This window comes from Ursus arctos, unplaced genomic scaffold, assembly GCF_023065955.2.
Source record: "Ursus arctos isolate Adak ecotype North America unplaced genomic scaffold, UrsArc2.0 scaffold_3, whole genome shotgun sequence".
NCBI lineage: Eukaryota > Metazoa > Chordata > Mammalia > Carnivora > Ursidae > Ursus > Ursus arctos.
This window is the reverse complement of record NW_026622985.1, coordinates 96494784-96705028: the sequence shown is the minus strand read 5'-3', so window position 1 is coordinate 96705028 and position 210245 is coordinate 96494784. Positions and strand designations below refer to the sequence as shown.

Below are 210245 nucleotides of genomic sequence, written 5' to 3'. Positions count from 1 at the left end.
GTCTCTCTGGGGAAACAGGCGGGGTGATAATAAGCACACACAGGCATTGTCCAGCGTTGTATTTGTCCCAGATCTCCAGCAGAACACTGCATGGAGCTCTAAGGCACGGCCGGGGGTCACAGACCCAGGTTGATGCCTAGCTTTGCCCGACAAGCTGGCTGACCTTGAGCAGGCTACTTCACCTTTCCTGGGTGCAGGGCAGAGACCATGGCACCAAGAGTAGCTCTGCAGCTTCAAGGGACAATCCTAAATGCTGAACTCAATGCTTGGCCTCTCCCAGATCCCCTTCTCAGACCGGCCACTCACTCATCCCTCCGCACAAATGTGTGGTGACCACCTACTGTGTGTCAGGTGCTGGGGATGCTGCAGCGAGCAAAACTGAGCTGATGCCGGCGCTCGCCCAGCGGGGTTTGAGAACATGCGCTCCAGCAAGCGCTGTGTGAGTCATGAGCGGGCGGAGCGGGATGTTCGGGCCTTCAGGAGGAGCAGGGCTTTCCCAGGTGAGATGGGCTGGTGGGTGGCCCCGAGGTGGGCTCACCTGACCTGTTCAGGGCGGCCAGGGGAACCCGTGGGATCTCTCCTAAACCCCCAAGCCCCATCTCAGGGGAAAGGGTGTCCCTGCTTGTTCCCTGCCCCTCTGCTCCACTCTCCCCTTGGCCTCATGCTGCCCTCTTCCTCCAGCTCAGCTCTTTGCAACCCAGCCACCTGGGGAGACACAGAATCAATCAGAACTCCCACCCGCTGCCCCAGACCAGTCAGCTACGGCCAGTTAGGGTACATTATACTAGAGGCCACAGGGCCCAAGCGATAGCTGTAAGGAGGCAGGGAGAAGGTGGGTGAGTGCAGAGGGCCCGGCTCCCCTTAACGTGGCCTCCTAGCCCACCCACAGGACTTTCTTTTCCAAGCCTACCCAGAGGGGCCCACTAGAAAACGTAGATGAGGAAACCAAGGCATAGGGAGGTGGATTCATTTCCTGTGGCTGCTGTAACACGTCCCCACAAACTGAGTAGCTTAGAACAACAGAAATGTTTTCTCTCTGGAGTCTGACATCGAGGAGGCGGGGCCACACTCCCTGGGGAGCCTCTGTTGGAGAAGCTGTTCCGTGTGCCTCTCCCAGCCTCTGGTGGCTGCTGGCACTCCTTGGCTGGTGGCCACATCACTCCAATCTTTAAGGCTGCCATCTTCAAATCCCTCTGAGCTCTGCCTTCATGGTACCTTCCCCCCTGGATGTGCGTCAGGTCTCCCTCCGCCTCTCTCATAGAACGTTTATGCTTACGTTTAGGGCCACCCAGATAATCCAGGGTAGGCTCTCCATTGTCAAGATCCTGAATTAGTCACATCAGCAAAGACCCTTTTTCAAATAAGATAGCATTTACAGTTTACACTCATTAGGACCTGGTATCTTTGGGAGCCATTATCAGTCTATGGTGGGGAGATAAGTAACTTGCTCACTTGATTAGGTGGTAAAGTTGATATCTAAACCCTAGTCTGCCAGACTGAAAAACCCATGCTCTTAACACATTCTCATTCCCTTGTGCTCTGGAAGTTTCTATATAGGGACCACCATCGGAATGGCATGTTCCATCCTCAGCTCTGGTCAACAACCGGTCACATGAGTTGAGGGATGCTGAGAGAGTTTCACTGCCATAAGGCATTTCCTCTCCCAGCCCAGGTCAGTAATCCTGCTGAGAGCCCAGGGCACCTGGGGGACAGTCTGCAGAGGAATGGAGGCCATTATCTCATTCATTCACTTATTCCTTCACGACACAGGTGTGTATCGTTATGGATCAGGAGTGCCGGGGTCAGGAAACATCCTGACTGACCCATGGGTGCAGGTCTGGGGAAACCACAGTGGAGTTTTGGGAGAGAGGATCATGAGGACACTGAGGACCTTGTCGCAACCTTCTCTTTTATCTCCAAAACCAGAACCAGAAAGGGGGAGCAGTGTAGGATCAAGCACTGAATTTGTGAATCTATCGTTGATCATCAACTGCTGTTAGTATCAGCAAAAGAGATAACCAGACAGTGTGTGGCTCCTGATGGAAGAACACAGCACTGCCCCACCGTGGTGCGACCAGCAAGACCCAGGCAAATGCCTCCGTTCCCACACACACACACACACACACAGTCAAGAAACCTATGGGGTAGAAAAGACTTAACGGACATAGCAAGCAGTTTCAACACGTGAACTTTATTTGAATCCTGATTCAAACAAGCAAGGTATTTTTAAAAGACATTTGTAAGACAATTAGATATTTAAACACTGGGTATTTGATAAAATTAAGAAAGTATTGTTACTTTTTTAAAGAAGACTATTTATTTGACAGAGAGAGAGACAGCAAGAGAGGGAACACAAGCAGGGGGAATGTGAGAGGGAGAAGCAGGCTCCCTACTGAGCAGGGAGGCCAATGAGGGGCTCAATTCTAGGACCCTGGGATCATGACCTGAGCCGAAGGCAGATGCTTAACCCACTGAGCCACCCAGGCACTCTGACAGTACTGTTATTTTTTAGGTGTGATGATGGTATTAAGGTTTTATATTTTAAAAACTTATATTTTTATAATTATATGTTATTTATATTTAGATAAATATTTATATATTTTGTTAGGTACTTTTAAATATATTTATATATGTTAAAATTTTATTAAAATACACATGTCTATATTTTGTGTTTTGTATTTCTATATTATTTTAAAAGTTAAAAATATTTTGTATTTTTATAATTTTAATTTTTGAAACTTTTAATGTTATAAAATAGATATTTAATGTTTTTTATAAAAACTTCATATATTTAACTTTAAAATTTTTTATAAAAACCAACTTTTATCTTTTAGAGATACACACTGAAATATTTACAAATGAAATAATATGAAGTCAGGGATTTTCTTTAAGCGAATACAAGGAGGGGGCCCCTGAGTGGCTCAGTCGGTAGTGTGCAACTGTGGATCTTGGGTCATGAGTTCGAGCCCCGCATAGGGCATAGAGTTTACTTACAAGAAAATACAAGGAAGAGGGAGTGGGTAGGAGTTGTGAGTTGAAGCTGAGTGATGGCTGCACGGGGAAGCAGCAAGTCTACTTGCTTAATTTTTTTTTGATATGAAAAAAGTAAAGGTTTATGGGGCGCCTGGGTGGTGCAGTCATTAAGCGTCTGCCTTCGGCTCACGGCGTGATCCCAGGGTCCTGGGATCGAGCCCTGCATCGGGCTCCCTGCTCTGCTGGGAGCCTGCTTCTTCCTCTCCCACTCCCCCTGCTTGTGTTCCCTCTCTCACTGGCTGTGTCTCTCTCTGTCAAATAAATAAATAAAATCTTAAAAAAAAAAAAAAGAAAAGAAAAAGGTAAAGGTTTACAAAAAGACAAAAGCATAAGGGGTATTCGAGGGCTGTTTTTTTTTTTTTTTCAGAAAAATAGCATGATAATTTTATTAATTAACTTCCTGTCTTTTCTACTTTATCTATATTGCTATTTTTTTATGTTCAGTTAGCCACTGTATAGTACATCATTCGTTTTTGATGTGGTGTTCAGTGATTCATTAGTTGCATATAACACCCAGTACTTATCAAAAAGCATGCCCTCCTTAATACCCATAACCCTGTTACCCCCATCCCCCCACCTCCTTCCCCTCTGAAACCCTTAGTTTGTTTCCCAGGGTCCATAGTCTCTCATGGATCGTCTCCCTCTCTGATTTCTCCCCTTTCAGATTTCCCTCCCTTCCCCTATGGTCCTTTGTGCTATTCCTTATGTTCCACATATGAGTGAAACTATATGATAATTGTCTTTCTCTGCTTGACTTACTTCACTTAGCATAATCCCCTCCAGTTCCATCCATGTCGATGCAAATGGTGGGTATTCATCCTTTCTGATGGCTGAGTAATATTCCATTGTTGGGGTGCCTGGGTGGCTCAGTCGTTAAGCGTCTGCCTTCGGCTGAGGTCATGATCCCAGGATCCTGGGATCTAGTGCTGCATCGGGCTCCCTGCTCTGCTGGGAGCATGCTTCTTTCTTTCCCACTCCCCCTACTTGTGTTCCCTCTCTCGCTGGCTGTCTCTCTGTCAAATAAATAAATCAAATCTTAAAAAAGAAATTCCATTGTATATATGTACCACATCTTCTTTATCCATTCATCTTTTGAAGGGCATCTTGGCTCCTTCCACAGTTATGGCTATTGTGGACATTGCTGCTATGAACATTGGGGTGCATGTGCCCCTTCTTTTCATTACATCTGTGTCTTTGGGGTAAATACCTAGTAGTGCAATTGCTGGGTCGTAGGGTAGCTCTATTTTTAACATCTTAAGGAACCACCATACTGTTTTCCAGAGTGGCTATACCGAGCTTGCATTCCCACCAACAGTGTAAGAGGGTTCCCCTTTCTCCACATTCTCGCCAATATTTGTTGTTTCCTGTTAATTTTTACCAGTCTAACTGGTGTAAGGTGGTATCTCATTGTGGTTTTGATTTGTATTTCCCTGATAAGTTAGTGATGTTGAGCATTTATTCATGTGTCTGTTGGCCATTTGTATGTCTTCTTTGGAGAAGTGTCTGTTCATGCCTTCTACCCATTTTTTGACTGGGATATTTGTTTTTTGGGTGTTGAGTTTGACAAACAATCCTAAAATTTGTATGGAACTAGAAAAGACCCCAAGGGAATGTTGAAAAAGAAAAAACAAAGCTAGGGGCATCACGTTGCCTGACTTCAAGCTGTATTACAAAGCTGTGATCACCAAGACAGCATGGTTTTGGCACAAAAGCAGACACATAGACCAATGGAACAGAATAGAGACTCCAGAAATGGACCCTCAACTCTATGGTCAACTAATCTTTGACAAATCAGGAAAAAATATCCAATGGAAATAAGACAGTATTTTCAATAAGTGGTGCTGGGAAAATTGGACAGCTCTATATGGAAGAATAAAGCTTGACCACTCTCTCACACCATACACAAAGATATACTCCAAATGGATGAAAGACCTTGATGTGAGACAGGAGTCCATTAAAATCATAGAGGAGAACATAGGCTGTAACCTCTTCAGCATCGGCCACAGCAACTTCTTTCAAGACAAGTCTCCAAAGGCAAGGGAAACAAAAGCAAAAATGAACTTTTGGGACCAAATCAAGATAAAAAGCTTCTGCACAGCAAAGGAAACAGTCAACAAAACAGAGGCAACCCATGGAATGGGAGAAGATATTTGCAAATGACATTACAGATAAAGGGCTGATATCCAAGACCTATAAAGAACTTCTCAAACTGGAGAGCTGTTAAAAGATGTTTCTTGTTCAATTCTTTTCCTCAAACTTTCCTGCTCCTGCAGCTCTCCACAGCTGAGCACATGGTCCTGTTCCTGTGGGGGCCACTAGGGGGCTTGTGCCCCCACCCGGAGCAAGGCCTGCTGAGGCCCAGCCGCAGGTGGCACATGAATCCTGAGGCCCAGCCAGCTGGGTTCCACGTATGGAGAGGATTGTTCTAGACTGGAAGGACAGGGAGGGTGATAGAGTCCCTCATCATTATCTCCCCGCCAGCACACTCCACCCCATCCCTTCCCAGCTTCCCCTGACACCTTCCTGGTAGGATTCTTTCTGTTGGAAGAGCAAGGAACACCCCGATAGAAGCAGGACTTGCATTTTACACTCTCCCTGCCTGTGTGGGCCAGAGAGACTCCAGTGGGATCCAGTCCCCCTCCACAGATGCCTTTGAAGGTTAGAAGAGGGGGCTGCTTCCACGGATTCACCAGAAGTCTCCTAAAATTTTAGAGAGTCCAGGCTCAGGAGGAAAGGTTGTGATGCCCTTGGAGCTGAGAGGGGTCCCAGCATGTGGCCACACCCACAAGTCTTCTTGGGCTTCTGGAATAAGAGAGTGAGAAATTAGAAAGCATCCGTCTGGAGGCTTAAAAGCAGTCATTTCAGCAGTCAGTGGGTGTGGGAGACAGAGCAAGGCGTTCTGTGCCTGCCAGGCAGAGAGCATGGAGAACGCCCTAGGCTTGGGGTGGAGGATGTGGAAGGCCTGTGCTGGCCTCTGCTCCAGGAGTTGCAACACACCAGACACAGGCCAGCCTGCTTGAAGCCAGAAGCCCATCCTTAACTGGACCAGGGTGATTTGCCTATATTCTATCTGGCTGCTGGCAGAAAACTGAAACAAAATCCACAGCCTCTTTTGCAAATGCAATGTTCAGAATTCAATAAAAATTACCAGGCTCATGCTCAAAAAAAAAAAAAAAAAAAAAAAAAAAAAGCAAAAGATCTGAACAAACACCTGACCAAAGATGATCTACAGATAGCAATTAAGCACATGCAAAAGTGCTCACCATCGGTAGTCACTAAGAAAAATAAATGCCAATTAAAATGTGGTATCACTGCGCACCCACTGAAATGAGTACAACAGAAACACTGACAGTATCAAGTGTTGGTGAAGATGTGGAGCCACTGGAACTCACACACTCCTGGCAATATAACCACTTTGGAATACAACTTGGTAGTTTATTTAAGAGTGAAACGTGTGACCCAGCCATTCCTCATTTAGGTATTTACCCAAGAGAAATAAAAACATATGTCCGTAAAAAGACTTAGACAAGAATGTTCGTAGCAGTTTTAAAAAAAAAAATACCCTCAAAGTGGAAGCAACTCAGATGTCCATCTACAAGTGTATCTCCTGGAATACTACTCAGCAATAGAAAGGAACAAGTTATTGATACATACAACTGCACGGATGAAACTCAGAATAACTGAGTGAAAGAAGCCAGACCAAAAGAGAGTACATAGCATATGATTTGATTTATCTAAAATTCTAGAAAATGAAAACTGATCTAAGGTGATCTATAATGATAGTGGTTGCCTGGGGATGGGGGAAGGAATAGAGAGGGATGTATTACCAAGGGACACAAGGAAACTTTGGGGAGTGTATTAGAGTCCTCCTGAAAAACAGAACAAATAAATGTATAGAGATATGTATGTATATTCATCACATATGTATTCCTATGTGAACATATATTCATATTACATGTTTACTATAAGAGGTGCATAACCACTGCAGTAAGTCTGACTCAGGAATGGTCCTAAAAGACAGTGGTGAAGGGAAAGCCTCCCAGTAGATACGTTTCGGCCAACCTGGTTGTGTTCTTCAGAGGTCTACACTGACTAATGAGTTATGAGTAATAGAGTCACTGGCTGGTCAAGAAACCTGAATGGTTAAGACCAGAAGACTTGTGACCAGGAAGTCTGGGAAAGAGGTACATGGATGGAAGCCCCAGGATGAGCATGATGTGAAGATACCAAGGTATCGTGGACATTCCCATCTGGGGCACCCACTGCAGAGCCCCCAAGCAGAGGTGCTTGATAATCAAGCTGATAAAATGATCAATCTGTCCTGTAAATGTCAGTCAACCCATTTCATCTGTCACCCCAGTGCATCCTCAGTAAGTACCCTTCACTAGGGCTAAAAGAGATATCATCTCCATTAAGTTCCCAAACTGCTAACTTCTAGCAAAGACCATCACTGAATCCCTGATATTGCACCTTCCACTGGGGGGCCAGGCCGGTAGCTTGTATTGCTCCTTCATGGAGAGATCCAGCAGTCTGCTTTCTTAGGAATGGAATCCAGTTCCGGATACAGACTTGCTTTCTCTCCTTGCAATGCTTCTGCCAGCACCACCACTTGAAGGTTTTCAGAAAGCCCTATTCGTTGTCATGGTAACGCACACAACACCATCTCCAACCAAGGAGCTCATTATATAGCAGAAGGCATGAGGCACTGAGTTCATGCCCATGGAGTTCACTGGTCTGTGTGTGCTTACTGAGATACTCAGTGGCAGCTGTTTGAATGGACTGGGGAATGGCCTGCTGAGGGCTCAGTCGTGGCGCCAGCTGGAGACACCTCCTCCAAGAGATGCCACATCTACGTGGTGCTCTTTCCCTCACGGCCAGAATATGCAGATTCACTTCTTTGACAGCGTATCCCTAGAGACTCGAATTGTTCTGAAGTGTAGTCTGGGGAGGAAACGATCAAGATTTGAAGAGGAGAAGGTGTGACATGATCACTTAGGTTTGTGGACGTGTACAAGGACTAGGGTGGAAGTGGAAGTGATCTCTCACCATTTCACCAAACAATCCTCTTACAGAACATTTGCTTCCCCCATAATGTTGGCCTCTGTAGGTTTGGAGGTCCTAGTGCACACGAGGGAACATTCCCAGGAGAACACAATCTTGAACCCATTAAACTGGAAGCTCAGGTTTATGACTGGCCACTTTTGGGCTTCTTGTGCTGCTGACCCAGCAGACACTGAATGGGGTTCGCTGTACTGGTCGCGTAGAACAAAACAGGGGCAAGGAGGACCGCATCTGAGCCAGAGGCTTTGCAGCATAGTCTAACCTGTGATCAGTGCCTGATAGGACTTGGTCTTCTCTGGATGGGGGCCACAGGATTTATTCCTCTAAATAAGGACAAAAACTCTCTCTGATTCATTTTTCATCCCTCTCTTGCCTGCTTTGTGCCCAGGAGGCTAACCACTATAGACTGTATCATCCGGGCTCCCTCATCTTCTGGCTTCCAGTTGGATTTGACCAAACGAGGCACGAGCAGGAGATGGTGGGTTTGGAGGAAAGGTGGGCGAGGGGATTTATCACGATTCTGACTGGTTGCTTGCCCCTACTGCTCCTGCTGGGCTGACCCTCTTCCACATGGTTCTGATAACAGCATCCCTCTTTTTGTCTCCTTGGTTTCCCTTTGGTGCTAGTGTCTGGGAGTCTTATCGTTATTTTCCCTTAGCCCTGCCCATGTCTCATAAAGAGGCCCTTTATTAACTTTTTTCAATTAAACCTTCTTTCTGTGCTATATACTTCCTGCTGGTGGCCTCACTGATCCTGGGACCTTTAAGTAATTCACCTTCACTGAAGCATAAAGTTCATGGTGAGAGGAAATGCTAAGAAAGGTAGTTGTACGGGGAGGGTGATCGATTACGAGCAGCATTGTACACAGGGTAATGTCAGCTTCATGTGGCATTGAGGAAACTACCCTCTTGGTGCCTCTGTTTCATCACTATAGAATAAGGGTAATGACAGGACACATCTTTTGGATGACTGTGAAACATTTAAAACTGCACGGAAAGTGATCAACATAGTTAGGGATGGTGAATCACTGCAAGGTTTTAAGCAAGCAAGTGACCAGGTCAGATTTGGTGATTCAAAAAGCTATTCTGGAGGAAATGTGGAGAAGACACAGGGTTTGTCAGTGACCGAGTAGAGTGGAACAAGACTAGAGGCAGGAACTCCAGTAAGGAGATTACTGCAATAGTCTTAGGAAAATAAAGAAATACATATATACATGGGGCCACCTGGGTGGCTCAGTTGGTTGGGCATCCAACTCTAGGTTTTGGCTCAGGTCATGATCTCAGGGTCATGGGATTGGGCCCCATGTCAGGTTCCACGCTCAGTGGGGAGTCTGCTTGTCCTTCTCCCTCTGCCCCTCCCTCTCCTCTCAAATAAATAAATAAATAAATAAATAAATAAATAAATAATTTTATTTTAAGATGTTATTTATTTGACAGAGAGCGAGCGAGCACTAGCAGGGTGAGCAACAGAAGGAGAGGGAGAAGCAGGCTCCCCACCAAACAGGGAGCCCAACGAGGGGCTCGATCCCAGGACCTGGGATCATGTCCCAAGCTGAAGGCAGACACTTTAACTGACTGAGCCACCCAGGTGCCCCTAAATGAAATATTTTAATAAATAAATAAATAAATAAATAAAATAAAATTATGAGGGTGTACCATCCAGACAAAGAATTAAACTAAGAAAGGAAAAGACATAGGATACAAGAAACAGGACTTCCAGCACAACATCTGGGACCTTTAGGTAGTTCAGTTTTGCTGAAACACAACGTGCAAGGTGAGGGTCATGGTAGAGATGTTCCCACTTCAGCTCCACACCTGCATTGACTGAGGTCAGGAGAGAATCCTCCTAACTTGTCGTCACTCTCTCTACCACCACTCCAGTCTTAATTCCTGATGACTTGAATATCCACATACAGGCTACTTCCAGTACCCTGGCCTCCAGTACTGCCTCAGCTCCCCTCCTCCAATGACTCTGTCCTCCACCCCACCCCCCAGCTGCTCATTTTCACGGTCTTACCCTAGACCTTATTATCAATAACAGCAACATTACCATCCATATCTTCTCCTCCCTCATCCCCCCAAGATCTCCTCCCCCATCCTAAGATTAGTAGATGAACATGCCCTTCATTTCACTGAGCCAATAGCAGCAGTCAGTAGGGAGCTCCCATAAGCTCCCACAACTGCCTGTCCTGCCTGCCTGCCTCTGTGCCTGCATGCTGTTCCCTCCAGTTCTCTGCCAGCTCATCCCAGAGACCCCGACTTAATGTGCTGGGTGCAGCCTAGGGACGGGGGTCTTGAAATGCTTCCCAAATGATTTTAACATACATCCAACATTGAAAGCTGCTACTGCAGATGAGCAGCCCGTGCTCTCCCCCTTTACCTACTCCAGGAGACTGTTCCAGAAGTCATTCTTTCCCTCCCAGAATTGATTTTTCCCCTCTATTGGCTCTTTCCTACTAGCTACAAACCTGCTGTAAAGTTCCCCAATTTAAGGAAAACTTTTCAACCCCATTTCTTCCTCCCACTACTGCCCACTTTTCCACTCCCCTTCATAGCAAAAATTCTCTAAAGGGTTGTCTGTACTGGTGTCTGTAATTCCTTTTCTCCATTTGCTCTCCAGGCTTTGCCCTATGGACCCGCCAAAGCTGTTGTCATCAAGTTCACCAATGGCTTCTTCATTGCTCTTGTGGATGCCTATGACCAGTCTTCAACCTTAGTGGCCATCAACAGTATTTGACCCAGCTCGATCCTCTCTCCCCTAGAATGCTTTCTTGACTTGGCTTGCAGGATACCACATTCTTCCTGTCTTCCTCCTAATTCGAGATGGATACATCTCGGCATCCTTTCCTGGCTTCTCCTTATATCCGAGTTCCTGCTAAGTTCAGTGTTAACTGAAATGCCTCAAGGCTCAGGATTTGGACTTAGAGCACTCATCCAGTCTCACGGCATTAGTGCTATGTAAATGGCGATTCCTAAATGTATATTTCCAGCCTAAACTCCAGAATCCCACATCCAAATGTCACCTGGACATCTGTTCTTTTTTTTTTTTTTAAGGTTTTATTTATTTATTAGACAGCCAGCGAGAGAGGGAACACAAGCAGGAGGAGTGGGAGAGGAAGAAGCAGGCTCCCAGCAGAGCGGGGAGCCCGACACGGGGCTCAGTCCCAGGACCCTGGGATCACGCCCTGAGCTGAAGGCAGAGGCTTAATGACTGAGCCACCCAGGCGCCCCTGAACATCTGTCCTTGAACGTCTAACTTATCATATCCAAAATGGAGTTCCTGATCTTTCCCTCAAACACGCTCCTCCCAGCCTTTCCCATGTGAGTAAATGGCAGCTCCATCCTTCCAGCCAGGCTCAGGCCCAATCCTTGTACCCATTATGACTCCTATGTTTCTTTCCCACCCACGATCATTCTGAGAACAAATGCCCTTGGCTCTGCTTTCAAAATATACTCAGAACGCAACCACTCCCCACCATCCTGATTACTACTTTGTGTTTGAAGCTGCCATGGCCATCACCTGAATGACTGCAGTAGCCTTCTAGCTGCTCTGCCTGCTTTTGGCTCTCTCCACGGATGCTCGCTCAGCATGGCAGCCACATGGGTCCATCATGTCCGTCCTTGCTCAAATCCTCTAGTGGCTTCCCATCTCATTCAGAGTAAGACACAGCGTCCTCAAAATAGCCTACGAGGCCCGGCATGCCCCCCCTCCATACACATAGATGCCATTACCTCTGTGACCTCGGAGCCTCCAGCTCCTGCAGTTCCTCCAACACACCAGGCCCATAAATCCAGGGACTTTGCACTTGGTGTCCCCTCCTCCCCCGTGGCAAACTTCTCATCTCCCTCTCTGCTGTTTTTTTTTTTTTTTTAAGATTTTATTTATTTAATTGAGAGAAAGAGAAAGCATGAGAAGGGGAAGGGGCAGAGGGAGAAGCAGACTCCTACTGAGCAGGGAGCCCGATGCAGGGCTCCATCCAGGGACTCTGGGATCATGACCTGAACCGAAGGCAGACACTTAACTGACTGAGCCACCGAGGCACCCCAGGCTCTTGATTGTTTTTTAATTAAACTTTTTTTTCAAGTAAGGTCTGTGCCCAGTGTGGAACTCGAACCCACAACCCCAAGATTAAGAGTCTCATGCTCTTCCAACTAAGCCAGCCAGAAATCCCTAAACTTTTTATTTTGGGATAATTGTGTATTCACGTGAAGTTGTAAGCAGTTATACAGAGAGGCCCTGTGTATCCCTCATCCAGTTTTCCCCAGTGGTCACATCTTGCAAAACTATAGTATGATATCACAACTAGGATATCACTGTAGGGTTGTATTAGGTACCTGTGGCTACTGTAACAATTACCACCAACTGGGTGGCTTAAAACAATAGTAATTTGTTCTCCCATAGTTCTGGAGGCCAGAATTTCTAAATTGAGGCACAGGCAGAGCCATACTCCCTCCAAAGGCTCTAGGCGAGAAATTGTTCCTTGCTTTTTCCAGCTTCTGATGGCTGGTGGGGCCCCATCTTTCTCTGCTCGGGCTTCACATCACCTTTCCCTGTGTGTACGCATGTGATCTCCTGCCTCTCTCTTATAAGGCCACTTGTGATGGCATTTAGAGCCCACAGGGATAATCCCGGATAATCTCCTCATCTCAGGATCCTTAATCTAATTACCTCAGCAAAGACCTTTTTTCCAAACAAGGTAACACTCACACGTTCCAGGCATTCGGATGTGGGCCTACCTTCGGGAGCCAGCATCTGCCTAGCCTCACAGTGAAGGCTTCTTGGAACTCCTCAAATTGCCTCTTGGCTGTTGAATTTTCTCAGATGCTTTGCATCAATTGCTGTGATTATGTGATTCTTCTTCTTTAGTTTGTTATTATGGTAGATTATATTGATCCATCTCTGAATACCGAACCAGCCTCAGAAGCCTGGAATGAACATCCCACATATTTTTCTTACCTGTTGCCTGTCCTTCCCATTTGAAGGTTAAGTTACAAGTCAGGAGAAACCTTTCGGTTCATGATGTTCATTGCTGTACCCCAGTGCCTGAAACAATGTCAAGCAGGTAATGGCACGCAGTACCTATCTGATGAGGGGATTGAAGAGCAGTAGAGAGGGGAAGGAATTCCCAAGATTATACTGAAAGGAAATTCCAGGATAACAGCTCTGGGCAACCAGTCCAGACTGGAAGAGGTCGGAAGGCTCCAGGAGAGCCTATAGAATATGAATGCCCGAAGAGAGGAGAGTTAGATGTCAGCAGAGACTTGGGGTTGATTTTATAAGTATGTAAAAAACTAAGGAAAGGAACAAACAAGAATTTTTTTCAAAAAGATAATTATTACTGTGGTACATCCTTACAAGGCCATATTATTCTAAAAAGAAATGAGCTATCAAGCCACAAGAGGATATGAATGGAGGAAACTTAAATGTACATTACTCCACAAAAGAAGCTGGTCTGAAAAGGATACATACTGGATACTTCTGACTATATGGCATTCTGGCATACAAAAGTATGGAGATCAGGAGTTGTGGGGAGGGAGAGAGGAATAGACAGAGTACAGAGGATTCTTGGGGCAGTGAAATAATTCTTTATGATACCATGGTGATGGATACGTCATTATACGTTTGTCCAAATCCATAGAATGTAACAACAAGGAAAGTGAACCCCAATGTCGACTGTGGACTTTGGGTAATAACAATGTGTCAGTGTTTCCTGATCGTAACAAATGTCCCATTCTGGTAGTGTGCCATTCCTGTAGTGGGGGCGATTGGGGGAGGGGACAGCGGTATATGGGAATTCTCTGTACTTTCCACTCAGTTTTACTGTGAAACTAAAATTGTTCTAAAAAGTAGTTTATTTTTAAAAGGCTAATTATGAACTCTAGGGAAAACGAAAATTGTCCAAGAAAGGAAGAGTACTCACAGTTCAGTACATGGCTCAGCCAGGACCAGACCAAGATTTTGTGGGGCCTGAAGCTTGAATAGGGTATTTTGAGGTGGGCAGGGCAGGAGGACTCTTGAAGAGAAGGAAAACACCAAATCAGGAATAAATCTGACTAAATCTCAGAGCAGTTTCTGGAAGTTTTGCACCTTCCCTGTCCTGATGGGAGGGCATGGAGGACAATGCAGGGGGAAGGGGGGGGCGAGGAGTCCTGAAAACCCATGAAGATTCTGGGAGCTCCAGGACATACAGCAGTCCTTTGCCCACACCCGGCGGCCCCAGGACAAAGCCCAGACTCCTGAGCGAGCATGCCAGACCCCGTACCAGACATGCTCGTTTGCAGCCTTGTCTCTTAGCTCAGCAGGCTACCGGTCAGTCCACGGGTGTGCCATTCACAGTCACCCTGCCAGGCTGGTGTTCTGGCTGCTCCCTGCCTGGTGGGCCGTCTTCTCCCTTGCCGGTCACAGGTCACGACTGGATGGCCCATCCACGCTCAGCCGCCTGTTCCGTGAAATGTACACGCACCCTCCAGTTTCCGCCCTGCTTCCCCAGAGCTGCCTGCAGGGCAGGAAGAAGCCCAAAGGACAGAAATTTGAATCCCAGCTCAGACACATCTCTTGACCTCCCTAAGCTTCATGGTCTATCATATGTAAATGTGAATAATTATGTCTTTCTCGCAGGGCTGTTGGAAAACCAAACACCCTATATAGTACCTGACATGTAGTAAGGGGAGGAAACACCACTTCTTTCTGCTAGGATTCTTTTATTTGTTTTTTATTCTTATATTTAGTTAACGTATTTTCAATTGAGGTATAATTGACATATAACATGAGTTTCAGTTGTACCACAGAACAATTCGCTGTATTGCGTAAGTGATCACTGCAATGAGTCTGGTTGATCACCTCACATAGTTACAAAAAATTTATTTCTTGAAATGAGAACTTTTAAGATCGATTCTCTTAACTTTCAAATATGCAATACAGTATTATTAACTGTGGTCACCATGCTATATATATCCCCTATTTTTATTTGTTGTAATTGTAGTAAAAGACACATAACTTAAAATTTACCATCTTAGGCATGTGAAAGTGTGCAGTTCTCTGGTATTAAATACATTCACACTGTTGTGTAACCATCACCACCACCCATCTCCAGATCTCTTCTCATCTTGCAAAACAGAAACTCTGTCCCCATTAAATACTAACTTCCCCTCCCCCTGTCCACAGCCCTCCCAGCCCTGCCCCCGCAGCTCCATTCTACTTTCTGTCCCCTCCAGCATTGGGACTGGCCTCTGTGATTGCATTCCAGCCCTTCTACCTGGCATAGTGAGTTGTTTACATGTATTAATCCCTTATCCAGTCAAGAGGTGCCTCATTTATCCCTGCCCACAGAGCCTAGTCTGGTGCTGGGCACACCGTAAGACAAGCTTGAGGCAGAAATGCAAAACAAGTCAAAAAAACTAACTGAGGGGGGCGCCTGGATGGCTCAGGTGTTTAAGCGTCTGCCTTTGGCTCAGGTCATGATCTTGGGGTCCTGGGATTGAGCGCTGTGGGCTCCATGCTCAGCGGAGAATCTGCCTCTCCATCTCCCTGTGCCTCTCCCTCTGCTTGTGCTCTCTCTGTCTCTCTCTTCCTCTCAATGAATAAATAAAATCATAAAAAAAGAAAAAATTAACTGATGAAGAGTCCAATACAGGTTCATGATCAAAGGCACATAGATCTGTGGCCTGATTTTACATAGTGGGTGCTCAGCATAATTTAAAAGTGTAAATGATGATACGGGTGATTTTTGTAAACTTTTACTTCTAAATTAAAAAGCTAAAAAGGAACACACAGTGGAAAGCAAGTCTCCCTCTACCCATCCTGCCCTCGGGATCCTCACCAGAGGTCGGTTCCTTTTGTACCCTTCTAGAGGACTGTGTATATATGTGCGCGTGCGCACGCGCGCACACACACACACACACACACACACACACACATTATCATGCTTTACACACTGTTCTGCACATTTTGCTTTTTTCACTCACCTTATCTTTGAGATCCTGCTCTACCAGTATATAGAGTGTTTCCCCATTGTTTGATAGCATTTACTGAATGATGTATTTATCTTGTCACCTGTTTATCCTGTCTCTTATCACCTGTTTACACCTGTCACAGAATTTATTTAATCTGTCACCGATTGGAGAACATTTAGGTATTTCCAAGTTCTCGCTATAGGAGCAGTGCTGCAGGGAACATTGGGCCTCACAGATGACTGAATTTCACCTCTCACCCTCTAACCCTCCCTGTCCCACACCACCTCTGGCTCAGCCTCACCCCTGGCCTCCCAGGCCTCCCCTGCCGTTCCTCCTGTGGCCAGAGCCTGTCTGCTGGAAGCTTCCTCCAAACATTTACTGGTTCTTCCTCTGCACCGGGCTTGTGCTGGGCCAACAAACCCCAGTCCCACCCTCCTGGAGCTCACAGTCCAGAAGGGAAGATGGGTAAGGGATCAGTGACGTAAAAACAAGGTATCAATGCTGGGATAGAGATGTGCTGCCCCACCCACCTGGGAACAAGGTATCAATGCTGGGATAGAGATGTGCTGCCCCACCCACCTGGGAACAAGGTATCAATGCTGGGATAGAGATGTGCTGCCCCACCCACCTGGGAACAAGGTATCAATGCTGGGATAGAGATGTGCTGCCCCACCCACCTGGGAACAAGGTATCAATGCTGGGATAGAGATGTGCTGCCCCACCCACCTGGGAAGTCATAAAGAAGGACCAGGGGCTTAACCTTTGAAAACTTTATCCCTGATGGACAGACTGTGAGTGGGAGGAGGAAAAAGGGGGCCAAGGGCTGTGGGCACAGGGTCAGAAGAGGCGGGACTGCCCAACTGGCTCCTCTGCCTGTCTCCTCTGGCCAGGCCTAGGCCAGCACTCAGCCTGCCTGCTTGAGGCCGCCCCTCCTTGTGTCCTGGCTGCCTGCACTCCCTCTGGGGGCCTCCTCTGGTGACCACCCCCACCCAACACATACACCCTCATGTCAGGACCCAGTCACCTCGCCTCACTTACTTATTCTGCCAAGTTAATAACTGGTGGGGGGGGGGGCACAAGAGGGTACGTACCGCCTCTAGGTAGACTCCTCTCTGCCCAGAGGAGTGAAGCTCCAGCACTGACCTTGGCACCGGGGTCTGGGTCGTGGAAGGTCTTTCAAGCCCCCTCAGACCCCATTGTCCTGATGGCTTTCCGTGCCCCCCTCCCCCCAGGTCACTGAGCAAATCCTTCCCCACCTCAAAATATTCACTGTGCCTCTTCTTCCCCTGCATTTCCAAGAGTCCCTTGTTAAAGGATAAATGTTCCTAGGAAGGATAGCATCAAGCTGTTAGCAGGGACCCCGGGTTCCTTCACTAGAAGGGACACAGGAATACATTTGATAGAGCATTAAGTAAGCAAATTTGGGTAAAAAGGCCAGAGTGGGTCCTCTGAGTTGCCAAAGGCCTGAGGTCCTCCGAGGAAGGGTCCTGAAAATAGAATCAGAGGTGCTGAAAGGGGCTGGGGAGGATTGAGTATGTCTTCCCAGGGCTGAGCGGGAGTGTGCTTCTGTCCGGCTTAATGACATGTTTTAAAGGGGGTGTAAGCAACGTTATTCACAGTGGCCAGAAAGTGGAATCAACCCGATTGTCCACAGACAGATGAACAGATAAACGAAGCGTGGTTGATATCCATCCATACGTTGTATCCATCCATACAATGGAAGCTCATTCAGCCTGAAAAGGAAGGCAGCGCTGACACCTGCTACAGCATCGATGAACCTGGAGGAAGTTATGTGCGGTGAAACAAGCCAGTCACAAAAGGGCAAATACTGTATTAATGTATTTATATGAGGTACCTAGAGTAAGCAAATTCATAGAAACAAAGTGGAACAATGGTGCCCAAGGTCTGAGGGAGAGGAGAATTGTTTACTGGGTAGAGTTTCAGGTTGCCAAGGTGAAAGAGTTCTGGAGATGGTCTGCACAACAAGGTAAATATACTTGACGGCATTGAACCGCACACTGAAAAGCGGCTAAGACGGCACATTTTGTGTTCTGTGTAGTTTAACACAATTGGAAAAAAATTAAGTAAAGAAGTAAAACATAATGACCAAAACAAAAAAACAGTGGAGGTGGAAAAGCCTCCAAGTCAGCTCATGTCAGGGGCAGTGCAGGCCCAGGCAACGCTTGGAGCCCAGGACCCCCAGATGGGGGAGTGTGAGCAGAGTGGCCTGGATGGGGCTAGGCTAGGCATCTGGGGCAGAGGCGAGAATCTGAGGGGTCGGGATCCCACTGACCTGGGTCTCTGTCACAGCTAGCTCTTCCTCGGGGTCTGCCCGGACCCTGCCCCCAAAGTCCTCACCTGGCAGCTCCATGTGGAGGCTCCCACTTGCTCTGGACCTCGCCTAAGGCTCTCTGAGGCTCATCCCTTTTAGCAGGTAAGACTTGAGCCCCTACTGTATGCCAGGCACTGTGCCAGCAGCTACTGGTGCTTTGAGGGGTCTCCTGTGACTGGATGTCATGCATAAAGGTAGGAGGAGGTGCCATCAGTTAGTGCCTGGCTCTGAACCTGGAGTGGAACCGACACCCGCCCCCTGCCTGGGGTGTGTGTGTGTGTGTGTGTGTGTGTGTGTGTGTGTGGTCCGAGAGCAGGTAATGTCTGCGCTCACTTAGGATGCTCCGACAGCCTGTGTGAATCAGTGGGCACGTAGGTGCATGTACAGACCTGAGGCTCATCTGTGCACAGGCTGAGGATCACAATGGACTTGGCCAGGGCGGGCAGCGATGCTCCCAGCGCGGTGATCGCACATTCGGATGGATGGGGCGACGCTTCCTGCTCTGATCCCTAACTCATTATTAAGCTCCTCGCTCTTTTCAGACGCTCCCTGCGCCTCCCCCGCTCCGGGCTGCAGCGGCGCAGGCGCCGGGCCGAGCCGAGCGCCGAGCGGGGAGCGGGCGGCCGTGCTCCGGGCCGGGGTCCCGGGGGAGCAGGTGAGCGACCCGCGCTGCGCGGCCCCCAGGCCCTTGCGGAGACGCCGCCCGGCCGCGCTGCGCCGGCGCCCCCGCCTTCCCTGCCTGGCAGTACCCGTCCTGCCTCTGTTGGCATCATCCCTCCTTCCCCTGCCTGGCATCCCTCCTCCCCCCTGCCTGGTATCTCCTCTGCTCCCGCCTGCCTGGCATCCCTTCTCCTCCCTGCCTGGCATCCTCCTCCCCCCTGTCTGGCATCTCCCCCTGTCTGACATCCCCCTCCGCCCCCCTGGCCTCTCCCCGTTCTCCTCCCTGCCTGGCATCTCTCTGGTCTCCCCACTGCCTGACACCCCTCCTCCTCCCCTGCCTGGCATCTTCCTTCTCACCCCTTCCTGGCACCTTCCTCTTACCTGGCACTTCCCTTTACCTGGCACCCCCCTCCCTGCCTGGCATCTTCATCCCCTCCTCCTTTCCTGATCTCTCCCCCCACTCCTCACTCTCTTCCTCCCCCTGCCTGGCACCTCCCCCACCCTCAGCCTGGTATCTCCTCCTCCTACCCCCTTTCTTGCACCTCTTCCATGACTGGCAGACTCCCATCTTACCTCCTCTCTGATACTTCCCCCTTCTCATCTCTGCCTGGCATCTTTCCTTCCTTCCCCTACCTGGTACCTTCCCATCCTCCCTCCACCTGCATTTCCCCTCCTTCCCTTTGCCTGGCACTCTCCTGCCTGGTACCTTCCTCTCCTCCCTCATGTCTGGCACCTTCCCTCCTCCCTGATTGCCTTGCACCTACTTCTCCCCCTCGCCTGCCTCCTCCTCCCTGCCTAGCATGTTCCCATCCTGCTCCTGCCTGGCATCCTCTCCCTCCTACCCACTCCCCTGCCTGGCACCTCCCCTCCTTCCCTCCGCCTGGCACCTCCCCTCCTCTCCCCTGCCTGGCACCTCCCCTCCTTCCCTCTTCCTGGCACCTCCCCTCCTCCCATCCTGCCTGGCACCTCCCTCCTCCCCCCACCCCCCGCCTGGCACCTTCCCTGTCTCCACTTGACACCCTCCTGCCTGGATACTTCTCTCCCATTCAGGTTGTCCCCCTGTCTTTAGCCTTCCTGCAGGGCACCCCCCCCCAACCATCCCTGGGCAGGTAACCTCTCCCCCATTGGCATCTTCCTCCTCTCATTGTTCGCCCTGCCTCCTCACACTTCTTGGAGTTGCCTCCTGGCCAACACCACCTACGTGTGACCCTGACCCACTCTCAAGCCCCCCGCCCCATACCTATAACACTGCCTTTTACTTGTCCCCCACACTCCACCTGCTCAAGGACTTGAGTTCACAAGTTGAGTCCTGACCCCAGCCTGTGGCCTTGCTGCTCTTGCAGGAGGGGTGAAACCAGAGGAGAAACCAGGGGTGAAACAGGGAGGGGCCGGCATGAGCGCAATGGGCAGATTAAGAACAGGCCTACTCAACGTGCCTGCCACCCCTGGGATTCCCTCAGATGTCCCTTCTGGGCTCCAGAAGCCATCCAGGTCCCATCTGGGCCTGACAGTCATGCCCTGTACCTCCAATGCTCAGGTCCCTCTCCCCTGCCTATTGCCAAGTCCCCAGAACTTGCCTCCCCTGCTGGGCCTAGGTCTCACCTGGGTTCTCTGCTCTGTCCTCATAGCTCAGTCCTGCAAGACCTGGTCTCTGCCGACTGCTTCCTGCTCTCACACTGCTCCTGCCCTGTGATCCCCGTGCAGCCCTCTATCCTGGTCCCTTTCTGCACACCTCCTGTTTTCTTTCTCAGACCTCCTTGTCACAGAGTTTGGTCCACCCAGCTGACCCCCTCAGGCTTCCTCACCAGCCCTCGGAGGTCCATCTGGACTCTGCCTTTGGGGCTCAGGTTCTGGCCCACCCCTCCCACTGCCCTCTCCTTTCAGATTCTCCTCACAATGGCCCTTGGTGCTGCAGGTGCAGTGGGCTCCGGGCCCGGGCACCGAGGGGGCACTGGATGACTCCCCTGCTGCAGGACCCTTCCACCTATGACTCCAGGCCTTCAGCACCCACCCGCCGTGGTACAGGTAGGCGCTGCCCCCACGGCCCCAAACCCAGAAGCAGGAGCCCTGGGACCCCACTGAGAGGTGCTGGCTCTTGACCTCCAGTCATAACCCAAGGCCCCCTCTTGGCATTTCTGTCCCGCCCAAGCCGTACCTATGACATGCTTCTTCCCATCCCCTCCCACTGCTGGGCCATCCCCCAGATCCTGCTGACATCTCCTCCCACCCTTCCACTACCCCTTCTGAGTGCCTTCTCCTCCTGGCTCCCTGGGTTCTGCCTATCAAAGCCATTCGGAGCCAGGAAGCAGCGAGCCTGAAACCAGGTTTTGCCTCTGGTGAAAATGGTCTGGGGCTGTGGCTCATTCCATTTCCTCCACTCGTAGACACGCAGACACACACCTCCTCCATCCTCACCGGCGTGTGCGCACGCATGCTCTCTGCTAGCTGGGGGGGGCCTGCTGACACCCAGCACAACTTAGGCTCTAGAAACCTAACCCCAAACCTTCTTTGGCAAACCTCTAAAATCCTTCCAGAATCCAGGCAGGGGTTTGTTCTTGGTGGGAGGGGGAGGTGGTGGCAGCCTGTTGCGTGGCCTTGGGTGGGGCCAGCCCTGTGCTACCACCAGGCAGGCCTCAGACTCAGAGATGCTCCAGGCCCATCGCATGTGAGTTGGACTTCCTGGGCCTCCTCTTGGCAAAGTGTAAGGAGGTTGGCCGGGCTAGTACCGTATCGGTGCCCCTGGTCCAGAAGGAGGCACTGAGGCACTGGGTGGAAAGGCTGCCTGCCTGAGAGCCCTGTTCAGCTGTGGGAAGGGGCAGGATCTGGGTCTGAGGCCTGCCCAGCCCCACCTGTCACCCTGGCTGCCTCACCAGTGGGAGTCTCCTCTGACAGGCTGGGTGCTAGGGGACCCTAGAGGTGTGAAGGACTTTGTCCTTACCCTCAGGACCGGAAGTCCAGCAGGGGGACAGACTTGGGAAAGCCCACGAGAAGTGCTACAGCAGACAGTTCAGGCCCCAGGGCTCTGAGGAGCGGAAAGGCCCCAGAGGAGCAGTGTGAAGTGGGCTTTCAGAGGAAAAGGGGCTGGGTGAAATGAGGGTGGCTTTCCCAACTTCTTCCTCAGAAAGGGCCGAGGAACTCTCTCTATCCTGCCTAGGCTGTTCCCCTCCCTCCCACCCCTGTGGCTGGCTTGTGCCTCCAGGAAGATGGTGCTGTGGCTGGCTGCCAGGGGAGCCCAGTGCTGTCACCTGGTGCTGGCCACGGGGCAGACAAACGCTGGGCGGTGCAGGAAAGTCAGTGCCCCACACAAAGGTCCTGCCTTAGCTTAACTGCGGGCCTGTCTCCCAGCTTGCAGGGGTTGGTTTTTTAATGCAGAAGCCTAAAGAAAAGGCCTAAGCCGGTGTACTTGCTGGGCAACTCTAAAGTTCTTGGTGTCTGAGGGTGGAGGCTTGCCGAGCAGCTGGGGTCCCTGGGAGGTACCCTAGAGCCAGGGGCCCCCATGTGGTGAGTCCTTGTAAGTCGTGGCTGATTTGGGGTACACTGAGCTAAGCCCTAAGCTGGCTCCCCAGCAGCACTAGTTCGGTGCCCTGGGTTGATCCAGACCTTGCCTGAAGGAGGTGATCACCCTGAAGGATGGGCAGCAGGGGAGGGGAGGCATGGGAAGCCTGGGGGGTTGGAGGCTCTGAGAGCTGTGGGTACATCCTAGCGACACCTGGTCCCGGAGTGGCCTGGTCACAAGGTGAACGGAGGGTCCGTCCTGAAACTCCTGGGGGCCTCCCCATGTGATGAAGGAGGCAAGGGGTGAGGTGCTGGGGAAGTTTCTGGCGCGTTGTTTTAGAGCCGCATTAACATGAGATGGGGCTTCATTCAGCACGTGCAGTCCCAGGCATGGAGCCGGCTTTGACGCTTGGCGGCTCGGGCACGTGCTGTCATTTGGATGCTGACAGGCCCCGTGCTAGCGTCTAGACGGCGCGGTGGGCGCACTCCCAGGCGGGCAGCAGCTGGAGGCTGTCTTCGCCCCGAGTGCTGGCAGTGTGATTGCAAGTGAGAGCTCGTTATTAGTGAGCGTGAAGTGGTGGAGGTAATGAGCTGAAGGTGTCACCAGGAGGGGGTGTCATGGGAGGAGGTGTCAGGAGGTGTCACGAGAGAAGGTGGAGTCGCAGACACGTGGGCTGAGTGAACGGCCCTCAGGTTCCGCTGGATTCTGTGCCCTCTCGGATGACCGTGCCAGAGGCGTCGGCCCGCTTCTGGTGGGCACTCTGGCTGACGGACGCCTGGGGAGGCCAGGGCTGTGGCTGCCAGTATCCCCTGCTGGTGAGGGATGTGCAGACCCTTGGTCACTTGTGAGGACCCTGCAGGAGAGGAATTGCTCACTTCAGCCTGGCCCACCTCTTGATTTGCTTCCCAAGCTGTGAACCAATTTCTTTGTTACCTAAACTTAACTTCCAGGAAATTTGAGAATGTGTCTTATGAGCATGTGTCCCGCTCATGCCTTTCCTGGAATTTACAAACTTGGATCATCTCCCATGTCAACCTTCTTTCCAGACCGAAGAACATTCTGGGGCCTGGAGTGAGGAGCAGCGTGCTGTGGGGAGGGGAGAAAGGCAGAGACAAGAAGACACAGGAGGATGTGCTGTGCTCCACCTTACTCCAGAAGGGGTCGGGGGCACTTGGCAAAGACACGTGTAGTGAGCAAGTCAGGACATTGGAAATACAGGGAGGGAATATATGGGGCAGCCAAGGATGGCATTAGTGCACAAGGCACAAGCCGCAAGGCCCGGAGGCCCCATCCGCAGTGGGAGAACAGGGGCGCTCATGGCATTCGCACCGCCTAGAAGCCAGACCGTTTGCTCCAAGACGCTGTGATTTCGGGCCCTGTGACCCCGAGAAGTGTCTCCTATGTGATGACGTGAGGGGGACACTGGGTGACAGAGCTAAGCACAGGTTTCCTAGGCCAAGGCAAAGACCAACACAATAGTATGCAGCCAAATAAATATTGCTGATCATGGTCAATCCCAAGATAAAAGTTAGAAGGACTAGAGGAAGACATCGCCTGCCTTCAGGAAATGATCTACACTTTAATATTTCCAACAACAGTTTTGAGAACTGTCAGGCAGCAGGAAGGTTTATTTAAAATCGGGAATTAACTACAGAGTCCCACACATTCTTGGGGAAGGGTAATATCCTTGTAGGAACATAGAGACCTCAACCAGCACACATGCCCAGCAGGTGAGTTTGGGTATAGCGTGGGCCCAGTCACTCGCCTTCCACCGTAGATCGTGAGCCCACGTGTCAGGGACATATCAGCTTTATTGCAGGGCCAGCCGGACTAGAGAAAGAAGCTTGAACCTGTGTTTGCTTATCTGGGGCGTAGGAAAAGGTTAAGATGGGCTCCCTCCTGCCAGCAGACGCACCCCAAAGGGAAGGGCAGGCTGCACGGAACAGCCCTGATGTCACCACCCCTGACCCAGGAGAGGAACTTGTCCAGCAGACGTCAGACGCCCCCAGCTCCTCAGGCAGAGAGCCCCTCCCAAGGGGTGGGAGAGGTGGCAGGATTATTCCAGAGTCTTCTCTCCAGAGGAATAGAGTAGAGGTCTCCCCGTGAACCCATGATGACAAGAGCACAGGGTTCCCTCCATGGTTGGGTGTGGGGCTAGCCATCTTGCTGACAGCGACACCAAAGCTCAAGTCCTGACCTGGGAGTGACATTTGACCCTCCCCCTTCTCTCTCCATTGGGACAATCACCTCTTCCTTTGATTTGATTTCCTAGACATGTCTTAGTTCCATCCTCTTATGTCTCCGTAATGACGCTGTTGTCTCCTACCTGGACCACTGAGGTAGCCACCCAAGTCGTGGCCCACTCTCAGTCTGGACCCCTCCTCCCAACCCCAGCCCACTGGGGTAGCCAGGGTTCCTGCAACACAGACCTGATCTGTTCTCTCTTCCGTTTCCTCACCGGCTTCAAGGGCCTGCCCTCACTCAGGGCCTTCCCACATGCTGTTCCCTTGGCCTGCAACACACTTCCAGCTCCCTTCACCTCTCTAAATCTGCCCATCCTTCAAGTCTCTACTTAAACGCCACTTCTTCCAGGGACACTTTCTCCCACACTGATTAGGTATGACGTCCTAACTTCTTATGGCTTATAGCGTGTACCAAAGGTTTAAAGATTGCATCATACTGCTCCTTAAAGGCTCAGACTGCATCTGTGGTGTTCCGCACAGTACAGAAAAACATTTCGTGAATGAATGAGGCAGGGGGTGGGAGGAGGTGGCTCTGACAGTTGATCTTAAGAGGACCATGAGGGGCGGGGCGCCTGGGTGGCTCCATCGTAAAGCCTCTGCCTTCAGCTCAGGTCATGATCCCAGAGCCCCTCATCAGGCTCCCTGCTCAGTGGGAAGCCTGCTTCTCCCTCTTCCACTCCCCTTGCTGGTGTTCCCTCTCGCTGTGTCTCTCTCTGTCCAGTAAATAAATAAAAATCTTAAAAAAAAAAAAAAAAAAAAAAAAGAGGATCCTGAGGGGCACCTGGGCAGCTCAGTCAGTTAAATGTCTGACTCTTGATTTCGCTTCAGATCATGATCTCAGGGGTGTGGGCTCGAGCCCCACGTCAGGCTCTGTGCTGGGCGTGGAGCCTGCTTGGGATTCTCTCTCTCCCCTCTCCCTCTGCCCCTTCCCTGCTCTCTTGCTTACGCTCTCTCTGTAAAAAAAAAAAAAAAAAAAAAAAAAAAAAAGAGGACCCTGAGATCCCTTTGTATGGTTGGTCCTTGCCCTCTCTGTACCCGCACAACCCAAGGGTAGGCCTTTCTTAACTACCCACCTTGGCCTGCTGACACCTGAGCAGCCCTTGGCCCATGCCTGGGCAGCAGTCCCTTTCAAAAAGGACCTGTTCACCATGTTCACAGACGCTCCTTCCATATTTAGTTGTTTGGTTTTTTTAAAAAGATTTATTTATTTATTTTAGAGAGAGAGAAAGAGAGCAGGCCTGGGGGAGGGGAGGGTGGGGAGAGGGGGAGGGGCAGAGGGAGAGAGAGAATCTCAAGCAGACTCCCCACTGAGCACAGAGCCCAACATGGGGCTTGAGCCCCCCCAAACCCACCCCCCCACCCTGAAATCATGACCTGAGCCGAAATCAAGAATCAGATGCTTAACCGATTGAGGCACCCGGGCACCCCGTCTTTAGTTGTTCTTGTGATGAGGAGAATCTTCCTTCCGGGGACCCTGGTCTTGCCCTTTGGAGTTCTAGAGAATAAACGCTCTTCTGCTTCCATGACATCTGACTGCCTCCAGTCGTTTGCCTCCCCTCCCCGGGTCCGCTCTCAGGAACATTCAGGTCTGGCTTCCTCAAATGTTCCTCACCTGGGGGCCCGTGCAGGCTGCTCTCGCCCTTGGTGCCCACTGCGAGAGCCAGAGGGGGGTGCTGCCTGATGCCGGCAAACAGGCTTCGGGGCTCCCGGGGCTCCGTTGGAAGGTGGGCTCTGCCCCTCATCAGCTAGGCTGATGTGGGAAGACGCACTTAGTTCTCTGAGCCTCAGTGTCCCCGTCTGTAAGGTGGGACTTGATGCCCCTTCTATAAAGATTCAGAGGGCTGCTAAGTACCGAGCACTCAGCTCAACAGCCAGCACCTGGTACCCCTCATCAGCCCGCGGGCTAAAATGTGGTGCCCGGTGCCGCCCTGCGCACTACGGCATCCAGGCGTCATCCACAGACCCTGTGACCATGTCCCCCCAGGTTCCAGGCCCAGCTTCCATTCTCGCCACCCTTATAGTGTGGGCTCATAAAGGCCTGGAGTCAGTGAGCAACCCCTGGGCCTTTCCTCCCCTCAGCTGAGAACGCCATTCTCCCTGCTCCCACATCTTGAACTCAGATGCAGAGTTAGCTTTAGCCTGGCTTCCCAGTCTGACGCAGTCTGCATATTTAAGCCTTTAATAAAGTTTCAAGTTGGAAATAAAAAGCCAGCCAGCAGGGTGGAGGAGAGAGCTCCGTGGTGCTCTGGCTGTCCTGGGCTGTAAGCAGCTGAATCCACAGCAGGGGCCCGGTGGGTGGGCTTGGGGGAGGGGCCCCAGCCATCAAGGGCCCAGAGGAGGGGCAGAAGCTGAGCTCCAGCTCCCTCGGAGGACCCCACTTCATCCCACCCAGCAGGAAGCACTCTTGCTTTTGTGCCTCAGTTTCTCCTTTGACCACTTACTTTTACCACCCCACCACCATCTTACTCTGGCCTCTTCCTTCAGGAGAAAACTGTCTCAGACACCCTTTCAAAGAATGCCCAACGGGTGGACTAGGGCCCCACCTATCCAGACTCTCCCACCCCACCCCCAACAGTCCCACCCCTCACTTCAGCAGCCCCCGGGACTCCAGAGCAGCTCCCACAGGATGGAGAAGGGCCAAGCAGGCCCAGGGCAGAAGAGTGGCAACCACTGTTGACTGAGATCTTAGTGCAGGTTTTAGGAACTGTTTTAAGAATTTGTCATGGTTTAGCTGATTTATCCTCACCGCAAGACTAAAATGATAGTATTATCATCATCACTTTCGAGATGAGAAACTGAAACACAGAGAGGTTGAGTAAACTTCCCAATGGTTAGTGCAAGAGCCCCAGTTGGGGTCTGTCCACCACATCTAGCCCCCAGAGGGGTGCAGTGACCCAAACCAGACGGGCCCTCAAAGAGACAAAGCAGCCAGCCTTTTCTGTAGACCCAGGCCAGCCCCTTGTACCCCAGCACCTAGACCCAAGGTCAAAGGCTAGTTGTCCTGGTGCTCAAAGCTCACACAACTGATTTACATTCATTGCTGGGTGCCTAGGACTTTAGAGTTTGCAACCCCCAAAATGGTGTGTGTGTGTGTGTGTGTGTGTGTGTGTGTGTGTAGTAAATTGGAGAAGTCTTGCCACTTAGAAAAGGGATAGCCCCTCCCCAATTCCATCTGACTGTTTCCAAGTATATTGGTGGGCTTGTATTGCTAGATTTCCAGGTTTTTAAGAGATTCTGGAAATCTGGCTTTTTATGTGAAATCTCTCAATTTTTAAGATTTTAAAAAGTGTTCAAGAAAGACACTATGAGTTAAGCCAAACCTGTTTGCTTTGCACCTTCCTTCTTGGGCTCCCCTCATGCCATCACCCCCAACTGGTCACCTCTTCTAGCCTTCGGGCCCAGAGCCCTAAATCAGCATTGCTAGTCCAGAGAACTCGAGGGGCCCAGGCATCATTGGACCCCAGGCTGAGAAACACCACACTGAGTTGGGGTCACTTTAAGCAGTCTCTTGCCATCAACGATTTTTAAACAGAATGCAGAGAGTCTTGTCAAAAACTTGAGAATCCTGCCCTAGAAACAGGGATCCCAATGGGGGGTGCTAATGGAAAGGACTGGAGGTAGAATCCCCAGTTGCAGAATCCCCCTCAAAGTTTGAGTTTTAAACCCAGAACAGCGGCTGGTGAGGGAATTCAGGGCACCTCTGACAACCAACGGTAGGGGCGGGGGGGGGGGGGGGGCGGCGGGCAGTTCAATGACAAGCCTAAAAGAACAGTGACCTTGAGATCAGAACATGGCAGTCTGAGCCCCATCTTTGACACTAGTTCCCTGTCTGGCTCTGAGTCAATCATTAACCTTGTGTTCTCATCTTTAAAATGGGTATAGTAATATTCAGCCCTTTAACTTCCTGGGATGTTGAAAGAACCAAATTAAATAATGCATACTGCACTGTTTTGTAGGCTATGAAGCTCCGTAAAGATGTATGTGTGAATTTGGAGGTGTTTGACAAAGTCTCTCCCAATATCTTGAGTGTGACACATAAACGTGGGCTGGATGCAGTAGTGTGCGGGTAAATATTTAACAACTGGCTCTTGACAGGGTGGGAAGGGGGAGCTGAAATCTGATTTGTATTATTTGCCAATTTCCATGGTATAAATACTCCTACCACGGCTGATTTTAAACTACCAACATGACACTCCAGCACATCACTGCATGTTACTACGATTGAGTAAATTTGCTGCCAATTGAAGACTCAACCCAAAGGTTGTAGATTGTCTGTCTGGAACGAGGGCTTTGTCTTTCCTCTTCCAGTACAGTCAGCACGGACCTGGGTGAGGAGAGAAGGTCATGCTCATGGATCTGTGAATGACACATAGCTGGAAAGGATGGCAAATATATCGGATTACCGAATTGAGATTCAAGGGATCTCAAGCTGGAATAATGGGCTGATTCCTACAAGATGGATATCAACAGGAATAAATATAAGTTATCTGTTCTTGAATCCAAATAGGCAATGTTAGAAGTAGGGGATGGGAGACACGTTTTGGCACAATCAGAGTAGAAAGAGAATTGAGGTTTTAATTGACAGCAAGTTCAATGAAAGTCCAAAGTGGGATGGATGGTTACCAAGGAGTGATATGCTACTAACAGTGATGGCTTCGTTTGGACCTCCAGGACTTAAAGAAAATTCCCGCATGTGTCCCCTCAGTACTGTTTTGCTATTCGCAATAAGCTGGTGAGAGAGCTGAAGTGGCAGTGTACCCATTTTAAAGATAAACAGACTGAGGCTAAGAGAAATTGACACAATGTGGCCCTTTTGTGCTCCTGTCAATTGGTGGTGGCAGAAAGACTCAACCTCAGCTGTTCTGGCCCCAGGCTTGGCCCTGCGTTGTGCCCATAAGCACGTTGTTCTCAGTGCCGTGCTTTCGGGGTCGAGGGGAGAGGCGGGTGGCCCTTGGACAGGCAGGCCGGTCACAGTGGGTGGCTTTAAGGCTGGAAATGTATTTTCTGGAGGCAGGATGCCAGAGAACAAGGTGTCGACAGGGGGCTTGGGTCCTTCTGAGGCTGTGAGGGCAGATCTGCCCCGGACCTCGCTGCTTGACTTGCAGACAGCCGTCTTCCCCGAGTCACGCGTCTTCCCTCTGTGTGTACCTGACCCTGTGTCGTAAATTTCCCCTATTTTATGATCCCGGTCATATTGGATTAGGGTTACCCTATTGACCTCATTTTAACTGGATTACCTTTGTAAAGACCCTATCTCCAAGTAAGAACACATTCTGAGGGAGGAGGGTTAGGACTCCAGCAAACGAGTTTGGTGGGGGGAGACACACTTCAGCCTGTGCTGGGGGTACTATGACGTCTGCTTCGGAATTCGGAGCTGTGTCTTATGGAGGAGGGAGAAGATGAGTTCCAGGTAGCCAGAACGTCTGGGAGGTGACCCAGGCTCACACGCACCACAGGAAGGTCCGAGGTCCCCGCTGCCCCCTGCTGCGGGGACACCAGCTCCTCCCTGGGCTGGAGCTTTCCTCACTAGGGGCTGCGTGGAGCTGGAGGGAGGTCCCGAGCCCTCTGTTCCCACAGACACCCCCGGCATTCACCAGTGTGCACTGGTACAGCCCCATGGCGGGCTCCACCACTGCCCCCCACGGGCTGCCCCTGCAACCTCTGCTGGGGCTTGGGCACAGCGACTGGGGACACCCTCGGCCATGGCTGCAGCTAGCTGCTGACTTCTCCACCACTGCCACAAGGCTGGCCACCCTGCCAAGCCACAGCCCCACTGAAGACATAGCTGTTGGGGGCTGAATGCCTCTTTTTCCCCATAAGGAAGCCCAGAGCTCTGGAATGGGGTGCACGGTGCCTGCTCCCCCCAACCCCCTGCCAGAGCAGCAGCTGTCCTGGGGCAGGAGCTGACATGAGCTTCTCACGGCTTCGATGCCGTCAGCCCCACCCTACTCTATCCAGTCCTCCAACATTGTGTCCCAGGGGCTGAGGCTGTGTCTCATGGGTGCGTGGGCAGCACTTGGCACCAAGCGCTCACACAGGAGGTGCTCACTAAGTGCGCGGCAGGATGGCAGAGGAGGAGGGGGACAGGTGCAGGAGGAGGCCCTGCTTTTCCTCCGGATGCTTCCAGCAGCAGCTCCTGAACCTCTGCTTCTCTTGGCCCGACGGTCGCCCTTACAAACTCTTCGGTGAGAGTCCAGTGGCTTTGCCACTTCTGGTGGCCTCTGAATGTCTTCCTTCCCCCCTTTCCTGCAGTCTTTACCAAGTTTTTGCACTGCATGGATAAGCTTCCCATACAAGACCCACCCTGCCTACTAATGCGCTCAAGGAGGCTTCCAGCGGTTGGGCCAGAACCCAGACTCCGCTTGGGCTCCCAGAGCCACCAGAATTAGCCACTGTGAATAATTGCCCAGCTGAGCCCTCAGACGTCCCCTCCGTGGTATTTGTGATGGTTCCTCAGCAGAGGGGCTCTGAGGGCTCCCTGTTTTCACCAGTCTCCTAGCTGGGGGTCGTTGGACAACAGGACCGCCAGGACCCAGAGATAAGGCAGGGCAGTGCAGCCTCGCCCGCAGAGTCGGGCAGGCTCAGCATCAGGAAGCTCTAAGAGCAGCAACTGTTAAGTGTCTCCTCTGTGCTGGACCCTGTGCCCAATTCTGCACGTGCACGACTTTATTTCAAGCCTCACATCGACCTGTGAGTCAGGCGTAGGGCGCCCTGTCTTGAGGACAGGGAAGACGAGGCTCGGACAGGTGAAATAACTTGTGCAAGGTTCTGAGCTGAGTGTGAACCCGGGACCATCAAACTCTAGATCAGAGGTTCTTCACCCAGGGCAATTGTACCCTCCAGGGACAAAGGACAGTGTTGGGAGATATTTTTGTTTGTTGCACTGAGGGTGGGGGTGAGGGCGGGGGGCGTGCTGGTAGAATTTCCTGGATAGAGGCCAGGGATGTTACCAACATCATGAGGCAGCCCCCACAATAAAGACTTATCCAGCCCAAAATGTCAGTGGTGCTAAGGCTGAGAAGTCCTGTTCTGGAGTCTAAGCTCAGAGTCATCGCACTGTGGTGCCTGCAGAGACCCTACCCAGGGCAGTGTGTTCAGAGCCTGGGAGAGGACAGGACCCCGAAAGAACTGGAGTGACGTGCAGGGCATTAAGGCCTCATTGTCACAGCCCGGTCCCAAGACAGACTAGGTTGCAATGGCCAAAGCAAAAGCCCAGATCTGGGAGCAAGGGCAGGGGGGCAGGGTTGGCTGAGGGGCTACCTGGAGGGGATTCACTGGGTTGGGGGGGCACCAGCTGGCCTTAATTACAAAGGACTGTGAAGCTCGGGGCTGAGCACCATGCAGGTCCTGAGGCCATCCTCCTCCATTTCCCTACTGCCTGCTCCCTGGTGAGTCTTCACGAGGCCTCTTGGCCATCACCACAGCTCTTTGAGCCCAGGAGTAAAGACGGTATGCTGTGTGGGGACACGGGGGAGACTGAGCCCTGCTTTGACTGCGAGACCTTGATCATAGAGCAGCTTCAAAGACCATCTCCTCTTGATCCCATGCACTTTTGGCCCTGTTCCCCCAAGAAACCTGCAGTCCTTTGCACACGGGCGGAGCTTTTGCCTTTTGCTCAGCTCACTTCTACCCTCCTTAGGCCCAGTGAGAGTCTCCGAGTTCTCCAGACCTATGGCCACCAAGCGGCACGGGGAGAGCAGGACAAGGTTGCTCTGGGGCTGCGCCGGAGCACTGCCCGCTTCCGGCCTATGGCTAGGACCACGCGTTCCCAAAGCAGGCAAGCACTGAGGTGGCTAGGTGGAAGTTCTTTGGAAGCTTCTGTGTCTCAGTGCAGTGAGAAGCAAGGGCGTCAGCTCAGGAAGGGGAGCAGATGTGGAAACTCGCATAGAGAGCAGAGCGGGGAAGGGCGTGCGTGGAGGAGGGACAGCGGGACAGCTGCGCAGCATGAGGCCAGGTGAAGGGGGTGCTCCTGAACAGGGAGACCCCGTCAGGGTGCTTAGGTGTCTCTCTGGCCACATTCAGGTGCCAGGTGTGGGGCAAGAGTTGGTGAAGCTGGATTTAACTCTTAAGTAAGAGAGTCAGGAGTATATGCAAAGGAGGTGAAATGATGAATTTTATGTTACGTATGTTTTATCATAATTTTTAAAAAAGAATCCTATGTAACAGTGTAGTTGTGATGAGGGGTGTGGGTCAGAGAAATGGACCAGAGGTTCCAGTGGAGTCACAGGCTTCGGGAATCAGGGAAGTGGACAGAGTGAGCTGGAAGGACAGGAGATGGTGGTCGGAGTGAGGTGTTTAAGGCTGATTTTGGGGTGTGGGGCTGCAGCTGCTGGAATGATAAGACCCAATAGGTGACCTGGAGCAAATGGCTGAGGGAGGGTGGGGGACTTCTAGAGGAGAGGTGGCCGAGGGACGAGAGACCGAGGTATGGCAAGGACCACCCATGAAGATCCCAAAAAGCAGCAAGAAGAGGACAGGCGTCAATGAGTGTCCTCGAGTGGCAGGGAGGGTCCCTACCCCACTTTGAGTCCAGGGGTGGGGAGCTCTGGAGAAAATACTGACACCACCAGTGGCAGTTTCAAGGGCAGTGGTTTCTGGAGGGCTTCTCTTGCAAGAAGGCAAAAGGGCTGTTCACAGAAGTGGCCCAGCGTTTTGGAAATTTTACTTATGACAGACCGCACAGTAGAAGGGTTCAGGTTGGGAGATGGGCCTCTGAGGGGAGTCCGGGGCCTTCTGTGGGGCTGGACTCAAGGGAGGAAGTACATCGTGACAGGAAGGCAGGTGCACTCAAGGCTGACCATGGGGAGGGACAGAGTGTCGTGTTGGGGGGGGCACTCGCAGCCCCCACCCGTGCAGTGTAAAAGTGTCCTCAGACCCTGAGGGCAGGTCGGGGCCTGCCCTTGATCCCTCACAGAGCTGCAGGTATCTGGGAGACCAGGTTCAAGGGTTGCTTCCAGGCAGGTTTTATCTGTACATTCCACTGCCCCCCAACATTTGGTTTGGTTTCACTGAAACATTTGCCAAGGGAATGTACATGAATTTTTTTCTACTCAGTTTTCTTCACTCAGGTGACATCCCAGACCTCAGAATGTAGTGGTTGGCCGAAATCCCTCGGACCACCTGGTCAGAGCAGTAGCTGAGACCTCAGAAGCTTCCCCGGGGATGAGGGGCAGGACATTAAGCCACCAGGAGACTGTCCTGACACTGGTCATGAGGGAGCAGTGAGCTGTGGGGGAGAGAGGAGAGGAATCAGAGGTGCCGGGATGGGGCTCCTTTCTGCCAAGAGAAAGGAGGGCCGGGGCCTGGGAGCCATGGGGTGCAAGCAGGGCAGGAGTGATGGCTTCAGCCAGACAGAGGGCACTGTGGGATGGGTGGGCTTCCTGGGCTCTGGCTGGGGGGCAGCCAGGAGGCTGGTGGAGGGAGGTAGGTGGTGAGAAGGAGGGGCTTGCTGCTCCTTGGAGTCTTGATAGCCTGTGAGTCCTGAGAACATGGATCCCTTGTTTTTGCCCCTGCAGCTAGCTAGATAGGCCGGTGTTGGTCTAGAGGCAGATGGGTGGGGAGCAAGGATGGTTCTGTGGACACCTACCTGCCCCCCGCACCAAGGAGAGCCCTGCCCCATGTCCCACCCCCTAGGCTGCAGGATGGGAGCTGGGGCAGTTAGAGCACACCTCAGGGTCCCACATAAATACCTCCCCACAGACCAACCCCATCCTGGCCAAAATGGGGAGCAGACCAGTGTGGCTCGTTTTTGCTCAGCATTGTAAGCCGTAGGATGTTGCTACAAGGAACCATCTCATTTAACGGCCGTCATGAGGGGAGAGTGCAAAGCTGCTACAAATCCAAAATGTGCCCCCCTCTGGGCTGGTGGGAGCTCCGGCCCCCAGTGACCAGCAGTTTCAACATGCTGCCGTTTGCAGTTATCCTGTGTATGTGAGGTGTAGGTGCGGGGCAGGGAGGGGGCACAGAGCACCCCATTAGACTGAAGAGATCCACACAGAACAAGAGAGGAAGGATTAACTCATTCCACTAACCTTTATCATACACCTGCTAACTGAGCAGGACCCTGGAGATCCCAAGGCAAGGCTTGCCCTGCTCCCAGGAGGCTGACGGCACAGTGGTGAAGGCTCACTGGAAGTGAGTGACAGTGAGTGACAAGGACCAGGCTCCACCTCGGGTTAGCAGCAGCCCTTAAATGGTGTGGGCCTATCTCTGTATGTCTCTGTCTCCCTTTCCTTCCCACCTTGTCTGCCTTGGTTCCTGTCTCTGTCTTACGGAATCCTTGGATTTCAGGGCAGGAAGGCCCTAGGAATCATCTGGCCACCCCCCTCCTTTTACTCCTGAGAAAGCTGAGGGACAGAGAGATACAGCGACTTGCCCAAGGTCACACAATTATTTTGGTGTCCTAGTTTATCTTTGCGTTTTGCTTCTTTCTATCATATTTGTCTTTCTTGTGTGTGTTTGCAAAACTGACACAGAAGCCGAAGTCATACAAAGAGGCAGACAGCCCCCTGGCTAGTAGCAGAGGGTGTCCAGGCACAGAAACATTCTCGCACAGAGAGGGAGGTACCCAGTGCTGCTCTGGCCTGGGAAGAGTAGTGGGGGGAGCCAGGAGGAGGAGGAAGATTGTGCTATGATGTCCCAGGCCTGTTCTGCCAATGTCCTGTCTGCTGGCTGGAGGAAGCCCCTCACCAGAGGTGGGGAGGGGGGGCGGTGAAGGTGCAGATTCCCTTCCACCCATCTCTGGGGACTGGGCCTGGCCCCAAGGCCTAGCTGGAGTTCGGGGGGGGGGGGGCTGGGATTTAGGCCTGGTGGGTGGGCTGAGTCAGAGCTGCCTCTGGGACCCCTGGCATGCCCTGGGGTTTAATGACCAGAGGAGAAGTTGGGGGCTGAGTTTAGTGATGGGCCAGAACACGGACATCAGAGGTCCTCAGCCTGAGAGTTCCAGGTGATCTCACTGTCTCTCTGTGTCTCTGTGTCTGTCTGTCTGTCTGTCTCTCTCTCTCTCTCTCTCACACACACACACACACATACACACACGCTGCCGTCCCAATCAGTGAGGGTAATTTCATTTTGCTAAGGAAAGCTTTATTGCTGGGGGTATACGGAAAAGGGGGCAGCAGAAAGAGGTCTCTCCCTTCAGTCTGGTTTCCTTTGTTCCTCCCTCGCCTTCCTCCCTCTCCCCTTCCCAGCTTCCCTCCTCTCCTAGCCTCCTTCTTCCATTCTCCCTCCCGTGCCCCTCCTCCCCCCTCCCCCAGAGCTGGGTCCCCGTAACAGGACCTCCACTGAAGGCGGGGTGGGGGGGGGGGTGGGACAGCCGGCTCCGGCCTCAGCCTCGATGGCCATCTTCCCGCAGGGAAGGAGTTAAGTCTCTCCGCTGCATCCCTCCTCCCTCCTCCGCCTCCCCCGCCGCCACTGAGTCCTGCAGCTAGGCCCTGGGCTGACCTTCACCGGGAGGGAGGCCGCAGTGCGCATGCCCGGGCCGGCTCCCGTCCGGCTCCAGCCGCTGCCCGGGCCCCTGGCGGGCGAGGGCGAGGGAGGGAGGCAGCGGGCCGGGACGTGCCCCCCGCGCCCGGCCGCCCTCCGCTCCCGCGCGGTGGTGGTGATGGAGGGGGTGGGGGATGCCGAGGCCGTCCCGCCGGCCGCGGCGCATCTCTCCCTGAGCGGGGAGAGGCGCTTTGCCATTTGGTGCTGGTGGTGCTTCGGAGGGAAGGAGAGATGGGGGGACGGCAGGGGGGACTCCGGCTCCGAGCCGCAGGGCGGCCGCCCTCTGCCCGGACACGCGCACGGTCGTCCCGGAGCACGGCCTGGGCCGGTCGGGCCGGGGCTAAGGGCCCAGGAGGGCTGGGAGGAAGCCCCCGCCATCTGGAAGCGGGGCTTTCCCTGGGCCTCCACCGGACCGGGGCCGGAGCCTGTGGTGGTGGCACTGCTGAGCGCTCTTCTGGGGCTGAGCCGTTGGGGATCCTGGCCTTTGTGAGGTGGGAGTCTTGGCTCAGGGGGCCCACACCTGCGCCTCTGCTTTCTGGTCTTCAGGCTCCCCCGTGTCTGCACAGCTAGGGTTGCCCCCGTAAAAGCAGCATGCAAATGTACCTAGTGGCTGGTGCCTTGTCAATCGCACCTTGTGAGTGGGATGGGGAGATGGTGCAGACGTGCCTGTGTGTGCAAATCCACGTGGTTCCCTGTCCCTCTGGCATTCGCACTGGTGTGCGTGCCTGAGGGGCATGCATGCATTGTGTATCTGTTGTCTGTGCTGGAGAAGTATGTCTCCCAGAGAAATGGCTGGGATAGGTGGGGAGGAGGCCCAGAGGCTGGGGTGGCCCCGGGAGGGAGTTAGTTGTGTCTTGAGTGATACTCTCCAGCTCCTTGGGTAGCACCAGAGCCTTTGGTCTAACCACCTCCTGCAGTCTCCTCCCCACCAGGACCAGTCCCCTCACAGATGCAGGGTATTCCCACTCTCCTTCGTGTCCCTCCCTCAAACATAGCTGCCCAAGCTGGGGTGCCCATCCGCCTCTGCTGTCTTCTTTACCCAAAAGGCCTCTCCGGGAGTTGAGAACTCTGAGCTTTACACAAAGCCTAAAGCTTTACACAAAGACCTCTAAGGTCTGTGGTTCACGTGTCCATGCTAGAAGCCCCCACAGCGGGTGGGGGTGCCCATGGCGACTCACACCTTCAGGTAAGTGGCAGAGTACGAGCTCCATCCACTGGCCCACTGAGCTTTGGGTGGTTGCAAGTGTTAGCAGGCATTTGATGCTAAGTCCCCGTGTCTCAGCATGGGGTTGGGTGGGGAGGGTAGATAGGGACTTAAAGACCAGTTCCAGTTTGGAAAACCAAACCTGACCTCTCAGACACTGGTCAGGCAAGTGCCAATTCATGACATAGCATAAATGGCAATGGGTATTCAAAGAAAAGAAAGGTTGGTGCACAGGAGTGGGATCAGGGAAGGCTTCCTGAAGGAGGTGGGGCCCTCACTAGGCTTTAAAGGATGAATGTGATCTGGATAGGCAGATGAGCAGTAGGTAGAGGGATTCCAGGCAAAAGAATAGTGGGAGCAGAGGCTTAGACATGGGAGGGGTTTGGAGGTTAGCAGGCAAACCGGAGAGGTCACCTCCCCAGGTCACCAGTAGCCACTTTCATGGCCTGTGGCAGCCACCCACCTGTTCCCACCCTGCCAGGACCCAGTTTCTGCATGGGTGAGTCTAAGGGGAAGCTGGGTAGAGATTTGGTGGGAAGGGGACCTCTTGGTTCCTTGCTAAGCCAGCGGAAAAGGAGAGTTATCCTGGGCCACTCTGGCCTTTCAGAGGACTGACAGTGGACACCCAACTGAACGGTGGCTGCCAGGAGCACAACTAGGGCCCAGGGAAATCAGGCTGCAGGCAAGAGGACTCTCCACACAGAACACTCCCTTGGTTCTTTGTCTGACCTCTGAAGGCGTTCTGAAGGGGTTGAGGGTGAGGATCCCCAAGTGCAATTCTGGGTCTTGAAGGTGTACCTTCAAATAAATTTTCCAACAAATTCCCCCAGGCACTGCCCCACCCTCACCTGGGTTCTGACAGTGCAGCCCCAAGAGGCACGTAAACTGGACCCACTGTCACTGTCGTCCCAAAGCCCTTGGGCTCTTCCTCCAGAAGGAGGAGAGAGGGGTGTGGCCTTTGGGGGCCTGGGTGGTGCTACGGATCCCAGCCTGGAGATCTCAGGATTTGCCCCTCCTGTTTCCTGTCCCTCCTTCACCCCAGGGAATGCCAGCTCCCTCCACACTGCCTCTTCTGGGGCTCCCTCACAATCCCACACTTAGCCCCGCTTTCTTTGGGATCTTGAGGCTGGTCCTACCATACCCAGCAGCCCCAGCACCTCTGGGTCCCCTGCCCCCACCTCATGCCCGGTTCCAAAGCCGTGAGGCTCTGCTTGCCTCATTCCCTCTGCCCATCCACCCAAGCACCCACCCCAACCCCTCTCCTTCCCTCACATTTTCTCTTCCTGTTCTCAGGAGTCGGATCCACCCCTCTTTTCCGAAATACTTCCCCTCTTGCCCTCACTTTCTCACATAGAGACAAACAAAGACTCCCATACCCAGAAATAGACTCACACAGAGCTGGAAGACACAGGCCATGTCCTGCCACACACGCACCCGCAAGCGCGCACACGCACTGGCGGCTCTCGTGGAGGGAGGCACACAGAGAAGGCATTTGTCTGTGCACGCACATAAACATCCACACCCACAGCCACCGAGCCATGCCCACACAAGGGTGCAGACACACACGGCGGGCGAGACAAGGGCGCACACATCTGTGGACCGAGGGGACACCGCCTCCCTGGGCACACCCACCACTGACGGCCTGGTGCAGGAGGAAGGCCTCCTCCGGGCTCGGCTCCCCCCGGATTCCTTCCAGCGAATGTTTCCCTACTTGGCCTGCCAGGTCTCTGGGGAAAGGGCCTCAGAAATGCAGCAGGAGCCACTTGGGGGACAGTTGGAACTGACTGTTCCCTGCCTGGCCCTGCCGGCGAATTCCCTAACCGAGAAACTATTTGTGGCGAGAGCCCGGGTGGCCGGCGAGCCCCCCGCCACCTCCCCTCGCGTCCCCTCCCCGCGCCGCCTCCCCGCGGCCCTCGGGCGGCCTCGGGCTGCAGTGCCGCTGCCCAGCGCCCGGGAGCCGGGCTTGCCGGCGTGCCTCGCCGCTTATCTGCGCTGTTTGGACAGCGAGGGCTGGAAAGGCAGGCGTTTCTGTCCCCGCCGAGTCAACAGGCAGACCCCGGGCCGCCGGACTATTTCTGTCTTATCAGTGCAGGAATGCGGCAGCCGCGGCGGCGGCGGCGGCGGCGGCGGGCGGGCGGCGGCGGCGTGGGCCGTGGGCCGTCAGGGCAGCCCTGAAGGGGCCCCCTCCCCACTCCGCTCGAGTAGAAGTGTGAGAGAGCCCAGCAGGACTCAGAGGGGAGAGTTGGAGGAAAAAAAAAGGCAGAAAAGGGAAAGAAAGAGGAAGAGAGAGAGAGAGTGAGAAGAGCCGCTGAGCCCACCCCGATGGCCGCGGACGAAGTTGCCGGAGGGGCGCGCAAAGCCACGAAAAGCAAACTTTTTGAGTTTCTGGTCCATGGGGTGGTGAGTGGGGGAAAGTTAGCGGGGGAGGGTGAGCGAGCTGGCTCGGGCTGAATGGAGGGATGATCGGGAGGGGCCGGGAGGGGGCTCTCGCTCTCCCACCCCTCTGGCAGGGGCGCCACGGCCCGCGGCCCAGCCCCAGGACTGTGCCGGCGCCCTGGCACTCGAACACGTCGTCAGGCGGCGGGCCGGGGATGGGTGCCCGGGCGGGGACGGGAGGCGTTTGCATGGGTTCTTGTCAGGGGCTGGGGGTGGGACTTGGGGACTGTCCCCCCCAAGTGTGTGGGGGGTCCCCTCTGTACCAGATGTGTTGTCTTCTGTTTTTTTCCTCGTTGGCCCAGGTGTTCCCCTGCTCTGGGGGTGGGGGTGGGGGACAAGGCTTCTGGTGGGCTGGGTTGTCTGCTCATCCGTTGGGACAGTGTCTCTGATTGTGTCTCTGGGAGCAAGGAGCAGGTGACCCTGGAGGCACTGTGCGCGGGAAGCTCTCTGGCTGAACGACCTCTGCATCCTGGCAGGAGGGCTCTGGGGCTTTGCTGATGGCCTCTGCCATCAGGGTCAGAGAGAGACCCTCTCTAGGGACAGACCCCAAGTTAAGGTGTCTGAAGATTCCCTTGGCAGACTCAGCCACCAGAAGCTGATGTCCTTCAATCCTCAAAGGTGTGAAGGAAGGGCTGGAGTCAGGGACGTGAGGCCTAGAGGCCAAAGGGGCAGGGTGGCACCTTCCTGCCAGGAGCAGACCTGGAAGGCACACAGGGAGCCTAAGGGAGCCCAGGGGGACCTGAGGGGATGGGACCCCAGGCTGAGGCAGCAGGAGCCAGGCTGGGAGAGGTGTGGAGGGCAGCAGAATGGGAGAGGCAGGGGCCGTAGGACTTGGAATGGCTAGTGGGGTTGGAGCTGGGTGCAGAGGAGGCTGTCAAGTTGACTATGGCCAAATTTGGTTGTGACCCCAAAGAAGGCACATTCTTGGAGAGGGAGGCCAGAGTCCCTAGAATCTTGGCCCTTCGTTGGGGTGGTCCCAGCAGCTGGCACAGCCCTCTGGGGGCTCTGGAAGCTTCTCTCTCAGGGCCTCTTCAGCAGATCAGCAAGTATCACTGGCCTTGAAAAATAGGAGAGCAGCTGATTGGGTAAAGGGGCTTCCCTGGGGCAGCCTGTCCTCCAGTCCCAAAGATCTCTGAAGCAACTTCCCAGGGGTGCTCGTGTCAGTCAGCCAAGTTGCCAGTCCTAACCATGCTGCTTGGTGAGGTCCCTTTAAAAAGGCCCATCTAGGGAAGAGAGGGGGCTATATGTGTGGGGTTTTTGTTGTTGTTGTTGTTGTTTTTAATTTGGCCAACTTAGAGCTTCAGTTCTTGGGTGGCTGTGAGTCCCACCGCTTCACTCCCAGTACCCCATCTGCACTGGTGGGGCTGGGCCTAGGCTCCATTCTGGGCCACCACTCTAGAGATATGAGTGACAGGATCAGGTGGGGTGGGGGAAGCAGACACATGGACGGGCAGTTTTCACTGTGGGAGAGATGGGCAGAGACAGCTGGCTGGCTGGCAGTTAGGGTTAGACCTAGTGCAGGGCAAGGGACAGGAGGGAGAGTGGGCAGTTAGAAGGAATTCACCCAGCTGGGGTTCAGGGCTCCTCCTTGTGCCTGGGGGCATCTGCACTCTAGGGGGCAAAGTGGGTAAAAGGTAATGGGGATACAGGGGCTACATCCCTTGCTCCCTAATCTCCTTCGTGCTCTCTTTGTCCCCATCACACCCACCCTCCACTTTACAGCCCCTCTGGCCTTCCCCAATCCCTCTTCTGGAATCTGGACAAGTGGGGTTTTTAAAAGTCTGTGAAACACTTCACTCAATGAATTTGCATCTCATCTACATCCCATCTGAGGTGGCAAGGGAATACACCTGCCTCATCTTGCTCTCCATGGCCCCCTTTCAGCCCTGACTTCCTACCTCACTGGGGCGGGGTGGGAAGTGGAGGAGTTCTGGAGGATGGAACCATCTCTGGTAATGCAGGCGGACAGGAAGGGAGAGATGGATGGAAGAGGAAATGCCGCTGCTTTTGAGCTCTCCAAGCCCTCGGGGCAGCCCACCTCCAGCCCAGCTGCCTCCTGTCCTGTTAGGGAGTCCTGGTAGGGTGTGACCTCACCGGCTCCCATGGCCTCCAGCCTTCCCCTTAGGAGCAAATTAAGGGGGGGGGGGGGCTAAGTCGTCAAAGCCCCTGGGTGTGGAGGCCTGGACTCAGCCAAAGGGGGTGTGGGTTGGAGCTGAGGGGTCAAAAGCAGGGGCCCAGAGAGAAGGCTGGGTTAAGGTGGGGAGGGCAAGGGCCGGGCAGGACAACCCAGGAAGTGGACCCAGAAGCAAGGAGGGGAAAGAGGGGCAGAAGTCCTAGCAGGGAGCTGGGCCTCTAACCCGGATGAAGCTGCAGAGAGCAAACAGCCCCAGCCCCTCGGGAAACGGCCGTTCAGTGCTGCCGTTGCCAGAAGGAGCTGCGTGACCTTGGCCAGGTCGCTTTTCTCCTTGAGCCGCGGTTGCCTCATCTGTCCAGTGGGGTTGGAAGGACCCCTCAGTCTGTCTTGCGGAGGAACATGTGGATGTGAACATCCTTTGAAAAGGTTGAAAGGCGCCATTAATATTCATTTTCGCGGTACCTTCCGCAAATCCGAGGCTGGCGATGCCCAGTGCAGTTGCCTGGCTTCAGTTAGCTTCCTGCGGCGAGACGCAAAGCCCCCTCCGCCAAGTCGCGCGGTTGCGGCGCCCCTGCCCCTCCCACCCCTCGTTCGCGCTGGCGGCATCAGGGTCACCGGCCGGGGGGCTTGGGGTGAGAGAGACGCGGCTCACGGCGCCTGGAACCGGGGCCCTGGTCTGACGGGCGGGCGCCTGTTTCTGCTTCACCTCCGCCCCCGCCCCCCCCCACCAGCGCCCCGGGATGCCGTCTGGAGCCCGGATGCCCCACCAGGGGGCGCCCATGGGCCCCCCGGGCTCCCCGTACATGGGCAGCCCCGCCGTGCGACCCGGCCTGGCCCCCGCGGGCATGGAGCCCGCCCGCAAGCGAGCAGCGCCCCCGCCCGGCCAGAGCCAGGCCCAGAGCCAGGGCCAGCCGGTGCCCACCGCCCCCGCGCGGAGCCGCAGGTGAGTGGGGCCCAGCGCGGAGGGGGCGGGCCACGGGACCCCAGGGACGGGGTGGGTGAGGAGCGAGATTAGAAGGAGCGAGGAAGAAGGATCAGCCAGGAACGAGCCGTCCTGGGTGGGATGCCCTCTGGGGAGGTGGGCCGAGGGGGCACTGGTCTGGTTCCTTTGTGTGCCCACCGTAGAGACTGAAGCTGCGGCCGTCGCGCCCTTCTCCTTGTCACCTGCTCGGTCCTTCTCTCCACCCCTTGTCCCCAGGTTCTGGGAGATGCTTCAGTCTTTGGGGTGGGGGTGGGGCTGGCGGCAGGACTGAGGGCTGAGCTCTAGGGACTGTGTTTCTCCAAGTGTGGCTGTCCAGTGCACGGTGCTCAGTCCCCTGGCTTGACTGTTGAAAAGCCCCACTCCAGATATTCTCAGTCTGACTCTCTGGCCAGGGGGGTGGAGCCTGGGGATTTGCCCTGTGGGTGGGTGGTCTCCTGCACAGTCCTGCTCTGGGGTGATTCCTAGGCACTCAGAGGTTGAAGAGCTGCCATAGTCTGTTCTCGGGGACCAGGTCGGCCCCCCTAGCCACCAGGGGCCAGCCCATTTCCCTGTCTGAGCCAGCTGGTGGCACCCCAAAAGCCCCTGCTGGCGTCTGGCAAGAGAGATGCCCCTCTGGGTTTCACTATTCCACCAAACACACATGCTTCCCTTTGCACCCCAGATGGAGTCCTATAACAGGAGTAATATGGATTTTACCTCATTATTAAATATTTTTTACACATCAAGGAAAATTCACCATTTATAGGAATCCCATGATGAATTCTTTTGCAAAGTGAATCATCCTTTTATACAGTAAACAAGTTCCTGGTTTGTCTGGTATAAATGGAGAGTTTCACATAGATAATTTCTTCAAAACAAATCAGACCTTTAATGAAAGGTGCTTATCTGGCCTTTGAATAGGCTTTTGGACAGGAGGGGGCAGTGGTTATCACCACACAGGGACGGTACAGAGCCATCCTCCAGGCAGGGTTCTAATCTCAACTCGCCAAGGATCTTCTGGGGGTGCTTTTGGAAATCAGAAGCAGCTAGCAGGGTCAAGAAGAGTCCAAGTCCCAGCTGCCACCCCAAATCCAGCCTCACACCCCACAGGAGAACCCTCTCTGTGGATCCCTCTGGGTGTGTTTCCGGACCGTGTTGGCAGGTGATCTGAGGGCCTGTCAGCATCCCCCTCCAAGCCCAGGGTGCCAGGGGTGCAAGTGCGCACCAGCTTCACCCATCATCTCCTGCTCCAGGGAGGGAAGAGGGTGTTGGCTCCCCTCCCTCTGAGCTCAGGCCAGCTTGGACTGTGCACCCCTGCTTAACAGAAAGGGAAAGTCCTCAGAATCCCTCCTCCCTCTCCTCTGTCCTCCCCCTCCCTAGCTTTTCTCAAACAGTTTTGCAGCTCCCCCACCCCCCCAACCCCTCCTAAGTCTAAATTTCTCTGGCCTGAGGATGTGGTGGGGTAGAAAGGGGCTCCCGGGCTAGAGAAGGGATGGGGCCACGTCTGCTCCCCACAAGAGGACATAGTGCCATGCCACACACCACTGCCCGTAGCCCCTTGGGCAGGCAGACAAGCGGGCTGTGGGAACCCCAGCCAGGCGGGTGGAGATGTCGGGATAATTTAGCAGGTGGCCTCGTTACTCCCAGATCTGTCGCCATGGTAACCTGGTTTTTTCTTTAAAAAATGTACAGTGCCAAGAGGAGGAAGATGGCTGACAAAATCCTCCCTCAAAGGGTGAGTGCCTTTCACAGCAGCCCCCAGCTCACCCCCCATCCTTTGCTGCTCTGCCTCCTCTCCCCCCACCCCACCACCCTGGGCCGCTTCCCCTCCCCCCTGAGGAGCAGAGCTTCATCGTCACAGCCACTTTCACTTTTTGTTTAAAAAGCTAATTAAGAAGTGGGGCTCCCTGGCCAGAGGGAGGGGGTGGGGCAGAGGGAAGGAGCGGATCCGCAAGAGGTAGGGTACTGGGCCCCGGGGGTGCAGTGGACTGAGCTCCAGCTCCCCGCAGACATAAATAAAGGTGTGGGACAAAGAGGCACAAGAGCTAGGGGACCAAAGGCTGGCAGGGGGAGAGAAGGGAGCTGAGGCTGGCCAGAAGGCCTGGACGTCATAAGTGAACCCAGGCCGAGCTAGGCGTGGGGGTAGTACGGCTGAGATGTCAGGTGGAGCGACAAGGTGGGGTGTCAGGGTAGAGGCAAGCAGCAACATCTTCTGTCTCAGGCACCCCAGGGTCCTAGGCACTTTGCAGACACCCCAGGAAGGTCCAGAGGCCATGTGACAAGGGCAAGGACAAGATGAAGAGGTGAAGCCGTATGCTGGGCTCCGTGGCTGCTACGGCCTCTCCTAGTGATGAAGTGCTTCTCCCTCAAGGGAGAAGCAGCTTGTATCCCTGCATGTCGAGGTCCTTTCTGCTGGATATGCAGTTCTGGGGAGAAGTCCCCGTTTGCACTCTCAAAGTTGCGTGCCTGGAACCTGGCCAGCTCCCCTCTATGCTCTTTGTACCCTGGGACCGCATGACATGCACTTTCCACCTACAAGACTGGCTGAGCCCCTCGTTCCCGCCTTGCTCCTTCTCTTCCAGATCCGGGAGCTGGTCCCCGAGTCCCAGGCTTATATGGACCTCCTGGCATTTGAGAGGAAACTGGATCAAACCATCATGCGGAAGCGGGTGGACATCCAGGAGGCTCTGAAGAGGCCAATGAAGGTGTCTTGATTTGGGGGCAGTAAGAGGGCTCTAGGTCCTGTTCCAAGAATGGAGGAGTGGGATCGCCCCGGGAATGGGAGCACACAGTGTTTGCTCTGTACTACACTCTTTATTTCTACAGCAAAAGCGGAAGCTGCGTCTTTATATCTCCAATACTTTTAACCCTGCGAAGCCCGATGCTGAGGATTCTGATGGCAGCATTGCCTCCTGGGAGCTGCGGGTGGAGGGGAAGCTCCTGGATGACGTACGTCCTGGCCCAGGTCTCTCCAGGTGTCCTGGGGTGGGTATGGGGCTGAGCTGAGGACAGAGCGAGATGTTTGCACTACGGGTTAGGGAGTCAGCCCCGGCCAGGGGTGGGCGGCCTGAAGAGACAGCCCGGGTGCAGAGGCCTGCTTCTAACCATGCTGCCCTACCCGACCGGCCCCACCCACCCCCGACTCATCCTGCCCCCACGGTCCCTGTCCTGCCCCCACGGTCCCTGTCCCTCTCCCACAGCCCAGCAAGCAGAAGCGGAAGTTCTCTTCCTTCTTCAAGAGTTTGGTCATTGAGCTGGACAAAGACCTTTATGGGCCTGACAACCACCTAGTTGAGGTAAGACCCAGACCTCTTCTGCCCGGGAACTGCCACCCTTCCGCAGACCACCGTTCCCTCAGCTGCACGGACCCGGATCAGGGACCACCCGAGAGCCCCTGGCCCCAGCAGCCCAGATGGGCCTGTGAAGTGACCCAGCTCTCCTCCCCCGGGCAGTGGCACCGCACACCCACCACCCAGGAGACCGATGGGTTCCAGGTGAAGAGGCCGGGGGACCTGAGTGTACGCTGCACACTGCTCCTCATGCTGGACTACCAGGTCCGTGCCCCTCCCCCAGGCATCGCCCGAGGCCCCCCACCTTGGCTTCAGGGGAGCACACATCCCGAGAGACCCCATCTCCTCCCTACCTCACCTTCTCCAGAAGCATGTTTCCCAGGAGCCCAATCATCACGTCCCCCCAAGTCCCAAGCTGCCTGGCCCTGAGCGCTTCCCACTCCCCCTTTTTTATTTTCACGGCCTCTTTTCTCAGCCTCCCCAGTTCAAACTGGATCCCCGCCTGGCTCGGCTGCTGGGATTGCACACGCAGAGCCGCTCAGCCATCGTGCAGGCCCTGTGGCAGTACGTGAAGACCAACAGGCTGCAGGACTCGCATGACAAGGAATACATCAATGGGGACAAATACTTCCAGCAGGTACCCTCTCCCCTGATCTCAGGGATGTGGGGGACAGGCAGAGGTCCCAATAAGGCAACACCACCCCCCTCTTCTAGATTCCTGGGTATCACAAATGGTAATCAGGGTCCTAGTGCAGGCGCTACCCTACCATGGCGTAGCTTTGCACTGCAGCCCATCCCTTTTAGCCAAGCCAGTTTAGAAAGATCTAGAACCTTAAAAGGCCGACAGTTTGGGGACCACAATATTCTTGGCACCTGGGAGTTAGGATGCCTGGGTTCTAGTCCTGGATCCAGACTGTACCAAAGTAGAGATTATTATTCCTAAAGCTGTTTAAATAAATACGCCAGATAAGCCTGAGGAGTAAAATAACAGTCGATGTTTATTGAGCACTTGCCGTGTGCCAGGCACTGTTGCAGGCAGCGTGGGCTCATCCACTTAGTTTTCCCAACCGCCCTGGTAGTTGCCATCCCCACTCTGGACATGAAGAAACCGAGGCCCGAGAGCTTAGGGGACTGGCTCGAGGTTGCAGTGTTAACAGAAGAGGCAGGATTTACACCTTGGCGGCCACAGACCCAGGGCCAGTGCTTACAACCACTGCCCCGTGCCAACCCACGTCCTTGTCACACTCCACCGCCCACAGACACCCTGTCCCAACCCCAGCAGCGCTGAGGAGTTAGACTTGCTCTTGGCGTCTTGTGGCCGTCCCAGAATGGAAGGATCTAGGACTATAGTTACACCCTTTTCAAGCAGATGAGATTGGTCTCTTTCTCTCCTACTTCAGATTTTTGATTGCCCGCGGCTGAAGTTTTCTGAGATTCCCCAGCGCCTCACAGCTCTGCTATTGCCCCCTGACCCCATTGTCATCAACCACGTCATCAGGTGAGGCCCCAGCTTGATCCTCAGACCAGGGAATCACTGCAGTCCTGCCCTCCCTCTTCCTCCCACCCCCGTCCCACCCCGCCATCTGCCCCCGGGACCCTTTGGCCTCTGTGGGAGCAGCACGGATGCCAAGGGCCGGACTTCCCTGGCAGCGTGGACCCGTCGGACCAGAAGAAGACGGCATGCTATGACATTGACGTGGAGGTGGAGGAGCCGCTGAAGGGACAGATGAGCAGCTTCCTCCTGTCCACGGCCAACCAGCAGGAGATCAGCGCTCTGGACAGTAAGGTGGGGCCGGAGCCCACAGCCGGAGTGGGACATTAACCCAGAAATGACAAAATACAACAGACGAGAGGACGGGCCTGTGGAGAGATGAAGGGGGCAGGTGGCCCTTCCCTGGCTACTTGGAGCTCTGCCCATCCCCCCTCCCCGGGATGCAGAGGCAGCAGGGACCTGAGGGATTGCCCTTCAAAGGAACAGCAGCCAATCCCTCCCCCCACCGGCCCCCCTCCTCCTTCCCCTCCTCTCCCACATCACCATGGCCAGGTGAAAGCGCCTGACTTTCTACCTGTAGATCCATGAGACGATTGAGTCCATAAACCAGCTCAAGATCCAGAGGGACTTCATGCTAAGCTTCTCCAGAGACCCCAAAGGCTACATCCAAGACCTGCTCCGCTCCCAGAGCCGGGACCTCAAGGTGAAGGGGACTCAGGGAGCACTGGATGGAAGACAAGCATATTGGGAAGACAGTAAAGGTTGTTACACAAGGGCTGGCGGGGGTCCGGGCTCAGGGCTGACCCCACTGCTCCCTCCCAGGTGATGACAGATGTGGCAGGCAACCCTGAGGAGGAGCGCCGGGCTGAGTTTTACCACCAGCCCTGGTCCCAGGAAGCCGTCAGCCGCTATTTCTACTGCAAGGTGTGGAGGGGCCCGGGTACCTCGGGCCTCCCCCTCCCCTCGCTCCAAGAGAAGCCTCCCTTCCCAGCCCCGTCTGTGGCCCTTGCCCCTGCACCAGCCCCTTGGCACAGAGGAGCCCTCCCTGCCCCCAGATGCTCTTCCGGGGTGGCTGGGTGGTCGGGACTGCCCTGTCACTCACCAGCAACAGCGTCACCCTGCTACTGCTCTTATTTCCCTAAAGATCCAGCAGCGCAGGCAGGAGCTGGAGCAGTCGCTGGTTGTACGCAACACCTAGGAGCCCCCGTGAAGGAGCCACCGCGGGCCTCCGGGCCTGAGCCCTGTCCCCCGGGGCTCTGCCCTCACTTCTCTGACACCTTCCGGGTGAGGCAGGGGAATGATTAAAGGTCATGCATCTGAGAGCAGCCTTGTGTGTCATTGGCAACTGGGGAGGAAGGACAAGGGGAAGGCGGTGGGTCCCTCGGGGAAAATTCCCCACCCCCTCCCTCAGATTCTTCTCTTTACTCCATTTTCCCTAGACCTAAAAACAGTTTGGCAGAAGACACTTTTAATAACATTTTTCTTATTAAAAAAATACAGCAACAAGCTCTCCATCTGTCCGTCCGTCTTGCCTTGCCCTTCCCGGGGCTGAGGCAGAAAGGGGAACGCCACGGAGGGGCAGGGCGCCAGGCTGTGCTAGGTGCTGTTGGCCTGCTCCTGCTCGAACAGCGCCATGGCGAGCTGCGCCCGGCCCCCCAGCCCCTCCAGGTTGCTGAGGCGGCAGCGGTGGTAGAGCTCCTCGCTGAGCCGGGGGCTACAGTCCCGCACGGAGAACTTCTGCACCAGCCCTGGCTCCACGGCCCGGAAGAGGTGGAGCCCTGAGAACCGGAGGAACACATCCATCACCTCCAGCCCCTCCAGGGCTTCCTCCTCTTCCTGGCCTGCCAGCTCGCCAGCCAGCCGGGCTCGGGCCGCCAGGTAGTCGGCGTTGTAGAAGCAGCCCTCCGCGGAAGCCTGTCGGTCAAACCTGCCTCCTACAGGAGCCCCCCGGGCGGGGTCAGCACCAGGGGGGGACGGGGGGTCGGGGCCAGCTCCCGGGGGCCCCGGGGGAGATCTCTGTGGTGCCAGGGCAGGGTTGAACTCCTGGAAGTGCACCGGGAAGAAGGCCTGCCAGCCGGAGATGGCATTCATTCGGCAGCGGTTGAGGACTTCGGGCCCAGGCCTGGTCCACACGGTGGTGAGAAAGAAGAGCGTGTCCACGGGGTGCTTCTTAGAGACCACGTCCATGAGCCGCACCTGGGAAGGGGCCTCGGCGCGCACGGCGAGCCAGGCCAGCCTGGTCCCAGGGTACCGTCGCTCTAACTCAGCCGCTGCCGCCTTCACCCCAAGGAATGGGTCTGGGGCCCCTCGGCCACCTTCCCGAGGCCCGTAGACCAGTAAGAGCGTGAGCAGCGCGTGCTCGCGTGGCTCCAGGACACCGGCCGCGAAGGCCTCGAGGAAAGCCAGGGCTGCGGCGGCTTCGGCCACTAGGAGCGGCAGCACGAGCTGCACGCGGGTGGCCTCTGTGACGTAGGGCATGGGCAGGATCTCCACCCGGCTCAGCGGCCGCAGCAGGCTGACCCTGCGGGCCAAGGCCCGCCGGTGGCCGCGCTGCGTCACGGCTTCCAGCAGGAGGTCCAGGGTGTACTCCATGCCCCGCGCCGGGTCGAAGCGCCGGTAGCCGTTGAGCAGCCGCTGCTTCTGAAAGCGCAGGCGGGGCTGGTAGCGCCGATTGAGCTGCTCCAGAGCAGTCTCCACGGCGTCCCCCACATCGGCCCTGCTGGCCCCCTGCAGCGGGCACTTGGGGGACCCGTCTGCGCAGGAGAACGTATGCTGCTCTGTGAAGTAGTCCCAGCCCAGCACCTCAAATCGAGAGTGTGGTGTGAAAGGGGCCGGGAGCCCAATGGGCCAGCTCAGCCCTGCCTCGCCCTCGGGGGTCAGCATGGTCAGGTTCTGGATCTGAGCCTAGGGTGGGAGGGACGCACAGTTAGTGCCCTCTAGGGAGTCAGGGCCCGGCCCGGCTCGAGCGTCCCGGGTTCTGAGCTGTCCTGACTCCGCCAACACGGAGGGAAGTGCCCCTGGGCTAATCATTTAATTCCCTTTCCATTCTTGTCTGTAAAATGCAGAAAGCACACGAATCGTCCACACCGTACACAGCTGGCGCGAGAAGGAACAGGTGGTGCTTCTGCAGAGGTGAAAGCCCCGCAGCCCTTCTCTCCCATACCCCAAGTGCGCCTTCTTCATGCCGGAACCTTGGCTTTCACCCACACTCCACCCCTCCCAACCACGATCCACTGGATTGTTCTTCCACGTCTACCTGGGCTTTTTAAGGACAGTGCTACAAATTCAGGGCCTTCTAGGCTTCCGCTTCTCCAGTGGAGGGGCACTAAAACAATCGCGTCTAAGCGCTGTACTAAGCCCCAGTGCAAATCCTTTTAACTGCTTCCAAGTCGGGCCAGGAGCTTCTCTTATGATTGACCTGGGTCCCCATGGGCCCCTTCTCCTTGGAGATGTTTACACTTAGGTCCGGTCAGCCTCTTCCTACCTCGCCAGCCTCCCCGCGCACTCAGCTGCCCCCTCACTGGGAGCCTGGACAGCTGAAGCTCCCGCTGACCTCCAACCACGGACCCAGGCTCACCTGCAGTTGCTCTATCTCGCTGTATGCCCGCTCCAGCTCCAGAGCACTGAAGCGTTTATGGAGCCTGTACATGAGGGTTCCCTCGGAGACGGGGTGCACTGCGAAGGCACTCAGGAAAGCCGAGCTCCCCTCCTTCTCAGGGTCCCTATTTTTGGCCAGTTCAAATGAACGATACTGCTGCCCCTAAAGGGACCAATCAGATCAATCAAAACCACAAACGGAGGGCTGCCTGTCCCCACCACCCTTAACCGGACTCCACATTCACACCCGCTGCTGCCACAGAAGGGGAGAGAGCAGGAGCTCGCTCCAGGGTCGCCTTAAACTTGGCCTGACTCTCACCAGATATGGGAGAAAAGAATGTGAAGTAGGCAATTAAGGATGCCCACTTTGCCCAAAGAACCCCACCGTTTCAAGAGAATGAAAGCCACAAGCCAGAAAATGTTCCCACTACTCTGATTGACCTTACTTCTTCAGGACAGTGGCCACCTCTAGGACACTCCCAGATCATTTATGACTGTGCATGTGTCAGATGAGAGGGCAAAGGGCAGGGGGGCAGATGGGAGGAGCTGGTGAGTAGAGGCACCCTTCTATCTTGCCCAGAGGGTCCCTGACAAGATGCCACTTTTGAAAGCACTAAGGTTCTAAGCCAGGGTCAGTGGCTAGGAAGGACAAAACCCCAAGGTGCTGCTGGGAAGGAGCCAGCAGCACCAGCCCTGGAGACCAATCACTCAGTCACTACGAATTGTCGGGGACCGAGATTGACTTGAAAGGGCTGTCACCTGGTGCTGTGAGACACAGCCGATGCCCAGAGAGTCGATGAGGCAGCGGCCAAGCCACTCATCAGGACGGGCACTGAGAATGTCTCCTCGGCAGCCGTCCAGATGTGGCCGCAATCGAAGCAGGAGACTCCGTGACAACAGGTAGCCAAAGCCCCCATGGCAGTACCGGGCCTGCTCGCCTGCGCCAATAAACTCCTCGGCTCGGCCCAGGTACAGGTCTTGGTTGATGCTGAGGTGGCCAGCAAGGGCTGCCAGGCGGGGGGCCTGTACATACGTGTCATCCTGCATGATGAAGAACCAGTCGTAGTCGGCCCCAAAGTGTGTGTGGAGATGGCGCAGGGTCTCGGACATGAGCCAGGCTGGACGTTCGTCCCCGTGAGATACCACCTGCATCCCTGCAGGAGTCCGCGCCCCTCGCTGCCCCGTGAAGTACAGTAATCGAGGGAAGTGGTGGGCCACTGTGCGGTTGACAGCCACAGCCAGAGTGGACAGGGTAGCCCTGGAGGTCAGGACAGCCACCAGCAACCGCTCCCGAGAGCCCAGCTCTGTCTGGATGTACCGAGTCCTGCGGAGGGACCAACATGCCAAGGGTCAACTCCTTAACTTTTAGGAGCCCAGTCTGTCCAGCACATAGATCACTCTAGGAAGGGAGAGAGGAGAGACCTCCTCATCCATATCAATGAGCTAGTACAGTGAGCATCCACTGACAGTGGAATTCATTTGGGGAGGGGTCTACCAAGGACGGATTAGATGATTAGATGGTTAGATGTAATTCCTGCCCTGTTTAAGAACACCCAACACTAATTTTAACACCAATGGGCAAGACTTTCTCAACCTGAGAAGGGAAAAATAGGAACAAACCATGACGGGTAATTAGGCAAAGAATTGCTCTGGGAGCCTAACACTGATTACAGTGCAGGCAGAGGCAAAGCCTGAGAGCCACGCTGAAGTGGCGTCTGGGGACCGTGTACACACACAGCTCTCACCTGAGCACCTTCTTATAGGGCTTGTTGGGATCCCTGTAGTAAGGGACAATCCGGGGTTTGAAGTCTTCATCACTTTGGTCGAGTCCAGGTCTTGAGTCTGGATTATGTGGCACTCCCGGTTCCCCCACAGCTTCTACACAAGGATCTTCTCCCTCACCCTGGATCCAGGAGACCCGCAAGAGGCTCAGGCTGCATCCCAGAGACAGCCCTAGGATGAGGGGCAGTGCTGGTCGCAGCAGAGCCAACAGGGAGCTCAGTCGCATGGTGGTAGGCCCTGCCATGTGCATGCCCCAGAGGGCACAGCCTCAAGGATCAATCAATAGGTTGATGGGTGTCAGGCCAGCAGTAGGCCTACAGTTTTAACCAGGAAACCTGGGGTCGGTGAAGTCAACGACAGAGCAAGGTGTGTTTGCTTCCAGGTCCAGCATCCCCAGGAAGCATATGGCTGGGCTTCAGTCCTCAAGGTGCCAGACTTAGCCCTCAGTCTAAATGGCAATACATATTAGAGTCAATTTCACCCACTAATGGGATGATGGTCTGTCTTCCAGAAAGAGGAGGACAAAAACTTAATCCTGCCCAATCTAACCCAAAAAGAAGGACTACACACATCTGTAGACTGGATCTAAGTTGATACAGCAGCAGCTGATAAAGGGTTGGGGAAAAGCAAATGCTCCATCAAAATAACTGCCCCAAGGACAAGAGACTTGGTCAATAGGCCTTTTTCAAAGAGCACCTGGCTGGGGGCACATTTCTCACACAATTTACTGAAGGGGCTGCTGACCAGCTATTGAAGACCAGCACAGGGGAAGGGTTAAGGGCCTCTTTCTACTCTACTCCCGAGTGTTAAGGAAACACACAGCTACTAGAGTAACCCCTCCTCCCAGTCGAGAGTGGTCAGGAGCCGCTGGCATGGTGCACAGTTCTGCCCACCCGCATGAGGTGGACAGATAATGTGACTCAGCACTGAGAGCCTCTCAGAGGAGCACAATGGCTGATGGAACCATTTTGCAGGGCAATTCTTCTGTGAATCCCAGCTACGGAGAGGCTGGTGCGGTCCACCTTCTTCTAAGAGGAGACAGGAAGCAAATGACAGTAACTCTGGCTGTGTAACAGCAATTCGGTGTCTGGTTTTACCGGGGCCCCAGGCACCCAAGCCAAACCAAAGTGGGAGGACGAGAAGCAGCCAGAGACGACACCGGGATCCTGTGAAAGCAAACGGAGGCTCGGCTGGCTTTGGACGTCACCGCTGCCAGGACGAGCGCCCCTGCTCTACCTCTCAGCGATCAAAGCCCAATTCTAGTCCTAGAAGGAAGGCCCAAAGCGAGTTTTAGCTGTTAGTCTCAAAACAGAAATAAAACCGGCTGCGTCACGGAACTGTCGAGGAGGGGCTGGGGGACTCAGCTCGGTTTGTTCGGGCGGAGGGAATGGAGGTCGCGGCCGGGAGAGGAAGGCAAAGACCCCGTTATGAGGCCAGTCGGGGGGGCAAAGGCCCTGCCTGCGCCAGCAGGCGCGGGACAGCAGGCACACCCGAGTCCCACAGGGGGAGGCCCTGCAGCAGGGCCAGGGGAGGCGGCGGACCGGTAAAGGGCAGCCAGGTGTGGCCGATGCGGCCAGCGCCGTCCTGGGCAGCCGGGGCGAGGGCGTGGGGGTGGCACCTGCTCCTGCCGTGGGGAGCGACGCCCCTGTCGCTCCTGCAGGGGGAAGGGCGGGGAAGGGGGAACAGACCCCAGTGCCGGCCGAGGCGCCGGCTCCGCCGCTGCAGTCGCTGCCACCTCACAGCCCGGCCCGTGCCTTCCTCTTCCGCTAGCCGTCAGTCCCGGTCTCTATGGTGACAGCATCCGGTCGCTCGCCCCGCCTCCCCCCTCTAGGTGGTCTCCCCGCCCCCTTTCCCGCACCGCGCAGGCGCCGTGGGGATGACGTGGCGGCCGTGCCAGGCCCCCGCCCCCACGAGGAAGCGTGCGCCCCACGGACGCTAGTACCGGTGGACCTGAAGGCGCTCCGCATCTTCAACCTCAACTTTTGTCCGCCTTTGAAATAAAATGTCGTTCGCCTCAGTGGGCGCGCTTCTGCCTCCTCCACGACTCTCCCAATGGGCTTCGGAACCCTATCATCCACTGAGTTATTTCAGAATGTTGTTTGCCTCCTAAGTTGCAGGCCCGCGTTGAAAGTACTGAGTGAGAGACGCCTGGGGGGCTCGGTTATTTAAGCGTCTGCCTTCGGCTCAGGTCGTGATGCCGGATACTTGGATCGAGTCCTGCTGAGCAGGGAGCCTGCTTCTCCCTCTGCCTATCGCTCGCCCTGCTTGTGCGGGAGCTCTCTCTCTCAACACACACACACAAACAAATAAAATCTTTAAAAAATGGGAGAGAGAGGGAGGAAGGGAAAGGAAAGGAAAGAGGAAAAGGGGGGAAAGGAAAGGAATTGAGTGAACAAGTAGTAGGTGAGGTGGGCATGGTACCTGCCCTCGGGGAGCTGAGGGTTAAAGGAGACAGACATTAAAAACACAATGACATACCAAAAATATAAACAGGTAGAAATGAAATCACAACCTGTCGTTGCAGAAAGTAGAGCCCATCGGAAAAACATGACAGGAAGAATTAAATTAGATTGGGAATTTGGGAATGCTGAGATCCGAAGATTCAGTAAGTTACCTAGACAAAAAGCGGAGAGGAGTTTTCTGGGCACACAGCCGAGCACATAGGCCCTGAAAGAGGAAAGACACTGCCCTAGAGAAGAACTGGGAAGGCCAGGGCCAGCTAAAGCCTTGTGAGAGAAGAGAGAACAACCCAAAAGGAGGCTGGAAGGCTCCAAAGACCACAGCTGGTTTCCACCAGGAAGGAACATTCTAATAAGCAATTGGCAAGTGCATGGGGGCAATCTAGTCCTCTGGTTGAGGGGAGGAGCCAAAAATGCTACAAATCCTGCACTTTGCAAACAGTGTCATACACGAGGAATCACCCAGCCCTACACAGCTTTCAAAAGTTCTCCTAAATGTTCATGTAAGTGAAAAGAAAATGGTTATAATTAATCCTTGAGCCTGTGTTTTATTTTTTAAAATATTTTATTTATTTGGTGTAGAGAGAGAGAGAGAGAGCACACAAGCAGGGGGAGCAGCAGGTAGAGGGAAAGGGAGACGCAGACTCCCCACTGAGTGGAGAGCTTGACATGGAGCTCAATCCCAGGACCCGAGGATCGTGACCTGAGCGGAAGGCAGGCGCCACCCAGGCGCTCCAAGAGCCTGTGTTTCATATATAAAAACAAAGTAATTTTTCAGGGTTGTAACATGTGCTGAATTTTCAAGGAATGTAACTATCATGTAAATTGAAGGAAGATAGTACTTTGTTTCATTCAGGAATTTACTAAGAGTTACTGTTTTGGAGAACTGTATCACAGACAGCAGTGCACTCATGGTGTTCTGTCTGTATTTGTACTGTCACATTCAAGGTGATCCTATATACAGGTACAAACGTATGACTAATTTTGTTTTCGAGCATAGTAAAATAATGATTATTGGAAAGGCTCTCCTTTTCTTTCTTCTGTTATGGTTAAGACTATATATATATGTGTATATATATATATATATAGTAATTTATGTGTGTAGTTAGGTTATATCATCTATGAACTTTACTTCAAAATAGTAAAGGGGTGTTATTAAAAAAAAGTTTGCTATTAAAAAGAATCACTGGGGCTGGTAGAGTTAAGAACCACCATTCTAGGAAGTATATGAGATAGAAGTTACCAGCATTTGTTTTTCTTTACTGTGTTTTGGTCTTATCCTCAGTTAGACTGCAATTTGATCTCCCCTGAGCAACTGGCACATAGTAAGTGGTAAGTCAATGATTTGTTAGACTAGACTCTGGAAAACATAGTAGGGACGCTCACCTCCACACTAGGATACAGGTTCCAGACCAGAATTGTCCAACAGAAATATGTGAGCTGTATATGTAATTTTAAATTTTCTGGTAGTCACGTTTTTTTAAAAAGCAAAAAGAAACAGATGAAATTAATTTTAATCACATATTTATTATATTATTACACATATAAAAATATAATTTCAACATAAAATCAATATAAAAAATTGAGATATTTTACATTTTTTCCACATGCAATCATCTTCTTTTTGTTTTTTTGCTTTTTAAAAAAATTCCAGTATAACATATAGGGTTATATTAGTTTCAGGTAGACAATATAGTGATTCAACAATTATATACATTACTCAGTGCTCATTATAAGTGTGCTCTTTAAAACATATATATATTTATTTATTTGAGAGAGAGAGAAAGAGTGAGCCAGAGCATGAGTAGGGCGGAGGGGCACAGGGAGAGGAAGAAGCAGGCTCCCTGCTGTAAAATACCCATACCCAGTTCTGTTCCTGCAAAAGATCAAAACCCTAGGTGAGAATGGCAGAACTTCTACGAGGCCAACAGTTTTTCTAAGCCACTCTTGTTGTGCTGAGGGAGACTCTGCCCAGCAACTGTTGATCATGGGAAATCATGGATGTGATTGGTTGCTATGTGGGTGGCTTCAGAGAAGTAGCTGGTTAGTCTTTCTCTGGCCATCCCAAGCCATTTTACAAACCAGAAGATTCCAGCCTCAAATCTGGCACTGTCTCCTACCGGCAGTGTTGTTTTATTAACAGTTCTGTGCTTTTGTTTCTAATCTGCAAAATGGTAATAATACCCACCTCAGAGTTTGGGGGAGGGGATTAAATAGGATAGCATAAATGTAAGAACATAATAAATGTTAGTTCTCTGTAACCTGCCTGTAACCACACATTTTAATGAGGCTGGGCAGGTAGGCATATTGTCAACAGTGCTCCCAAGAGGTGCTTGAATGAGTGATTTTATGTGATCCACAACCATATATAACTTCTTTGCTTCACAAAGAAAGGCTTTGCAGGGGCGCCTCGGTGGCTCAGTGGATTAAGCGCCTGCCTTCAGCTCAGGTCATGATCTCAGGGTCCTGGGATTGAGCCCCAGGTGGGGCTCTCTACTCAGCGGGGTGTCTGCTTCTCCCTCTCCCTCTGTACACTCTCTCTCTCTGAAATAAATAAATCTTAAAAAAAAAAGGCTTTGCAGTCAATTAACTATTGTCTATATTATTCAGCTAAAACAATGCTTTTGCCCATAGTAGATGCTTAATATTTGTTAAATGTATTAAATTAAATAAATATCTAGTGCATACTTAGGTTAGGATTCTACTAGTAGCAGAGTTCAGCCTAGCAGAACTCCAGCTAAGTAATAATTAGCTTATTAAAAAGAAACTCTAACAACCATATGAGGTAAGTACTGTAATCATTCCCATTTTACAGAGGAGAGTTTGTATTTTGCCCAAGGTCACCCACTGTAAAGGCGGGGTTTGAATGAAGGCAGTCTGCCCCAGAACTCATGCTCTTAGTTATGCTATGTCAAGTGTGGTCCCCACCTAGGCACTCCAGCAGCATGCATAAGCCACTTGTTTTTTGGCACTTATCACCTAAATGTCTGTTTACTCTTTAAATGTTCCTCTTTGGGACGCCTGGGTAGCTCAGTCGGCTAAGCGTCTGCCTTCGGCTCAGGTCATAATCTCAGGATCCTGGGATAGAGTCTGGTGTCTGCTCCTTGCTCAGCAGGGAACCTGCTTCTCCCTCTGCCTGTCCCTTCCCCTCCTTGTGCATGCTTGCTCTCTCACTCTCTCTCTCTGACAAATAAATAAATAAAATCTTAAAAAGTTCTTTCTTAATAGTGAGCTCCCTGAGGTCAGGGAATAATTCATCTCCATTGCAACGCCAGCATCTAGCTCTGAGCCTGACGTCTAATGGGCACTTAATTGGTGGAGGGTATTCTAGAACAAGCTATACTCAAGGCATGAAGGCATGAAATAGCAACGCTTACTTGAAATACAAGTAGATTCTAGTGGAGCATCAAGTTTGAAGAGGAAAACTAGTTCCATGGGGAGAAGAGTGAGTTTTTTAGTTTTTGTTTTTTACTGATGTGGGGGCACTTTTGGAGAATGTGCTCAAAGGGATTAAAAGCTTCATTTGCCTCCCTCTAGCTGTGTCACTGACGGTGGGGCGCCGCTATCAGAAGCCTGAAGAAGTAATAGGGATCACAAAAGGTCTGCCTTGTATTTGAGGCTACAAATTTGGGATTTACAATGTAGGCGATAAGAAGTCCGTGAGGGATTTTAAACAGTAGACTCAAGAGAAAAATAAAGGGCAAGGTTACAAGTCTAACTGGCGATACAGCTAAACTCAGGAAAGGTTTTTTTTGTTGTTGTTTTGTTTTGTTTTGTTTTTAACTTCAGAGCTCTTACCACCAGACTTACATGGCTTTGGTGGGTATCTAACAATTCTGGAGTATGTAGGCTAATCGGCCAAGGTTCAGGAACAACGTTCGGCACCCACTAAAAGTTTGGTTAACACTGGACCAGCATCTAAAATCTCGGTACCCTAAAACGAGGACGCCTTTCTTTCAAAGAGGAATTCTGTTCTTCGCATCACCTTCGTCGTGAAGCGCCTCTTTCTCAGCCCTCTCTTTCCAGTTGCCTCACTCTTCCTCCTCCTTCTCCCTCTACCTCCCTCCTCTCCTCTTCCCATTGTTTCGACCCACTCCCTCCTGACGCATGCTGGGAAGTGTAGTCGCTCGCCCTGCTGTTTGAGACGGCTGGGCGGCCCTATAAACTCAGTATCTGCACATAACTCCACAAATTTTTTGAGAGGTGGGGTAAAGCCTGGAAGGCCCAGCCCCTTATCCGAGGAGCAGTCTGGGAGTTGCAGTTTCCAGGGCCCAAAACCGACAGGTTCTCGGCGGGCTCTTGGACTCTAATTCCCCCATCCTCGCTCATCCTGATGACGTCACGCGAGCCCTTGCGATAGGCGGTAGTTCTCGAGGAGGGGTCTCCGCCCTAGCCGCCGCGACTCGAGAACAACACTTCCCAGGAGTCTGCGCGGCGGTGCGCCGACAGCCGCGCGATGCCGTGATTGGCTAGTGAGCCGGCCGCACGCGGAGGAGCCCAAGGAGCAGCTCTGTTGCGACAGAGGCCGAGCGGCGAGGCCCAGTGAGTTGGGGGAAGGGGCGCCGGGGGGAGGGTGCTGGCCGGTGAGGGGGGAGGGAAGAAGAGAAGAGGGAGGAGGGACGGGGTCGGGATGGAGGAGGCTGCGGAGGAGAAGAAAGGGCCCAGGGAGAGACACTGACGGGCGGGGGCTGGGGAAAGTCCCGGGGGTGGCGAGCGAGGAGACCCCGAGGGGACTCACCGAGGGGAAGACGAGTGCGTCCCGGGAAGAAGCTGGGTCCGACGGTTCGGTGGTGTGGAGGGGGACGACGGAGAGGAGGACCGAGGCAGACGGGAGGAGGAAGCCCGGGAAAGTGAGGCGGCCGGCTGGAGCGCCGAGCGCCAAGTTGTGGGGAAACCGGAGACGGGGACCTCTGCCGAGGGGGCAGAACCTGGTCCCTAAGTGGAGGCCCTGAAAGGAGGAGCGTTTCCAGAGTGAGGCAGTCAGTGGGGATTGGTGGACAAAGCCTGAGGGAAGAGATGTTAAGATTAGAAGAGCGGCCGAGGACCAGAATTGGCTGGAGAGACCCTGACAAAATTTGGAGCGGCTAGGCATGGGCGGAGCAGGGTATCCAAAGCTTGATAGGAAAATTCCTGAGCGGGATGGAGCAGGGCCCAGGCATTCTACCACAAGTTCAGAATTTGGGGGTGTTTGCCTTCCTTCCTTCAGGCTCCCTGTAAGAACAGTTTCGTACCCCTGTGGTTCATCACCATGCCCTCTGACCTGGCCAAGAAGAAGGCAGCCAAGAAGAAGGAAGCTGCCAAAGCACGACAGCGGCCCAGAAAGGGACACGAAGAAAACGGAGATACTGTCACAGAACCACAGGTGGCAGAGGAGAAAAATGAGGCCAATGGCCGAGAGACCACAGGTGAATTGAGGGACACGTGGGTTCCTGGGATGGTTGCTACAACTTAGTGGATGCCCAAACCGGAGTCAGAATCCTGACGCGGGGGCACTGGAGAATATATCTGGTGCCACAAAACTTTTCATAATGAACCAAACTGATAGAGCTGGAGCATGTGAAGTCTTGTTATTGATCAGGGAAACTGAACACAAGGTTCTCACGTACCTAGGGGAAAACAAATGCACGGGTGTTGTGCTATCTTGCTGCTGTTCATGCTAGCCTGAGGAGGAGGTGAGTTCCTTGCCCTTTTCTCAGTTTCCGTTTCCACACATGGTGGTCAGTATGCCAGGTTCTTTGCCATATCATACCCCTGTCCTTCCAGGGGTAGTGACTCTACTGAGAGAGAAACTTATGAATTGCTTTTTGGGATTTTTCCTGGGAAAAGATGCTTTCCTGTTATTTATATTTTGGGAAATATTTATTGAGCACTTCTCAAGCGCTAGACACCATGCTACATACTGATGCACTTTGAACAGTTTGCTCTCTGATAACTTAGAGTCCAGCTAGGGAAACACGACAGTATGTGATACAGAATTTTTCAGGCTCTTGGAAGTCTCTTCCCAGCCTTCTTTCCTACCCCTCTGAAAATTCCCCAAACAGACCTGCTCCATCCCGACTATTACTGTCCCTTGACTAGTCATGACATTTTTGCCCTTATACACTAAGGTTCTAATACCACAATTTTTGTGCTATCTACATTTGACATTTCTCTTGGGGTGCAGCTTAGGATAGCAAAACTTTCCCCATCAAACCTGACCTTTAAAATAGTACCTTTCACTAAACCCCTGTGCTGTTGTATACTGTTACTTTTTATGTTGTGTCTTCTTCTTTTTTTTTTTTTTTAAGATTTTATTTATTTATTCGACTGAGATAGAGACAGCCAGCGAGAGAGGGAACACAAGCAGGGGGAGTGGGAGAGGAAGAAGCAGGCTCATAGCGGAGGAGCCTGATGTGGGGCTCGATCCCATAACACCGGGATCATGCCCTGAGCCGAAGGCAGTCACTTAACCACTGTGCCACCCAGGCGCCCCTATGTTGTATCTTCTGTTTCTTCATCTAAATCATTTGATCTTTGAGTGCAGGGACCATGTTTCTTGGGTAATACTTTTTTGTAGGACTAACCTTGCAGATGGAATGCTAAGTAAATGTTTGAAGAGAAGAGCAAAGTTACTGATACAAATAATAACAGATAAGAATTCAGAGAGGGGGAAGTTAAAAGTGATTGAGAGGAGAGAGTTGAGTGGTAGGAATTGTCTCCAAAATAAGAATTGTGGGAGAAAGCTAGTGCAGTAAGGTCAGGTCACAGGGAAGTTTTATTCCTGGCCCGAGTAGTGGAGGATGCCAAGTTTAAAATGATGGGAGCGAATGAGGAGGTGATCTCTAAAATAGAGAGGTGGGGTCCCCTCTAGGCCCTGGTGAAGCAGTATCTGTCATCAGCTCTCTGGCTGAATTGGAAAGGTAACAAAGTGAACCCTACTTGAGACTATTGTCCACTGTTTCCATTACAAGTTTCTTGTTCACTTTTGCCCCTGGGAAAATAGGATTTCCAGGGAACCCAGCTGTGGTATCCCCATCTCAGTAATAGGAGAGCTTTGGTTTTCACCTTGCTTCCTCAGGCAGCTGCTGTTCTGAAATGTGACATCTGTTTTCCTTCCAGCCCTCTTTAAACATTTCTTATTGTCAGGGACCCGTGTCATTTCTGCTCCCTCTTCCAAGACTGGGTCCTCTCTCCTCTCTGAATTTGAGATTACTTGATGCTACAGGCCACCATTCTCCAACCTTTACTGATTGCCATTGTCACACAATCTTCCTTAGGTAGTAAGGTATGGAAATATCAAAATAAATGTCAAAGAAAATGACCTCTGACAGCGTAACCTTCTTTAGAATGTGAGACTCTTCAGGACAGACACTGGAGTTCAGCTGGTCCTCTTGTTTGGGGAGTGAGTAGAAAGGGACTTCTTGTGAAGTCTACAGTATTCTCGCTGATGAAGTTTATTCCAGAATCCCTTTTGCATTTATTCAGCGCTGTCTTTAGTGACAGTGTTTCCTGGGATGCTGTAGGCGAGGAAAATGAAGTCTGTTACTTTATGAATGAAGTCTCTTACTTTAGAAGGTTGAGAGGTGACTTAGGTCCTAGATGCTGTAAACTAGAAGAGGTCAAGAGAAAAGAATATATAGCTTTCCCTTAATTTTGATCTTCCTCTTGCCTGAGCAGATGGAGGTCTAGACCAGGGATCAGCAAACTTTTTCTATAAAGATCCAGATAGTAAATATTTGTAGCTTTGTGAGCCATATGGTCTCTGTTGCAGCTGTTCAGCTCTGCCATTGTAGTGGAAAGCAGCCACAGACACTGCAAATGATGAGTGTGGCTGTGTTCCAGTAAAACTTTATAAAAACAGGCAGTTGGCCAAATCTGGCCAGTCTTTTTTTGAGCTACCCCCCCGCTCCTATGCTAAGAATGGTTTTCTACATTTTTTAAAGCGGTTACATTTCAAATGTCTTGATTTTGCCACTTGACCTGTAAACCCATAAACCCTGAAATATTTAGCATCTGGCCCTTTAAGGAAAAGTTTACCAACTCCTGATCTAGATCATAAACTTCTTACTCCCATCTTCTCAGCATCTAGAATAGGGATTGGCATGAAGCAGAGCTGTAGGAAGTCTGATAACTCAGCCACGTAGAAAAGAGACTGAAAGTTCCTTTATTCAGTGAAAACAAAAACTTTGATCTCCATTCAAAAAGTTTTCATCAAGCACTGATTTATGACACACGAGCTGAGATGGAGATGGAGCACCTGCCATCTGTCTAGAGAAGCAGTCCCTGCCCTTAGTGTTGACTCCTTAAGGTAGGGCAGTGTTAGCCCCAAGGTGGGTAATGGGACCAGCACTAGTAATTATCTGACAGGGTGGGGTATTCAGAGAGTGTGACCTGAGACTAACCGCCCCACATTCTCTCTCTTGGAGTTGGTGTCCCCAACGAGAGAGCTCTCTTCACCCCTCTACCCCATCTTTATTCCTCCTGAGGACAAGCACATAGTCTTTTCTCATTTCAGGGATTCTGTAAAATCACTAAGGGAACATAGGTAAGGGTAACAAAGTCTAAAAAAATCAGAAAATTCTCATCATAGTGGAACCTCATGTAATTCCTGATTCCTTCCCCAAAAGGTCAATAAATAGCCTTATTTTCTTTTGGAAGCAGCTTACCAGGACTCCATCTGCCCCCATTCAGTAATACTTTATGGGCACTCTCCTTTCTGGAAAGGTAGCATAGTGACATAGGTAAGATCACCTGGTTCAAATTCTGGCTCTGTCACTAACTAGCTTTTTTGACCTTGGCTGTGTTATTTACCTCTTCATTTATAAGTATATATCTTATAGGTGTTGTAAGGATTAAGTTAGATGGAGAGTGATGACGTCGCACAGTCTCAAGCACAGAGTAAACTCAGCATAGATTAGCCATTAATATTCATCATTCTTCCCACACTAAAGATGTACTCCTGCCTGAAAAACCACAAAGGCACCACAGCTATGGTCAGTTTGCATCTCTGACACCCTCCAGATTTGGGAACATCTGGTTTTCCCAGCCTTGGCTCTACTTGTGTCGAGCCCTTTATGCATTTTCTCACAGTGGTCCCTTCTGCGCTGCTTAGAAGCGTATCTGGAATATGGAATTCCACTAGGTCATGGAATGAGAGAATTGCACTTCCGTAGTATCTGCTTTCTTTTGGGTTTTGGGACTAATTCTTAAACACATACATAATGGAGGAAAATTGGGAGTTCTAGCCATTCCCCTCATGCATTTATGTCATTTAAAAACAGACGTTAGAATTAAAAGAACAAGTTGTGAATAAAAAGTAGCCCGCGAGAGGAGGGATTAGGACAGACCTATATACAATGTACACACTCTGTAAAGCTTGTGAAACATCTGTCAGCTCCACTCGATCTTGAAGCCAGCTCCTGCAGGGCATGCCTTTTTCAGCATTTGGGTCTTCGTAAGATAACATTTGGTCACTTAAGTAAGGGGCAGAACCCACCAATACCCAAACAGGGACACAAACCCTGGACCCTCAGTTTAAAAGTCTGATTCTCTACTGAGCTGTCTGAATGCTCTTTTAGTGCGAGGGCGGGGTCTGTCTTACCCTTTTCCTAAACTTCTTTTCTGTCTCCAGAAGTGGATTTGCTGACCAAGGAGCTAGAGGACTTTGAGATGAAGAAAGCTGCTGCTCGAGCTGTCACTGGTGTCCTCGCCTCTCACCCCAACAGTACTGACGCCCACATTATCAACCTCTCCCTCACCTTTCATGGTCAAGAGCTGCTCAGTGACACCAAACTGGAATTAAACTCAGGCCGTCGTTATGGCCTCATTGGCTTAAATGGAATTGGTGAGGCCCTTGGAAGGCGAGGTGGGAGGTATCTCTCCTTGGCTCGTCTGTCACTCAGCAAGTATTTACTTAGCACCAGCTATGTGCAAAGCAAGGAGTTTACAGTATGGGTGGGAGACCACATATGTCCAGGGAAAAGGAACTAGCAGTACAGAGCAGTATGTGGTAAGTACCACATGAGTAGTTACAGACAGTAGGTGCTGGAGAAGTGGGCGGGAGGGGCAGGAGTGGTGGTGTGTGAGGCCACTGTAGGTGAACTGACTTCACGGAGGAGGGGTGGGACAAGAATTGGAGGAAAGTTGGAAAGGTAGCCCCAGAAAGCAGGGAGGCGGGGGAATTAATAGTAGGATTTGAATAAATGAAGGAAGAAGGGTACTCAAAAAAATGGTGAGGTCATGGTTTGGCTGGAGTGGAGGAACTGAAGTAGGGGAATGACCGGCAGATCTGTGCTGAGTGTCCTCTTCCCATTCTTTGCCTGCTCTTCTCAGGAAAGTCCATGCTGCTCTCTGCTATTGGGAAACGGGAAGTGCCCATCCCTGAGCACATTGACATCTACCATCTGACTCGGGAGATGCCCCCTAGTGACAAGACACCTTTGCAGTGTGTGATGGAAGTCGACACAGAGCGGGCCATGCTGGAGAGGGAGGCTGAGCGGCTGGCTCACGAGGATGGTAGGGCTCCAGACCTACGGGTGGGGGTGGACCTCCTCCCGGGAAAGGCCCAGGGAGCCTCACGAGCCATTCACTGCCCACAGCGGAGTGTGAGAAGCTCATGGAGCTCTATGAGCGACTGGAAGAGCTGGATGCTGACAAGGCAGAGATGAGGGCCTCACGGATCCTGCATGGACTGGGTTTCACTCCTGCCATGCAACGCAAGAAGCTGAAAGACTTCAGTGGGGGCTGGAGAATGAGGGTTGCCCTTGCCAGGTGAGTTCCTTCCTCCTTCTCTACCCTCTGGAGCTCCCCATTTCCTTCAGGGTCGAATGCTTACTCCAGTGGAACTGTTTAGAATAGAGGTCAGTGGTCTGTAAGTGTGCCATACAAGACACGACATCCATGGTGTGGAGGGCGGTGGTATGCTTGGGCTCAGGAGTGAGCTTCCTGACCGAAGTGATCATTGTTGGATTTCTGGCACAGTGTTTGGGAATCCTAGGATCAGGCCTAAGTAAAATGGTAAAGTAGGTCCATTTCTTTCTTCCTGACTCCCATCCTGTCCTTTTTTGTGTTTCAGTCCTTCTAATTCTTGCTATATGAAGATAAAATATTAGGCAGTTATTAAGAAATCTGTCCTACCCTCTTGTGACCTGGACCCAAAGTGAGTTTGTAGAGCCCATCATTCCCTCAGCAGGCCCCGCAGGAAGTCCCCAGTTAAATAGGTGGCTCCGTCATCTCGCTGTTGTCTGCCAAGTGAATTGGTGAGGTTTGATACACTGCTTTAGCGAGGCTGTGTGTGTGCCTTAGGCCATGAGAGCAGTGGTTGCACGTGCTAGCAAGGATTAGCCACCTCTGGTTTCCCCTGGGAGCTTTTAGAAGTACAGATTGCCTAGCCTCCTCTTCACATCTGTGCAGTTGGAATCTTGGAATTTGGTGCCTGGAAATCTAATTTTAAAAAGCCCTGCAGTGTGGTGACTGTGGGTATAGGAACCGGTGCTATCTCCTTGCTTCTGCTGACTTGAGATTCTACCTAAGAAGAGAACATTTTTTGGCCTCCTTGCTAAAGTCTGGCAACCCCGTCAGATAGGTTTAACTTGAATACTTTTGCTTTAGCAATTTATTTCCTCTATCCTTTTGTCTTCCTGATGGTCACCAGTTTCAGCGTAAAAGATTTGCAGACTCGTAAGGACTTTTACAACCTTATCCTCAAACTGCACCATCCTTGTGCTTCTCACCCCGTTTTCTGCCCTTTCATCTCAGCTCTGGTTTCTCTCCTCATTCTCCCCTTTCCTCGCAGTTACAGAACCTAGAATTGATCTCAGGACTCAAGCCGTGTCTGACCAGGTTTGCAGGTAGCAGGCAAGGCAGTCCCCTTCTGTGTAGCCCCCAGCAGACTGAAGGGGCTCTGTCTCCTTTCCTCTCCTTCAGAGCCCTCTTCATTCGGCCCTTCATGCTGCTCCTGGACGAGCCCACCAACCACCTGGATCTCGATGCCTGTGTGTGGTTGGAAGAAGAATTAAAGACGTAAGGGGCTGGGGATAGGGGTTGGGAGTGGGCAGGTCCTGAAGGGGGGAGCTGAGCAGAGTCTAAAGGAAATGGATGCCCAGAAACTGCAGTGATAGGAGAGCAGTGAGAAAAAGAACCGATGCAAGGCGGGGGAAGGCCAGACTGAAAACGTGGTGAGCACCTTTAGCGCAGGCTGTTTCGTGTGATTGGTTATTTGCAGTCTGAAACGTGCAAGTTGTTTTTTAAGTTTTCTTGGTTCTTCCCATTTAAAATACGACACCTTCATACTTCATACATGTCTTTAGACTGTTTTTCTCTTAACCGTATTTCTATGCATCGTGTAAAGAGGGGCTCCCACTGAAGATCGTGATGCAGTGACATACAGCCAAAGAGCTCAATAACTGGAATATTGTACCAGCTCTGAGGGCAGGCTTTTAGTGGTCTCTGCAATGACTTGGTACCGTCTTTCAAAAAGCAGAGTATAGTGATTTTTATCACACCTGCTCGGTTCTTCCCACCCACCTATTAGAGACATTTATGGATATGTTTGTGTATATATGCTTATTTTTATCGTCACTGTTAAAGTACCATCTCCACTCCATTCTTCTGAAAATTAGAACAGAAGATTGAGGAAACTCAGACTGAAAGCCTTCAAAGTCTCATTACAGATGGAATGTGCACTGGTGGCCTGGGTGGTTGCTGGGAGCCAGGAATTGGCTGTTAAATCTAAAGGGTGCTCCGGTGTAAGGATGGGAAAAGATGAAGGTTTTCTGGACCTCTCAGCTCCCCTGTTGTGGACCGTCACAGTTTTGAGCACCTCCCTGACTGGTTCTCTGGCTTTACAGTTTTAAGCGCATCCTGGTCCTCGTCTCCCATTCCCAGGACTTTCTGAATGGTGTCTGTACCAACATCATTCATATGCACAACAAGAAACTGAAGTATTACACGGTGAGTAGGCCGCAGCTTCTCCACGGCAACCTCTGTGCTTACCAGCTCCTTGAAGCTCTCCTTTAAACAAAGCAAAACAAAACAGACTTAATAGCCCTTTTCTACCTATTGCTATAAAAAGATGTGGACAAGGAGTCCTGCAGCCTGTTCTATTTTAGTCTCAAAGTAGTTGCTCTCAGGTTGTAGGCCATCGATTGGCAGCCTGTGTACGTGGTGTGTTTGCCGTATGGTAAAGAGGTGGACTTTTCATGGTCCGCAGGCAGTTCCCGGTGCTCCCTGCCTCCTTGAATGACGACTTAACTCTGTTTCACAACAGTCACACAATTACCCTTCCTTCCGTGAAGAGTGGGAGTCAGGATCTCAACAGCCCACTTGTCTGCCTTTCCATTTTCTGTATTTCAAAAAAAGAAAATAGAAGTCCTTTTCATTCATACTTACACTCACTGTGGGAGTATTAATAATTTCTTATATAGTCTTCCAGAGACTTCATATATACTTGCAAGGATTTGTAGTAAATTTCATGTATACATATCAGAGCTGTAATGTTAATAATTGTTCTCTTCTCTAGGTTGCTTTTACATTTTAATATATTTTGTACTGCTTCCCATATGAATATGTATACAGCAACCTCATTCTTTTCAGTTAATTGCATAATATTTCATTGCATAGCTCTCTGGTAACTTACTTGTCAGGCCCTTTTTGATGACTATTTAGGTTGAGCCTGATTTTTTGCAGATAGAAACCATGGCAGTCCAATTGTGCAGGGTTTGCTAGGTCCTAAATCTGATTGGTCTACTGTCTTCCTTTCTGGGTGCAGTTTCTGTAGCCCACATGGGGCTTCAGCCGCTAAGTGGGGTAGGGAGGAGTAGGAGGTGCTCTTGGAAGGCTGTGAGCCTTGCGATGTCTGTATGACTGTTTTAGTCAGGACTGCTGCCAGTGCTGTGGGTGTCTTTATGGCTAACCCGAGGATTTGCTCTGGGGTCCAGCTCTGGCTAAGAGTGAGAGGCACACAATGTGAAAGACCTCAGATTCTAGGTTAGGGTCTGCTTCGTTAATGTACTTCCCCTTTCCCTGCTGCACAGTATTATAGCCAGGGCCAAGTCAGATGCCGTCCCGCATCCCCCTAAACCCTGAGAACCAGGCCGGAGGTTAAAGCTGCCTGCCTTGCCTGGCACATTTCTCTGCAGGGTAATTATGATCAGTATGTGAAGACACGGCTGGAGCTGGAGGAGAACCAGATGAAGAGGTTTCACTGGGAGCAGGATCAGATTGCACACATGAAGGTAGAGCCGAGCTCATGTTCTCCAGGAGAGTTGGATGAGGGGGTATTTGGGGAACTTAGGGTGGGGTTCTGGAAGTCAGGAAGAAGTTGTCATCAGTATTTACCCCACATTTAAAATGAGTTTTTTGGCACCCGCCCATACTCCAAGCCCTCTTTCTGGTCTCTTTCAGAACTACATTGCTAGGTTTGGTCATGGCAGTGCCAAGCTGGCTCGGCAGGCGCAGAGCAAGGAGAAAACACTACAGAAAATGATGGCATCGGGACTGACAGAGAGGGTCGTGAGCGACAAGGTGGGGCCCGCCTGGGTAAAGTTAGTGGCCTACGGTGAGGTGGGTAAGACACAACCTAACTTGATAAACTCTCCTCTTCCTAGACACTGTCATTTTATTTCCCACCGTGTGGCAAGATTCCTCCACCTGTCATTATGGTGCAAAATGTGAGCTTCAAGTATACAAAAGACGGGGTGAGTACTCCTGTGCGGTTGGGAGGCTGGGGTGCGTTTTACAAGATAAGCATCAGCTGGCTGGGAGAGTCTGCTGTTCTTTGCTGAACCCACCCGCTAACCCACATGGTGCGCAGGATATTTCAGGCATAGTAGCTTAGGTGCCTCGCCCAGGGTCTCACGGTGGCCCCTCTTCAAGTACTTGGGAGGAGAACTGCTCAGCTGAGGCAGTGGGTGCAGGCAGTAGGTTGGGGTCTGCTATGAGAGCGGCCTCCTCCTCACACTCCCAGCTCCTCGCGTGGCGACTGGGGATGTGGTGGGGTTGATCTGCCAGCCAACTCGACTGATGGGTAACCTAGCGTCGTGTTCATCTCTCTCTCACACCCACCTCAGCCTTGCATCTACAACAATCTAGAATTTGGTATCGATCTTGATACGCGAGTGGCTCTGGTGGGGCCCAATGGAGCGGGGAAGTCAACTCTTCTGAAGCTGCTAACTGGAGAGGTATGGGGCCAAGTTGGGGATTGGGATTTTTAAGAGTAGGTACTTACCGTGTCTGAGGAAGAGGGAAGGTGTGCAGGGGCCATGACGCTTGGAGGGGCTGAGCACACCGATGGTGCGTGAGCTGCTGGTGGTGAGTGAGCCAGTTCTGGGGTGGGGGATGTGGTCACTGGCAGTGCTGAAGCTTGGAGCTGTTTTCTCAGAGCGGGGGAGGGAAGGAGGATCTGTGTGTGTGTGAGTGTGAGTGTGAGAGAGAAAAAACATGCATGTGGCTCGATATTTTTCCTTGTTTTCAGTTAGAATGTTTAGAGGAACATCTGCATTTAGAGACATGTTTTTATTTGGGAAACCCTGTTGTAGGTATGTCCAAGTCCTTTGTTTTACAGGTGGCGCATTCTGTAGTAGACATTTAATTACTAAGTAGACTGTGTTGTATGTATCTTTGCTTCCCTTGAAAACATCTGTTTCAATGTAGCTTCCTCAATATTTTTAGAGTGGCCAGATGAGCAGTCTGCGAGGTGGTGATGTAGATTCTGTTTAGGAACTTAGCATCTTGTTCAGTGAACATATGTTTATTTTCCTACTCTGCCTTTGTCTGCTTCTGACCGAGTTTCCCTTTCTGTGTGCTTTTCTTTCCACCTAATACTCTTTTCTTTCTAGCTACTACCAACAGATGGGATGATCCGAAAACACTCTCATGTCAAGATAGGGCGTTACCATCAGGTAAAGAAAGGCCTTGGGGGACAGGATGGTGTCCAGGGTGTGGGAAGGGGACTGCATGTGGCCAAGTCAGCTTTTGCCTGCTTCTCCTGGAATCTTAAACAGGTGCCTGGGTAGAGGTAGAGTTACTCAGCAGTTAACCCAGCAGCACTCCTTTTGAAGTAGGACACCAGGCACATCTGAGTGGGTTCTTTTTTTCCTGTAGCATTTACAAGAGCAGCTGGACTTAGACCTCTCACCTTTAGAGTACATGATGAAGTGCTACCCAGAGATCAAGGAGAAGGAAGAAATGAGGAAGATCATTGGTCGATATGGTCTCACTGGGAAACAGCAGGTCAGCGGGGGGGCGGAGGGGTGGATGTGGGGAACAACCCCAGATAACTGGGAGATTGTGGCTGTGAGGTCAGGGAATGCTGTCCCTGGTGTCCCTGGGGGGTTGGGAGCTATCCCAAAGTCTCTTCTTTTTTTTTTTTTTAACCTTATAGTAGGCTCCACAACCAACGTGGGGCTTGAACTCACAACCCTGAGATCAAGAGTTGTGTGCTTTACTGAAAAGTGTCTTCCTTTGATTCTAGCATCCAAGAGAACCCAACAGCTTTCCTTTTCCCTAGGTTGTATGTACTGGAATATTCAGGTCTCCTTATGGGGAGGGGCAGGGATAGCACCCAGTCTCTGACACGCCCTGGCCTCACACTACAAGATAAACCACAGTGCTTGAGGGCGAGGGAAATTCAGCTCTGGATTGAGGATCCACCATATTGTTTCAATTAGTTAACGATTTAAGTGCAGAGAGAGAGCAAGAGGTATGGCCTTAGTGACGGCAGGTGCTTCAGGCCTCCACATTTGTCCCTACAGGCCTTGAGAGACTGGTAGCTGTGTCACTGTCTCACTCTGTGATCTTGGGTCTTCCTTTTTGTAGAATGGTGATCACATTAGTGGAGAAAGCGGTGGGGAGTGGTGAGCCACGCTGTGTGGTGGGAGTAACACCAAGTTCTGTAAATGTCACGGTTCCCCTCAGGTGAGCCCGATTCGGAACCTGTCTGATGGGCAGAAGTGCCGAGTGTGTCTGGCCTGGCTGGCCTGGCAGAACCCCCACATGCTCTTCCTAGATGAGCCCACTAATCACCTGGATATTGAGACCATCGACGCCCTGGCTGATGCCATCAATGAGTTTGAGGGTGGTATGATGCTGGTCAGCCATGATTTCAGACTCATTCAGCAGGTGAGGCCCCTGGCTGGAGTGGGAGTCAGTGCAGGGGCATCCAGGAGAAGGCTGGGTAGAACACAGTCATAGCATGTGGCAGGGGGCACTCAATACATGTTTATTGGATGTGGGAAAAGGTCCCAGGGTGTAAACAGGGCAGGATGAGGACCAGATTTTTTTTTAAGATTTTATTTATTTTTTTGACAGAGAGCCAGCAAGAGAGCGAACACAAGCGGGGGGAGTGGGAGAGGAAGAAGCAGGCTCCCAGTGGAGCAGGGAGCCCGATGCGGGCCTTGATCCCAGGACCCTGGTATCACGCCCCGAGCTGAAGGCAGACGCTTGATGACTGAGCCACCCAGGTGCCCCAATGAGGACCAGATTTTATGGCTCTCTGAGAAATTTAGAAATTCTTAATGGAGATACTTCATTTTGTTCAGTAGTTATTCGGGGATGGTAGCCTATTTGGCACATGGCATTGTTAGCCAAAATTGGTGAGGGAGTCGGGTAGAGAACAGGGTGCTTTTACTTTACCAAGATCCTTTTTTTTTTTTTTTTTTAAGATTTTATTTATTTATTTGACAGAGAGGCAGCGAGAGAGGGAACACAAGCAGGGGGGAGTGGGAGAGGAAGAAGCAGGCTTCCCGCTGAGCAGGGAGCCCAATGCGGGGCTTGATCCCAGAACACTGGGATCATGACCCGAGCCGAAGGCAGACGCTCAACAACTGAGCCACCCAGACACCCCTACTTTACCAAGTTCCTTTAGCATAGAAATAGTATACTAAGGAGGATTTGGATTAAACAAAGGTTTACCACCAGGCATTGCTGGAAAAGCTTCTGATCATTTTTCTGAAGCTTTGGGAAGGATGGGGTAGAGAAAAGGAAGCTGAGAGTGAAGTTTCTAAACATATCTAGGCCCTGTTGGGGCACTTGAGATGAGGGGACACAGCGGATATTGGCTTGGAAGGCTCCAAACATGCTGGTTACAGTACCCTTGGGTTAGGCATCCCAAAGAACCTAGAGATGGTGAAACTGTGAGCTGGATATGGAGTTGGGCGGTGGGGGTTTCTTCCTGGAGTCTCCTGGCCGTGGTCTTCTGAACAGGGACAGGGAGAGTGCTGGCCAGGATTATTAAGCCTAAGATTTGCTTTCTAGGTTGCACAGGAAATCTGGGTCTGTGAGAAGCAGACAATCACCAAGTGGCCTGGAGATATCCTGGCCTACAAGGAGCACCTCAAGTCTAAGCTGGTGGGTGAAGAGCCCCAGCTCACCAGGAGGACCCACAATGTGTGAGCCCCTGCCCAGGCTGGGCTGGGCCTCTGGGGCCATACTCCTGCATTGCTGCAATACCGCTCCCCAGCCCCTCCCCTGCCCCCACCTGCCTTAGCTGCACTCTGTGATCTTATCTACAGCTGGACAGTACCTGTCCGTTTCCTGTCCTTCCAGTTACTTTTGTCCATGTGTGGACTCGGCTGGCTGTTCTGCCAGCTCCTTGCTGGTTACTGACCTGATAGTGATGCAGCCAGAGGCACCTGAGGGTTAGCCCAAGGGCCCACATCCTGGGTTGGCCTGTGAAAGAGCTTAGGGTCCTCGTTTTCTGGGTTTTGGTGATGTTGGAGGAATACCCCCCAGCCCACCGCCCCCATTCCTTTCTGCTTCTGGTTTGGAGCTCTGGGCCAGGGCTTTAGTCCTGGTCGGTTTTTAAATAATTATTTAACAGTGTAACTTTTAGACCTGCGTGACATCTACAAAGTGTCCAATAAAGAAAAAAGAAGCCATGGTCCCTACCTTCCTTTTCTGGTCTCTGGGCCCTTCACTCCCCTCCTCCCTGCAGTGCCAATGCACTTTCCCTCAGCAGGAGCTTGGCTGGGAACTGGTGGGATGGATGCAGACTAAAGACTAGTCTTCAGGAGTTGGAATAACTCTCCTTCCCTTGATTTGAAGTTGTGCCTTGTCTTAGGCCATTGTCTCACGACACACGTCACAATCACCTGGAAGACTCATTACATCACCAGTCACTGGGTCTTGCCTCAGGGTTTGTGGTTCAGTAGGTCGGGGGTGAGACCAGGAATTAAAATATTGTAACGAGTTTCCAGGTACTGCTGATGCTGCTTGTCTGGGGGCCGAACTTTGAGAACCACTCTCCTGGGACATGTTTTGTAGAGTGGTCTGAGGCTCCTTTGCTGCGACCCGCACCTCAACACTTGGAGCCAGTGGTGCTTGTTAAAATGCAGATTACCAGGCCCCAACCTACTGATTTCATCTGGTGGGGTGGGAGAGATGCAGAAATGGTCAGGAGTCCGCATTTTCACACTGAGGTTTGTGAACCACAATTTCTGGGTGGGATACAGGAAGTTGTGTTATTTTATCTGTCCACGGCCTTAATTTTTGTTAGCATGATCTAATTTACTTCCCAGCCAGGGCTCTGCATGATCTATCCGAACTCAACTAGCACTCGCAGCCTTTGTCCACCAGGCACACCGGTGGCCAACTGCACTGGTTCGGATTCATTACACCACCTCAGCAGCCGTCCCTGTGGGGAGACCTACACAGCCATGATTTTTCAGTGCTGATTACAGTACAGCTAAGACTATGTAAAACAAAAAACAGTCCCAGATGGTGTCTAAACCCCCAAGGAGCTCACGATCTAATGGGGAAGCCGACAATGGCTAGAGAACACGACAGGGCATAAATCAGATGCTCAATTGTGACTTGTTAGGATACACAGAAGGATTCAGAAGGGGGGAAAGTTTCTTGTGAGTAGCTCTCCAGAAAGGCAGGATTGGTGCTCCAACTTGAAAGATGATTAGGACCTCAGATGACCCTGAAGTCCAAGAGCTGCCCCGGGCAGACGGAACGGTGGGAGTGAATGTGAGCTGAGAAGCTGCGGCCGAGCCCTTGGTGGCGAGGCTGGAGTCAGGCTCGGACTCCCACCCTGAGGGGCCTGGCTTTGTTGCTTTTTCTGCTCTGAGTATCCAGAGACGGGTAAGGGGGAGAATAGCCTCGAGAATGAGCTGCTGGGACGATGGGTACAGAGATGAACACTCCTGCTCCTTCAGCCAAGGGAGATCCTGGGTATGTTCCTCCCGATTCCCTTTCAAGTCCCCCAGGGTCTTACTTGAGGTGCGAAGTAAGGCTTCAGAACTGGGAGAATCAAAGGCTATTCAGCTTGCCTGTTCGCAACCCCCTCAAAAAGCCAATTTCAAAAACTTCAAGAATGCTTAAAAAGCTCACTATATATACATTTCTACAAAGGCCTAAAATTAGCAGCACTTTTCTTTTGGATTAAGAATTCCCTCCTGGTCCTCTTGAACCTTAGCGCGCAAGCTGTAGCCGGCTGTTGGGGAAGCGGATGAAGAGGTGAGATTAGTGAGGTGTTGGCTGCTCAGGCTTGCTTCCACCCACTGACAGATGATGCTGGTCTTCACGACGCTCCCCCACCTCTTCCTGACTGGGAAAACCCTCTCCTCCCCCCCCCCCCCCCGCCCATACTTCTCACGTTGCTCCAGGTTTCTTTAATCACACAGCACTTAAGAACCTGAAATATCATTCACACGTAGGTGCAAAGTGAGAACTATTCCATTGAACAGCTGCCTCTTCCCTTTGCAGCGAACTTGCACAGGGAACCCGCCTCACCTGCTTTCGTGGAAAGCATCCAGCGTCCCTCTGCTCTGGCTCCTCCAGTCTGCCCAAAACCTTCCCCGGGGGGCCCTTCCAGCCCGTGGTTTCCCGCTGCCTGCATCTGGTCTAGGCTCGGGTTCTGCTCCACTTCTGCCATCCGTCCCAGCCTCATGTACTCAGCACGCATTGATTCCACTCTGCTTTTCCCACGGATTGTCCTTCTGTCATTCTCCCCAGTTAAACTGTACCCCTCCTACAAGACCAGCGTCACATCCCCATTCCTTCCATGAAGCTATCTCTGGCTACCGTAGCCTTCACTGGTTTTTCTTTTTTAAGATTTTATTGTATTATTTGAGAGAGAGAGAGAGAGAATGAGCAGTGGGGAGGGGCAGAGGGAGAGAGAGAGAGAGAAGCAGACTCCCTGCTGAGCAGGGAACCCGAAGCAGGGCTGGATCCCAGGACCTGGAGATCATGACCACGGCTGAAGGCAGACACTTAACCGACAGAGCCACTCAGGCGCCCCAGCCCTCACTAGTTTTTCTTTTCTGAACTCTCTTCGCTATGCCCCCTCTTTAGTCCTTCTACTCTTGTCTTTTGTGTGGGCTGGTCTGGCCTCTTCAGCTGTATTGTAGGGCTCTGGGGGTGCGGGGTGGGGGGTGCCTTGTGTTCTTCCTGACACTCACCTGCATTTCAAGTCATGCTGAGCACAGTGGGTGCAGAGTGATCTCATGGCGTGGTCTGGTGCTGTGTGAACTCTCACAGGTGTGTAGTATTCTGGGAGATGATCGGTTGGCGGAGGGTACGGGGCGGGGGAGGGCTTCTCATTCAGAGACAGGAAATCACTTACGGGAGAGGTGGGAGCCATTAGTTTCTTTCAGGATTAACCCAGAGCGTGTTCTGGAGAGGGAGGGGCCACGCTCCGCCCCTCCCACCCCCTCCATCCCAGGTGCTGGCCCCCAGCCCCACCTGGTGGGCAGCTGACTCCATAAAAGCACCCCAAGGAGCAGGAGGCGGCTGCTGGAGGAGCGGGAGGATGAGCGCGGAGCATGGACGGCAGCAGCAGTCGGCGGGCCGAAGGGGCCGTAGTTCCGGCGATAAGAAGTCCAGAAAGCGCAGCCGGCGCAAGGAAACCTACTCAATGTACATCTACAAGGTGCTAAAGCAGGTGAGAGTGGGGAGCTGACGTGCGCGCGCGTGAGTGTGAGTGTGTGTGTGTGTGTGTGTGTGGAGTGTACTGGCGAAAGAGCCTTGAGAGAGCACTGGACAGAGAGTCCCCCTCTGTTTACTCCTGGCACTGCGGGGGTGGCCTCAGGCACGCCGCCGTGCGCCTCTTGCGGTGGCTCTGCTCGAGCTCAGAGGCCCCTACGACCTCTCGGTACCCGCCGTGCACCTGTGACGAGCTTTAAAGCTCACCACCACAGTCCCGAAGCTTACAGGGCTTTGGACAGACAAGATGCTTGTGTGGAACGTTAGCTGGGACGTAATCGAAAGACAGGGAAGACTGTAAGAAAGCGTGGCGCTGAAGCGTGGTCGAATGCCAACATTACGGTACCAACGAGAGGCCCTAGTTAGTGGTGGCTGGAGCCGGGAGCTGTGTGTGTGAGCTGAGGTCTCAGGGAAGGCCTTGCAGCCACACAGCCCTCGGTCACTCAGGGGCTCCGGGATCGGTCTGCTGTGCGGATGAGGACCCTAAGGTCCACGAGGGCTCCGTGCATTGACTGAGTCCTGTGACCTGGCAGCAGCGGGGGGCGGGCCCCTGGCTCCTGCTCGTCCCACCTCTTCACGCACGGGTGCTGTGGCTGCTCTCTGCTCGTGCAGCCTGCCAGGCACCTACGAGAAGCACCTACTCCTGGCACTTGCACACTGACAAATGTTTGGGGGCATCAGCGGGCACCCAACAACAGTGTGTCAAGGATACAAGGCAGCCTGGCCTCCAAGCCTCTGCCCCGCTCAGCAGAACCAGGGCCAGGGGCCGGCAGAACAGCTCCCTGGCCTGCCCTGAGTCTCTGCGACCCGAGTCTTGCCGCTTTGTTAGAGTAGATTCCAGACACGGAGCCTGGGAATGCTTTCGTGGGGTCAGGTCCAGGGTGGGACAGGGACATTGTAGAGGGCCGTAAGGGCGGCAGCAGAGGACAGACTCCAGTGACCTGAAGAACGTGGGGGTGGGAGGGAGCCCTGGTGAGCCCTGCAGCTCTGCCTAACCTTGGGGCTCAAGAACGGTGAGGCAAGGGTTGGCCCCGGGTTGCACTGGCGAAGGAGAGCTGCTAGGGAGTCACCCACGGACTGTGAAACTCACCGTGACACCCCTCCACCCCAAGGAGAAAACGATGTGATAACATGAGGGGTTTAGGCTCGGATCCCCTGCGCCGCTGACATCGAGAGGCTGTGGGGAGGGCCCGAGTTCCACTTCTGTCTCCACCACTGGCTTGATGTGTGTCATTGGCAGTGGCCCCTCCCACTTCACAGGGAAACACTTCATGTCTGCCCGCTCCCAGGTTCGGACTGTCACCAGGCCCCTATGGCTTGTGTTACTGGAAGTCAGCTAGTTCAAATCTTGTGTGACAGGGGAGGAAATTGAGGCCCAGAGGAAAGTGCCTCACTTGAGGTCATGCGGTGATTCACCGGACGGCCACGTTCCCAGGTGTTCTGACTCCTAGGCTGGTGCTGAGATCGTGTCACATGAGTGTGCCCTCCGGATAATAATCTGGTAATAATTTGCCAAGTTAAGTACGTAAACCCTTGGACCCAGTGGTCCTCCCGCCTCCGGGAACTTCACCACTAGGAGTCCCTTTCTAGCAGTAACGCGACGCAAATACACTAAACGAGGAAAGCAAAGTGCTGTGTAACTGATTGCGTTTGTCAAAGGTTGATGCTTACACGTGCTCACACAAGGCACTTGATAGCCTTACTTTCTACAGTTAGGAAAAACTTCTAGCTTGGATATAGTAGCAAACCCCTATTTCCATGTCTTGGCCTCTGGAGAGAGGCTGGTGAGGGAGTCTTGCGGTCCGGAACCTGGGGCTGGGCCGTCGGGCAGAGCCTCCTCTTAACGGAGTGGTCCCTGCTGCTTCTCCAGGTGCACCCAGACATCGGCATCTCTTCCAAGGCCATGAGCATCATGAACTCGTTTGTGAATGATGTGTTCGAACGGCTGGCTGGCGAGGCTGCCCGGCTGGCCCAGTACTCAGGCCGAACCACACTGACATCCCGGGAAGTCCAGACGGCGGTGCGTCTGCTGCTGCCCGGGGAGCTGGCCAAGCACGCCGTGTCCGAGGGCACCAAGGCCGTCACCAAGTACACCAGCTCCAAGTGACCCGGGGCCGAGCGTTAATAAAGAGTGAACTGCTCCCGCGCACTGTGGTGATTTGAGAAGGGGCGTGTGATGTGGGGCCAAGGGCGTGGTCCCTTTTTATGGCCACAGGGTGGAATGCTACTTACTCATACTTTTTGAATACTGCTTTCTGAGTGTGCCCCGTGAGCAGCGTGTGACAGTGCCTTGTACACACGCAAAGCTCTAACTCGAGCTTTAGTAAGACTTGGGATCTGGATTAGAATCCCCGATAGGCTGTGTGTTCACTCCCTTAGGCCATGGTTTCGTGATGCCTTTCCTGGCAAACTACCATCTTTGTCCTGTGCTGGGCACCGGGGCCACATAGATGTTTTTCTTCAAGATACGAAATGGAAGGCTTTTCAATAACCTGCTGGGATCTATAGGACTTGTTTGCTTTCCCCTATTGTTTTCTTCCCCCTAATTTCAGGACATTGGTAGGAATATTTGAGACCCCTCTCTTTTTCCCAAACTATGTTGAAAATCTCAAACCCACAGAACAATTGCAAGAAAGTACAATGACGACTTGTATATCCTTCCCCTAGTTTCACCACCTCACATTTGCTCACACTTGCTTTTTCTCTCTCACTCGGCCTCTGCTCTATCTTGTGGGCGTATGACCCACAAATTCCCTCCCAAGCTGTGAGGGGGTGGGGTGAAGGGGTTGCATTCAGTGAACAAGTGCAAAATCCTTTATCTTCCCTTTGCCACTGGACAGTCACAGCTTGTCCCCTTCATGTACGGAATAGGCTCACTGTAACGGGGGCTGACCTCTGGATGCCATCCTACATCCTTGACACATTTTCTTGGAGGCCAAGCCTAACCCACGTTTTAGTCCCACAGCTAGAAAGGGGGGGGCCCAGGAGATCTGGCCCCTGAGCCCCGGCTCTTCCCCACTGCCACTGCGTTTCATACCTTGCTACGGTGTGACTCAGAGACCCAAGTCAGATCAGTCAGATCGTGGAATTAGCATCTGCATTTTTGATGAGATCTCGGGTAATTTGCATGCACATGAAAGTCACGGAACTCCTCCTCTCTTGCTCCTCTTTGCTGCTCTTCCCTTTCTCTCCCTTTCCTTTGCTCTGTGCCTTATTTATTCATATGTCCCTACTTAACACCGAATCAAAAAGGTCACCCTCAGCTGACCAGAGTCAGGGTTCTGCCGCTATGTTTTGTATTTTCCAAAGAATGGTCTCCTGAGCCTGTAGCCCCGATGGGGTATCCCACAGACAGCTCAGAATGAGCCCCAAAGACCACTGGGTCCCATCTGCTACTCTTTCTAATGTCATTCTTTGCACAGGCACAGTTCACATGAACCATGTGAAGTGCGATCAGACCCCAGGGAAACAGGTGTGCTTGTGCTCATCTCAAGGGGTCGTGACCTCGAGGCCTGAACCCGGACCTTCTGACCGCAACTCCAGTGCCCCTTCCCCCTCACGTCACACCTGCCTCCAGGACAGTCATCAGTAAGAGCCAAGGAGGCTGGCTCTGAATGAAGGAGAACAGGGTTCCTCCAGCTGAGAAGTGTGGTTGGAAAAATGAATGCCTTTAGGGCTAACCTTCACCCACAGCCTCACAGCTCTCAGGGTGACTTCAAACAGCAACTCTTTTATTTGATCCTCCAAGAAAAGAAGCCACGGCTGACCCCACCCTCTGCCCTAGCCTTCCAAGGCTTGCTATGGGAACATCCTCTGAGATAAGGGTCCCCAGTCCTGTACCTGCTGCCCCCTCCCCTCACAGCCTTAGAACGTTGAGACAATGGGATGGAACTCTCCAAACTGGGCTGTTCTAGCTTTGGGGGGGGAGGGTGGAGTCAAGGTGGAGCCATAGTTTCTGTGGACTGCATGACCAGCTCAAAAAGGGAACTGTGAGAAGTGGGCCCCATGTCTGAGGGGTGAGTGAGGAGCACGAGTGGAGCCCCCAGGGCCGGGGCAGGTGGATGGGAGAAGGGATGATGGGGAGACGGGGTTTCTGGGCTGGGCCAGCCCTGGCTGGGCCCCGGACATTCACACAGCGGCCCCTGGCTGCTCCGGTCTGGGGTCAGCTTTCACTCCTCAGACTTTCCTTGAACTACTGATTCCAGAATCGGGGGAAGGGACCCTTCTCTACACTCCTCCACACCCCCCCTTCCCCCTCACCATTCTAGACCCCTGCAGCATTCCTGGGCTGCACGCTCTCCCGGGAGGGACGGACTGCAGACTCCAAGAGGCCTCTTCCTTCCAGGGAGCCCCTAAGGGCCATGCCTATCCTTCATCCTCCTTGCTAATCCATTGTGGCCTTCCTCCTCCCAGTGATCCCAATGTCCCGTGTGCTCCAGGCCACGACATGTGTTCTCTTCACTGCCACCTCACGCCCCCCCCCCCAGGACCCCTCCTCACCATGAGTAACCTTACTGCACACCTCTGGAACCCCGAGTTCACACTCCTCAAAAGCCTCGGCAGAGCCCATCTTCCCCACCCCCCTTCACTGCCCCACTCCTCCAAGGCCCAGATCACCCCAGGCCTGCTGTCCCATCTCCCCTCCCCTCCAGAGCTTACCAACGCCTCTGGGACTCCTCCCACGTGACCCTGCAAGAGCTGCTGGACCAGGAGCAGCCCCTGCTGGAACCCGTGTCCCCCAGGGAGCGGCAGTCCTTCCAGTACAGGCTCTCCTCGATCTACCTGTCCTACCTCGGGCTGATGCGCCGGTTCGACACCCTCTACGACCAGATGGTACAGCCGCAGAAGCGGCGGCTGCTGCGGCGGCTGCTGGACAGCGTGGCGGGCCGCGTGCTGGAGCTCAAGGACGACCTGGTGCGCGCCGACCTGAGCGAATACCACTGCCTGGACCGCGTGCTACAGGACCTCAAGCTCACCCCGGTGCGCGGGCCACGCAGCGGAGCCACGCCCACGGGGGAGGGGGGAGGGGTGGGGGGGCTAGCCCGTGGCCTTGACCTCCCGCGGACACGGAGCCATGCCTCCACCACCTGGGGCAGGAGGGCGGGCAGAGGCTGGAGCTGGTCCTGACCTCCCAAGGACAACCCTGGTGTTGGGACCTCTGCAAGGGAAGGAGGACGGGGCAGATCAGAGGATGGGGTTTGGTCGGGACAAGGGTTTCAGAAGAGGAGGTGCATGCAAGTCGTTGCGGGGATGGCTAGAGAGTCAGACTGGAGGCCCCCCAGGGCTGGGAATACCCACCAACTTCAGGCGTTTGGTGAAGACCATTCCCTAGAGGCTTGCTTCTCAACGTGTGGTTCTTGGATCATCAACACCGGTGTTGCTAGGACTTTGCTAGAAATGCAGAATCTCGGACCACAGCTCAAACCCAGTAATCCGCTCCTGCATTTTAACAAGCCCCGAAGGTGATGTGAATGCACCAGTCTCCAGTGGGCCCTAAGGTCACGGTTCACTGCTCCCCATCGGAGGAAATCTCAGAGTTTTCAGACCGGCTGCATCACACTCAGCTGTGGACTTGAAAAAACAAACTAACAAAAGCAGATTCTCCAACCGCTGCCATTCTGAGGTGGTAGTCTGGGGAGGGCCTAGGAGTCTGCATTGTAAGAGCTTCCCAGTTGATTCGGATGCACAGTCAGGATTGGAGCCACTGCCCATTACTATCATGATCCTCCAGAATTCAGCTCGGTTACATGGTGGGGCAGGGGGATGGAGGGATGAGCTCAGGGGCAGCTGTCCATAACCCATAAATCTCCCACCCCGGGGCTCTAAGATGAGGGAAACCATCACCAGTGTCTATATGAGCAGCTAAAATGGTAGGATCAGCCAGATGGCCCAGATTTTGAGTCCTGACCCTCCTTCCCCCATATTGTCCCAAAGGCAGACCTGGAGGTTCCAATCCCCAAATACTTTCTGCTGGAGCAGTCCACCATTCTGAAGGAGCGCGAGCTGATGCTGGCAGAGATCCTGTCCAGAATGGAGCCAGTGACCGCTAAGGGGGTAAGTCAGGGAGACACCCTCCCAGACTCCTCTCATATACCCCTCCCAGAACAGAGATGCCATCTTCCCGGACACAGAGGAGACTTGCCCTGCCCTTTACCCACCTCAGAGTGCTCTTTGGGTAATCTCTGGCCTGCTTCAAAGATGCTCTCGTGCTCCTTGAAACCTTCTGACACCAAGATAGGGGACAGGATTTGGGAACTGAGATGTTTTGGGAGGACCATGTCCCCAGCATGTCCTTTGGTGGATGGTGTCCCAGCTGCTAGCCTGGATACAAGCCCTCTCTCATCCTCTCCGGCTCATTTGCCCCTGCTGTGGCCAGGGTTTTCCAGAAATGCACCGGACCGAGGCCATAATCTTACTACAAAGGGCTGAGCGGGCCAGGCAAGGCCGGCTCCGAGCCACCTTCATGCGAGAGATTCGGAAAGAGGAGGAGCGGGATCGGAAGATTCGAGAGGACGGTTGGCACAAGTTCAATCAGAATGAAGCAGCTATCACCGTACAGAAGGTAACCCCCCAGCACCCAGGAGGAAAGTCAGAGCTGAGTCACCTCTTCCAGGAAGACTGCCTGGCTCAGCAACTGAGGACAGAGGTGCTGGTGCTTGGATTCTGTTACCCCCATAACCAGATCCTAAACTGGAGACGTAGTCAGTTAATAAGCTTGTATCTTGTGCTACATCTTATAAAAGCCCCAGAAAGAGAAGGATCATTAAAATTAGGGGAGAAAGATCCATAACAAGGTAGCAGAACAGAGTAGATGATCATTCCGGAAACTCGTAAGACTGTTAACGATGAGTCACTAAAATGGATCCTGAGACTCCTGGCAGCTGAGGTAAAAGGAATGGTGAAGAACAAAACAGAGTCTGAGAACTGATGTGACCCAGATGTCCTCAAAGGCTGTGCCATCTGGGTCACCCTTTACCATGGAAATAACATCATCACATCCCATCTGCCCCACTGCAGCAAACCCAGCCCCATCCCTAGGTGTCCCTGGGCCTTCTTACCGTCCCGGTGGTCACCCCTCTCTTCTATTCCGGGTGGCCATTCCGCAGCTCTCAGCTCTTGCTGTCCCTGTGTGTGTGTGGGGGGGGGCTCTCTCATCCCTGAGTCCTGCTGACACAGGCCTACTCCGTTTGGTAGCAGTTACCAGCTTGAGGAGGCTGGAGGGGCCCTAGGAAAATTCCAGTGCAGAAAGGGAACCCTTTGCTCCTGCAGCATCATAGGTCCTGAGATCGCTGCCCTGTCCTGTCACAGGACATCCCTTGCCACTTTTTCTTTCCAGAAGTAGGCCCAGAACTGCTGGCGTGGGGCTGGTCTTTCTGTCTCCAATGAACATCTTCTCGCAGCTTCTCTCTCAAGCCCCAATGCCTCAGGGACTGTCTGCTAGCCCGAGAGAGGAAACTTAGAACTCCTTTCCACCAAAGCCCAGAAGCAAACCAACCAACTAACAAATAATAACTCAAGAAGATATATACCCTCCAAATGGGATCGATTTTTAGATTTTTTAAAAAGATTTTATTTATTTGACGGAGAGAGAGAGCACAAGCAGGAGAGGGAGTGGGAGGTTCCCAGCTGAGCAGGGAGCCCAACATGTGGCTCGATCCCAGGACCCTGGGGTCATGATCTGAGCCGAAGGCAGACGCTTCACCAACTGAGCCACCCAGGTGTCCCTAGATTTTTAGATTTTTAATCAGTGCACGGAGCATGCCCATCTGAGTCCCCTGCACCTGGGTGACTGTACTAATGCCGGGCTGGCCCATGGATGAGGAGCAGCTCCTGCTCCCAGGGCCCGCTAAAGCAAACCCTTCAAGGAGGAAGGTTAGCCCCAAAGAGAGAGCCCCTCTTCTCCCGTAAAAGCCAAAGCAAGTCATTTTGTCCCTGTTGCTAAACATCGAGAATATAGAAATACTGTGGACACAGAGGCTGCTCTCTGAGGCTCTGTTATGGAACAGAACCCACCTGGCCAGTGCCCCCTGCCCAGTGCCCCGCCCCCACCCCACTGGTACTGGGCAGTCCTTGGAGCTGAGAGTGGCCGGAGGCGTGGGAGAAGAGCACTGGGCAAGGAGTCAGGAACCCTGGCCCTGTCTGAGCTCTGCCCAAATGGGCTCTTAGACCCGGGAGAGGCCATGTCCTGTCTCCAGCCTCAGTTTCCTTGGGTCAAAACTGTAGGAATTCATCAGGGGAGCTCCACAGCCCTTACAGGACCGATGTCTACATGCCCGGGGGAGGGGGGGGATCAAGTGTGTATTCCAGATGGTGTGGGAATTCTGAGAAGTGAGAGTGGGAGTGCTTCTGGGGGAAGGTGGTATTTGAACTTGACCTCAAAAAGACACAGCAGATTAGAGGGTGGGGATGAGAAGGAGGGTATTCCTAGGGACCCCTGAGGGAGCAAAGCCTTGGAGCTGGGCCGCGTGGGTGCCTACCGGCCCCGCCCTGTCCTGGGCTGCTCCTGCTCCGGGTGCCGCTTGCCCACAGGCTGCCCTGGGAGGTGTCCTCCCTGGCACTCCTCCCCCACCTCCCACCCCAGAGCTCCCCTAGCCAGACCTTTCCTTGCGAGTGGCTGCTGCTTCTCCCTGGGGCTGATCACACAAGCTGCATCCCTGCAGAAATGCAGTGGGGGGCGTGTCTCGGCCCATGTGTCCCCCCAGGTGTGGAAGGGTTACCTCCAGAGGAAGCGTACTCAGCAGGACCGGCGAACGGAGATGGAGTTCATTGGCATGGTAAGCCCCCGCCTCACCCCGGACAGGGGCTAGGGCCGGGCTAGTGCATGGGGTCCCTCCCCTCTTTTTTGTCCCTCTGTGCCCCCCATACAGCTCCTCACTGCCCACAACTCCCTCCGCTCGGGACTGTGCTTGGCATGAGTGGAGGGGTTCAGGCCTGGGGATCCTGGTTAAAGGATCCTTCAGGGTTTGAGAAAGAGCGGGAAGGACCAGAAAGCCACCACCAAGCCCCGTCCCTTTGTACCCCTCCCCCTCTAAAACCCTTGGGAGGATCTCACATGTGGGGTGGGACGAGGCATGGTAGCACAGAGCATTCTGGACCTCCTGTTCTTGCCCCTGGCCAGAAGGAGAAGCTGAGTGGGTGCACCCAGAGGAGGGAGGAGACACAAGGCTGGTGGGAGCCCCCCTCCAGGGCTCTTATAGCCTCTGGGAGAACCACAGGGGCCAGGGTGGGATGGGAGCATATCCCTCTCACAGCAGAGTGTTTCAGGCGACAGTCTCCCCACTTGCTCTGAGGGGCCCAGACTGGCTTCTCCTCTGCTATGCAGGGAGTCTAGCCGAGCGTTACCTGGTCTGTGAGCAGGAGTGTGCCCCTAGGGGAGCGGGGGTGGTAAGAGGGGCAGCCCCCAGCGCTTGTGCTGAACAGGCCCCACTCCCCGCACAACCTCTGTCCCCTTCTCTCTGCTGGATCTTACTTCTGGCTAGTCTCTGCTGACTTTGGAAAGAAAGCCGTGGTGGGGATGAGGGGTGTGATCCCTGAGAGGGAGCTTTGCAGCGGGCAGAACCTGTGAAGGCCTCCTGAGAAAGGGAGTTGGGGAGAGGCTGGGCTGGGGCACCGAAGGGGCCAGAGACAAGGGCCGGGGTGGCTATTGCTGGAGGCTTGGGGGCTTCAGAAGGAAGGAAGGATCGGGGGCACAACGTGGGAGTGGAGGTCAGACTTGGGGGTTCAGAGAGCTGGACCCCCAGGAGACAAGAGCAGGCAGAGGGAAGCCAGGGTCGGGCCTTGGAGGGAAGGGGGGGCATGGCATGGTGGTGGGTGAGGAATGAGCCTGGCCGCCCGGGCCCATCAGCAGTGTGAGCTCAGCGTTTTCAGTAATTGTCTCTGCGCAGAGTGATATTTAAAATACATTTGGGAGCCAATGAGGCGGGAAAGTGGCTGCGAGAGCGGCTGCCAACATGGGCCGCTGGGGCGGGGGTGTGGGTGGGGGCTGGGGCCGGAGGCCCACAGGGGAGGGTGTACTGGGGGGAACGGGCAGGGGGGCCAGCCCAGATGCATCTCGCAAACTCATTATCAGAGTAATTTACACAGGCGAGTTTTGGCTCCAAACACAATTTCTCCTGATGCAGGCATGGCCGTTGTTCCGTGTGGGCGTGTATGCGGGGCCTCACGTGTGCGGGGGTGCTGGGGGAGCAGGGGGGCAGGTGTGTGTCCCTGAGGCCAGGGCCTGGGCCCTCTGTACTCCCACTCCTGAGTCCCTGGGCCTCCTCTCCACTTCCCCAGCTCCCCTCGCCACCAAGCCAGGTGGAGAACGCGGGTGTCTCATATCAAGCCGGCCTTGGGGAAGATATCCGAAGGATCCACCAGATGGAGAAGGAGGAAGAGTTCCAGTTGGCGATGGTGAAGACCCATGATGCTCTCAAAGAGACAGAGGGGCCTGACATGAAGGAGAAATTGAAGGAGCAAATCCGACAGTGGTTTATTGAATGCCAGTCAGTGTCTCCAGCCTCAGCTGACCCAACCTTCAACCCCTCTTTCCGTCCTCCACACCATGTCCCCACACCTGTCTGTTCTCTAGTCCAGACTGGGCCCTTTTCTCCATCCACTCCCATCCCCCTTCCCTTGCTGCTCAAACCCCTGACTTAAACCTGGGGCCCCCAACCCACAGGACCATCGCTGCCCATGACTTCTCGTTTCCCTGGATGGACGAGAAAATGCCAAAACTAGATGGGAAAGCATCCATGGATGCCCCCTGAGGAGTCTCTCCTTTCTAATCTGTAACTCTCTGTTCCTTCCCTCTTGTCCTCTATCCCCCTGGTCCTTTTTCTTTCTTCTTCCTTCTCTCTATTTAACTGTCTATCCGTTTACCCATTCTTCTATCCATCCGTCTACCCATCTATCGTCCATCCATCTGTCCATCCACCCACCTGTTCATCTCTCTGACCATTTTATGTTTACTTAGTGCCCTTACTGGTCGGTTCCCTGATTATCCAGACGAGCCTAGAGGTGGATCCTACCTGATCTTTGCAGACAAGACTCCAGAACAGGTACCCTCTAGGTGGAGACAGGAGACTTTCTGTGGTAGGCGGGGTCTGAGGTTCCAGCCAGTACTGAGTGTAGACTGAGGGGGGCAGTAGGGTGGGGGGAAGGTCAGCCTCAGTGGAGGCCGATGTGGCTGGAGGACATACATGTAGCTAGCAAGACTGCGTGGCGGGGGAGGGGGTGCCTGTGTCTAGAGAAGACATCTTTGGCCAGGGAGAGAAAGCATGTCTGGTGAGACTCCTTGTGGCTCCAAATCCCCACGGGCCAAGAAAGAGTAGCAGCGCTGATCGAAACACCTCTTTCCTGCTGGACCCCAGGGACGTCTCTGGACTCTCGGCTATCTGGACCCCACAAGTGACCCCAGTCCACCCCTGTTTCGGGCCTGGGTTCTGGTCCTGTAGCATCCCGCTGGTCTTCCCTGAAATGCCTTCCATCACTGATCACAGGTAAAAATGGAACTGGAGGCACAGATCCAGGAGAGCAAAAAAAAGGACCAAGAGAAAAATAAGGAAAAAGAAAAGGAGAAAAAAGAGGGGAAGCAAAAGAAAGGGAAGAACGAGAAGACCAGGAAGGGGGTAAACACCTTGATGTGGACCAAGTGGGCGGGGGGCACAGAGTCTGAGGAGATTCCCGGTGGGGGGCTGGTCGGAGGAGAGTAAGGGTCAGAGACCATGAGGGGTCGAGATCAAAGGATGTTTCTATTCTAGGAAGCAGACACAATGCTGAAAGTGTGGCCATCCAGATTTATACCCGTGATCCATGCCGGACATGAGGAGTACATGAGTAAGGCGGGAGGGGGCTGGGGAAGAGTGTCCAGGCCTTGGGAGGGCTTGGGGTGACCTTGGGTCCTGGGGAAAGTGGGTCTACGTGCTCTGGGATCGTGCGGCGGCAGTGTGGGTGTGTGGGTGTGCAGGCCGAGGAGAGGATGCCAAAGGGGGACGGAAGCGTGGAGTGCGATTCCCTGGGTGAGGGAGTTGTGCCTTGGGGTCAGGCCTCGGTGGTCTGGGGAGAAGCAGTGCCAGACAGCCCTGTGAGGATGGAGGTCCCAGCCTGGGTCAGGTTCCTGGCCGGGTGTGTGGGTGCCCTGCGACTCTGACCGTCATGCCTCTGCCCGGCTCTCCACGGTTAGGTGTGTGGAAGAGCCAGTATGGGAGTATATACCCGAAACAGAGTTTTGACGCCGAGACGCTCCGGGTGGAGAAGAGGAAGGAAGTAGAGCATGAGATCCGGATACAGGTGAGCGAGCTGGCTCAGGGCCCTCCCCCTACCCCCAGGCCTCCACGGCTTCGGGCTCTTCCCCTCCAGCCCCTGGCCTGCCCCTCTTCTCTAGCAGCCTCTATGCGCTGTGTCATTTTAGCTCCAGCTCGGTCCATCTCGGGCTCCATCATCCTCCATCATCCTCTGCGTCTCCCTGGTCCTTCTCTCCCCGGGGTCAGAGCAGAGGGGCTCTGAGCCAGGGTCACACCCGCCATCCCGCCCAGCAACCCTTAAAGAGCTCCTGCTGTGCGGCCGCAGGGCCTACCTTGGGAGCATTAGATCATGTGGCCTTTCCAGCAGCCCTGACGGGGGCGCCATGATTTTCCTGAGGTCAGACCACGGGCTGACCTGTCTGCAACTGCTCACGTCACATAGACTTTGAAGGGTGGGTCTGGGGCTTGAACTGAAAGCCAACTGACCCCATCCTGGAGCTTCTCCCCAGGTCGATGCCAGGCAAGGGCACTGGGTGTGGACCGGTGCAGGGAGACAGGGGCAGGGGGAGAAGGGCAAAGCCTGCAGGTCCCAGAAGGGTGTGCCGGAAGGTTGTCGGTGGGCACCCCTGCTGCCTTCCCTGGGCTAGTCTCGCTCTTCTCTGAGGCTGCCCTCCTCCTGTCCACCCCGTCCCAGGCCTCACCCCTCCCACCTGTCCTCTCCAGCCCCTGGCTGCCCCACTGTGCTCCCGCTGTCCCCCCAGGTGGATGAGCTGATGCGTCAAGAGCTGAAGAGCCTGCGCCTGGCCGTGGACAGGGAGGAGGGGAGACCCTTGAAGCATCCGAAGGCAAGATGAGGGGCGACGGCTGGGACACGGACGCGCACACGGCAGGGGACGCAAGGACCAGAGGACGATTGCCCGTATGCTTGTTTCCAACCAGAAAAAGACTGGGAAGAAAGCTGGGAAGAAGAAGAAGGAAAAAGATCTGACCCCAAACAGGTAGCAGACCCTTTACGTTATCGTGGGTGGTGGAGCAAACCCTGGCCCAGGACTGATCAGACTTCCGGTCCTGGTTCTGTAGCTCTGTGCCCTGGAGAAAGTCACTTAACCTCTCTGACTCCCTGTCCTCGTTAACCAAGTGCCCACCCTGCCAAACCCACAGGGTAGCTGTGAGGGTCAAATAGAAGCATGAGAAAGTGTTTTGAAAATGGTGGTGCAGAGGAAGATGTGAGTGGGGGATTGTCCTCAGTGCTCCCTCCTTCCCGTCCCCCCTGCAGCCTTGTGCCTTAATCAGCTTTCCCCACCAAAGCCATCTCCCCCTGGAATCCACTCTGGGGCCTTGGGGAACTTGCCAGTGGTCGCTGTCTACTCACTTCTTTGATAAAGTGGGTCTCGAGCCCTGGATGTCGTTGCTTTAACGGCCACCCCTTCCGGGAGCGTATACATCCAATGTGATTTCTAGAAAGAGGGTGATATGTTGCCCAAATGACTGGGTTCTGATGGTGGAACTTTGGGCCATGAGTAGACTGAGGGGTCGCAGAGGGCACTGGTCCTTCTCACACCCCACTCAACCCACAGAGCACCCACTGTGGGCAGACGGCCTTCTGGGCTGGTGGGTAGGTGCTGTGCCTTCTGGTGCTGGCTGTCCAGTGGCACTATGGGTATTTTTGACCTCAAGCCTGTAGCACCATGCCACTCATCTCTGCCTCCATGTCCCTTCACCCTTGGGGGCCCTCCTCTGCAGGTCTGTGGACTCTCTGTTTGAAGAGCTCGTTGTCTTTGGCTTTCTAAGGAAGAGCGAGAGAGTGGCCTTGAAAGATTACATTGGTGAGACCCCTCCCCAGAGCCTGCTCCCAGGCTGAGGACCGGTGCCCGGCCACGGCCCTCCCCGTGGCTGGCTACCACCCCTGCAGTGAGCCTTTTCCTCACATGGCTCTCTCTTGGCCCTGCCCTGGTGGATGCCACTCACCTGTCCCCCCAGGTGACTACCTCTATCTTGGATCCGTTCTGAATCTGGCCAACAAGTTACCTATGCCTTCCCTGTTTGACATACGACAGAACGTGGCCTTGTATGGGATCCTTCGGCTTGGTGAGATGCCCTGGGGAGCAGGAAGAGCCAACGCTGGCAGGTGGCTCTTGGGGGAACTGGGGTGCGTGTCAGGGTGGCTGAGGTGGGCACGTCCCCTGTGCCATGGACGCATGCTGGACTCCTCCTGCCTTCCGCAGGCCCTGCTGGAGGTCACACCCAGACTGGGCCACCGCAGAAGTCATGTGGACCCTTGATCTACTGAGGAGTCCAATTTTCTGGCCCCTTACCCAACCCAAAGTGATATCCCATAGTCTGTCCCCTTCCCAGAAGACCAGGATTTTTCTGAAGCGGTTGGTCTTAGGCCCTTTAGTTCCATCCCCTTCATCATCCAGAAGTGGAAAGAGATGGTACAGAAAACAGAAGGGTACTGGAAGGGGATGGAAGGCTCCTCCTGACCCTGCATATAACTCTTCATAATCAGACCTGGGAAGCCCTTGGAAGTCCTCTGGGCTGCCTCTCTCAGCATGCCTGCCTAGGGGACAGCTCACACGCTGGGGGACGGCAGTGCAGCCAGGATCTGAACTTCTTCCCACCCAGGCCTGGGCCTTTGGCCTCACCTCACACAGTGGCTTCTAGGCCGGTCCTCTACCAGCCTACTGCCTGCCTCTGGCCCTTGTTTCCTCTCTCAGGCTCCCCAGATATACACTCCATGGCTCCCCTCATCCGCTCCATCCTCCTGGTGGGCCCCTCTGGCATGGGGAAGAAGATGCTGGTCAAGGCCGTGTGCACAGAAACTGGTGCCAACCTGTTTGACCTGTCACCTGGCAACCTGCAGGGCAAATATCCTGGCAAGATGGGGGTGCAGATGATAGTGCATATCGTCTTCAAGGTCTGGGTCCCCTGACTTTGGCACGTCTCATTCTCAGGCTGTGCGCACAGAGCAGGGTGGGCTTTATGCTTAGGTGGTCACCCATCTGCCTATTTGGTGTGATTTCAGGAGCTGGTGAGGTCTCCCTACCAGCCCCTGCTAGGAGCTTGTGGATTCCTGAAGCCCTGGGGATGGGGGACATGGGGGGAAGTGGGGAGCAGAGCAGTTTCTTTTATGGTAGAGATGAGGCTTAATATGCAGCCTCACCATGCAGGGAGGGTGGGGACTCTGTTCACACGGAGGTGTGGTGGAGGGCCGCAGGCCGAGAGGGGCGGCACGTGGGAAGTGGGGGCCGAAGCTCCAAGGCCAGACCTTGGACCAGGCGGGGAGGTGACCCTTGCCCAGGGACATCTGACATCAGGTTTTTATTCTCTGACCTGTCCAGGTGGCTCGACTCTTACAGCCATCTGTGATCTGGATTGGGAATGCTGAGAAGAATTTCTATAAGAGGGTCCCAAAAGAAGAGAAGGAGGTGCGGGGACTGGGCAGCAGTGGGAGCCATGGCAAGGCTGGCTTGGGCTTGTTCAAGTCAACTCCAAACCTCACCCGCCGTGGGGCCTTGGACAAGTTCCCTGTCCTCCTGCTGCCCTTTCCTTATCCTGGAAGCAGGATTGGCCTGCCCCTGGCCACCTCCCAGTGTCCATGCGAGGCTGAGAGTGGGCATGTGCTCCGAGAGAACTCAGAAGTCCATAGAAGCCACGTGTCTCTCCCCCCGCCCATCCCCAGAGCAGATGGATCCGAAGCGAATAAAGAAGGATCTCACCAAGGCCCTGCGACTGCTGAGCCCAGGAGACCGCGTGATGCTGATAGGGACAACTGACCAGCCGCAGCTGGCGGAGATGAGGGGGCTGTGCCGGACCTACGAACGGATCCTCTTCATGCCGCGGCCCGATTACGCCTCTCGCTACGGTGAGACCCTGTGACGTGGGGACGGCTGGACAAGGGATCCAGGGACCACGCCTGCCGGGGCCTGCTCGCCTTTCTTCCCCTGCCCACTGCTTCTCTGAGACGGTGCCTCCATGGCAGCGAAGGGCAGTTAGACCAACAGCCCAGGGGCCTGGGTCCTGGCCTGGCTCCGTGCACCACGCAGGCCACATAAGTCCCCGAGTCTCATTTCCTCGTGTGAAGTGGAGAGGATGATTCTCACCCTCCTGGGAGGAGAGGCACTGATGAACACCGAGCCGCTCTCCAGAAGCGCAGACCTCACTACCACCACTCCCCGCCCTGTGTCCTCCCCCGATGCCTGCAGTGCTCTGGAGGCAGATGATAGAGGCCCGGGGAATCCAGGTGACCCAGAACCTAGACATCAGCTACCACCACTCCCCGCCCTGTGTCCTCCCCCGATGCCTGCAGTGCTCTGGAGGCAGATGATAGAGGCCCGGGGAATCCAGGTGACCCAGAACCTAGACATCAGTGCCCTGGCCAAGGTGTCCGATGGCTACACACCCGGTCACATTCTCCAAGCCATCCACTCAGTGCTGACCGAGCGGCGGGTCCTGCAGCTGTCCAAGCGGCCCCTGGTGGCCTCAGAGTTCCTGGGGCACCTGGCAAAGCTGGGGCCGGTGTACAGGGAGGAGGAGGAGTCCCTGAAGGTGAGGCTTTGGGGGGTGGGGGTAGCGGGGAGGCCAGGAGAGAGGGTAACGGGCCAGCACTAACCAGGGAGTCAGGCCTCTGAAGCCCCTTGAGACCCCTCCCTCTGCTCCCCCATGGAGTTTAGCTGGGAAGGGGACAAGAAATCACAGGGAAGGGCATGTGGGCTCACCTGGTGCCCTCAAGGGCAGGAGTCTGAAAGTGCCACCTGGATATTAAGAGCCCGTGGTTGGTCCTGGTGCCCACTGACACCCACTTTCCCCACCTCACTCACTGCCCACCAGGGCCCCACGGGTGTCTGGATGGCCGCGGGAGCGCCAGAGAGAGGGCTCGCCCCTGACGTGGCGGACCCCGTGGTCTGGAGTATTGGGTGGGGAGCAAGGGAACCCAGGGCTCTAGCAGGACACCTGAGCCAGGGAAGAGAGGAGAACGGGCGGCTGGTGCTGCAGAGGGCACGGAGGGCATGTCTGTGGAAAGGGGAGGGCGAGGTCGGGGGGCAGAAGCCGGGGGTGGAGCTCATGCCCTCCCACCTCCCCCTCCTCCTCCCACCAGGACTGGTACTTCAAGACTCCACTGGGCAAGAGGAGGGTGAAACTCATCAAGGACCAGGACGCTGAGGAAGCCAAGCTGGCGAAGGAGAAGAAGAAAAGGAAGTGATGGTTGAGGCCAGGGTGCCCGAGCTTGGCAGGGGGACGGGGTGGCACCCGGCCGGTGGAGGGCCAGGGGCAGAGGCATAAACATCCACACAGCTCAGGGAGCAGCTCTCTCTGTCTGTCTCTGTGCTTCCCGCCCCTGCTCTGTGCCCCCTGCCTGTGCCCAGCCTCCCCCCCACCCGCCCCATCCCTGCTGGCCCTCCGTCCTCACCCACTCACAGCCTTCACCCTTGGGCCCCAGAGCCTTGTCCTCTGACCCCACCCATGTTTTCATCTCCTGTTGGTTCCTGTCCTGACTCCCCAGCTCTCTTCCTCTTGGGGTTTTTAAGAGAGAAAAATAGGAAAAGAAAGAAGGAAAACGAGAAGGGAAAAGGAAGGTCTACGGTAAGTCTGGAGAAAGGAAAGAGCAAGTTTGGAAGTCAGCAGCCCCTGGTGGAAGCCCCATCTCAGAAGTAACTCCCTGTATGGTCTTACACAGTCCCTTCCTGTCTCCGGGCCTCAGTTCCCTTACCTGTAAAGCGAGGAGAGGTTGGACAAGCCTCCAAGGTCCCTGGTACTCTAGGGTTTGATTATCCTTACAAAAGTGTGTCAGGGGGGTGAGGACTCTTAGGCTTCTAGGTTCTAGGGAGAAAGGGTGTAGTAGGTGATCAGATCAAGGGCCCTTGGTAGAGCCAGTGCCTCTGTGAGTGGTCTCCACATCTTTCTGAAACCTCCCCCCCCCAGCCCCCCCACCTACCTGCCCAGGCTCTGCTCTCCTTCCTCTGACCCAGAGTCTGTCCCTCAGAGAGTGGATGGGTCCCCTTTGCTGGGGAGGGAAGAGCTGGGGGCGCTGGAGGGAAGGGAAGCTCAGGGAGCGAGAGATAGTCGTGCCACGGAGGGCTGGGAGCCCCAGCGTTCTCTCAGAAGAAGCAGTGAAGAGTATGTGAACAAAAGTCAACGTGTGTTTGGCAGGTCATAGAGGCCAACGAGAGCCAGACGAGATGAGACCCCTGGGGCTGGGGCAGGCCCAGGGCCCGTGGTGGGCTGCCCAGGGGCCGGGTTTTAAGTGTTCTTTCTCCCTGTTTTCTTGTTTATCTCCCCAAATGAAAGTAGTCTCATTATCCTAACATACCCATACGAATGGGCAAAACCACTTTCTCCTTCTCACTCCCCAACTGAGACCCCTCTAACGTTGGCAGGTAGAGAGGGGAGATGGGGGGCAGCACCCAGGGTGGGTATTGGGAGTTTCCACTGCTGTCCATGGGCTGAGCCCTCTCCCCCAGGCAGAAGTCTGTCTTTCAGAGAACACTGGAAGGAAAGCCTCATGGAGTGGGGCCTTCTCTGCCATTTGTCACTACCGTGAGCCCTTTCCTTGAATTTGGGAGGGGGAAGGTGCAGGGCTAATCAGTGGCATTCGGGAGGGGAGGGAAAATCACCCAGCACCCACATGCCCTCCCTCTGGGATCGGAGCCCAGGCCATTGGAGGCTGGCTTGGTGAAGCACACGATAGACGACCAGAGTATGAAATGGCAGCTTGAGAGCCCCCACCCCACCCCACCCCCATTCTAGTCCCGGATCTGCCACAAGTTGTCAAACTTTGGGCGAATCACTTCCCACACCCAGGCTCCATTTTCCTTTACCTGTGAAATTGCAGGTTGGCCACCACGATCTGGGTGATCCCTTCAACCCGGAGGGCCGTCAACTCCAGGGTGAACTCGGGGTTGGAGGGCTCGATCCTCACTCTGTTCTCCAACTCCTCCCTAATGCCCACTCCAGCCTGAGGCTGCCTGCCCTGGGACTGACAGCTAGGACAGCCGGGCTATTTGCAGCATGACCTATGTGTGCTCCCCTGCCCCTCCCACACTCGGCCTCTGCCTGGCTCAGGCCCAGCACCTGCCCGACCAGTCGGCCAGTGGCATCGTCCCGAGTCCCGCTTCTTTGGCTCCCTCTCTCCCAGAGATTGGCTATGCCTGGGGGAAGGAGCTCCCCTCCCCACTGGGGACGCCGTCTGGGGTGCCTGACTTCGGCCCCGGCCTGCCGGGTCTGGGGGTCCCAGTCCCGCCCAGCCTGGGAGCCAACTCGGCGGTCGCCACTACTGTGCCGTGACATGGCCTTGCAGAATGCCCTGTACACCGGAGACCTGGCGAGATTACAGGAGCTATTTCCCCCACACAGCACAGCCGACCTGCTGCTGGAGTCCCGGGCTGCCGAGCCTCGCTGGAGCAGCCACCAGAGGGGTGAGGGACTGCGGGGGTGGAGGGAGGGCCAGGGGCCTGGGCTGACCCTCTCAGACACAGAGTTACCAAGCGCTTGAGGAAAACGAGAACCCCCTGGCTACTTCTCCCCACCCAGAGGCTTGCCTAAGCCTTGGCCCGGGAGTGAAGTCATGCGGAGCCCAGAATAGCTTCTGCTGAGCTGCGTGGCCGGGTCAGGCTCAGCTCGGGGACATAGAGACCCTCTCCCTCCACCTGTCCGTGTTTCCCTCCTCCTCTCCCTCTGTCTGCCTCTGACCCCTGCCCCTCCTTCCCCCACTCCTCTTCCCACGTGCTCGTACTCTGTCCTCATGAGCTGGTCCCCAGAAGAGTGCAGGGGGCAGGGAGAACCCCCCAGTGACAGACATGCCCTCTGTGCCAGGCTGGTGGAGAAGCCCGACAGAGGGTCTGCAGAACACCCGGAGTCTGGCCCGGGAGCCATCGTCACCCGGACGGCCTCCGGACCTGCCCTGGCCTACTGGCAGGCAGTGCTGGCTGGGGACGTGGGCTCGGTCTCCCGCATCCTCGCCGACTCCGGCACTGGCCTGGCTCCGGATTCCATCTTTGATACCAGCGACCCAGAGCGATGGAGGGATTTCCGCTTCAACATCCGCGCTCTGAGTACGGGCCAGGGGCACCCGGGGGGTCTGAGCGGGACAGGGGAGGCTGGGGACGGAGCTCTGGGCTCCCTTGCCCCAGCCTCTGCCCACTTCCTCTGTTGCCTGGCCGCTCTTCGCCTCCCTCCAGGGTCTGAGGCCCACGTCCCTTCTCTCCCTAGGACTCTGGTCTCTGACATACGAAGAGGAGCTGACCACGCCGCTGCACGTGGCCGCGAGCCGGGGCCACACAGAAGTTCTGCAGCTGCTGCTGAGGCGACGGGCAAGGCCTGACAGCGCCCCTGGGGGTCGCACCGCCCTGCACGAGGCCTGTGCTGCGGGCCACGCTGCCTGCGTCCACGTGCTGCTGGTGGCAGGAGCCGACCCCAACATCCCCGACCAGGATGGGAAACTCCCCTTGCACCTCTGCCAGGGGGCCGGCTCCCTTGAGTGAGTGACCCCTCAGCCCAGCCCCCTTCTACTCTAGGGGAGTCAGGGTGATGACCTCAGGGAGGGTGAGCGAGCGTGTGGGGGGCTGGCAGGCTTGCTGAGCTCGGCTCAGGTGGGGAGTCATCGACCATTGGTCCTGGAACTTTGGAATGGCCTGTTCTTGGGACAGTTTCTGCTTCCCCAGGGGTGTAAAAGGACTATGGCAGGGACCCAGAGGGATAGCCTGTGTTGGGAAGTTGTCTGGACCCATTATGGGGAGGTGGTATACTGTAAAGTGTTCATTTTTCTGAGCCTATCCTGTGTTCCAGGCCCTGTGCTAAGTACAACAGTAACTGCGGCATAACCTCGCCCTCAGGGAGCTGACAGTCCAGGAGTGATCCAGATAGTCTGGAAAGGAAAGCAGCCCCCAGTTAGGGCATGCATTGATCCCTGTGGGCAGGTCTGGCATTTCCCTATTGGCAGGTACTCCCAGATAAATGGGCCTAGGGATGGAGCTTAACTAACTAAACTCACAAGAAACTGATAGATATACCCATGTTTCAATGTATTATTTACTGTAGGGAAAATTCCTTTACTATGACCCAAATAATTATGCCCTATGTGTAGGGAGCCTTGGGGGATGATTCCTCACTTAAAAAATTATTTATTTGACAGAGAGAGAGAGAGCACAAGCAGGCAGAGTGGCAGGCAGAGGGAGAGGGCGAAGCGGACTCCCCGCTGAGCATGGAGACGCATGTGGGGCTCAATCCTAGGACCCTAGAATCATGACCTGAGCCGAAGGCAGACACGTTGCCACCCAGGGGCCCCCTCACTCAATTTTTTGGTGAGCGTGGAATCCTGGCAAAGGGAGCCTCAGCAAATCTATGCACACGCAATAGAGACCCTCTCTCTACTGACTACACACCTGACAAATTTCCCATTTTGCTCCTGAATGGTGCCAAATTTGTAACCCTTTCATCGTCAGCTGGTTAAGCTCCTGATAATCCTATCATCCTTCAGCAGACACCTTTGGTTTATTATGGTCGAAGACGTAATCTATACCAGTGTGTCCCAATGGAAATACAATGTTAGCCACGTACGTAATTTTAAATTTTCTAGTGGCCTTATTAAAAAAGTGAACAACAATGGGGCACGTGACTGGCTCAGTCAGTAGAGCGTGTGACTCTTGATCTTGGTGTCGTGAGTTCAAGCCCCACATTGGGTGTAGAGATTACTTAAATATAAAATCTTAAAAAAAAAAGAAAAAGATGAAACTAATTTTTAAAATTGTGGTAAAATACATATAACATAAAATTTATCATCTTGACCGTTTCTAAGCACGCAGTTCAATGGCACTAAGCAGGTTTATTTTACATTGTCAGGCAACCCCGTCACCACCATCCTTCTCATGAACGTTTTTAATCTTATAAAACTTAAATTCTAGGGCACCTGGGTGGCTCAGTTGTTTAAGCCTCTGCCTTCAGGTCATGATCGAGCCTCTCATTGGGCTCCCTGCTCAGTCTGCTTCTCCCTCTGCCCCTCCTCCTCTCTCCCTCTCCCCCTGCTCGTGCTCTCTCTCTCAAGTAAATAAATAAAATCTTAAACAAACAAACAAAAACAACCTGAAATTCTGTCCCCACTGAACAACAGCTTCTCCTTCCTCTCTCCCTCCAGCCTGTGACAGCCACCATTCTTCTGGTTTCTAGAATTTGACTATTCTTTTTTTTTTTTTTAAGATTATTTATTTATTTATTCGACAGAGAGAGAGAGACAGCCAGCGAGAGAGGGAACACAAGCAGGGGGAGTGGGAGAGGAAGAAGCAGGCTCATAGCGGAGGAGCCTGATGTGGGGCTCGATCCCAGAACGCCGGGATCACGCCCTGAGCCGAAGGCAGACGCTTAACGACTGAGCCACCCAGGCGCCCCATATGTGGGAATCACAGGGCATTTGTCCTTTTGTGATGGCTGCTTGCACTTAGCACCATGTCCTTGGGGTTTATCCATGTTGCCTCAGGTGTCAGGATGCCCTCCCTTTCCCAGTGTCTGTAGATGCTACATTTTATCCATTCACCTGTGGATGAACACTTAGACTGCTTTCACATTGCGGCTGTTGCCAATAGTGCTGCTGTGAACGTGGGTGTACAAATATCTGTGAAACAGGTGAAATTAACTTTAATAATATCTTTTATTTAACCCAGTATATCCAAGACGTTGCAACTTCAGCATGTAATCCATATAAAGAACTAATGAGATATTTTATGTCCTTTTTTGTACCAAGTCTTCGAAATTGGTGTGTATTTTACACTCACGGCATATCTCAATCAGGCGTGGTCATAATCCAAGTGTGCAACAGCCGTGTGTGGCTGGCGGCCAGTGTATTGGGCAGCATGGCTCTATACAGTCCCACACCGTTAGTTCTGGCATGTTCTACCCAGCCTCATGGAGACCACACCCGGTGAGAATCATCCTTTCCCTTCCCGAGTAAACAGAAGTATTTTAAAAATTCTTATGGATACTTTTAAACATATAGAAAGGTGGGCAGGATAATACAATGGGCTGCCATGTCCCATCACCACCCACTCTCCCCGCCAAGGGCTGCTGTCATGGCCTTTCCAGGCATCGGGCTGCGCACGACTTCATGAGGTCTAGGTATTAGCGATTATCCCCATTTTCCAGTGAGGAGACTGGTAGGAGTGGGGGGCCCTATTTTCCTCCCCACCACCGTCTTGCCCTTCCCAGGTGTGCAGAACTGCTCCTGAGGTTTGGGGCAAAAGTGGATGGTCGGTCTGAGGAGGAGGAGGAGACCCCCTTGCATGTGGCCGCCCGGCTGGGCCACGTGGAGCTGGCAGACCTGCTTCTGAGACGGGGGGCATGCCCTAATGCCCGTAATGCCGAAGGCTCGACCCCACTGCTGGCTGCCTGTGACGTCCGCTGCATGTCCCCCGCCGATGCCGAGGCCACCACCGCCCGTTGCCTCCAGCTCTGCCGTCTGCTGCTCTCGGCCGGAGCCGATGCCGATGCCGCTGACCAGGACAAGCGACGGCCCCTGCACCTGGCCTGTCGCCGCGGCCACGCGACCGTCGTGGAGCTGCTCCTATCCTGCGGCGTCAGCGCCAACACCATGGACTATGGGGGACACACGGCCCTGCACTGCGCTCTGCAGGGCCCAGCTGCGGCCCTGGCCCAGAGCCCAGAGCACACAGTGCGAGCTCTGCTCAACCATGGTGCTGTCCGTGTCTGGCCTGGGGCCCTCCCGAAGGTATGGGGCTGGGGCCGGAGGGAGGGCTGTGGGGGTGAAGGGTGGGGAGACAGACCTGTTCGCGCTCGCTCTGGATGCGGCCTCAGACACTCGAGCACATTAGTCAGTTCTTCACCTTTCATTCATCACGCAAGCAAAGCCCAATAGGGGGCAAAGGCAAGGACGAAGACCAGCAGGAGGGGTGTGTGTGTGTGTGTGTGTGTGTGTGCATACATGTGCCCACACGTGCATAGACAAGTGTGGGCACACACGCATATATACACACATGTGTGCGTGTGTGATAAAGGGGGACTGAGGGCAGGAGGTCAGATGATCGTGCATCTGAAAAGACAGGAGCCAGGACTGATGTGGGCCTCAGGGAGTTGTTTCTTCGTCCGGGGAGCGAGCTGATGAGAGAAGCATGCAGGAAGCTCAGCGTGGCAGTGGGATCCGTTCAGTGAAACACTCTGTGCACAGGAGAGGCTCCTCCAGGGCAGAGAGATGAGCCTGGGTCATGAGGGTCAAAGCCTCCTGACCTTTGGCAGACAGACACGGTCCTTGTTTCTGAGAGCTTAGCAGGACAGGCGTCACCCAGACCAGCAGCGCTATCCTGGCACCAGAGGAAAAAGCCTTCCACTGTCAATTTCCTGGCTGTATCTCATTTTATTAACATACAATATTCCCAAAGTGGGTTCAACTTGAAGACCTGTGTCCCTGAAGCCCTGGCAGGGGGCCCTGTCCCATACTGCGTCGTAGCTGGAGGGGGCCATGTAATGTCACAGAGCGTGCCGGGAGTGGGGCGGGGAGCCCTGTTCTCTGAGGAGCTGGGTCAGAACGGATACAGGGTAGCAGGCTGTGGGCAGATCCCTCTGCGCCAGCTCGGGGCCTGAACTGTCCGGCCCTGCCCGGTCCCGGGCACTCCTCTCCCGTTCCTGCCTTTCCCCTTCACTCACAAACCTAGACGCATCTGTCTAGATTCCTAAGCAAGACCAAATAATTAAACAGCCCGAGAGTTCGGCAGATTGGTCTCCCCTTTGGGAAAATACAAGAAAATCAACAATTAACACTAATTAATCTCCTATTAACACCAGATAATTAGGAGACGAGCAATTCCCTGTAATCTGACGGTGGCTCTGACAACTAATGATCTCCCCTTCGGGGAGGGGGTGGGAGGAGGAGGCAGAGCGGCAAAAAGATTTCCCGGGACCCCACTGGCCGCCCCCTGCCCCCAGCCCCGATCTGCCCTGCCTTAGGGATCAAGGGGGCCGGCACAGCCAAGTGGCCCGTTCCTCCCCTTCATTGGGGTGCCGTGTCCCAGGTGATCAAAAAGTTCAGGAAGGAGTCTGCCATCGTCTCCTACAATCTGCAGCTGCTCCACGCTTGGCTGAGGCGCCTGTCTCCCTGCAAGGAGTCATCTGCGATCACTGCCGGCCTCAGCCAGCTCTCCAGGAGCCACTGGGTGCCCAGGAAGCCTGGAGCCGGGGTCTGGTTTGATGCTTGTTCCTGTGACTATAGGCAAGTCACTGGAACGCTCTGAACGCATGTTCCTTGCATGTAATACAGTCTCTAGCGAACAGTGATAAGCTGTAGGAGCCCCATGGGTAACAGCAGGAGCGAGCACAGCCCTGACCACTACCAGACACCACTCTACGGCGTGGTACCTGCTGCACGGACGCTTTCAGTTCTCCCAACGAACGTGGAAGTAAGTGACGGCCAAGGGTGCAGGCTCTGGAGCCTGGCACGCTAGCCGCGTGACCCCTGGCAAGCGGCTTAATCTCTCTGGGCCTCAGTTTCCTCATGTGTAACACAGGGACATAGGAGTGTGCCTGCTTCATGGGGTTAGTATGAGACCCGAGCTCATACACATAGAGCCCTTTCAACAGGGCCTGACCTAGAGTTAGCGCTCAACACCTGTTAGCTCTTGTTCTAAGTTAATGTGTGGGAACGCTGCTGGGCATCATCCCGACGTAGGGAGAGAGAGATGCAGGTTGAACAGCCGCAGGAGGCTTCCCGGAGCGGAGGGGACTTGAGATGGGCAGGGCTCGGAGATGGAGGAGGAGGAAGACACAGGTATTCCAGGCAGAGGACAGAGGCAGGAATCAGCGTGGGCGGGAGGCACAGAGAGACCCCTCCCAAACAGCAGACAGTTGTGACCAGCCTGTTCTTTCCTAGATCTGAGGAGGAGTAAGTCAGAGACCCGTTCTGGGCAGACGGGACGGGGCAGCCCCAGTGAGCACTGCCCAGATGCAGGGCAAGACGCAGAGGGGGCTCCAGGTGTGTGGGATGCTTTGCCCAGGGGCCCCGCTCCCACGGCCCAGCAGCACCCAGCCCATGCAGCACTCCCAGCCTGCCAGGCAGGAGGGGCTCCTTGTATGCAGGGGTTTTAAAGCCCCTAATGCTGCATGCAAGTGTGTGTGGGGAGAGGAGGGGTGTCACGTGCAGGAACGCTGCCAGAGAGATGGTACCTAGCCGTCCTCGGATTTTATAAAGGGTTTGCGGCCACTGCCTATAGCTTGAGACGCAGCCAGAGATGGAGTGAATGAAGCACAAACCTGCTTCAAGCTCGTACTCGCGGGCTCGGGTGAGTATGATGGCATCTGCGTGTGTCCAGGCGGGTGCGGAGGTCTTTCCTTCCCCGTGGACAGTCTCTGGCACAGGCTGCTCTCCCAGCATGGCTCCCAGACGCCTGCAGCGGGTCACCTCCTCAGAGAGGCTTTTCTTGACCGCCCGTCTAGACAGCACCCTCCCAACACAGTCCCCAAGTCTACTTATTTTTCATTGTAACGGCTTATCTGTAAGTGGTTGTTTATGCGTTTATATTGTTTTCTGCCACTGAAATGGAAGCTCCCAGCTGACAAGCAACTGTCTGTCTGTCATCCTCATTGCAGGGTCCCCAGGGCTCAGCCCATGGTGGCCCTCAGTAAATATTTACTAAATGAAGACATGACAGAATGAATCTGGCTCCAACTCGATCCCACCAGGCCTCTGCTGGCCTCATCCCTTCTCTCTGAATCCTCTCCCTGATGACCTCATTTTAACTGGATCACAACTGCAAAGACCCTATTTCTAAAGAGGTCATATTTACATGTACTGGGGATTAGGACTTCAACATGTTTTGGGGGGGGACACAATCCAACCCCTAGCAGCTGCTCTATCGCTGTCTTGTCATCCTGTGCGGACTGGCTGGGGACCTGAGGTGTGCGGGAACCCCGGAATCATTGATGCTTCTCTGCTTCCTCCAGGTGCTGGAGCGCTGGTGCGGGTCTCCAAGGACCATCGAGGTCCTGATGAACACCTACAGTACCATGCAGCTTCCCGAGGAGGCCATGGCCCTGGTGCCTCTTGAAACACTGCAGGTCAGATTCCAGGACCCTGAACACACACTCACTGAGCCTGGCCCCAAGGGACTCCCACTGCCTGCAGGGAAGCTCTCTTGGTTCCCCCAGCCTGCCCCAGAGAAACGACCCAGAGACCCGCTCATGTCCCAGAAGAAGAAAACACACAGTGTGAACACCCAAAACACTACTTCCAGAGGCTCGTGTAGACACCTGCTGGCCACCAGCCTCCCCCCTGCTTTAGGAGGAAAGGGTGCCATTTGTCCAAGGCTGCCTCGCTGAGCCCCCCCATTCTGTCTCCAGAAGCACCACCGTTTCTATTCCTCCCTTTTCGCCTTGGTGAGACAGCCCAGATCGCTGCAGCATCTGAGCCGCTGTGCGCTCCGTGCTCACCTGGCAGCCTGCCTGCCGCACGCCCTGCCCCGCCTACCCCTGCCACCCCGCCTGCTCCGCTACCTGCAGCTGGATTTTGAGGACGTGCTCTACTAGGTGAGTCCCGGCTTCTGTGGGCAGCCGTAGCCATTTAGAGGGATGGGTGGGAGGCAAGGAAAGAGTTGGGGGCAGGGCCTTGGCCAGAACCAGCCAGCCTCCTGGACCGTGGGACCTCTCTGAATCCACACCTCTCTTTCCAGATGTCTGTCCACTGCCTTTTGAGAGACCTGAAAGCAGATGCCCCAGGGGGCTCCGGTCTGCTGCTCACAGCACGCTCAACCCAGGCCTGAGTTGAACTGATTCGGGCCGAGGTGTCTCTGTCAGCAAGAGGTCCGGCTCCTCAGGCAGATGTGGACGCTGCCATTCCCACCAGGGAGAGGGGCAGGCAGACCGTGCAGCCAGGTGATGTCTAATGGAGAGACAGCTGGGACTCGTGGCAAGTGATGCACTCCTTGGTGGTGGTCTAAGGCACCGCTCCACCCCATCCAAACCCTGTATGAGCATTAAAAATCTGCAGGCGTGTGTTGTTTGGTGTTGTCTCCAACAGGCCTTCCTCTGAGCTGGTCACTCAGGGGACTCAGGATGGGCGGACTTATGCCCTCCCCCCGGATCTGCCCCATGGCGCCAAAGATGTCATTGTCCCCCTTTGGCGGGTTGAGCCATCCCAGGCAGACTTGCCCCGCCAGCTCATGATGTGGCACAAGGGCCACCAGGTGAGACAGTGTCAGCACAGCCAGCCAGAGGTTGGGTGAGCAAACAGGCTTGCGTAGGGAAGAGCTGCTGCAGGAATGAGGCAGTGCGGACGGTGGGACAGGATGGGAAAGGCAGCCCTGGGGTAGAAAGTTGAGAAGAAGAGCAAGAAGGCCAATGAAAAGTGGGTGCAGGTGTCAGCCACCGAGGAGGGTAACCGTGGTTCAGGTGAGAGTGGAAGATTCAGGTTTGGAAAAAACAAACAACTCTAGCACTGCCCATCCTATAGCTCAGGGAGAACCAGACGCACACCCGGTCCCTGCGTCTCTTGGATTTGACTATGTGGCAGCAGGAGCTGAGCTGAGAGTTACGTGCCGGGGTCCGAGTCTCAGCTCTACCATTTGGTTGTGGAACTTTCTTCCCCTTTTTGGCTCAAGTTGCTCACATCTGTAAGAAAAGAAAGGAGAGAGTCCCTGAGGGTCTTTGCAGTGCCAGGATTTTAAGACCTTGCAGGTGGCCAGCACGCAGGAGTCGGTCTGCAACCACAGTAGGAAGATAGAGTTGACAGGTGGCGCGGGGCAGCCAATCAAGTGCACTGTGATCTGTGAACCAAGGGTCTCCAGACAGGTTTCCCAAGGCCCCAGAGTGCGCAGGCGCCGGTGTTCACAACTTTCCCACCAACTTCGGGAAGGAGGCTGCAGGGGCGGGGCCGGCAGGGCGCAAAGAGAGAGAGAAAAGCCTAGGAGAAGCGGGGCGGAGGTGAGTGGGCCCGGGGGTTCCCACCTGGCCTCGCGGGCCTTGGGCTGACCCGCCCTGTGGGGCACGGCAGGAGGACGGGACCACCAGGCGGAGGCCTGGCCCCTCAGCTGTGGCGACACCGGGCGGGTCCTGAGCGGGCAGGCCCTGGCTGGGGGGGGGGGGGGTCCGCACAGGGGATGAGAGACGGGTTGGGCAGTGATTTGCGGGGGGCTTGTGCATGTGCGAGTTCCCCTCGCAGTGTGGGGCCCCTCCCGGAGAGCCCGTCTTGTCCCGAGGTGGGGGCCTGGGAGAATGCCCTGTGCCCATGCATCTGTTGGGTAAGGGCTTACGTGCACCCGTGGTCCAGGTGCCACGCGCACACAGGTCTGGCTCTCTAGTCCCCACCGGAGCACCTTCTAGTGGGGAGGGAACCCTAAGGTGCCGCAGTGCTAAGCCCTCTGAGGAGCTCACACGGTGATTGCCAGCGTGCTTGGATATGTTGGAGACTGGGTGACAGGGAAGCTGCCTCTTGGAGGAGGTGACGTTTGACCTGAGGCCCAGCGGCGTGAGTGGAGTGGGGAGGAGCTGGGGAGTGCCATGAACTGATGTAGGTTTGAAAGCTCTCTGAATGGGGAGAGGGGAGAGGCCAGGGAGAATCTAAGACCATTAGGGGGATCCTGCTGAAGTCCAGAGTCCCCGGAGATGGGGAAGCAGTAGGTGAGACTTGGGACCCTCTTTGGAGACTGGAGGAGACATGCTGATGGACTGGATGTGGGGGCTGATGGAAAGCATAATCCAGGGTGACTCTGTGTTTCAGCTGAACACAGGGTGGCTGGTGGTGCTAATGACTAAGGTGGGGAAGATGAGCAAGGGTAGGCGGTGGAGGAAGGAGCCGGTCACTCCGGGAGATATGAAGTCGGAGCTGCCTGCTACACATCTCAAAGGGGCTGTGTTACAAGGCCATTTAGATCTAGGAATCTGGAATTCAGAGACAAGGTCAGGTCTGGGGGTATAAATGGGATCGTTGGCATGTGAAAGATGTTGAAAGCTCTGTTCTAAGAGCATCCTGACTCTCGAGGGGATGACTTCCCTGAGAGAGTTGTTTATGCACTTCGATGGAAATTTTGTTTAATCCCATCCACATGATTTGCGCCCCCTGAGTCCCAGGTTCTAGGCACTAGATCTACAGCTGTGAATGAGACCAGTTCCTGCCCTCAGTGAATTTCCCATCTAGTTTGAAAAACAAGTGTGTGAATCACTAGTTCAAATACACGGGGCAATGAAGTGAATGCAAAAGACATGGAGCAGGAGCTGAGGGCATGTGGGGGCAGGGACCTGGGAGGACTTCAGAGGGGGTGGTGTCCTCTCCCAAAGTGATAAGAAGGGAGAAGGATTTCTGACCATGTCTGAGTATTGGATTCTCTGCAGGATGCCTTTTTAAGGAGGATAGCAGTAAGGGAAGAAAGACGATGTGGAGTGGTCAATATGAGGGGCTGCTGCCCAACTTCCCGCGTTCAGCCATTAGCAGGCAGTGTTAGGAAGGTCCTTTCTGGGGTTAGACATCCACAGACACTCTTGCAAGCCAGGGAGCTTCCTCCCCAGCCTCCTGGCTGCGGGTCCCGCGGGCCCAGAACCTCTCCCCGGTAATTGCTTTCCGTAATGTGTTTGCTCCAAACCAATTTCACGCCTCCGTGAGGACTCCGCCCTGCACTGGAGGCGCGGACCTCCCCACCACCAACCTACCCACGTGTAACGCGTGCGCACACACAAACGGCACACATTTTACACAACAGATACAGAGGGTTCAAGTAACTGGACACGAAAAATATACACGAACCTACACGCATGCGTACTAGGCTTTAAGAATCTTGGGTACAATCCCCCCCCCCCCCGTGCCCAACCAGTGCCCTCACAGTTAAATACCCAGCAGCTGCGCCCAGCGCGCGCGCCCTAGGAAGGCTCACCTGGTCGGGTTCCTGTGCCCTCGCACGTCTCCTGGACTAACGCCAGGGGGAGCTGCAGTACTCCGCACTTCACTCACGCTGACGCAGTTGCGCGCTGCGGCCACGAGAGGGTACCCGCGGGCAGCGCCCGACGCTGCCCATCGTGAGTGGACTCTCTCCGCGGATAAGTGAGGTGAAGGTACAGATACTTTGGCTTTGACTTTAGAATACTTCGTTCTTGGTATCCTAGGTGCTGGTTTCCAAACCATGAAGGGGAGGCCAGATGGTGAGGTCCGATATAGGGACAAGCAGAGAGAGGGTAGATTCAAAATAAAATTCCTCTGTATGAGCCTTTACCCAACAGGTGGTATGGTGAGAGTGGGACAAGTTAGAGTAAGTGGACATTTAAAGAAGCGGAATACTGTTTTAGACGGTGAAAAAAGTGCTTGCCCTGGTCCTGATGGTGAAGTAGAGGAGAGCCACTGATCCAGGGGACCTCTATTCTTGACCACTGTGCTCTTTTTTGTCCATTTAGGACAGGAAGGAAAAGTATTTTGAAAGGCGTTTATTCATGTTCGCTTGATCCTTGCACTGGCTTTTGGCTAGGCAGAGTAGATATTAATCACTTTCTCTCACGGATGGAGTTAAGTCAGAGGGGCCAAGGTTACATGGCTCTGTGAGGGGTCAGAACGGGAACTTAACTCCAAGTGTTATTACTCCAGCCAGTGCTTTTCTCCCTTTAGCATTTGGCCTCAGTTCCACAGTCTACAAAAGGGCGCGGAAAGGGAATGGGCTGCTTCGGTTGCCACGTGTATGTGGCTTTTATCCTGGTTTGGCTAGTGAATGTCCAGGACTACGCAGAAGTCACACTTCATGACCTAGCATGGCAAGGGGACAGATCAAGGATATAAATGGATTACAAAATACAGTTTCTAACAAAGATGCAGCACACCAGGGCGATACAAAGTCCCTGGGGTTTCGCCTGCCTCGTTTCAGATTTGGTGGCCCGCTGGGATTTGTTGGCAACAAGCTTTAAGGCTGTACCTGTGCCAGCCTGAGCAGAGGATCTCACTAAGTCTAGTTCTGGGCAATAAGTTCTTGGCTTGAGCTGGGTGACCTACATCTTCAAGATCAGAGGGTCTTTAACCTTGAGTCCTTGACAGTGCATGATCCATTCTGTCCGACCAGAGAGCGACGGGCTTATTAAAGTGGCCTTTTATGGGGGGTGGGTACTGGTGGGAGGGAGAAGCTTCAATATATACCCTTTTGAGCTTTTGGAATTTCTTACTATGTAATTTTATTACCTATACAAAAAATGAATGCAGTTCCTTTAAAAAATGTCTCTCCTTCATGCTTTATTTGATTGGTGCTGTTACTGCTCATACAGCTTTAATTTTAGTGACTGTAACCCAAAGTTCTCTCAATTTATCAAGTCAATAAGCCTCTGTTGTGTATCCAACACTGTAAAGCCATCAAACCAAGTACTGACCTCTCATTTTTAAAGTACAACACACTTTTGAAGTCTAGTCTTCCATACTGGTACCATGAAGCACTTGGTTAATTTAACAGAGGGTTCCGAAGAAGATCTTCAGGACGATGTACAAAGATTATCCTAGTACCCTAGCAGTGAGGCAGGGTTCCCCGACCTGAGATGAGGCACCTCTTCCTTCTCCATGGCGACATCGTCCCACCAGACTTGTCTCTAAGAGCTTTCATGAGTTTAATGTAGAACCCAAGATAGATCGGGACTGCATGGAAACCACACTCTTCTCCTTTTTACCTGTCTGACGAATTGTCAATCAAGCATAACCAAAGAAAGGTCCTTGCTAGGTGCCACCCTTTTCTGTAGCACCATGGGGGCAGTGTCTTTCAGGGTGCTGTTTTGTAATACGTCTGTCTGACATTAGTGCTGTTCACTAGGCCACCACGACACTCCTGGTTTGAACAAATGTCACTGAGATCCAGAGTTCCCTCCTGCCTGCTCTGTCTTGGCTCAGAAACACCGAGACAAAGCCATAGGTTTCCCTCCTCACCTGAGCCAAGTAACTTCCCCTGTCTGGACTGCATCTTCCTAAACTGGCCTGGCTTTGCTATTACTTTTAACTAGCTTGGCTCTCCCTGGCCCCACCTGAATAACAGTTTCCTAGTGACCAGGTGACTTTCATTTTAGCTAGGAAGGCTTGCTCTGGATCCTGAAACTCGGGTCATTCTCCTGTTGACTGTCTTAAAAAGGAAAGTCTTTTTTGCCCGTTGACCTGGGCCTCCTATCAAGCAAAAGTGCCCATGACTTTTGCCTCTAGACTGACAACCATACCGCTGGGAATAGGGGGTGGGGGTGGTAAAAGACGCTACCATTTCTGTGTTTGAGAATGGGGGAGGTGAACAGAGTCATCTGCAATTAGCGAATAATTAGCGCTGCTGACCCTTGGGGCTCATCAGCGCTCCTGGGGCCAGCCCCCAGCAATCAGCTAGGGCAGGTCGAGAGTGTCAGGCCCAGGAATGAATAGGGCTCATCAGCGGTGCTGGAACCGGGGAGCCAATCAGGGAAATTAATAGCAGAAGAGAGGGAGGGAGAGGGAGGGAGACAGAGATAGACAGACAGACAAGAGATACAGATATAGGTGAGAAATGAGAAAAAAAATAGAATAAGGCAACTGGGATAGGGAATGAGAAATAGGAATAATCAAATAGGGATAGGAAGGACGGCAGGAAAGGGAAGAGTGGAGGAAGGAAAAGCAAGTAAGGGATGGGAGGAAGATGGAGGGAAGGTGAGAGGAATGGTAAGTACTTGGCATAGTGTGGGCACTCGAGGAAATTACCCACAGAGGCTACAGTGAGGAACTGAGGTAGTCCGCGTCGGAGAAGGGAACGAGGAAGAAGGGGGAAGAGCCAATGTCAGGAGAAATGAGACCCGGGGAGAGGGGAATGGGCTCGGGAAGAAACTACCAAGGGGAAAAGGGCCCCGTACAAGGGCCCTGAGCTCCGGCGGCAGAGCGCGCCCCCTGCCGTTCCCGCCTCGTCGCCCGACGGGGCGCGGAGGTCCTGTCCAGCCCGCGTGGCCAGAGCTTGCCCTCAGGACTGCCGGGGAAGGGGCGTCGGGGGCGGGGAGGCACGCCGAGGACCGGCCCAGGGTCCGACGGAGGGCGGTGGCCCGGGGCCTGGGGCGTTGTGGTCCGGCAGCGCCGCCCGCCAGTCCCGGTGCGCCCTCCTCGCCTGGCGTCCCGCGCCACGTCCACGCCCGGGCAGGGTGGGCTGAGTGGGGGGCGGGTCGGGTGGAGGGAGGGGCACCGGCCCAGCAGCTGCCGCCGCCTTCTCGTCGGCCGCAAACTTTCACAAAGCGGCGTGTCCGGCCTCATCAATCTCCATTAATAATAGTTGGTTGGGCCGCGGGGGGCGGGCGGGGGTCCCGGGCCGGCCGGCCGGGCCGCTGGGAACGGGCTCTGCGGAGGGAGCGGAGCCGGGCGCGGCAGCGGCGGGCGGAGGGAGGAAGTGAAGCGTAATTTGAGGAAGATGGATGAGTCCGGAGGGCGACACCCCCAGCCCGCCCGCTCGCCCGCCCCCTCCCTCCTTATGAGAGAGAGGGAGCGCGGCGCCGGAGCCACACTGCGCCGAGCCCGCGCCCCGCCGCCACCTCGGCCGGGAGCCTGGGAGCGAGCCCTGCGTGTCCACGCGGGGCGCCCGAGCCGCGGGGCGCACCGCGGCGCCCAGAGGGCAGCGCCCCGGGGCGGCCGTAGCTCCGGGCACGATGCAGAGAGCTGGAGGCGGGGGTGCCCCCGGGGGCAGCAGCGGGGGCAGTGGTGGGGGCCCGGGCACTGCCTTCTCCATCGACTCCCTGATCGGGCCGCCGCCGCCTCGCTCCGGCCACTTGCTCTACACCGGCTATCCCATGTTCATGCCCTACCGGCCGCTAGTGCTGCCGCAGGCGCTGGCCCCTGCACCGCTGCCTGCTGGCCTCCCGCCTCTCGCCCCACTAGCCTCCTTTGCCGGCCGCCTTACCAACACCTTCTGTGCGGGACTGGGCCAGGCCGTGCCCTCGATGGTGGCGCTGACCACCGCGCTGCCCAGCTTCGCGGAGCCGCCCGACGCCTTCTACGGGCCCCAGGAGCTCGCCGCTGCCGCTGCCGCCACTGCCGCCCGAAACAACCCTGAGCCGGGCGGCCGTCGCCCGGAGGGTGGGCTGGAAGCCGACGAGTTGCTGCCCACCCGGGAGAAAGTGGCAGAGCCCCCACCGCCCCCGCCTCCGCACTTCTCAGAGACTTTCCCAAGTCTGCCGGGTAAGTGCTGGGCCGACCAGGGCGCCGGGCGGGAGGCTCGTTCACTGGGAAATCCCAGACAGCAGCCTGCTCAGAATCTCAGCACCTGCCTGGAGCCCTGGAATCCCAGACCCCCAGATGTCGGGTTCTGCAGAACCACCTCCAATTCTGTTCCAAACACGGCACCTCTAGATCCCAGAACCGCTGCCCTGCTCTGTCTTCCAGAGTGCCTGAAGCCGCACCAAAGACTTCCCAGTACTCCCTTCCAAATTAGTACCTTTCCTCCCAGCATTCTAGTCCTCAAGCCTTGGCTCCCACTTCCCTGAGATTTTAAGAATCCCTTCATTTTTCTCCTCTGCGTAGCATAGAGACGCTGCAAGTGTGGGATTCCTGGGGACACTTAGCAAGACCATAGGGTGAAGGTACACTGGGGCAGCTGTCAATTCAGAAAGGGGAAGGCAGTTCTGGCTCCTGAGAAGCTTGTATTGACCCCAAATAGGCTCTGTGAATGCAGGGGCAAAGGGAGGGTCTTAAAGCAGTGGTGACCACGGTGGTGACCTGTCTTTGCCTTAGTAGTAGAGATCACTTCTGAACTGGCGTATTTAGAGATCAGCCTTGAAGAACTGAGTAGGGGGCCTAAGGGAACATTAGCTAGCAGGGGGCCTAGCACCTGCTGTACCAGGACTGACCCGGAGGTCAAGATGGAGGCTAAAGGCTGGGCTGGGTTGGGCGTGGCACAAATGCCTGGAGTCAAGAATGTAGCTAAGATTCTGGAACCAGTGAGATTCAGCCAAGAGATAATTCAGGGGAAGATGCTCTCTCAATAGAGGCAGGGTGTATTAAACCGAACCCTGTTCAGAATCAAGCTACCCGGAGCCCTCCTGACCTCCCTAATCGATCCTCAACCCCTAGGTGCCAGAAAAGCTTTCCCGTACCCAGGGGCAGACCCAGGTGTGGTGAGATCCAGAGCTTACACAATTTAGTGGACTCTGTTTAAGAAAAACAGGCTGCATGCAAGTGTGGGGTTCCTGAAGCTTAAACTTCTTTAGCACCAGGATAAATCCACCTCTGCTTAACCATTCGTCACATCAGCTTAGCAGGTAACAGTGACCCAGGGAGGCCTGGGGGCTGACTCTAGGAGAGGCAAGGAGGAGATCCAAGAGTCCTTTTGTCCTTTGCCAGGAGAAGACAGTTCCCGGTGATATGTTTCTGGGCCCTTCCTTGAAATTGTCCGAAGGTCTAACCACTTTCAGACCCCAAGTGCTGCTACAGGGCCTGTCTTCCTCCCCTTTTCCCCTTCAGCCCTGGGCATTTTGGCTTTGAGGATTCTGCTGTTGTTTTCGTACCTGGTTGGGCCAGGGGGATCCAGTGGCTAAAGTCTGAGCAGCATCTCCTAAGGAGGATCAAAAGGAAATGACAGAGCAGCAACTGGAAAGTGGGAGGAAACGTCCACGAGAGGAGAGGGCCCGGAGCGGAGGGGAGGAGGAGCAGCTGGCAGGATGGGCAGAAGAACAGATCAGTAGGATTTTCAGAATAATAGTCCTAAGGCAGAAAAGAGCAAGGCAGACCATCAGAGGGATGGCTTGGGGGCAATAGGAGCTGGAGGAGCAAGCAGACACCTGAGGAAGAGACGAGCTGAGGGGGAGCAGAAAGGGAGACATGCTAGGGGAGGAGCTGGGGAGGAATATGCCTAAACCATGGGAGAACTTGTCCTACTCTTTCATGTTCCCCTCAGTTGTTTCTTTTGACCCATTTGTAGAATGAAGGCTCTTTTCTGAAGCAGGTAGAATATTGGCTGTAAAATCAGATAGTGTAGGGGGGTGTAAGCAGAGGAAAAGAACAGAAGAGAAATACTGAGGAAAGAAGAATAGAGGAAAGGAAGGGCCAACAAGTGCGCACTATCCCCAGATTATCCAAAGGGAAAATATGAGGGAGAAGAGGTCTGCCTACTGGAAGAGAGAGGTATGAAGGATTCCTAGCCTGGGCTAGAGGAAGAGGGAACAGCATCTCTGGATCAGAAATGGTGTGTGAAAGAGTTCTGTTTTGAGAGGCTTGGGAAGGAGCTAAATAAATGTCCTGGTGGGAAACAGGGAAGTGTCAACACTAGGAGTGATTTTGTTAAAAGGTTTTTTTTTTTTTAATACTGGGAGTGATAGTAAACTGGAATTTATATAGAGAGAATAATGAAGGAAAGATCATCATCTAAGGAAGATATTGGAAGCAATCAAAAGACACTTGTTCTTGGAGTAAAGACAAGAATGATGGGAAGGAGAGCTTACAGAGGGAGGATGCTGAGAGACGGTAGAGCAAAGGTAATGGCTCCTACTGGGAAGAGGTACACGTAAAGGGTTTGTCGTGGGGCTTGGGGGGCAGGGCAGGAAGGAGAGATTTCAGAAGAAACAAACAAGGAGGATAGAGACTGGGAGAGCTATCTGCGACCCCCACTTCGTATCATTCTCAGTACAGACTCTCCTGAGTCTTCCTCACCACACCACTCACGCCCACCTGCCCAGGCTTCATTTTTTTTCTCCTGAAGTAGTTGAGAAAAGAAAAAGAAATTCCAGAAATGTTAGACATAAAATCGGTTTGGGGAGTGATGACACATGGCCTGTGCTGAAAATGGTGGGAAAACGAATACTCTATTTTGGAAATTGTATTAGAGTATTTAGCGTGAAATGAGAGTTTTTGCTTGAATAATGGGATTGAAACCTCAACATTAGAAGAGTTTGGAGAAAGAATGCTATCTTTAAAATGACAGAGGAGGAATTACTGTTCTAGTGTGAATGGGTGACATTGGTCTGAAATTATTAATTTATATTTGTTTAATGTTTTACAGTTACTAACGCTGTTAAATGAAATTATAGTGAAGATAGGCCAATCTGGAGAATGATGAATGAAGTTCTTTTTTGTTGGGAATTACTTTTTTTTTTTTTTTTTGAAAATTTGCTTCGAGTTAACATAGACACCACCTGACTACAACTGATGCTGGAGAAAACAACTTGATTCTGACTCAGCTGCAGGGGCAGAAGCTATATTATCAGGCAAAAAGAAATACCACGTACAGAAATAATGGGTAGAAGAGGTACTGAGAATGTTAGATTGAAAATAATTCTGGGTTTAGAATGTGGGGAACAGTGAGGATAATTGGGGAAGGTGTCTTAGTAGAAGTGATAAAAGAGGAGAGAATTTTGAATTCATAGAGAAGATTTAAAAGTATGAATCAGCAGAAGACCCCAGAGTAGTGCTGTCTAGCAAGCCATTTATGTAATTAGAATATTATTAGCCATCTTAAAAAGGTGGAAATAAATAGGTGAAATTAATTTTAATAATATATTTTATTTAAATCATTATGTCCAATACTATTTTAGCATTACTCAATATAAAAAAACTTGAGATCTTTTATATCTTCCTTCCGTATTATCTTTGAAATCCAGTGTATATTTTATACGTTCAGCACATCTCAGTTCAGATTAGCCACGTTTCAAAGGGTCAGTGGCCTCACGTGGGCAGTGGTGACTTGTATTCATCCACATGACAGATCTAGAGAGTCGTAAGAGCAGAGTCACGTGAGAGTGATGGGGAAAAGGAGCTTTGAATTGGGGTGATAGCGAAGTCTTCGATGTATTAGAAGAATGGGGAAAAGACAGCCGTAAAGTCTAAACGAGAGAAGGGAAAGAGAATTCTGCCGTGAGTGAGTGGGGCAGTGGCGACCCTGCGTTGTGTGAAGGTGCCTGTGAACTCTGCCTGGAGTGATCCGAGCTGACTTGAAGATGTGCACATTTCAGCACCGATGGGTAAGGATGTCCCGTGTGCTGGGGGGCGTGATGGAAAGAGCTGTCCATCTGGAGAAATGCAGAAGAAAACTTTAAGCTGGGGGTGCTTAGGGCAATGATTCAGGGAGGAAGGAGTTGGATTACTTGAAAACAAAGACGTAAGAAGTGAAGGATGGTAGACAATCCAAATATAATTGTTGGATGGATGATAAAAATTTAGCGAGAGATTGACGTGAAAGATAATGCCAGTATTGAGCATGGTGAAGAAAACATTTGAAAAGAAAACATTGAGATGATATAGGAAAGAGAATGTGATGGAATGAACCCGGGAGATGGCAGTGTAGTAAACATTATTTTGTTTCATTATTTTTATTTTATTTTTATTTACTTATTTGTCAGAGAAAGAGGGAGACAGCACAAGCAGGGGGAGCAGCAGGCAGAGGGAGAAGCAGCCTCCCCGCTGAGCAAGGAGCCCAATGCTGGACTGGATCCCAGGACCCTGGGATCATGACCTGAGCCACCCAGGTGTCCCTAGTGAACATTATTTTTAAAAACTAAAAAGAAAAAAAAACCTAATTTTTTAAAACAATTTTATCTTAGAGTGAGCAGGGGGAGGGGCAGAGGGAGAGGGAGAGAATCTCAAGCAAATTCCCACTGAGCACAGAGCCCGACATGGGGCTCGATCCCAGGACCCTGAGATCATAATCTGAGCTGAAACCAAGAGTTGGATGCTTAACTGACTGAGTCACACAGGCGCCCCAAAATTTGCTAATTTCTGAACAGAGATTGGCAGTAATGATGGAAATCATGCAAGGAGACTTGGGAAACTTCCTAGGAGCATGATATTTGAGGGCTGATTGCTATAAGCTAAGCACTCAATTATAGCGGGAGAACATTTTAGATGACCATCGATTAATTTTTGAATAGGTACCCATTATGACCGTCAAGATGTATTTACTGATGAGAGAAAAACAGGAAATAATAATGTGGCACAGAATCAGAGACTTCTGTTGTTAGAAACAGGAGGGGAATTTTACTTGGAAGTGATGGAGACCCGTGTTTTCCTAGAAATGTTGAGGAAAAGCACACAGTGGGAGTGTTTGCTCCATTGGCATTTATAGAAAGGCACATGTTGCTTTAACTTAATGTGATTGAAAGAACATTTATCGAGGAGTCGAGGAGTCGTGACACACGGGCTGAGGTGCCAGCTTTGTCACTTAGCTGCGAAACCTTGGCAAATTGCTTCCTTCAATTCAGGGAACGTTTACTGAGTGTCTGTTACGGACTTAGCATATTCAAGACACTATGGGAGACTCAAAGTCTTACAACTTCTCTAGGCTTCAGTGTCCTCATCTGTAACATAAAGGTTTTGATTCAGATTATTTTTAATATTTGCGTCAATTCCATAAAATAAAAGCTTGTTTTTCTAGCTTCGATGTTTAAAGTAGGGTTCTAACATGGATTTCATGGACCTCTTATAAAAGGATCTGTTCATTATGAGTGGGGGAAAATTATATCTTTATTTTTATGAACTTCTAACTAAAATTTGGCATTTTCTTCAGTTATGAGTGTAGGCCAGAAACCATAGTAGTTTCAGCAGTAACAGATTTGTGTCACCAACAGAAATCATAGATATTTTCTTATAAATTTATAGACTTTGGAGGCATCTTGTTTAATGAATTAACAAAGAAACATGATTATAACACAAATTCATTTTTAAATATCTGAAAACTGCAATTTTATATAGTTGCCTTCTAATGTAATCCTGTACATTTTATGTTATATACCCTAACCGCATTATTCTGAGAAGGGGTTGTATCAGACTGCCAAGGAGTTCATGGCACAAAAAAGGTTAAGAACCCCTAGTTGATGGGGCGCCTGGGTGGCACAGCGGTTAAGCGTCTGCCTTTGGCTCAGGGCATGATCCTGGCGATCTGGGATCGAGCCCCACGTCAGGCTCTTCCGCTATGAGCCTGCTTCTTCCTCTCCCACTCCCCCTGCTTGTGTTCCCTCTCTCGCTGGCTGTCTCTATCTCTGTCGAATAAATAAATAAAATCTTTAAAAAAAAAAAGAACCCCTAGTTGAGAGACAGAAATCCCAGAAATGGTAAGAAAATTATATCTGAAGCATCGGAATGGGATACTGAGGTACCTTATACCACAGTGAAGGTAACACTTGGGAGGGTTGAATAGAGAAGGGAGATCTCTACAGTGGCAAATGGAAATGTGGAGATAAATATTTAGATGATTAGGGGGATAATTCTTAGAGTGCTGGGCATAACTAGTCTATACTGGGAGTAATGGGAGCAAGGCAGTAATTGAAATAACGAGGGGAATATTTTAATTGGAAAGGAGGAACATGGCATGATGAACAAAGTGCTTTGCAACGAGAGTAATGTTACGATGGGAAGCTATAGGCAGGAATTTGCCTCGGAAGTAATCAGGAAAGAAGGATCTTTGCCTTAAAGCTGGGAATGAGGAAGTAGAAATGAGAGCATGGTGGAGCGGATGGACAAAAAGAGGGAAACTTAAATAGGAACGATGACAAGGAAAGAGTTTGCTGGGAGAGAATTTTTATCTAGAGGGAGCAGGAAAAAAAGCCCCATGCTGTGGGGTAAGAGAGAAGCCCTGGTTCCAAACCAGTGTAAAGGACAGAGCTCTCGATGCCAGTGGTGGTGCCCCTGGCTACACTCGTCATGACGGCGAGCAAAGCGGTCTGGGTTGGCAGCAGCGCGGAAGAGTTTTTCAATACGGGAGAAATACGGGAGCAAAGTGTCAGCGTCACGTGGAAGAAATACTGGTGTGCTAACTGGGAGAAACAACTTAGGGGGACGAGATGCTTGAATTTGGTGTGATAGGACGCAACTCCCACAAGGTGAATGAAGTTGTCATAGGAAGTGGTTGTGAAGCAGTGTCTTCATTCCCTTCCCACCGTGGATGGGAAAGCAGTGACCTTCAAGTGGCGAACTGAGAATCTGTGTTAGAAGCAACGGGCTGCAGGGACTCCCAGAGACTAGGATGCGAAAACTGAGGATGGGAGAAACAGAAAGATACTTCTGAACTAGGGGTAATGGGAGATGGATTTCTTGACTGGATTGAGGAAATGGTGTTACAATGGAAGTCTGTATTGGGAGCAATGGGAAGAGAAGGGAGGAAGAGGAAATTATCCTAAGAGCGAAGGTAAGAAGCCCTTTGGGCTGGAGTGAGTGACAGCTATTCTCCGCGATGGGCACACACGGGGAGTACGGGATTGAGGGATGCTGGCCACACCTCTCTGTAGCTTAACTTCCTCATCAGTACCATTAGCGGTTTGGTTTAGATGATCTCCAGTCACTTCCAGCTCTACGATTCAGTTTTATCTGTAAGGATACCTCTATTAATGAATTGTTTCCTTTTAAAAAAAAGCATCCTGAGCAAAGGGATTGGGGGAAATTCTCTACTTCCCAGTGCTGAATTGTCGTGGCAGCCAAAGAGGAGGTGGGCTGGGATATGTGTATCTTGAGGCGAAATCAGGTCTGGGCTTCAGGACAGAAAAGGCTTCGTCATCTGGGATCGGGGAGGGGTGACTTGAGCTATGGCTGTGTACATTTGTCATATTAAATGAGAGAAACATTTCATGAAGGTGAGCGATCGTACTGAGGCCAAAAAGATTGGGGATCAATTGTGCCTGACGCCCTGGTGGGGAAGGAAGCCGTGCCCATCAGGGAGTGAGAAAAGGAAAAGTTGTGGAATCAGTCCCTGGCCTTCTCTATTATTTCTTCATCTGGTACGGTATTTGTGACAGGGGACATGGGAATTCAGTGTTCACAAAAGAGATGGGGTGCGGCGCGGAGGAACGAGCATGGGCTTTGGATACAGATCTTGACGCTACTCTTTTTTTGTGAGAGAAATATCAACAGCAAAACCCTAACGTCTGCAGTCACAGCTTGCTCACAAGCAGAATAGGGCAACAATACTTAGCTCACGGAGTTAAGGATTAAGTGAGAAGGTGCTTGTCAAGCATCCTAAAGTAATCAGTGTGCAAGAAATTCCTGGTATTGTCCTTGTACTGGAAATGGATGGGGAGCGTGCCTGGGAATTAAGTTGGGGAAGACTTCTTTATTAAGAACTGGCTAGGATAGGTGACACTCTGTATGACAAGGAGAGATACCTCTGGGAGTAATGATAGAAATAGCACTGTATTCTGCGAGGTGTTTCTGGGGGGAAGGCCAGAAGAGAACCAGTGTATGCATCTCATAAGAGCAGATTTCACGTTTTTTCTTTGGCTCTTTCTCCCTCCTTTGGTTTCTCTGTCTCGCATTTCAACATTCTCTGTGGATCCCAAGACTACCGAAGCCCTTCTGTGTCCCACTGGGGCCTGTTCTTCTTTTCTTTACATTGTATATATAAAAAAACACCTCTCCTTTCTTCGCCACAATTCCTATTCTCTCATATATCTGATCTCAGCTTGATGTTAGGAGCAAAGCTACTGGATTAAAATAATTCATACTCAGATGGATTAAGGAGATTTTTAAAAAAGATTTATTTATTGATTTGAGACAGAGAGTGGGATGTGGGGGTAAGGGAGAAGGAGAGAAGCAGACTCCCTACTGAGCGTGGAGCCCTATGAAGGGCTGGATTTTTTTTTTTTTTTTTAAGATTTTATTCACTTGACACGTAGAGAGATAGTGAGAGAGAGAGCACAGGCAGGGGGAGCCGCAGGCAAAGGGAGAAGCAGGCTCCCCACCGAGCCAGGAGCCAGATGTGGGGCTTGATCCCAGGACCCTGGGATCATGACCTGAGCCAAAGGCAGATGCCCAATTGACTGAACCACTCAGGTGCCCCAACGTGGCTGGATCTTATGACCCCGAGATCATAACTTGAGCCGAAGTCAAGAATCAGGTGCTTAACCGACTGAGCCACCCAGGTGCTCCAAGGAGATTTTTTAAAAGTCCAAGTGAATTTCAAGCTGGTGGAATATTCGGTGGTGGTATTATGAATACTTTCAGGTAACGTGGAGACATTATTTGGGATGGGCGAGCTGTGGGAGTGAGGTGGAGAGACTCACTTCCCCTGGAGCCATGTGATCATTGTCACTTCCAATTACAGCATTGGATGTAGAACTCTTTGGTTTGCAAGTGACAGTAGCTCAACTCCAGTTTAAGCTAAAATGGGCATTTATTGATTCACGTGACTCTAAGTACAGGAGGTGCGTGGATCCAGAAATGCAAGCCGTATTGCTAGATCTTTCTTTCCTTTCAACCCGGCTCCTCTCTCTTCCTTTGCCTCGTTCTCTCCTTAAGAGAAGTAAGGAAGGGCACAAACATAAGCAGCTCTAATTTTTTATGATCCCAGTGGAGACCCCAGTGGATTCTAGCATACACAAAATTCTAGGGTGACTGATTAACTAGCTTGAGTCCAGTCTCCAGGGAGATGGGCGAGATGGGATGTTAGGATTGGTCAGATGCAGGTCACGTGCCTACGTTGTCATGAAGGTGGGGAAGTGTGATGGACAGTCCCACTGTCCTGGGTGGTTGATGAGAAGCAGTGCCCAAAGGAAGGGGGTGTTGTTAGTGGACAAAAGGAGGAAGGGATGCTGGGCAGACAAAGCAAACCCCGAACAGACGTCTACCTCGAGCAGAAAGAGGGCAGGGATGTATCTTAGCTCCTTTCAGTATCGGGGAGGAAAGCCTTCTCTCCGGCTGGAGAAGTGGCCCTGGGGTGATGGAAGGGACACCGGGAGAGGAGCTCTGAAGAGAGCTCTGTAATGAGGAAGGTGGAGAGAGATGAAGACGGTAGAAAAGTGTCTGTTCCTCGGTGACGCTGATTCCTGCACGGGAAAGACTGCACTTGGCGGGGGGGTGACACATTTGTAAACTAGAAGCTAGGAAAAAAAAAAGGATATTAAACCAAAACTGTTTCCAGAGTTTGGCAATGGTATTTTTAAAACGAGAAAATGCATTTCTAAATAAAAGGAACGCTGACTGGTAAGATTACATCATACAAACCAATAATGACAGAAAAAAAAATTGATCTGATAGGAATTTTGTCTTGGGGAAATGACAGGACAAACAGCCTATTCAAGGTAAATTTGGTGGGTGGGGCCTCTCCTACGGTAATTTTAAGAGCCTTCTCTGAGTGTCTAAGGGGAGGTATTAATGATCAGGCTGGGGCTCTGGAGTGATCAGTGAAAGGGATGGGGTCTGGACTGAAACTGGGTAGCAGGGTTATTTATCTGATGAGGCATCTGGGCATTTTCTTGGAGCGGGAGGGGAAAGGATAGAAGGAGCATTGGTTGGAGATTTCAGAGACCAAGTTTCTAGACATTAATCTATCTCTAGCTGTGTGACTTAGGAGAATCATTTAATCTTTCGGAAACTCAGTTTTTTCACCTGAGATAAGGTTACCAACCTTCCATTAGTACTACTAATAGGTCTACTCGATTTCAGTGAGTTGCTTCAAGGTAAATAATAAGTGTGAAAATGTTTTGGAATGTCGAAGGTAACAAGGGTGCCCTTGGCAACGGTAGGCTTGCTCCGTCATGAGGGGAGCTCTGAGTGGTGGGGAAATTGCCCTGAACCTGTCATGAAGGTCGGAGGGGTTCTGGATTGCAATGGTGTAGAGAAAATTCCCATGTCAATTTGCAGTAAGGAATGCTGAAGGGTCATAGGAAGAGTGGAGAGAGAGAACGTGAAAATGAATGTTCCTTATTGCACCTGAAGTTATAGGGAGGAGGAGTAGCGTGAAATTAACGGGGGCGAGTGAAACACAAATGGAAAGTGAGCTAATTGCTGTAAATGATGGGAGAAACTACTGTCTCCGGAAAGAACAGAGAAATAATTCTGTCCTGGGCATCATGATGAAGTTCTAGAGTGGTGGTAAATGTACCTCTTTTTGAGGGATGACCTGGGTTTCTTTCCACCTTTTGACCTCACCCATTTTTTTTTAAAGATTTTACTTACTTATTTGACAGAGAGAGAGAGCACAAGCGGGGGGTGGGGGGAGCAGCAGAGGGAGGAGGAGAAGCAGACTCCCTGCTAAGCAAGGAGCCTGATGCGGGACTCAGTCCCAGTGTGCTGGGATCATGACCCGAGCCGAAGGCAGACTTCTAACCAACTGATCACCCAGGTGCCCCCCACTCAATTGTTTCTGTATTCAGGAAGCTGAGTAGTTGACCCAGGATGATCAGAAGGAGACTGACTGTCCTGACAGTAGTTGGGGGAGTGTGAGGAAGAGAAGTCAGAACTGAGTGTAATGGGGGAGAGACTTCTCTTCAGCGAATAATAAAGGCTGTTGATTTTATAGAAGCTAAAACAGAAGAGGGTGGATGAGGGGCAGCAGAGGCGCTCTGTCTGGGGGTCTAAAGCGGTTTTCCACTTTCCATAGCTGGGGGTCTAAAGTGGTTTTCCACTTTCCAGCACCACAACTCAGGCCCACCATTCTTGGCGACCACAGCTGTGGACTCCCCCTCGAGATAGTGCAAATCTGGTGCTATTTATCTGTTCTCCTGGAGAATACCGACCATGGATTCTTTGGCCCTTGATCTCTTCCCTCCCTGACCAGATCCATTCACAAGATGGGCTTTTCTATATCTCTGGTCTGCTTCCCTTCCTCTTGGAATCAAGACCCCATGCAAGTATGTCCCCGGAGCCTGAGTACTGCTCTCTGGAGGTGGGAAGAATGCCCCTGGTATGGGCTTGACAAATAATCACGGTTCAAACCTTGTGATTTCTGGTTCTTAAGATAATAGCATCCACTACGAGAATTCACAAGAACTCTAGATGTTTCCTAATAACCGGTCTGCCCTATAGTCATTCCCCCTGGATAGACACCACACTTCTTTCAGACTTAGACTTACACGTAAGGAACAAGCTGAAAACTCAATATACTCTTATATTACCAATAATCTCATTTTCGTATACAACAGAACCTTTCTATCTGTTTGGCCTACCTATGGACATAGTCAAATTGTTTCCAATTTAAACATTTTCCTTTTGCTAAAATTATTCTCATTAGAATTGTTTCTCATGTAAAATTTTTTGGAGAAGCCTCATTTTATGGATCAAGGTTTTGGGTTTTGTTTTTTTCTCATATCAACCAATTATAGCATCTGCAATTAGTCATTTACTTCTATGGACATTATATCTACCAAGTCCAATTATTCACGTAGCTTGCGCTTAGTTTTTAGCTAACCCATAAGAAAATAGTAAGCCACTTCAGGATCCTATGTTGTTAAGAACCGGGCTGCTCTGTGGCCTATCCGAGTCCACTGAATCGCTTTCCTTCACTCTGGGTATGGACTGCACCTTCAAGTGCCCGTCTTGGTGGAGCAAAGAGCGTGTGGCAGGGTGAAGATGTTTTGCTTTGCTCCAACTGCAGCAGTGTTTTGGAGGAAGAAAGGTAGGGGGTATGATTTTCTTTTTTCTTTTTTCTATCCCTTCTCTAAGCTTTCCAGCCCCTTCAGCTTCTCTGACTCATCATTTCATTCTCTGGCCACTATGTCTGCCCCACTTGTCTCCTGTCCCAGTCCTCTTTCTGCCTGCTTTGGCCCTTTCTTTCCCACATCGCAGTGTCACTCACTGCCCCAGACCCTGTCCTTTGAGAGCGGAGCTGTATTTCCCCCTCCTGGCTGCTTTCTCGTATTGCCCCACCCCCACCTCCTTCCAAGAGTTGCCGATCAGGGGCCTCAAAGTCAGGATTATAAAGGCTCAGAGAGAAACTCTTGCCCTGCCGTTCAGCATCCCACCGGGATCAAGTAACCAAGAGAGGTTGTGAACCTGTGCCCCTTGTACGGCTTTCAAAGCAGCACTGAGGGAGGTCTGCTTACGTGGGCTTGATTTTATGGAATCTGTCTGAAGACAGAGGGAGGGATGATATGATCTCGGGAGGGCCCTGCCAGATCAAGGAACCTGGGAGCCTCCCCTCAATCATCATCAGTTTAGATTTATTGGACACCCCCTGGGCGCTTGTAACTGTGCTAAATGATTTCATCCTTCAAGCCCTGAAATCCAGCGTCTGCCTTTTTACCAGCTGTTTAGAATATTGTAATATTGGGCTGAGTTTTTACAAGCTTTCATTATGCTTTTTGTTATTATGTACTACAAACCAGGTTTTAAAATTGAAAGAGGATTTAGTAAGGATGTGAAGGATTTTCCCTTATTTCTTTGAGCATAAGATTCTATAGATCCCCACTGCAGACGGTTTCTCTCCAGCTAATGTGAGATCAGAAGGCATACTGAGAAGTGGGTAGGATAATACTCATGGAGAGAATGTCTTCTGGGCACTGGATGGGGTCGGGCTGCGGGGAATATCTTAGGAGAGGCTTGGGAAAGGAAGAACAGAGGTGGAGACGGGGGGAGGGGGAGAAAGTGCTTGGGAATAGTTTTTTATTTAGTCAACAAGTATTTATTGAGTGCCTACTCTGTGCAGATAATTTTCTAGATGCTGAAGATACAGCAGTGAAAAGGTATATTACAAATCCCTACCTTCATGAAGCTTATATTCTAATAGGAAAAGACAGCCAATAAAATAAATGAATAAAGTTGGTGACATGTATTATAGAAACAAAGCAGAAACCGAAGATAGGAGTACTGAAAGTTTTCATTTTAAAAAGACGTACCAAGGGAACGTCTCCTTGGTAAAGGACCCGAAGGAGACAGGAAATGAGCGAGTGCAAAAATCTAGGTAGAGAGTATAGTATTCTGAACAGAGGAATCATCTGGGGGATGGGCCATGGGGTAGGCAGGGGAGGGGAGGGGAGGACAGGAGCAGGGAAACCAGTTTGGAGAACAGGTTGATGAACCAGGCAGATACGATGCTGACTGGGACTTGTCGCATGCAGGGGACGCGGTGTGAAGGGCGGGCTCTGGGAGTGGACACGGGTTGAGAGAGGAACAAGGCTTGATTTGAACAAAAAGAAGGACGGAATTACCACTAACCGAGCTGGGAAGGCCATGGGTACAGACAGCGGAGAGCTCGTTTGGGAGGGAGGTCAGGAGTTCTGTTTGGGACGTGTTAGGTCTGAGTTCTGTGGAAATGGAAAACAGTGTGGGGAGGAGCCGTTAATGAAGAAGAGAACCCAGGATGTGACTCTTGCAGAAAACAACATGGATTTGGCCAGAATGAGGTCTGGGAGGAAGCGTGGGACATATGGCAAGGAGCAACCTCTGTAGATGGACCAAGGGACAGACGGATGGACGGATGGATGTGAGGCTGGTGCTCGAGAAGCCCGGGAAGCTGCTAGAGGGAACAGAGAGTGCTCACTGAGGAAAAGCAATGAGTAGGAGTAACATAGGTAGGCTGGGTGAGCCCACACGAGCGTGCGCCACGTGGAGTTTGAAATTAGATAAAGAATGAAGCCCTAAAGGAAGAAAGGGCAGGGGCTGGGGATAAAAATCCCCTCGAGGTATGAGAGGCTGCGTGTGATGGAGGTGGGTGATCTGGACGTGGGCCGAGAAGTCTGGCCTCTAAGGAAGGTGTAAACATGGCTCTCCAGGTGCAGCTTGATCGCATCAGGGAAGGGAAGGGAACTCCGGGGATGGGCAAGGTACTGGGCTGGTCCTGGAGACCCCGGAGACGCTCCTTCTGGAGCACAGGCAGGCGGGGAGGGTGCTGGAAGGTGTTCAGTCACACACCCTGCTTCTCTTATAAAGCATTTATCTGTTCCCTGAAGTTCTTTTACTTCGGGTCATGGTCTCAACCTCAGAGTTTATGAGCGTCTGTGGGATGTGTGGTGGTTACAGACAGATGCACTTCCGCCCTTATGAAACCCCAACCCCTTTACCCGTGAGCTCGGTGTTAAAGAGCTGACTAGTTAGTGTCCAGGTTACCCACTTCTTGTTCTCTTTCCTATTGGTTGGTTTTCTTCTTTTTGTTTCGCTGTGTATTGGCCCTTTGGGCAGAAAACAAAGCAGTTTTACAACTCAACTACTGAAAACATTTGCTGTTATTTGCCGTTCTGACAAAACTGTCCTTGGGTGGGATTAAAACCAACGATTGAATTAACTATTAGAGTTGCGTATGGATTTAAGACACTTGATCTGGCTATAATTATAAATAATCAGGCGTCTACCAAATGAGTCAAAATTCCCCCTTTTACCATTTTCCTCTCTACATCTTCCCTTGTTGCACTTCTTTCTCCTCTCCCACATTCCCTCCAGTTCCTCCCGCTGACGTCAAGCTCAGGGTCTCAGGATTCGGGACCTGAGCAGAAAGCAGCTGTTTGTGCCGCTCTGGCGTCCTTGGTGGGGAAGGATGATGTCATTTCACAGTTGAGGAGGAGGGCAGGGACTGAAAGGGGCCTGGGAGAGCTGAGCAACGGGAAGCAGCTCTGGCCACAGACAAGGGGGCCTGTGGCAGGGAGGGCTCCCCCTTCTGGGCTGGCCGCGCTGGTCGAGGAGAACTAGAAGTGGGGGTAAGGACACCTCCCAAATCCCTTGATAACATTTCTTGGGCCCAGGTTTGGGGTGGGGGGTTTGATGAGGATGGGGAATAGATGACTTCCGTTTCCATCTGGAAATGAGATTCTAAGATTCTAGATCCAGGGAAGAAGGGAAGTGGGGAGACAGAGCAGAGCTCAACCCCGGGGCAGGTGAGGATCCCTAGGAGAGTAACAGGCTGGCATGTGATCGCCCCATCTACCCCACAGAAGCGCTTCCTCCCCCACGCCGCCTCCTACCTAGAGCAACGGAAAGGCTCCCGAGCCAGCGCCACACTGCTTCACTCTGGGCCCTGTGCCGTCTGGATTTGGAGGGGTGGCAAATGAGTGAAAAGCCCTTGGCCTGGGTTTGGAGAAAGCTGGGAAGGCAGTGGGTAGGGAGACTGAGGTGAGGCGGCGGCGGTGAAGTTGAGGGGCCCTGGTCCTGGGAATGGCGTTCCTTTGATGTATACTTATTGGCCCCCCCCCCCCCCCCCACTGTAGTGAAATCTGTGCTGGTTAATACCTTTCTTTCCATCTCTTTGTCTTCCCTGAACCTCTTCCCCACCCCCTATCCTGGATGTGCTGTCTCCCCTCCTCCCCATCTCATCCCTTCCTTGTCTCTGTCTCCCTGCTGCCATTCTGTCCGCACCTGGCCACGGCTCCGCGTGCCTCCTCCAACCTGCCTGCCTCTTCCTCGCCTGCTCCTCCCGTCCGTTGGTTCTCACTCCCCACAGCAGAGGGGAAAGTGTACAGCTCAGATGAGGAGAAGCTGGAGGCACCAGCAGGAGACCCAGCAGGCAGCGAACAGGAGGAAGAGGGCTCAGGCGGTGACAGCGAAGACGACGGTTTCCTGGACAGTTCTGCAGGGGGCCCCGGGGCTCTCCTGGGACCTAAACCGAAGCTAAAGGGAAGCCTGGGGACTGGAGCGGAGGAGGGGGCACCGGTGGCAGCGGGAGTCACAGCTCCTGGGGGCAAAAGCCGACGGCGCCGTACAGCATTTACCAGTGAGCAGCTTTTGGAGTTGGAGAAGGAGTTTCATTGCAAGAAATACCTGAGCTTGACAGAGCGCTCCCAGATCGCCCACGCCCTCAAGCTCAGTGAGGTGCAGGTCAAGATCTGGTTTCAGAATCGGCGGGCCAAGTGGAAGCGTATCAAAGCTGGCAATGTGAGCAGCCGTTCTGGGGAGCCCGTAAGAAACCCCAAGATCGTCGTACCCATACCTGTGCATGTCAACAGGTTTGCCGTACGGAGCCAGCACCAACAGATGGAGCAGGGGGCCCGGCCCTGAAGGGGCTCCCAAGGACCTCGGAAGCAACAGGATCTGTTTCCGTGCCCGCTCTGAGACTGGGTCAGGGTTCTGTGGACCAGAGGGGCTACCCCGGTGATCCTGCCTGGGGAGGGGGCTCAGGCGGCAACCAACGTCCGTGCTAGGGGTGCTCTCCTGGCAACCTGGGACATGGGCACTGGGCCCTGAGCCCATTCCAGAGACCCTCTGGCTGGGGGCTTCAGGGTTCAAGGGGCTTGGGTTCTCGATGCTGAGGAGCTGTGGGGATTGAGGTGGACTCCTGGGGGGGGTTTTCTAACATGCCTAGGGGCCTGAAAGGTTCCCAGCTAATGCCCTGGAATTACTTCTCACAGTGGCGGGAAGAATCCAGGATGAAGCCTAGTCAAGCTGATCACAGCTCCTTATTTATTTTCTGTAAAGTTTGTATATATGGAGCTATCTGCCTCTGTCCATCTGAGCCCGAGACTGAGGAAGCTGTGTGTTCCCTCCATCTTCAGCCAGAGTTCAGTTCTACCTTCCTGCCTTGTGGTGGGGGCTGTCTCGCCTGTCTGTAGGACAAGGGCATACAAAGAAACAGAATGAAACTGTCACTAGCCTCCTTAGAACCCCTCAGCACGAGCTTCTTCCCCCGTGTAAGCCACCTCCACTTCCCATCCGGGCGCCGCCCACTGTCTACACCTCTAGACCTCATGTCCCGGCACATTTCTTTTCTCTCTCCCCATTAAACAAGGCAAGCTTCTTCACCTCTGCTTTCTTCTCTTCGGGAGAGTTGGCAGACTTCAGAAGAGATTTGCTCCCTTTTGTGTTATATGGGGAAACGCAGTACTTGACCCTAGGTTAGCTGCGGTATGTCCACGCCCCAACTCGGTAGAGGTTACCAGTCCTGTCCGTGACTGGGGCAGTTTGGGGGCTCACCCTTATCACCAATCCTTTTCTGTGCAGAGGACGCAGCAGCAGAATCCATCTCTGGCCCCCTTTGGTATTCCAGATGGGAGGGCCTGGAGTAAGACTCCTTTCCAGTTCTGTTCTCACTGCATTAACTGTGGGGTCTCCTTCTCCCCATCGTCTGGTTCACACAGCCTGGGATACCAGATCCTCTTCGGTTGTAAAATGAGATTGGTGGAGAGGGCCCACTGCAAAGTGTATGGGGCAGGAGTGAACGTGCGATGTTCTGGACGGCTGTGTGCTGTGGGAGGAGCCGCAGAGACGGGGACTGGGAGCTCTGGGGTTGGGATTCTACGATCAAGTGAAGGAATGGCCTTAGTGGACAAAGCAAACATGAGGGTACGAGGCTACCGTGAGTGGAAACAAGACAGACTGAAGTTATTTGCCATTTCCCCCACCTTCACAGAAGGGCTCCTCTCCTGCACCAGCTGTGGAGCGGGGCCGCGGACACTGGGCAAAGAGGTTATTACAGATGCCAGCTGCGGTTGGGAGCATGGTAAGCGGGGAAGAAACATGAGCTGCGTGGAGTCGGGAGGAGAGCCAGGGTAGAGAACAGAGCCACTGAGAAGAACCGGCAGGGCTCTGAGTGGGGCAAGGAGACGCGGGAGGTTAAGGTCAAGGAGGGAAACACAAGCTCAAATACCTGGCCAGTCTCCTAACGGTCCTTAGAAAACTGCTGTTCCCGCTTTCTGGAATGGCGTGCCAGCCACTATTTACTCAAACATCTGCTGCGTGCCTCGTACAAGGAGACAGGCCTTCTGTGGCAGGCCCTTCCTGCTGGCTGGTTTTGGCCACCAAACAGAAAGGACTGGTTATTCACCAGTGTCACAGTCCCCAGCCAGGATGCACGGGTCCAGGGCAGGTCTTCTCTAGTCGGCTACAGTTCAGCAAGGCTTGAAAATTAGGCTAAAAAAATGTAGCCCAGACTCGCCCCACTCCGGATTTAGATTAAGGTGGTCTTTGCCACATAAGGAACCTATGGGGTTAGATTCTTTTTAGGAGAGAAGTCAGGCAGTGGTTGAAGATCACAGGAGCTATTGTCACTTCGGCTGTTGGGAATTCATGTCTACCGGTCTAGGCCTAGAGCAGATGCTCTCTGGCTCTGTGCCCAAGCCGGGGGGGGGGGGGGCAGAGAGAACCAAGGTTCTGATTTACTGTTTTCCTCTGCATTGACCTATGAAGGCTCCTAAACCACACCAGGCAGTATCCAGCCACGGGCGCAGCTGGTTTTCCTTAGGGAAAATAAAGGACGTGATTATTGCTAGTAATTTCTGAGCCCAGGAACCCATTCGTATACAGACCCAAGGCGGTGTTTCGGTTCTACTCTTCTCTTTGGTTAAGGCTCTGTTGGCCTTGCAAAGGGGCGTGGGCCACGAACAGTGCAGTCCGGTTTCCTCTCTGAAGAGCACTTGCTTCTTGCTTGGTTATCTACCTGCACCCAGGCAGGTGCCCACAGGGAGGGCCAGCCCGCCACACCCGCCTCGTTAAGTGTGGCAGAAAACAAGGGCCACCAGCAAAGTGGTTGTAGGAATGGGAAAATAGGCTCCTTGGAGAGCAGAACCTTAACTCGGCAAGTTCTCATCCTTCAAGAAAGGTATAGAGGGGTTTCCCTCAGGTCTTTCTAGGATCAGGGATAGTCAAAGGGAAAAACAGGAGCTCAGGATTCTCCCCCCAGCTTGGTAAGATGGTGGGAATCCAGGTGGCTGTTCTGCCATCGGTGACCTACCTCCTTCCCTTCCCCCAAAAGCAAAGCCTAGACAGGCGTCCCGAGAGAAGTGCTGTCCTAATAATGTCTAGCCACTTACCCTTGTGGTATCCTCAGAATTCTGGTCCTATGCCTTGAGTCTCTCCCTGTCCGTCTGGCTGTGAGAGCTAGTTCCCAGACTCTTAGGAAGGGGGATGATACGTCTGTCCCCTCTTTGGGTGAGCTGTGGCTGGCACCAGGTGTGGCAAGAGGCGACTGGACACCAGCCGGAGGGCAGTGATGGAGGGCCGGGGCGGGGGGCGGTGAGAGGAGGGGAAGGCAGCACAGAGATTCCAGTGGGAAGCACAGAACTCCGAACCTCCTCCAGGGCTCAGGGCCAGTGCTACTGACAAGCTCAAGGAAGTCCCAGAGCACAGACAGGAGGAGACGGCAGCAAAGTAGGGCTAAAGGGTATTTCTGGAAGGGCAGAGATAGAGAAGGGGAGAACAAGGCCACACGCAGTCTGGTTTACTGGCTCATCACACACACACCAGATATGTACACAAACATAAATAGTCCAATGTACAAATTTACACGGGACTCACAGATCACCTCCTCGTCTCTTTCCTCCAGCACCCCCCAGCCTGTGCCCTATCCGTCCAGGCTCCATTTTAGGACGAAGGCTTGCAGGGGGCTGGCAGTAGAAGGTAGGAAACTGGAGGAGGGAGAGGTCCTGCTCCCCTCTCCTCACAGGTACCTCCAAAGGGTCCTGTCCCTTTTCAGTGGCACCCTAGGGCAGAGGGCTAGAATAGCTCCACTCCCTCTCTGCTGCAAATCCCAGAGGTCTCCTCTGGTCCCTCTGTCTCTGCCATTTAACTCTTCTCTTATTTGACTCTTCATTTCCTCTCCTTCTTCCTTTTTGCACATCCCTGCTTCTCAGTCTCTGTGTCTGGCTCCCCCCAGTGCCTGTAGGGAGGAGGGGCCCCAGGCCACGGAGTCCTTCTGGCCCCTCTGCCCTCTTCGCGGGCCTTATAGAAGGCTAGGACTCCGGTGCAGCTCAGCAGAGGTGTTGGTGCCATTGGCAGGCTCTCTGTTGGGGGTAGGTGCTAAGCCACAGCCCTCTCCGGGGCAGCCGTGCTGGATCAAGATGTCTGCGCACTCCTGGCTGCCGGCCCGACGAGCGTAGGCCAGTGGAGTCAGGCCCCGGGCGTCCCGGCTCCTCACATCCACCCCATACTGCAGAAGAAAGCACATTTTCACAGTTGGCATGACGTGGCAAGAATGGTAGGGGTTCTTGGGGAAAAAAGGAGAGGTGGCTTTCAAAGGGCCAGAGCAAAAAGGAGATTGGATAGGTCAGGGGAGCGCTCGAGGGTGGGACTGGAAAGGCCAGGAGGGAGCCCACGACTCACCCAGATGAGCAGTTGTGTGAAGACGACATTGGCCATGGCACTGGAGAGATGGAGAGCCGTCCGCCCGTCGCCATCCCCGTAGGTCTCGTTCACCTCCTCCTTGGACCCATGTGCCAGAAGCATCACCAGCAGCCGCAGGTCGTCCTCCACCACGGCCCGGAGCAGCTGCTGGCCCAGCGGCACGTCCGAGCTCGGCAGCGGGGCCAGGAAGAGTTTCTGTTCGTACTTGGCCCGTATCCAGCGCTCCTTCTCCTCTCTGCAACCACAGGTCCATCAAGGCATGAGCCAAGGAAGGGCCCGAGCCAACGGGCAGGGGCCGGGGAGGGTGGTCAGGGAATGACACAAACACCCCAAAGGGGAATAGGAAGAAACAGAGAAAGTGTAGGACAGAGCAGTGATGAGAAGAGCCTAAGAAATGGACGGCGTACAGCGGGTAACGCAAAGGGGGTGGAAGAAGCTGAAAGGAAAGAAAACTGAAGGGAGCCCCCTTGGGGGCAGCAGGGACGTAGGGGCTGAGAGGGTAGCAAGATTCCAGGCAGGGCTCCCGTGGTAGCTTATCTGGCCCTGCCGGAACAAAGGGGGTGGGGGGCCTCCACCAGGGGCCCATGCACTATCCTATCTCCCACCCATTCTCCCCATCTCGGAGCTCGGTCGAGGGCCTTCACGCCACAGAGCGATAGGGCCCTGCGCATGCGCCTCCTGCTGGCCCCTGACCTGCTGATAAGGCTCAGAAAGGGCCTCTTGTTATGAGGAGCCTGAGTGACAGGCAGGGAGGGGGAGGGGCACCCCAAGGGGCCAACTGCCAAGCAGAGCAACGGCCACTTTTAACCCTTTGAGCACGGCTGTAGCCACTCGGCCGGCCGCCCTAGCTTCCCCATAACAGAGCACCAACGCCCCCTCCCTCTCTGGCCAGCTTCAGGGCCCCCCCAGCCACTCACCTGCAGGCATCAGGCCCGGGCTTGGCATAGCCATCCAGGGCCCCCTCCCAGACGCTGTTGGCCAGGGCATTGCCCATCGCGGTCATGACAGCCAGCAGCTCAGGTGGCCAATCATCGAGGTCTAGGGAGCGGACCCGGGACAGGTGAGCCCCCAGATGTCGGTGGGTCCCTGAGCACTCAATGCACATCAGGGCACCCAGGTTCAAGCTGGCCCAGTCTGGATCTAGGAGGAGAGGAAGCATCGTGAGGTCCATGGGCAACCAGAGCGAGACCACCAGGGAAGTCCTCTCCCCCGTCCTCCTTCAGGGCCAGCGCAAGCCCCTCGTAGAGCTTTCTCTAAGCCTCCCCAACCCCAGCCCTGCTGGCCTTCGTACTCACTGGGGGCATCGCAGTCGATACAGAAGCTGTTGCCGCGAACGGTGCGGACGGCCTGCACGGCCAGAGCCGCGTTCTGGTTCCCCAGTCGAGTCTGAGCCATGGGAGAGACAAGGGGTGGCCAGTCAGTCGTAAGGCCACCTTGGGTCCCACCCCAACGGGGCCTCCGTGCCAACCTTGTCCTTGGCGCTGCGGCAGCCCTGCAGGCTGGCGAGGATCTGGGCCTGCACGCTCTGGACCCACAGCTCCCGCTCCTCTGCGGTTGAGGCCTCGAAGTGCCACGTCTGCCCAGTGAGGGACACGACCACAAACTCGAACGACTCCTCTGCCTCTGTGGGAGACGGGGGTGTTTACCACGGTCAGGGCAGGGCGCCCTGCCGCACACACAGCCGGGGCCGCGCCACTGCACAACTCCGCGCGCCTGCTTTCCCGGCGACAGTCTCCTCTCTCCCCCATCCCCGGCCCCAAGGGCCACGCTCCTGGGCCAACTTGCAGGCGTGCAGAGGAGCCCTCCAACCCTGGTCCTAACCACCTGTGGAGCCTGGGTGAAGAGAGGGGGTGCAAGGTTTTCGCCTCCCTGGCACCGCCAAGAACGGGTCTGGCGTTCAGAGTGGGGTGCTTCCTGGAGGAACGAGCGGAGTGTCTGGACCAGGATGCAGCGGGGCGCTAGGAGGCGATGCTGGGGAGGGTGGGGGAAGGCGGGTGTGGGCACCATCCGTACATGTCAGCTGCAGCCGCCTCATTTTGCAGCTCATTAAACCCAATATTCCTGACGGCGTCAGCGTGGGGCTCCTGGGAGCCGGCCCCTCCCCCACTACCCTGGCACAGATAGGCAGGAAGGACAAGTGGATGGCGAGAGAAGGAGAGGCTCTCCGCACAAACTGGGATGTGTGAGCAGACAGGGACCTGCGGCCAGCTCCAGTGACAAGCACCGTGGGCTGGACTGTGACCCCGAGCAACGTGGTGAAGCTGTTCCAAGCTCTGCTTCCCTCAGGCCCACAGGAGACGGCCTCACGAATCTCACTGCCAACGGTCACCACCCCGTGGGTGAGCCATTCCTAACGAGCGGCGTGAAGGTGGCGCGGGGGCTGCCGAGAGGACCCGGGGGCCTGTGGGGAGGCGCCACGCGGAGCTAGAGGCAAAGGCCTGAGTCACGGGCCCTACCCAGGGCAGCCCCTGGACGTCTTCCTGCTCTACGGGCACCCTCAACAGGAGCTGCGTCCTGGAAGAATGCTGGCGCCCCCTCCTTCCCCAGGCTCCACCCTTCCACCTCACCTTGCTTTCAAGCCCATCTCCGAACCACAGAATCGCCCTCCTGGGTGGGGACTCGGCTCCCTGGTACAGGTGGACTCCATGCCCTGAGCGCTACGCACCTCTACCCCACAGGGAGGCTGGGAAAGGGAGCTCTTCCCCACGGAGGCCGTCTCCACCCTCCTGCCACACCCCTACCCCTGGCAATCGCAGCAGAAGCGAGACACTGTGCGCCAATATAGGTCAAACTTGTCTGGGAGCGAAAGACTCCGACCACTGAGAAGAGGGACATGTTGAGGGTACTTCGGAGAAATCAGAGAAGGAGTGCTATGATTAACACCAGATTAGGAGAAAGGCCCTATGGAAAAATGTCTGAGGAGCTGGAACTCCTTAGCCTAAAGACGAGTCAGGAGAGACTTAGCCAGTTTCCACACACGTATTAAGCACCTGTTATACGCCCAGCACTCATTAAGCTCAATGGGGGATACAAGAGACACAGAAAACATAGGTCCTGCCCACAAGTTCTGGAACAGCCACTGGAATAGCCACCTGCTGTCTTTTCCTTCTATGAGGAATAAAAAAAAGGCTCACGTTTGAGTAGCAAGGGTTTAAATAGGCAGAAGAAAGAGCTTTTCTAAGATACTAGGTCTAGATTACCCAAGGAAGTCGTGGAACTCTGGTTACTGCTACTTGTCACAAAGCACTTACTCTAAAACGGAGAAGATGGTGTCAGGTCTGGAGTACTGTCCCCGAGTCCCACAGCCCACCTCCTGTGCCCCGGTTTCCCTGTAGGTCCCCCTAACCTTCAGCAGCACTGCTGGGGCCGTCTGGTCGGGGGGTCCCGGTGCTCTTTTTCCGCCGGTGCTTCTTCCGGATGGAGTGGGGAGATGGGGGAGGCTCCAGCTTGGGGCTGGAACTGAGCACCTCAGCTGGGCCACTGGCTGGTGAGGGGAGAGTTGGAGAAGTGTGGGAAGAGGGGAGGGTGGGGGGCAGAGCACAAGACCTGCCTAGTGCCACCGGCAGCTCCACCCTGAACCGCAGCTGGGCTGCCCTGGGAGAGCCCGGGGAGGGGGCTGCCCAGCCTGTCCCAATCCCAAAGCTTCCCCAGCCTCGGAGGAGGAGCAGGAGGAGAGAGGAGAGTGTGGGGAACTCAGGCAGAGCAGGATAGAGGCGAGGAGGGATGGCTGGCTAGGGCTTCGGCAGCCCGGAGGGGTGGAAGGCGGCCCAGGGAACTCACAGGGAGCTGAAGCCCCAGCAGCTCCGCACCAAATTTATCCTCAATCACACTCCCCGCTCCTCACAATTAATAGCAGAATTAGAAACAATCAGGGAGCTGCCTAATTACTGTCAATTAGAGCGCGCTAATCAAGCTCCCGTCTCCCACACCCCGCCCGGCGCTCGCCACTAAATGTCAAACTTCATTAGAGGCAGACGCGCTCCCTCCCTCCCTGCCTTCCTCCTTCCAGACTCAACACAGGGGCCCCACCAAGGCCAGCGCGGGCCAGGATGGCGACTCTGGGAAGCGCCCTCAGCTCCCCTTCTCAAGCCCTCCACAGTCACTCCCTCCAGGGAGGCTCGGACTTGGATCAGGAGGTGGGGAGATTCCCTGTGCCGAGAGCACCCAGTTCCTTCCTGCAGTCAGAGCTCACACTGGGGGTTAGTGCTTCTGGGGGATGGGGGCCTGTGAAGGGTTTGGGGGAGGCACATCCGGGAAGAGAGCTGATGGGCCCAGTGGGAGGAAAAGTGGGAGGAGCAGGTCTGCCTGGGCTGCCACACCCCACCCCCTGGCTTCTGACGGGACAAGGTGCACCCTGAGTCTCCTCCGCCCGCCACACCCTGACCTAGGAGAGGACGGCAGTGCTGTTTCCCTTTTAGTCCGCAGCACTGCGGAGGGGATCTGGGGCCGAAGGAGATGGGTGAGAGTAAGCTGGGGGAAGACGGGTGTGTGTTTGTGTGTGTGTGTGTGTGTGTGTGTGTGTACACACGTGCGTGCACGCTGAAGAGGCAGGGAGAAAAAATAAAGGGAAGGAAGAGTTGAGATGTGAGAGCAAGGCACAAAAATGGACGAAAGGGGAAGAAAACGTCAGACGAGCCAAGGAAAGTTAAGAGGAGGATGGGATGTCAGAGAAGGTAGAATTTTTGACCAGCTAGACAGGATGGGGCCTCAGCCCACTGGAGGCGGCACGGGTGGGAAAACTACCTTCCTGGATCCTGGATCTTATCTCTAGGAACCCCCTCTCCGTGGCAGGCAGGTTGCCGCCTTCAAAACGTGTTTAAAGCCCCAGCCTCCGACCTCCCTCCTCAGCCGCTTCCCTGTCCCCCCCGCGGTGAGGCTGATGAGCTGGCTGCGCGGGGGGCTGATGGGGAGCTGAGCCGCCACCAGCACTGCCTAGGGACAGCCGGGGGTGGGCAGACAAGCCGTGGAGGGAAGGGCTCTGGCACCAGCCACCAGCAGGGCCTGGGGGCAGCAAAGGGGAAAAGGGGCAGGAAGCCGCCTTCGGCCGCTGGAGAGGGACAGAGGCCCACGCCGTCTCTCAGACCCTGCACGGGCCCTGCAGCACTGCCCTGCGCGACAAGCCCTAGCAGGCGCTGCTGGGGGCCTCTGTGTCGCTTGGCCTGGGCTCCATCCCAACACAGCCTCCCAGGCTGCGGACGCTCCCTGGCTGCCCTCCTCTGTGTGGCTCAACAGGGTCCTGCGTACCTGGGGGCAGGGCATCACTCCACTGGTCGGCGCTGGACACGGAGCAGGAGCGCTGGTGCAGACCCTCAGGGCGAGGGCCAGCCCAGGCCGGGTTGCTGGCCAAGTAGGGGGCACCTGGGGGCGGGGGGGAAGGGTCAGACTGGGAAGGGAGGCTGGGGACGAGTACAGACTTCCCTGAATGATGCTACAGGCAGAACTTGAGAAATTCTAGCAGAAGACTGACCCCAAATGAGGGATTTACCAGGCAATGCGCCAGGCTTACTGGAGAACGAGAGGCCTCGCCCGGGGCCCCCCCAACACCTCAGGAGGCAGCTGGTCTCACATCACACCCTCTCCATGAAGAGTGCGTAAACTTCTGTCCCCTTCCTGTGAGCTGGAAGAGGGGGGCACAGGGTGCTGACACCCCCTCCGCACAGCACTCCTTGTCTGGCCATCGTCCCCAGGCCCTTCCTCTCCGGATCAGGCCCCTGCACCCCACATTCCAGTCCACAAATGCCATTTGCTTTGCCTCAGCTTTGGTGCCATTCTGACGAGAAATAAGTGTATCAGATTCAAGTAATTATGTCTAATTAGTATTAGTAATTATCCTGTTGGGCTGGAGAAAATTAATCTTTCGTTTCCCATCAGGGAAGAATGGCAGAGCCAAGGGGAACCAAAGGCTCCAGGAGCGCCAGGGCCCGGGCAGGCAGTGCCACCTGCGCCCTCCGAACGGTCCTGCCTCCCTCCCCAAGCACTGAGTCCCTTGCACAGAGCCCACAGGACAGCCACGGGGCCTCAGAGGCCATGACAATTAAGGGGCCTCCACTGCCCTCTCACGTCAGCCCGCATCAGGACGGAGACCGAGGCGGCAAGGGCAGTGGTGGTGGGGAGTCAGGACAGGTGGGCCGAACGCGAGGTGTCGGAACTGAACGCGAAAGGGCGGGCCAGGTGCCGCACGGAGGCAGAGACAGACCTGGGGCTGGATGAGGTGGGAGAGAGCAGGCGGCACACTCAGCCTCAAACCAGTCCTGGGAGGACATGGGTGGAGTCTCTGGAAGCCTAGGGATGGAAGCTCTGGGCGGAAGCCACTAGAAGGTAAAGCAACAGGCCAGACATCCCTAATGCTCTGGGGGCAGTACGGTGCCGAAAGGTGGAAGGCAAGTTTTGTGTTTCTCTCGTATTCGTCATAACACCCAAGGCAGGACCAGACACAAAGTAAGTGCTTACGAGTATCCGTGTGGTGCCGACACTGCCCTCTAGTCTACCCATTTCCAGTCCCCTCAAGGCAACGTGCTGGTACTTCTTCAGAACCCCAGCCCCCTCGCACTCTGGCCTTACAGGTCCCTGCCAACTTGGCCTTCCTCAGGGTCCCCTGGGCTCCCTGGCAGGAGACCTTCCAGAGCGGCAGATGCAGTTCCGAAATTCTCAGAGACCTTGCTTCTCCCCACCCCTGTCCTGCTTCCATCCCCTCCTGGGTTCCAAATCTTATCCCTGCCTCATCCCGAGCCCCACCCAAAGCCATCACAGGCCCCACTTCCTCCCCAAGCCCCCCAACTCAAAACCCCGAGGGAGGGAAAGTGCTTTCCCTTTTCTTTGTTAATTCTCCCCTCATTACGCCTGCAATCCCACAATCAGTGTGCACTGTAATTGTCGAATTTGATGCTAATGATTAATGAATTAAACATGGAGCCATCAATTAGTCCTCGGAGGATAATTCTGCATAAAGCAGCGGATAATGTAATTACAGTAACAAAGATAATGAGATGTTAACATCGCCCGGTGAGCGGGAGACATGTGTGCGTGTGCATGAGGTCGGCGCCAGCGTGCGGTGGAGGGGACACGGGCTCGGGTAAATGCCCATCCATGTGTTCTGGGGATGCTGGCGAGCGTCCGGGGGTGAGTGCACCATGTGTCTCTTCACATGCACTTCTGCCCCCAAGGGAAGGCTATGAGGGCCCGGGACTGTGACAGGACAGAGTGTCTTACTGTTTCTCTCCCTTTGGGGAAAAGCCCAGTCCCGCTACCTGACTTCAAGGAAAGGCTCCCCCCCACCCTTCAGTGTAGCGGTACTTCCTCCTCCTCCATAGGAAACGAGAAACCCCCCGCCAGACCACAGGCTGCCTCTCACTGTGCGCGTGCAGTTCTGGGAGAGCGCAGGGCCCCGGCTGACCCCCGGCCCTGCACACCAGTGATTTCCCAGCAGCCCTGACCTAGCGCTCTGCACGGAGCGCCGAGGACTGCATGGGGCCTACCGTTCTTGCCATTCGACCCCTCCCCCAGTGCACCCCACAGGAGGCTCTCAGCACTGCCCCCCCCGACCCCGTGATGGGTGGGTGCCTTTCTCGTTATCGTCCTTCCTTCCCTTAGTCCACTGGCGCTCTCCCTCTGCACAATTCAAGCGCTTCTCTCTGAGCTCGGGGTGGCTTAGAGGATAAAATATGGTTTTCAAGTCAGGCACACTCCGGTTCAAACCCAGCTCTACCACTGACCGTGGACTTTTACAGCCACGTTACTGAATCTCGCTGAGCCTTTGTTTGCTTGTCCATCAAATGAGGATAATCTCAACTCCACGGAGCTGCCGAACGGGCCTGACCTAGAGAACACCTACGGCACCTGGCGCGCATCGCAATCAGCACATGGCAGCCCCTCCCCGCACCTCCGATTGGTCAGCCGGGGCTGAACCAAGGCCACAGGGCCAGGGTGCCAAGCGATCACGTGCCTCCAACAAGGAGCACACTCGGGGCCATCGTCTGACCTTCTCTGGACCTGGAGTTGCTCAATGCAGGTCCTATCAGCATTTTGAGGGTGGCAGTTCTTCGGGGTCCGTTCCATCCACTCCGGGGACTTAGTACCCGGCCCCCTGTCCACTCAATGCCTGCAGCAGCCTACGACTGTGATAAGCAGGGCACCCCCTGGGGCAGGGACACAGTGGCAGCCCCTGGGAGGGCAGGACAGGGTCAGCTATTTCTGGGTCCAAGGAAAAGGAGATCCAATCCCCTAGGACAACGTCTGGGATAGTGAAGTCTTGGGAATAAGGGTCCAGAAGCCAAGGCAGATCTGGGGCATGGGGACTTGGGAGGGAGAGCAACGTGGCTTGGATTCACACTGTGGCCACAGAGGCCTAGGGAGGCAGACAAAGCCGGGGACAGAAAGAAAATAAGCATCATTCACCTGAACTCACAGTGTCACCTGGTCAAGAAAAGCTACCGCGTCTCAAGTTCAGACTCTCTCAGGCTCTAGCTCTCCATCCCCCACCGCCAGACGCGTGGCACAGTCTGCTTGGCTTCCGGCTTCTCTCTCAACTCAGTCCTCTCTGAGCAGACACCCTACCTCTCACGGCAGGCCCAAGGGCGTTCGTTCGCCAGGTGAACTCCTGGAAGCTCCGTCCCTTCCACCTCCCTCCCTCCCCGCAGAGCAGGCTGGCTGGAGATGCTGGCTGTGGGCGCTAGAGAGCCTGTTCCCACCCTCGCCTGCCTCGCTTGGCCCCAGCTGAGGAGAAACGGTCCGGTCCGGGACCGCTGATGGCACCTGTTGGCGCAAGGCCGTGTGGCCCTCCCCTGATCTCTGAATCACCTGCCAGGCCGCAAACTGGCCGCGCCCTCTACCGGCTCCCATGAGCAGCACTTGGGCGGCAAGCGCGTCTGGAGCCCTGAGAACCAGGCTGGGTCGGAGTGAAGCCCCAGAGCGCCTACCTTTGGGGGCCTCCACAGCCGCACTGCCCAGTCTTGCAGAGAAAAGCAGCCACGCTCTCCACCCGCCCCCCCAGCTGCCACCTCACCTGTGCCTCCACCCAGCTGTGTGTTACTCCGCTCCAAGGCCAGTCCGTTGGCCCGGGGGCTGGTGCCTGGGGCTGTGGCAGGCGTGGCGCGGGGCAGGCGCTTTCCTGGCACTTTGACCGTGGTCCGCAGCAGGTCAATCTCTTTGCCGTGGATGTTCTGCATGTAATCCTAAAGGCCACGGGGATAAAGCAGAGAACGTGCAGGGTTAGGGCGGGTCCCGCTTCCGCCGCACCTTGTCTCTGGCACTGACCCACCAGCTTGGACGTCTCTCCCCCCGTGCAGCACGAAAGGGAAGGAGAGGGAAAGCCCAAGTTTTAAAACGCAGGACGGTGAAACCACAGAGCGTCTCACGTCTGGGTGGCACCCAATCCACTGGGGACCAAATGCAGCTCTGGGGGGACGCAGTCAGCAGGGGGCAGGAGCAGGGGAGAGGGAAGGGCGTGGAGCCCAGAGCTGAGGCACAGGGCTCCTTTAGGAAAGCCAGCTCAGGAGGCCACGCAGACGAGGCCAAGTACAGGACCAAGATGGGACACGGATCCCCCAGGCCCCGAGAGGAACTGACAAGCTCCAATGGGTGCAGACGGCTGGGCTGCCCCAGGCTCCGGGGAGCTCGACACCGAGTACTTCAGTCCTGGTTTCAGACGCTCTCGCCACCACTGGGGCACAGGGAACCTTAAAGCCTAGAACAGTCCTCAATCCTGACAACAGTGCCTGACGATAAATATCTGTCGAACACTTACAAAGAAGCCTCAGGAGTATAGAGACAGACCCGCGATTCCACAGATACCAGGGGGCGTCTGATGAGCAAAGTAACAAGCACCATTCGCATCACGCCGTCACCTGCCCATCCACGGGCCAGGCACTCACGCCCCACAGGTGCAGCTCGTGGCTCACGCGTCCCCTCACGTGACCTTCACGGCATAGGAGGGGGGTTACCAGGGGCACTTTGCAGTGGAAGGAACCGAGGTTTACAAAGGTCCATCACACCATCGGAGGAGGCAGAACCAGACTCCAGCCCAGGCTCCGCGGATTCCCAGGGCTGCGCCCTGAAGCCGACGTGCCCGGCCCAGGCACTCATCCCAACTTCAAGTCAGCACCTGGAGGGCCCCTGAGAGTGGGAGCCACTCAGCGCCTTGCCCCCCCACCCCATTCCTGCCGTCTGGACATTGGCCTGGGAGTCCCATGGTGGAGTGGCAATGGGGGGGCCACACAGCAGAGCCCGGCCCCCAGCCCTTTAGCTTCCTGCTTTGACCCCAAGCCTAGCCAGGGCCCGAGATCTCCCCACTGCTTCTGCTGTCTCCTTCCCGATGGCTGACTCCCATTTCCTCGCTTCTATCACCGGCAATTTCCTCAGCAGTTCCCAGCTGACGTCGCTGATAAAATGTGGCCAAAACTCCCTCGAGAAAGCAGAATCCGGGTGGGTGGTGGCAGCTGGACTTTGGAGTTCCCCTGATTAGACTCCGATCTGCTCTTCTCCCCCAGGAGCAGCCCTCAGAGGGCTTCCCCGAGACGTGGTCCCTGTGTCCGTCTAGCCCCCAGCCCTCGTACCTTCACCCACTTCATACGTCCGACTTCTTGTCACCCAGCAGCTCTCCTACCCTCCTACCCTCCAGCTTCAGGGAAAAGGGACGGTGTCCTCTGCGTGTAAGAGCAGGTGAGGAACGCTGCCATTTGGGAAGCAAGGAAAGGGCAGGGTCTGACCGGGGGTTTAGGGCTGGCCCTCACTCTGGGAATGACCAAGAGAACGTCAAGTAGAAAGGGGTCCCCCGGCCCCAAAGGAGCCACAAGAATAGGCACGTTGCGGGTCTGGAAGAGAAGAACAAGGAAGCAGCACCGTGGGAGGGTTGTGGGGACACTAGCACGCTGGCCTCACCGGCCACGTCCAGCTGCAGTGAGGCCCGGCCAGGCCTGTAGCTGCCCTCTACCCTCCGAGCGGCCCTTCAGAAGGACAGAGGGGCCCCCAGCAGCGTGCGCCCAGAAGGAGCGCCCTCCATGCAGCTCCGGGCTGTGTCTGTTCCCCCCACCGCCACCTCGTCCCCCGTGATGAGAGGTGCCAGGTGCCCAGCCTCGGGCACACCCTGTTCTGCGGGTGTTTGCTTCGGGTCGCAGAACCGCAGAACGACATGCGAGAAGTCAGGAAGAGTGGTCTCCACCCATGGGAGGACCCCCATAACAAGCTCTCACCCCCACTCTGCTCAGCACTGCCAGGGTTCTGGCCCCAGTGTGAGGCCTCGCCCCGGTACCTGGGAAAGAAACAAACCGGGGAGCTCCTTTCCTGCCCACCCCCTCCGGATCCCCCCACCCGTCCGTCTTCCAGCAAACTCAGCGCCCCCACCCAGTCACCGCGGGCCCTGTGGTCCTGCTTTCGGCCCAGCGTCCAGCATCAGCCTCACAGTCTCGGGCCCAACATCCCACTGACTCGGCTTCCGCACGCGCCCGTCCCGGGTCCCTGCACACAGTCACATCTTGGATCGGCTGTTCCAGACAACGCCAGCAGCTGGCTGGGCCGAAGGCACAGCTGCAGTCCCTGTCCTGGGGGAGGGGCTCGGGCCGCTCTAGTTCACAAGGAGGTCATGGCAGCTGCAAGTGTTCAGGCCCCGCAACAGCCCTGGGACGCCAGGGCTGGGACATGGCAGGCGCTGACCCCACACCAAGAACACAAGTCGCACGGAAGGACTCCGCTCGAGGCCAAGGAGCCAGAAACCGATGCGAGGGGCCTGGCCCCCCGGGAGCATCCCCGAGCACACCGGACAGGCGTCGCTCGTGCCGGCGCAGGCCAGCCCCCGGGGCACTCCGCTCTGTGCCCGTGCCCATGCCAGGCCGGCGCAGAGCCGGGAGACAGCCCGGCCCAAGGACAGCGTGGTGAGGAGCGCAAGGAGCAGCAGCAGGGACAGGGACGTCAGGGGCAGAGCAACAGCGTTTCCCTCCGTCAGCAGAACGGGGAGCGCGGCGGCGGCTCAGGAGAGCGGTCACCACGGCTGCCTTTATTACCCACCATCAAACAGCAATTTCTTCCCCAGCCTCCTCGCTAATTACCCAGCCAGCGTTCTCATCTCGTTTTATTACTGGAATTAACAACGAGTTCAGAGCGTGGAAAGCTATTAAGATGTGTGATTAAGCCACATTCAATTAGTTTCTACAAACAATTTAATTGATGTTGCAGATAGAATTAACAGAAGGTGATTGTGTGAATGGCTCCGCTGGCTGCAAAATGGGGGAGGCTGTGGCGGGCTCTCTTGGGCCAGGCGAGGCTGGGGCGCAAGGCTTGAGGCCTGCCCGGCAGCCCTTCCTCCGTACGCCCCGCCGGTCCCTCCGGCCCGACCGACCTCCGGCAGCAGGCGAGTCACTGGCGCCACAGCCCTGCGGTCGCGGGCAGGAACTGTCCCTGCGACGGCAGCCGACGAGGCCGCGAGTGGCGCGTGTGCACCTCCGGGGTGACCGGAGGGCCCTTCCTCTGCCCAGCTCCCCAGCAGGAGGGAACCTTCCGGGAAGTCAGGCGGCTCACCGGGCGGAGTGGGGGGGGTGCCCGCTTGCCGCTGGCAACGAAGAAGGCCGCGCCGCTGGGGAAAGATGGTGAAGGGCAGACGGAGGCAGGTAAGGCGGCAACACCTGAGCACGGCAGACGCCGAGGGAGGAAGAGGCGAGAGGGGCAGACGGAGTGAAGGGCCTTCGCTAGCAGTAAACTCAACCCTGTTCATGCAGCTGCACGTGATGACCCCCGGTGCGGCCTCAGCTCCTACTTTCACGGTTCCCACACCTTTCCAACCCGAGCGGTGTCTTCTGGACGGAAGAGAAGCATCCGCAGGGCAGGGCCGCGGCTCTCCGCACGAGCCAGCGCCTCCCGGCTTCTCGTGGGGGAGGAAGGCCTACATTTTAATGCCTCAGCCCACGGGCAGCCAGCGAAGAGCTGCCAGAGCGCCTGTGTCCTCAGAGAGGCTGTCGCTCGCCTCTTCATGAGGTCCTGTGGCCCAGAGAACAAGACGGGGCCTGGCGGGGGACAGGCCAGCAGAGCCACCTGCCTCTTAGACTCCCCTTGCCAGAAAGCAAGGACAGGCCTGGAAGCCCCTAGCACCCGGATCCTGTCCCCGGCCCCTGCACGCCCCCAGCGGCACTCGGGTCAACAAGCTCCTCAGAGCGGCCCAGGCAGTTGGCCCATTGGTTCCTTCCGTCCTCCTTGACAACCTGGGCAACACTTGCCTGGATGTGAACTCTCCAGTCACCTTCTCGGCTAGCCCCGAAGAGAGGTGCTCTGGGCACGACGCAGAAAAATCTGGGTCATGCTTCAAGTGAAAGCCATGGGTCCAGATATTAGCTCAGCCACTGGCTGGGTGACTTTGATGACCCAACCGAGCCCACCACACTTTTGCTCTCTAGACTGCTGAGCGTAAAAGCAGCGTTCCCGCGAGCCTTTCCCTTCCCTTCCCAAACTCAAACCAAACCCCGCCAACACTTCCCTCCATGTGCTGAGACCCCCTTCCTGTCCCTCTTCCCACACTGGGCTTCCTCCATTATCTGAGGCATGGGGACAAGCAAAAGGGACACAGCACAGCTCGAGCAGCACCGAGCAGAAAGAGCGGGTACGGATGCAGCAAAAGGGAAAGCCAAGGCCACCCCAACACGGGTGGGGGAAAGTGGGGTGCTTCCGACAGGCTCGTTCCCGGTCCCACCAGCAAGACGCTGCCTGAGGAGAACGAATGCATCTTGCCTGGGATAAAGGGGAGGACGGAGAAGTACGGCTAGCTGGGAGTTACAAGGCGCGAGGCTGGCCTACCAACAGGCATGGTGGCCTGTCAGCTGGGGAGCGCTGTGGCTCTGCCATCTTGCCGGTCAAGAGGCCCTGCCCCTGCAGGAGGCCCCGTGGCCTCCTGAGACACCTGCGCCTTGCTGCCGCTCATGGGCTCCGCAGCAGGACCAGGTCCCTGAACGATGTGGCCGCGGGAGCAGGGCGGAAGAGCCTGTGGACTGAACGCCCAAGGGCGCCGGTGCGGCCCCTCCTCAGCCCCCAGGATCCTGGCACCAGCTCCCACCCTGTGGAGGATGAGACACCAGGAGGAAACCGTCTAACCAGCCGTGGCCGCGGAGCTAGGGGAAAAGGGCCAGCGCCCGAGGCCCTGGGCAGGGAGAGGCCCAGCAGCACCCGGCTGGGCTCCGTCCTGCCCAGAAGCAGACCGCCGGCTCCTCCCAGGCCGGGCCTCGGCGCGCTGGCTCGGGGGCGCGGAGGGGGCGGCACGCTCAGGCCCCGGTCAGGCCGGGCACCGGTGGGCCCAGCACCTGTTGGGTCGGGCCTCCCTGACACCTTGTGCAGATTCAGGGGCAGGCGAGGGACCCTCGGAGGCAGGCCCTGGGCCGCCGGGCCGGGGGTGGGGCCGGCCCACGTGCTGTGCTTGAGGGGCTTCACGGGAGAACTCATTAGCCCCGCAGTGGGGCGGTGACAGAGATGGATTCTGGCAACAGCTGTGTGCTGGAGCCACGCAGCGAGGGGAGGGGGAAGAAGGAAAGGTGGGGGAGCTGCCACAGGGGCCACTCTGCCATCATCGCACCCCCCCCCACCGGGGCGGACCCACACACCCTCCAGACCCCTCCAGCCACAGACACGCCCACCCCCACGCTCCCCTTCCCAAGAGGACCCGTGCCCGTCTCGGCAGCCCTGGCTTAACGGCCCTCTGGCTCTCCATCACCCCAGGGACCCGGGGGTCCCCACTGATGTGGCTTCCCTGAAGACAACTGGTTGGCAACCACTGGCACCTGCAGCTTGAGCGATTCCACATAAATGGGCCCCATTCAGTTCTTTAAACAAGGAGCGTGCAGGACGTAGACGTTGACCGCACGCGGCGGCCGGGCCAGGAGGCAGCCGTCCCAGGGCTGAGCGTGCTCCGAAGGGTTCAACCACAACTCAGAGCTTTGCGGGCGAGTGCTTGGCCCCGGCGTGTGTCCTGCCGTCTGTGCTGCTCCCCAGCCGCCACCGCGGGGCCCTTTCTGAAGGGCGAATCCACCTGAACCGCGTCCCTCCGTGCTGGAGTCCGCCCGCCCGCCCGCCTCTGCGGCTCTGGCCCGGCCCAGGGCCCCACGGACTCACGTGCAGGCTGGGGTGGTAGGTGAGCAGCCCGTTGTCACAGAGTGTCACGTACTTCTTCTTCCACTCCTTGTTCAGGGACTTGCCGCTCCGCTTCAGCAGGACGCCCTGAGGACAGAGTCTGGGTCAGAGGCGGGCGCCAGCCCACACATACCAGGCCCAGAGAAGGTCACGGTGACACGAGGCAACACCGTCCTCTGTCTCTGTCCTCATCTGAGCCGACAGGCTATAAAGGACGGAAGCCGACGGCTGTCCTGACCATCCTCCAGGAAGCATTCTGGGGGCCCACCTCCCCAGTCCCCCGGAGTCATGGGGCCATGCCAGCACCAGGAGGCAGGGTGTCAGATGACCTCCTGGCAGTGATGCTCCCGCCCGTAGGTCTCCAGGGGTGGGTGAACCGTCCCTAGAATGCCCCAGACTCCCCAGGCCGAGCAGTGTGGCGACCCAGGCACGGAGCTCAGCAGCCAAGTTCTCTGTGCAAGCCTACGACACGCTCCGCGTGCAGGGGAGAGAGCAAGGCTGTGCTCTGTTCGCGGACACACCCTCAGCACCGTGACAGTGCCTGGGACACAGCAGATGCCCAGCAAACATCTGGTGGGTGGGCTGGGAGAAGCCAGCCGACGGCGGCCGTCAGAGATGCTGAAAGGAGCTGTGGCCGAGAGAGGAAGGCCGCAGGGCAGAGCCAGCAATGGCCACCCCCGAAGATGCCCTTGCCCACCTCTGGCTCTCTCCCTGAAACGCCAGACAGCACAGGAGAACGGCTGAGGATAGGAGCTGGGGTCAGGGAGAGGACAAAGGGCCACGAACGGATCCCAGGGGCAGCTTCTCAGGACCAGCATCACCCCTGGGAGACCCCCCGCCCCAAACACAGGAGGGCCAAGAAGAGGCAGCATTCCCTGGAGATTCTGGGATAAAACTCCTCCGAGGGGAGAGCCACACAGGAGGGGCCCAAGCGGGGAGGAGCCAGGGCCAGCAGAGGCTAGGAGAGAGCAGAGCAAACACCCGGAGTCCACCCCAGTGGGGACCAAAAAGGTGTGGCTCAAAGATGTGGTTTTGTAATGGCTCCTGCTTGAGGAATGGAGGCCCTGCCCTAAGACAAGGAGAAAAACAAAGATTAAGAGACTCGAGTGTGAGGGAACAGTATCAGCTCAGATCCTGGAGCCCAAGGGTGAAGGGTAGACCCAGATTCTCTCACACTTCCCCTCTTAGTTCTTCCGAAGAGAAGGCTCAGTCCTAAAGGGAGGAGGCAAGCCAACAGGCCATTGGGACATCCTGCCCCATAGGAACCAAGAAGGAGCCGAGAGTCTCCCACCTTTCAACAGATGTTTCAGATCCTCACTACCACTCCTTCCTTTCCCTGCCCCCCTCTTCCCACCGCCCCCAAAAGACAGATGCTGTTGTGGGAGGTGCGGCCACATGAGATCGAGTTGGGGGTCCCGAGTCACCTGAGGACACATTCTACGACCTGGTCCCCATCGGCATGAGACACCCTATCCTCACAAGGAGCATGTGAAGACAAGTGGTATTAATGGGACCTTCACTAGACTGTATGGCTGGAACATTCCAGAAGGCAGTCGGACCCCTGCCCTGTGGTCTGCAAAGGAGCCTCAGTGATCTGCTTCTGGGCATGGCATCCACCCCCTCCTGTCCCCTGACTGCAGACAACACCCCTCAGGACCACCAGCCAGACTCTGGAGAAGGCAGCCCCCAGTCTCACCCGGTGCCCTCAGGAAGGGCCGGGAGAATGGCTGCCGTGGCCAGCTCACCTGCTCCTCATCTCCCCCTCCTCCACAGCCCCCGGCCTTCAGTGGGGGATTCCACACTACCCTCTGCTCTCAAATCCTTCCCACCTGAGCCCTGCCCTCCCTCGCCGGACCATTCATCTTCTTCACGTTGGAGCCCTTCCCTCCTGGGTCCAGTCCCAGCTCCGGGTCATGGGGAACGGAAGCCAGGCTCTGCTCCCGAGTCTGCCACCAGCTAGCCCTCTACATCAAACAAGTCGCGTTACCTGCCTGGGCCTCCCTTTGCCGGGCAGATAGGGAGAGCACTTCCAAGCAGGCGGTCAGGATCAGGATGCCCAGGGGGCCCGTCTGGGAGGGAAGCCCCCTCCTACCCAGCTCTCTGGCCCCTCCTTCACCTGGGCCTCGCCAGGAAGCAGGGGAGCCATGGCCTAGCGCTAATGAGCTAATGAGCTCCAAGAGCGAGCGGGTGTGGGAGGACGGCAAGGAGGAGAGCGAGCGCGACTGGCCAGGGACTCGACCTGCCGCCCACTCGCGCCCCACCCGCCTCTCACCTGCCTCTCACCTGCCAGCCCGCACAGGGCACAGAACAAGCAGAAAGGCTGGGCCAGCGAGAGGCCTGCCTACCCAGGGCCTCCCGTTCCCTCACATCCTGCCTTCCAAGGAGGGAGACGAGCTACAGGGGTTCCTGCTCCCCTCCCTGGCCAGCCCGGCTGCGCACGGCGGAGCAGGAAGCAATCTGGGGCGGAATGGGAGCGGTGCGGAGGCGACAGCCCCCAGAGGACCCGTTCCGCCGCCGCCTCCCTCCCAGCTCCGCCAGCCGGCTTAATTGCAGAGTCCGGATTGATTGGGAATGCAAATGGCAACTGAAATGCAATCTCCACTCCCAGCAGGAGTGGGGGGGAGGGGGAAGGAACGGGATGGGGAGACTGGGACACGAGGGCGGGAAGGGGGCCACACCGGCCCTGGGCAGCCAGAGGTTGGGGGAAAGCGCCAGGAAGGGCCATGGGGCTTGGGAAACTAGAGCATGGACGGCCCCCACCTCCATGCAGACAGGCCCCGAGTGCCCTGCGAGACTCCTGCGCGACCCCGCTGTGGCATGAGAGCTCGCTCAGCTTCCTTCCTGGCAGGGTCCGCTCCTACAGGGGTCCCTGAGGTTTAGCGACCTGGATCAGCCAGGCGACCCAGCTGGCCCGGGGCTGGACCAGAGCCCCAGGGGCAAGCTCACAGGGCTCCAGCCCCATCCTACAGCTCTCCCTTCCCTCCATGTGGGGGATTCAGGGAAGTGACAAATTAGCCTGTACCCCAAACAGGAGGGAGGCATTTGGGGCTACCCTTATCTCAAAATAAGGGCCCTGGAAAACGTGTTTTTTTACGTACTAAATGTTGATGTGTCGGTAGCAAGCTCAGAAAGCACCCCCCCCAGGGGCGCCTGGGTGGCACAGCGGTTAAACGTCTGCCTTCGGCTCAGGGCGTGATCCCGGCGTTATGGGATCGAGCCCCACATCAGGCTCCTCTGCTATGAGCCTGCTTCTTCCTCTCCCACTCCCCCTGCTTGTGTTCCCTCTCTCGCTGGCTGTCTCTATCTCTGTCGAATAAATAAATAAAATCTTTAAAAAAAAAAAAAAAAAAAAAAGAAAGCACCCCCCCAAAAGCGGAGAGTGCCGGGCCTCCGGAGGCACCCCCGCCTCGCCTGGTGAGCGGTTCCCCAGGGGCACTCGTCTGCACAGCCCCCAAACACGCAATCACACCATCAACAGGTTTATGGGGTCCGATCCTGCACCCAGACACACGCAGACAGGTGAGGAGACTGGCCGCTGCCCCGGCCTCCCCGGCAGCGATCCGGCTAGAGCGGCCTCTGCCAGGCCCCTGCGATGAGATTCCAGGGGAGAACGGAAGCAGAGACACAGGACGCGGAGCAACAGAGTGTTTCCCACCTGCCCTCTGGGACCCGGACACCATTTCCGGGCTCTCCGTTCAAAACGGACCTTCACGGCAGGGTTAGAATCCCACTTTAACACAGGAATTCTGTCAGACTGCTCACGGGCCCCAGAAGGCCCAGCCTGGAGGGCCAAACCTTGACCACGGGGCCCTGGCCTGGCAGAGCTCCGGTGACCTGGCCACCCCAGTCTCCTCTGTAGTCACAACCTGACAGACAATACAGCCCCTATAGACACGGCATGTCTAACCACCAGCTCCCACGAAGATCTGGGCTGAGCCCAGCATCCTGACCACCAAGCCGCTGCGCCCGTCCTCACGGGCATGTCAGCCAGCAGGCTTCTGACTGAGCTCCACAGACACCTCCCGGCTCTACCGCCCTCCCCGCCCCCCCCCCACCCCGGCCCAGCAGCCCTACTGCCCTGCCCAACACACCACCATCTCTGCACAAGGACGCCCTGCCACATTCAAGGTCTTTCTCCAGCACCGGGACCCACTCGGGGGGTGTGGGAAGCTCCAAGCTTCCGAAGGCCCAGCCCTGCAGGCAGAGACTCTGAAAGGAGGCACCTGGGGGTGGGGGGGCAGCTCAACTCAGCTTTTCCAGGGAAGACAGGCTCCCATGGAGCAAACTGCACTAATGAGCCAGGGCCGGAGCAGCCCTCAGTGTGCCCCTCAGTGCGTGCTCCTCAGGGTACTCTTCTGTGAAACCCTTTTCTGGGAGTAGGACAGGTAGGCCTGGCCACCCAACTCCTGAACCACCCGCGGGAGAGCTGGTGAGGACGGCAGGCAGCTCTCTGCTGCCCCCCGGTGGCGGTGAGGAGGACCCGGCAGAGCCCGCAGAGGGCCTGCTCCAGCCCAGGCGGCCACTCCTCCCAGAGGTTTGTCCTTAGCGGGAGAACCTCTCTCCCGGTGAAGCATTCAGGCCTGGCGGGGGGAGCGCTCGCCTCTCACATCACCACCCCCACCCCCACCCCCCGCTCGGGGCCCCGGAAGGAAAGACCATCGTCCCGTGTTCCCCGGACCTCATTCCTCATCTCCACCGCTCTCCGGCCACAGGGCAAAGGAGTGCTGACCTGTTTGATGGGGATGGCCCGGCCACTCCCGATGCTGTCCACCTTGCAGTCAGCCGTCTTCTTCTCCCTGTCCAAGTCGGCACCCTTTCGAGACTGCAAGAGAAAAGAAGAGGCGTGTTAAATGGGCCCAGGGTCCATGGGGGACAGCAGCCCACCTGGACTCCCCTCCCCTCCCCTCCTCCCTCCTCCTGGGCAGGCCCTAGCAGTGGGGCAGGGCCGGGGCGGCGGGACCGGGAAGGAACGGAGACCATGAGTATTCCAACGGGTTTATTCTTACACACGGCACCATACAGAGCAGCACAGGTCACTGAGCCAGGCCCGCCCCTTACAAAAGAGCAAGGACACGGAATACCAAGGGCGCGAGGAGCGCACAGCCCAGAGGGCTGGGGCATAAGAGAAGGGAGGGGGCGAGGAGAGGTGGACGGTGGGGCTGAGGGACGGCAGGGAGCACGGGGCACGATAACCGGGGAGAGCAAAGTCCAGAAGTGAGCGGGCAGTGGCCCGTCTGCAGCAGACACCACACGACACGTTGCACCGAGCACGGTCGGCGAGGCCCGAGGGGCACAGTGGATGGAGAGAGAGAGGAGAGAGGCCAGAAGAGGCCCTGCGCCCCTGCCAGGCTCCTGGGGCAGAGCCCGCCCCAACGCGGATCCTAGGAAATGGGGAGGCCAAGAGGGGGAAAGGCAAGCGCGCGGCGGTGGCTGTGGCATCCGGAGCGGAGCAGGAACGGCAGAAGTCCATGCAGGAAGGAGCAGAGGAGGGGAGGGGCAGGAAAGCTCCCCCCAGGAGCAGCTGGGCTGGGCCAGGGCGGGCGCTCGGACGCCCCCGCCCCTCTGGGCCTTGTTGCGCTGGCCTGGCGCCGGGCGTGGGGCCGAGCTCCCTTCTTCTCCATGCAGCGAGCCTGGCGCAGCGCGTCCAGCCGGGCCTGGTCCCCCGGCAGCCCCCAGCCGCGGGCTCCAGCGTTCCTAGCCTTCCCTGGGGGTGGGGGTTAGTTACAAAGGTTCCTGTGGGTCTCTGGAGTGGGGAGCACGGCGGCCGCTTCTCATCTGAGAGCAGTCCCAGGGCCCGGCCCGCCTCCGGCCCCGCACAGGGGAGAATGTCCAGAGGTGCTGTGTGTCACCACCTGGTCTTCTAATTTGGAAGGAGTTGGAAAGGCCTTTTTGTTGATGAAAAGTTGGAAACAGTGGCACATATCTGCAAATATCGAAAGAATAAAGATTTTGGCAAGTTATACTCAAGCCCCGCACGAGTCGGTCAGCACTGGTGAGGGCAGAGACCCAGGTGCCTGGGGAGAGGCGGCAGCGGGATGAAGAGGAGGAGGAGGACGAGGAGGAGGAGGCGGCGGTGGCTTCAGGGGCCGCTGGGCCGTCCGGCTCATCAGGGAACATTCGCCACTGGGCGTCCGGGGCCCCCATCCCTTCCTGTTCTCCCAGGCCGCCGGGAGCCCGGGGCAAAGGCCAGAGCACAGGCCTGCAACTGCGGGGGGGTGGGGGGGCACACAACCATGGGAGTAGGAAGAACCGGGCCAGAGGCCACTGCCCACGGCTCCGCCATCAGCACCTGCCCCAGGCCTCTCCTGGGCGCCACAGCCTCTGCTCCTTCGGCCCAGGGAGGAGGAAGGTAGATGGGACCGCTGCCACCAGGTCCCCGGACCAAAGAGCTGGTTGGGGGGAGTGGGGTACAGCCTGCCCCGGGCAGGCTGGTGAGCCAAGAGGCCCCCAACCACCAGAGGATTCCCTGGGAGCCCCGAGGGGCAGCGCCCCAGGATGGGAAGCAGGGCAAGAGTGGCAACAAAATGAGTACATGAGGTCATGGGGGAGACTGGGGACATCGATGGCCACATCCAGGGGGTGGGTCACAAGGACACCGGCCACAGAGCAGGCGTGGCTCTGCTGGGGAGGACGATGAGGGCGAGGAGGTGGCCCCGACAGCAACGATGAGAGTGGGGAGGTCCCGAGACGCGCTCCTAGAGACGGACAGGTCTCGAGGCCTCCTCGTGGACAATGGCGCAAGGGAGGTCACCATGGAAACAATGAAAAGAAAAACTAAGGTCGCCACAGTGAGGATGGAGTGGAAGGGCCGGGGGGAGGCCGTGCCGTGCGCGCAGCGAGGGTGGCAGGCGCAGGCAGCGCAGCGGAGCGGAGCAGGCAGCGGGGAGCACAGGGCGGGGAGCACGGAGGGCGCGGCGAGGAGGCCATGAGCGGGACATGGACGGCAGAGGGAGGACAGCAGGCCTAGCAGCGGAGGAAGTGAGAGGTTCAGGATGGGGCGGAGGGAGCAGGTGCCAGGGGCGCAGACGGCGGTCACTGCAAACACAGGCACCCGGGGGGCTCTGTGGCAGCGGGCGTGGGCACAAGCAGGCAGCCCAGGGCGGTGAGTGGCTCAATGCGCATGAACGGAAACAAGACGCTTCGAGTCTAGGCAGGCTCAGGGCTGGGGTAGCGCAGTGCACGGCAGCAGCTTTCCGCAGAAAGGGGTGGTCAGCAGGGACGAGGAGGGGGCTCGTGGCAGGCACGGGGGGCGGGGGACGGAGGAGTGCAGACCGGCAGCGGTGTGCTGGGCAGGCGGAGGCAAGAATGAATGAACGAGGCCTGGGGGTACTGGCTCTGTCTGGACGGGGCTCCAGGGAGCCTGGCAGGGCCTGCCCGGCCAGCCGGACACAGGACCAGGCTGCGAGCCAAGCCCTGCTGCCCAGAAAGAGGCGCGCAGACTGACGCAAAAGCCCCGAGTGGTCTCCTGCGAATCCACACAGCCAGCTCACCCACCTGCGTCTGACCCAAGACTCCCAGTAGGGCCCAGCCAAGTCCCAGCTGGAAGTTGAGAGTGTGGGGCAGGCACTGTGCCTCAGATGCTGGCCACGGACAGCCAGCAGACTGGGGGCACCTAAGGGCTGCGGGGCTGGGCCCCTAGCCACAGAAGGCACATGGGTCCCCGGTGTGAGGTTTGTGAGGAGGGGAGAGGATAAGCCTGCACGGAGCCTGAGGCCGGGCGATGAGGCACAGGCTAGGCCTCAGGAGCCAAGACCTGGGGAAAGACGTCTAAGCCCTTTGCGGACCAACTGCGGCAGTGGGCGGGAAGCGTAAGGTCAGGGGAAAAGAGAAGAATGCGGATGAGGAGGCCGGAGCCCCGGTTCTAGCTCCGCCAGCTAACCCTTCGTGGAGCCTTGGGCACAAAACCGTGGGGGCTCGATCCACAATTGTGCAATCGAGGGCGTCGGGGCGTCAGAGCAGACGTGCCCAAAGATCCCGCGAGCTGGCCAAGAAGCTCTATGGGTCAGGGGAAGGGGGGAGTGTGTGCGGCAGAGGCAGGAGGGTCTGTGTGCACATGCTTCGGGCAGCCCCTTGTGGGCTCAGAGAGACCGTCAAGAAGAGTCTGGATGTGCGCAGGAGAGCACTGGGAAGGAGCCTACAGAAACGGTGTGTGTTGTGTGGATGGCATCTTGCTGGCTAGGGCTGCCCGTGGCCCAGTGTCTGTGGCTCTTGCCTGCTCCCTCCCGGCTGGGGGCTGGGGGCTGGGCCCTGCCTCGCCAGTGCCGGCAGCCGGGCCGGCGGGAGGGCAGCGCGCAGGGCACATACCGTGAAGATGTTGGAACGCCGCTTGGACTGCTTGCGGACGGGTGTGGGGGTGGAGGAGGCCGCCACGGTCTCGATGCGCAGCTCCCGCTGGCTGACGCTGGGGGTGGAGGGGACTGAGGAGGAGTAGTCGCTGAAGGCGCTGCTGCCGCCATTCGTGGCCTAAGGACAGAGAGGGCTGCTGAGGGCTGCTCTGGAGCGGGGTGCAGCGGCAGGCGGCAGGCAGCAGCTGGGAGCCCCTGTGGTGTGGGGACCTGGCCTGGGGCTCATGGGGCAGCGGAGGAGGAAGGCGGCACAGCCTGGAGGCCGGCAGAAGCCAGCCAGCACCGCCCTGGGCTACCCCGCTAGGGCCCAGGCGGGCCTGCTTTCGTGCCCACCCGTGAGCTGAATCGGGTCAGAGTAAGTGCCAAAGACCGGTGGAGCCCTGCCTCACAGGGGGTCGGGCACAAGGGAGCAGGTCACCTCGGATGAGCCCCCAAGTCAGTGACATGTGCCAAAGATGCGGGAGGCCAGGGTGGGGCGCAGGACTCCCGGGGAGGCGGTGGTCCTGCTTCCGGACAGTGTGCGGGACTGGGGCAGGTTACGGGAGAGCCGAGGCCGAGAGCGGCACGGAGCAAAGACTGTTCTCAGAGGAAGCAGCAGATAAAGGACAGAGGTGGGAAAGGAAGAGAGACAGAGGGGATCACATGATGGAGACAGAAAGCGCATGGCCGCAGCTACTCCGGGACTCGGGAAACACGCACAGCACAGCGAGGCCTGCTTCCTAACTGCCCATAGTCACTAAGCAGAGAACACGTCCTGCCCTGACAGCCTCCTCGAATCCTCATCCGCACAAAAAGCAAAATGCCCTAACAGCTGCCCCCTGGCCTCAGAGCCACATGGCAGGGCCCGCACACCGAGCCCGGACGTCCCGCCCCGCACTCCGCCGGCTCAGGGCAAACACGGAAAGACCTAGCGCTCCTCCTTTTTTCCAGGTGGGGATGCTCCCGGGGAAACCCCTGCTGTCTCCTGAAACACTAACGGAGGGGCCTCTGGAAAAGCACCCAGGCCGCCGTCAGAAAGCCTGGGGGCCGGGCGGGCCTTGGAGACAGCAGCCCTTGGCAGAAGTAGGGCGGAGGCGGTCAGGTTGACCACTCAAGCCAGTACATCTGTGCCCACCCGGGCCTTTCTACGGAGCCGGGGACGGAGGGCCCAAAACTAACTGGGCAGCAGGCAGGAAGTGGGCAGGCATCCCGGAGCTGTCGGGGAGAATCGCTGGCAGGGCCTGGCTCAGAGCACCGCTACTACCCCACGCGGCACAAAGGCCGTCGGCCCCTGGGGGGCCTGTGCTGCCCTTCTAACTGCAGGGCCACAGGTGAGGAGGGAGCAGGCCCGTGAGAGCCCTCCGGCGCCCCCCAAGTATGGTTCCACGGGGAGCAACTTCCGAGCCAGCTTCCGGGCGGCCTCCGCTACCGTGGCTGCGGGGCAAGAGGGGCAGCAACAAGGTCGGGGACTAGCAGGGAGGCGGTCACTACGGGGCACAGAGGAGGCCAGGCCAGTCGTGCAGGCAACGGGGAGCTCAAGCCAGCGCTTTCACACCAATCACAAGGCGGGAGACCAGACAAGGTGGGGACACGCAGGCAGACAGACAAGATGATGAGGGCCGAGGCGAGGACACGCGGCGGGAGGCGGGGAGGCTGGCCGCACCTGGTTGATGTGCACGGCCGGGATGGAGGCGGCGGACACTGCCGAGTGGCTGGGGGAGTTGGGCAGTGACTTGCAGGGCCCAATGGCCAGCTGCTGCTTCTTCCGCAAGGCCACTACCTTCTGGGCCACTGCAGGGGACAGCAGAGTCAGTTACCCCTCTGGGGAGAAGGGAGAAGCCCAGCTTAGAGCCGCCCCCCAGGGCGCACAGCCCCGCTGGCCACAGAGCGTCCTGAGCCCCCGCTCTGGGGGAGCCTCCCCGCCCCGCGCCCGAGTTACCGTCCTGGAAGGGGGGGAGCCTCCCGCCCCGCGCCCGAGTTACCGTCCTGGAAGACGCGCTCCACGTTGAGCCCGTAGGTCGCGCACGTCTCATAATAGGTGCAGCGCTTCAAGTCTGTGGAGAGCTTGCGGGCCCTGCTGTCGTCGATGACCCGCGGGTTTGCGGCACTGATGGCGTCTGTGGGAGGCGGGAGGGTGGGACTTTACTCAGCCTGCCAAGAAGCGGTGCCACGGATGGGGACAGGGTGCGGCGCTGGGTCCGAGCGTGCGTGGGCCATGAGCCAGGCCAGTGGACAACGCGGAGCGCAAGCATACGGGCATCCAGGCCTCGTTCCAGCTCCGCCACTAACTCAGGGTGGACACAAGCCAGCCGCTCCGTTTATTCGCCCCCAACACCGTGGACACGATCGTCACACGGGTGGGAGGCTCCAGTTGGGGAGATCGAGCGTGTATAGAGCAAGGTGGCGGTGCCCGCTCTGGGGCGACACAGGAAGGCTCAGTCAGCACCAGGAGGGGAGAGCAGGTGGCTTTCTCCCCTGCCCCCGCGGGCCCCGTGTGCACGCCCCCCACCCCAGCACCAGCCCCGCGGGCCCGCTCACCCTGCGTGCCCACCAACACCATGGGCACCTCGCTGGCGTTACGGAAGCTGCAGAGCCGCAGGAAGTAGTTGTACACCGTCTGGAAACTGATTTCATCCTCCAGGCTGAACACGAACACCACCGCATCCACCCAGGCAGCAAACTAGGGGGACCGAGCAGAATTACCCCCTGCACCCGTTCCTGGGGAAGCTCCACGCCCCTCTGCACACACACAGCTTTGCCCGATCCCAACCCGATCCTTGGGCAAGGGGCGCCACGGGCCGGGGGTGGGGGGCAGGAGCATCACCTGGAGCTCAGGGGGGCCGCCTTCATCTCGGATCAGCAGCAGGTAACTCTGGCCATCCACCACAATCTCCTTCTTAAACCGACCCCCTAGGACAGAGCGCATGATCAGGCCCCAAGCTGGGAGAGCCCACCGCGGCCAAGCACTGATGAAATCCACAGCTACCAACAGAGGAGACAGGAAGACTCGGAAGGACGGGGGTCTCCAGCCTCCCTGGCACAGACGATAGTTGGGGGCACGGGGGGAACAGAGCGGCCAGCCTCAGAGCCCAGGCAAGCCCGTGATGCTCACCTTCAGGGGACTCCTCTTGGACATAGGTCCCTGTCAGATAGCGGTGCACCAGGGCCGACTTCCCGCTAGACAGGTTCCCCACAATGCCCTGTGGGAGAGGAAGGGGTGAGAGCCACGGTCAGGGGCAAGACAGAAAACATGGGACAGGAAAGACAGATGACCCTAAGAAGAAGGGCCAGAACTAAGGATTAGAAAGGAAAGCTGACCAGAAGTGAGGGGCGTCGGAGAAAGGCCAAGACCAGAGAAGGAGGGGACTGGAAGTAGGGGAAGCAACGCCTGGGCCCATCACGCTAGCCTGTGCCCACCCAGCCCCAGGGCTGCCTGCCCCCCCCCCCCCCGATCTCACTCACCACTTTAAGCTCCGGAACCGAGCGGCTCAGGGTCCACTCCTGGCTGTTTACAAAGGAGTCTGCAGGAGAGAAGGCCACCCATCAGGACTCAGGAGGCACACAGGCCGGTGCCATCGCCACCAGCTGTCTCCTATACTGCCCCTTCCTGGGCCACGGCCAGAAAACAGCACCGTCCCAATGGGACCCCCAATCCTCACTCCTAATTCTCTAGAGACCGACAGGAAAATTCTTCCGGAGAGGACTGGAGCAATGACGGTCCTCAGGGAGAGGACTCTAAGAGGTGTGGGCCCAGTCCTTCTGCCCCGGACCTGTGTCCCTCCTTCTCTTACTGCTCCAGCAAGGTAAGCAGTTCCCACCTTGAGCCACACCTGGGCCTGGTCCCACCAGGGCTCAGACCCCCGGCCCAGGTGAGAGGCCTCTCCAGTAGTTCTCAGCTCAGACCCAAGCTGGGCCGGGCACCTGGCAGCTGGGCAGGGGGGCCAGCCTCCTGCAGCGAGTAGGAACAGCTCACCCTCACAGGGTGAGGCCACCCACCACATTCCTAGGCGGGGTGAAGAGGGAGGAGCCCTCACCTGGCCTTGTTCTGTGAGGGGCAGGTTGAATGGGGCGCTATCTATCCTGCCCAACTGGCCCTCCTCCCCAAGCTCCTCCTCGGTGGGAGGCCACCACTCTGTCTTTCCAGGAGAGCCACCTCCCAGAGAGCCACCTCCCAGGCTGCCCGTACTCAGGTCCAGGCCCTTCTCAGCTCTTGCCTTCCTCTGGCAGTATCCTGGGGAGGGGAAGCCTCCAAGTCCCCAGAGCCCCCTCCAGCCCCACCGTCAGCCCCATTTTCTTTACTCTTTGCATTGTAATGGCCATCCTCCAGCCAGGCCAGACTCTGCCTGCTTGCCCTCCCCAGGCTGTCAAAGAGTAGCTGCCACCATCGGTCGGGTCCGCAAGCACTCCCTCTGCTCATGTGCAGAGGCAGCTAGAAGCGAGGACTCAAGCCCACCTGGAAGCTAGAAGCATATGCACTCTCCACCCTTCCAGATACTCAGTTCTGCAAGTGCCAGAAGTGAGGAAGGGGCCCTTCCGTCCTGGCCTCACATTCCACCATGCCAAGGGCCAGGGGTAGCGACGGGTGGCGGGCGACCCACACTGGACGCACCTGCAAGTCCTCCTCTGCTACAGCCACCTTCTGGGCACCCATGAGGCACCCAGAGCGCACCGGCACCGGTCTCACTCAGTCCCCGGCCGCACGGCACACCCCCTCTCCCAAGCAGGTTCGGTTTGTTTTCACACCCGCTCTCGACCAGGGACTCCAACCAGAGAGGACTCCCGGCCGGGCTCGCTCCCTTACCGCTCTGCGCGCCCAGGAGCCCGGAGGCCGCGGCCGCCCGGGGGCTCCACAGCGGCTCGGCGGGCGCGGGCTCCCTCCGGCGGAAGCGGCTGGTGAGCAGTCTCCAGAGACCGGCAGCGGTGCGGGGCCGACCGGGCTCGGGCGCGGCGCGCGGGGCCTCGGCGCCCAGCAGCAGGTCGCGGCGGCTCGGGAAGGCGCCCAGCGAGCTGGCGTCGCCGTCGCTGCGAGTGCGCGCCCGGGGCAGTAGCCCCGACTCGGCGCGCCGGATCTCCTGGCCGCGGCGCAGGCGGAAGCTGAAGCTCTTCCTCAGCGCGGACAGGCCGCGCCGGGGCCCCGGGGTGCCGCGCCCGCCGCCGCCGCGGAGCACCTGCCAGCGCTGGCTGCTCCACAGCGAGGCGCCCCGCAAGAAGCCCGCGCTGCCCGCGCGGCCCAGGCCCGCGCCCGCGCCCTCGGCCGCCGCCAGCTCCAGGCGGTTCACCTCCAGGAACGTCATGCTGGTGGGCCGTGGCCGCGGCGCCTGGGCCCCCCGCGTGCGGCTACGCCGGGCCGGCGCGGGGCTGGGCGCGGGGCTGGGAGCGGCCGAGCCGGGGAGCCCCGAGGGCGCGGGCCCGGGAGCCGGCGGGTGGCCGTCGGCGGGGCCGCGGCGGCCGAGGCGCGGGCGCAGGAGGCCGAGCAGTAGGCTGCGGGAGCCGGAGGGCGGGGGCCCCGGGCCGCCCGAGCAGACGCTCCGCGGCCGCGCCGGCTGTTCGCGCGCGGCGCTCAGGGCGGCCTGCAGGGCGGCGGCGGCGCGGCCGGCCGGGGCGCCGTGCAGGTCCAGCGAGTCGCAGACGCTGTGGGCGCGGCGGCAGACGGCGGGCCGCTCCCGGCTGCAGCTGTCCCCCGGCAGCCAGCCCCGCTCCATGCTCAGGGCCCGCGGGCGAGGGCCAGGCCCATGGCGAGGGGCGCGGGGCTGGGCCCGGGCCGGGCCGCGGCCGGGGCGCACGGACCTCCGGCCTCTGGGCACCTGGAGTCAGGCCGAAGGAGTCCCTCAACGCTTCCACCTCGCAGCCGCCGGCAAGCCCAGACCTGGAGAGGCCGGGAGCCGGCCCAGCAAGGAGAGGCGGCAAGCCTGGCCTGGAACACCCTGGAACGGCGGCCGGCGGCAGGAGAGTCAGCCTGCTGGGGCAGCCCCCGGAGCCCTCAGAAAACAGGAAATTCCAGCCCAGGGCTCCTCCTCGGATTGGGGCAAGTAGGTGAGGAGCTGTCATTACCAGCAGGCCAAATAAATAACAGTCCTCGGCACACCACACACTGAGCCCTGTTTGGGAGAGAAGTGGGCCATTTGCTCTTTCTCTAAAGGACCAAACAGGTGTTACACCACAGGGCCGGCATTATGGAAAGCTTACATTAGGAGCCAGGAGGCAAGTCATATGTGCTCTCTGGCCCTCAGTCTCCTTGTCTGTAAAATGGGGGGGAGGCTTAGTTTTTGGCTGAGACAGTGAGGTTGGGAAACTGCAGAATTCAGAGTTGCTGGAAGCTACAGGCAGCTCTTCTGTTAATGGCCGAGTTGCTCTTCTCCCTCGGAGATGATAAAATTGTCTGGATTCGGTGAAGTGTCCCGCCTAAGGGCAGTGGAAGCCAAAAGGTAACCTTCAGTCTTGGATCACACACTTCTGGACGAGTGACTCACTTCTGTGTCCCTGAGTCTCCAGTCCCCTGCTCGCTGGGTCTCACCTCCTGTCCAGAGGGCGGCTGGCCAAGGTGAAGTGTTTGCCCTCGGTTCTGGCTGGAGCCTGATGCTCACTCCCTCCAAGCACAGATGCCTGTTCACGAGTGTGGGGTGCGCTGGACGGACACACGCATGAAGTGCAGGGCTCACCCCGGGATGGGGGCAGGAGGCCAGGAGCTGCCCTGCTGTGCTTTCCACTGCACTTTAAACACCAGTCCTCTTCTGAGGCCCTGGTGATGAGCTAGTTTACCGGAACCCATGACCATGGGCAGACTGAGAAATGAGTTTAGGTAGTGGCAAGGATGGGGGGGGGGGGGCTGCATGTGCTTTAAAGAGATACTACTCCCCAATTTCCTCCACCCCCAGTACAACCCAACTCCCAATATCCCTCTCAGCCTCAGAATTCCATGCTTCTGGGTAGAAGCAAAGTACAAGATAAAAGTGGCACATTCCTGAGGGGGCTGGGGTGGGGGAATGCCTGAGGAAGGCAGGGCCTCTCCATCCTAGGTGCTCCCGAAGAGCCCCAGAGCTGGAAACTCTCAAGTCCCGGGCTGGATCTCCCAGGGCTGGAGAGCCCGGGGGGTGGTTTCATATTTTCCCGGGACTACTTATTAACAGTGATGAGGCCGGCTTCTCCCTCTCCAGGATGCGTATTCCCCACGTAATAGACGGTTCCACAGAAGGGCCTTTCCCAGGATCCTTCAGGCGTGGGGACAAGAACACAGCCCTGGAGTCCTGCCTCGATTCCTCACATTGAAGTCTCCCACACTCCATGTCCCTATCTGCACATCTGTCTGTCTGCCCTCTCTCCCACAGACTCAGAGGGAATTACCCCTCCCCAGAGGAACAGGCCTGCTCAGTACAAGCCAATGGAACTGTAAGCACGGGACAGTAGCTCTGTCCCCGGAGAGGGAGAGGGACAAGGTGCCCAGCTGCCCTAGAACATCACTGGCTGTCTCAGCAGGAGAGGAACAGGAGGGCCCACGAGGGGCAGAGGCCCCAGACACACATGCCTGCTGTGGGAAGGCAGGCAGCAGGGCCTCGTCCCCGAGGTAAAAGAACGTCTTCCGTTCTTGGAAGCCGCACCAGCTCCTGCTGGCTCCCCCCCGCACCTGCAGAATCTAGTCCAGGCAAAATGCTCAGCCCAGGTCAAGTCCCAAACCGGCAACAGCTTCCGCTCCCTCCCCTGGCTGCCTCCTTCCTCCCGCTCCTTCCCAGAAGTCCTTCCTGACCCCGAGCAGTTAGAGCCCAGTTAGACAGAGCCGACACATAGATATCCCCGGGTAGATATCCCCGGGCAAGAGGGCCGGTCGAGGACCTCAAGGAGAACAGCGCAGGCACAAATCTCTCTTCCTCACTGGCATCACGAAACGAAGTCTCTGTTCTGCCTGACAAGATTCTGCTCCAAAGAGCTGCGGCAAACACAGCTCCACTCAACATGGCCCCAAAGAAATTAGGACCAAAAAAGCTTCACGCTGGGATCGTGTAAACAGTACAGAAATTCCACGAGGCTAGCCCTCAGGTGAGTTCTCAGTCTCCTAGGTCCTCCAAAACACCGAGCTAACTCCGCTGCTGAGGGGTGAGAGACTCCGTGGCAATTTCTGGGGGAATTAAAGATACGGTTTCTCTCGACGCCCTGCCACGTGCACTCTGGGGGAGAATGGAGACACGTTTCCCTGGAAGCAGAGAGGACAGAAAATGAGCTGGGAAATCAGAAAAACCTCGAGCCAATTCTGGAGGTATCCACAGCTGGGTGGGCTGGGCCCGCCACGGGGACCGGCCTGGGCCTGGGGGTGGCAGGGGGACACGACTAACCCCACCTAGCTGGGCGGGGGGGCAGGGAGGGGGAAGGAAAGACTGCTGTGAGTGTGGCGTGGGAGGCCCTGCACAGAAACCAAACACTGTTTGTGAGGACAGGGTGGCCTCCAGCCCCAGAACCCCACATGACCTCGAACCTAGTCTCGGCTCAAATATTTGCAAGGGTGACCCACTGATAAGTGCTAAGGTGTGCCTGGCTGGGGCCACACACGCAGCTCAGAGTCTGTGGGCGTCCTTCCCAGCGACAGGAAGGGAAGCCAAAGGGCACACATGGTGGCTCAAGGGAGAGACTTGGGCTCCTTCCTGCGGCCCCAGGGGTCCCAGAGCCACACTGGGCCTCCCACGGCCGCCGGGCTCATCATGCCCACAAGGTGGCAGCAAAACATCTTCCAGCGGCCAGGGTGCCTCCGAGAGGGGAGGGGAAGGAGGCGGAGAGCAAGGCGGGAGCAAGGTGGCAGGAAGGCGGCGGGAGGAGGGCAGCCCACGCCTGCGGAGCCTGAGTCCCGGAGAGCCTGAGTCGAGAGCCTAAGTCCAGGCAGGCAGCCGGGGCCACACCCAGGGCGGCCTAAGGCGGAGTGGCCTCCAGCAAGCTCCGAGCGCTCTGTGCAGGCCTCCGGGTGGGGGACTGGGGAGTCCACAGAGACGAGGGGGAGACTCTAGGCTGCCACCCCCCTGACCTCCGCCCCCCCCGCCCCAGCTCGCCCCGTCTCATTGTAATGGGGGACAAGGGCCTCTTCCCGAGTCTCTGGAGACGAGAGCAGCAGCGATGTCACTACGCACACGCACACGGAACGCTCCTCGCTCTCAGGTGTTTTCCTGGCATGTCTACTGCTCCCCTGCTAGAACCCGGCCCGCACGCCCACGACAGGGACGTGCCCCGGTTCTATGAACAAATAAATGCACGCATGCCCGCTGAGCGTGATCTGTAAGCCCAGGCCTCTGTTCTTCCTGCGGGGAGGGAGGCAGATGTAGGAGACAGTCCTGGGCTGGGACAGTCTGCCAAGGAGATAAGTTATAGGCACAGTCATCTTGCAAAGACCCCTCAGTCAAGAGGCATGGGGTGCTCTGAAGTTGAAAGAACTGGGTTCAAATTCAGCCTCTGGCACCTACTAGCCATGTGGCCGTCTATAGCCACTTTAACCTCACTGGGTCTTGGGGTTTAGTCTGTAAACCAGAAATGACCCCACCTTGCCCCTGAAGTTGCTATGAAGACCAGTGCTGAGACTGGAGGGCCCAACACGGCGCTTGGCACAAAGCGGAGGATCAGAAGGAGCCGTTACTAGGGGAGAGAGAGGGGAGAGAGTCCTGTGGGACGCAGGAACGACTGAAACCCGCTTTCTTCAAGGCAGAAACCTAGTGGGACGTGCCAGCAGTTAAGCATCAGCCGGGAACAGGCCATGCCGGTCCGCGTCTCTCCTCCACAAGACTGTGGAAGCAGACCTCAGACATCCCTGGGACCCTTCCGGATCACATCTTTGAAAATCTGCTGAAAGCTATTCCAGGCTCAGTTGTGCCCACCACCATTCATATTTTGAAGTCTTAACCCTCCGTCCTTCAGAACGTGACCTTATTTGGAAATAGGGCGGTTGCAAATGTCGCTGGCTGAGATGAGGTCACGACGGAATAGGGTGGGCCCCTACTCCCCTATGACGGCTGTCCTTACAAAAAGGGGCAATCTGGACGGAAAGACAGTAATGGAGAGGGAAGACAACGTAGAGAGCTACAGGGGGAAGACGGCAGTCCACAAGCTGAGGAGAGAGGCCTTCACAGGAAACGTGGCCCAGCCTGCCCACTCCTGCATTTCCGACTTGTGGCCTCCAGACCAGGACAGAATGAGCGTGCGGCACCCAAAGGCAGGAAGCGCAAGGGGGTGGGCTCCAGGGGGCCAGGGTTAGGAATTCCGCCCCCGCCTCCCAAGGTCAGGGTACCGGAGACCTCCCCAGTGGCTGCGTTCCCGCCCTCCCCATGGAGAAGCTGAGAGGACCAAAGGGGCAAGTGGGGGTGAAGGGCAAAGGGAGGAAACCAAGACCACCCCCTCTGCTGGGCAGCTACCCAACCTGGAAACAGCCTTCTAGCACCAACCTAGCCACTCCATAGTAATTTCCTCGATTTTCTTTCTGTCCACATGCTCTGTGCTAGGCTCAGGACTTCCGCACATCCTCCTGACCTCCCGTATCAGCGTCCTGACCTTGTTCTCCCTGGCCACATCCTAAAACCCGAAGAGGGACCCAGACAGACACTGCTCCCTGCTCACACCGAGAGCTAGGACCATGGGCCCTGGCACGCTGCGCTCTCCCAAGGGAAGTCTGCTGCTTGTCACCGGCATCCGCACTCCGCGGACCCTGCAGGGCTTCAGGGCAGGGGCCGGGCACTTACCAGCTGCCTTGACCGGGACAGGGATTCCAGACTCGCAATGCACCACCGTGCACGCTCCGTCAGGGCTCCTTGCCTTTTTGACGCATATCCTGCATTTCATTTGTCTTTAAAAGTGTTCTCCTCCTTCAAAACTGAACCAAGGTCCGCATAAGTCTCATAAGCTAAAAGTCTGCATCTTCCAGTCCCATGGCTCCCAAAGGCATTCAGTTCATGAGATCTTCATTCCTCAGGAGCAGTAAGGCCAACTGTCTGCTTTCACCTTATTTTTACAAAAGTGAGATATCTTAATAAGGAAAGATTCCAGGGGCGCCGGGGTGGCGCTATTAACCGACTCTTGGTTTTGGCTCAGGTCATGATCTCGGGACTGTGGAACCGAGCCCCCCTGTGAGTCCCCGTGGGGCTCTGTGCACAGCGGGGAGTCTGCCTGAAGAGTCTTTCCCTCTGCCCCTCCCCCCCACTCTCACACTCTCTCATAAATAAATCCTTAAAAATAAATAAAAGGGAAGATTGCATAAAATACAATAATTGCGCTAATTCTGCTCCAAGAGGGAGCAGCTATGGAAAGCAAAGCGCCGCCAGGTGGCTGAGAGCTCGGGTTCACAGGTGCGAGCGCGGGACCCCAGGTGAAGGGGGCTGCTCTGCATGCTAAAGGAGAAAGAAGAAGAAGAAAAAAAAAAAGACTTGGGTAGTTTGAGAGCCCAGTGAACAGGAGTTTAAAAGTGTCTGAATTCCCCTTACAGATTTTGAAAGTGAAGCCGGTACCTTCCTCAGGGGGTGGGGCCTGCCCCGAGGCCCAGGCTCTGCCCCATTCTCAAGTGCCCACTGCCCCATTCCCACCTGCCCACTGCCCGGGGGCTGGGGCTCGGGTCCCGAGAGGGCTCCAGAGCGAAGGAAGCGAAGGAAGGAAGCGGAAGGCGTCTCTGGCAGGGCCTGGACGTGAAGGCCGCCTCCCTCTACCCCCGCCAGCGCAGCGGTGGGGTCAGAACACTCAGCTCGTGCCCGCTGCCATCACGAAGCCCTGGGGGGCTCCCACGCCTTGCAGCCCCCTCAGCATCCCCAGCTCATCTTGTCTCTGCTATAGAAGCTAATATCTAACCTGCTCTCACTTCATGGCGGCCTGGGCTCCTGGGCACACACGGGCCAGCCCTGAGGACAGCAGAGCCACCTTTGCTGCCCTATACACGCAAGGCAGCAGCCACACGGGACACGGCCGGTCACCTGGTACTGAGAGCCACTTAACACAATCAGCCACACTGAGCACATGACACGCAGTGACCCATTTATCTCTGATGACAGGCAGAAAGGTAGGTCATTGTCCCCAATGTACAGATGCAAAAGCTAAGGCACAGACACCAGTCAGCCTAAGGTCACCAGCTCGTAAGGGGCTGCAGCTGGCATTCGGACCCAGGCCATCTGGCTGGCCCCGAGCCCCTGGGCGTCCCTGGCCCCGCGAGATCTCTGCGGACACAGCGTCGACCTGGGCCCAGAGCTCGTCCTGCAGGGAGCCTGTGTCTGTCTTCCTGTCTGGGTACGCACATCAGCGAAGACCAGCGAAGACCCTTCCTAGCAAGGGCCCTCCTTCCCAAAAATGACCATCACCACCCCCCTCCCTCCCCCTTCCTCCTTGTCTGCCTTCCAAACAAACAAACTCCTGGCCCAGTCCTACTCAGTAGGAGAGATGGATCCAGGTTCTGCAGCGGCCTGTCCAGGGATGTCTGTGTATATGTGACACTTAGGAAGGAGAAAGCCACCTCACATGATTACTTCTGATAGACAAAAGGGGGGCTCTCTGGGGCTGCTGAGCCCTTGGCACGCCTCACTTTGATGCCATGTAGACAGAACCACAAAGAGGCCGGGCCTGCGGGTCACGGAGTGGGGGAGTCAGTCAGAACCCCTTCCTGAATTGAAGATGCGTCCCTTCCCTGGGGGACCACAAGCTTTCTGGGCCCTGCAGGGTCTCCACTGCCCAGCTTCTGCCCACACCCAGTGGCGGTGCCCAAGCAGTGTACCAGCCCACACGCAGAAGGGACATGAGGCCCCTCAGTGTACCCTCCTTTCACCCCTCGGTGCCCAAAGGCCCTGTTTCCCATGCTCCCTGTTCCCCCTGGAGCCTGAGACCTCAGCTATCCAAGCCCCCCACGCCCACCGCCAGCTGAGCACAACAGTGCGGGGCTGGGCAGCCAGGGAAAGCCCACCAGCTGTGGAAGTCTGCGTGGGGCAGGGGGTGAACCAGGAGAGGGTGTAGCCCGAAGCAATAGGCCCCAAGGCTTGTCGGATTTAAAGGAGGGGGGGGCGCCTGGGTGGCTCAGCTGGTGAAGCGGCTGCTTTGAGCTCCAGTCATGACCCCAGGGTGCTGGGATCGAGTCCTACATCGGGCTCCCTGCTCAACAGGGAGTTTGCTTCTCCCTCTCCCTCTGTGCGCTCGCTCTCTTTCTCTCTGTCTCTAATAAAAAAAATCTTAAAAAAAAAAAATAAAGGACAGGAGAGAGAAGAGTGATAAGTCCAACTACATAAACACAAAAAATCCAGAACAATTAAAAATGGTAAGAACCCTAAGAAAAATAGAATTAAAGGGAAATCGACACCTGAGGGGGAGGAAGGTGGCTAGGTCAATGGGTTAATATCACAAATGTTGCTTAGGGGCGCCTGGGTGGCACAGCGGTTAAGCGTCTGCCTTCGGCTCAGGGCGTGATCCCAGTGTTATGGGATCGAGCCCCACATCAGGCTCCTCCGCTGGGAGCCTGCTTCTTCCTCTCCCACTCCCCCTGCTTGTGTTCCCTCTCGCTGGCTGTCTCTATCTCTGTCAAATAAATAAATAAAATCTTAAAAAAAAAAAAAAACTCACTCCAGGTGAGTAAAGAAAATACAAATGGCCAATACAAGTGGAAACCACTCATTTTCATGTGATACTCGAATAAACAGAAATCAAGAATGAAATGCTACCGCTCTCTTTCCAAAGCCCTGCCAGTGGGCCAGGGTGTGAAGCGGTCCCGGTGTGAGCGTGTGAGGCGCGGTGGGGAAGAGGGGCTTGGCCTCCAGAATCCGTGCCGCCGCGGGGACCATCTGACACGGAGGGAAGGACAGAGGCCCGAAGATGTGAATGCTTCCAAACAAGTGAGAGCACACGAAACGCACAGCAACACGGGAGTGAGGCAGGCAGCGACCAGGGCTCCAGGAGGTGGAACGTCGCACGACCGTCTAAGATGTGTGCAAAGCCTTTCTCCTCGCACAGGTGGCGGCTGCACCTACGGTCTTTTTCTTTTTTTTAAAAGCAAGACGGTATGTACCACAGCCCACGCGCAAGGAACACACCCGAACAACAGTGGCTGACTTGTGGCGGTTAGGATCACTACCGTGATTTTTCTTCTGCTTCTATTTTTCTGCAAGATCTCTCTTTTTTTTTTTTTTAAGATTTTATTTATTTATTCGACAGAGAGAGAGACAGCAGCGAGAGAGGGAACACAAGCAGGGGGAGTGGGAGAGGAAGAAACAGGCTCATAGCGGAGGAGCCTGATGTGGGGCTCGATCCCGCAACGCCAGGATCACGCCCTGAGCCAAAGGCAGACGCTTTAACCGCTGTGCCACCCAGGCGCCCCTGCAAGATGTCTCTTTTATTTACTGTGTTGTCTACAACTTGCGCAGGGAGGACACGACTGCTGTAAAAAGGAAAAGAAATGCTGGCAGCAGAGGGAGGGCTGTTCCACCTGCGGAAGGGGCTGCACGCAGAGAGGACACGTGCGGCTCGTCTGCACTGCCCTGGCTAGAAGCTCGGCCCCCCCGAACCCCTGCTCCGTCCAGCCCCCAACCCCCACGTCCGCAGCTGCTCGGGGGTCACCACACATTCTGACACGGGCTCATGAGAGCCTTCCAACTCCGGCTCTGGGTGAGACACAAAATAGGAAAGTGGGTTAGGACCAGTACATGAAATAAATGTACACGTTCCATCTTTTTAAAATTTTACCTCGGGGTATAAAACCACTTTCACAACACACTCAGGAAACTGCTTTTGGCCCCCTGGCACTTCCCTACGGATGGAAATTTCCAGAATGAGTGTCCAGTCCCCACCCCCCACCTTAACAGGAGCCGGCCTCTAGCACTGCACCAAAATGCACCAGGCGCTCCGCTCCCCAGATGCTCACGTCCGCACCCCACCCGCGGCTGCAGCCCTCACGCACCCTGACTGACTAGCTTCACCATACTTCACAGGGCCTCCGATCCACCTCATCCCAGCATTCCCTGACTCGAGGGCATTCTGGTGGCTTCCTTTTTTTTTTTTTTTTTTTTTAAACCACCTCAAGCTGCTTCTTTGCATGGCAAAAAAAAATTGAACAGCTGCGTTCAAAGACGGACAAATTTTTCGTGGTAATGGATAGCGTCCAAGGGCTTCTCCTTCATGAGCCCCATCTCCCGGCAGCCCAGCGGGGTGGGCCAACACCGGCCCTCGAACCAGCATCGAGAGTTGTGTGTCTGCCTCCTGCTATCGGACAGGGGAGCCCAGGAACTTGCTCTTCTGATCTGGATCCCCAGTCACTTGTGAGGTTAAGCATTTTTCAGGACCACCAACAACATGCATTTCCTCTTCTCTGAACTGTCTTTCTGGTCCTCTGCTCTGCCTGTTTGCCTTTGGAATTTAAAAAATCTTCTTCACAGTTTGCAGGAACTAGATCACAGGCATCTTAAGCATTTAACTAGCATATGTACACGGCAAGCAAATTCTCCTACTCTATTCCACAGAAATGTCATTAAATCTGTTCGTTTTGTAATTGATTATATTAGAACATCTGAACAACAACAACAAAAACCCGTGAGACAAGAGCGAGGATACAAAAGGGTGGGCTGGGCCGAAGCGCTTCCCCCTGGAAGAACACCAGCCAGGACTCACAGAAGGAACCCGCACCTGAGAAGATGAGCACGTGCCTCCCCCCAATACACCCTTCGCACACACAGGGAGCTCGGGGTCCCTGGCAGCAGCTGACCTCCGTGGTGCCCAGGGCCCAGCCCACAGATCACTTAGCAACCACCAATGGGAGGAAGCGGACCTTCCAGACCATTAGCTCCTTAAGATCACTAACAGCAGGGCCAGATGTGACACAACAGGGGGTAATCCTGTCAAAAGGGTTTAACCTGGATCTCATCAGTGCCTCGACCTCACTCCAGGTCCTGGGCAGCTCCGGGGACGCAGGGAGAACATCAAGACAGCCAGGCAGCAGCAGCATCCAAACCCGGGGCACAGACCTTCTCCAAACCTGGCCCAGCCTCATCCCATCCTGATTTAGAAAGACCAAGAGGGCATATAAGGTACTGGGGGGAAACTGAGGAAATCTGGTTACGGGTGAGCTGTGAAATGACGTCAGAGGATTCCTGTCAAATCTCTCCAGCGTGACACTGGTGTTCTGTTTCGCGCAAGAATGTGCCCGCGCTGGGAGATGCCAGCTCAAGGGCCTTCGGAGAAGTGCCGCGCTGTCTGCAGCTGCTGGCCGCGCCCACCACCCACAGAATGTGAGGTGCGGAGTGGGGATGAAGGGGTGGTGGTGGTTTTTCCAAAATAAAAAGCTGGGGAGAAAATCTGGCCCATCTTCTCCTCTATAAATTCTGGGTTTCCTATCTGGCTTAAGGGGACCCTTCATATCCCCAGAAGAGACGATATTCTTTGAATTTTCTCCTGTATTTCATTTTATTTTTTTTAAAGATTTTTATTTACGTATTTAAGAAAATGAGCAAGCGAGAAAAAGAGAGAGAGCGTGCACAAGCAGGGGGAGGGGCAGAGAGAGAGGGAGAAGCAGACTCGCCAGTGAGCAGGCAGCCCAACGACGACGCGGGGCTCCATCCCAGGACCCCGAGATCATGACCCGAGCCCAAGGAGACGCTTCAGTGAGCCACCCAGGCGCTCCTTCTGCTGTACTTTAAAAGGGCGCATCTGTTTCTGGTGCAGCAGCGCCTGCGGGCCCAGAACACAGGCTCTGAGACCAGCCTTCCTGCGCCCGGTCCTGCCTCCGCAGCCCTGAGCACATCCCTTTCCATCTCTGTCCCCATCTGCAGCACAGGGGTAACTCTCGCCCTGCAGGGATGTCCAGCGAACGAGGAGGAGGCACGCAGGGTGGCGGCGGGCAGGTAAGAAGCACCCGTGGGAAGTGAATCTGGTTCGTACCGCTCTTTCTGAGATCCCAGATCTGATCCCGCCACCCTTCGCTTAGAACCCCAGCGCTCCCCGCGCCACTGCAAGAGCTGTCAATCTTGCGACATTTGCAGCACAAACACAAAGTGCTACCGTGTGGGGTGGCACATTTGAATAGTTTAAAAACACACTACGCCAGCAATTTTCATAATAAAATCAGTATTCCAGTAAAACAGTGTCTCGCAGTGCCGATCAAAGCAGCCGGGCTGCCGCGGCACCCACTCGGCCGTCCCCCCCCCATCAGCTCGCCGGGCAGGAGCCGCTCGCCGCCCGAGGCACGCACGCTTTTCTCAGACACCATGTTGATTTTTCTTTGGTGCCGACGAGCATCCCATCCGAGGCTCCGGAGATGAAGGAAGGTCTCTCCCTCAGGGCCTCAGCCACGGTCACCCTGTCGAGCCACCCGCAGAGAGGGTCACACAGGGAGGGCCAGCCCGGGCTACCTCTCTGCCAGTAACTGGCTCCTCCGCCACCCCCCGCTCCCGGGGGCCTGATGGAGGGAGGGCCACTCCCATGCTTCCCAGGGAGGCTTCCTCAATGCACAGGGAATGGCTTTTAAGACCCGAGCCAGGTGACCTGTCAGAAGCATACACCGAAAAGCAGGATACCCGTGTTTTCAATGATCTTCCAGCTCCGACCCAGCTCAGACCCCTCAGGGAGGAATGTGAATTCCAAGAGGGAGGACAGAGAACCGGACCCACCTCCACCCTCCTGCCATCACTCCACGCACGTCCGCAGCCCAGGCGAGAGGCAGCCAAGAGCCCGCCTTGAAAAGACTCCCGGGGGAGGCCCCTCCCCACTCTCCCGCCAGCGAGAAGACACAAGGCCCCACGATGACACTTGGCCCCCACCCTATGTGGCCTCCCAACTTCTGGCCCTGTTCCCCGAGGGCTGTCAGAGGGCTGATGGCCTGCAGCTCCACCTGCCCCCTGCTCCTCCGGCCAGCAGGGCTCACCAGGCTGGGGAGGGCCCCTCGGGTAGCACCATGACCCCGGAGCAGGACAGAGCACAGTGATACAGGCAGGAGGCTCCTTGAAGGACCTCCCGTGCCCAACAGGGCTCCCGGGCTGGGTACAGAGCAGGGAGGCCTCCTGGTTGTTGGTCAAGCATTCTCTGCCAGGCCAGGAGGCTCACCCAAGACTGGCTCAGGGTTCCGTGTCCACAGGGGAAGCACTGAGTGAAGCAGATACCAGCTTATGACAAATGCCTGCTGGGGGTAAGAACACCAACTGCTCTAGGCCCAGTGAGGGACAAAACTGGAAAGGTGGGCCTTGGAGCTGGACAGACCGGGTTTAGAGCCCTACCTGCTCAGTGTGTGTCTGATAGAGTCTCTCCTCAAGGGCGGTAACACCCCCCCTGGAGGGGCCCCTGTGCCGCTCAGGGCCCACTGAGTCCGCAGGCGGACTGGGGCCCAGGAAATGACAAGAGAACCTTTAACATAGGTTCAGGACCGGGTCTCCGTCCCAACAGTGCCAGGGCTGGGGAGAACGAGAGATCGACAAAATGATGGTTTCTGTCTTCTCAGGCTGGCTGAGGCCGCTCTGAGAAGTCCCATGGAAGACATCACAAGGGACTGCCCAACCTACCCCGCCTGCAGATTCCCTGGACAGAGAATCCGGGTCCTTCTTGCCACTAACAAGAGGAGGGAGGTTAAAGGAGCCTAGCGTTTTATTGCTGCAATACCATGAGATGCGGCTTCCTGGGTGTGGTCCATGATAACCTCACCTCTGAGCAGGCAGGGGGAGGAAAGCCTCCTTCCTTACTGCACTGTAGGGAGCTGGGCTGACAGCAAGGAGGCCAGCCTAGAGCTGTGGGCTGGGGGGCTTTATTCTGTGTTGCATGTCTCCCAGGAGTATGCATACATTTACAATCTCTCCGCTACAATATAAATATATATCCCGCTATTTTATATATACATACAACCCAGCATAAATTAAGGGCAAAACATAAACCGCAAAACCCTACAGAAACAGCTCCCCCCCCAAACGTCAGGACGGGGTGAAGAGCATATTGTGACATTTGCTGGTTACACGCAGCAGCATCTTGGCACCACTGTCACAGGTCACGGCTGAAGGCAAGGTGACCAGCAGGATCCATTGCCCAGCCCACCTCCTCTTGTGTAGTGGAAGGAGGTCACCATGATGCAAAAAAGCCTGGGGGCCTGACTGGGCCCTGCTGCTAACCAGTGACCTTGAACCCGCCTGTCCTGCGGAGCCGGAGGGCTGGGCTCGCCCTTCTCCAACTGTGCACGGTGGCCCGGGCCATGCAGTCAGCACCCTCTCCCCCGACCGTGTGCACCTCCCAAGCCAGCATTCCATGGGCCCTCGTAGCAAGCTGATACGCGGAAAGCCAGCTAGTCCACACGAGCCCCGTCCACCGACAGCTCACCGGCCTGCATGTCCACTCCTGGGTCGGGCCACCAGCACTCGAGACCACGCGGGCCCATCCCGCAGCAGAGGGAAGGAGCCGTGGGAATAGCCATGCCTTTGCCCGCCCACCTTTCTTCCCTCGCCCGAATTCAGGATTACCCTCCAGGCCGGCAACAGGTAGGCCCAGGGCTCAGAGGTCAGCGGCAGCTGCGGGGCATGCAGGGGCCGCACAAGGACACCCGAGCTACACTGAGCCTGTGGCCAACCCGCCAGTAATGAGGCGCCACCTGCGAGGCGCCCACGACACACGCGTTCATCTCGTAAGAACGGGCCCTGGGCTCACAGCCCACCTCCCATGCTGGGGCAGAACCGCATGAATGCGGCTCCCAAGTGTGGAGCGTGAGAACCCCGTGACAGGGACAGGTTCCGCGGGGGTGCCCTCACCACAGCGGTGGTCTTCAGGCTTTCAGAAAACACACGGTGACGAAAAGCGACTGCAGACTCAGTCAACTTCTCAATGGATCTGTTTGCAATCAATCACCAGAGCCATAGCGGGTGCTTGGAAAGCGCACGCCTGTTGCCTGGCTGATGGAAAACAGCAGGACCTACAGGAAACGCATGTTATTATTATTATTATTATTATTTTAAGATTTCTATTTAATTTGAGAGAGAGCAAGAGAGAGAGAGAGGGAGAAGCAGATTCCCCGCTGACAAGGAAGCCCGACACGGGGCTCGATCCCAGGACCCCAGAATCCTGACCTGAGCCAAAGGCAGACGCTTAACCGACTGAGCCACCCAGGCACCCAGGGGACGTTATTATTAATGCAATACTTTATAAAGCTAAATCAAAAAGGATGCACTTTTGTGTTCACTTTTTACACAAACGGGTATTCTTTGGTTTATTCCGGCCTAAAATTAGAGCTGCTTTTCCACTGCCACGGCCACAGGCCCTGCGTGGCTACGAGCGCTCAAGATTCGGCATGTCCCAGGGGAGCGGTGCTGAGGGCGGAGCTTGAAGACGGGGTGAGAAAAGAGTATAAAAAACCCATTAATAACTTCTCATATTGACTGCATGTGGAGATAACATTTCAGACACACAGGGTCAAATAAGATACAATACTAAAATTCACTTCACCTTTTTTTGTTTTTTTAACCTTTCTTAATACGGCTTCTTGAAAATTTAAATGGACACGTGGGACTCACCTTCGTAACTGGACAGTGCTGGATTGAGTCAACAGGCAATCAAATAAAGGCAATGCTGGGTGCCCATGGACACACTCCTGTGACAAGCTGTGGTCCAGGGCCTGGGCCCATCTGCTGAACCTCAAATCCTGAGGTGGTTCCCCACGCCGGGGCCCACCAGGCTATACCAGTTCACCCCAAACTCCGCCACTGCAGATTCTAAGCACCCCCGGAGGAGCCATGGGGCGCGGACACGGCGCCCTCAGTCCCCACTCCCACCCTGCAAAGGCAGCGGCCAGCACCTAGTGTATGAATGATGGAACAGGACCCAGCACAAGACGAGCACTTCCGAGGGAACAGTAATGGTCTGAAAGTTCTGCACGCATTCGCCGACTTCATTCTCACACCTACACGATGAAATGGGCGCTTGTTAACCTCATTTCAGCAACAAAGAAGCCAAGACGCAGGGAGATGAAGGGACTCACCAAAGGTCACACTGCTACCAACTGGTAAGTCTGGGATTCAGATCTAGGCAGTGTGGCCCCAGAACCAGGTTCATAACCATTACCCCCAGTAGACGAGGAAGGACACCCAGCATTCAGTCGACCACATCACCCAATGTAAAGCAGTCTAGAATAGTCCATATTCCATCACCAAGCAGAGGAGCGCTTGGGAGCAACTAAGAGGCACCAAATCTTCACAGCTCTTCACACCAAAGGCTCTAGGGCCTTCCTATAGAGCCTGATTAACCCCAAATCCTCAGGGCAGAGAGGTCTGTCGGCCCCTCCCTGGGAGACAGCAGGCAGCAGAGCCAGCAGGGCGAGCACTGCAGGGTCCAGATCTCCCAGCCTCGCCGGCCCCACCACGCACACAGACACATCGCCGGAGAGGTCGGGACTGGGCTCGAATCCCACTCTACGAGCTTGGGCTCTGGGTTTGCAAGCCATCAAAACATCAAATTAAAAGGCAAAAGAGAAAGTGCTGTAGGCGGGCACACCAACGGTGGCCAGGAGGGGTGCCGACAGACAAGAAAGAGAAAGAAAACCACCCGCTATAAACAGGCACAAAAACAGAGCAGGCATAGCCCTCCAAAATCACGTGGTGTGGGTCGCTCTCCTCAGCGCCCAGAGGACAGCCCGGTCAGCTCAGCCCAGGGTCTGGGGGGCCCGAGCCCCGCCTGACAGCCCGAGGCCATGGCTTCCCGCCAGCAGACAAATGCTCACTTGAGAAAAATCCACATTAAGAGATTAAAACTATCTTACATGCTGTAGGAAAAGAGTAACAAACCAAGAGGAAAATGAATAAAGGACATGAACAGAATTAAACAAAATGCAAATGACCAAAATTGTTCTTTAATGTTGACTCTCAATAGTCATCAAACCAACACAAAAACAACAAGGAAAAGCATCTAATGGTGGTGGTGGTGGTGTTTTTAATCTATGAGGTGGGCGGGGGGGGGGGGGGGGGGGGCGGGTAGGGCGGGGAGCAGGCACGGTACCCCTAGAAACAGGAGGGCTTTCCTGGAGGGCAGTGTGGCGTGCAGCAAAAGTCCTAAAAACATGCACTCCTGACCGTCTCGCCATTTCCTTTTGGGAATTTGTCCCAAGGAAGCGACCAGACAAGTATACGAAGGTCTATGTGCAAGAAGATGCATGAGAAACCATACTTTCTTTAAAAGGCATCCTACAGCCTTTTATTTTATATTTTGGTTTTTAAAAGGTTTCATTTATATATTGGACAGACAGACAAGACTGCGGCAGAGAGAGAGGGAGAAGCAGGCTCCCCGCTGAACAGGGAGCCCGACTCAGGAGTCGATCCCAGGACCCTGGGATCATGACCTGAGCTGAAGGCAGACGCTTAACCGACTGAGCCACCCAGGCGCCCATGCAGTCTTTTAAAATAGTGGCGAGCATTCGCTGTGCGCTCGCTCGGTGCCAGGCCCCACCGTGAGCCCCTCGCACACACGACCCCAGCAAGCCTTACGTGGCGCCACTCTGCGGGGAGGTTTTGTTATTTACCCCTGCGTCACGCTCAGCCCAAGGCGCACCCCGCGAACAGGCTGGACCGGAGGCCACAGAGCCAAGACTGAGATGGTCCAAGGACCCGTGTGGGGAGTCACGGCGAACTGCACAGAATCAAGAGAACGCAAGTCTCAAAAAAGACAGGTCAAGCAAGGGGTGACCTGCCCGTCGCAGCCTGGCAGGCATGAGAACCCAGGTCTCCTGATTCCCCGGCAGGGAGCTACCAGACGAGCAGAAGAACGCAGGGGCTCCCATTCTCCCAGCACGGTGTTTTCCACCAAAATCCCACTTTTGTCGAGAAATGCCAATAACATCAAATCAATCACAGTCGTTGATAGCAGATATGCGTAGGGTAGAAAACACCTAGAAAACACCAGAGGGACGCACATCGGGCAGCCCGTGGCTCCTACCTCTGGGGGCACTGGGAGGGGGGGCACACGTTCCTTCTACTTCCTTCCCTGTCTAAATTTGTTATAATAAGCGTGCATTACTTTTGCCACTTCCACATAATATTCAAATGTTTTAAATATATATCTACGCTGCTTGGGGAGGGGAGAGACATGTCCCAGAGCCACCATTCGGCTGGCGATTCAAGACATCCAGAAGAAGATTACGGCAGGAAAGAGGAGCCCTAAATTCTCTCTAAGCTGTATTCCAAGTGTGCACAGGTTAAACTGGAGGTCAAAAAGCTTCCCTGAGAGGCACCTTAGGAGGGTTGATGGGGCATCTGGTCTGAGCCACCAAAGCACATTCATCTATCCGTCCACGTCCACGGGGGAGGCACCAGCCCTCCAGCCGGAAAACCAGTTCCTGCTGCTCCTAGTTGCTCAATCTAAGTCCCAGGCTTTGCAAAATGGGGATGATACCTGCATGCCTAGAAAGAGACCCGCCACGTGTGGCAAAGGCCTCATAACGATGTCCGGTGGGCAGGCAGAGAATGCTAAGCCGTGGAACTCAGCACCAGCCAATGCCTACATCCCAGAAGCACGTGCTCCAGGCCACCTGCCCTCTCCCACTTCCTTCACCCTAAGGCTCAGCTCCATGTCCCAAAACTACCTTCCCTTTACCCCTCGGCCTGCAAGTCTGTGAGAGGTCAGAAGGAAAGCAATCTGGTTAAACCAATTTCAAGTTACCTGCATATTAAAAAGAGAAGGTAGGCCAAAGGCCCCCGGCTGGGCGTTCAGGTGATGCCAAGTAAGGACACAGTTCTCAGGGCCCCAGTCTGCCCCTCTCCCCGCCCCCAGGCCTCGGTTCCCCTAAGCCTGCTTCTCAAGAAAGGCATCTTCGCTCCCTCCACCCCTAAGGTTCTAAGGCCACGGACTCCCTGACAGCTCGTAGGGAAGGCTCACAGTGCAAATGCACAGTGTGGACACTAAGGACTTATGGGTCGGCCTCCCCTCCTGCCTGCTCTCCCCCTGGCCACTGTTCCCTCTGCCACTCACCCCCCGCCCCCCTCAAGAGCCTGCTCTCAGCCACACCTGCCCTAACGCTCCTGCTTCACCCTCACAGAGTGGCCCAGCTCCCCCAGGATTCCATGCCATCTTACGGGGTCTCCTGGAACACGGTGAGGTATAAGTAAATTAATACAGGATAAAGCATGAAAAACTCCCAAACCAGGGTCCTCTGGCCTGTCCCCTCTGGACTCCGTGCCCCAGGCGTGCAGACTGTTCCTTGAACACCACACCATACTTTCTCCATCCCTTGCTGCCTCTGCAAACCTGTTCTCCGGGATCCCCATGCCTGGCATACACATTCAACTAAGAGATGAAAGAGGAAAGTCAGCAGTCTGAGCTAGCTGCCACAGGGTGCTGTAGGAGCAAGGACTGTCATATTTGTAGGGGGTCTTCCACCGGGCAGAGAGCAGAAGCTCAGTGGCAGAGGACTGAATGGGGGGGATGCCATCTCTGCTACCTGAGGTCCTACAGCCTGAGGAGGTGGTCTTTCCATCCCTCTCCCGTGACCTTGAAGAAAGGGGTCTTGAGGAGTCTTCCCCAGGCTCTAACCTTTGCCCCGGTTTTCTTAAAATCTGGGCTTTATTCCCACTACTCCCAGCCCCCACTCTGGCACCTCCTACAGGCTGATCTGTTCACCTGCAGGGTCCAGAGTGCCCGTGTGGCCCCTCCCCGCCTCCTCCCTGCCTTCCACTGTGCTACATGCAACTGGGCCACAAGGGAGGAGCTAAATCAATGTACCTGGAACAAATATGACTTTCCCCGGCCACTAGCACCCACACAGACATCCTCCTTTTCAGAATTCCTAGAGCTCTTTGGTGCAAAGTCCTGCTGAAGCCTCCAGGCCCCCACCAGGCACTCATTCCCGCAACCAGCTAATTACCGGCATGCCCGGGGAAGTGACAAACCCAGATCCCTGGGCCCCCATCTCAAGCCGACTGAATCAGATCGCTCGCAGGAAGCGGCGGAAATGTGTACTTCAGCAGGTCCCCCAGGTGGGTGTTACTACCAGGCTGGCGACCGGCTACCCTGAGGAAGAGGCAGAAGGGCAAAGGAGCCCAGGAGAGAGCGTCCCTGTCTCCAAAATGGCTACGGTTGCTCTCCACCTGTCTCAGCATCCCAGGGCCGCTGCCAGGATCTCATCACCCAGAGGAAGCAAGACAAACTCAAGCCCCAGGCAGGCCTGAGAGGGAGAGTCGCTGCTGAGGGGGCACCCCCTGCCCGCTCCCTCTGAGCCATCCCCAGCATGCCCTGCCCACAGCTCAGGGGCACCGTCCCTCTCTAGCCTCAGCTTGAACCCACCAGGAAAACCTGCACCTGCCAACTGATCTCAGTCCCAGAGCACTACCAAGCCCCACGTCCTGGTGGCGGGCCAGCAGAGCCTGAGGAAGCCCTCAAAGAGTGAGGTGCCGCAGGAATGCTCAGGGGGACTCCGCTGTTTAAAAAAAAATGTTGGAGGAAAACAAAGGGGACAGCAACAAGTCACCACCAGCTGACCAAGCCCAGTTCCTGCCCAACGAGTAGCCACACGGCACATCCAAGGCCACGGTGCGCTTCCCAGGCCTCGCCGTGGGTCTGCAGGGCCCACCCCCGCTCAGACTCCACTGGGACAGACCTCCCGGATAACGGATAACGTCTACTCAGACACCAGCCCGCCTTGCCAGGCCACTTGCTGGGACCCCGAGGCTGCTTCTCCCAGCAGCTCGCCCTGGCTCCTGGCTCACTTGGCCCAGTGTCTGGAGCTTCCACGTGCCCAGGCTGTCCCCCATTTGGCCCGAGGCCCAGTTCCTCTGCAGCCCTCTTTCTAGGACACAGCCAGGAGACCTGAGCAAGTCTCAAGAGCTCCTTTCCTTGCAGACTCCTACCCGAGGTCCCGCATGATCCCTCCTTTGTCCAAGCCTCAGTTTCCCCACCACAGAGATGAGACTGGCTCAGAGGCTCTGCCCACAGTTAAGTCTTTTCTATCCCTCCACCCCACCTCTGGGTTACACTCTTTCATTCCTCAAAACTGCAGGATGGACACCGTTTCTCCTTCCTTGGCCTTTGGTGGAAAAGGAACTAACTTTTCAGAAACAATCCGTCTCCCCTCAAACCCTGTCCTGAAACAGGGAAGCTGAATGTTCCTGTGAAACAATGGGAAGGGCGGGAGGAAGCCCTGGCCACAGGGTTAGAGGTGACTGAAGGAGGCAGGGAGAAGACCGGAGGGCAAGGTGCCATCACGTTCCCTCAGTCCCAAACGGATCCTGACTACGTCTCCTAGGTCACCTTCAGAGCTGGGACAAATAAATCCCTCACCGAAGTATTACCGGAGTGAAGCGGAAGCTTATTATACACTAGGAAAATGTCATCCCTTCCCGCTAAGAGGCTCGGCCCTAGTAAACACAGACCGGCCTCCCCGGCTACGGATGTGTTATGTAACACGAGGACCCAGGTCTGCTGGGCCCTGGCAGGGGGGCTCGGTCAGGCTCACAGGGAGAAGGGGAACGCCCCGAGAAGCTGCTCCCCTCCCACCCCCAAGAAAGAAGGTGGGGACGCTGTTTTACAAGGCAGCAGCAATATGGTTTGGCAGATGGAGGGACTCTACTGCAAGAAGGGTACAGGGCAGAAATTGGAGAAGGAGTTTTCTGGGTTTTTGGTTTTTTTTTCTGCCTGCCTAGGGCTGGGTGACAAAAGTGGGGAAGCAGGGGTGAGATGGGTACTAAAGATGGATTCTAGGAGACAGGCTGGGAGAAAAGGGGGAGCAGGAAGAAAGAGGTGGGAGGCCCTGCCAAGAAAGAGCAGGGAAGCAGGGATCAGGAGAGCTGAGAGCGGATGTGTGAGGAGCAGCTGGGCCTGGTGACAATGAGACATCGGGTCCCAGGATTCACGATGGTGATACCAAGCTTCCAGGCCAAGCAAACAGAACATGAGGTACTTCCAAACCGCAATGGGGAAGTTGGTCACGGGGAAGGGCTCTAAGTGGGGAAATTCTGCCTGTCATGTTGAATTCAAGACAGGATGAAAACTCAGTGCATCCCAGGAACCATGGCCTTCACGTCACAGAAGATGCCCAGCTGGCGACCTCCGGAGCTGGGGTGTGTGTTGGGGGAGGGGGGAGGGGCAGTCACAGATCCTGTTAAGGAAGTTGGAGCTGGATGGGAATCTGGCTAATTCCTGCCCCTCCCTGCTCGGGGAAGTGTTCGGCAGCCGATGTCTTTCTTTCCTCAGTCCCTTCCGTAGCTATCCCACCAAGTCTCTTCACCAAAACGAGCTGGGGGTATCTTAGAGCCTATTGGGAACTTCTACTTCCTGGGAAGGACAGTGAAGCCACAAGGCATGGCCGCTCTCCCTGCCCCACCCGCTTCGGATCTAGGAGAAAAATTTGGTCATCTCCTCTCTTTGGGGCCCTAGGCTCACACAAATGCCATCTTCTGGTCCCCAGCCACAACAGTGATTCAGGCCATTTACTCAGATCCATGTTAATGAGTTTTTCCTGTCGCCTAATTAGTTCACAGTGAACTCAGCCTTGAGAGGAAAGAGGTAAGAGAGGACTGGGGAAAGGACAGAGGAAGTCTTCAGATTAGAACGTTGCGAGAACAGGGCAGGACCCCAACTCTTAATGGGGTCCTCTACTCCCAAAATACTGAATGCTCCTTCCCCAACTGGGGGGCCTTCCAAAAGCAGAAAGAATGTTCAGGTGAGCCCCCAGAGCCTCACACAAGATGAGAACGTGGCCCTAATTGTGAGACCCAAGAAGTAGACAGGTCCCTGCCCACAACTCCATCTCATCACCAAAAAACCCCCTGCAATTCCCCCTGCATTTCCACTAAAGCTGAACCCACCACCTGCTGGTGGGCGTCCCCCTTCAAATGGAGCGGGGAGGAGGCAGATGACCCAGGGTGAGGCCCATCTGCTCCTTGGGCGCTCAAAGGTCACAGTGCCACCAGGCTTTCTGTGGGTGCGGCGAGCCCCCACCACATCAGGGGTCGTGGGATATGTGCCAGCAGCGTGCACCCACTTCCTCTGCCCACCTTGGCAGCCAGAATCCCGGGCCCAAAAGCCTAGAGAAAGGAGCGCTGGGCAGGGCAGCAGCCCGGGGTTCTGGCATTCGACGCCCGGCACCGTGTCCATGGAGGTCAGTCACCCCCCCCCCCGCAGTCCCGCGCCCGCCTCCCGAGCGGTTCCCGGGTGCGCGTGGGACCCGGCGAAGGCGCGGATGTACCGGCCGGCGCCTCCCACGCGGTCGCGCCGCCGGAGCCCCGCGCCAGGCCCGGCCTGCGCCCGCCTGGCAGCGGCAGCGTACGGGGTGTGCGTCGGGAAAGGGCGCCGCGGCGAGCGCCACCCTCCGGGGCCCGCGGGCGCTGGGCCCGGGAAGGCTGCCATCCACTAACGGGAGGCTCGATCCCCCGCCCAGCCGCGGGGAAGGGCCGGGGCAACGGCCCCACCTCCCGGCCCGCCGAGGCCCTGGACTGCGCCCACCTTCCCTCGCCATGCCTGGCCAGCTCTGGCCCTAGCCCCCCGGACCTCTGCGGCTCTGAGCGCACCTGTCCCGGGAGCGACACCACCCTCGCGCCCTGGAGCACTAAGAGCAGAAAACGTGTCCCCTGGCACGGGACCGGCCCCGAGCCCCAGTGTCCCCGGACGAGACATAGCGAAGCCTGGACGAGCGTTCTGCAGCGCCGGCGATCAGCACACCGCGTGGCTGGGACCTCAGGCGTGCGAGGACCCCCAGACAGGGAGAGCGTGGCCGAGCCGGGCCACCGCGCCCCATCTCCCGCAGACCCCGGCTCCGCTCACCCTCGATGGAGATGACGTGCTCTCGGATCTGGTTCTGCAGCGCCAAGTCCTCGATGCGCTCGATCAGGTCGTAGATGGCGTAGATATTGGGATGCACGGATTCGAAGCGTTGGATCTCGGCCCGGATGGCTGCCGAGTTGGAGAGCGCGAACTGCTGGGGGGGCCCGCCGGCCAGCTGCTGCGAGGGGCCGCCGCCGCCCCCAGCCCCCGGCCCCGCGCCGCCGAACTGCCCGCCGCCCCCCGCGCCGCCGCCGCCACCGCCGCCGCCCCCCGGCGCCGCCAGGCTCGGCTGCTGCTGCGGGCTCTGCCCCCCGCCCGCCTGGAAGTTCATGGCTCTGGAGCCGCGGGGCCCGAGGCGGGCCCGGCCGGGGCCCGGGGCGGCGCTGCGGCGGCGGCGGTGGCGGGCGGGCGCGCGGGGCTGGCGGGGCCGGGACTACGGAGCCGGCGGCGCGGGGCTAGCGCATGAGGCCGGAGGCCGGGGGCCGAGGCCGGGAGGCGCCGCCGCGCACGCTGTGGTCGCCGCTGCAGGGCGCTTCTCGGCGCCGCGATCCCGCTGCCTCGGAGCAGCCTCCAGCGGCAACAACAACGGGACCGGGAGCGCGCGGCCCGGGCCCTCCCCCCGCGTCATGCGCACGCACCGCCGCCCCCGCCAGCTCCGGCACACGCAGCCCGAGCCCCCCTCCCCGCCGCCCCCGCCCCTCCTGCGCGCCGGCCCCAGCGCCCCCGCCCCTCGCTCGCTAGCTGGCTCTTCAGCCTCCACCCCCAAGCCGCGCGCTCCAGCCCCGGCGCCCGGGCCCCTCCCACCCAGCCCTGGCCCTTCCGCCTGCTCTCCAGCCCCCACCCACACCCGCCTTGAGGGCCACCGGCTCCAAGTGGACAGCTGCTCGGGCCTCCTCCCGGCCCCGGCTGTCTCTTTCGCCTCCCTGCTCTGGTCTGGGTGGGGTGTCCGATCTTTGGGCAGTGCCCGAGCAGTGTGCCCTGAGCCTGAGAGTGCTGATGAACGCGGCGGATTGGCCGAGAAGGGCCACCAGCCCAGGCACAGCTGCGCCTCACTTACACGGTCCTGCATTTAGTGCTGCACAGGCTCCCCTGTTCCCGCCCGAGATCATCCCTGGAGACCACCCTGTCCCCGGGGTTCTCTCTCTGGTCGTCCCCTGGAGTCGCCACTGTGGGCTGCAGCACAGAGCCTGGAAATCTGGGTTCCCGGCTTCTATTTCCAATTCTCCCTGGGAGCTTCATCAGCAAGGCCCTTGGAAGTGGCTCTTTGAACAACAGCCCCTCGCTCATCTTCAGGCTTCTCCTAAAAGACCCCCCTGTGGGACTGGGACGGTTCACTGTCTGCCACCGCTCCGGACCCACTGGTACATGGGCAAAGAAGAGAGAGGAATCCAATATGATGTCTTCTTCCCCCACTCACCCCATTCAAGAGATTCACCAGAGCCCACATGGCTCTCTTCATTGTCCTCAACCCCTTGCCCATTTTGTGTTCCTGCCACTCCTTCAGGGGCCAGGGAGATCCCTTCGATGTTTTAGTCCCTCTACATCCCCACCGCCAAAGCTGTCTGCTAGTCAGACCTCACCCCCAACTTTTGCAAAAATGCCTAAGAGAGGTCATGTGCAGGTCACTGGCCCCAGCCAGTCAGCCTCCCAGGGCTGTGCCCAGATGTCCTCCGGCTCAATTGACATATGTCAGTCTTTTTACACACACTTCCACTTCCCAAGCCAAGCTGAGTCTTTTCCCAGCAAAGAGTTGCCCCCATCTGGCTACTCACACAACTCTGCCCCAGTACCAATGATGAGGGAACGGAAGGCAAGCTGAAGACAAAGCAGAAGCTGACACCCTGCAACACCCCCCCCCCCCCCCCCCGCCATGGGATGTATGTGACATTCCTCAGGCAGTCCTGGCTGCCCTAAAGGACAAGGAAACAGTCCTTACTACCTACAGCCCATTGACAAGTCCTTGAAACAGGCATGGTGACATTCCTCTAGGAACTCAGCTGCCTCGATGTTAATACTTTGCTAAGGGCAAAAGGCAGTCCTAGCCTGACCCCCTCCCCTCCACCAAGATCCTGTAAGTCTACTTTAACGTATAAAAATTCCTTTGGAAACTTCCTTTATCTCTAACCCCCCAAGATACGTATTGGCAATCATCCCCCAAGCATATGGCCCACCGATATACATCTGAAGGGTCTCATGACTCAGGTTTTATTAGACGGTAATGAATGAACTTTTCCCAACAACAGCTAGCCCCCTCAAGGTCTGGAAACCTTGCTTCCAAAATTCCCTAGAGACTTACGCTATCCCTAACCCCCTCCCCACTTGAGGGTATAAAATAGGCCGTTCCTCACAACCCGGGGCAGCAGCTCTTTCTGCCCATGGGTCCTGTCCCCGTGCTTTAATAAACCACCAATTTTGCACCAAAGACACCTCAAGAATTCTTTCTTGGTCATCGGCTCCGGACTCCACCCCACTGAACGTCACGTATATCCCCCAACCTCATCACCAACGCAGTCACCCAAGTGTCTCGTTCCATCCAAAGAACCAGATGCGAGCTACTCAACACCTGGGGCCTCCTTAACTCCTGAGAGATTCAGGTGCTATCTACATGTTTGATCTTACTGATGTCTTGAACCTTCTCTGTGCTTCATCTGCAAAATACAGTGGTTGAGCAGAACACCTAGCTCTGATGCTGTGTAATTCTGAAAGCAATAGCGAACATCTCTTTCAGATGCTTAACTAGAACTGACAGCAAGAATTTGCACCAGGTAGCTCCCAGGAGAAATGCTGAGGGTAAAGAGCTTCTCCTATGTGTTGCCCCAGCAGTCAGCACAGATCTATGTTAGGCCCGGTGGGCTTGTCTACAAGTCTCTCCCCTATCGTTGTATGAGCCATGTGAGGGCAGGGACAAGTTCACACGTATGAATCACCATTGTATTCCCTGCATCTTGCACAGTGCCTGACATATAGTATACATTTAATACATGTTTCTAGAATAAACGAATGAATAGGAGAGAAGGAACTAGAGAGAAGTTAGGTCTGTATGTTATACATCTAAACTGACTTTCTCAAGGCAATACCTGTTCCCACTTGGGGTACCTGCTCCCATAAGTAAGCATGAACTATGGAAACACTAGGGCACGTTACTTTTCACCAAGACTGGCCTATAAAACCCAGGACGTGAGATCTCTGCAGCCCAGAGGAAGGAGGGAAAAGCCATAGAAATTAGCTGGCCCAAGCCAGGCTGGGGCTGAGTCCTCTACACAGTAACACTCTAAGGACCTAGTGTCTAAGCCCAGATTTGGGTGGAGCGTGTACTCTCGGGTACTCCGGTTAATACAGGTGAGCAGACACCTACTGTATAACAGGTCCCTGACATAGTTTTCACACTGGTTTAATAAAATACTTAAGTTCTTCTTTACAATTTCCTTATGAATTATGTTTTAGAAACAAAGCAATTAAGGTTCAAAGAGATTCGATGGTCCACCCAAGGTTGTACAGTTAATAAACACAGGATAAGAGATCAGCATTTGTGCCAGGTTCCAAGGTCTATGCTTCTTGCACAGTCTTACAGGGTCAAGGTGGAGCAAGGGTCCAGGGAGACAGGACAGCCCAAGCCACTGTGGCCAGCCCTGGGGATGAATGTCCTCAGCCAACCTGATGGGACAGCCCACGAGTACCGGGCTCTGAGCCAAAGAGTCAATTACGGGGGCCCACAATGCCTTTTGACGTCCACTCTGATATAAGAACAGACCGGGATAGGGGTCACCTGAGCTCCCTAGAGCCTGCATCTGGAAACAGGGTGCTCAGACGTGTTCTCGCTGACGTCGGTTTTTGGAGTGACAGATGCCCTGGATGCCAGCGGGGGAGGTGGCGGGTCCTGCTGTGGCTCGAACCTCAGGAGGCTGGCACAACCCTTAAGCCCGCCCCCGCGGGCCCCTCAGCGACTTGCGGTCACCAGGACTAGCCTGCGGATCCCGGCACGTGGGTCAGAAGGGCGGAGGGCGGGAAATGCGCACCGCGCAGGACTACAAGTCCCACAATGCTCCGAGCAGCGGCGGCAGGGAAGGAGGGGGTGCCTTCAGGTGTCCGCGACCTCGGCGCCTCCCGTCCGGAAGTGCCCGAGGGTCCGCTATGGAGCTGGCGGAGCCGGGCGGTGAGTCCCCGCGCGGTGACCGCGCCCACCCCACCGCCCCGGGCCCCAGCTGGCTCCCTCTCGCCCCGCCCAGGGTTCGCCGGTGCCCTCCCGTGGCTCCGGGGGGCGGGAAGATGGGAGGGGTGATGGAGGAGTTGGGGGTGGGGAGGGCGAAGTCTCGGATTCCCGGGCGGGATCTCGGGTCCGCCTGCGGAGTGGGTTTGGAGAGGCTTCCAGGGGAGGCGCCGAGTCGGGCTGCCGCGGGGTGGGGCTTGAGTAGACCGGAGGGGCTAAGTTGGGTGGGGGGATGATGGCAGCCCTCCGAAGCTCCGAATTGCCAAAGGGTGGAGATTGACGTATGGTGTGGGGAAGGCTTGGGAAGCAGACCCCGGCCGCGGGCGGGTGGGGTTTGGTTAAATGATAGCGGGGCTGGGAGTGGAGGGCCTAGAACCCCATTTCCTTCCCCCTTGAAGAAACGTACTGATGGAGGAGTAGATAAGCTTTGGGGTGAAATAGACGAAGACGGTAAACTTTGGGATAGTAGATGGAAGATTAGGTAAGCTTTGGGGTGAAGTTTGCTGACCGTTGAATTTAGGGGAGAGGTTGCTTAGAAGATCAAGGCCCTTACATTGGGATAGTGTTTGAATGAATTGGGGAGATGGTCAAAGACCTAGAACTCAGGTTACAAAAAGTTAGGGCTTGGGATTTGGTTATGGGACGGGGCACTGGAGGGAAGTTTGGGACAACCGGGTTTCAGAACAGTATGTGCCCCAGGGTGGAGCATGGGTAAGGGGGCAGAGTTTGGTGGGGTGGGGTCAGGAGCCTGTTGGAGTTCAGGGGGCTGTTGGCCAGCGAGCCAGCCCCTCATGGGTTCTTTGTACCTCTCCAGCTCAGTAAGGTGGCAGGCAAGGCAGGTGCCATGGCCTTGATTGAAGGGGTGGGTGATGAGGTGACCGTCCTTTTCGCGGTGCTTGCCTGCCTTCTGGTGCTGGCTCTCGCCTGGGTCTCAACACACACCGCGGAGGGTGCCGACCCACTGCCCCAGCCATCAGGGACTCCAACACCAGCACAGCCCAGTGAAACCATGGCGGTCACCGGCAGCATCAGAGGGGAGGCCCCAGGAGCCGAGACCCCCAGCTTGAGACACAGAGGTCAGGCTGCACAGCCAGAGCCTGGCATGGGGCTCTCAGCAACATCGCCGTCGCCGGACTCCCCCCAGGAGCCCCTAGTGCTGCGGCTGAAATTCCTCAACGATTCAGAGCAGGTGGCCAGGGCCTGGCCCCACGATACCATTGGCTCCCTGAAAAGGTAAGCTGGGATGAGGACAGGAAAGAAATTCTAAAGATTGGGGTGGGAGTGATTACAAACCCAGAAGGGCCACCAGAGAGATCTGAGACTTCCCCCTCCTTCTATGGACGAGGGAACTGAGGTCCCCACATCGCGCACTGTATCATTCCCCTGTAGCAGGAGGGGACCCCCGTAGACGCCACCACCTGGGTGGTGGGTGGAGGCAAAGGTGAGGGGTGGGAGTGTTGTTGTGGGCAAGGGACCAGGATTGCCTGAGGCCTGCTCTCTTACCCAGGTCCCTCTCTCCTCAGGACCCAGTTTCCCGGCCGGGAACAGCAGGTGCGACTCATCTACCAAGGGCAACTGCTAGGAGACGACACCCAGACCCTGGGCAGCCTTCACCTCCCGCCCAACTGCGTTCTCCACTGCCACGTGTCCACGCGCGTCGGTCCCCCACACCCCCCTTGCCCACCGGGGTCAGAGCCAGGCCCCTCCGGGCTGGAAATAGGCAGCCTGCTGCTGCCGCTCCTGCTGCTGCTGCTGCTGCTGCTCTGGTATTGCCAGATCCAGTACCGGCCCTTCTTTCCCCTGACCGCCACCCTGGGTCTGGCCGGCTTCACCCTGCTCCTCAGTCTCCTGGCCTTTGCCATGTACCGCCCGTAGTGCCTCCACGGGCTCTCGGAAGCGTTGCTGGCCCCTCTGGACCTTGCTCCCCACGACACAGTGGGCGCTGTTGTCTGCCCAGGCCCACCTCTCCGGCCTGCCTCTTCCCACTACCCTGGAGCCCAGCGCTGCGCAGCAGAGCGCTCCGGGAGGCGGCCGAGGCCCCTCGCTGTGACCTCCATGGCTCGGGGCCACCTCCCGGGGCTGCTGGCTCTCAGCCCCCATTGACAGTCAGCTCCTCGGGGTCGGGCAGCTGTTGTCACTGCCTTGGCCCTGGGCAGAGCCGGGCTACACCCCTGGGCCCTTCTTAGTACTCTGCCTGAGGACCCAGCCACCTCTAGTCCCTAATAGCTCATTGGGCTGATTTGAGGACCTAAGGACTGCGGGGGCGCTGGGGAAGAGGATCTGGGAGGGGCAGAGGGATTGTGTGGGACACGTGCAGATTAAATAACTGTGAAGTTTTCACTCCTGGTGTGTGTCTGGGTGTGTGGGCCCGTGGGGGTATTGGACGGGGAGCCCCTGCCCACTGGGAGTTAATGCGTGAAGGGCGCGGACGGAGCCCTCCCGGTGCTCCCAACATTACAAGACAGGCCGCCGACTTCCGCTCTCTCTTCGCCCCAGTCTCCGCTCCTGGCCCTTTGGCTCCGCCCCTCCGCCCCCGGCACCGCCCCGGCTCGGCGCGCGCAGCTTCCCGGAAGCGGGGGGCGGGGCGTGCGACGCCGGGGCGCGCGGGGCCTGACGGGAGCCACGTCTGTGCTGGTCGGGGGCTGAGACGCAATTGGCGTCCAGACCGCGGTCCGGGGGTTGCTGGGAAGATGGCGGACTCGGTGGCCGGCCGATGAGGAGGCCGCGGGGGGAGCCCGGCTCCCCGGCCCCGAGACCGACTGAGGGAGCGACCTGCGCGGGGCCTGGGGAGCCATGTAGGGGTGGCGCCTACGGGGCGGGCTGCGGGAGGGCGGCGGGAGTTGGTGTTGGTGACCGTGACCACGGTCTTCTGGCGTTGCCGGGCCCGGGTGGGTGTGGGGGCCCCTGACACGGCGGACTCCGCGCCATTGCAAAGCTGCGCGCTCGGGCTCCACAGCGCCCTGCGAGGTGGGCGCTGCGTTCTCGTTTCACGGGCGAGGAGGCTTGGGCAGAGAGACGAAGCCACTTGTCCAAGGTCATGCAGCTGGTAAGTGGGAGCGCCCAGCATGGAACCCAGGACCGCCCGGCTGCCGAGCCCGCGTTCCACCCTCCTTGCCGCTGCCGCCTCCTGCGGGAGGGGGAGGTGGTCGGGAGGGCGTATCGACGGGGCAAGCTGGGCTCCAGGCTGGGCACGACCACTAACCCGATTCGTGACCTCGGGCTTAACCCCTTTTCCTCTCTGGGCCTTGGTTTCTCCACCTGTGAAACTGAGGTAGTGCCAACCCTGCCTACCACCGCAAAGGCGTGTGTGGAGCATCGGAGGAGATACGTAGTGCATGTGGACTTGCTTTGTAAATATCACGGTGCTGAGTTACACTGAAGGTGCTGTTTCAAAGGATGGAAGGAGGCCGAGAGGGGCGGGGTGGGAAGAAGACTAGAGCAGTCACAAGGAAGGGTGAACATGAGTGGGTTGCTCTGACCTCTGGGCCCTCTGAATGGGGACTGAGGTCAGGAGTAGATAGCCGGTTTTTCTCCCCTTTGGAGAAAACCTCACCCCCTTTTCTGGGCTGCCCCTCAGGGTCTCCATCACCCAACTCCATGCTTCGAGTCCTGCTCTCTGCCCAGGCCTCTGCTGCTCGGCTGTCTGGCCTGCTGCTGCTCCCGCCAGTACAGCCCTGCTGTCTGGGGCCCAGCAAGTGGGGGGACCGGCCTCCTGGAGGAGGCCTCCATGCAGGCCCTGTTCAGGGGCTACAGCGGCTTCTGGAACAGGCGAGGAGCCCTGGGGAGCTGCTGCGTTGGCTGGGCCAGAACCCCACCAAGGTGCGCGCCCATCACTACCCTGTGGCACTTCGTCGTCTGGGCCAGCTCTTGGGGTCTCAGCCACGGCCCCCTCCCGTGGAGCAGGCCACACTACAGGACTTGAGTCAGCTCATCATCCGAAACTGCCCCTCCTTTGATATTCACACCATCCACGTGTGTCTGCACCTTGCAGTCTTACTTGGTGAGGAGGGTGTCTGGGGGGTGGGTGTTAACGGAAGAATAGAGAAAGAGCATAGAAGACCCAAGATCACTGACAGAATTCACCTCTCAGGCTTTGCCAGGAATGGTACATGGCCTGGCACACTTGGTGCTGCTCCCCTGTATCCACAGCAGACACCAGGAGTCCAGCAGCATTCGTTCCAGCATAGCTAGGGGTGCCAACCCTGATTCCTTCCAACACAGTGCTCTAGGAAGCCACTACAGTTTGTCACCGTTGGCGTGCAATGAGAGCTTATTTGCCATGTTTGTATAAGGTCTTCCCCACAGACTGTTGTGATACCTCACGTTCACGTGGTATTTCACATTTCTCCAGTGCTACTTACACTATAGCAACCCTTCCATCCAGAACATGGAGACGTGAAAGGTTGGGAATTCACCAACTGAACCCCATGACTGGAACAGAGCAGCTCCCCGTTACCAGGCCTGCCTCCTCTGACCCTCTCCCTCTCAGGCTTCCCGTCCGATGGGCCCCTGATGTGTGCCCTGGAGCAGGAGAGAAGGTTCCGCCTCCCTCCGAAGCCACCTCCCACTCTGCAACCTGGCCTGCGCGGTGGGCAAAGATTGGAAGCTGCTCTGAGCTGCCCGCGTTTCCTGAGGCGACCGCGGCAGCACCTCATCCGCAGCCTGGCAGGTGCTGGAGGGGACTGAAGGCAGGTGGCGGGAGGGGCTGAAGAGGAGGCAGGTGGTGTCTTCAGGCTGAGGTGGAATCTAGTTGAGATCTGGCCTGAGGGTCCACCATAATAGGCTGTTCTTCACAGAGGCCAGGCCAGAGGAACTGACTCCCCACGTGATGGTGCTCCTGGCCCAGCACCTGGCCCGGCACCGGTTGCGGGAGCCCCAGCTTCTGGAAGCCATTGCCCACTTCCTGGTGGTCCAGGAAGCCCAGCTCAGCAGCAAGGTGGGATTACCTGCCACCCTGCCATGCTCCTCTCCTAGCCCTCCTCTGTGTCAGGCCCTGCCCCCTGTTCAGCTTGATTGGCTGCCTCCTGCAGCAGACAACCAGCCAGGCTCTCTGCTCGGTCCCCTGGGGTTTCATCTTTGCTCACCCCCACCTGGCTCGTCCACCTACCCAGCGTGTGTGCCGGGTTCTCTGCAGTTCTCCGCACTCGGCGCTGTCTTAGCTTCGTTGAGCCCACTCCTCTAAGTCTTCAGGGCCAGACTTAGCGATGTCTCCTCCACTGGTTTGATTAATGACATGGGGCTCAAGACACTGGTTATGCTGTCGAACTTCTGGTGTGTACGTCAGGGTAGAGGGATTGTTCTGCCTTTACAGAGACATGATAAGCGTGCAGGCCAAGCCTCCCTGAGGTTCAGCTTGTGAAGGATATTGGAGAATTGTTTCGTGCTGGGTGAAGGGCTGCTCTTCCTCCACAGGTGGTACAGAAGTTGGTCCTGCCCTTTGGGCGGCTGAACTATCTGCCCCTGGAACAGCAGTTTATGCCCTGCCTTGAGAGGATCCTGGCTCGGGAAGCAGGGGTGGCTCCCCTGGCTACTGTCAACATCTTGATGTCACTGTGCCAGCTGCGGTGTCTGCCCTTCAGAGCCCTGCACTTTGTCTTTTCCCCAAGTTTCATCAACCACATCAGTGGTGCGCGGACGGGAGGGCTGGCTGGGGACTCGGGGGCCAGCGGGCAGGGGAAAGTGGGGGTGGGAGTCTGCAGACCCGCGAGCCTCAGCCCTGCTTTCCCACAGGCACCCCTCATGCCCTGATTGTGCGGCGCTACCTCTCCCTGCTAGACACGGCCGTGGAGCTGGAGCTTCCAGGATACCGGGGTCCCCGCCTTCCCCGAAGGCAGCAAGTGCCCATCTTCCCCCAGCCACTCATCACTGACCGTGCCCGCTGCAAGTACAGGTGGATGGGGCGGCTTGGGGGAGGGGAGGGGACCAGCCTGCAGGAAGCAGAGTAGAAAAGCCAGGAGGACCCTGAACTGTCCATGCTGATGACCCACTCTTAGCAGTCGTAGAGGGAAAAAAATGGGCCTTGGGACATCAAAGGCATTTGCCCAGGGCCAAGCCTCCTGAACCTTCCATATCGGTGTTTGTTCCCCCTCCCGTCTCAGTCACAAGGATATAGTGGCGGAGGGGCTGCGCCAGCTGCTAGGGGAGGAGAAGTACCGACAGGACCTGACTGTGCCTCCAGGCTACTGCACAGGTGAACTGCAGGCGGGCAGGTGGGTGGCCGGCGGGGGATACAGAGCCTTGGCGAGAAGCCAGTGGCCCTTTCTCTCCCCCCTTCCCCCGTTCCAGACTTCCTGCTGTGTGTGAGCAGCTCTGGTGCTGTGCTTCCCGTGAGGACCCAGGACCCCTTCCTACCCTACCCTCCCAGGTCCTGTCCCCAGGGCCAGGCTGCCTCTCAGCCCACTACCCACGACCCTGCCCAGAGGTAAGGGAAGAGGGCGGGAGAGCCCCCCTGCCTCTGTGGACACCACCCTGAACATGGTCCACTCCCTCCAGGGTGGTGCTGATGCTGCGAGAACGCTGGCATTTCTGCCGGGACGGCCGAGTGCTGCTGGGCTCACGGGCCCTACGGGAGCGGCACCTGGGCCTGCTGGGCTACCAGCTCCTGCCGGTGAGAGCACCCCCGCCCCGGGAGAGACTCCATGCCAGCCTCACGCCCCTCGCCCAGTCCACAGACCCCGTGGGTAACCTGCCGCTCCCCCTCCCCTGCAGCTACCCTTCGAGGAACTGGAGTCACAGAGAGGCCTGCCCCAGCTCAAGAGCTACCTGAGGCAGAAGCTCCAGGCCTTGGGCCTCCGCTGGGGGCCTGAAGGGGGGTGAAGGGGGTACACTTGGGGCTCAGGATGACCCCCTGATGAGGGGTGGACAATTTGCACTTTGGCTCTCTATCTTTTGGTTTCTCATTAAAGTCCCTTTCCTTGCCCATCGTGCATCTCATTTCTGGGACAGGGAGCGGGCTGGGCCCCCCCTTTGCCATCCACGCTCCCTCCCCATATAGAGACAGAAGGCCAGAGGTAGGTGGGGGCCGAAGCACTTTACTGTAGGGGAGTGGGGATGGTATGGGGACTTTAAATTATTCACTTAAATAAAAACGAGGGAGGGAATGGAGAGAGCACCCCCCAGCCCCTGCTCCCTCTGTCCGTCCATCCCTTGGCTGTGGTCCAGGCAGCAGCTACACAGGCATGGGCATCTCGTTGTACTCGTCCACACCCTCCCGCTCATCGAACACTGGCTCCGCCTCATTAGCATCCAGCTGTGGGGGGGAGGGGATCAAGAAGGTCGATCCTGACCTCAACCTGGGTGGGGACCCCAGATGGGGCCGGTGGCGCTGGGGGAGGGGCAGGAGGCCTTACGCATTTCATCTCTCGCTCGGTGAAGATGCGGGTGAGCACCACCATACGGAGGGGCACGGTGAGGATGAGGATGAAGGGGAAGGCCAGGGAGGCAGCTGTGGACATGACAGCCCAGAGCAGGGCCAAGCAGAGCAGCTGCAGGGCTGTGAACAGGTGCATCCGGAGGGTCCGAACCTGGGGGTGGGTGGGATATGACAGGTGAGCCGAGGCTTCTCCCCAGCACTGGAGGGCCCTGGTCCCTTGGAGGGCCACCAGGGCCTGCCACCTCTGGAAGATGGGTGACCCTTTCTCCCTCTATGGGGATGGCGGTGGCAGTCCTTTTTTGGGTGCTTACCAGAGCCGGGTCCGCACAGACTAAACGGTGGCTGAACACAATGGGCAGATGGGGGGCTGGAGAGTGACTGCCGCGGACCAGGAGGGGGCAGAGGCATGGGGCTCTTCCAAGTGGGGTCTTACCTTCTTGACATAGGTCACGTCTGGGTGGTGCTTGGGGGGCATGAGCAGCAGGTGCAGCCGCTCATAGAACTGGATCCCATTAAGGGAGGTAACTCCCATGTACAGAAAAATTCCAAAGAGCACAGCCAGGGGTATCTGCCGGAGCAGATCCCCGATAACCAAGGAAAGACCTGGGGGAGGAGAGGGAGAAAGAGCTGGCCCGGGGGCTTCCCAGCCCCCGAGATGGCACGGGAAGGCTGGGGCAAGAGCTAAACATACCTACAAGCAGGGCAACCAGCAGCCCCGTTACCCGCTGCTCCTTGACCTCCTGGATCTTGGGCTTGTCCCCAGGCGCCACAGCCTTGCTCATGACGGTGAGTGCGTTGGCATGAGTGACGGAGCGCACGGTGGCAGCAGCCAACCAGGGCAGGCCAAAGAGGGCGCAGATGCCGCCCATGGCCACAATGAGCAGCAGGTCCAGGTGGAAGCCAGATCCCTTCTGCAGCATGCGCTCCTTCTTGGAGATGATCAGCCTGGGTGGGGACAGGCACTCCCTGATGCCCGCAGCCCTGGGCCCAGCCTGGCAGACAACTGTGTCTTCCCGGAGCTCCCAGCCAGGAGCCTCTATCTGCCTTTGGAATCTGGTGGTCCTGCCCATTCCATCAGGACGAGAGTTCTGTCATGAGGTGAGGCCCCTCTAGCCACCCTCCCTGCCCTTCAGGACAGCTTCCAGCCTCCACTGTGCCCATCAGTGGAACGTTCTCCTGCCTACAGAATAAATTCTAGGGGCACCTGGGTGGTGCTAAAGGTTAAACATCCGACTCTTGGTTTTGGCCCAGGTCGTGATCCCAGGGTCGTGAGATTGAGCTCAGCATGGAGTCCGCTTGAGATTCTCTTTCTCTCCCCTGCCCTCCTACTTGCGCTGTTTCTCTCTCTCAAATAAATAAATCTTCAAAAAAATAAATTCTAGGGGCCAGCCTGGCATTCCGGGCTTCCGTCACCCAGTGCACCCCATCTCCTCGCCTTGCTGGGGCTCCAGCCCTTCCACAACAACGCTGTTCCCGTCTGCAGAGCACCCCCGTCGGCTAGAACCACTCACGTGGTGATCTGAGTTTCCATGAAGATCAGGATGAAAACCAGGACAGCAGGCAGCAGGCTGGCGACCATCATCCACACGGGGAAGGGGCTGCTCTCCCCTAAAGGGTTGATGACCCAGCCCCGCTTTTCTGGGGCTGTCACTGAGAATCCGCTGGGCACGCTCAGCTTCTGTAGGGCAGAGGGTGGGGCCAGGGACCAGTGAACGGCGGAGGGAAAGACAGCCCTGAGGTGCGCTGGGCAGGGCGAATGCTGAGGGCGTGGCGTGGAAGAGGCCGGGTGTCTGCGCAGTCGAGAGGCAGCTCTGGGCTTGGGCTGGAGGGGAATCTCCGGAGCCCGGCGCCAGGCAGCCCCTCCTCACCGCGGCACGTGTTCCGCCTTACCTGGGTATAGGTGTCCTCAATACTGTAATCCACAAGCACCATGATGAGGATCGCGATGGGCACCCCGAAATCCCCAATCACCCGCCGCACCTGTGGGCAAGCACCGTGCTCAGAGGCCCCCCGCCCCGCTCCGGCCCTGACGTGGACACCCTTTCCAGCCCCCCTCCCGCCCACCCTCCGGCATTTCAGCCCACACACCCGGCCAGGGAAGAACCGGCTATTCTTGAATTTGCGCAGGAAGAAAGCGATGAAGAAGGTGCCGGCCATGAGCACCAGTGACAGCAGGGCGGTGTTGGGCTGGCCCCGGGGCCTCCCCTGCCTAGCCGGCCCCGGGGAGCTCCCGTTCCCCGGCCCCAGCGTGGCTCCTGCCCCATGCCACGTGCTGTTCTCGCCGCTGTCCGCCTCAGAGCTGTTGGAGACCGAACAGCCGTGGAGGGGATGTTCCTGGAAGATCTAGGGAGAGGACAAAGGACTCCATCAGCCAAAGTGGAGAGCTTTCTGGGCGCGGATATATGCTGAGTAGGGCAGGCAGGGTAGGAGATGGCAGGCCTGGCCTTAAGGGGCTTTTTTTTTTTTTTTTTTTTAATTTATTTGGCAGAAAGAGAGAGCACAAGCGGGGGAGTGGCAGAGGGAGAGAAAGCAGCAGACTCCCTGCTGAGCAGGGAGCCCAGATGAGACTTGATCCCAGGACCCTGAGATCATGACCTGAGCTGAAGGCAGACGCCTCACTGACTGAGCCCCCCCTAGGCGCTCCCGGGCTTGTCTTGTTGATCAAGAAAATGAGTGAAGTGACCGGATGGGAGCAAGGGAAACGGGATTCAGGCAGTGGGGGCATAGCTGCAGCCAGGCCTGGCCGGGCAGGATGCGGAGCGCAGAGGACCACAGGGGCGTGTCCTCTCCTAAGCCTCACTCGGGCACAGCTCCAAGGCCCAGACTGTGACTGTGTGTGTCATCTTGGGGCCCTTTCTCTTTGACACTTCTGGACTGTCTGCCACTTTAACAAAATGACATGTTTCCTTTGTTATTAAAAATGTGTGAGTTTTTAAGATTGACCTGAAGTCCCGGGATGTGTGTTGGTGACAGGGAGGGTGGTGAGGGGCCAGGAGGAAGAACCAGCCCGTGCTCCATGCACTTCCTGGACCGCAGCCCAGGGGACCTCTGGGCTAGCCTGGGACCTCCTACCCCAAAGCAAGGGCACGAGAAGGGCAGTAGGCTCCCCGGCTCCCTCCGGTCCCAAGGTCTCACCCCTCCCGACCCAGCTCTCACAGCAGGGCCTGCTCACCTTGACCAGCTTGTAAAACGTCTCATAGATGAAGATGAGGGAGATGAGGAAGGCAAAGATCTCCTGGGTGAAACGGGAGACAAAGCGCACCAGGAAGCTCCCCTCCAGGGCCACCATGAGCAGGGCGAGGAACACCAGCCAGAAGCCGATCCACACGCGGCCCACCAGGTACTCTAGGTTGTTGCTGCTGCAGAACTGCGCGCGGGGGGGGGGGGGGGGGGGGGGGGGGCAGTCAGGTCCCAGAGCCCAGGGGCTAGCGAGGTGGGCGTGTTCGGGGAACAGGAGGGGCAGCCGGAGCAGGGCAGGAAGAGCCAGCCCCCTACTAGGCCGGGGGCCCTTACCGAGAAGAAGGCCTCCTCAAAGACCAGCAGGGGCCCGGAGAAGCCGATCACCAGCAGCGGCTGGGCCCCCAGCAGGCAGAAGACCACACCCTGGAGCGCCGTGGACATGATCAGCTCCGACACCCCAATCAGGTCCTGAGTCTTCTCTCCTGGGGTGGCAGGAAGCGGCTCAGGAGCCGGCAGCCAGGGCGCTGGGCATGCCCTGCCCCCGTGCCCCCCCCCAACCCCTGGAAGCCTCTCCTTACCCAGCAGCCCCCCGAAGGTGATGGCAGGAGACAGGGCCGCGAAGTAGATGAAGATGACAGCAGCCAGGCACTGGGGGTCGAGTGCATCTCGGAAGTCACTCAGGTAGTGGGGATAGCGGCGCCGCACATCCCGGATCAGGCCCCCAAAGGGCCGGCCCGTCCGCCGGAGGGGATCGTCTTCGACTGCACCCGCCACCTCTACCATCTGCAGGAGCGCTGCAACCCGGGCCTCCGTCAGGGCGCCCGCCGCAGCCCCCCCTGTGCTCGGCTCCCTCCTCCACGTGCACACAGACCACCCCGACCTGAGCCCCGGAGCCCCCGCAGGGGGCCCGTACCCTTGTCTTGTGCTGACTTGGGCTCCAACCCAGCCCCAGGGGGCAACAGCCGGCCCTGCTCCTCCCGCTTCTTGAGCATCTGGCGCTGGAAGTGAGCGACGGAGCGCAGCAGCTCCTCGCCCTGCACTTCCGAGGGCGGCAGCACCACACTGCAGTCCAGGAAGGCGTTGATGGCGGTCAGCAGGTCCTCCCGCTCGTCGGCCAGGTAGGCTGCCTCGTGGAATTGCTGCCAAAGCAGGCCCAGGGCCGGTGAGGGTGCGGGGCAAGGGCCGGGGTCCCGGAGCGGGGCCGGGGTGGGGGGGGCATGGGGGGAGGTGTCCCCGCGGGCGCCAGGGAGGGCCTGACCTTATCAGACATGAGGGTGGAGATGGAGCGGCCGATCTCGTGGTAGTCCATGTTGGCGCTGCTCGGGCCCAGAAGCAGGAAGAGGAAGCGCACGGGCACGGGCACCTCCAGCACCGCGTCCAGCTCCACCGCCTCCCGCAGCCGCACGAAGGCCATGGTGGGGCGGGAGAGGAACTCCACACAGCCTAGGGGCAGGGTGCCATCGTGGGCTAAGCGAGGCCACAGGCCGCTCCCCAGCCCCCAGCCCCCAGCCCCAGGGTGGTACCAAGGCAGGCCTGGCCGTCGCCACCCCCCACCCGCAAGACTTGTCCACGTACCCACAAGGACCACTGTGGCCTCCGCATTCTCAGGGATCTTCTCCAGCAGCTTCAGTTCGTGCTTGGACTTGGAGCGAGTGATGCCGGCTGGTGGGGCTGGAGGTGGTAGCTCCCGCTGGGGATGCAGAACGGAGCTCAGCCCGGCCAGGCACCCCTCGGCTTATTCACACCGGGATCGCACGCAGCCCTGCAGCCCGCGGGGGTGACTGGGACCTGAACCAGCCAGCGCCTACCCGTTCCCCTCACCTCTCGTTCCACCTCTAGCCGAGTCTCAGGAACACCTCCGATGAGAGGCTCAGTGACATGTGGATCACTCTCGGCCCCCTGGCCATGGTGATGCCCAAGCAGGGAGCCAAGGGAGCCGGCTGAGATGTTTCGAGGGAAGGAGAAGTCCTTCTCATCACTCGGGTGGCTGGGAGAGCAGAGGGCAGTGAGGGAAGGAGGCAGTGGCCAGGGCAAGGGGGGAGGCAGGCAGGAGCAGCAGGTGGGGCCTCACCTGTGTTTCAGGAGCAGGGCCCGCAGCACGTTGGCTCTGTCCTCAGCCTTGATCTGGTCGGAGATGACCATCTGCTCCACCACCTGGTGGGCCACCCCTGGCAGGGTCTGCTGGTCCAGGTCCAAAAGCACAGCCCCTGGAATAAGGATGGCATGGACGGGCCCTCATCCCCAGGCAAGAAGCGAGGGCAGGGGGTGGAAGGGAGAGAGAACCAGGGACGAGGGGGCAGCCAGATAAGCACGGTCCAGGGACGGAGCACTGCCGCAGAAACCAGGAGCAGGGCTCAAGACCCAAGCCCCATCATGTCTCTGACCCATCACGTCCACTCCTTCTGACCTTCTCCCACAGGCATGTGGTGGGGCTCAGCAGAGGCCACAGAGGCAGGGCCCTCCCAGAGGTCCCTTCCAAGGAGCACGCAGCCTCCGCTAGGGCGCACCAGGCCATCCACTCAGATGGGGCCACTCTTTGCTGCTAGAAAGTTCCTCCTTTCAGTGAGCCACACGCTACCTCCCCTAGCATCCACTCTCGAGTCCTAGTTTTGCCCTCTGAGCACGACATGGCCCATCTGTGGCCTTGAGCCATCTGAAGATGTCACCCTCCAGACTGGGCTCCTCGGCTTCCCCAAGTCCAACAGCTGCTCATGGGACAGTTTCCAGATCTTTCTACCCGGTCATTGCTCTGAACTACTATTTTATATAGAAACGGAAGTCCTTTCAAAAGTAACGAAGTCATCTTTCTGTCGAGGTCAACTTGTAGGAACACAGAACCAGACAACGAACAGAACCATTTAAACAAAAATTGGGGGTGCCTGGGTGGCTCTATCGGTTAAGCATCTGCCTTCGGCTCAGGTCATGATCCCGGGGTCCCGGGATCAAACCCTGCGTTGGGCTCCCTGCTCAGCAGGGAGTCTGCTTCTCCCTCTGCCTCTACCCTTCCACCCTTCCTCGTTCTGTCTCTCTCTCCCTCTCTCTCTCATGGTCTCTCTCAAATAAATAAATAAATAAAATCTTAAAAAAACAAAACAAAAACAAAAAAATGGGTGTGACAACTAATAGAACCGAAGGCCTCTGAGCAGCCAGAATGGAGACCCCAAAGCCCAGCGATAAAGCATCTGCATGTTGGCACCTCCCCCAAAGCTTGAGAGCTCCCCTCCGAGCCTATTTACTCCTGGTTTCCAGAAACAATTCTGACAGCAGGGTTCTGAATCCTCAGCTGCTTAGACATAGGCCTTCTGACAGCAACTGGGAGCGACTTCTCCAAAAGGAAGGCAGAAACAAACACAGAGCCCAGACCTCAGAGACCTCAAGAGTCTCGCACCTTGGTCACTTAGTGCAAGTCAGATAGCCCGCGGGGCACCTCGCTGGCTCAGTTGGAGAGCATGCAGCTCCTGATCTTGGGGTTGTGAGTTTGAGCCCCACTCTGGGTGCACAGATGACTTAAAAATAAAATTATTAAAAAAAAAAAAAACAATAACAACAAAACCCCCTTACATAGCCCTATAGATTAGATCATTTCAGAAAAGTTTCCATAGACATTCTTTAAAAACATGTCGCCATCCCAAACATACCAGCTTCGGTTATCTGAAAACATCACTTAAAGGAGCTATTTGCTAAAAATGCCAGATAAGAGAGACCGCTGTCGATCCTGCCCCGCGATCACCAATGACAGAGCCCCAGCCACGACAGGCTATATGACGTCATGAGAAGAGGAGGCTCCTTCCTGGGCTGGGGTAACAGTACACCCAGTGCTGCTCACGGCACCATTTGGGGGATTCTGGTCCTCAGCGAACGGGCTTAGCTGGCAGGATTTCCCCAGGGGGGCGGGGGAGGGTGGCGCAGGGTACCATGGGCCAGGGTCCGGCGGAGCTCCAGGAGGCTGCGGAAGGAGAGGGAGGCCACATGCGGCTTCCCCCAGCGCTCCGTCTCCTCCTCCACATCCTCCTCGAATTTGATCCAGCGCGCTGTTTCCCGCCACTGAGGCTCCTGGTTTTTGTCCAGCAGCAACTCGTTCAGCTCCACAAATACCTTGGGATAGAAGACGAGAGGCACGGCAAGGTCAGAGCCAGGGGGCCCCAGGGACTGTTCTCCAAGACGAGCAGCGTCAGGGTGGGCCTTGAGCCGGCACGGCACCGCGCACCGTACAGAGGCACAGGCCTAGCAAGATCTTAACCAAACTGACCCTCTCTTTGCCTCATCTGTAAAATGGGACTACTACTACTTCCCACCTTAAAGGCCTGTTACGGGGAATCAAAAGAAAGCATACAAAACCCTGAGCACCGTCCACGAGGTAGGAAGTGCTTGAGGAACGGTCACCACACACAGGCACGCACGCGCACATGCACGCACGCGACACTGGAATGTTGTGTGCTTCCGTGGATGCGAATTCAAGAACTGACAAAGCTGACCAAGAATGACAGAGCAGTCACAGCTGACGGCACTGAGCAGAGGCACGAAGGAAGAGAGTGTGGAAAACATTCTCTGTCTAGGCAGAGTTAGCCAGCTGTTTACATGTGTAAAGAGTCACCAAGCCCTACACTCAGCCCCAGGGCACCTCCCTGGATGCTGTTAGGCCTCAATAAAAAGGTAACAAAAATCCACTGGAAGGGGTGGGGTTGAGAACCAGATTGCTGTAGTCTAAGATGGGCGGTGTTCCTAAGGAACTGAGTGATCTTGGTCAATCACTGCCCCTGACTATGGCTGATGCCAACTGGGCTGTGTACCGCGCCACGGAGCCACCTCTAGCCCAGAGGGCCCTAAGCTTCTCACGGCCAGCGGCCAGAAAGCGGCCATCATATAGTAATCAACAGTGTCTAAGATGTGAATCGGTATCCTAACACCCAAATCAACAATGTCAAGGACTCTCGTGCAGTGTACAACCTTCACAACCACATATGGCAGTCCTGTTGGCGATTACTGCTGGCGTGTGTGTGGGCGGGGGGAGCCCGTGGGGAGGAAATGGATAGGGAGATAATGGCAGAGCGAGTAGTGGAGCACAGTACCTCGTGGGGCTTGTGGGGGGGCCCGGGGCCGGGTCCGAGGCGTGGGGCCAGGCTCTCGCCCTTCCCGGCCGCCTTGTCCAGACCCTTTGGCATTCTTCCGCACCAAGTGCCGCCGCACTCCAGGAACGTCCTCAAACCGGTGACCTATGGGGGGGGGGGCAGGGTCAGGCTTCCCCTCCCTCTTCCTCCTGTTCCCACCAGCACTGGGCTTCGCCTGGCCAGCACTCACTCTTCATGAGGTCTAGGTCAGCGGTGGCCAGCGTCTGGGCCTCACTCTCGTCTGTGGGGACTCGGGGCAGCAGTGCCTGCTCAGCCCCCGTCATGCTCCCGATGCGTCTCCTCTCCTGCAGATTGTAGCTTCGGTGCCCGGGCTGTGCCTTGGTCAGGGGACGCGCGGAGGCTCCCCCGTCATCGCCTCCAGCGGCACCACTGGCCACGGCCACCACCTCCTCCACCGGGGCTCTGCACAGACGGAGCAGCTATGAGCCAGAGCCACGCAGGGGAGACCCGGACCCCACCCTCCTCGTTTCCCCACTCTCGGTGGGCGCCAACGTGGAACGGCGAGCCTCCCCCAAGCAGATGCGGCCTGCGATGTGGCTCTGCCCTTTATGGGCCGCGCCGCCGGAGCCGTCACACAAGCCCCCTCCGAACACAGCTCCTCAGAGCAAAGCAGAGGCAAGGCCAGCCTCCTCGGGTCCGGGGAGAGCTGATGTCTGCAACAGCAGCCAGGGCACAGCCTCCTTCCCCTCCAGAGCACACTCCTCCCCATGGGCTCAGGAGGGTCACAGATCCCAAGTTTCTAACCCGATGGAGTAAAGTAGGTAAAAATGGGCCTTTGAAAGTGTAGACGGCTCCCTTGCGGGCATGAGAATATGAGCTTGTCCTTAGAGGTGCAAACTTCTGCGCCTGTTCCCAAACCAGGATGTCTCCTTGCTCTCTGCCACGGCGCTCAGCCCCTGCCACACCACTCTGAACTGCTCTCCCACAGCTCCAAGCCCGTGTCCCCCATCCACGACGAGAAGAATCCCCCATCAGGCTTTCTACACCCACCCCGGTGCTCTCTGCTCTGCCTGCACCCCTGCCCACAGATCTGACCCACTTTTCCAATGCCATGCGCTCCCTGAGGCTCCTCCCCCTGCCCCTGGCCCGCCCGCCAGCATGTGCCCCCGTGCAGACGGCCGCCGTGGGCTCGGTGCCACCCGCCCCGCCTGTCTCCCCAGCGAGTCAGGCAGCCCGCCCCCCTTCCCTGCAGCCCTTCACGCTGCGCTGCCTGGCACCCAGAAAACAACAGGTCCACGATAGTGGTGACCTTGAGACCCAGTTCAAAGTGATTTCCTCCAAGAAGCCTTCTCCAGCTAACACCCCCAAACTCCAATCCCCCACTGATACGGACATGGTGCCCAGATTTGCCCTTCAGCACAGTGACTTTTCTGATGCCACTTTTCTGAGGCAGCTCCCCAAGGGCGGAAGAGGGGTCTCCTGGTCTCCTCACACCTTTGGGGCCCCAGGCAGGTGCACGGAGGTTACCGACCCAATCCCTGATCCAGCGCTTGATGCTACGCCACCTGACGTCATAGGTGGGGGAGCAGGTGGGAGTGCTTAGCATGCACACCTGTCCCGCGCCACGGCAACCCACACTTAAGCCTTAATTCAGACCACCCTTTAATCCCTGCAAGCACTTGTGAGAAAGGTTCCGTTATTCTTGGCTTGCACATGGGAAGGCTCGGACAGGCTGTACTTGCCCAAAGGGGCAGGGCTGGGAGTTGAACCCCAATCTGAGGCTCCCGAGGCTCATGCTCTTTTCCCCACATCACGTCACTGACACCAGTGGGGGAGGTCTCTATCTGGGGACACTTACCCGGTCTGGGCCCCTTTGCTGGCCCGGGGAGCCGCCTCCTGGTGGGACAGCGGTGGGGGAGGAGACGGACTGGTCCTTTCTGCCTTCCGGTCAGCACCTTCATCCTCTTGGAGGAAGAACTGGAACAGGAACCCATGGGGGCAGGTGAGGCCAGGCCAGGGACCCTGAAGATACCCCCAGGAGCCCCGCCCCAACTCACTTGCACCGAAGAGGGTGTGGAGGCAGGGGATGGCTGGGTGAGTGCCCGGGCCCCCTCGGCCTCACTGGCCTCATCCTCATCTTCCTCCCCCTCCTCAATGGTGGGGGTCTCCCCAGTGGGGGAGGCTCCAGGGCGCCTTCGAGGCTTCCGCCCTGGGCCCTGGGGTGTCTTGCGGCGGCGGGTGTCCGGAGGCAGGTGGGTGGACAGAGGGTGATGGATGTGGTGCGAGGATTGGCGGTGGTCTGCAGGCAGAAGGGGACCTGGCTGCAGGCGGGCACAGCTTCCTTCCCCTGCCATCCCAGCCCTGGGCCCCTCCCACGAGACCCCAGGCCCCTTCCTTGCTGGACAGGCAAGCCTAAGTGCCCCTGTCTCCCCCTCCCCATCGCCCCCTCACATTCAAAGTCTTCCTCCCCATAGCTGCGGCCTGGCTCCTCTCCTCCTCGGGACCCAGCCTCCTGTAGGATCTCCTCAAACCGCTCCACACCCAGAGTGCGGTGGAGTTCATCTTCCTCCTGCTCAGGGAACCCAGGCGCTGCAGGGCCCAAGCTCTCTGGCTCTGGCTGTGAGGAAAAAGAGGTGGGGAGGACACACAGGGACTCACCAAGAGTGATACCCTGAAACCCCACCCTGTGGGGCCCCAGGACCCCCCCAGCAGCCTTCCCCTCAAATGCCAGGGACCCAAACCGCCCCCCACACTCCCCAAGCAGCCTTCCCCTAAGTTCCAGGACATCGGAACCCTGGCTGTGCCCATTCTGGTCAGGTCTAGGGCAGGTGGAAAATCTCAGGAGAAATCCTGTGTCTCCAGCCCCGAGGTAAGCTGTGTGAACTGGCCAGTTCACACGGCTGATGGTGAACCAATCCCCTCTGACTGGAGTACCACTACCAGGCCCGAAAAGTAACTTCTGGAGAAGGTGCCCAAGCTGAGCGAACTCGAACTCTGAGTCAAACTGAAACCGAGCCCCCATAGGAATGCAGCGCTTCACCTTGTCAGGAATGCCCCCCCACAGCTGCACCCCACCGAGCCTGGGCCCCCACCCCCACCCCCTGGCCGCTCGCTAGCCCCGCCCCTCACCCCCCCCCCCACCTGAGTCATACTGCAGGAGAGGAGCAGCGGGACTGCGGTGGTGGCGGCCGGCGCTTCCGAGAGCTCAGCCTAGCTAAGCAGCCTGCTGCCTCGCCAGTCTCTGTCTAGCCCCCACCACCCCTGCCAGTCTCAGCTCCAGGCACCGCCAAATATTTGCTCAAGAGCTTCTGGACCTCAAGGGCATCGGGATCTCCAAGGGCGGGGTACGGAGCCCCCTCTGTGGCGGTGCCAGTGGCCAGAGCAATGAAGGGCAAGGGGAGGAGGTCTAAGAAGAAGGCGGGTCCTGGAGAGACACCAAGGTGGGGACAGGAGCGGCAGGGAGCCACAGCGATACTGGACACAAGATACAGGAGTCAGGGGCTTGCTTCCCACCTTCCCCTTGCTCCCCCCCACCTCCCAGCAGCTCTAGCCCGCTTCCCCAAGCTCCCGCTCCACTCTCACCAGAATTAGCAGCGGGAGGAAGGCGGCGAGAGGCGGCTGAAGCGAGTGAGCACGGGGAGCTAGCCAGGGTGGGGGCAGGGGGGTTGAGAGCCCCTCGCACCTGAGGCCGCAGGAGGAAGTCCATGGCTGGCAGGGGTGAACTCGGGAAGGAGGGGGAGGGGACTAGCCCGGGCCCCTTCCCAGTCACGTGCCCTTATGGACCAGATGGCCAATAAGGGGCTGATTATGGTACTTGGGGTTAATCATTACACTCCCCAGGAAAATCAGGAGGGGGCCACGTGGGGTGGTGGCCACGTGGGGCCGCGCAGGGCGGGCCTGGGTGGCACGTGGGGCCAGAGGCGGGCGTCACTGCAAGCAAACTCTGCCCAGAACCGCTGGGTGAGGACACTGCTGCTGTCTCTAAGGCTGGGTCAGAAGGGGTCGCCGGGTTAGAGACCCAGGGTCCCCAAAGTTCCTCTCTCTCTGAGGCTAAAGAACCACCCGGATCTTCAGGAAACAGCCTCAACTCCCTCCACAGGACTGGAAGCGGCATGACAGCCCCACCAATACCCATCCCAGACCCCTGAAACCCAGACAAAACCAGGGGAAGGATGGCAGCACCCCTCCCCAATCCATCAGAGGCTCCTCCTGAGCCTACGCCCCGCACGCGCACACACACTTTCTCTCTCTCTTTCTCTCTCCCGGGTTTGACAGCGGACCCTCCCCCAGAGCACCTGCGGTGTGGGAGGGGCAGTGGGGTGGCCAACCCAGCCGGCCGGCAATACTCACAGTACAGAAAGAATCTGCGCCCGAGGCGGGGCGCCGGGGGGCGCTGCTCATGGCCAAATCTTAGCCCTTTTCACTGTCACAGCGGCTTTCAGGGCAACAAGGCGGCGGCATAACCTGGGGGGGGGGGGAGTGGATCACGTGAGAGCAGGCCGCCAGGCACACAAGTGCCCCGGCGTTGCTCAGCCCCCCAACATGCGGCCAGCCCCGGGGAGGACAGGTCTCAGGAACTGCCCGCCAGCTGACACTGAAGGGTCTCCCTGCTGCCCAGGACTCTCTGGACTATGAAGGGCTTTAGGGTGGCCCTTAGAGGCCCGAGAGCAAAGAAAAGAGTTATTTATAAGAAGAGAGTAAATAGAGAAAAGAGGATGGGGGGCACAGAGGAGGCCACAGAGGGCCAAGTGAGGAGACAGAAAAGATGGGAGAGGCTGCAGAAAGGGGGGGCAGGAGTCAAGGCCCAGACCTACAGAGAAAGCAGCAGAAATCTGGGTGGGGGATGGAGGAGGAGGGAAGGAAAGGACAGGCTGAGCCACAAACGGGAGCAGTGACCGAATGGTGGCACCCGAGATGGGCTGATCGAGAGAGGGGTATCCTGGTTACAGGGAGACACCCCATGGAGCAGAGTGGGGAGGA

At 56.0% G+C, this 210245-nt stretch overlaps 11 protein-coding genes across 25 annotated transcripts; 8 read left to right on the top strand and 3 right to left on the bottom strand.

Moving 5' to 3' along the window:
• The first annotated feature begins 18946 nt into the window (after positions 1–18946).
• Positions 18947–49098, top strand: SMARCD3 (SWI/SNF related, matrix associated, actin dependent regulator of chromatin, subfamily d, member 3). 3 transcript variants are annotated; one of them, XM_057304296.1, is made up of 14 exons: positions 18947–19033; positions 20923–21063; positions 42767–42978; positions 44689–44731; positions 45579–45701; positions 45823–45945; positions 46197–46292; positions 46449–46550; positions 46762–46923; positions 47687–47784; positions 47937–48072; positions 48359–48481; positions 48601–48702; positions 48923–49098. In XM_057304296.1, the coding sequence occupies exons 2-14, from the start codon at positions 21025–21027 to the stop codon at positions 48974–48976; spliced, it is 1413 nt and encodes a 470-aa protein (XP_057160279.1). In that variant the 5' UTR covers positions 18947–19033; positions 20923–21024; the 3' UTR covers positions 48977–49098. The 3 variants fall into 3 exon arrangements, with proteins under 3 accessions (XP_057160279.1, XP_057160280.1, XP_026334962.1); XM_057304297.1 differs by having other exon boundaries at positions 18967–19033; positions 20954–21063; XM_026479177.4 differs by lacking the exons at positions 18947–19033; positions 20923–21063 and adding an exon at positions 39651–39865.
• Positions 49099–49229: 131 nt separating this feature from the next.
• CHPF2 (chondroitin polymerizing factor 2) lies at positions 49230–54932 on the bottom strand. 2 transcript variants are annotated; one of them, XM_026479175.4, is made up of 5 exons: positions 54776–54932; positions 53121–54323; positions 52135–52699; positions 51356–51538; positions 49230–50682 (listed from the first exon to the last, which is right to left on the bottom strand). In XM_026479175.4, the coding sequence occupies exons 2-5, from the start codon at positions 53405–53407 to the stop codon at positions 49375–49377; spliced, it is 2343 nt and encodes a 780-aa protein (XP_026334960.2). In that variant the 5' UTR covers positions 53408–54323; positions 54776–54932; the 3' UTR covers positions 49230–49374. The 2 variants fall into 2 exon arrangements, with proteins under 2 accessions (XP_026334960.2, XP_026334961.2); XM_026479176.4 differs by having other exon boundaries at positions 54846–54932.
• A 5084-nt stretch (positions 54933–60016) lies between these two features.
• ABCF2 (ATP binding cassette subfamily F member 2) lies at positions 60017–74468 on the top strand. The gene is made up of 15 exons (XM_026479173.4): positions 60017–60158; positions 60823–61021; positions 65227–65439; positions 65928–66110; positions 66194–66365; positions 67521–67616; positions 68444–68546; positions 69734–69829; positions 69999–70118; positions 70202–70291; positions 70664–70774; positions 71432–71494; positions 71697–71825; positions 72510–72713; positions 73848–74468. The coding sequence occupies exons 2-15, from the start codon at positions 60865–60867 to the stop codon at positions 73983–73985; spliced, it is 1875 nt and encodes a 624-aa protein (XP_026334958.1). The 5' UTR covers positions 60017–60158; positions 60823–60864; the 3' UTR covers positions 73986–74468.
• A 2597-nt stretch (positions 74469–77065) lies between these two features.
• LOC113241485 (histone H2B type 2-K1) lies at positions 77066–79660 on the top strand. The gene is made up of 2 exons (XM_026479174.4): positions 77066–77478; positions 79390–79660. The coding sequence occupies exons 1-2, from the start codon at positions 77347–77349 to the stop codon at positions 79624–79626; spliced, it is 369 nt and encodes a 122-aa protein (XP_026334959.1). The 5' UTR covers positions 77066–77346; the 3' UTR covers positions 79627–79660.
• A 1864-nt stretch (positions 79661–81524) lies between these two features.
• On the top strand, positions 81525–94946 carry IQCA1L (IQ motif containing with AAA domain 1 like). Its single transcript, XM_026479088.3, has 19 exons — positions 81525–81535; positions 82172–82499; positions 83454–83573; positions 83896–84081; positions 86222–86293; positions 87795–88003; positions 88474–88558; positions 89000–89128; positions 89261–89336; positions 89683–89789; positions 90505–90588; positions 90683–90741; positions 91487–91569; positions 91724–91831; positions 92461–92660; positions 93085–93171; positions 93431–93608; positions 94053–94291; positions 94842–94946. The coding sequence occupies exons 1-19, from the start codon at positions 81525–81527 to the stop codon at positions 94944–94946; spliced, it is 2466 nt and encodes an 821-aa protein (XP_026334873.1).
• A 1866-nt stretch (positions 94947–96812) lies between these two features.
• ASB10 (ankyrin repeat and SOCS box containing 10) lies at positions 96813–105724 on the top strand. Of its 2 annotated transcripts, none has more exons than XM_048213057.2 (6): positions 96813–97794; positions 97952–98219; positions 100937–101456; positions 104678–104791; positions 105074–105259; positions 105403–105724. In XM_048213057.2, exons 1-5 carry the CDS (start codon positions 97485–97487, stop codon positions 105257–105259), a joined length of 1398 nt encoding a protein of 465 aa, XP_048069014.1. In that variant the 5' UTR covers positions 96813–97484; the 3' UTR covers positions 105403–105724. The 2 variants fall into 2 exon arrangements, with proteins under 2 accessions (XP_048069014.1, XP_026334872.1); XM_026479087.4 differs by having other exon boundaries at positions 96823–97158.
• A 6594-nt stretch (positions 105725–112318) lies between these two features.
• On the top strand, positions 112319–129284 carry GBX1 (gastrulation brain homeobox 1). Its single transcript, XM_026479171.3, has 2 exons — positions 112319–112847; positions 128731–129284. The coding sequence occupies exons 1-2, from the start codon at positions 112319–112321 to the stop codon at positions 129282–129284; spliced, it is 1083 nt and encodes a 360-aa protein (XP_026334956.1).
• A 3139-nt stretch (positions 129285–132423) lies between these two features.
• Positions 132424–185783, bottom strand: AGAP3 (ArfGAP with GTPase domain, ankyrin repeat and PH domain 3). 5 transcript variants are annotated; one of them, XM_026479170.4, is made up of 18 exons: positions 185438–185783; positions 160223–160281; positions 159873–159960; positions 159585–159670; positions 159299–159440; positions 158743–158877; positions 158424–158551; positions 156741–156899; positions 153166–153258; positions 148419–148523; positions 142342–142510; positions 138585–138698; positions 136687–136824; positions 134809–134963; positions 134636–134726; positions 134258–134480; positions 133320–133575; positions 132424–133146 (listed from the first exon to the last, which is right to left on the bottom strand). In XM_026479170.4, exons 1-18 carry the CDS (start codon positions 185766–185768, stop codon positions 132940–132942), a joined length of 2679 nt encoding a protein of 892 aa, XP_026334955.2. In that variant the 5' UTR covers positions 185769–185783; the 3' UTR covers positions 132424–132939. The 5 variants fall into 5 exon arrangements, with proteins under 5 accessions (XP_026334955.2, XP_048068915.1, XP_048068916.1 ...); XM_048212958.2 differs by lacking the exon at positions 156741–156899; XM_048212959.2 differs by lacking the exons at positions 136687–136824; positions 138585–138698.
• A 3695-nt stretch (positions 185784–189478) lies between these two features.
• TMUB1 (transmembrane and ubiquitin like domain containing 1) lies at positions 189479–191984 on the top strand. Its single transcript, XM_026479169.4, has 3 exons — positions 189479–189590; positions 190459–190877; positions 191168–191984. The coding sequence occupies exons 2-3, from the start codon at positions 190489–190491 to the stop codon at positions 191517–191519; spliced, it is 741 nt and encodes a 246-aa protein (XP_026334954.1). The 5' UTR covers positions 189479–189590; positions 190459–190488; the 3' UTR covers positions 191520–191984.
• Positions 191985–192261: 277 nt separating this feature from the next.
• On the top strand, positions 192262–196563 carry FASTK (Fas activated serine/threonine kinase). 7 transcript variants are annotated; one of them, XM_048213002.2, is made up of 10 exons: positions 192278–192439; positions 193222–193644; positions 194134–194313; positions 194441–194580; positions 195057–195270; positions 195420–195534; positions 195743–195834; positions 195930–196065; positions 196137–196251; positions 196353–196563. In XM_048213002.2, the coding sequence occupies exons 1-10, from the start codon at positions 192358–192360 to the stop codon at positions 196458–196460; spliced, it is 1605 nt and encodes a 534-aa protein (XP_048068959.1). In that variant the 5' UTR covers positions 192278–192357; the 3' UTR covers positions 196461–196563. The 7 variants fall into 7 exon arrangements, with proteins under 7 accessions (XP_026334953.1, XP_048068959.1, XP_026334950.1 ...); XM_026479165.4 differs by having other exon boundaries at positions 195375–195534; XM_026479167.4 differs by having other exon boundaries at positions 192299–192439; positions 193222–193463; positions 195375–195534.
• A 95-nt stretch (positions 196564–196658) lies between these two features.
• SLC4A2 (solute carrier family 4 member 2) lies at positions 196659–208986 on the bottom strand. The gene is given in 23 exon segments (XM_026479160.4): positions 196659–196893; positions 196994–197167; positions 197450–197619; positions 197708–197961; positions 198528–198694; positions 198907–198996; positions 199105–199359; positions 200189–200383; positions 200530–200678; positions 200775–200990; positions 201110–201335; positions 201455–201639; positions 201772–201886; positions 202018–202183; positions 202268–202403; positions 204111–204291; positions 205266–205283; positions 205285–205409; positions 205495–205727; positions 207124–207242; positions 207323–207564; positions 207717–207882; positions 208948–208986. Coding segments are annotated over 23 exon segments (3687 nt in total). The 5' UTR covers positions 208972–208986; the 3' UTR covers positions 196659–196812.
• Between the last annotated feature and the right edge of the window lie 1259 nt (positions 208987–210245).

Bases quoted from the DNA above. Each gene is read 5' to 3' on its own strand.
- IQCA1L (XM_026479088.3), top strand. The intron at 84,082-86,221 runs GTAACCCCCCAG...GTGTCCCCCCAG, and splicing joins CAGCTATCACCGTACAGAAG to GTGTGGAAGGGTTACCTCCA. The intron at 91,570-91,723 runs GTGAGACCCCTC...CTGTCCCCCCAG, and splicing joins GGCCTTGAAAGATTACATTG to GTGACTACCTCTATCTTGGA.
- GBX1 (XM_026479171.3), top strand. From the start codon at position 112,319: ATGCAGAGAGCTGGAGGCGGGGGTGCCCCCGGGGGCAGCAGCGGGGGC. The intron at 112,848-128,730 runs GTAAGTGCTGGG...CACTCCCCACAG, and splicing joins GACTTTCCCAAGTCTGCCGG to CAGAGGGGAAAGTGTACAGC.
- LOC113241485 (XM_026479174.4), top strand. From the start codon at position 77,347: ATGAGCGCGGAGCATGGACGGCAGCAGCAGTCGGCGGGCCGAAGGGGC. The intron at 77,479-79,389 runs GTGAGAGTGGGG...CTGCTTCTCCAG, and splicing joins TCTACAAGGTGCTAAAGCAG to GTGCACCCAGACATCGGCAT.
- ABCF2 (XM_026479173.4), top strand. From the start codon at position 60,865: ATGCCCTCTGACCTGGCCAAGAAGAAGGCAGCCAAGAAGAAGGAAGCT. The intron at 69,830-69,998 runs GTAGAGCCGAGC...GGTCTCTTTCAG, and splicing joins ATCAGATTGCACACATGAAG to AACTACATTGCTAGGTTTGG. The intron at 72,714-73,847 runs GTGAGGCCCCTG...TTTGCTTTCTAG, and splicing joins ATTTCAGACTCATTCAGCAG to GTTGCACAGGAAATCTGGGT.
- TMUB1 (XM_026479169.4), top strand. From the start codon at position 190,489: ATGGCCTTGATTGAAGGGGTGGGTGATGAGGTGACCGTCCTTTTCGCG. The intron at 190,878-191,167 runs GTAAGCTGGGAT...CTCTCTCCTCAG, and splicing joins ACCATTGGCTCCCTGAAAAG to GACCCAGTTTCCCGGCCGGG.
- ASB10 (XM_048213057.2), top strand. From the start codon at position 97,485: ATGAGCTGGTCCCCAGAAGAGTGCAGGGGGCAGGGAGAACCCCCCAGT. The intron at 97,795-97,951 runs GTACGGGCCAGG...TTCTCTCCCTAG, and splicing joins CTTCAACATCCGCGCTCTGA to GACTCTGGTCTCTGACATAC. The intron at 98,220-100,936 runs GTGAGTGACCCC...TGCCCTTCCCAG, and splicing joins CAGGGGGCCGGCTCCCTTGA to GTGTGCAGAACTGCTCCTGA.
- FASTK (XM_026479162.3), top strand. From the start codon at position 193,041: ATGGAAGGAGGCCGAGAGGGGCGGGGTGGGAAGAAGACTAGAGCAGTC. The intron at 194,581-195,056 runs GTGGGATTACCT...CTTCCTCCACAG, and splicing joins AAGCCCAGCTCAGCAGCAAG to GTGGTACAGAAGTTGGTCCT. The intron at 196,066-196,136 runs GTAAGGGAAGAG...CACTCCCTCCAG, and splicing joins ACCCACGACCCTGCCCAGAG to GGTGGTGCTGATGCTGCGAG.
- AGAP3 (XM_026479170.4), bottom strand. From the start codon at position 185,768: ATGAACTTCCAGGCGGGCGGGGGGCAGAGCCCGCAGCAGCAGCCGAGC. The intron at 159,961-160,222 runs GTGAGTGAGATC...CCTCTCCCACAG, and splicing joins CGGTTCCGGAGCTTAAAGTG to GGCATTGTGGGGAACCTGTC. The intron at 142,511-148,418 runs GTGAGTCCGTGG...CGTGGCCTTTAG, and splicing joins CCTACCACCCCAGCCTGCAC to GATTACATGCAGAACATCCA.
- SMARCD3 (XM_026479177.4), top strand. From the start codon at position 39,788: ATGGCCGCGGACGAAGTTGCCGGAGGGGCGCGCAAAGCCACGAAAAGC. The intron at 42,979-44,688 runs GTGAGTGGGGCC...AAAAATGTACAG, and splicing joins GCCCCCGCGCGGAGCCGCAG to TGCCAAGAGGAGGAAGATGG. The intron at 44,732-45,578 runs GTGAGTGCCTTT...CTTCTCTTCCAG, and splicing joins ACAAAATCCTCCCTCAAAGG to ATCCGGGAGCTGGTCCCCGA.
- CHPF2 (XM_026479175.4), bottom strand. From the start codon at position 53,407: ATGCACATGGCAGGGCCTACCACCATGCGACTGAGCTCCCTGTTGGCT. The intron at 51,539-52,134 runs GTGACAGCCCTT...TGGTCCCTTTAG, and splicing joins GCTGTGTCTCACAGCACCAG to GGGCAGCAGTATCGTTCATT. The intron at 50,683-51,355 runs GTGAGCCTGGGT...CTCCCACCCTAG, and splicing joins GCGAGATAGAGCAACTGCAG to GCTCAGATCCAGAACCTGAC.